The sequence below is a fragment of the Oryctolagus cuniculus genome, chromosome 21 (assembly GCF_051225735.1).
Source record: "Oryctolagus cuniculus isolate XC-2025 breed Fujian yellow rabbit chromosome 21, ASM5122573v1, whole genome shotgun sequence".
In the NCBI taxonomy this organism is placed as follows: domain Eukaryota; kingdom Metazoa; phylum Chordata; class Mammalia; order Lagomorpha; family Leporidae; genus Oryctolagus; species Oryctolagus cuniculus.
Genome location: NC_142887.1, coordinates 32,598,063 through 32,822,500, shown reverse-complemented (window position 1 = coordinate 32,822,500; position 224,438 = coordinate 32,598,063). Strand labels below are relative to the sequence as shown.

Sequence of the window (224,438 nt, the reverse complement as noted above, 5' to 3'; positions counted from 1 at the left end):
TGGCCCACAGGCTACGGAGAAGGCTTCGATGACGTCATCATCCAGGGGGCTCTGGAGGAGCTGAAGTTCGTGGCTTTTTACACCAAGTGAGAGAGCAGCGGTGGGGCCTCATCCAGGAGTCGGCTAAGGGAGCAAAGGGAGGCACCCTGGGCAGGAGGTGGGGTGGGGCGGCCTCCGTGCAGGACCGCTCTGCCAAGTGGGTTTTGATTGCGGCGCCCCCTTCTGCACGGAGGGAGGTCGCCCCGGCAGACAGTGGAGAGCACAGGGCAGGAGCCCGCCCTGAGCCCACGCAGGAGACAGAAGGCTCAAGCTCTGCTAAGCTGGAGCCCACAGCCCGCCTGGGCCCCGCAGTGAAAACCTTCGAAGCAGGCAGGGTGGGCTGGAGCCGGGACCCTCCCCCTGCTCCTCTCCCTGGGGGTCCCAGCTGAACAGGAGTGCACCAGGTCTTGCGGAAGAGGCCTGGCGCTCAGCCACCCTCCCCCCTACAGAGGCGACGAGGTGATTGCCGTGGCCAGCATGAACTACGATCCCATCGTGTCCAAGGTGGCTGAGGTGCTGGCCTCTGGCCGCGCCATCCGGAAGCGGGAGGTGGAGTGAGTGTGGGCGCGGGAGGCTCTGGTGCCCTGAAAGACTGGCTGGAGCTGCCCACCGGGCAGCCAGGCACCCGGGCAAGCCCTTCCCCTCACTCTTGGTCCCCGTCTGAGGATCCCCGGGGCGGGGGCAAGCCTGGAGGGCCAGTGGGAGCTAGAGGCTACGGGACAGTCTGCAAACAGTGGCGGTCCAGCAGGGGAGCGTGATGGTGACTGACATGCTCTCTCCCTGGCCGTTTCTGTCCTTTTTGCCTTCGCAAAGACTGTTCACGCTGCACAGCAAGTACGTGCGCCAACCTCTGCCCTTCCTGTTCACACCTCTTGTCCTTCCGGGTCACGCCTCCGACTCTTTCCCGTCTCAGCCCAGAGCCTGCACCTTTGTCTGCCCAGATGCTCATCCCCTCTGGGCCCCAGGGCTGCCACAGAGCAGGCCCGAGTGGGGAGCCTGCGCTGCTCTCCGCCCGCCCTGAGCCCCATCTCTCTCCTCATTCCCGCAGGACTGGCGACATGTCCTGGCTCACCGGGAAAGGATCCTGAGCTTCACACGCTGGATCTGGGCGGCCATGCTGGGGCCCCAGGGGCAGAGGCCGAGCCCCAGGGGCAGGTGCCAATCAACCTCCAGTTTCCCAGGACTTCCCAGGGCAGAACCCGAGTCCTCTCACAGTGCTTGCCTTCAGCAGCCTGGCACCACCCCCTTAGAGAGGCATCGACTGCCTGCAGAAGATGCGCACGCGCCCAGAGCCTCGGCCGGCACTGACAGCCTGCACCGGGGGCGCGCCAGGCGCTGCTGCTTTAACCGCGGTTGGGTCAGGTCGTGTTAGATAGTACCTGAACATTAAAACGCACACATTCCCAGATCTGTGTGACTCCCGGTGTAATCGCTATCAGGCACGAGCACAGAACGCTAGGTGTCACGACAGGGAAGCTTGGCCCCTGAGCACACCCCCGCCCGCCCCCATCTTCCCCACCAAGGCCAGACGGGGCTTTTCAGCAAGTGCCTTTGGCTTTAGCAGACAGGTAGAAGCGACAGCAGGTGCAAAGGCACACTTTGTGGGGCGGTCTGCAGGAGCTGGTCCCGACACAGACCCCACGCCGCTCACTGCCGCCAGTTTTCTGCAATCCCATCTCGCAGGTGACAGAAGTAGGAGTGAGAATCTGGAGGCTCCGCGACACCGGGAGCCGGGAGGCTGGAGGTTCACGGCTAGGGAGGCGACAGCCAGGAGGGGCTCGGCGGGTCGCCGACGGGAGCCGCTGCCGAGCCCGGAACCCATAGTCTGGGTTTCCGGAAGTGGCGGACGATCCCAGCCGCAACCCCGCGCAGACACAGGGCATGCCGGGAAACGAGATCCCGGTCTGATGGGTTTGCGGGTGGAGTGGGCCTAGCAAGCTCGGGGGAACTGGAGACGGGACACCTCAGTCCCTGGCGCCCATATTTCGTAAGAAATGCGTTCTAGAGGGTTACACGCTGGCCACAAGGCCAGAGACCAGGTTCCGCGCTCGCCCGTCGCGTCACGCAGAGCGCTAGGCCTGCCGGGAAGTGCGGGCCGACGAACCCCCGGAGCTGGCAGGAAGTGCCGCTCGCGTCGGCGCAAGGCCCGTCGGGAGATGTAGTCCCTCCGGGGCGGTGGCCGCAAGTCCTGCGGCCCCGGTGGCCAACCCGGCGGGACCCGGGATGGCTGGGCCGGGTGGCTCCGGGGGCCCGATCGGGGCCGGGGCCCTGGGCGGTGGCGCGCGGTCCAAGGTAGCCCCAAGCGTGGACTTTGACCACAGCTGCTCGGACAGTGTCGAGTACCTGACACTCAACTTTGGGCCGTTCGAGACGGTGCATCGCTGGCGGCGCCTCCCGCCCTGCGACGAGTTTGTGGGTGCCCGGTACGGCGGCGGGGTTCAAGGGGGTCCCAGGGCGGGGTCCAGGGGCGAGACCGAGACGTGGTGTTCCGGGGCTGCGATCTGGAAGTGGTGATGACGGAGATGGTGCCCGTGGGACGGTGTCCGGAGCTGGCGAGGGTGTCGGGGTGGGGTGGGACACCTGCGCAGAGTCCGAGAGCTGTTGATCTGGTGGGTCTCGGGTCGAGGGGGTCCCTAGGTGCCGTGTCGTGGGATGTCCAGAGAGGCCCACGTACAGAGTCCTTTGGGAGGGGTGGGTTTAGAAGTCTCTGGATCCTGGCAATTGTAACCTGCTATCTGGGTCATGTGGCAGTCCTCATGCGTAGTTCTGTTCTTTGGGTGCCCCACCCACCCACCCAGGACCCTGGCCTCACCAGCCATCCCCCTTTCTTTCTTTGCAGCCGGAGCAAACACACGGTGGTGGCTTATAAAGATGCCATCTATGTATTTGGTGGTGACAACGGGTGAGTGACTGTGACTATCCGGGTATTTGGACCAGGCAGGGAGAAGCATTGTGGGATAGGGCTTGGGCCCTTGCACGCGGGGAGCTGGAGTGAGGAGCAGAGCTGAGACTTGAACCCTGGTGCTCCGATGTACAATGCAGGCATCCCTAGCAGCATCTTTTTTATTTTTATTTTAAGAATTATTTTATTTATTTGAAAGTGTTACAGAGAGAAATAGAGCCAGAGAGAGAGAGAGAGGTCTTCCATTCCCCAAATGACTGCAAGGGCCAGAGCTGAGCTGATCCCAACACAGGAGCCAGGAGCTTCTTCAGGGTCTCCCACGTGGGTGCAGGGGCCCAAGGACTTGGGCCATCTTCCACTGCTTTCCCAGGCCATAGCAGAGAGCTGGTTTGGAAGAGGAGCAGCCAGAACTTGAACCAGCGCCTATATGGGATGCCAGCACTTCAGGCCAGGGTGTTAACCTGCTGCGCCATAGCGCCGGCCCCTAGCCCCCTACTCTGTGTCCACCCCACCGTTCCCCATTCTGTCCCCTCCTTGCACTGGGCCACGCTGGCTGCCCTACTGCATGTGCACTGCCCTGGCTCTTCCCTGCCTGTCCTATGATGCTCCTTGTGAGTGAGACCCTCCCTGGCCACCTGGGCATACAGGCAGCCATCCCCTCCCCTGCTCTTCTTCACTGTCTCCCTTGGTCCCTGTAGCACATAGACATTGGTGCTCGTTGCGTCTCTGTATCCCAGCCCAGACAGTGCAGGGTTTGTCCACTGAACAGATGAAAGAAGGGAGATCCCGCCCGCGGGTGTTAGCCGGAGAGAGCGGGAGTGCCGGGGCAGAGCAGGTGTTGGTGTTCTGCCCAGGGCAGTGGGTGGGAAATAGACCCCTCCATTCTGCCTAGTAGGCAGTTCGTGTGTGGCAACTGTGTAGCAAGAAGCCCAGCCCTTTCTGTAAGCTGCTACATACAAAGTGTCAAAAGACAAAAGGCGGTTGGCTTTTATTGGTAATTCAAAAATCAGTACAACCTCTATCATACAAACTCGGAGGAGCAGCCACCTTGGCTGGTAGAACAGGGGGTTTTATAAGGTTGGGGCTAGGGCACTAAGCAACAGACAAGAACCCTGCTGGGTGAGGCGTAGGTTGCTGCAGTTTACATTTTTGGTAACGGTTACAGTGAAGGGGACTTGGTTGTGATGCTGAATCAGGTGTGCCGGCTGCACCTGTTTGGGGATCTCTCCACTTCCTTTGATTTTCTGTTTACGAGGCGTTTAGCAGGAGTGACGCCATTTTGGTTTGGCCTAGCGCAGGAGCTCAGTCTGAAGCAGTGGCCTCCCAGGATTCTGTTTAACAATGGGGACACCAAGAAACAGGATGCAAACTTGTCTTTCCCTGGGTGTGGTTTTTTCCCCTGGGTATGCCAAAGAAGGGTGGCTTCCTGGGGTGTGAATCAGGAAGGGGTGGCCTCAAGTTCAGCTTTTTTTTTTTTTTAATTATTTATTTATTTATTTATTTTTTGACAGGCAGAGTGGACAGTGAGAGAGAGAGAGAGACAGAGAGAAAGGTCTTCCTTTGCCGTTGGTTCACTCTCCAATGGCCGCCGCAGCCGGCGCACCGCACTGATCCGATGGCAGGATCCAGGAGCCAGGTGCTTTTCCTGGTCTCCCATGGGGTGCAGGGCCCAAGCACCTGGGCCATCCTCCACTGCACTCCCTGGCCACAGCAGAGAGCTGGCCTGGAAGAGGGGCAACCGGGACAGAATCCGGCTCCCCAACCGGGACTAGAACCCGGTGTGCCGGCGCCGCAGGCGGAGGATTAGCCTAGTGAGCCGCGGCGCCGGCCTCAAGTTCAGCTTTTTTATCTCCCAGGCTGTTTCATCTTCTATAAAATGGAGATGGGGAGCACACACACACACTCCACCGTGCACACTGAGCAAGGCGGAGCCTGGTGTGAGAACACCCTGGTTGCGTTTTTTACCCCCTAAGGCCAGGAGATGGGGAACTCCATCTGGTCTCCACAGCGGGTGGCAGAAAGCCAAGCACCTGAGCCATCACCGGCTGCCTCCCAGGGCGCATTAGCGGGAAGCTGGATCTGAAGTGGAGATTAGGGCTTGAACCCAGGCACCTGGATACGGGCTGTGGGCGGCCCAGGCGGCGGCTTAACCCATTATGCCACAACGCGCGCTCCGGTTGCTACATACACAAGGAGATGAGAGAGGACAGGCACCTCCTGGTGGTGCTTTGTGGTTCTGGAGGTTGCTCTGAGTTCCAAGCCATGACTGGCCTGGGGGTTGTCTCGTGCCCTCCCACCTGCCTCTGGGTGGGCTCCTGGGGGGTCAGGATCATGCTCTTGCCTGTGTGGCAGCCCCAGTACCCACATCAGCAGGGGGAGGGTCTCCTCTGTGTACCGCTTTCGTCCCTCGGGCATTAGCTGGTTGCCTGGCTCTGGCCAGGTGCCCGACTGGGTCAGCGACTCAGCCAGAGGAGACAGCCCTGCCGGGGCTGCGTGCAGTGCCTGTCTGCAGCTCTGCAGCGTACCCCCTGCCAATGCCACCTGCCTCCCGCTGCATTTCAGGAAGACGATGCTCAACGACCTCCTGCGCTTCGACGTGAAGGACTGCTCCTGGTGCAGGTGCGCAGCCGGGACCCCGCCCTCTTCCCCGTGCACAGTGGTACTTATAGGAAAGGCAGTGTCACAGAGACGCAGAGGCAGGGAGAGAGGTCTTCCACCCGCTGGGTCACTCCCCAGATGGCCACAGTGGCTGGAGCTTCGCCGATCCGAAGCCAGGAGCCAGGAGCTTCCTCCAGGTCCCCCACACGGGTGCAGGGTCCCAAGGACTTGGGCCATCTTCTGCTGGTTTCCCAGGCGATAGCAGAGAGCTGGATGGGAAGTGGAGCAGCTGGGACTTGAACCGGTGCCCATATGGGATGCTGGCACTGCAGGAGGCAGCTTTACCCCCAGTGCCACAGCGTCAGCCCCCAGAGTCAGCTCTTCACAGAAAGCCAGAGAGAGGCAGCGAGGAGGAGGGACCCACTCTGAGGCTCCCTGCATGAGTCCCCCTCTGCAATGGGGTGGATTTGATGTGGGGGCACGTTGAAGGGGCGGGCACCAGCTTGATGGGACCCTCCAGAATTGACTCGGAGCTGCTACTTCCTGTCCCCTGCCTGTCTCATAGGGCCCAGAAGTCCCCACAGTGGCAGCACAGAAGCCCCAGCCTCCCCCGCTGTGTGGTCCTGGGCTGGGTGCCTGCCCTCTCTGAGCCCAGCACATTGGTGCCCATCGGCAGCAAAGCGGCCCCTCCGCAGGAGTTGCTCACGTTTGAACGGGGAGATGCGGATCCCGAGCACAGGACGTGCCGGGCTCCCCCGAGCTCTGCTGTGCACTCACGCAGGCTGCCCTCGTGCACCGCACTCCCTGCTATGTGCACGGCCCCCTCACACCCCCCGCACCTCGCTTGCGCCCCTTTGACCGAGCAGGAGGTCACGCGAGTTCCCTGGGACCCATAGCCGCTGCCGAAGCTCACGGGTCATTTCCACCACTCGATTTTCTAGCACAGCCAGTAGTTCCAGGTGAATTGCAGAGACCACCCTGCAAACCCGGTGTTTGTGCTCAGGGGTCAAACTCAGCAAAGCAGCCGGCCTAGCTCAGCAGTATAAGCAAGTTGTGCCCTCATTCAGTCAGCTGCGTGGACCCCGCACTGCGGAGACCACCAGTGCGGGAGCAGCGTGAGGACGGAGGCGTGTTCCCCCGTGTAGCTGGAAAAGCGGACTGCAGAATCCCCATTTTCTGGAGCCGAGAGAGTTTCGGTGCCTGTTCTGTTGTTTTTTCCTTATTGCTGCTTTCCTGAAAGTCTTGTAATGGGACAGGTTTCACCTTTAGAATACCCAGCTGGAGGAGGGATGTGCAGGGGGTGTGGTCCGGGTGGCCGGCCCCTTGCTGACACCCAATACCCCTGTGCCTGCCCCAGGGCCTTCACCACAGGGACCCCACCAGCACCCCGCTACCACCACTCGGCCGTCGTGTATGGGAGCAGCATGTTCGTGTTTGGTAAGGAGCCCTCACCCCCGCGCTGGGCCCATGGGTGCCCTGCCCCCGCCAGCGCTGGGCTCGGGCATCTGGGCACCCGCTGCACTTAGCCGGTGCCTGCCCCGGATGCCAGAGCCCTCAGAATTGCTGCACTGGCTGGGAGCCCCTTTCCCCTAACCATCCTGGGTTCCCGGGGCTAGGTTGGGAGCCTCTGGGACTGGCCTGGGCAGGGAGCACAGCCCTGTTCAGCTGTGTGTCCACAGAGCCCGGCAGGCAGCAGGTGCACTTAAAAATTACTTATCTGAAAAAGCAGAGAGAAGGGAAGGGGACAGAGAGAGAGCCCTTCCATCTGCTGGCCCACTCCCCAGATGGCCACAATGGCACGGGCAGGTCCCGGTCAAGGCCAGGAGCCTGGAACTCCATCCTGGTTTCCCACGTTGGTGTAGGGGCCCAAGCACTTGAGCCATCTTCCACTGCTTTCCCATATGTATTAGCAGGGAGCTGCATCAGAAGTGGAGCAGCTGGGACTCAAACTGGTGCCCATATGGGATGCTGGCATCGTAGGCGGCGGTGGCGGCTTTACCCACTACGCCACAGCGCCAGCCCCAGGAGGTGCCCTTTAAAGATGGCCAAATTGTGTTCCACTCACGGAGGGGTGGGGTGGGGTGGGGTAGGGGGGTGTTGAAGACTTAAATTCTGCCTCTGGGAGTGACTGTGGCTCACTCTTGCCACCAGGGGGCTACACTGGGGACATTTATTCCAATTCTAACCTGAAGAATAAAAACGACCTGTTTGAGTACAAGTTTGCGACTGGCCAGTGGACCGAGTGGAAAATCGAAGGGCGGTGAGAGACTTGTCGCTGGGTCTGGTGGGGTCCTGGGTGGCTGTGGGCCTGTGCACTGCCCCCTGTGGCGTTTGCAGGAGCTCCAAGGACCCCAGCGCTTGCTGCCCACTCCTGCCCCCAGCTGCTAGCCACTTGGGGGGGGCGTGGCTTTGTGGCGCCCCTGGTGGCCATGGGAGGGGGTGCTGGGCTGGGTGGGTGACTGATGACTGAATTCCTCTCCCAGCTGCCGCCTGGGTCCCAGCGCCCTGGGCTGAGGTCTTTAAGGCCTGCGTGGCAGGTGCCTGGGGCCCTGGCAGCCGCCTCTGCCCCTGCCTTACCTCGTGGCCGGGTCCTGCCCGGTGCAGCCTCACTCCTGGTTTTGCCCCTGGTGCTGCAGGTTGCCAGTTGCCAGGTCGGCCCACGGAGCCACGGTGTACAGCGACAAGCTCTGGATCTTTGCTGGCTATGACGGCAATGCCAGGTACGGCCTCCCTGCATCCTGGGGGGTGGGGCTGGGGAGGCGGAGCCTGGTGGGTGTCAAACTCCCAGCTGTTGGGGTCTTCTCACGAAGGGGTGTGAGGGGAAGGGAGGATGGGCAGACAGCGGGGGTGGGGGTGGGGGCCAAGGCCGCTGGGTGGCTTCCTGCAGCAGGCCCGTGGTCCCTTGAATCGCTGGATGGAGTGACCCGGAGCGGGCTGCGGGCTGAGTGAGGGGGTAGGGCAGGGGACAGCCAGTCCGCAGGGCTCCTGATCCTGTGTCCCACTGCAGGCTGAACGATATGTGGACCATTGGCCTCCAGGACCGGGAGCTCACCTGCTGGGAGGAGGTGAGGGCCGCTGGGGACTGGGGTGGGGGTGGGGCCGAGGCTGCCTGACTTCCTGCTTCGCCTGCTCGGCAGATCCCAGCGGCACCTGTGGCAGTAACTTTAGGCTGCACGGCTTCTTGGATGGGCAGGGGCAGAGGCATGGGCGACACATGGGATCGGGGGGCCTAGGCCAGCCTCGCTGGGGCGCAGAGGGCCCGGTGCCGTCCTGTGCCCTGCGCACGGCCGGTTTGTCCCAAGGTTCCGCTGGCCTGGAGAAAGGCCCGGTTCCCGCTGCTTCTCGCTCACCCTGAGGATCTGAGGACCGGGCTAGGTGGGTGAGATCGGGCCCTAAGCGTTTCTGCCAGGCTTCCCCCAGCAGAGGTTGTGTGAGCGGTGGGGGCGGAGCCTGAGCCGTCCTCCCTGCCCTCCCCGCCCTGCCCGCCAGGTGGCGCAGAGCGGCGAGATCCCGCCCTCCTGCTGCAACTTCCCGGTGGCGGTGTGCCGGGACAAGATGTTCGTGTTCTCGGGGCAGAGTGGCGCTAAGATAACCAACAACCTCTTCCAGTTCGAGTTCAAGGACAAGACGTGAGTGCAGCCACGGTGGGCCGTCCCCGCTGAGCTCCCAGACACTCGGGCGCATAGGGTGGGGGGCAGATAGACGGGGCAGGGATGTGCAGGCGCCCTTGCCGCCACCCCCACCCCCCCTTGTGTGTGTGTGTGTGTGTGTGTGTAGCAGATAGACGAGGGCAGGTATGTGCAGGTGCCCCCGCCCCCGCCCCCGTGTGTGTGTGTGAGAGAGAGAGAGAGAGAGAGAGAGAGAGAGATCATAGGTAGGGGCTAGGCTGCAGGATCATCTGACTGGGCAAGGTGACCTGGGAGTGCACCTGTCTACACCCCCCCACACACCCTGGCCCTGCTGCCTGCTCCATGGCTGGGGGGCCGGGGCAGGACGCTTTTCGTGGGCTGCGTGGACCTGGGCAAGGCTGATGGCCGAGCGCCATGGGGCCAGGGCTGCTGCGCTGTGGGCTGGGGGGCTTCCCAGCAGGGGCCTGCTGTAGGGAGGCTGCAGGGGGAGCTGAGTGCTGCTCCCCGCCCCAGCACTGGTTCCCCATCCTGTGCCCCAGGTGGACACGGATCCCCACTGAGCACCTGCTCCGGGGCTCCCCGCCACCCCCCCAGCGGCGCTATGGGCACACCATGGTGGCCTTTGACCGTCACCTCTATGTGTTTGGGGGGGCCGCCGACAACACACTGCCCAACGAGCTACATTGTTACGACGTGGACTTCCAGACCTGGGAAGTCGTGCAGCCGAGCTCTGACAGCGAGGTGAGCGCTGCCAGGTCACGGGCGCGGGGCGGGGCGGGGGGCTCCCAGGGGCATCCCAAACAGCCGCTGGACACCAAGGAAAGGCTTGCGTCCTGCCCCCACCCTGCCCAGCTCTGCACAGCCTCAGGGCCCTCCCAGGGCTCTGGACAGCCCCCAGGAGCACGGCCAGGACACCTGGGACCCCAGGACCGGACGCCTGCCCCTCGGGCCCCTGACTCTGTCTGTTCTGCCTCCTGCAGCCTGCAGGCTTTTCACATTGCATGCCCAGCCTCTCTCGGGAAGCCCCCCTCAGCCCAGGGCTGGTCCCCTCGCCGCCCTGAGCCTGTGTGTCCCCCTCCCATCCAGGTCAGTGGGGCCGAAGTGCCAGAGCGGGCGTCCGCATCCGAGGAGGCGCCCACTGTGACGTCTGAGGAGCGGGGCGCCTTTAAGAAGTCCCGGGATGTGTTTGGCCTGGACTTCGGCACCACCTCAGCCAAGCAGCCCTCCCAGCTGGCCTCCGAGGTAAGGGCCGGGCCCCTCAGTCAGGCCCTGTCACCCGCTGAGCCCCGCTCACAGGTGGGGGAACCAACGCTCCAAGAAGCAAGGAGGCCCCTGCCCAGGCTCAGCCTCCGGGGTCAGCACGGGCCCCTGACCCAGGTGCTGTGTTGGGGAGCCCTGTCCCCTCGTCGTGGCCACGCACGTGGTGCCTCGTGCCTTGCCCCCTGCTGACTCGCCCCCGCCCCCAGCTGCCCAGCGGAAGGCTCTTCCACGCGGCTGCCGTCATCTCAGACGCCATGTACATCTTCGGAGGCACCGTGGACAACAACATCCGCAGCGGGGAGATGTACCGGTTCCAGGTGGGGCTCACGGCAGAGCCGGCGTGGGGAGCCGGGTCCAGAGTGGCCACTGCCGGCCCCTTCCCAGGCTGGGAGGGGTAGGGGGTCCGGGTCAGGTTCCTGCAGGAGCTCGGGGCGTAGCGGTGCGGCCAGCATGCACACAGGTGTCTGGGCAGAGGTCTGGTGCGGGCCCGTGGCTGTGGCGGACTCGGGCGGCAGCTGCTGTCTGCCAGCCAGCCATGATGGCCAGCCCTGCTGTCTATGGTGACCCGGGGTGTGGGCCCATGGCTGCGGCAGACTTGGAGGGCCTGTGGGGTGGGCGGCGGCTGCTCTCTGCCAGCCAGCCATGATGGCCAGCCCTGCTGTCTCTGGTGACCTGGGGTAGGGGGGTCTCCTCCCGCAGTTCTCCTGTTACCCCAAGTGCACGCTGCACGAGGACTACGGGCGGCTGTGGGAGAGCCGCCAGTTCTGCGACGTGGAGTTTGTGCTGGGCGAGGTGGGTGCCTTTCCTGCCGTGCCCACGGGGTGTAGCCGGCCTCCCAGCAAGCGCCCAGGGCGGGGGTCGCGAGCCTTCAGCCGCGCATCGTTGTCCGTACAGAAGGAGGAGTGCGTGCAGGGCCACGTGGCCATTGTCACTGCTCGCAGCCGCTGGCTCCGCCGGAAGATTGTGCAGGCCCGGGAGCGGCTGGCCCAGGTGAGGTGCCCACCGCCCGTGGGGTGCCTCTGAAGGGATCCCCCCACTTTCTTTTTTTTTTTTTTTAATTGATTTATTTGAAAGGCAGAGGTGGAGCGAGAGAGGTCTTCCATCTGCGGGTTCACTCCCAGATGGCTGCAATGACTGGAGCTGGGCCTCCCCAAAGCCAGGAGCCAGGAGCTTCTTGCGGGCTCCCACGTGGGTGGCAGGAGTCTAAGCCCTTGGGCCGTCTTCCGCTGCTTTGCCCAGGGGCATTGCAGGGAGCGGGATCGGAAGTGGAGCAGCCGGGACCTGAACCGGCGCCCATGTGGGCTGTCAGCGGCTTAACCGCTGTGCCGGGTGCCAACCCCAGGGACCCTTTCCCTTTCCCCACAGAAGCTGGAGGAAGAGGCGGCCTCGGCTCCCAGGGAGGCCCCGGGTGCGGCTGGGGCTGGGGCCCGGCTGCCTCTGCTGCACGTGGCCATCCGGGAGGCCGAGGCCCGGCCGTTCGAGGTGCTCATGCAGTTTCTCTACACCGACAAGATCAAATACCCGCGGAAAGGTCCGCCCTGGGTAGGGGGCGGCGCGGGGTGGGAAGGGGGGCGGGCGCGGGCAGCAGCCGCAGCTCTGCATACAGGCGGGGCTCAGAGGCCGCGGTCTGCATCGTGATTAAGGCAGCTGGAGGGCACCTGAGGCCCCTCGCTGCCCTGCCGCGTTCCCGCCCGGCTGCCCCATCCACACTCACTCGTGAAGGGAGCCCCAGGTCCCTCCCCCTCCCCGCCGCTGGCCTTGCCTTCCTCGGGGTCTCAGGGGCTCTTGGGTGCAGGCCACGTGGAGGACGTGCTGCTCATCATGGACGTGTACAAGCTGGCGCTGGGCTTCCAGCTGTGCCGCCTGGAGCAGCTGTGCCGGCAGTACATCGAGGCCTCGGTGGACCTGCAGAACGTTCTGCTAGTGTGCGAGAGCGCCGCCAGGCTGCAGCTGAGCCAGCTCAAGGTGCGGCTCCTCCCCGGGGCGTGGCCGGGGCCACGCAGGGGCGGGGCGCGCTCGGGCCACACCCCACCCCACCCCAGCCCCAGGGCCCTGGGCTGATCTGCCTGTCTGCCCGTCCGCCCCAGGAGCACTGCCTGAACTTCGTGGTGAAGGAGTCGCACTTCAACCAGGTGATCATGATGAAGGAGTTCGAGCGCCTCTCGTCCCCGCTCATCGTGGAGATCGTGCGGCGCAAGCAGCAGCCGCCCCCTCGCGCGCCCTCGGATCAGCCCGGGGACATCGGTAAGGAAGAGGGGGAGGAGTGGGGAGCCAGAGGGGGCACCTGCCCGGTCTGTGGCAGGGACGGGGTGGGTGTGCTGTGGGGTTCCCGGGGGCAGAAAGATGGAGACCCGCCAGCCAGCCCGGGCCGAACCTCTTTCTGGCCTAGCCGGAGGCCTCTGGCTGGAGGCGGCGACGCCCGTGGGGTCCCGGGGCCGGAACCCAAGGCTGCCCCTTCGCTCTGGGTGTTCGGAGGCACCTGCTCAGGGTCCCTCCACACCCCCCCCCCCCAGGCACATCTCTGATCCAGGACATGAAGGCGTACCTGGAGGGGGCGGGCGCGGAGTTCTGTGACATCACGCTGCTGCTGGACGGGCACCCGCGCCCGGCGCACAAGGCCATCCTGGCCGCCCGCTCCAGGTGGGTCGGGGGCGCGGACGGGAGGGCAGCGGGCCCCTGCTGCGCGCGCTGGGCTGCCCAGCCTGAGCCTGCGCACTGCGCACCTGCAGCTACTTTGAGGCCATGTTCCGGTCTTTCATGCCCGAGGCGGGGCAGGTGAACATCTCCATCGGGGAGATGGTGCCCAGCCGGCAGGCCTTCGAGTCCATGCTGCGCTACATCTACTACGGCGAGGTGAACATGCCGCCCGAGGACTCGCTGCATCCTCACGACCCCCGTGCCCCCGGGGGCCGCTGGGGGGGGGAGGGGCGGGGCGGGGCAGCCTGGGCCTGCTGCCTGGCGTGGGAGGATTGCCCAGGGCTCTCCCAAGAGCTCCCTGGAGCAGCCAGGAGAGACGGTGGGTTCTCAGTCACGGCTCCATGCAGCAGGCGAGCAGACGAGGAGAGGTTCCTGAGCCTCACTCCTGTGCGGCCCTGAGCCTGCGGTGTGTGGAGGGGCCCGGGGACAGGCAGGTGCCACGACAAGAGGGCTGTCCCCTAAGATCCCATCATCAGTGACGGCACCTGAGCAGACGGCCCAGCCATGTGTTTCTCAAACTCTGCGCCCATCTGTTGGGTCTCGTGTGCACCCTTTGAGCCCTAGTGGTTCACAGCCTATTGAGAGAGCTGGGCGTGGGCCGGAGCCCTGGCCCCAGGCATGCATGGGGGGGCAGCCACACTGTCTGAGTGGGAGGATGTGGTCCCTTCTCCTATGGTGGGCGGCTCCTTAACCAGCCCCCAGCTACCTGTTCGCGGCCCCCTACTACTACGGCTTCTACAACAACCGGCTGCAGGCCTACTGCAAGCAGAACCTGGAAATGAACGTGACGGTGCAGAACGTGCTGCAGGTAGTGCCCCCCGGGCCCACTGAGGGTGGTCGGGGTGGGGGTCAGGAGACAGCACCTCAGGGTCCCTGCTGTGGCAGATCCTGGAGGCAGCCGACAAGACGCAGGCGCTGGACATGAAGCGACACTGCCTGCACATCATTGTGCACCAGTTCACCAAGGTCAGCCCACCCCAGCCCTCCCTCGCCCTGTCCTCGGAGGCCCCACCCCCACCCCTGCCGGCCTGCGAGCCCGTGTCTGTCTCCCGGCCACCTCCGCAGGTCTCCAAGCTGCCCACGCTGCGGTCGCTGAGCCAGCAGCTGCTCCTGGACATAATCGACTCGCTGGCCTCCCACATCTCCGACAAGCAGTGTGCGGAGCTGGGCGCTGACATCTGAGGGCTTGTAGCACCCTGCCCTGTGCGGACAATGACTGTCCCTGCCTGCGCCGGCCATGCAGTGTGCTTGTGACAGCTGCACCTGCTGGGCCAGGGAGCCCCGCCCCTCCAAGAACAGGTGTCCCAGGGAGATGGTATGGCAGACCCCTCCCTACCTGGCACCCTCCCCTGGGGGGGTTGCCACAGGAGGTGACAGATGACCAGACAATGTGGCTTTGGGAGGCTGGGCCTTGCCCCTGTGGCCTGGGTGTTGTGGATCCAGGCACTGGGGCCCATTGCCTGTTTTGGGGAGAGGACTGTGGCCCTAGAGTCGGCCTGGCCACCCTTGGAGCAGCTTGTGAGCAGAGACCAGTGAGGGGCAGGTGTGGTGTGACTCGAGCCGTGATGGGGCCAGGCCAGCGAGTGTGTCCGGCAGTGGGGGGCACCACTGTGCCTCTCCTGGCTGGCAGGACCCCGTGGGGAGATGCAGGGCTTTCCTCTTCTGCCTGTGCTCTGCATAGCGCCCAGGGGGTTGTGGGCAGGTGGACAGGAGGCCCTGGCAGGCAGGGAGGGAAGCAGCCATGAAGCCAGGAAGGAGCCTGCAGAGGCGCTGGGTGCTGGGGAGGAAGCAGCAGGCAGCTTGGAGTCCCCCTTAGCGGGCCACAGAGCCGGCTGCCCCACGGTTTCCACAGGCTGCGGGTCTCACCACACTCCTGGCAGGCTCATCACAACCCCCTTCCCCAGGGCTGGCTTTGCAAACCCCCACGACGATCCGGTGATCCGCAAGGCCCGCTCCTCACTGCCCCCCACCCCGCGACTGTGAATAAATGAAGTGACCGTCTGGAGCTGGAACACTGTGTCTGAGGCCAGAAAGCTTTCAGCTGGGTGGCAGGTGGGACGGGTGGGATGGGTGAGCCCTGCACTCTGACGCTCCCACCCACGGTCCCAGGGTGAACCCCTGGCAGGCCCAGTGTTTGAGCCCCAACCGAGCTAGGCAACAGCACCTCCTGGAATCCACTTTATTCCGGCGTCCGGCCGCGCCCCCAGCCCCCTCAGGCCATGCTGCTGCCCAGCTGCATGGCGAAGTCCTGCACATGCTCCTTCAGCGTCTGCCGGGCGTCGGCCTGAGCCCGCTTCTCCCGGGCCCGCTCCTGCTGCAGCTTGGTCAGCCGCAGCCGCAGCCGCTGCTCCCGCCGCTTGCAGGCTTGCAGCTGCCGCTGGGCCTTGTCCAGGGCGTCCAAGGCCGCCTCGGCCCGGCGCTTCCAGAGCAGGGCGCTGCCCACCTGGTAGCTGTGCTCGTTCTGGATGTAGGCGCCGGCAGGGGGCGGCAGGCGCAGCATGTAGGCGGACGGGGACACGGGCCGCGGCTCCAGCGGCGAGGGCTGCGCGCTACAGCCCGCCTCGTCCGCCTGGGCGCCCAGCGGGCCCAGCAGGTCTGAGAAGGGGCTGCTCAGGCCGGGCTCCAGCCTCCCAGCGGGCGAGGCTGGCAGCGTGGCGGGCGCCGAGGCCTCTTCCGCAGGGAAGCAGCTGACGTCGGCCGGCGGGGGTGGCGAGAACGGGGTGGTGGGCCCCCGGCCTTCGGCGCAGCTGCGGGGACAGAGAGACAGCCTGCCAGCCGGGCCGGGCTGGGGGTGCGCTCCGCGGGGCTGCCGGGCCTCCGCCCGCCGCACCTACCGCTTCCGGCATCGCCGCAGCCTGCCGATGTCCGGGGGGCCGGGCGGGTAACCGTGCCCTTTGCTCTTGGCGCTGCGGCGCAGCTTGGAAAAAGACTCAAAGATGGTGGGGACCGCGCCCTCCTTCAGCCTGTGGTACCCACTGTGGGGAGGAAGCGGCCTGGTGAGCGGGAGAGCGGGTGCTGCCCCTCAACCCCCCACCGCCCGGTCCCGGCGCTGAGGGTGGTGGAAGGCGACACCACGCTTCCCTGGCTTCCCTGCACGGCTCCCCGAAACTGAGGTGTCTGCAACACTCCATCAGCAGCCCCAAGGGATTCCTGCTGGGAGGGCCGGGCAGCGCTCACGGCGGTAGAGGGACTTTCCGGCCCTGGACCTGCCGGTCCTCACGCGGGCTGCTGGAGGGACCCTCTCGGGAACACACGGCCGCCCCGCCCTGCGCGGGCCTGGCCAGGGGGCCCACCTGATTCCCACCAGCTCAAAGCAGTTCTCTTCGAAGTGTTTGGAGCAGAAGTAGATGTACTCGGATGCCGGGTCCCACAGGCCCTGGCCGCTGGGGTCCAGCCGCTGGCAGTTGGCCAGCCACAGGCCTCGCCTCGGGTTGTCCTTCTTGGGGAGTCTGCGAAGCCGTCAACCAGTGCGTGCATGAGTGCCCGGCAGCTAGAGCAGGCCCCACAGCCGCACCCGCAGCGGCCGAGACCGGCGGGGTACGCGCCAGCCCGCCCGGGCATGGCGACGACTGAGGCCTCGAGACGCCGAGCTCAGGGAAGGGCCAGAAAGCAACGAGCCCAAGCCTGCTGGACCCCACCGCGTCCATCTCTCCTGCACTGGCCTCAATCCCTCCGGAACCCCCCACCCCACCGCCTTCGACTGGCACGCGCCACCCGCAAGTTCAAATCCCGCCAGGGCCCGAAAAAGGTGCGGCGCGCATGCGCAAGGCGCGGCCCCAACAGGCGCCTGCGCAAGGGAGCCCCCGCGCGCGCCACCACGCACGCGCGCTGACCTGTGGAAGGAGATGCCGCGGTTGCGCGTCTCGCGCGTGTCCCGTGTGCAGCAGCCGGCGGCGGAGCAGTGACGCGGCATCTGGGGGAGAGGTGGAAGCTAGGTCGCGGGCGGCCGTCGGGGCCCCGGCTGGCCTCGCGCTCTCAGCCGCCGCCCGCACAGGGTGCCCTGGCCCGTCGGGGCTCCCGCTCCCGGCCCGATCGCGCCCAAACCCAGTCACAGCCCGTGTTCTTGACTCCGGTCGGCGGCACTCACGGTCTCGCCATGGCTGCGCCGCCGAAGTCTCGCGAGGGGTGGCGCGCGGCGGAAGTCGAGACCGTAGACACTCGGGAGCGGGCGGCGCCGGAAGAGGGCGTAGCGGGCGCGCCGCGGGGCGTGGGCGGCCGTCGCGCCTGCGCCGTGCTAGTGCTGTGGGCTCCCGTTGAAATTCCCGTTACGGATGGAGCGGCTGCGGCACGGGCCCCGGCCTCCTCCCGGAAGGCCCCTGACTGAGTCGAGGGTCCCGCCCCCGGCCCGCAGAACCGTGCTGAGCTCCTGGCGGCGCCGGAGACGGGGACTTGAGGGGAGGCGGGCGGGGGCCTCTCGAGACGCGCGGGGCGGGGCTCCGTGGCTCCACCCACGGGGCGGGGCCTGGAGGCGCGGGCTCCGAGTCCGGAGGAAGCCGTCCCCTAGTTGCTAGTCCCGGGAGGGGCGCAGGGGCCGAACTGGCACACACGCTGGAGAAGCTCACGTAGAGTCGCACGGCTCTGCCCGAGACCCGCTTGGACGCACGCGTGTCAGAGTACAGCACACGACAGGCGATGGCTCAGTGCCCAAACTTTAATAGGTAAAATAGGTCCTGCAGTGACCCACTGGGAGGGGACCGCAGGTTCTCAGTACTCCTCCCCCTCCTCGGCCTCCGCCTCCACGGAGTCCACGCCCACCTCCTCGTAATCCTTCTCCAGGGCGGCCAGGTCCTCGCGGGCCTCGGAGAACTCCCCTTCCTCCATGCCTTCGCCCACGTACCAGTGCACGAAGGCCCGCTTGGCGTACATGAGGTCGAACTTGTGGTCCAGGCGGGCCCAGGCCTCGGCGATGGCCGTGGTGTTGCTCAGCATGCACACGGCCCGCTGCACCTTGGCCAGGTCGCCCCCGGGCACCACGGTGGGGGGCTGGTAGTTGATGCCCACCTGCCGGAGGAGGACACAGCAGTCAGAAAGGGCGGCTTACTTCTAAAGACAGGCACTGTGTGCCAGTTGAAAACGGCGCCCTGGGAACAGGCCCTTGGCATAGCAATTAAGACTCTGCTGGGGGGGGGGGGCATTGTGGCTTAGCGTAAGCCACTGCCCCCCGATGCCAGCATCCCATCATGGGCGCTAGTTCGAGTCCCGGATGCTCCACTTGTTTTTGTTTTTAAAGATTTATTTATTTATTTGAAAGTCAGAGTTACAGAAAGGGAGAGGGAGAGATCGTCCATCCGCTTGTTCACTCCCCAGATGGCTGCAATGGCTGGAGCTGTGCTGACCCGAAGCCAGGAGCTTCTTCCGGTTCTCCCACGTGGGTGCAGGGGCCCAAGGGCTTGGGGCATCGTCCACTGCTTTCCCAGACCACAGCGGAGAGCTGGATCAGAAGTGGAGCAGCTGGGACTTGAACTGGTCCCCATATGAGACGCTGGCACTACAGGCAGCTGCTTTAGCTGCTACGCCACAGCGCCAGCCCATGCTCCACTTCTAATCCAGATTCCTGCTAATGTGCCTGGGAAAGCAGCAGATGGCCCAAGTCCTGGGGCCCCTGCACCCATGTGGGAGACCTGGAGGAAGCTCCTGGCTCTGGAAGAGCCCACCTCTGGCAGTTGTGGCCATTTGGGGAGTGAACCAGCAGATGGAAGACCTCTCTCTCTCTGCCTCTGCCTCTCTGCAACTCTGCCTTTCAAATACATAAAACATATCTTGAAAGAAAAAAATAGGTCATCTGTGTCAAGCTGTCATGAAGGGGGCTGAGAGCGTCTAACAAGTGGTGTGTGATCAGAGGAAGCACAGCCCTCCACGTGGGAAAAGGCAGACACACTGCTCTGGGTTTCTCATGTCATTTTCCATCGGAATGATTCTGGAACTCGAAGCTCCCCCAATACACTGGAACTCATCAGAGCTTACAAATGTGGAATCCACAGCTTTGTCTATGGGGAAAATCACTGGGGACAAGGTTAAAAACCAAAGGGCATGAAGATGCAAACCAGGTGTGTCAGGGCACGCAGCCTGCTAATCACAGTACACCTCAGAGACTAGCTTTCTATTAGACATTTACTGAATTAATTTCTAAACTGGTTGTCATTGCAGTCTCCCCATGGGGTGTGGGCGTGGGGACAGCATTCTCCCAGAGGTCTGCTGCCCACTGACGGGGTGACACCTCCCGGCACCAGGCCTACCTTAAAGCCGGTGGGGCACCAGTCCACAAACTGGATGGTGCGCTTGGTCTTGATGGTGGCGATGGCCGCGTTGACGTCCTTCGGGACCACGTCGCCCCTGTACAGCATGCAGCAGGCCATGTACTTGCCGTGGCGAGGGTCGCACTTCACCATCTGATTGGCCGGCTCGAAGCAGGCGTTGGTGATCTCGGCCACGGACAGCTGCTCGTGGTAGGCCTTCTCCGCCGAGATGACCGGGGCGTAGGTGGCCAGCGGGAAGTGGATGCGGGGGTACGGCACCAGGTTGGTCTGGAACTCCGTCAAGTCCACATTCAGGGCCCCGTCAAATCGCAGGGAGGCCGTGATGGACGACACGATCTGCCCGATTAGGCGGTTGAGGTTGGTGTACGTGGGACGCTCGATGTCCAGGTTGCGCCGACAGATGTCATAGATGGCTTCATTGTCCACCATGAAGGCACAGTCGGAATGTTCCAGGGTCGTGTGGGTGGTCAGGATGGAGTTGTACGGCTCCACCACTGCCGTGGAAACCTGCGGCGCTGGGTAGATGGCAAACTCCAGCTTGGACTTCTTGCCATAGTCCACCGACAGCCGCTCCATGAGCAGAGACGCGAACCCGGAGCCGGTGCCGCCCCCAAAGCTGTGGAAGATGAGGAAGCCCTGCAGCCCCGTGCACAGGTCCGCCTGCAAGAAACCACACAGCGTGAGCGGGCCGGGCAGGCCGCGCCGCCCACCTGCCCCCAGCGGGCTCACTTCTCTCGGCCTCTGCAAGTTAACACAGACACAGCCATCCGCGGTGAACACGTGTTAGAACAGAAGCAAAGAAGCGCACGATAAGACCCACGCTGAGTCCCACACGCACCCTCCGCGGAGGCCTCTGCAGACTCGGTCAGGCTCCTGATCCTGGCCTGAGTTTTGGGGAGCGACCTCCCCTGCCAACCCAAGGCTGTGCGGGAGGAGGGCGCCCCCTACCAGTTTGCGGATGCGGTCCAGCACCAGGTCCACGATCTCCTTGCCGATGGTGTAGTGGCCCCTGGCATAATTGTTGGCCGCGTCTTCCTTCCCGGTGATCAGCTGCTCCGGGTGGAACAGCTGCCTGTACGTGCCCGTGCGCACCTCGTCTGCAGAGACACCAGGGAGGCGGGGCCTGCTGTACTCACCGAGACGGCGCGGCCGGCCCTGCTAGTTCCACACAGCACATGCTGTGCCCTGTAGCCCCCACGGCCCAAGTGTCTCAGAAAACGTCTGTGATGCAAAACCACCCATGCAATTCATGGATCTCAGCGGGTGAGTCAACTCACCGAGGGAATCCCAGAGTTCCCTGCTGCTGTGAAGGGACAGCAGCTCTCCCCCCTCACACGGGGACCGCTTTCTTTCAAGGAATAATTTAAAACTGGGCAGTGCCCAGGTCAGTGTGGCTTTGGCTGGGCAGTCCTGTCGGGGTTGCCCAGGTGCTCTGGGCCCCCCAGGCTGTGACACTGTCGTCCCCTGGCACACCCATCTCTCGGCAGCTCTCCTTCACATGACCTTGGGCTCTAAGCTGGGAGAACCACACGAATGCTCTACGCTGACCTTGTCATGTGGGAGATGCACCTCAAGACTCACGCACCAGCACACAGAGCACGGCGGCAGGGAGGGAACCAGCACACACGGGGTCTGCAGAAGCCACCGACCAAGGCCGAGGCAGCCCCCGGCACATCTCTCCGCGGCCCACCGTGTGCCGGCAGAGCAGCTGTGGGTCAGGGGCTGCCGAGTCGCACAGTCAGACTGTGCATCGTGAGCCTTTCGGTTCTCACTCAACAACAGCATGGGCTCCTGCAGCCGTTCTCTCTGCAAGGGAGCCCACGCCGGGCGTCCCACCTCCGGTGCCCGAGCACCTACCGACCACCGTGGGCTCCAGGTCCACAAACACGGCTCTGGGCACGTGCTTGCCCGCCCCCGTCTCACTGAAGAACGTGTTGAACGAGTCATCACCGCCACCGATGGTTTTGTCACTTGGCATCTGACCGTCGGGCTGAATGCCATGTTCAAGGCAGTACAACTCCCAGCAGGCGTTGCCGATCTGGACGCCCGCCTGCCCCACGTGGATAGAGATACACTCGCGCTGGGAACCAGAACATAAACGTGAAACTCGCTCATTGTCAGGCAAGCTGCGCTATAGGGCATGTGAAACCCTTTCATAGTGCATAACGCTTCAGTTTCTAGGGCTTTTTCAACTTTTATTTTCTACAATGGTTAGGTCACCCTTGTATCCTTGCTCACCCTAGCTATTAAGTGCCAGAGTTAGCCCTAGAACCTAAATGTCTGCCATCACACAAAAATCACATTATTTTAAAAGTCGGTGGCCATGTGACATCACCAATGAATCCCCGGGGCCAGCACTGTGGCACAGCAGGTAACGCCGCTGCCTGCAACATCTCCCGTCCCAGCTGCTCCACTTCCGATTCTGCTCCTTGCTAACAGCCTGGGAAGAGCAGTGGAAGATGACCCAAGTTTGGGCTCCTGTCTCCCTCAGGAGACCTGGATGAAGCTACTGCTCCTGGCTTCCGCCTGGCCCAGCCATGGCTGTTGCGGCCTTTTGGGGAGCAAACCAGTGGATGGGAGATCTCTATCTTCCCCCTACTCTCCCTGTAAGTCTGTGTTTCAACTAAGTAACTCTTTTTAAAAATTTATTTGAAATTAGACTAAAGAGACAGTGAACTCCCACGTCCTGGTTCACTCCACAACTGCCTAGGAGCAGAAACTCACTCCAGATCTCCCCTGTGGGCAGCAGGAGTCCAGTTACCTCTCAGGGTTTGCACGAGTCAGGACTCAGCAGTCAGAAGCCAGAACTGGGTTTAGAACCTGCTACTCTGTTGTGGGACACGAGCTTGTTAACCGGCATCTTAACTGCTAAACACTCAGCCCCCAATTGTACATTTCTTTAGTAAGCTCTCATCTCAGTAAACACCATTTCCAGGGCAGGCCTCTGGCACAGTACTACTAAAAGGGATGCTCGCACCCATTACCGAGTTCCTGGTTTGAGTCCCCGCGACACTGCTCCGATCCAGCTTCCCACCCTCTGCACCCTGGAAGGCTGCCAAGTGACAGCGCGAGTACCTGGGTCCCTGCCACCCGTGTGGCAGTTCCCGACTGAGTTCCAGGCTCTGGGGCTTGGCCTGCCCCATCCCTGGCTGTCTGTGCGATCTGGGGAGTGAACTAACAGAGGGAACGTTTCCGTCTCTCTTCTCTGCTATGGAGAGAACACTGCTGGGACTGTCTGAGTTGCAAGCTGACACACTAGGATTATTCAGACTTGGGTAGTTATTTAGGATCCTGTGTGTTGTTTTTAACTTTTTTTTTTTTTTTTGACAGAGTGGACAGTGAGAGAGAGAGACAGAGAGAAAGGTCTTCCTTTGCCGTTGGTTCACCCTCCAATGGCCGCTGCAGCAGGTGCGCTGTGCACCGCGCTGATCCGATGGCAGGAGCCAGGTGCTTCTCCAGGTCTCCCATGGGGTGCAGGGCCCAAGCACTTGGGCCATCCTCCACTGCACTCTCTGATCACAGCAGAGAGCTGGCCTGGAAGAGGGGCAACCGGGACAGAATCCGGTGCCCCGACCAGGACTAGAACCCGGTGTGCCGGTGCCGCAAGGCGGAGGATTAGCCTAGTGAGCCGCGGCGCCAGCCCTGTGTGTTGCTTTTAAACAAGTAACTTTTTACTTTAAAGAGTTATTTATTTATACAGAGAGGTAGAGGCGAAGAGAGAGGTCTTCCATCTGCTGGTTCACTCCCCAAATGGCCAGAACAGCTGGAACTGGGCCAATCCAAAGCCAGGAGCTTCTTCTGGGTCTCCCAGTGGGTGCAGGGGCCCAAGGACTTGGGCCATCTTCTGCTTTCCCAGGCCACAGCAGAGAGCTGGATCGGAACTGGAACAGCCAGGACCAGAACCAGCACCCATATGGGATGCCGGCACCGCAGGAGGAGGCTTCACCTGCTATGCTCAGCGCCGCCCCAGTGAATAAGCTTTTTAAAAGCTTCTCAAGGGTGGGCATTTGACACTGGTTAAGATGCCACTTGGCTTCCCACATCCAAATGTCTGGGTTTGAGTTTTGGCTCTGCTCCCAACTCCAGCTTCCTGGGAGGCGGCAGGGGACTGCTCAGGTACTCGGTCTCCTGACGCACACGTGGGAGACCGGCTGCCACCAGGGCTCCAACTTCAGGCTTCGGGCATGGCCCAGCAGCCTTGTCGCGGCCAGCTGGGGAGTGAACCAGCAAATGGAAGATCTTTGTCTTTCACACAAAATGGAGAATACAACTTTTCAGAACTCCTCAGTTGAATTTTTGTTTTAAAAGACCTGGAAAAGGGCAGAATCAGAGCGAGATCTTGCACCTGCTGCTTCACTCCCAAAATGGCTGCAATGGCCAGGGCTGGGCCAGGCCGAAGCCAGGGGCCTGGAACTACTGGGCAGGCCTTGGGCCACCTTCCACTGTCTCCCCAGCGCACGGGCAGGGAGCTGGATCGGCAGTGGAGCGGCCACGCCCGGAAGCGGCGCTCACGAGGCTGCCAGTCCCGAGGCGGGGCGGCCTAACCGCGGCCCACCACAGCGGCCGCTCAGTGGAAACTTCCAACAGGAGGAACAGCCCCGGCCGCAGGCACGAAGGCACTGCGGGCCCTCTAGGCGCAGGGATAAGCAGAGCCCACCGCTGCTCCCAGAGACTGACCACCTGACCCTGCCTGCCTCCATCAGCGCCCCGGCATCACTCGTGAAAACTAAGATCCCTCCCTCCCTCTCGCACCCGGCTGCGGCGGGCGCTCAGCCGCCGACTCCCAGGACAATCCGCCTTCATCCGGTCACCGCTGCCCTCAGACCCGAGAGCACCGGGGCCGCCCGGGGCCGCCCGCGCCCTGCCCCGGTCTTCTCTCCCACCCTCCTCTCTGGCCGCCTCTGTTGCGCCCGCCGGCCTGGGCCCGTCCCGGGACCCTACCATGCTGAACTTCGCCGCTGCCGCCGGACGCCGCTCCTGGGCTTCAACTGCCGCCGGAGCCACCACGGCGCACGCGCGCCCAACCGCCCCGAGCTGCCTCGTGCTGCCCCGGATTCGCTGGGGGGCAGTCATTGGTCCGGAGCCCCTCAAGGCGGGCCAAGGCTCCGGATCCTGCTTCCTATTGGCTGATGCGCGGCCAGCGGATCTGTGGCGCCTTCTGACTGGGTGTGGGTTTGGCGGGAAGGGCGCGGAGTGGCCGACGGCTGCACAGACCCGGGGCCTTCCGGGGGCATCCTCGGACGGTGAGGGCGGAAGCGCTGTGGTGGAGCTTGGGGCGTTGCCGGGCACCCAAGCCCCAGGTGTGCGATTGACTGGAGCAGGAGGAAGTGGGCTGTCCACCCGCTCCCCAGGCAGCCTAGGCTGTTCGCCTCCAGGCTCCTCGTTCGGTCTTTGCAGACATGGCCGCCTCCCAGAGGTCTACATCCCTGTGGACCCAGTCCTGGCACCCTGCTCTCTTTTCTCCCAGCAGGAAAGCCATTCCCGTTCAGCACTCAGGAGACCGGCAGGGTTTGATCGCTGCTTTTAGTGAGAAGGAATGAGTGTCCGGGCCACAGGAGCGGGAGGGTACCCCCTACTCCCAGAAGATGGGGTGGGGTGGGATCGAGTGCCCGCTTTGGTGGACTTCGGAAAAATTGTCAGATTTTTTTCGATTCTTACGGATCATCTTAAATTTATTTATTTTTCTTTTTAATTTGACAGAGTTAGTGAGAGCGAGAGAGAGAGAGGTCTTCTTTCCGTTGGTTCACTCCCCAAATGGCCGCCACGGCCAGCGCTGCGCCGATCCGAAGCCAGGTGCTTCCTCCTGGTCTCCCACGCGGGTGCAGGGACCCAAGGACCTGGGCCATCCTCCACTGCCCTCCCGGGCCACAGCAGAGAGCTGAACTGGAAGAGGAGTAACCAGGACTAGAACCTGGTGCCTATACGGGATGCCGGCACCGCAGGCGGAGGATTAACCTAGTGAGCCACGGCGCCGGCCCCAGGCAGAGACGTAACTACTTGAGCCATAACCTACTGCATCCCAGGATCACATTAGCAGGCAGCTGGATTGGAAGCAGAGTAGCCGGGACTCGAACCAGCACTCTGTTATGGGATGCAGGTATCCCAAGCAGTGGGTTAACCCACTGAGCCACCATGCCTGTTCTACTTTTCCTTTTATAAAATTTATTTATTTAAAAGATTTTCATTTTGTTTGAAGGCAGAGAGACATCTTAAATCCACTGATTCATTCCCCACATGCCCACAACAGATGGGGCTGGACCAGGCCTAAGTCAGCCTGGAACTGCATCCGGGTCTCTCAGGGCCCCAGTTCCTGAGTCATCGCTTGCTGCCTCCACAGGTGCACATCAGGAACAGCTGGATGGGAAGCAAGAGCAGCTGGGGCTCACAACAGGCACTCCTAGGCCGGCGCTGACCCAGCGTAGCAGGCAAAGCTGCAGCCTGCAGTACCAGCATCCAATATGGGCACCGATTCGAGTCCTGGCTGTTCCACTTCTGATCCAGCTCGCTGCTGTGGCCCGGGAGTGCAGTAGAGGATGGCCCAAGTCCTGGGGCCTCTGCACCCACATGGGAGACCCGGAAGAAGTCTCTCCTTCTCTCTGTGTGTAACTCTGACTTTCAAATGAATAAGTCTTTAAAACAAAAACAAAAACAAAAACAAAAACAGGCACTCCTATACGGGACATGGATATTATAACTGCTTTGTCAAACACCCAACTCCAGTCTTTCCCTTTGAAATGCGGCTTTATTGGAATACAATTTACATACTGTACTATTTGTTCATTTAAAGTATACAGTTCCATTGCTTTTACTATATGCACCACAGAACTGTAGAGCCATCACCATAGTCAATTTTGGAACTTTTTTTAATTTATTTTTTAAGGAACACAAATTTCATAAGGACAACATTAGGACTATAGTTATTCTTCCCACCATACCCCCCCTCCCACCTACACTCCACCCCTTCTCCTCCCCCTTCTCTCCTTCCCAGTCCCATTCTCCTTAAGATTCATTTTCGATTAACTTTGTACACAGAAGACCAACTCTATATTAAGTAAAGATTTGAATAATTTGCACACACATGCACACACACAAAAAACTGTTTGAGAACAAGTTTTACAGTGAACAGTGCACAGTGACTCCTGGTGTTTAACAATTAACACTCTTACGTATGACGTCTGGCTCCTGACATGAGCTGCCTAGGCTATGGAAGCCTTTTGAATCCACAATAGAACTTTCTTTTTTTTTTTTTTTTTTTTTTTTTTTTTTTTTTTTTTTTGACAGAGAGAGAAAGAGAGAGAGAGAGAGAGAGAGAGAAAGGTCTTCCTTTCTTTTGGTTTACCTCCCAAATGGCTGCTACAGCTGGGCATTGCGGCTGGCCCGCTGCGCCAATCCGAAGCCAGGAGCCAGGTGCTTCTTCCTGGTCTCCCACATGGGTGCAGGGCCTAAGCACTTGGGCCATCCTCCACTGCCTTCCCGGGCCACAGCAGAAGGCTGGACTGTAAGAGGAGCAACCAGGACTAGAACCTGGCGCCCATATGGGATGCTGGTGCCGCAGGCAGAGGATTAACCAAATAGAAGTTTAAAAAATGTATTTACTTGATTCATTTGAAAGGCATAGTGAGAGAGACAAAGAAGTCTTCCATCTGCTGGTTCACTCCCCAAATGTCCACAGCCATCATGAGCCTGGAACTCCTCCTGCGTCTCCCACATGGCTGGCAGGGGCCCAAGTACTAGGGCCATCTCCTGCTGCCTTCCCAGGTGCATTAGCAAGGGGCTGGATGGGGAGCAGCACTCCGACATGGGATGCCATACGTAAGTGGTGGCTTAACCCACTGTGCCGCAACACCAGCCCCTGGGCTTTCAGTGAATCATGACTGATTGCCTCCCTAAAGGGTTGTGCCAGTCTGTGGGGAGCAACTCGGACTAGACTAAGTTACTCGAATTAAGACTTATTCTATGCATCTGCTCTCCCACAATATGGCGCTGGGAGAGGAGTAAACAGCTTCTACGCAGCTGCCTCCAGTTCAACCAATAAGCAGCAGGACCTACTCCTGATTGGAGGAGAGCAGCGTACTTGGCGTGTGGGTAGCAGAGTTGGGATTGGTGGAAGAGGACTATAAAGGAGGAGAGAGACAACATGCACCAGGAACATCCGGGTAACATCTGAGCAGCCCCCGAGAGAGCCGGCTGGCGGTGTGCCGCTCCCCCGCGGAAGTGGGGAAGGTGGCAGGGGGAACCGCCCTTCCACGGAGGTGGAAGGGATGGCAGCCAACCCAGGAAGAACCAGCAGCAAACCCGGGAAGGGCCGAGCAGACAAAAGAACAGCGCAGGGTCCTGTGTCGTTCCTCCACGAAGAGGGGGAGCGACATAATGGTGCCGTGACTCGGATAGGAAGCCTAGGAGGCATAATGGTGCCGTGACTCAGATAGGAAACCTAGGCAGGGTTTAGTGTCGTTCCTCCGCGAAGAGGGGGAGCGACACCAGTCCACATTTGTTTAAGTAGCATTTGGAAATGCTAGCTGCACACTTCCTTGGAGATTTCCAGTCTCCCCAGCTGGTCAGGACACAGACCCCAGGAGGACAGAGGCTTCCTTGGGCGTCCGCTGTTCTGTGTCCAGCACAACGTGCAGCACGTGGGAGGGGTTTGTGCTGTGTGAATGAGAGCGAACAAAATCCCAGACGATCACCAGGAGGCACGGGGCAGAGAGGAGGGTACGGTGTCCCAGGGACTGCGAACGCCTGGGAGCTTAGCTCCCGGTGGACGGGGTTGGGTGGGTGGGGGTCTCTTTGTTGACACAAGTGTGGGTAGGGTGTGGGCGGTGGAGGAACCCTGCACGTGGAGCAGGAGGCGGCTGATTGGAGGAAATGAGGCCACGCTGCACAGTCACTTAGGGGACGGACGCTGATAGGGAGGGTCTGAAGCCGGGCGGCGATTCCTTCTTAGGCTCCGCTCGGCGAGCACCAGTCTTGATGCAAAGGCCTGGAAGGGTGACCCGCAGCGAGCCAGCGAGGTCGTCAAACTCTCTGTTCACCTGGACATCCTGAGGAGAAACCGTGACAAGGCAGTGGGTGTATTGCTTTCAGAGAACTTGACTTGTTCTTACACACACGCGCACACACACACACACACACACACACGTCTCCAAGAGGCTCTCTCTGGGTCATTTCTCTCCTTTGGGTGACAGTCACATATTCCCCAAGCCACGGGGACGGGAAAGGGGGGCTCTCCTGAGCTCTGTTCCTTCCCCCGGGGGTGGTTATGGTGAGCGTGTGCTGTCTGTGAAACCACACTGCAGGTGTGTGCGCTTTTCAGCATACTTGTGCTTCTCAATTAAAAAAAAAAAAGGGCTGACTGTGGCACAGCAGGTTAAGCTGCTGCCTACAACACCAGCATCTCAGAAGATCTCCAGGTCCAGTGCCGGCTGCTCCACGTCTTATCCTGCTCCCTTGCTAATGAGCCTGGGGAAAGTAGCAGAGGATGGCCCAAGTACTTGGGCACCTGTCACTCATGTCCGAGACCCGGATGGAGTTCCTGGCTTTTGGCTTCAGCCTGGTCCAGCCCTGGCTACTGTGGCCATTTGGGGAGTGAACCAGCAAATGGAAGATCTTTATCTCTCTGTGTGTAATTCTGCATTTCAAATAAATAAAATAAAAAAATTTTAAGTAAAGCGGTCGAGGAGAAGGCAGTAAGCACTGTCTTCTCTGTGAGTGCCTTCCAGGGTCTGTGCCCTCAGCTAGTGACTCACAGTGACTCTTGGGGGTGGTGTCAGTTCCACATCACATAAAAACAAGGGTGGGGGCCGGCTCTGCGGCTCACTAGGCTAATCCTCCACCTGCGGCACCGGCACCCCGGGTTCTAGTCCTGCTCGGGGCGCCGGATTCTGTTCCGGTTGCCCCTCTTCCAGGCCAGCTCTCTGCTGTGGCCTGGGAAGGCAGTGGAGGATGGCCCAAGTGCTTGGGCCCTGCACCCACGTGGGAGACCAGGAGGAAGCACCTGGCTCCTGGCTTCAGATCGGCGCAGTGCGCCGGCCGTGGCAGCCACTTGGGGGGTCAACCAATGGAAAAGGAAAACCTTTGTCTCTCTCTCTCTCTCACTGTCTAACTCTGCCTGTCAAAACAACAAGAACAACATCAACAACAAGAACAACAAAACAAGGGTGGGGAGGGGCCATTTTGCTTAGCAGGGAAGGCACCCATGTCCCACGCTGGAGCTCCTGGGTCCATTCCCAGCTCTGTCTCCTGCCTCTAGTTTCCTGCTAATGCAGTCCCTGGGAGGCAGTGGAGATTGCGCTACAGCTCGGTCCCTTCCACCCACAGGAAAGGCCTGGATGAGTTCTGCCTCTCAGTTGTGGCATTTTCGGAGTGAGTCACCAAATGGGAGCTCTGTCTCTGCCTCTAAATTAATTTTTTTTTGGTGCTGGCACTGTGGCTGAGCAGGTAAAGATTCCATCTGCAGTCCTGGCATTCCATATGAGTGCTGGTTCGAGTCCCGGCTGCTCTATCTCCGACCCAGCTCCCTGCTAATGCACCTGGGGAAGCAGAAGATGGCCCAAGTACCGGGGCCCCTGCACCCACATGGGAGACCTGGAAGAAGCTCCTGTCACCTGGCTTCAGATTTAGCCCAGCTAGGGGAGTGAACCAGTGGATGGAAGATCTCTCTCTCACTCACTTGCTCTCTGTATCTCTGCCTTTCTTTTTTCTTTCTTTTCTTTTCTTTTCTTTTCTTTTTTTTTTTTTTGACAGGCAGAGTGGACAGTGAGAGAGAGACAGAGAGAAAGGTCTTCCTTTTGCCGTTGGTTCACCCTCCAATGGCCGCCGCGGCCAGCCCACCACGCTGATCCGAAGGCAGAAGCCAGGTGCTTCTCCTGGTCTCCCAGAGGGGCAACCGGGACAGAATTCGGCACCCTGACTGGGACTAGAACCTGGTTTGCCGGTGCTGCAAGGCGGAGGATTAGCCTAGTGAGCCATGGCACCGGCAAAGCCTTTCAAATACATAAATCTTTTTTAAAAAATTTAAATGCAAAATTGAATTGTAAAGGGGACCCAATCTCCCTCACAGTCACAAAGGAGCGTTTTCACCATCACAGTCTACTTGCAAGCAGTCCAGGCCAGGAGCAAAGACAAGAACAGCTTGCACGGTGCTGGCCCTGCAGACCAACGAAGGGTGGCATCGTGTCCCCAGAATCCCACCTTTTCTCACTCAGCCAATGAAGAACTCAGGCAGGGGCCCAAGACAAAAACCACAGCAGGGTCAGCCCAGAGCGGGAGCAGGGCTGGGGTTGGCACGCCCTCACCGCCTGCCTGTGCCACGCTGTGTCGTGGGCAGAGCGCTTCATTTCTCTCACCCCCACTTTCTTCCTCTGAAACAGACCTCCCCGGGCTGTAGGGAGCATCAGAGACCAGGTTTACGACAAAGCTCTTACAGAGACGTCCAGCAGTTCAAGGGCAGATGCAGGGTTGTCCCGGACAGCCTTGAGAAGACCGAAGCAGCCTTCCGTGCGCACAGGGTTCCTGGTCACCTAGGAAACCCACACAAAACAAAGGCAAGCGGGGTTGGGGCAGGCTGGAGTGGGGCGGGGAAGGCTGGCCCCAGGTGTCTCCGTGGGGCCCAGTGCCCTGGATGAGGCTGCCGGGCTGGGGAGGAGAGGCGGGAAGCGGACACCGACCGAGCACCCACCCAGTGTCTAGCTCTATGTTGGGCACCGAAAATACAGACACAAGAAGACGCTGTGGCCCTTACAGAGCTCACTCACGGCCGGGGAGAGGAGAACAGGGCGCACCACAACAATGCAGTGTGATGCGTGCCCTTCTACCCGGGAGAACACACCTGAGGTTACAGGGTTACAGGTGAGGTGGGTGTTTCAGCAACAGCAGCCAGAGCAAAAGTGCAAGTGAAAAACAGCACCGTGTGTGTGTGTGTGTGTGTGTGTGTGTAGATTTCTGAGCAACTTGGCATGAGAACCGTGAACTTGGGAGAGGTTGTTAGCAGGACCCAGATTCCCACAAGCCCTGCTGTGATTCATCCAGTGGGGACCTGCTGAAGGATTTAGTGCGGGGAGTGACTGGGAGGTGGGAAAGTGAAAAGAGGCTGGAGCCCGCAGCCTGAGCACTCACTCTGTAGGAGGGGACAGGCTAGGAGGGAAGATGGGGTGGGGTGGGGGGATGGGTCCAGCCCTGGGCCTCAGCTTCCATCCTGAGGAACGGCAGCCCTGAGAGCAGTGATGGGTTCAGGCTGGCCTCTCAGAGCTGACTTGACGGTGGCACTTTAGAGGGGGACTGTCCAGTAGGTGGCTGGGAACGCAGATCCGGGCTTGAGGGTGAAGTCTGGATTCCTGCTGTGGGGGAGGTGGGAGAGCTATGGCGAAGCCCGAGGGTGGGCAGCGGAGGGCAAGGCAGAGCCGGATGCCCCTGCAGCGGGCGTGACTGTCCCCCAGCACGTGCTGCTGGCACAGTGGTCCTCCCACACCCATGCCACCCTCACCTGGCTCCTTCCCTTCTCTGTCTCAGAACCCCTGCTGGGCACACAGGACCTCAGGGAGGCTCTGAGCAGTGCCCAGCAGTCAAGACTGGCCCTGGCTTCCATGGGGGTGTGCAGGAAAAGCAGCGAAGAAGACGGGGCAGCACGGGGAGCCCCAGCCACCCTCCGCATCTCAGCGGGCTGGGGAGCAAGCGCAGAGAGGAGGATGGGGAGCCACTGTTCAGGGCGGAGAGAGGAAGACAATGAAGAACAGTCACTGGCCCGATGGCAGGTGGGGGTGTGGAGGGCAGGGGGAGGAAGCGGCCCCAGGAGGAAGCCAGAGACCACCCCCACTACAACTTGGACCCTGGAGCCTGTGTACCCCGCCCTTTTGCTACCCTTGGGATGGGGGGACGTGGCAGGGGAGGGATCGGGGTGTTGGGGCCTCCCCACTCAGATTCCCACTCACGACAAGAATCCTTAGGGTCTGGTTGACCCGGAGGCCCAGGCCCAGGCTCTGGGCTCCAGCTGCAGAGATGCGGTTGTTGCTGTAACAGAAGACAGTGGCGCTGAGCCCCCTGGCCCAGGGTCCCCGCTGGAGCTGCAGCCGAATCCAGCAGGTTCACGTCTACATTCTAGGCCTCTGTCCACCCCCAGGGCTTCGGCGGCCAATGTGGAAAAGATGGCCAAGATGTTGCCTCCCAGGGTGCAGGGGCTCTCAGGCAGCAAACGCACGCAGAGGCCTGCCCGCCACCCTCCTGCCCCAGGTCTCCACCAGCTGCTGCTTCTGGCCCACTGAGCTCATTAGGCCCGCCCACATGCTCTGGCCCAGCTGGGCCCGTCCCTGTCACCATGACAGCATCTGTTCTGGAAAAACACACGGCTTCCTGTCCATGTCCTTTCCTCCTGCTGGACCCAAACTGCAGATCTCAGCGCTGCTGTGAGTCACTTTGTCTTCGGAGCCACTCCCACTTCTTTTTAAAGATTGTATGTATTTCCATTTTACTTGAAAGGCAGACACACACACACACACACACAGCTTTCATCTACTAGTTCCCTCCTCAATTACCTGCAATCACCAGGGCTGGGCCAGGCCAAAGCCAGGAACCCAGATTCTCCATCTGGGTCTTCTGTGTGGCTGGCAGGGACCCAGAAGTCCTTGGCCATCACCTGCTGCCTCCCAGGCACACTGGCAGGAAGCTGGATCAGAAGCAAAGGAGCTGGCACTCTAACGTGGGATGAGGGCGGCCCAAACAGGGACTCCATCCGTCCAACTCCCACTTCTGTACCTTGAATCTCAGCATCTCTTGTGGAGGCCAACAGCCTTGGCTCATCCCATGGGCAAGAAGAGGGGGCAAGATCAAGGGGACCTCCTTGCCCACAGGGGAGGGGCATGGCCTGCCTGGACTCTGTCTCTTTCCTTCTCTCACGCCCCATTCCTCATCCCTGTCCGTGGTTACCTGCCAATGCTGAGACCCCATTTGACTGGGAAGGGTGCCTCACACAGCGTAGGCACCTAGCCATCACATGTTTTCTGTTTTGTTTTTTATTTATGTATTTTATTTGAAAGGCAGAGTTACAGAGAGAGAGAGTGAGAGAGACAGAGACAGAGATGTTTCATCCACTGGTTCACTCCCCAAAAGACCGCGACAGCCGGGGCTGGGCCAGGCTGAAGCCAGGAGCCAGGAGGTTTTTTTTGGGTCTCCCACATGATTGGCAGGGGCCAAAGCAAGTTGGGCCATCCTCTGCTGCTTTTCCCAGGCCATGAGAAGGGAGCTGGATGGGAAGTGGAGCAGCCGGGACTCAAACTAGCGCCCATATGGGGTGCCAGCGCTGGAGGCGGCCACTTTACCTGTTATGTCATGAGGCCGCCCCCTCGCATGTTGAGGCAAGCACATGCACCAGCCACGTGGCGGGCCCTGCCAGGCCTGCACTGAGACCTGTGACGATGCGTCTCGCTCACAGCTTCGTGACCCCCCACCTCTACTTTAGTCACAAGTCTCAATGTGTAAATCATGAGGTTGAGTAAAAAAGACAGAGCTGGGTACTTAGGAATTGTGGCTCAAGCCCCATCCTGGGTAGACTGTGGTTGATCTGGAAATTAAAGAGATTTGGTGTGGGGGGCTGGCTCTGTGGCACAGCGAGTTAAGCTGCCACCTGTGATGCTGGCATCCCATATTGGATACCAGAGCACCAGTTGGAGTCCCAGCTGCTCCACTTCCAATCCAGTTCTCTGCCAATGCACCTGAGAAAGCAACAGAAGATGGCCCAAGTACCTGGGCCCTTGCCACCCATATGGGAGACCCATGTGGGAGACCAGGTTTCTTCCTTTGGCCTGGTCCAGCCCTGGCCATTGTGACCATTTGGGGAATGAACTAGCAGATGCAAGATCTCTCTGTCTCTTCTGCTGTCTCTCTCACTCTGCCTTTCAAATAAATAAAAATAAATCTTGGTGTTGCGGCACAACAGGTTAAACCACTGCCCATGAGACCAGCATCCCTTATGAGTGCTGGCTCCAGCCCCAGCTGCTCCACTTCTGACCCAGCTTACCTGCTAATGTGCCTAGGAAAGCAGTGGAGGAAGGTCCAAGTGCCTGAGCCTCAGCCACCCATGTGGGAGACCTGCATGGAGTTCCTGGTTCCTGCCTTGAGCTCGGCCCAGTCCTGGCTATTGTGGGCATTTGGGGAGTGAGCCAGCAAACGGAAGATCTGTCTCCTCGTTTCTCTTTGTTACTCTGCCTTTTTTTTTGACAGGCAGAGTTAGTGAGAGAGAGAAAGACAGAGTGAAAGGTCTTCGTTTAGTTGGTCCACCCCCCAAATGGCCACTATGGCTGGCACGCTGCGCCAATCCGAAGCCAGGAGCCAGGTACTTCCTCCTGGTCTCCCATGTGGGTACAGGGCCCAAGCACCTGGGCCATCCTCCACTGCCTTCCCGGGCCACAGCAGAGAACTGGACTGGAAGCGGAGCAACCAGGACAGAATCTGGTGCCCCAACCGGGACTAGAACCCAGGGTACCAGCGCCGCAGGTGGAGGATTAGCCTAGTGAGTTGCGACACCGGCCTGTTACTCTGCCTTTCAAATAAATAATAAAAAAATTTTAAATGGCCCTGGGGTCCCTGGGGCAGCACCTGGTGCTCCTCACCTCATGTTGAGTTCCTCCAGCACGTTGTTGGTCTTGAGGGCCTCACCCACTGCAGAGGCTCCAGGGTCCCCAAAGCCATTGTGTGAGACATCCAGAACTTTAAGGAAGATGTTTGCCTGGAACAACAAAGAGCAGGCCACAGGGCCAGATCCCACCACGGAAAATGCCAGGCTGGCCACGACCCTTGAGCTCAGGAGGCCCGAGGTACACAGTGTGGAAGGACACTGCCCCCCCTGCCCCCATTAGCGTGGCTCGGACAGTGGTGAGCAGATCTGAATGGCCCCAACAGGGGATGGCGATGTGTAGATGCGACGGACCACCCAGAGACCAAGCAGCTCCAGGTCCCGGAGACACAGTGATCAGACTCCACACCCACTTGGGGTACGGAGGGCAGGGCCCTGGGACACAGAGCAGTCCCAAGGGCCCAGCAGAGGCCCCAGGGCAGGGATGTGCACTCTGGGAAAACAGCCTCACCTGCCGCCTTGTGGGACAGGGCAGCAGCTGTCATTCTCCAAAGATGACCCCACAAAGTTGGTGGCACTGGGGACACTGGAGGCACCTTGTGCCACCCTGGCAGGCTGGAGCCACCCATGGCCACAGCCCGTGAGCAGCAACATCCAGGGAGTAGGTGGGATGTCTTGCGAGGCGTTCAAGGGAACACGGGGGACGTCTTGTTGGGGTCGCATCTGCATCGGCCCCAACAGTGAGCCTGCGTCACCAGAGTGCACAGATGTGTCGCAAAGTCTGGGAGAGGGGCATGACACACAGTTGGGGACCCTTGGGTGAATGACCTATTACAGTCCTTAGATGGGAGCAGAGCAAATTAAAGTTCCCTAAAGAAAAACCCTTTGAGCTCTGTTGGAAGAACCAAGGTTCCTTTCTGAAGAGTGGCAAAGACAAGCAGCTGGTCCCTGGGACACTTGCCCCAGAGGGCATGCCTGAGGGACCACCTACACGTGGGCCTCGTACCTCTAGTGCCCTGGCAAATGCTACGGCTCCCGGGCCTCGGAGGTGATTCCAGCTTAGGTTAAGCTCAGTGAGTCCTGTGTTTTCTGCCAGAGCTGGTGCAAGGGTCTCCCCTTTAGAAACAACAAGGGAGACCTTCTTAGTCACTCTGTCCATTCCTTCAGAAAACCATACTGCCGGGGGGTCTTTAGCCTAGCGTTGGAGACACCCACAGCCTGGGTTCAATTCCTGGCTCTGGCTCCAGTTCCAGAGTCCGGCTTTCTACTAAGGCAGACCCTGAGAGGCAGCGGCTGATGGTTCAAGTGCTTGGGTCCCTGCCACCCCTGTGGGAGACCAGGATTGAGATCCTGGCTTCAGCCTGGCCAGACCCCAGCTGTTGCAGGCCACTGCAGAATGGGTCAGTAGCTGGGAGTTCTCTGTCTCTACCTCTCAAATACATTTTTTCTTTTTTTTTTCTTTCTTTCTTTCTTTCTTTCTTTCTTTCTTTCTTTCTTTTTCTTTTTCTTTTTTCTTTTTTCTTTTTTCTTTTTTTGACAGGCAGAGTGGACAGTGAGAGAGAGACAGAGAGAAAGGTCTTCCTTTTCCATTGGTTCACCCCGCAATGGCTGCTGCAGCTGCTGCACCGCGCTGATCCAAAGGCAGAGCCAGGTGCTTCTCCTGGTCTCCCATGGGGTGCAGGGCCCAAGCACTTGGGTCATCCTCCACTGCACTCCCAGGCCACAGCAGAGAGCTGGCCTGGAAGAGGAGCAACCGGGACAGAACCGGTGCCCCAACTGGGTCTAGAACCCGGGGTGCCGGCGCCACAGGCAGAGGATTAGCCTAGTGAGCCATGGCGCTGGCCTCAAATACATTTTTTTTAAAGAGACCTTGGGGCTGGCACTGTGCCGTAGTGGGTAGAGCCGCTGCCTGCAGTGCCAGCATCCCATATGGACGCCCGTTTGAGTCCCAGCTGCTCCACTTCCAATCCAGCTCCTTGCTATGGCCTGGGAAAACAGTGGAAGATGCCCCAAGTCCTTGGGCCCCCGCATCCAGTGGGAGACCTGGAAGAAGCTCCTGGATCCTGGCTTCGGATCAGCCCCGCTCTGATCGTTGCAGCCATCTGGAGAACGAACCAGTGGGTAGAACACCGTGGCCCCCACCTCTGCCTCTCTGTAACTCTGTCTTTCAAATAAATCTTTAAGTGGGAGGGGGGGCGCTGTGGCTCACTTGGTAAATCCTCCGCCTGCGGCGCCAGCATCCTATATGGGCACCAGTTCTAGTTCCAGCTGCTCCTCTTCCAGTCCAGCTCTCTGCTGTGGCCCGGGAAGGCAGTGGAGGATGGCCCAGGTGCTTGGACCCTGCACCCGTATGGGAGACCGGGGGGGAGGCCCCTGGCTCCTGGCTTCGGATTGGCGAGGTTCCAGCCATTGTGGCCATTTGGGGGGTGAACCAATGTCAAATAAAGAGAGAGAGAGAGAGAGAGAGAGAGAGAGAGAGAGAGCGCTTGGGCTGGGAGACCTTGGAGTGCTGGAGCCGTAGTCTGGGTGAAAGGTGACAAAGCTGGCACATGTGTGGTGTGGATAAGGTAGAGATGATAGAGAAAGCAAGGGGATGGTGCTGGGCAAAGAAACCCTGGGGGAGAGTTAGCCTGTAAACCAGGAAGCATCCCAGCCCCGGGTCTGCTCTCCCCTCTGTCATCACTCGGCCAGTCTGACCTGCTCCCCGTCCCTGTACACCAGCACTGCGCCAAGAGCCCTTCATCTGTGCAAGAGCCAAGCTCACGCCTTGCCCGCCCAGCCCCACGTCCACCGTGCTCCCACTCTTCCAGGATCCGACTCATCGCTGCCTGGCCGGTCTCTGCCCCCAGGCTGGGAGTCCCTCCTCCTGGATCTGACCCAGCACAGGTCTCATGAGATTTGCTTGAAAAGGAAAAAAGAAAAAAGAAAAGAATGCAAGGAAGAAAAAAACCGATGGCTCAACCAGAGCTGGGCCAGCTGCGTGGCAGCTGACGCTTTTAGCACCTTGGAGAGCTCCCTGCACTGCAGAGGGAGGGGAGGACTCCGCCCTGGCCCAGGGCGCCCAGGATGGGCCCCGCATCTGATACCTGTAGGCTCTCATACCAGGGAAGCTTCCTGCTTCCACAGAATTGGGAGGGGCGGCCAGCGGTGCCCCCTTTTGCGGGGAAGCCTCTCCTTGGCTGAATAGCTGAAGGGTGAGAAGGTTCTTTCTTCCACAGGCCGAAACCCTGCCAGTGCTTGGTCTCATGAGCCCTGAAGCCACCCTTTGGCAGCAGCAGCACTGTCACCATGGATCAAGCCTCTCACCCCCAGGGGAATTGGGCCCAGCCACAGAACCCCTCTCAGGAAAACAAGGGGGCCGCATGAGCCCATCCTTCCCCCAGCCCCACCCTGCCTCCCCCCACCCAGTGCATGCGTGTGAGTTTTTGCAGCAGTGGCAGGATCTCTGCCCACACACAGGCCTAGAGACCTCGAGAGACACCTCTATTTATTGTAGCCAAGTCTCTCAAGTCCGCCTCTCTTTCATTTCAAGACTCCCCGCTCTAATGTTCTCAGACTGGCTCTGGAAGTTTCTCACAGGCCAAGGCTTGTGCCGCCTACCTCGTTCAGAGCAGCCTGAGACAAAGCCGCTATTCTTGGATCTTCCACATGAGACAATTCTCCTGGGACATCCATTAAAATGCAGATCTACAGGCACTTCCTCAACAGTATGGTTCAGCTGGTCCAGGGCCCAGGATCCTGTATTCTTAATGCAGGGTCCCAGGTGGATTTTTTTTTTTGGATTATTTTATTTGAAAGGCAGAGTTAGACATACACACATACACAAACACACACACACAGAAATATCTTCTATCTTCTAGCTCACTCCCTAAATGGCTCCAACACCCAGGGCTGGGCCAGGCTGAAGCCGGGAGCCAGGAGCCAGGAGCCAGGAGCGTCTTCCCGGTCTCCCACATAGGTGCAGGGTCTCAAGCACTTGGGCCATCTTCCGCTGCTTTTCTCAGGTGCATGAGGGAGCTGGATTGGAAGTAGAGCAGCTGAGAATCAAACTGGCGCCCATGTGAGATGCTAGCATTGCAGGTGGCACTTAATCTGCTACTCCATAGCACTGCCCTCCCTTTTAAAGAGAATCATTTTATTTGAAAGGCAGAGTTACAGAGAGAGAGAGAGAGAGAGAGACAGAGACAGAGACAGAGAGAGCAAGCCACCTTCCATCTGTTGGTTGACTCCCCAGACAGCCGTGGCTGTGCCAGGCCAAAGCCTGAAGCCAGGAGCTTCATCTGGGTCTCCCATGTGGGTGCAGGGGCCCAAGGACTTGGGCCATCTTCCACTGCTTTCCCCAGGTGCATTAGCAGGGAGCTGGATCAGAAGTGGAGCATCTGAGACTCAAACCAGAGCCCATAAGGGATACTGGTGTTGCAGGCAGCAGCTTAATCCATTATGCACAACACTACCCTTTCCTCTCTCCTGCAGGTGATTCTTATGATTGATTGGAACATCTGGGGATGGGCACGTAGCAGTACATATTCCTGGCAAAGCAGACAGCCTGTGCAAAGGCCCTGGGGCATGAGAGCAATGAGATAAAGGAGCTCCATCCAGGTCTCTCACAGCACTTGGGGTAGAATTTCACGTCTTTTGCCCTGTAGCACCTCTCCCCTTGCATCCTCCCCCACAGCCTGGCCATGACCCCCTGGCTCACCAGCCTGGTCTCACTGGCGTCTGTCTGTCTGGGAAACAGGTCTGGATGTCCCCATTCTTCTGCTTGACTGATCTTGCTACGGCTGATTCCTTCCCAGCCTGTATCATTTCGTCTTAAGCGTCCCTCCTTAGAGAGGCCTCCCCAGACATCCCTTTAAAACCAGGGACTCCCTGGATTCTCCTCCAGGACCAAGGACGATGAGCTCTGATGCTCCACGGTGACCTTGGGCTGCCGGGTGTTTGTTACCTGCTTGCTCATTCAGTTGGTTATAGCTGAGGTCTAAGAACTTCAGGCCTGTGTGGGCCAGCAGGAGCTCAGCAAGATACCGGGCCGCCTGCTCCTCCAGCCCGTTTCCTGCCAGCCACAGCTTCTGCACACTCTGGTTCCCTGAGAGGCCGGCACAGAGAGCCTGGGCCCCTGCTGCTCCCAGCTGGTTCTCAGACAGGTCCACATCTGAGGGCCGACAGCATTCTCTGGTCAGTGGGACGCAGAGGCACAGGAGCCACCCTCCTCCACCTCCCTCCATTCCCCCAACCCTCCAGGCTGGAGGCAAAGGGAGACCCTGTGCGGTCGGACTGGTCTGGGGTTGCACGGTGGTCGTGTCCCCCATCAGCTGGGTCCCAGTGGACCCCTGATGCCTCCCTCCCTATGAGTCTATGAGCTGTTGTGTCAAGGGTTAAAAGCACCTGTCAGGTGGTGCTGTGGCAGAGGCGAGCCACCCCGCTGACAGCTGGCTCCCACAGCGACAGCAGCCACGCACAGAGGCCCCCACAGCCAGAGGCCAGCAGGCATCGGCCGGGTGGCCGAGCACAGGGCGCGCATGTGGATCAGCTGCTCGGCTGACCACTTCACAAACACAGTTTGGCTCCATGTTCACCACAACCCCGAGGGCTACGTGGTGTACTTGGAGCCATTTTGCAGGGTGGAAACCAAGGCTCTGAGAGTTCAAGTGGCTTGTGCATGTCACCCCACACAGCAGTGGCAGAGCCAGCATTTGGATTTGGCCCCACTGAACCCCTACCTTGTGTCCCCTCTCTCACCATGCCCACCCCATTCTCTCTGTCTCCAAAGACTCTCGCACCCCACACACAGGCACTGGGGGACCTCCAGATGCTGAGGTGCTGGCCAGCAGAGGAGGGGTTGGGTTGGGGTCCAGACTGGGTGCACTGCCGAGAGCCTAACTCCACCCCATGTGCCCCACCCTGTGATGAAGCCCCTCCCCCTGTCCCCAGCAGCACCAGCAGGGCCCAGATAAGAAGGCCTGGCTTAGGGGCTGTGTGTGGGACTGCATCTCTGAGCAATGGGAAGACTAAAGCCCGCCATCGGCCCTCAGCACAGCACCTACCACAGATGCTACTGGTTTTGCTCAAGGCACCTGCCAAGGCCTTTGCACCGGCCCCACGGAGTCCATTGTCCCGAAGATCCAGACGCTTGACGTAAGGGATGGAGGCCAATGTGGGAGCCAGGGCGCGGGCCCCCTGGGACGGAACACAGGGGTCTGAGGGGCCAGACACAGCTGCCCACTACCCAGCCTCATATACCCAGGGCTCGGTCCATTTGACGCCTTGCAACTGAGAACTGTCCCCTTCCCATGTGCCGTCTCCCAAGGGACCCCTGCTTCTCCTTCCATAAGGCACCCCAATCTCACATCCTGGAACCAGGCTCCCCAGCCCTCTCACTGATCCGTCACAGCCTCGGTCCCAGGTCCCTGGCACAGAGGAAGTGGGGAATGTGGGTTGGACTCAGGTGTGGGATGGGCTCATGGAGGGGCACTCCCGCTGCTCTTGTCTCCTGGGTCCTTCCTCTCCAAGCCTGGCCCCGGGTTTCTTCCAGGGGTACCTGGGGCCCCAGGCCACGGTGCCGCAGGTTCAGCTCTGGGGTGTTCCCTTGGCGCAGAAAGCAAGAAGCAGGCACAACGCCATGGGCCCGGCAAGACCTCAGGTAGAGGGTGTCTCTGGCGAGTTCTCCACTCCCAGGGGTGCCTGAAAGAAGACAAGAGGACCACGGTGGACTCCCTCACAGGTCAGCCACCTGCCTCCTCCCCTGCCCTCTGTGATTGAACAGCCTTTGTTTCCCGTGCTAGTGGGACTGATTGTTCCATATTACAGATGAGCACATGGGGGCTCAGAGACAGCAAATCCCTTCCCCAGAGTCGCCCAGGCAGTCAAGAGTCAGGATAGGATTAGGATTAGATCCCGCCTGCCTGTTGTGTCTTCCTCACCTCCTCCTGCCCCCCCAGTGCAGACCACCAGTGTTTTACGGACAGCTGTTGGGGTGGGGTGGTGGGCTGGACACTGTAAATTCTATCTATCAGCTTAGTTCTTCCTGCGGGTTCAGACAACCCAGCTCTAAATCCATCTCAGGGCGGGATCCCCCTTCGGAGCACTGTTCGTGCACTCTGCGTTTAGGCGTTGTTCTAGAAATGGTCCAGCCGGGGAGAGCGCGGGGCCGCGGGGGCCACCGGCTGTCCGGAAGGGGCCCCATGCCAAGATCCGCTCCTGACGGAACAGGGGTCTCCAGCGCGCCCCCCGCCCCACCACGGAAGAAGCTCTCAAATGAAACAAGTCTGCTCCCACCCCCCAAGTCTAGGGGGCACCTGCTGTCTCCAGATCGGAGTCCGAATCCGGGCCCTCCTCGGCCTCCCTGAGCCCTGCCACACGCCCAGCGCCCGACACCCGCTCTTTGTCCCGCTCTTCATCTTCTCCAGGTCTCTCACAAGGACCCCTAATCGCTGCGTCCATTCCGCAAGCTGCCAGAGGCTGGGAGAGCGCGTTGCGTCGCGTCGCGCCTAGAACTCTGCCCGGGGATGTGGGCGGGCCCTGTGGCAGCACTGACCAATAGAATATGGCGTACGGCGAACGGGTTCCCTCAGCAGCCAATAGCGATGCTCCTCCCGCCTCCCGGGCGCCGGTCGCCCCGGCAACCGGGTGTTGTAGGTTGCGGACCTACGACACCCGGTTGCGCTGCCTCCCCAGGGCGGCTAAGACCCGCGCGGCTGACCAGGCAGAAGGCTGGGTGCCTTGCGGGCGTTTGTTCTTCCCGCCTCCCTGTGAGGTTCAGCAGCGCCCCCCTTTATGGACTGGGAAACACGCCTGACTCCCCAACATTGCTTGTTGACCTTCAGAATCTGCACGCTCAGCGGTCACTTCTTCCTGGTGCCCTCCGGGGACACGAGAGGACAGCCCCCTTCTGGGCTCCTGCAGCCCCCATGCCCTCCTCTCACGGCACTTAGAACACCTGTCATTCCCTATCTCAGGCACGGAACTGCTCCTCTCTGCTCCCAGGGCCCCACAGAGGGACTCTGCAGACGATGGGAGACCCAGGGCAGCTGGGGCTTGGGACTGAGCCCAGAACTCTTGGTCGAGGCTGGTGTCCCTTTAACAGCGTCTGGCCTGGCCAGCCTGTTCAGCTGCCTGCAGCTGCCGTGCTGACTCATGTGTCCCGGCAGCCGGCAGAGGCTGAGAGCATGGGCTCCCGGGGGGCTGTGGCTTACTGGGGGCTTCTGGATTACAAGACGGAGAAGTATGTGATGACCAGGAACTGGCGGGTAGGCGCCCTGCAGAGGCTGCTGCAGCTGGGAGTTGTGGCCTATGTGATAGGGTAAGAGAGACTGGCTGCTGGCCAGGTTGGCACGAGGGATCAGGGCTGGTCCTGCGGGGTTGAGACTGGCTCTCTAGGGGCCTGGACTGGTTGGTGTAGGGGTGGCAGGCGGGCAAGAAAAGCGATCCATCCATCCAGAGGCCAGTGGGATACAAGAGCGAGCTGCCCGTGTGGGTCCTGCTGCCTCACCAGGGCCTTGTCCCCAGCCCTGTGCCATTGCTGTGGGTGCAGAGTAGAATTGGCTGCACTGCAGGGCAGGGGTAGTCCAGGGACACCAGCAGCTCTGGCTGGGGATCCTCTTTAAGGAGGGAACTGGGCATGTGGGGTGATGGAGAAGGCTAGAGAGCAGGCAGGGACTCGCAGTACTGGGTTGGCAGCCTGTAGAATATGTGTGTGTGTGGGGAAGGGGGCTGAGTGTGTAGGGCCCAGTCCTGCCACGCTGTTCCAGTGTGCCGGGGACACACAACCCTGCCTGTCACCTCCTCCCCAGGTGGGCCCTCCTCACCAAAAAAGGCTACCAGGAGCGGGACCTGGACCCGCAGATTTCCGTCATCACCAAACTCAAAGGGGTTTCTGTGACCCAGATCAAGGAGCTGGGTAACCGGCTGTGGGATGTGGCTGACTTCGTGAAGCCACCGCAGGTGGGTTGCCGCGGTGCTGCTGCCCTAAGAATCTGGGAATGCATAGGCAGGGGCCAAGGGGACCGGGATCGGGAGGCAGGCCCTGAAGCTGCTTTGACAAAGGCTGTGTCTAGAAAGGAGCAGAGAGTCCAGAACGCTGAGACTTGAGCTCCTGGTACAGTGGGAGGCCAGGGCCTGGAGCTCCTTGTAGCGCCCATCCGTGACCTGGGGTACCGCCGTCAGGTGTGCCCCTCCCAGCCTTCCATCTCCCACCAGCTCGTCCAGGGTGCCCAAATTGTCACCCCACTGCCACGACCAACACACCTGCCCCGGCCAAGGGCAGCTGCCTTCTGCGGTCCAACCATGACCCATGACAAATCACTTCCCCTCTCCTGGCCTGGCCTGTCTTTATCCAGTGAGGGCTGTGACACCCACCTGTGCCAAACCCAGACCCACAACCTAACCACAACACCTTCCTATTCCTCCCAGCAATTTTTTAAAGATTTATTTATACCTTTGAAAGTCAGAGTTACACATAGAAAGAAGAGATAGATAGAGAGGCAGAGAGATAGAGATAGGGATAGAGATAGAGATAGAGATAGAGATAGAGATAGAGATAGAAAGAGAGAGAGAGAGAGAGAGAGAGAGGTCTTCCATCTGCTGGTTCACTCCCCAACTGGCTGCAACAGCCAGAGCTGCGCCAAACTGAAGCCAGGAGCCAGGAGCTTCTTCCAGGTCTCCTACGCAGGTGCAAGGTTCCAAGGACTTGGACCATCTTCCACTGCTTTCCCAGGCCATAGCAGAGAGCTGGATCGGAAGTGGAGCAGCCAGGACTTGAACCGGTGCCCATATGGGATGCTGGCACTGCAGGCGACGGCTTTACCTGCCACGCCACAGCACCAGCTCCTCTCCCAGCACTTTTCACTGCCACCTCTCCAGTGCCTGGATGAGACTGTGGTCTCCTGGCGGCCCTTCACTTCTCCCCTCTGCCCCTAAGTGCACGTCGCACAGCAGCTGGATTCAAGTTTTACCCTGGATAGCATCACACAGCCTGATAATCGCATCTGCTTTCTAGCTGCTCATGGCAGGGTTGGGGAACGTCCAGTCCATGGGCCTCAGGTGGGACTTGGAATTCAGTACGTGGGCAGTGGGCTGATTTTTAAGTTGATCATTTTGTGCAGTCCGTGAATAATGTTGTTATAAATATCCAAGTCCCTCCCATGCCGGCTGCCACCCAGGCCCTCCGTGACCTCACTGCTGCCACGTCCTGCCTCCCTGTGCCCTCGTCACCGCCCCTTCCTAGGGGTACAGTCCCCAAGTACATGACACTGGGGCGCTGGCCCCCTCCCTGCGCATCTTTGGCCCCCCAGGCAGCGGTCTCCATGTGTTCTCTTAGTCCTTGCTGTCCCAGTGCTGCCTTGCGTGTGATGAAGGCCCAGTCCCCTCTCGCCTGGGAGGGTGCCTGGCCCAATACACCTCTGTGTCTCCAGTGCGTAGGAGCAGGAAGGGCTCTCGGCAAATTCTGGTTGGGTAGATGACGGTGATCATGAGAAATAATCTTTCTCTTTTTAAAAAAATATTTATTTATTTGAAAGACAGAGTTACAGAGAGGCAGAGGCAGAGAGAGAGAGGTCTTCCATCCACTGGTTCACTCCCTAGATGGCTGCAATGGCCAGAGCTGGGCCAATCCAAAGTCAGGAGCCAGGAGCTTCTTCCAGGTCCCCCCTGCAGGACCAGGAGCCCTAGCACTTGGGTCATCTTCTACTGCTTTCCCAGGCCATAGCAGAGAGCTGGATCAGAAGTGGAGCAGCCGGGACTCGAACTGGCGCCCACATGGGATGGAGCATGGCCCCGAGAAGGCATCTTGTCTCCCAGAGAGGGACCTAGGCATCTGCCACCACCTGCCTCATCAGAGGCACTCTCTCAGGGCATGGGGCCCAACCAGGCTACCAGCTTCTGTCTTCTCCAGTGGATGCAGCCACGCGGGGGCTAACCCTGAGACTCACCTCCTAGGGAGAAAATGTGTTCTTCTTGGTGACCAATTTCCAGGTGATACCGGACCAAGTTCAAGGCAGATGCCCAGAGGTAAGCTTGCCCAAGAGCTTTCCAGTGGGTCTCTACTTCTCCTTCCACGGGAAGGTGGACCAGAAACACAGAGTATCCAGGCAGGCACTCTGACATGGGATGCGGGTGTCTCAAGTGGTGTGATGCCCACCCCCTTTTATTTGCATCCTCCAGCTTTTCCATGTGCCCCCAAGCTCAGGGTACCCTTGGAGGCTAAAGGAGGGAGACAGCTGAGACATCGCCCTGGGCCCTTGGTGACTCTGCTCTCTCACCCACCTCAGCATCCCTCTGTCCCGCTGGCTAATTGCTGGACCGACGAGGACTGCCCTGAAGGGGAGACAGGGACATACAGCCATGGTAATGAAGACTCCATGTGTCTCCCTGTTCCATCTATACCACCCTCCTCCCCACTACCCAACACCCACCCTGGCTCCTGTAGAAATTTCAGAGCCTAGAATTCATCTTGTGTTTTCAAGGCATCAAAACGGGCCAGTGTGTGGTGTTCAATGGGACCCACAAGACCTGTGAGATCTGGGGCTGGTGCCCAGTGGAGGGTGACACCGTGCCTAAGTAAGTCTCCCACCATCCCTCCAGGCAGCCCTGGACCCCTAGGACAGGGCCCCCCCCCGGGGGGGGGGGATGGGATGGGTAGTGTCTTTCACCCCTCTCCTCCACCTGCAGGAGGCCCCTGCTGGTCCAGGCGGAGAACTTCACCCTGTTCATCAAAAACACCGTGACCTTCAGCAAGTTCGACTTCTCCAAGTGAGTGTGAGCAGGTCCCAGCTGGCCCCAGACCCTCTAAGGCTGGCCCCCCACCCCACCCCACCGCTGCCTTGTCTGATCCCCTCCTGGTCCCTCCCAGATCCAATGCCTTGGAGACCTGGGACACCAACTATTTCAAACACTGCCGCTACCATCCACACTCCAGCCCCTACTGCCCCGTGTTCCGCATCGGGGACCTTGTGGCTGAGGCCGGGGGAGACTTTGAGGACTTGGCGTTGCTGGTGGGTCTGTGATGGGGGCAGGGTGCTGGGAGGGCTCCAGGCGCTCCGGCTGCTGGAGCAGGGGTCGCTGTGTGCAGGGCGGCTCCGTGGGCATCAGCATTCACTGGGATTGCGACCTGGACGCCGGGGGTTCAGATTGCTGGCCCCACTACTCCTTCCAGCTGCAGCAGAGGAGCTACAACTTCAGGTGTGGCCCCTCCCCCACTGCCCTCAGTGCACATGTGTGTCTCCCTCCCCCTGTGTTCCTGTAGGGGCTAGGACAGCCTGCAGCCAGGGCCCAACTCTCTGGATGCTCCACTGTGTGGGCATGCTCTCAGCCCCAGGGCCCCCAGCACAGGTCCTCTCTGGTATCCCCCTGAGCCCTCCACCCCCTCCATCCCCACCCTGCGCCCAGTGTGGACCCTGGCACAGCCCCTCCTCCACCTGACTCTGGCATTTTCCCTCCAGGGCACAGGGGCCTTTCATTTCTGTCTAAAACATTCCTTCTGTTTTATCCAAAAATTTCCCAAAGCCTACAGCAAACTTTAAAGATTGATACCATGAACCTCCTCTGGACTAACTGGGATTTCTGTTGGTTTTGTTTTACCATGGATTGTGCCAATAACAGTCCTACATCTGTTTTCCAAGGATGCACTCGACAGATCTCAAAGTGCCTTTATTATCATGTCTTGGATACCACACACTGCATACATGCATACCGCATCGTACATGTGCACACGCATGTGCCCATACACACCAGTGTACACAAGGCCACCAGGTTTGGGGAAGATACCCTTTGACGTAGATCATCGTGCCCTGCCTGTTGTCGGCTAACCCAGCCCTTTGTAACCACATGGGGGTGGCTCCCCCAGTGCTGCACTTCCTCGGCCACATCCTGGGAGGGGGTTCATTTCCCTCCAGTTCCTGGGGAAGAGTGAGTTCCCCACCCCGGGGGAGCCCTGGGCCTGCCCCCACTCCAACCTGCCTTTCGTTTCCCATCCCCGGTGTGTGCTAAGGGCCCCTTCTGTTCCCTTGAGCCCTCAGCAGGCAGGGAGAGGCAGGCCCTGGTTTGCTTTCTTCCATGCCCTCAATCATGGCAGAGGGCCAGGACTCAGGCATGAGCTTGGGGTTCCTGGAACCAATGGATAAGTAACACCTGGGAGGACCAGCCTGGCCTGGACGTGCACAGAGTAGGTGACCAGGGCCCCCTCTCTCCTGCCCCCAGGACAGCCACTCACTGGTGGGAGGCTTCAGGTGTGGAGGCCCGGAGCCTGCTCAAGCTCTACGGAATCCGCTTTGACATCCTCGTCACTGGGCAGGTAGGGACTGGGCTGGGACGCGGTGTGTGTGGTGGCGGGGGACAGACAGACATGGCTGGAGGAGGCGTGGGCCATTGTCATAGGCCTCGAGCCTTAGCCCAGCCCTCTGTCAGGCAGGGAAGTTCGGGATCATCCCCACGGCCATCACAGTGGGCACGGGAGCTGCAGGGCTCGGCGTGGTGAGTGTGACCGCTGTCAGAGCTCCCTCTGGCTGCAGCCAGCATTGCTCCAGTCTGCTGAGCACACTGACTCCGGGTGAGAGCTGGGGAGATGGCAGGAGGGCTGGCTGAGGGACCAGGATGGGGGTTGTCCCTGCCTCTTGCCCAGGTCACCTTCCTCTGTGACATGCTGCTGCTGTATGTGGACAGAAAAGCCCATTTTTACTGGAAGAAAAAGTATGAGGAGGTGAGCGTGGGCCTGCAGCTCGGGCTGCATGGCTGGGTCTCCCCCAACCCCACCTCCGGGTTCTGCGCCAGCGGGACGGGGAGCAGGGAGGGGATGCTGGGTCCTTGACCCATTGTCTTTGACCATAGGCAAAAGCCCCAAAGATGACTGCCAAGCCCGCATGGATCAAACCTGCTTTCTCACTCGGAGCCCGGCCGCCCAGGTGCCCAAGGCAGGCCTCAGCGCCTGCCCCCAGGCCAGCCCATTCCTGAGCCTGTACTGTCCCCTGCTTGGGTGCTTGGGGGTTGGGGCCCTGCCTGGGGGACCTCAGGGACAAAGCCCCTATAGGAGTGTGGTGGGGGGAAAGGGAAGAATTCTCCTCCAACTCCTGGACTGACCGTCCCTCTGGGGCCTGGGGAAACACAGAAGCCACGTTTTTGTTTGGAGGAGAGCAGTGGAGATGGGGTCGGCCATGGAGACGGTGACAGGTAGAGGGCCACCCCTCCCCCAGCTGATGAGTGCCAGGCAGTGGGGCCAGAGTTGGCAATCCTTGGCTCCTTGGGGACCTCCTATATGCCTCTTTGGAGACCCCCAACTCCTTAGAACCTGCACACCACCGGAGTTCCGGCACCCTAGGGGTGGGAGACTGTTCGTCTGGGGTTCATTGCACTCTGGGTCACATCTAGGAACCTGTCAGGGCAGCTGCCCACTCTGCCTGTGGGAGGTCCTGACCCTGACCTTGGGCAGAGCAGAGTGGCTGGATGGAACGTCCCCAATACAGGACATAGAGCTCCTCCTCAGGCTGGCCAGGTTCTGGCACTGGAATCCCCCTGGTGTGGGGGGGGGGGCAAGTCCTACCAATCTCCCTGTGCCCCCCAACCCATGGTCCAAACTCTCACTTGATCCCAGCGTGGGGCAGGGATTTGGGGGGTACCCACCCCAGAGAGGTGAGGGGCTGCCTTCTCCTGCTGGGGAGGGCACCTGCGAGGGGTGGAGTCACCTGGGGCTTGCATCTGGACTTTTCTGGCACTTGCAGCCTCTGCAAAGCCCTTAGGCTCCCTGCCACCTTCAGTCCCCTGAGACTCATCTCTAGGGAAGCAGGCTCTGAGGGGCTGGGCATGGGGCGAAGCCTCCTGGTTCCTGGAGGCAGGTCACATGGCCCCATCATCCTCTGGGAAAGCGGACGTCACTGCTGGAGTAAAGTGTGCCAAAGCCAGCAGCTTCCTGTGTCATCCTTGCGGGCCGGGATAGGAAGGGGACACGCCAACTGTGGCTACAGGACAGCCCCCGGGGAGGGAGTGCAGGGCGGGTGTGAGGTCTTCTGGGGCTCTCCCTTTTCCCTTTGCACTTGGAGTCCCCCAGCCAGCAGCTGGGCTGGAAGGCAGCTGGAGCAGGCCCAGCTTCTCACGTACCTTGTGCACATACATGTCTACTGGACACGTGTGTCCCCTCCTGAGCCTTTATGCCAAAGCCCTGGCAGAGGGGTGTAGAGAAAGAGAGACAGAGACAGCAAGAGCATAGGCTCTGGGCACCCAGGCTTTGAAAGCTGCTGGTTCAGTCCCCACGCAGATGTGCAGCTAAGTGGATCAGGTGGGCACAGGCACCTGGGTGTGCCTTGATGTCCCTGGACAGCCCTAGGGCACACGCCCTGCTCTCTGGGAGCCCTGGGAGACCAAGGGAACCCCAGAACCCAGCTGCCCTTTCTGGGTAGCCTCTTTGAGGGGCCTAGGCCTTGTACCCTGAGTCAACCCTCTAAAGGGGCATGTCGGGAGAGCTATCATGGACACCTCGTGCCTGCTGTGCGTGGCCCCTCTTTGAGCCAGGCAGAGGGCCCTGGCTCCTGACTCAGGGTGGTCCCAGGGTGGGTGGCCTCCGCTTTGCCGAGCCGCAGCATCTTCGCTGTGGACTGAGCACAATCTCACGGTTCCGACACGCACAGGTGAGGAGGACTCAGTGCCACAAAGAATGTCAGGGCGGACTTGGCGGTGGGCCGCGTATCTGGCCGAGCAGTTCTTATTCTGCATCCCTGAGGCAGCTGGCCTCCTCTCCCACCACCCACTCCCTGCCTGCCCAGGTAGCGGGAGTTGATCAGAAAAAAAGGAAGGTGTCAGGTGATGAGACAGCTACACCAGGGGCTCAACCCCTGGGCTGAAGTCCTGAGGCTTCTGCCCCACCCCCCACCCCCGCCCCATCCGCAATCCCCGGCAGGCCTGCACACTCAAGCTGCCCTGGACAGAAGAAGCTCCCCCCACCAAGCCCTTCAAGCCTCCCGATGCAGTGGGGAAGGCAGGGAAGGCATGGGCAGTCCTCGCTGGCCTCCCGCACTGGCCAGCTACTCCGTGCAGCCAGGCTCGTGGGCTGGCGCCTGGCCGGGGGGCTGCACGGGCTGCACGGACTCCTCCAGGCTGCTGCTGGGGAACACCACGTAGCGAGTGGTGATCGGCCCCGGTAACTCCCGCTGGTTCTCCTTGCTGTGCCTGATGCCATAGCCGAAATACACGACGAGTCCTGCATGGGCCGGGGGAAGCGGGCAGTGGCATGAGCCTGAGGGGGCAGATCCCAGCCCTCCTGGCCCTCCCCCTGCCGTGCCCTGGAAGCCCACCAGGCTGGCTCCCACTCACCGATCAACAGCCAGATGGAGAAGCGTAGCCAGGTGAGGTAGCTCAGCTTCAGCATGAGGCAAATGTTCAGGAGGATGCTCAGGGCTGGCGTGAGGGGCACCAGGGGAATCTGGAGGGGCACACGCGTGGGGCTGAGCAGGGCTGCAGGCCCGGGCTCCCTTCTGTTTCACTTGGCCCCGCGCCAGGCAGAGGGAGAGTGGGGCGCGGGTGGGAGAGAGGGGGCATAGATGCCCTGCCCCTCCACGAGTCCTGGTGCATTCTGGGATGGCAGAGGAGGAGGAGGACGGGGTGGAGGGAGCGGTACCTGGAAAGTGTCCTGCCGGTGCTGCTGCTGGTGGACCCCCAGGACCAGGAGGCTGAGCAGAAACACGGTGCCGCTGAGGAGCAGCAGCAGGAAGTAGCCCCAGCGTGGCAGGCTCAGGGCCGAGTCCCCGAAGACCACCACGCAGTCCAGGATGATGGCTGAGGCCACCAGGAAGCCGAGCGCCCAGGTTACGGCGGCTCCAGGGCCGCATCCGCCCAGGAAGCCCAGGTAGGGCTTCAGGGCCGGTCGCAGGTGCCCAGGCTCAGCCACCGAAGCCTGAGCGGCCTCCACCAGCTGGATGTGGTCCGAGAAGGAGTCGTGCTGCTTGCCCAGGGGGCCAGGACTGGCCGGGCCGGGGGAGCTGGGCGGGGAAGTCTTTTGGAAACGCAGCACGATGATGCTAGCAGCCACGAAGGTGTAGGCCAGCAGGGTGCCGATGGACAGGAACTGGACCAGTGCCTCCAGGTCCAGCAGCAGTGCCAGGAGAGCCATGAGGACCCCGAACACCAGGATGCCAACCACGGGCACCTGTGTCCGGGAGTGCACGCGGGCGAACACCTGGAAGAACAGCCCGTCGGCCGCCATGGCGTAGACGATGCGTGGCAGGGAGAAGAGGTTGCTGAGCAAGACGGTGTTCATGGCTGTGGCAGAGAGTGGGGAGGGTCAGTGTGGGGGGTCTCTGCTGGGAGCAGGTGCATGGGGAGCCCCTTGGGAACATGGGTTGAGTGGTCGCTGTCTAGGTGCTCACAGCATGCGTGTGTATGTGTGGGGGGGTGTGCTGGATTGTCAGCCCTCAACCCGGAAATGGGCACCCAGTTTAGGCCGTCATGGGAGAGTCTGATGGCAGCTGAGTCCCTCTGCCCAGAACTGACATTCTGTGTATAATCTTGTCAGAGGAGCCCCGCCCCCGACTCCCAACATGCCTTGGTAGAGAGTGGCACTTCCCTGGGCCCATTATACAACTGGCAAAACTGAGGCCCAGATGGAAGTGTGTTCCCTGGAAGGCTCTGGGTCCCTTACCGCAGATGGAGCCAGCCGCCACGATGAAGCCAGCCCAGCTGTAGCCCCGCCGGTAGAAGGCGTCAGCGAGGGCTGAGTCGGGATCCAAGCTGTGCCAGGGCACCATGAGGGTGAGCACGGTGGAGACGAGGATGTAGGCACTGGCTGCCAGGCTGAGGGAGATGGCGATGGCGATCGGCACGGCCCGCCGCGGGTTCTGGGCCTCCTCGCTGGAGGCAGCAATGACGTCAAAGCCCACAAAGGCGTAGAAGCAGGTGGCGGTGCCGGCCATGATGCCGGAGAAGCCGAAGGGTGCGAAGCCGCCCTCCTCGGCGCTCCAGTTGCGGGGGCGGGCCAGGATGAAGCCCAGGATGACGATGAAGAGGATGACCATCAGGCTGATGGCCGAGAAGGTGTGGTTGAGCCAGGAGGACACCCGGGCACCGCAGGAGACAAAGGCAGAAGCCAAAAGGAGGATGCCGGCTGCCAGGAAGTCTGGGTAGTGGGCCAGGAAGGGCACCTGCCAGACGCCCACGTGGGTCTCGGTGAAGTTGCGGATGCTGTGGCTGAACATGGCATCCAGGTAGCCACTCCAGGCACGGGCCACCGCGGCGCCACCAATGAGGTATTCCAGGAGCACATTCCAGCCGATGAGGAAAGCCCACAGCTCACCCATGGACACGTAGGTGAACAGGTAGGCAGAGCCTGTTCGGGGTACGCGAGCTCCAAATTCTGCATAGCATAGGGCAGCCAGCAGCGAGGCCACGGCGGCCACGGCGAAGGACAAGAGCACGGCAGGGCCAGCCATGTCCTTGGCCACCGTACCTGTGAGCACATAGAGGCCCGAGCCTACCATGCCACCCACGCCCAGCAGGGTCAGGTCCAGTGTGGACAGGCAGCGGCTCAGCGAAGTCTCCATGGTGGACTCCTCCAGCGGCTTCAGCCGGTTCAGCTTCTGGCAGAGGCGTGCCAGGCTGGCGGCGCTGGGCAGCCCCCGGGCCATGGCAGCTGGCAGAGAGGAGCACCACACTCACCACACCACACTCACTGCTGGGCGACCTATCAGGGACAAAGGGGAGTGACAGGCTGCCCGCCCAGGTTCTGGCCAGCCCCCAGTCCTCTCTGTATCCCCGCTATGGGGATTCCCGCTGCTCCCCGCCTCCCCCCAGGGTACCTGCACCTGCCGGAAGGCTGAGATGGGGCCCTGCCAGGGCCTGCGGGGAGGGAGAGGTCCCGTCTGCCTCCAGGGTAGCCAAGGGGGCATGTGCAGACTGGCGCCAGCTCGGCAGCCCTGAGGGTGGGGAGGAGGCAGCCCCAAAGGAGCAAGAGGCTGCGGACAGCTCAGTGGTCTGAGATCCATGAGCCAGGTGAAATCGGAGGCTTCCCCGGGCTCCCGGCCAGGCCGTCAGGACCCGGAACAGGAGCCGCTCTGCAGACCGGGGCGTGGCCCAGGCGGCCACCTGGCCTCAGACAGCACGGTCACCCCCCTCCACTGCCAGGCTGAGGCATCAGCGCACCCAGCACACACAGATGCGAGAGGTGGAGGGGCGGGCAGCGGTTCCCCGGGCCCTGATTCCCGGAGCAGCGGCTCCGAGCAGCTCCCTGCGCCCAAACACCATCGGCGCCAGCTCCGCGCGCCCCTGTCCGCAGTTACCCAAGCCTATTCCCGCTACTGGGCCTGAGCCCGTCCGGGCAGGAGCCGCTGCAACCCACCTGCTGTCGTGGCCGCCGCCGCCGCTCTGCGTGCTGCGCCTGCCCCGCCCGCTGGCACCGCCTGCGCGCAGGGCCCGCCCCCACCTCCAGGGACTGGATCCAGCGCGCTTGGCTCCGCAGCCCCTAGACCCCGCCCGGTGCGGCACAGAGACCCACCCACCGCCACACACCCAGACAATCCACCCTACCCATAGATCACTCAGTTCTATGGAAACCCCAGCCTATAACACAGGAGGAAGCCCCAGATCATGTCACTGGGCAGGGTCCACGGCTGGGGGTAGCCAGCGCCCCTACCTGGGCCTGCAGGAGATACGTGCTTTACCTGTCAAGCCGACACGTGTTTGTCACTCACCCTGGTACCAAGCAGCCCTCCTCGCCCTCTCCCTCCCCAGCCATGGCGCTGTGGGCTCTGTGAACTTCAGGTGCAATGAAATGGGGGGGGGGGGTGGTTTTGGCTGAGTGGCCCTGGGCAATCCCTGGCCTCTCTCCTCTAATGGCATGGCAGGAAGCCAGGGTCACACATCTTGGCGAAAGAGTACACCCTTTGGAGAGTGTTCTGTGAATGAGTGACTCACACCCACTGTTCTGCGTCTCCAGGTACAACGTGTGTTCCTCAAAGCAGCCTCCTAATAGAATCTTCAGCCCGCTGGTGGGGCCACCCCTGGGGCCTCACAAGCCATCAACAGCTTCTTCGACCCTGGGAGCACCTGCCAGGCCTGGGAGCACCCGCAACTCAGGGGTACTGATTTCTCCATGTCAGGCCCCGTGCCTGGGGCTTGAGTCCCGGGGCCCCACCAGGTGCCCATCACAGACTCCCCACCACTCCTTCCTCCCTGGAGCCATTTCTTGGAAAATGAAAGAGTTAGTGTGACAGGATGTTAATAAACGATAATAACTCAAGGCGAGCAAAGACCCATGCAGGTACACATGCTACAAACCAGCACGCCATATACATTTTGAGGTTTGTGCGTGGTCGTGGAATCAGCTATATCGTAGGGGCACCTGCAAGCCTGCCTGGCTTGATGGCCTGGTGACAGGGTGGTGGACTCTCAGATGACCCCAGGGCCACTTGGTCAACACCCTGGATGACATCCAACATTTTGCTGGTACTGCTTTGAGGAGCTTCTCAGAAAGGCTCTCGCTTCCTGTGGACCTGGCATATCCCCTACCCTCCCCCTGTGTTGCCTGAACTTAACTTAGCAGATGTCCCTTGTCCTGAAATGCCTTCACAGAAGTCTAGAAAAATGCATTTCAGACCAAGAGGCTTGGGCAATTCTGCATGGAGACTTCCCCCAAGGTCTTACCTCTGATTGGCTTATCATGTGTTTGGAGCACTTTTTTTTTTTTTTTTTTTTTTTTTTTTTTTTTTTTTTGACAGGCAGAGTTAGACAGTGAGAGAGAGAGAGACAGAGAGAAAGGCCTTCCTTTTTCCATTGGTTCTCCCCCCAAGGGACCGCTACAGCCGGCGTGCTGTGCTGATCCGAAGCAAGGAGCCAGGAGCTTCCTCCTGGTCTCCCATGCGGGCGCAGGGCCCAAGCACTTGGGCCATCCTCCACTGCCTTCCCAGGCCACAGCAGAGAGCTGGACTGGAAGAGGAGCAACCGGGACAGAATCCGGCGCCCCAACCAGCACTAGAACCCAGGGTGCCAGCACCGCAGACGGAGGATTAGCCAAGTGAGCCATGGTGCCAGCCTGGAGCACTTTTTAAAAAAAATATTTTATTTATTTGAAAAACAGAGTTACAGAGAAAAGTAGAGACAGAGAGAGAGAGGTCTTCCATCCGCTGGTTCACTCCCCAGATGGCTGCAACTGCCGGAGCTGAGCCGACCCGAAGCCAAAAGCCAGAAGCTTCTTCTGGGTCTCCCACGTGGGTGCAGGGGCCCAAGAACTTGGGCCATCTTCCACTGCTATCCCAGGCCATAGCAGAGAGCTGGATCAGAAGAGGAGCAGCCAGGACTAGAACCAGTGCCCATATGGAATGCTGGCACTTCAGGCCAGGGCTTTAACCCGCTGTGCCACAGCGCCAGCCCCCACTTTTTTTTTTAAGATTTATTTATTTATTTGAAAGGCAGAGTTACAGAGAGAGAGAAAGGGACAGAGAGATCTTCCACTTAGCTGAATCACTCCCCAAGTGACTGCAACAGCTGGGGCTGGGCCAGGCCACAGCCTGGAGCAAGGAGCTTCAGCCTGGTCTCCCTCGTGGGTGGCAGGGACCACTTGGGCCATCTTCTGTTGCTTTATCAGGGGGCTTAGTCAGAAGTGGAACAGCCGGGACCTGGAATCAGTGCCACGTGGGATGCTGGTGTCACAGGTGGCAGCTTAACCCTCTGAGCCACAACACTGGGCCCACGGACCAGAGGACTGCAGGCACCAGCCCACAGCAAGCATTTGAGACCAAGCTTGGTTGATGCAGTGAATCGTATATTTCTAGGGACATGGCGGATCAAGTCCTGGGACCCCCTGAGCAGGGACCCCACTTACACCACGCAACAACCTCAGGCAAGTGCAAGAGGGAGAAGTAGCGGGGGGATGATTTCCAACTCACTCTAGGAAGCCAGGGTTACTCCGACACAAATCCGACCAAGAAACCTTACAAGAAAAGGAAGCTACAAGGCTAATATCCAGGGCCAGCGCTGTGGCATAGTGGATAAAGCTGCCACCTGCATTGCCAGCATCCCATAGGGGCGCCGGTTTGAATCCCGGCTGCTCCACTTCTGATCCAGCTCTCTGCTGTGGCCTAGGAAAGCAGTAGAAGATGGCCCAAGTTCTTGGACCCCTGCACCTATGTGGGAGACCCAGAAGAAGCTCCTGGCTCCTGGCTTCGGATCAGCGCAGCTCCGGCCGTTGCAGCCATCTGGGGAGTGAACCAGCAGATGGTTTACTTTCAAGTAAAATTTAAATATCTTTGAAAAAATTATTTATTTATTTGAAAGAGGGAGAGGGAGAGGGAGAGGGAGAGAGAGAGAGAGGGAGAGAGAGAGAGAGAACTTGGACTATCACCCATTGCCTTATCAGGTGCACTAGCAGGAAGCTGGATAGGAAGCAAAGTAGCCAGGACTGGAGCCAGCCCTCTAATATTGCCTGTGTCGTAAGCAGTGGCTTAAACCCACCGCACCACAATGCCGGCCACAGGCTGTTCACCCTCACCACCTGTATTAGCATTGTACTGGAGGTTCTAGCCGGGGGAAAACGAAACAAGAAAAGGAAATAAGAGGAATCTAAATTGAAAAGGAAGAAGTCAACCATCCCTACTCACAGACTACATGATCACTATAGAAAATCCTAAGGAATCTACGAAAAGAAAAAAGAAAACACCAAAACCTGGGATTGGCATTGTGGTGTACTGGGTTAAGGAGCAGACTGACACACCCTTATGCGGGTTAGGAGCGTCTGGGCTGGACGGCTGCCTTTGCCTCCGATCCAGCTTCCTGCTAACGCACACTCTGCCAAGCAGCAGGTGATGGCTCAGTGCTTGGTTTTCTGCCGCCCGCCCGTGTGGGAGACCTGCATGCAGTTCCTAGTTTGTGGCGCTGGCCTGGTCCAGCCCTGGATGTTGGCAGTCATCTGGGGAGTGAACTAGCAGATGGAAGATCCTTGCTTTGCCTTTCAGATAAATAAAAATTAACTTCTTAAAAAAAAAAAAAAACTATTAGAACTAACAAAAGCTCAACAAAGATGTGGGATACGAGATACGTGTTTCTATATCCCAGCAATGCACTATCCTAAAATGAAATTAACAGAACAATTCTATTCTACACATAGTGTCAAAAATAATAAAGTACTTAGAATAAATTCATTTATAAAAAGTCTTTGAGGGGCTAGTGTTGTGGCTGAGTGAGTTAAGCCACCGCCTATGATGTAGGCATCGCTTTTTTTAATTTTTTTAATTTTTTATTTTTTTTTACAGGCAGAGTGGACAGTGAGAGAGAGAGACAGAGAGAAAGGTCTTCCTTTGCCGTTGGTTCACCCTCCAATGGCCGCCGCGGCCGGCGCACCGCGCTGATCCGATGGCAGGAGCCAGGAGCCAGGTGCTTTTCCTGGTCTCCCACGGGGTGCAGGGCCCAAGCACCTGGGCCATCCTCCACTGCACTCCCTGGCCACAGCAGAGAGCTGGCCTGGAAGAGGGGCAACCGGGACAGAATCCGGAGGCCCAACCGGGACTAGAACCCGGTGTGCCGGCGCCGCAAGACGGAGGATTAGCCTAGTGAGCCGCGGCGCCGGCCCAATGTAGGCATGTCTTATGAGCACCAGTTCAAGTCCTGGCTGCTCCACTTCCCATCCAGCTCCCTGCTAATGTGCCTGGAAACACAGTGGAGGATGGCCCAAGTGCTTGGGCTCCTTCTACTTGCATGGGATACCTGGATGGAGTGCCAGGCTCCTGGCTTTGGCCTGGCCCAGCGCTGGCTGTTAAGGCCATTTGAAGAGTGGACAGTGAAGGGAGGTCTTTCTTTCTTTCTGTCTTTCTGTCTTTCTTTCTGTCTTTCTCTCTCTCTCTCTCTATCTCTATCATCTCTGCCTTTCAAATAAATAAGATAAATCTTTTTAAGGGCTGGCGCTGTGACACAGTGAGTTAAAGCTCCAGCCTGCAGTGCTGGCATCCCATGTGGGCACTGGTTCGAGTCCTGGCTGCTCCTTTTCCAATCCAGCTTCCTGCTGTGTGCTTGGGAAAGCAGCCTAAGATGGCCCTGAAGTCCTTGGGCCCTTTTATCCACCCAGGAGACCTGAAGGAAGCCCCTGGTTCCTGGCTCCTGGTTTCGGCTTGGCCCAGCTCCAGCTGTTGTAGCCATCTGGGGAGTGAACCAGTGGATGGAAGATCTCTCTCTCTCTCTCTCCCCGCCCCCTATGTGTGTGTGTGGCGGGGGGAGTGAACTAGCAGTTGGAAAATCTGTGTGTGTGTGTGTGTGTGTGTGTGTCTTCCTCTCTCCCTATTGCTCTGCCTTTCAAATAATCTTAAAAGGAGGAGGAGGAGGAGGACATGGAGCCGCCTGCAGCACCGGCATCCCATATGCACACTGGTTCGAGTCCCAGCTGCTCCCATTCCAATCCAGCTCTCTGCTAATAGCCTGGGAAAGCAGAAGAAGATGGCCCAGGTCCTTGGGCCCCTGCACCCATATGGGAGACCTGGAAGAAGCACCTGGCTCCTGGCTTCTCATCTGCTGACTTCTGGCTGTTGCAGCCATCTGGGGCATGAACCATCAGATGGAAGACCTCTCTCTCTCTCTCTTCCTCTCTCTGTGTAACTGCCTTTCAAATAAATAAATAAATCTTTTTAAAAAAAGGACAAAATTGGACAGTTCACAATTCGTGATTTCTAAACTGACTACAAAGTCACAGTAATGAAGACTGTAGTATTTACATACAGTGGTAGAGATCGATGGGATAGAACTGCATCCAAAAATAAACCCTTCTTTATGGCCTATTGTTTTTTAATAGTCTTTCTTCTTCAGAGCAGTGTGAGGTTCACAATACATTGAGCAGAAAGTACAGAGAGTTCCATTTACTGCCAGTCCCCACACAGACACAACCTCCCCGCCAACCTCCACTCCAGAGCCGTGCATTTGTTACAACCTAGGGGCCTACGCTGACACGTCCTTATCACCCAGAGTCCATGGCTGAAAGAAGGGCTCTCGCCTGCGTTGTGCAGCCCGTGGGTTCTGACACATGTGTAATGTATACACCGTGAGTAGCTGCACCTTCCTCAAAATCCTCTTGCTCTACCTTTTAATGCCTCCCTCCCCAATCCAGGAAAACAACCGTATTTCTACTTTTTTTTTTTTTTTGACAGGCAGAGTTAGTGAGAGAGAGAGAGACAGAAAGGTCTTCCTTCCATTGGTTCACCCCTCAAATGGCCGCCACGGCTGGCACTGCGCCGATTCGGAGCCGGGAGCTTCCTCCTGGTCTCCCATGCAGGTGCAGGGGCCCAAGCACCTGGGCCATCCTCCTCTGCCTTCCCGGGCCACAGCAGAGAGCTGGACTGGAAGAGGAGCAATTGGGATAGAATCCGGCGCCCCAACCAGGACTAGAACCCATGGTGTCAGCACAGCAGGCGGAGGATTAGTCTAGTGAGCCATGGCGCCGGCCCTACTTTTCTTTTTTTTTTTTAAGATTTATTTTCTTTATTTGAAAGGCAGAGTTAGAGAGAGAAAGGAAGACATGCACGCACACACACACACAAAACAAATCTCCCACCTGCTGGTTTGCTGGTTTACTCCCCAAATGGCCGTAGTGGCCTCAGCTCAGCTAAGTCGAAGCCAGGAGCCAGGAACTTCATCTGGGTCTCCTACATGGCTAGCAAGGGCCCAAGCACTTGGGCCATCCTCCACTGCTTTCCCAGGAGCGTTCGCAGGGAGCTGGATTGGAAGCAGAGCAGAGGGGTCTTAAACAGGCTCTCAGGTGGGGTGCCAGTGTCAGCAGGCAGTGGCTTAACTTGCTACGTCCCAACGCCGGCCTCCCATCTTTTTATTGTCTCCATTGAGTTACCTTTTCCAGAATGTTCTGGAAAAAAGATTGGCCTTGCTTAGCAATATGCATTCAGGGTTCCTCTATTTTTTCATGGCTTGTTACTCCACTGAGTAACTCCCTGTTGTCTGGATGGCCGAAGTTTCTCCACGCACCTACTGAACCACATCTTGGTATCTCTCCAGTTCTGACAATAATGAGTAAAGCTGTAATAAACATCCATGCCCAGGTTTTTTCTGTGGCCACATCTTCGACTCATTTGAGAAAACACCAAGGAGTGTGATTGCTGGGTTATGTGGTAAAAATATGTTTCGTTTTGTAGGAAACTGCCGGATTGGGGGCCAGTGTTGTTGTGTAGTGGGTTAAGCCACAGCCTTTGATGCCAGCATCCCATCTGGGCACTGGTTCAAGACCTAGCTGCTCCACTTCAGATCCACCTCTCTGTTAATGGCCTGGGAAAAGCAGCAGAGGATGGCCCAAGTGCTTGGGTCCCTGCACCCACATGGGTGACTCAGGAGAAGCCCCTGGCTCCTGGCTTTGGATCAGCGCAGCTCCAGCCATTGCAGCCATTTGGGGGGTGAACCAGTGGATGGAAACTCACTTACTCGCTCTCTCTCTCTCTTTCTCTGCCTCTCCTTCTCTCTCTATGTAACTCTGACTTTCAAATAAATAAATAAAAATTTTTTTTTGACAGGCAGAGTGGACAGTGAGGGAGAGAGACAGAGAGAAAGGTCTTCCTTTGCCGTTGGTTCACCCTCCAATGGCCACTGCGGTGGGTGCGCTGCAGCCGGCGCACCGCGCTGATCTGAAGCCAGGAGCCAGGTGCCTCTCCTGGTTTCCTATGGGGTGCAGGGCCAAAGGACTTGGGGCATCCTCCACTGCACTCCCAGGCCACAGCAGAGAGCTGGCCTGGAAGAGGAGCAACCGGGACAGAATCCGGCGCCCGACCGAGACTAGAACCCAGAGTGCCAGCACCGCAGGCAGATTATTAGCCTATTGAGCCGCGGCGCCAGCAAATAAATCTCTTTAAAAAATATTTGTTTTATTTGAAAAGCCAAGTTAGAGAGACAGACAGAGAAAGGTTTTCAATCCTCTGTTTCACTCTCCAAATTGCATAAACAGGGACATAAACAGGGAGCTGGATCAGAAATTACAGAGTTACAGAGAGAAGTAGAGACAGAGAGAGAAGTCTTCCATCTGCTGGTTCATTCCCCAGATGGCCGCAACAGCTAGAGCTGTGTCGATCCAAAGCCAGGAGCCAGGAACTTCTTCCAGGTCTCCCACTTGTGTGCAGGGGCCCAAGGACTTGGGCCATCTTCCACTGCTTTCCCAGGCCATAACAGAGAGCTGGATCGGAAGTGGAGCAGCCAGAACTCAAACTGGCGTCCATATGGGATGTTGGCATTGCAGGCGGCAGCTTTACCCGCTATGCCACAGCACCTGCCCCTACCTTAGTCTCTTGATTCATCTAAAATGACACAATCTGGCTGGGAGGTGAACAGCAGGCAGGACTGGCATCTCCAGCCCAGGCCACCAGTGGCCACACTGAGAGGCACCAGGAGCCTCTGCTCTGTTACGTTGCGTGTGTCTGCCTCTGAGCTGCTGGCAGGAGGGCGGAAAGATGAGGAGTGAGTTGATTGTTTTGGTCGCGCAAAGACTGCGTTACACAGAGTCCAGGATGATCCTTGTGGCAGGTAGGAGGCAGGAGTGCGGGAACCGGGTCGAGTGCAGCTCTGTTACACCTGCAGATGCCGGTTGTCCTCCCAGATGGGGTGGAAACTGGTTTGAGATCTCCCCCGCCTTCCCTTCCTACTTAGATGAGGATACTTAAAAAGCTCGTGGGGAATTGGAGGTAAAAGCTACGTTTATTTGTGTGCAAAATATTTTTGAAACCTGTGCATAGTTTTTTCATAATAGGCATTTCCACAATTTTCTTTTTAAAGATTTATTTATGTGCTTGAAAGGCAGAGGGGGAGAGAGAGAGAGAGAATCTTCCATCTTCGCTTCCCAAATGGCTGCAACAGCCAGGCTTGCACCAGGCCAAACCCAGGAGCCTGGAGCTTCAGGGTCTTCCACGTGGGTGCAGGGGCCCAAGCACTTGGGCCATCTTCTGCTCCTTTCCCAAGCACATTAACAAGGGAGCTGGATCAGAAGTGGAGGAGGTGGGACTCGAACTGGCACCCACATGGGATGCCAGCACCACAGGTAGAGGCTTCACATTGTATGCCATGGCGCCGGCCCAGTGAGAAAGATTATGTGGCTGCCTTGGAAAACAGCTGCGCAGTCTCTTCAGGTGCTAACTATGAAGTAGATGGGATGCAGCCCTTGTGTTCCAGGTGTATATATGTTAGGTAGGAAGATAAGAAATCAGCCTCTCTCTCTCTCTGTGTGTGTGTGTGTGTGTGTGTGTGTGTGTGAGAGAGAGAGAGAGAGAGAGAGAGAGAGAGAGAGAATCTTCCACCTGCTTGTTCACTCCCTAAATGGCCACAACAGCCTGCGCTGGGCCAGGCTGAAGCCAGGAGCCAGGAGCTTCTTCTGCAGCCTCTGCTGCTTTCCCAGGCACATTAGCAGGCAGCTGGATCAGAAGTGGAGCAGCCAGAGCCGGAAGCGTTGCCCCTAGGGGATGGCAGCGCTGCAGAGGGGGTCACCCGCTCAGCCTCAGCAACGGCCCCAGGTGTATCCTTTTCATGAAACTTGGCGGGCACCCTTACTGCTACTCTGTCTTACGTTTGAATTCTTTCTTGTATGAAGAAAAGCACCTCTATCCCACCCCAACCCCCATAACATACGTACACAAGAGAAGTGAAAGTGTGCGTCCATGTGGAAAACAGCCTGTGAATTTCCATAAAAGTATCATTCGGAAACCACTTGAACACCCGTCAGCTGGTGATGGATAAATAAACTGATTTAGCCATACACTGGAATAGTATTTGCCTATACAAATCAAGCGCTGATCCAACATAGATGACTCTTGCTCAGTGGAAGAAGTTAGCCACAAATGACCATATGGTAAATTATTTCATTTCAACCAAAGATCCAGAACAGGCAAATCAGTAGAGACAGAAAAGAGGTTAGTGGTTTCCAGTGGGTCGGGGAAAAAGGAATGCTAATAGGTACTGCAGTTAGGTCGTGGTGATGGTTGCGTAATTCTCTGAATATATTAGAACTTCTGATCTGTATCACCATGTGTGAATTATAAAGCTGCTCTAAAGACAGGGGGGCGGGCACTTGGGCCAGTGGTTAAGCTGCTGTGTTTGGATAATGGCGTCCCATTTCAGAGTGCCTGGGTATGGGTTCTGGCTCCATCCCTGGTTCCAGCTTCCTATTTTTTTTAAAGATGTATTTATTCATTAGAAAGGCAGAGTTACAGAGAAGCAGAGGCAAAGAGACAGAGAGGTTTTCTATCCGCTGCTGGTTCACTCCCTAGATGGCCCAGATGTCTGCAACGGCTGCAGCTGAGCTGATCCAAAGGCAGGAGCCTGGAGCTGCTTCTGGGTCTCCCACGCAGGTGCTGGGGCCCAAGGACTTGGGCCATCTTCCACTGCTTTCCCAGGCCATAGCAGAGAGCTGGATCGGAAGAGGAGCAGTCGGGACTAGAACTGGCACCCATATGGGATGCCGGCACTGCAGGCAGTGGCTTTACCCGCTATACCACACTGCCAGCCCCTGGTTTGATTGTTAAATCATTTTCTTCTTCTGAATTCTTTTCCTTATAATGTACCTTTAAATAATTAATTAGGCCGGCGCTGCGGCTCAACAGGCTAATCCTCCGCCTAGCGGCGCTGGCACACCAGGTTCTAGTCCCGGTCGGGGCGCCGGATTCTGTCCCGGTTGCCCCTCTTCCAGGCCAGCTCTCTGCTGTGGCCTGGGAGTGCAGTGGAGGATGGCCCAAGTGCTTGGGCCCTGCACCCCATGGGAGACCAGTAGAAGCACCTGGCTCCTGCCTTCGGATCAGCGCAGTGCGCCGGCCGCAGTGCGCCGGCCCGCGGCAGCCATTGGGGGGTGAACCAATGGCAAAGGACGACCTTTCTCTCTGTCTTTAAGATTTATTTATTTATTTGAAAGTCAGATTTACACAGAGAGAGAAGGAGAGGCAGAGGGAGAGAAAGGTCTTCCATCCACTGGCTCACTCCCCAGATGGCTGCAACGGCCGGAGCTGCGCCGATTCGAAGCCAGGAGCCAGGAGCTTCTTCTGGGTCTCCCAGACAAGTGCAGTGGCCCAAGCACTTGGGCCATCTTGCACTGCTTTCCCAGGCCATAGCAGAGAGCTGGATCGAAAGTGGAGCAGCTAGGACTTGAACCAGCACCCATATGGGATGCCGGTGCTGCAGGCCAGGGCATTAACCCGCTGCACCACAGCGCCAGCCCCTCCCCATTATTTTTAATGAACATTGATTGTATGTATGAGTGCAGTGTGACATTCGATATAGGTATACAGTGTGTAGTGATCAAATCAGGGAAGTGAACATTTCCCCTCTTGGTCTCTTTAATGAACACAGAGATGACTGGAGAGGAAAATTCTATGATTCAAAAGGAAAACTGTATGGAACACACCCTTATGGATCGTCAAGCAGTGCCCTGTGTCACTGGTATTAAGCTGCTTCCTCTTTGTGAACGGCTCTTGCTGTGTAGTACAGCTCATCAACAGTCTCTGTAGGGACTCAGTATCTCCACAGCCGTTGTGGTCACAGGTCACTATCCTGCCCTTCAGGTAATCCTGGAGGTCATCTTCATTACGGTAATCTGATGTCCTCAGTAGACTGCTGCACTGTCTCGCATTTCCAAGTAGCCACAGGCCACTTTGTCTGTGAAATCCGTTACCTGCTGCCTTCAGGTGCAGAGATCTGCATGTCTCACGGCTGCCTGAGACCACCCTTCAGCTCCCCAGAAAATGACACTCCGCGTGATGCTGGGCTTGCTCACCTCTTTCCTTAGATCTCTCTGTACCTTCCACCTTCTGAATTTTCCCAAAACAAAGTCATTAATAATGGAGCCAGCGCTGTGGCGCAGCAGGTTAAAGCCCTGGCCTGAAGTACCTGCATCCATATGGGCGCCGGTTCAAGGCCTGGCTGCTCCACTTCTGATCCAGCTCTCTGCTGTGGCCTGGGAAAGCAGTAGAAGTGCTGTGGCATAGTGGCTAAAGCCAGTGCCTGCAGCACCGGCATCCTATATGGGCACCAGTTCGAGTCCCAGCTGCTCCACTTCCAATCCAACTCCCTGCTAATGGCCTGGGATAGCAGTAGAAGAAGGCCCAAGTCCTTGGGCCCCTGCACGCACATGGAAGACCTAGAAGAAGCTCCAGGCTTCTGGCTTCAGATTGACTCAGCCCTGGCCATTGCAGCCATCTGGGGAGTGAATCAGCGGATGGAAAAATCTCTCTCTCCTTCTCTCTGCCTCTGCCTCTCTGTAACTCTGCCTTTCAAATAAATTAATAAATCTTAAAAAAAAAAAAGCACAAAGATCAGGGTGATCTTTTTGTACCTGCCATTTTTCAAGTGTTTTTAGCTTACTCAGTATGCTACAGGGGTACATAAGGGTACTCAAAAAGTTCATGGAGGGGTCAGCATCATGGCACTGCCAGTTAAGCCCCTGCCTGCAACCCTGGCATCCCGTAAGAGCACCGCCTCAAGTCCCAGCTGCTCCACTTCAGATCCAGCTCCCTACTAATGAGCCTGGGAAAGCCACAGAAGATGGCCAAGTACTTGGGCCCTACCAACTATGTGGGGGTCCCAGACAGAGTTCCAGGCTCCTGCCTTTGGCCTGGCCCAGCCCTGGCCATTGTAACCATTTGGGGAGTGAATCAACAGATAGAAGAGCTCCCTCTCTATCTGTAACTCTCCTTTGCTCTCTGTAACTCTGCCTTTCAAATAAATAAAGTAAATCTTAAAAAAAAAAAAGTTCATCAAGGGGTAAGCATTTAACCTAGCAGTTAAGATGCCTGTATCCCATTCTGGAGTGACTGGGCTCAATTTCTGGCTCCGACTGCCAATTCCAGTTTCCTGCCAGTGTAGACTCTAGTAGGCAGCACGGATGTCTCAAGCAATTGGGTTCCTGTTACCCATGTGGGAGACTTGGATTGGGTTCCTGGCTCCTGGCTTTGGCCCAGCCCAGCCTCAGCCATTGTGGGCATTTGGTGAGTGAACCTGCCCATTCTCTCTCTCTCTCTGTACCCATCAAATAAAATAAATTTGAAAGAATTCTTTCAAAGTTTGTAGAAAATGCTTATGATGAAAAAAACAGCATGGTTTCACCAATGTTCAGCACCAAAATAAATTTATCTTTTCATTACATCTTCCCCAAACTGGCTGAAGTCCCCTCGCATTTTAACTATTTCATTTCCCCACTTGATTTGATGCCTACGGAGAGAAGAAATGCATTAGCAGCTGAGTGGCAAAAGCAAACCAAGAGAAAAACGTGATTGACATAAGCAGGAGAGAAGAAACCTAAGTGTACCGTCCAGTACCTTATTGAACTAATCTCTTAGGGACACAGATAATTCAGTCCCATTAAGCCATGGTGTCTCCCCTCAGGAGGTGATGTTATAGCTGAACTCCGGACTGAGTGAAGCCTTGCTCTGGTATGAGCAAACAGGTATTTGATGAGAAGTATTTTTATTGAAACAAAAATAAAGCAAAGGTTAGTGACTGGAACAGATACACACCCAGTTTTTGAGTTCAGAGAGCAATCAGTTGAAGAGATTTCTGCACGTTGGATTTGAGCTATTTTTAGTTGGAGTGAGGGTAGGCAGTGACAACTCCGATGAATTTCCTTGGAGTCTGATGTCGCTTGGCGATGTCACTGGCTGTCAGATGGCCTACGTGAAGGTTGTCCATCCTCGTCTGTTGTAATTGCTCTGGTGTTTGTATCAAGCTGTCCAGATCTTAGCTTGTTAGGACTTCAGGAGAATGGTAATTTGAGTTATTAATGATTTATTTTTTAAAGATTTATTTATTTATTTCAAAGTCAGAGTTACACAGAGAGATAAGGAGAGGCAGAGAGAAAGAGGTCTTCCATCCACTGGTTCACCCCCCATTGGCTGCAACAGCCAGAGCTGCGCAGATCCAAAGCCAGGAGTCAGGAGCTTCTTCCAGGTCTCCCACACGGGCACAGGGGCCCAAGGACTTGGGCCATCTTCTACTGCTTTCCCAGGCCACAGCAGAGAGCTGGATCAGAAGTGGAGCAGCCAGGCCCTGAACCGGCGCCCATATGGATGCGGGTGCTTCAGGCACTGGCTTTAGCCACTATGCCACAGCACTAGCTCCTGTGCTATTTCTTATAAAGCAGAAGATGAAATTCTCAGATGAAAGATGTCACATCCTTATTCTCAAGGATGCGGAGACTTAGAAAACTCTGTGCAGATCTTATTAAAAATGACTTATGTTTGCAGCTTCCCCAGTGTTAGTTGCCTCTTCACAGCTTAGCAGTCTTGTTCAATTGAGTCAATGGTAATCTCTCCCTAGCTGTGGGGGATACATTCAAAGACCCCAGTGGATGCCTGACACAGTGGATAGTATCTAATCCTAATAAAAACCTATTATAAAGTTTAGTTTATAAATTAGGCACAGGCCGGCGCCACAGCTCACTAGGCTAATCCTCCGCCTAGCGGCACCGGCACACCGGGTTCTAGTCCCGGTCGGGGCGCCGGATTCTGTCCCGGTTGCCCCTCTTCCAGGCCAGCCCTCTGCTGTGGCCAGGGAGTGCAGTGGAGGATGGCCCAGGTGCTTGGGCCCTGCACCCCATGGGAGACCAGGAAAAGCACCTGGCTCCTGGCTCCTGCCATCGGATCAGCGCGGTGCGCCGGCCGCAGCGCACCGGCCGCGGCGGCCATTGGAGGGTGAACCAACGGCAAAAGGAAGACCTTTCTCTCTGTCTCTCTCTCTCACTGTCCACTCTGCCTGTCAAATAAAAAATAAATAAATAAATAAATAAATTAGGCACAATAAGAAATGAATAAGTAGCAATAAAATACAGCAATTATAATATACTGAAATAAAACTTATGTGAATGTAATCTCTCTCCAAACCTCTTTTTTAAAAAAGATTTGTTTGAAAGTCAGAGTGAGAGAGAGAGAGAGAGATTATCTTCCATCCTCTGGTTCACTCCCCAGATGGCCACAATGGCTGGGGCTGGGCCAGGCCAAAGCCAGGAGCCTGGAAATCCATCGGAGTCTCCCATGTGGGTGCAGGGGCCCAAGGACTTGGGTCATCCTTGGCTGCTTTCTCTGCATTAGCAGAGCGCTGGATTGGAAGTGAAGCAGCCAGGGCTCCCTTGAACTGGTGCTCATGTGGGATGCTGGCATCACAGGCAGTGGTTTAACCTGCTGAACCATGATGGCCCCCTCTCAAAATATCTTACTGTAAGTACTGTGCACTGGACACAAGGATGATTCATATTTTTGGGGGGCTTGTCTAGGATTTAGTCAGAATACTAAAAATGGTGCACAATTTAAAACTTACTGTTTCTGGGATTTTCTATTGAGTTTTTTCAGGCTGAATCCAAAATGTTGGTGCCTAGTGGTGGTACTAACTGTGAGGGGTTTGCTGAGTGCCAGGAATTACTCCAGGTGATGAGCTTGTCAATTGAAACAGAATGGCACATGAATTAAACACTGTGGATTGTGGGTTGGGCATTTGTCTCAGCAGTTAAGACGCCACTTGGCATACCTCCATCTCATAGCAGACTCCCTGGGTTCAAGTCCTGGTTACTTTATTTTCAATTTAGCTTCCTGCTAATGTGCACCCTGGGATGGGAAGCAGCCAGTGAAGGCTCAAGTACTTGGGTTCCAACTACCCAGGTGGGAGACCTGGATTGAGTTCCTGGCTCCTGGCTTCCACCTGGCTCAGCCCTCGTACTTGCAAGCATTCGGGCAGTGAACCAGTCAATGTTTCTCTCTGGGCCTTTCAAACAAAAACAAAATAAAATAAACACAAAAGAACACTGTGTTTCCAACAGCTTTGCCACCCAAACCTGTAAACGAATATATGAGTCCTGGATGGTAGCTCATACTGGCACTGACAGCTATAAAAGACAGTTACAGCCCAGACAGCAGTCGTAGTAAAAAGCCTCTGAGAAAAGGAAAGAATTTGGATGATTTGACATTATTAAAAACCAACTTAGAAAAAAAAAAAAAGCAGCAACTTAGAAAAGAGCAGACAGGGGAGAGGGCGCCACTGTGGTGTGGTGGGTAAAGCCGCTGCCTGCAGTGCTGGCATCTCACATGGGTGCCAGATCGAGTCCTAGCTGCTCCACTTCCGATCCAGCTCCCTGCTGTGGCCTGGGAAAGCAACAGAAGACGGCCCAAGTGCTTGGGCCCCTGCACCCACACAAGAGACCTGGAAGAAGCTCCTGGCTGCTGGCTTCAGATCAGCTCAGCTCTGGCTGTTGCGGCCATTTGGGGAGTGAATCAGCGGATGGAAGACCTCTCTCTCTCTCTCTGACTCTACCTCTCTAACTCTTTCAAATAAATAACATAAATCTTAAAAAAAAAAAAAGACAGGGACCCATTCAAGACCCAGCTGCTCCACCGCCAATCCAGGCCCCTACTAATGCACCTGGGAAAGCAGCAGAAGATGGCCCAAGCACTGGGGTCCCCGCCACCCACGTGGGAGACCCCAAACGCTCCTGGCTTCAGCCTGGCCCAGCCTTGGCAGTTGCAGTCCTTCGGGGGAGTAAACCAGGACAGAAAATCTCTTCCTCTAACTCTGCCTTTCACATAAATAAATACATCTTTTTTAGTAAGTAATTTTTATTTATTTGAGAATCAAGAGCTCTTGGTTCAGTCTTCAAATACCTGTAACAGCCAGGGCAGGACCAGGTGGGAGCCAGACGCTCAATCTGGTTCTCCCACAGGCACCTGAGCCATCCTGGGTGCCTCCCAGGGTGGGATTAGCAAGGAAGGACCGGAAGCGGAGGCGGACTCAATCCCAGGCACTCCACGGTGGGGTGGGGTGGGCGAGTGCCTATCCACTGCACCAAACGCCTGCCCCCTAAGGTGTTTTATGTCGATTTCCCCTCAGATCAGTGGCACGAAACAGGGTGGATGTTTCTTGCAGATTCTGTGTCCGTTCACCGAGGCGCGTGGGTGGTGCGGCTGACAGCGTCTCCCGCCTTCCACCTCGCCCTGAGTCACTCTGTGCCGTACACATTCCCCCGAAACAACCACTCCAATCTGCCTCGGTCGCCGTTCAACTTCCGCCCAGCAGAGAAAAACCAGACTCTTCGGTCCGGCCTCGGTCACATCGGCCCCCGCCGCTTCACGCCGAAGCAGCGTCTCCAACTTCCCGCCTAAAGTGGCAGCCAATCAGAAGGATGGCTTTGCCGGGCAGGGAAGATGGCCAATCACGATGGAGAGCCGGGCCTGCGACCCCCGCCCCCAGCAGTCAAAGAGCCAATGGCCGCTGAGCGAGCGGCGAGCCAGTCCGGACGCGGCACGCAGTACTTGAGCTCTGCAGTTGGGCCACACGCCCGCACGCCACACGCGTTGGAGCGAGCAGAGGTGAGGAGGCGGTGTGCGGCGAGCAGCGACCATCATGGTGCGTGGACGCCAGCGGGGCTGCTGGGACTTGGGAGCTCCGCAGGAGGCCGTGGACAGCGGCGAGGCGGTGGGGGGCACGGGGCCGTGGTGCTGCTGCGTGGGTTCTTCCCTGCAGGCCTTGTGTGTTTTGAGCGTGGGGGTCCAGTCCGCCCTGCGACCACGCAGCAGGCGGGGGCCCACTCTCTGCCCTTGGGCAGCGCCCCCGGCACGAGTGAGACGCCTTTTCCAGCCGCAACACATGTTGCCCTTAAAAAACAAATCTCTATGTGTAGTCTTTATGGTACTTGTGAGCTCCTTGCCACATGGGCGCTGTTTAAAACTTGATATAAAAACCAGGTGTTGGGGATCGCATCCTCCACTAGATAGGGTTTGTATGTGTTTAGACTTGCAATTGATTTTTAAAAGCAAACCCCAGCGCACGGGAATAGTTAGGTTTTGCACCCTTCCTGCACCAAAGGTAGCTCGCAGTATGCAGTGTGGCTTTTTACAATGCGCTAAAATAGCCCCGTGGGCGTCTCTTCCTTTCCGGCAGTGCTGTGTTCCAGGCACGGCTGTTTCACAGGTCTTTCACCCTGCCCACGATGGCTGGAGGATTTGGCTCTTTTCCAGTGTCTACACAGAAGGCTGCCTCAATGGGACCGGCATTTGGTGCCGTGGTTAAGATCCCGGCTGGGAAGCCAGCTGGTCAAGCCCCAGCTCGCAGGGCGGAAATCCCATATCTCAGGCCTGATTCCAGGCCGGGCTGCTCTGCTTCCCGTTCACCTGGGAAGGACTTTGCATGGTCCCAGTAGCCCCAGTTAACTAAAGCCAAAGACCAGTCATTTCAACCTTAACTAATTAATTTCCGTATTTTTAAGATTGATTTGAAAGGCAGAGTGAGAGAGAGAGAGATCTTCCATCCGCTGCTTCACTTCCCAGAACGGCTGCAACAGCCAAGGCTGGGCCAGGCTGGAGCCAGGAGCTTCATCCGGGTTTCCCATGTTTGTGCAGGGGACCAAGTACTTGAGCCATCTTCTGCTGCTTTCCCAAGGTCATTAGCAGGAAGCTGGATTGGAAGTGGAGCAGCTGGGACTCGAACCAGCGCCCATACGGGACGCTGGTCTCGCAGGCAGCTGCTTAACTAGCTACACCACAGCGCTTTCCCCTTCAGCCTCAATTTCTGCCCAAACTGCAATGTATAAAGTTTGGTAGCTTCCAGGTTTATTAAAAACATGTAATTCTGTTGTAACTCAGATTAACCCCTGTATTCTTCTGAAAAAAGTCGGTTTTGAGACTTCTCTTATTCTCATCCACACAGCACAGGCCCCTGCTGGCTTGTGGTGGTGGTGTTTTATCTGAACAACAGTGCTTTATTGATACAAAGGTTAGTTTAAATGGATACAAAATTGCCGTGTAAAGTATGTGTTTTCAAAATACTTTTCTGTAAGTAGAAATTCTCTTAGTAAAAGAGCAAAGGTGTATGTTTAGGTCTGGGGAGCACAAGGGACATGGTCACTGGTCCGAGCAGCCCCCCACCTGCGTCCCGTGGCCACCTGTCCCGCAAGCACTCACGTGACACAGGGACACACGCAGGGTTCGACACTCAGGTGGTGGTTTTTTAAGAGGAAAGTTATTCCAGGTGTGAAGAGAAAATCCTTCCACAGATGAAAGGAAGTTTAAAAATTAGAAGGGGCTGGCGCTGTGGCGTAGTAGGTTAAGTCTCCACCTGTGGTGCCGGTATCTCATGGGCGCTGGTTTGAGTCCCAGCTGCTCCACTTCCGATCAAGCTCCCTGCTAATGTGCCTGGGAAAGCAGTAGAAGATGGCCCAAGTGCTTGGGGCCCTGCACCCATTTGGGAGACTCAGAAGAAGCTTCTGGCTTCGGATCAGCCCAGCTCTGGCCATTTTGGCCATCCAAGGGGAGTGAGCCAGCGGATGGAAGATCTTTGTCTCTCCATCTCTGTAAGTCTTTTTTAAAAAAATTAGAACATTTTCCCATTTTTTGTTATTTTGAGCAAAAGCTTTGTCTTTACGAAGAAAATCCTGTGATTAAATAACTTTAGGAGAGAGACAGTTCAGTAATGGTTTGCTCAAGTTAAAATGCATCAATCAGGATTTCACAAGTGCAAGTACTTGGTCAAATCACTGTCCTCGAAGCATTTTTCTGGTCAGAGGAGGGGTGGAGGTGGTTTCTAAGAAAGTTATTCCAGATGTGAAGGTAAAATATCTAATCTTATCCCACAGATGAAAGGGAGTTTCAAAATGAGAAGGAAGCGGCTGGCGCTGTGGCATCGTAGATTAGGTCTCCACCTGTGGTGCTGGCATCCCATGTGGGCGCTGGTTTGAGTCCTGGCTGCTCCACTTCCCATCCAGATCCCTGCTAATGTGAGTTGCTGTGAATATAACCCGGAAGGACTCCTGCTGATCTCTGGGCAGTGTTGGACAGTCCTTGGTGTTCAAGTGATTTGTGTTCCGGAAACCTTAGCCATGGAAATTGGTAAACATCCTACTTCATGAACCCCAGAACCTCATTATAGAATTCATTAGCTCTGGAGAGTTTTGTCCTGAGAGCAACCTCTGCTGAAAGCTAAAGATACATACATACATATATATATAAATTTTTTTTGGCTCAGTACCCTAAGTTGGTTAGAGTCAGAATTAGACTGCCAGAAGAGACTTAGGTGCTGATCGTCCATTGCTAAGGATAAGGACAAAAGGAGAATATGCTAGGTTTCCACACTGTTGTGCTTAAGAGCTAGGAGATTGTAGTGCTAGCTTAAGCAATTATTTTATGTTATTTTCAAAGATTTATTTTATGTATTTCAAAGGCAGAGTTACAGAGGGAGAGAGGTCTTCCATTTGCTGGTTCACTCCCCAGATGGTCACATTGACCAGGGCTGGGCCAGGCCAGAACCAGGAGCTTCTTCTCAGTCTTCCAGGTGGGCTCAGGGATCCAAGTACTTGGGCCACCTGCTGCTGCTTTCCAAGTCACATTATCAGGGAGCTGGATTGGAAGTGGAGCATCTGGGACTCTAACCAGTGCCCACGTGAGATGCTGGCGACATAGGTGGCGACTTTACCCTCTACACCACAGCGGAGGCCCCTAGCAGTTATGTAATTTTTGTTTCTTTGAGAGAGATGTGCACATGCGCACACACACTCAGCGTGCTCCCATCTTGCTGATTCACTCCCCAAATGCCTGTAATGGCGCATACTCAGCCAGTTTGAGTCAAGGCAGCTGTGCTTCCATTATATCTCCCTGATGATGCGCCTGGGAGAGCAGCAGATGACGGCCCAAGTACCTGAGCCCCTGCCACCCATGTGGGAATCCCGGGTTCCAGGACTTGGTTCCTCCTTGTGGGAGACCCTGATGGAATTCCTGGCTCCTGGCTTCAGGCTAGGCTAGCCCTGACTAGTGCAGCAATTTGCTGAGGGAACCAGCAGATGGAAAGTCTCTCTTGCACTCTGCCTCTCCTTCTTTCTGTGTCTCTGTCACTCTGCCTTTTAAATAAATATTTAAGCAAAAAAAAAAAGGCCGGTGCCATGGCTCACTTTGTTAATCCTCCACCTGCAGCGCTGGCATCCCATATGGGCACCGGGTTCTAGTCCCGGTTGTTCCTCTTCCAGTCCAGTTGTCTGCTGTGGCCTGGAAAGGCAGTGGAGGATGGCCCAAATGCTTGGGCCCTGCACCCACATGGGAGACCAGGAAGAAGCACCTGGCTCCTGGCTTCAGATCGGCGCAGTGTGCCGGCCATAGCAGCCAATAGTGGGGTGAACCAGTGGAAGGAAGACCTTTCTCTGTCTCTCACTGTCTATAACTCTACCTGTCAAATAAAAAAAAAATTAAAAGAAATCCAACTACGAGAGCCATCACTGCTTCTTCCCAGGGTCTGCATTAGAAGGAAGCTAGAATTGAGCTGGATTACTGAAGCCAGGTACTCCAGTATGCTAGGACATTCTAACTGGCATCTTTTTCTTTTGTTAAAATATATTTTTATTTAAAAGGCAGGGTTATAGAGGGGGAGAGACAGGTAGGTATCTTCCATCTGTTGGTTCACTCTCCAGATGGCAGCGATGGCCAGGCTGAAGCCAGGAGCTTCACCTGGATTTCCCATGTGGGTGCAGGGGCCCAAGCACTTGGGCCATCTGCTGCTGCTTCACCAGGCACGTTAGCAGGGAGCTGGATTGGAAGTGGAGCATCTGAGATATGAACCAACGCCTTTACCAGATGCCAGCATCTCGGGCAGCATCTTTACCACTACACCACAACACTGGCACCAACTTCTTTTTCTTTTTGAAAGGCACAGTGACAGATTTTTTTAATATTTATTTGAAAGTCAGAGTTACACAGAGGAGAGGCAGAGAGAGAGAGGTCTTCCATCCACTGGTTCACTCCCCAATTGGCCGCAACCACCAGAGCTGCACTGATCCAAAGCCAGGAGCTGCTTCTGGGTCTCCAGTGGGTGCAGGGGCCCAAGGACTTGGGCCATCTTCTGCTTTCCCAGGCCTCAGCAGAGAGCTGGATCGGAAGTGGAGCAACCGGGACTAGCACTAGCACCTATATGGGATGCCGGCACTGCAGGAGGGGCTTTACCTGCTATGCTCAGCGCCGGCCCCAGTGACAGATTTTTCATCTTCTGATTGACTCCCCAAAAGCCTGCAGAATCCAGGGCTGGGCCAGGCCAAATCCAGGAGCCAGGAACTCTATGTGGGTCTCCCACAAGGAAGAACTAAGTCCTTGAATGTTGCTGTTGATTTCTCAACAATGTTGCAGTGGATTCCTTTCTGAGAGGAACAGCGTGGTGGGGGCAAGAGGCGGGGAGTCACCACACAGACCCGGGGAGTCGGGTGAAAGCAGGCTCGCCTGGCAGACTCGTTTATTTCTGTTGAAACTACATCTTATATAGCCAAGACCAGCCAATCTGGTCAAGGGGCGGCCTATGCCCCATCCAGTCATAGCCTGTTGCCAGGCAGTTTCCAAAGCCATCCAATCACAGCCTGTTGCCAGGCAGTTTCCAAAGCCATTCCTGAGTAACTAATGCTCGCTTGCCAGTGGCCACCTTGGCATGGCCCTCTCATTCCACCACACTTGAACCCAAGTGCTTGGCAGGGACCCAAGTATTAGAACCAGCACCTGCTGTCTCCCGGACTGCACATAGGAGGCTGGATCAGAAGCAGAGGTGGGACTCCATCCGCACACTCGGATATGGGATGCAGGGGTCTGAAGCATCAGCTCAAACTGCTGTACCACAATGCCCGTCCCCTGACTGGTATCTTAGCCACTGCATCGAATGCCTGCCTCATGGGTTAGGAAATTAGAAACAATTCAAAGTAGCTCAGATTTCTGAACTCAAATGTGATCATTGTGTGATGGGAAAAGAATATGAGTGGGCCTCAAATTCATGGAAAATTTGCTTTATATTTAAATTCATTTCCCATGAACTTTTGAAGTCCCCACATGTGCGCTCATCTAAAATTACCTAGATCATGTTGCTGGCCTTGTGTACAGGTGCCGGTTCCAGTCCCAGCTGCTCCATTGCTGATTAGCTCCCTGCTAATGCACCTGGAAAGCAGCAGAGGATGACCCAAGTTCTTGGGCTCCTAATACCCATGTGGGAGACCTGGAAAAGTCTCCTGGCTCCTGGCTTTGGTCTGGTCCAGTCCTGGCCATTGCAGCCATTTGAGTGAACCAGCAGATGGAAGATCTCCCTCTCACTTTTTTTTTGACAGGCAGAGTTAGACAGAGAGACAGAGAGAAAGGTCTTCCTTCCATTGGTTCACCCTCAAATGGCCACTACAGCTGGCGCACTGTGCTGATCTGAAGCCAGGAGCCAGGTGCTTCCTCCCTGTCTCCCATGTGGGTGCAGGGCCCAAGCATTTGGGCCATCCTCCACTGCCTTCCCGGGCCACGGCAGAGAGCTGGACTGGAAGAGGAGCAGCCGGGACAGGATCCGGTGCCCCAACTAAGACTAGAACCCGGGGTGCCAGCACCGCAGGAGGAGGATTAGCCTAGTGTGCCGCAGTGCCAGCCAATCTCTCACTCTATCTCTCTGACTTTCAAGTCAGAGATAAAGTCAAATTAAAGTCAAGTCAAATTAAAAAACTTGTAAAATTTTTCTATATCTGGGAAAGTGCTGTGTCACAGTGGGTTAACTGCAGCTGAAGAGCCCATATTGGGGTGCCAGTTAAGTTCTGACTATTCTGCTTCCAATCCAGCCCCAGCTGATGTGTCTGGGAAGGTAGCAGATGATGGCCCAAGTCCTTGGGTCCCTGCCACCCAGGTGGGAGACCCAGATGGAGTTCTTGGCTCATCTTTAGCTTAGCTCAGCCTGAGCTGTTATAGGTATTTGGGGTATGACCCAGCAGATGGCAAATCTGTCTCTACCTCCTCTCCTTTTTAAAGCTTTATTTATTTTTAAAGATTTATTTTATTTATTTGAAAGAGTTACAGGGAGAGGTAGAGACAGAGAGGTCTTCCATCTGCTGGTTCACTCCCTAATGGCCGCAACCGCCGGAGCTGTGCAGATCCAAAGCCAGGAGCTTCTTCTGGGTCTCCCACATGGGTGCAGGGGCCCAAGGACTTGGGCCATCTTCTACTGCTTTCCCAGACAACAGCAGAGAGCTGGATTGGAAGAGGAGCAGCTGGGACTAGAATCTTCGCCCATATGGGATGCCAACACTTCAGGCCAGAGCTTTAACCTGCTGCGCCATGGCACCAGCCCTGATTTATTTATTTGAAAGAGTTACACAGAGAGGTCTTCCATCCAGTAGTTCACTCCCCAGATGACCACAACAGCCAGAGCTGTGCCGAACCGAAGCCAGGAGCCAGGCGCTTCTTCCAGGTTTCCCATGCAGATGCAGGAGCCCAAGGACTTGGGCCATGTTCTACTGCTTTCCCAGGCCAAAGCAGAGCTGAATTGGAAGTGGAACAGCTGGGACTCAAACTGGCGCCCATATGGGATGCTGGCACCACAGGCGGTGGCTTTACCTGCCACACTACAGCACCTGCTCCTCCCTCTATTTCTCTCTTGCTGTGCCTTTGATTTTTTTATTTTTAAAATTTATTTTGACAGGCAGAGTTAGACAGTGAGAGAGAGAAAGGTCTTCCTTCAGTTGGTTCACCCCCCCCAAATGGCCACCACGGCCGGCGCTGCACCGATCCGAAGCCAGGAGCCAGGTGCTTCCTCCAGGTCTCCCATGCGGGTACAGGGCCCAAGCACTTGGGCCATCCTCCACTGCCTTCCCAGGCCACTCTTGCTGTTCTTTTGAAATCTTTTAAAAATTATCTTGATCAGCTGGCGCCGTGGCTCATTTGGCTAATCCTCTGCCTGGGGCATCAGGTACAAGTCCGGGTTACTCCTCTTCCAGTCCAGCTCTGTGCTGTGGCCCAGGAAGGCAGTGGAGGATGGCCCAAGTGCTTGGGGTCCTTGCACCCGCATGGGAGACCTGGAGGAAGCACCTGGCTCCTGGCTTTGGATCAGTGCAGCGCCGGCTGTAGCGGCCATTAGGGGAATGAACCAACAGAAGGAAGACCTTTCTGTCTCTCTCTCACTGTCTATATCTCTGTGTCTCTCACTGTCTAACTCTGCCTGGTAAAAAATTTAAAAAATTATCTTGATCATGATGTGGCCATTTTGCCTGCCTATTTCACTTTTCTGTTCCTGTCTTTTTGAACTTTGGTAGCATGTTCAAGGAGTTTCCACTTCGTGTGTTGTCAGATTTGTTGGCATAAAGTTCCTAATATTCCTTTATCCTTTTAATATCGTATCAGCGGTGATATCCTTGTTCTCTTTCCTGGTTGTGGACATCAGTTGCTTAGCTTTTTCTGGCTAACAGTTTATCACTTTAATTGTTCTGCTCAAAAAATCCAACTTCTAGTTATCACTGATTTTCTGTATACATTATTTTCTATTTAGTTTATTGCTTGATTTGGTATTTGATTTTCCAAGGTGCTTAGGTAGCTGATTTCAACATTTTTAAAAGGATGTTTGTGTCTGCATTCCTGAGGAGTACTGAGCTGTGGTTTCTTTTGTCTTTGCTTTTGGCATGAGGGCAATGCTGGCCTGACGAAATGAGTTGGAAAGTGTTTTTTCCCTTTCTGTTTTCAGGAAGAATTTTATAGACAATCATTAATCCTTAGACCTTTTAAACTTCTCTTTGAAGTTTAACTTTTGGCTTCTAGGTTTCTTAAGCGCCACACGTTTTGGATGTGCTTTTGTTTCCATTCCATTCGAGACTTCAGGGACAGGAGTGGTGGTGCAGTGGGTTAGGCTGCCACCTGGGATGCGTGCACCCCGTATTGGAGTGCCTGGTGAGTCCTGGCTCCTGCGTCTGGGAGGCAGCAGGTGGTGACCCAAGTTCTTGGACCCCTGCCATCCCTGTGGGAGACCCAGGTAGAGTTCTGTGCCTCTGGCTTCAGCCTGACCCAGGCCCAGCTGTTGGTGGGCATTTGGGGAGTGAACCAGGGGAGGGAAGATTGCCCTCTCTGTGTCACTCTGCCTTTCAAACAGAGGAAAAGCGATCAGTAAACATTTAGAAAAGACCTTTTAGTATGCCATGTTACCAGTTTCTAAATATTTGAATTTTGTAGATATCTGCTGTTACAGATTTGAGTTAATTCTAGTATTCAGAAAGCATATCTTTGAAATTTTCTGATACTTCCGGTCAGTGGACAGTGTGGTCTATTTTAGTAAATGGCCCCTGTACACATGAGAAGAGTGTATTGTGCTGCTGTTGGGCAGAGTGTTCTAGAAACGTCAGGTCCGTGTTGACAGTGTCTACATCACCTAGATCCTTTCTGATCCTGCTTGTCCTGTCAGTAACTGAGAGGCGAATGTTCAGATCTTTAACTGATGGTGGATTCTCTGTCTCCCTGCAGTTCTGCCAGTGTTTGCTTTGCATGTTTTCAAGTCCTGCATCTTAAAGCTACAGATAAAATGCATAAGTACTTAGAACTATTAGGCTTGCTGTTGGATGAACCCCTTTAGCATTATAAAATGACCCTCTTTTCCGTGGCAAACTTCTTTAACTCTCCTTGGGTTGGGCATTTAGCAAAGGGGTTCAAGAGGCCAGTTGAAACATCCGTGTCCCATACTGGAGTTCCTGGCTTTGAGGGGTGAGGCGCCTGACTGCAGCTTCCTGACGATGCCAACCGTGGGAGGCAGCAGTGAAGGCTCAAGCCACTGGACTCCCGGCCACCCACATGGGAGACCTGGGCTGTATTCTCAGCTCCCGGCTTCAGCCTGGCTCAGACCCAGCCTTTGTGGGTGTTGGGGAGTGAACCAGGAAATGGGAGTTCTATCTCAAATAAGTATGTCTATACGCATGATTAAAAAAAAAATATTTTGCTACTATAAACCACTCTAGGTTTCCTTTGATTTAGTGTTAACATGGCATCTCTGTCCTATCTCTGGGTTTCTTGAAGTGTTTTGTGTCGTCTTGCTTTTTTTTATCTATCTGAACCTGTATCTTAACTAGGCATTTAATTTTAATTTATAAAGGTATTTAATGTGCTGGTTGGTATGATTGGGTTTAGGCCTACCAGATGTGGCCGTCCTGTGGTTATGCTGCTGCCAGCATCGCTGTCAGAGTGCTGGATTGAGTCCTCAGCTGCCCGTTTCCAGGCCAGCTTCCTGCTAAGCACCTGGGAAAGCAGCAGAAGATGGAGTAAGTACTTGAGCCCTTGCCATCCATGTGTGAGACCAGGATGGAGCTCTTGTCTCTTGGCTTTGGTCAGGCTCTGACCTGGTTGTTGTGGCCATTTGGGGAGTGAACAAGCAGATCAAAGATAGCTGTTTCTCTCTCATATCTCTGCTCTCTGTCACTCTGCCTTTCAAATATATGAATAAATAATCTACCAAATTGCTGTTTTCTATTTACCCCTTTTGATCTACTTTTCCTGTATTTCTTTTGATAGATTTTCAATTTATTTGAAAGAGATAGTGAGAGGATGGAAGATCACCCTCTTACTACTTAAATGCTCACAACAACCAGGACTAGGTCAGGCCAAAGACAGGAGCCCAGAGCGCAATCTGAGTATCCCACGTGGGTGGCAGGGATCCAGGTTCCTGAGCCATCACCTGCTGCCTCCCAGGGTGTGCATCAACAGGAAGCTAGATCAGAAGTGGGGAACCAGGACGGGAACCGGGCACTCCAGTATGAGATGCTGTGGTCCCAGGTGGCAGCTTGACTGCTGTGCCAAATGCCTGCCCCTGAATAAATTATTTTCATGATTCCATTTTTCTTTATTTCCTTCATTTTTTTTAGTGGTTGCTTTGGGGATTATGCCATATTTTCAATTTATCACAGTCTGCTTTCAAGTTACATTATACTATATTTAAAAATATGTACTTATGCGGCCGACGCCGCAGCTCACTAGGCTAATCCTCCGCCTGTGGCGCCGGCACCCCGGGTTCTAGTCCCGGTCAGGGTGCCGGATTCTGTCCCAGTTGCCCCTCTTCCAGGCCAGCTCTCTGCTGTGGCCAGGGAGTGCAGTGGAGGATGGCCCAAGTGCTTGGGCCCTGCACCCCATGGGAGACCAGGAAAAGCACCTGGCTCCTGGCTCCTGCCATCGGATCAGCGCGGTGCGTCGGCCGCAGCACACCGGCAGCGGCGGCCATTGGAGGGTGAACCAGTGGCAAAAGGAAGACCTTTCTCTCTTTCTCATTGTCCACTCTGCCTGTCAAAAAAAATTACTTATGGGGCCAGCACTGTGATGTAGTGAGTAAAGCTGCTGCCAGCAGTGCTGGCATCCCATATGGACACCGGTTCATCATGGCTGCTCCACTTCCAATCCACTCTCTGCTATGGCCTGGGAAAGCAGTGGAAAATGGCCCAAGTCCTTGGGCCCCTGCACCCACATGGGAGACCCCAAGAGGTTCCTGGCTTCGGATTGGTGCAGCTCTGGCCGTTGAGGCCATCTGGTAGTGAACCAGTGGATGGAAGATTCTCTCTCTCTGCCTCTGCCACTCTGTAACTGTCTTTCAAATCTTTAAAAACACAAACAAAAAACATCCTCTTTGTGACCCACAAAACCATCGCCACAGTCAGAATAACGAGCATATAAGCACCCCAGAAAGTTTCCTGGGGCCGCTTTGCCAGCCCTCCCACCCTCACCACTCAGTCCCTAATCTGCTTTTCTGTATTTTATATAAATAAAATCAGAGTTCTTTGGTTTGGATTTTTAAGATTTATTTACTTGAAAGAGTTACAGAGAGGAGAGGCAGAGAGAGAGAGAAGAAAGATCTTCTATCTGCTGTCCCACTCCCCAGATGGCCGCAATGGCCGGAGCTGCGCCGATCCGGAGCCAGGAGCTTCTTCCAGGTTTCCCACATGGGTGCAGGGGCCCAAGCACTTAGGCCATCCTCTACTGCTTCCTCAGGCCACAGCAGAGAGCTGGATCGGAAGTGGAGCAGCCGGGACTCAAATCAGCACCCATATGGGATGCTGGCACTTTAGGCCAGGGCTTTAACCCACTGCGCCACAGCACCAGCCCCTGGTTTGGATTCTTTCATTCACTGTAATATTTTGAGATTCACCTGTGTATTCGCATGTATCAACGTGGTTCCTTTTTATTGCTATTTCTGCCATTTTTCAAAAATTGCAGTGAAATCTACTTGCCATAAAATTTACTTTCAAGAAATTCACATAGCCTTAACCACATGCATGTGTTACATAACCATCACCACTATTTTCAAAACTTTTTCCTCATCTTCAAATCCTTTCTTTATAATTTGCTGTTAATCCCACCCATTATACTTTTAACTTCAGACAATGTAATTTTTAAAGATTTGTTTATTTGAAAGGCAGAGTTAGAGAGGCAGAGGCAATGAGACCAAGAAAGGTCTTCCATCCATTGGTTCGCTCTCCAGATGGCTGCAATGGCCGGAGCTGGGTCGATCCAAAGCCAGGAGCCAGGAGCTTCTTCTGGGTCTCCCTCAAGTGCAGGGGCCCAAGGATTTAGGTCATCTACCACTGCTTTCCCAGGCTATAGCAGAGAGATGGATTGGAAGTGGAGTAGCCTGGACTCAAAACAACACCCATATGGGATTCCAACACTGCAGGTGGCGGCTTTACCTGCTGCACCACAGTGCTGGCCTATGTATTTTTTTTTTTTAAAGATTTGTTATTTATTTGAAATACTGAGTTACTCAGAGAGGTGGATACATGGAGATAGAGAGGTCTTACATCTGTTGGTTCACTCCCCAGATGGCCAAAAAGGCTGGAGCTGATCTGAAGCCAGGAGCCAGGAACTTCTTCTGGGTCTCCCACACGGGTGCAGGGGCCCAAGCTTTTCCCAGGTGCATTAGCAGGGAGCTGGATCGGAGTAGAGCAGCCAGGACCTGAACCAGTGCCCATATGGGATGCCTACATGCAGGCTGGGTCTCTAACCCACTGCACCACAGCGCTGGCCCTAATGTACTTTTTAATCATTAAAGTGTATTTAGTTATTACTTTGATTTGCTTTTTAATATCAAACATACTTATTTTTACCATGCTCATTGTTTTTCTCTACCATGCTGAACAAATGGGTATATGAAATACTTAAATATCTTTTCTAATTCTATCATTTGTGTCTTTCTGAGACTGTATTGTTTTTTCCTAGGCATTATAGTCACATTTTCTGGCTTTATTAAATAAATGCCTACCTGGTATTAGGTTTGATTCGATACCGACATCATGAATTTTACATGATTGGTGCTAGATTGTTCTGGTGTCCTTTTAAATATTTTAAGTGCTTTTTTTTCTGGGATACAATTCATGTGCCAGGATCCTTTTGAGGCTTGCTCCTGTGAGGTCAGAGCAGCAGCAGCTCAGGTCTCATTTGGCCCCACCGCCCAGGGTTCCATTCAGTGCTTTGGGAGTCCGGAGGACTCCCTCCTTCCAGGACTGATGGCAGCCTCGGCTGTTCCCCGCCAGTGTGAGTTCTGGGCAGACTCGGTAATGGGTGCGAGCATCCCTTTTAGTAGCACTGTGCCAGAGGCCTGCCCTGGAAATGGTGTTTACTGAGATGAGAGCTTACTAAAGAAATGTACAATTGGGGGGTGAGTGTTTAGCAGTAAAGATGCCGGTTAACAAGCCCGTGTCCCACATCAGAGTATGCAGGTTCTAAACCCAGTTCTGGCTTCTGACTGCTGAGTCCTGACTCGTGCAAACCCTGAGAGGTAACTGGACTCCTGCTGCCCACAGAGGAGATCTGGATTGAGTTTCTGCTCCTAGGCAGTTGTGGAGTGAACCAGGACATGGGAGTTCACTGTCTCTTTAGTCTCTTTTAAAAACTTATTTGAAATTAGAGTTACTTAGTTGAAACACAGACTTACAGGGAGAGAAGGGGAAAGATAGAGATCTTCCATCCGCTGGTTTGCTCCCCAAAAGGCCGCAACAGCCATGGCTGGGCCAGGCGGAAGCCATGAACCAGGAGCTTCATCCAGGTCTCCTACATGGGTAGCAGGGGCCTAAGGACTTGGGCCATCTTCACTGCTTTCCCAGGCGCGTTAGCAGGGAGCTAATCAACAGTGGAGCAGCTGGGACTCGAACCAGTGCCCAGATGGGATGCTGGAATTTCAGGCGGTAGCTTATGCATTATGCCACAGCCCTGGCCCCTTCAGTAAATCTTTTAAAGATTTATTTATTTATTTGAAAGACAGAGAGGCAGAGAGAGAGGTCTTCCATCTGCTGGTTCACTCCCCAGATGGCCACAGTGGCTGGAGCTGTGCCAATCCAGAGCCAGGAGCCTCCTCGAGGTGTCCCACACAAGTGCAGGGGCCAAAGCACTTGGGCCATCTTTCACCGCCCTCCCAGGACACAGCAGAGAGCTGGATTGGAAGTGGAGCAGCCGGGACTCAAACTGGCGCCCACCCTGGGAAGGCAGCAGAGGATGGCCCGAGTATTCCAGCTACCCATGTGGGATACCTGGAATAAAGTTCCTGGCTCCTGGCTTTGGCTTAGCTCAGTCTTAGATGTGGCAGCCATTTGGGGTGTGAACCAAATCCTTCTCTCTAACTGCCTTTCAAATAAATACATACATCTTTCTGTCTGCCTTTTCAAATAAATACTTTTTTAAAAATAAAGAAGCCAACACTGGCACCATCTAGTCCCGGCTGCTCCACTTCTGATCCACCTCCCTGGTAATGGCCTGGGAAAGCAGTAGAAGATGGCCCAAGTGCTTGGGCCCCTGCACCCGCGTGGGAGACCTGGATGAAGCTCCTGGCTTTAGTCTGACCCACCCCTGGGCATTGCAGGCATTTTGGGGAGTAAGCCAGCAGATCGAAGCTCATTTTCTTTTTCTCCCTCTCTCGACTCTGTTAGAGATTTATTTATTTATTTATTTGAAAGGCAAAGTAAAATCTAAAATTGACCCAGGTGAGGGTCTCAATGGTAATTTATAGTGACTGTCTTGAAAGCAAAGAATAATTTTCCCGAATGCTCTGATTAGAGATGGAAATGGATGTTCTCCATCCCCATTTTATAAATGAAGAAATTGGATTTATAGATGTCACAGATCTTACTTTGATGTTACTGGGGCAAGCTGAGTAGAATGCCAAATAAGGCACCTTGTGAAATACACGGTACCCGGATTTAAGTGTAAGGCAAAATGATCTGTCTTTTCCTCTCTCCTAACTCTGCCTTATAGATAAATGAGTAAGTTATTTAAAAAGTAATATGGATTCAAAATGGTGTCGTTAAGTAGACTAAGGGTTTTTCCCTGAATGGTGGTGGATTCCTCCCTTGGAGGAGTGAGTTCCCTTGTATTGGAGAGCTTTCTGTGGGCTGGCATGGCACAGTGGGTTCAGTTTCCACTAATAACCCCAGCACCCCATACTGGAGCCACCAGTTCAAGTTCTGGCTGCTCAGCTCTCTGCCAAACGGCCTGGGAAACCAGTGGAAGATGGTCCAAGTACTTGGGCCGCTGCCACCCCTGTGGGAGACCAGCATGCAGTTCCTGGCTCCTGGCTTTGGCCTGGCCCTGCCCTGGCTGTTGCAGCCATTTGGGGAGTGAACAAGTGAATGGAAGATCTTTGTTCTCTGTGTCTTTCAAGTAGATAGAATTTGTTTTAAAAAAACAATGTTTTTCTACTTTAAAAAAATGCTTTCTTCTGAGTATTGATAATCATTATGTTGATATTTGAATGCCTCTGCAGACTGATATTTGCTGCAAATACAGTAGGAAATAGGACTTCAAGTTCTTAGGATTGTAGATTAGAATTGAATGGGTGAGCACCTCAAATTTGATGTGATCTGAGTATTTGTGGTTTACAATATCCACAAGTCGGGGTGGATATTTGATCCAGCAATTAAGATGTTACTTGGGACACCCACATTCCATATTAGTGTCTGGGTTTGAGTCCTGCCTGAGCTCCCAATTCCAGCTTCGTGCTAATGCACTCCCTGGAGGCAGCAGATGTCCCAAGCACTTCCGTCAGTGCCTTGCACAAGGGAGATGTGAATTGAGTTCCGGGCTCCTGGCTTTGCCTGCCTCCCAGCCCTGGCTGTTGCAGGCATTTGGAGAGTGAACAAGTGGATGGAAGATCTACCTCTGTTCTCTGTTTCTGTCCCTCCTCTGCCTTTCAAATATTTTTTAAAATGGGGCGGGCACTGTGGTGTGGCGGGTAACCAGCCACCCTCTTCAGTGCCAACATCCTGTATGGGCGTTAGTTTGAGACCTGGCTGCTCTGGTTCTGATCCAGCTCTCTGCTGTGGCCTAGGAAAGCAGCAGAAGATGGCCCAAATCCGTGGGCCCCTGTACCTGTGTAGGAGACCCAGAAGAAGCTCCTGGCTTCGGATCAGCCTAGCTCTGGCCGTTGCAGCCATCTTGGGTGAACCAGCAGATGGAAGACCTCTCTTCATCTCTGCCTCTCCTCTCTCTGTATAACTTTCTCTTTCAAATAAATAAAAGCATTTTAAAAATAAAATTGAATAAATCACTAGTGTATGTCCAGTCAGGCTCCTGGCAGGAAACAGGTGGTCCATTCAAAATGGGTGCCTTGAGAAGCTAAGCAGCATAGATATGGATAGGGTCAAACCATGAGGGCAGGCGTTTATTCTTGGGCTGAAGATACCAGTTAGGGCATTCATGTCCCACGCTGGAGTGCCTGGCTGGAGTCCAACCTGGTCTGTGCTTCTGATTCAGCTTCCTGCTACTACACCTGGGAAGCTGTAGGTGATGCCCAGATGCTGGGGTTTCTAGCCAGCGTGAAGAGATCCAAGTGGAGGTCCTGGATCCTGGATTCCCCCTGGTCCAGCCCTGGCTGTTGGAGGCTTTTGGGGGATGAACCAGTGGAGGGGAGATGTTTCTCATCTCTGCCTTTCAAATAAATAAAAATAAGTAAGAGTCATAACATAAGAAAGCATCAGAGGACAGTTCTGGGTCCCAGCATGCCTCGTGCCTGGAGCCGTTGCGCTCCTGGGCTTGAAGAGGTTGGAGGAGGAAGTAGTTACTAGCAGTTGAAGGCAGCTGTGTGAAGAGTGCCAAATGCTGAGGACTGGGCTTTGATGAAGGTTCTCAGTGAGTCCCAGCCTGTATGTAGGGAGGGAGCCAGGGACCAGGCCCCTGACCACACTGTCTGGTCGGCTGCTGCTGCCTATATGAGGCCAGAGGCCAGGGACGCCCTCTGATGCTGACCACATATGTCAGCCTCCCAAAGCACACAATGGGATTGAAACGACAGACTGGATGTGGAAGGGCGGGCGAGTGGCAGACACATAGTGACCACGTGGGACCTTGCCCATTCTCTCTCTCCCAATTCATATGATCTTATCTTTTGATCAGGCACAGTGTATTCAGAGAATTACTGTGGCTGGCCATAACAATGAGCTCATCTATTTTTGAAAGATTATTTGAGAGAAAGAGGGAGGGAGATTTTCCATCTGCTGGTTTATTCCCCATATGGCTGCAACAGCCAAGGCTGAAGCCAGGAGCAGTAGCTTCATCCAGGTCTCCTCTGAGGGAGACAGGAGCCCAAACTTGGGTCATCTTCCACTGCTCTTCCCAGGCTGTTAGCAAGGAGCAGAATCGGAAATGGAGCAGCTGGGACGGGAGATGTTGCAGGCAGCGGCGTTACCTGCTGTGCCACAGTGCTGGCCCCGGGGATTCATTGGTGATGTCACATGGCCACTGACTTTTAAAATAATGTGATTTTTGTGTGATGGCAGACATTTAGGTTCTAGGGCTAACTCTGGCACTTAATAGCTAGGGTGAGCAAGGATACAAGGGTGACCTAACCATTGTAGAAAATAAAAGTTGAAAAAGCCCTAGAAACTGAAGCGTTATGCACTATGAAAGGGTTTCACCTGCCCTATAGCGCAGCTTGCCTGACAATGAGCGAGTTTCACGTTTATGTTCTGGTTCCCAGCGCGAGTGTATCTCTATCCACGTGGGGCAGGCGGGCGTCCAGATCGGCAACGCCTGCTGGGAGTTGTACTGCCTTGAACATGGCATTCAGCCCGACGGACAGATGCCAAGTGACAAAACCATCGGTGGCGGTGATGACTCGTTCAACACGTTCTTCAGTGAGACGGGGGCGGGCAAGCACGTGCCCAGAGCCGTGTTTGTGGACCTGGAGCCCACGGTGGTCGGTAGGTGCTCGGGCACCGGAGGTGGGACGCCCGGCGTGGGCTCCCCTGCAGAGAGAACGGCTGCGGGAGCCCATGCTGTTGTTGAGTGAGAACCGAAAGGCTCACGATGCACAGTCTGACTGTGCGACTCGGCAGCCCCTGACCCACAGCTGCTCTGCCGGCACACGGTGGGCCGCGGAGAGATGTGCCGGGGGCTGCCTCGGCCTTGGTCGGTGGCTTCTGCAGACCCCGTGTGTGCTGGTTCCCTCCCTGCCGCCGTGCTCTGTGTGCTGGTGCGTGAGTCCTGAGGTGCATCTCCCACGTGACAAGGTCAGCATAGAGCATTCGTGTGGTTCTCCCAGCTTAGAGCCCAAGGTCGTGTGAAGGAGAGCTGCCGAGAGATGGGTGTGCCAGGGGACGACAGTGTCACAGCCTGGGGGGCCCAGAGCACCTGGGCAACCCCGACAGGACTGCCCAGCCAAAGCCACACTGACCTGGGCACTGCCCAGTTTTAAATTATTCCTTGAAAGAAAGCGGTCCCCGTGTGAGGGGGGAGAGCTGCTGTCCCTTCACAGCAGCAGGGAACTCTGGGATTCCTTCGGTGAGTTGACTCACCCGCTGAGATCCATGAATTGTGTGGGTGGTTTTGCATCACAGACGTTTTCTGAGACACTTGGGCCGTGGGGGCTACAGGGCACAGCGTGTGCTGTGTGGAACTAGCAGGGCCGGCCGCGCCGTCTCGGTGAGTACAGCAGGCCCCGCCTCCCTGGTGTCTCTGCAGACGAAGTGCGCACGGGCACGTACAGGCAGCTGTTCCACCCGGAGCAGCTGATCACCGGGAAGGAAGACGCGGCCAACAATTACGCCAGGGGCCACTACACCATCGGCAAGGAGATCGTGGACCTGGTGCTGGACCGCATCCGCAAACTGGTAGGGGGCGCCCTCGTCCCGCACAGCCTTGGGTTGGCAGGGGAGGTCGCTCCCCAAAACTCAGGCCAGGATCAGGAGCCCAGGAGTCTGCAGAGGCCTCCGCGGAGGGTGCGCGTGGGACTCAGCGTGGGTCTTATCGTGCGCTTCTTTGCTTCTGCTCTAACACGTGTTCACCGCGGCCGGCTGAGTCTGTGTTAAGTTGCAGAGGCCGAGAGAAGTGAGCCCGCTGGGGGCAGGTGGGCGGCGCGGCCTGCCCGGCCAGCTCACGCTGTGTGATTTCTCGCAGGCGGACCTGTGCACGGGGCTGCAGGGCTTCCTCATCTTCCACAGCTTTGGGGGCGGCACCGGCTCCGGGTTCGCGTCTCTGCTCATGGAGCGGCTGTCGGTGGACTATGGCAAGAAGTCCAAGCTGGAGTTTGCCATCTACCCAGCGCCGCAGGTTTCCACGGCCGTGGTGGAGCCGTACAACTCCATCCTGACCACCCACACGACCCTGGAACATTCCGACTGTGCCTTCATGGTGGACAACGAAGCCATCTATGACATCTGTCGGCGCAACCTGGACATCGAGCGTCCCACGTACACCAACCTCAACCGCCTAATCGGGCAGATCGTGTCGTCCATCACGGCCTCCCTGCGATTCGACGGGGCCCTGAACGTGGACTTGACGGAGTTCCAGACCAACCTGGTGCCGTACCCCCGCATCCACTTCCCGCTGGCCACCTACGCCCCGGTCATCTCGGCGGAGAAGGCCTACCACGAGCAGCTGTCCGTGGCCGAGATCACCAACGCCTGCTTCGAGCCGGCCAATCAGATGGTGAAGTGCGACCCTCGCCACGGCAAGTACATGGCCTGCTGCATGCTGTACAGGGGCGACGTGGTCCCGAAGGACGTCAACGCGGCCATCGCCACCATCAAGACCAAGCGCACCATCCAGTTTGTGGACTGGTGCCCCACCGGCTTTAAGGTAGGCCTGGTGCCGGGAGGTATCACCCCGTCAGCAGGCAGCAGACCTCTGGGAGAATGCTGTCCCCACACCCACACCCACACCCATGGGAGACCACCCCATGGGTGTCAGCCAGGCTCAGGTCATGCGTTAGTGAACCAGAATGATCATGTATTCTGTGACATCTGTCAGTCTTACTTTCTGATCATCACAACTGTATGTGGTCAGTGTGTGTGTGTATGTAACAGAATAGGCTGTTTTCTGAGGAATTTTGTCCTTTTCTGGGTGGTAGCATTACTGTGGGAAAGGCAGGTTAAACTTAGAAGGGTTTTTAGGAGCATTTTGGTGTTGGGTGTTGTGTGTGTGTTTTAATTCTGAGGTTTTCTACAGCCTGCTGCCGCTTAATTGTCCTAGAAAGAATTTCCAAGTCCCCTCCTGTGGAGTGTTTGGTTTAACAAAAAAACCATTAAGAGCCATTAGCAATACAAATGGCCACACTGGGGCCAGTGCCAGTGGCTCACTTGGTTAATCCTCCACCTGCGGTGCCGGCATCCCATTGGGCTCCGGGTTCTAATGCCTGTTGCTCCACTTCCAGTCCAGCTTTCTTCTGTAGCCTGGGAGGGCAGTGGAGGATGGCGCAAGTGCTTGGGCCCTGTGCTCGCATGGGAGACCAAGAGAAACACCTGGCTTCTGGCTTTGGATCAGCGCAGCGCCGGCCATAGCAGCCATTTGGGGAGTGAACCAACGGAAGGAAGACCTTTCTGTCTCACTGTCTATATCTCTACCTGTCAGATAAAGGTATGGCCAATTTTTTATTTATTTCTCTTTGTAAGCTTAGAAATTCTAGGCTGGGTTTTCCTGAAGCGTACAACGTGTGGCCTGTCCCCTGTGATGGTGGGTGGCAGAAGCCTCGCGCCTCCCAGCTTTTCCCCTTGTGGGTCACCAAGTCCTGTGCATCCTGCCTGTCCTGGGCCGGCCTGGCCTTGGCCTTGCTCTGGTTCCACCACAGCAGTGGGTTCCCCTCTGGGGTTTCTTCCTCCCGGGGTCAGCTCCCTTAGCTCAGGGGCTCGCGTGGTTGGTGAGCCGGCTTCCTGACTGGCAGCGGTTTTGTGGGAGCACAGCCGCGCGGGCACACGTAGGTGTTGTCTGCGGCAGCTCTTGCAGGACAACAGCAGGGCTGAGAAGTGGTGACTGGGGCCGTGTGGCCTGGGAAGCCGTGCATTTGTACCTTCTTGCCCTTGAGCAGGAGGCCTGCTGACTTGTACCCTGCAGCCAGAGCAGCTGCCGGTCCCCACTGGATGCCTCCCCTTTGGTTTGAACCTTGGTCTTTCCCCAACCCCAACTTCAGCACTGACAGCACCCCCTGCCACCAGAGTAGCACCCTTCATGTGACCTGTGACTGTTGACCTGTCGCCTTGGCACATGCCAGTGAAGGCGTGTTTGGGGCATCGGCAGGGTGTGATCTTCCCTGGAGAGCGCCTGGTTGCAGACAGACGGCCCCTGCCTACGGGTCCTCAGCCTCGCTGTGATGCAGAAGTAGAAGCTGCACTTTGGATTCTGATCTCCGGGGCTGGCAGGGCCGTCTGGTGTTGCCAGTGGCTTCCAGAGGCAGGGGTTGCAGGAATCACACGAGCTCGCCAGCACTTTGTTATAAAACGTGTTTTGTGTTAGCTGGTTTTGCCCGACTGTCGCCTGGGTTGGTTCTGAGCGCGTGCAAGGCGGGCAGGGCTCGGCTGTGCGGTTCAGTGGTCAGAGCGCTGACTGCACTGGTGACTGGGGACGGCTGTACTGCGACAGCTCCCGAGCATGGAGGCGCCCTCGCTGTGCTGCATCTGAGGGGATGCTTCAGCTGCAGACCCCATCCCCACCTGTGGAGAGGAAGATCCTCCAAGTACACGGGCAGGGGCACCGTCTCCCACACCCGGCCTCGCAGGACGCTGGGCTCCCTGGTCATCAGCGGGTGCCTCCCGTCCTCCTGTGAGGGCAGGCAGCCGCCATTCCGGCTTTGGTAGACACTGCACTGATGCTTCCTCCTCCTCCTCCGGCAGGTGGGCATCAACTACCAGCCCCCCACCGTGGTGCCCGGGGGGGGGGGGGGGGGCGACCTGGCCAAGGTGCAGCGGGCCGTGTGCATGCTGAGCAACACCACGGCCATCGCCGAGGCCTGGGCCCGCCTGGACCACAAGTTCGACCTCATGTACGCCAAGCGGGCCTTCGTGCACTGGTACGTGGGCGAAGGCATGGAGGAAGGGGAGTTCTCCGAGGCCCGCGAGGACCTGGCCGCCCTGGAGAAGGATTACGAGGAGGTGGGCGTGGACTCCGTGGAGGCGGAGGCCGAGGAGGGGGAGGAGTACTGAGGTCTTCAGCCATCTCAGCTTGGCTGCTCCCTGGTTTACAATTAAAGTTTCTGGCCAGCGCCGCGGCTAATCCGGCGCCGGCACACCGGGTTCTAGTCCCGGTCGGGGTGCCAGATTCTGTCCCAGTTGCCCCTCTTCCAGGCCAGCTCTCTGCTGTGGCCCGGGAGTGCAGTGGAGGATGGCCCAAGTGCTTGGGCCCTGCACCCCATGGGAGACCAGGATAAGCTCCTGGCTCCTGCCTTCGGATCAGCGCGGTGCGCTGGCCGTAGCGCGGTGGCCATTGGAGGGTGAACCAAGCTTTCTCACTGTCTACTGTCTATCTCTCAATGTCCACTGCCTGTCAAAAAAAAAAAAAAAATTAAAGTTTCTGTATAAACCGCAAACCTGGCTGTCCTCCGTCTCTGCCTGCAAGGGTGCCTGGGGCGAGTCTACATCCAGGCTTTCAGATCACAGAGGTAGTTTTTCTCCATTGATTTCGCCATGGGGGCCGCCTCTGTGGGTGAGATGGGTTGACTGAAGTACAAGAACTGGAGGGTTCTCGGTGAGGTCCGGCTAGGGATGTAGGAGTTCTCTGAACTGTGGGTCAGACGTCTTTGGGGGAAGGGTGTTACTGAATTCTCTGGCATTCAGGACCCTCTGAAAGGCCACAGTGCACACCGTGACCTTCCTGCTGCATGGGACTAGGAGGCACACTCCTTCCTGCTCTCTGCCCCGGCAGCAGGAATGGGTCTGGGAGGAGCGCCACACCTTTCACCTCAAGTGAAGTGTGTTGACGTTTGTTCATAAAAGGCCTGGCAGTGTGGCACAGTGGGTTAAGCTGCCACTCACAACCCTGGTATCCCACACTGGAGTGCTGGTTTGAGTCCCAGCTCCCTGCTTATGTCCCTTGTAAGGCAGGGGATGATGGCCCAAGTATTTGGGGCCCTGCCACACCTATGGCAGTCAGGATGGAGTTCCAGGCTCCTGGCTTTGGCCTGGCCCAGCCCCGGCTGTTTGGGGAATGAGACTCCTGCGTTTGCGGAATGAACCAGAGGATGGAAGACTTCTCTTCCTCTCCATACTACTTGGCCTTTCAAATACATTTTTGAAAAAAGAAAAGGGAGGGGGTTGCCGAGCATTGTGGTACAGCAGGTTAAGCCACCCCTTGCAATGCTGGCATCCTGTTATCAGAGCACTGGCTGAAGCCTTGGCTGCTCCACTTCTGATCCAGCTCCTTCCTAATGAGCCTGGGAAAGCAGCGGAAGATGGTCCAAGTGTTTGGGCCCCTGCACCTACGTGGGAGCCTGGAAGAATCTCGCTTTGGCCTGGCCCAGCCTTGGCTATTGCAGCCATTTGGGGAATAAACCAGCAGGTGGAAGATCTGTCTAACTCTGCTTTAAAATAAATAACTCTGCTTTAAAATAAATAACTCTGCTTTAAAATAAATAACTCTGCTTTAAAATAAATAACTCTGCTTTAAAATAAATAACTCTGCTTTAAAATAAATAAGTAAATCTTAAAAAAAAAAAAGAGAGATCTTGCTCTGTCTCTCCCTTTCAAATAAGATACAAAGCACATGAGAAGGACCTGTTATTTTTATCCCCGGGGAAGCTAAGAAGGCATCCTGCCAGTTCAGTGGTTGCCACCAGACACAAGACTTCTTGGACAGTTTATTACCCAGCACGCAGCATGAGCATCAACAGATTTGCTCAGTTCCCCTGCCCCAGGCCCCAGAGGTGAGGACGGCCTTGGATATCTGTGGGGGTGACAGGTGTTACAGCAGAGGAAACCTGTATGGGGGTGGGAGGGGTGTCTCAGGCTCAGCACCCAGCCTTCAGCTCATGCTTTCACATGTGGGTGGTGACAGCCTCCACCTCAGAGGGTGCTTCCTGGGACAGAGTTGGAGATGAGACAGAACAGAGCCTAGCCTGTGGCAGTGCGGGGTTACCTAATGAGTAGAAGCAAATGGAGAAAAACGGGGACTCAGGTGGGTGTTGTACAGTGGGTTAAGCTGCCGCCTGCAACACTGGCATCCCATACGAGTGCCGGTTCAAGCCCCCGCTGCTCCACCTCCCATTCAGCTCCCTGCTCATGTGTCTGAGAAGGCAGCAGGGGATGGCCCAAGTCCTTGGGCTCCTGCCACCCATGTGGGAGACCTGGACTGGAGTTCCCGGCTGCAGCCTGGCCCAGACCCAGCTGTTGCAGGCATCTGGGGAGTGAACCAGGGGACTGAAGATCCATCTCTCCCTCTGCCTTTCAGGTAAATAAATAAGACTTTTTTCTTTTTAAAGGAAGGCCTGGCAGTACATGCATTTTTCTCTTAGGCCCAAGAGGTGTGAAGTCAGTGGTCCAAGTCACTCCGTGAGTTTAGCTGTAGCTTAACTAGGACCAGCACACAGAACTCACTCTAAGATTCAAACCCCTGATAGCACACTTCTGAGCTATTTTTAACCCAAGGAAAACAGCACTTAACCTCAGCTGGGAGGGTGGTGGAGCCACACAGGCTGGCGTGACGACCCCTGCTCCTGTCCTAGGAGCTGCTCCGAGTGGGGCTCTTTCCGGTCCCGGCCCCCTTGGGCAGCCTGGTGGCACTGGGCTGGCGGGGCAGCCTCTGGCTGGACCCCTCTCGGCCGCTGCGTTCCGCCAGTTTGTTTCTCCCTGGAGAGACACAAGAGTTAAGTGTCAGGAGCAGGCACGCCCCCGAAGCCGCAGCCCACCATGCACTCCCTGGGTGGTGTTGCTGGCAGGGCTGTTTTGGCCCAGGGTCCCAAGGCTCAGCCCTGCTCAGCTAGCACATCCCGGGGGGGCCCTTGGCCGCGTGTAGGGGTCCCGTAGGCAGGAGTGGTTGGAAAGGACACACACCACAGGTCCGTCCGGGGGAAGGTGAGCCTGGCGGGTCTAAGCGGTATCCTTCCCCCCACCCCCCAGGACCCTGCACCATGCAGCCGCTGCACCCTCCCCAGAGCCCCTCTGCACTGACCCGGCAGAGCCACCTCCAGCAGCCCGACAGGCAGGAAGCACAGCCAGGGGAGGTTCCTGACTGATCTTGGAAGCTGTTTCTCGCGCACTGCCGCACGTTCTGCACACCCAGTGGTCTTGCCCTTGGCACTGCCTACCGATTTCACAACTGAGTTCCTGCTCAGGCTCAAGTACACTGACCCTGTCCTCCTGACCACTAGGCTGTCACCCTTGGATGCAGCCACTGGTGCAAGAGCTCCTCGGTTCTAGCAGGTGTACTCTTCACTTGTATATTTTTGTGCTGATAGCCGGAAGGATCTGCAGCCGCACTTGGGCCAGGACCTTATTGTTTATTTTACTGACTTATTTATTGGGGACAGAGAGAGCTCCCATCTGCTGGCTCACTTCCCAGATGCCTGCGCCGTCTGGGCTACGCGAAAGCCGTGAGCTAGGAACACAAGCCAGGCCTTCCATGTGGGTGGCAGGGACAAACCTTAATCCATCGGCGCTGCCTCCCAGGGTCTGCATTAGCAGGAAGCTGGAGCCGGGTCTGGAACCCAGGCTCTTCATTATGGGATGCAGGTCTTAGTTCCCGGGCCCAACGCCCACCCCCAGAGCCTCACTTTAAAGAACTGGCTTCTCCGAGGCTCAGGGTGCCGACATCGTCAGCAAGACCGCAGAGCCTATGAGGACCACGCGTGTCCGGGGGCAGCCTTGTCCCAGTCCTTCCCACGTGGAGTGCCTCAGCCGGGCTCTCTGCTCCAGCCTGGCAGGGTCTGTCCCCTCCCCCGTTTCCCTTGTCCTGCCTGCTCTGACCAGCCAGCTGCATGCTTTCCCCTGCAGCCTTGAACCCAAGCCAGGGCCTGACTGTTGCGGACACTGAAAAACTTGTTTAGGCTGTTGCCTGAAACCCTGGGGAAAAAACAAAAGATGCTAAGCGCGTCCAAGCCGTGAACTCGTACCTGCAGCCCGCGGTGCCCTCAGGAAGCATGCTGTGCCCCTCTGCAAGCTCCCCTAGTGACCTGTGTGGGCTGCTCACCCTGGCATTCAGCACTTCCTTCTTTGGAATCAACTGGCCTCACCTCGGGACAGTTTGGGACAGTCCCTTTCGGGAACTCCCCTGCCGCCACTTTTGGGGTGACTCCAGCCGTGGGTTCGGACCTTCGATCCCCGCTCTTCCCTGGCCTCTTCATCAAGTTTAGTCAAATGGCCTGCAACGGGGAATTGTGAGTTCTTGGAGGAAAGAGATGCCACGGGGCGCCCTTGGGGTCCTTGAGCTCACTTGGCACATCCAACTCACTCAGCGTGGTCTCCGAACCCGGCTCTGACACGTCCTCCCATTCCAGCAGGGTCAGGACAGCCCTCCCTACAAGAACTGGAAAATTCTCCCTCGGAGAGCGAGGGGGTCTTTGCTGCCGGGGGGCGGGTACAGGGCAGGCAGAGTTACAGTGGTGCCGGCCTCTTGCCCTCCTACGGGTTTCCCCGCCTTGCTCCCCTGGGCTCCACACACTTGGCCTCAACCGTGACGCAGTAACAGGTTACCCAGAGCCGAAGGGGGAAGCGGACAGGAGCAGGTGAGCAAACTGTCACATATCCTCTGCCGCTACTCTGGTCCCCGCTGATGGCTCAGTGGACAAGGTCCCTTCTGTGGGTGGCTGGGCCCTGCTACCCTGCAGCCCCTCCCACAACATGCCAGGCTAAGGCAGAATGGGAGCTGCTGCAGCAGCTGGCCTGGCCCTGGGTGCTCGGGTGCCCACGCACCTGTGGTGCAGGGCTTTGTCACAGCCAGCTCTCCCCCAGCTAGGCACAGGTGTCTGGGCATACGCATGACTGCAGCCGGCTTCTGCGGCCTGCCACGGTTTTCTGCGTGGACCAGGAATGTGGTTTGAAGCCGGTGGGTCTGGGGTCTGCAGCGAGGTGGTGGGGAGGCCTGAGCAGCGCTTTGCAGTGGAAGAAGAGCTTCAGTCAGCCCAGCTCCCTGTGGTGGGGTTATTCAGGTCAGATGGGTAGAGGCTCGGGGCCACAGATGCTTCTAGGCCTGGCCCCTGGAGGGCCCTCTCGAGGTGCCAGGGACAAAGGCCACTGAGTGATAAGAATGGCCTGGCTTCTTATCTTTGAAAACCAGTGCTCCTGCTGTCCCCGCCACCAGCCGGCATCCACTCGGCATTCTGGGACATCCTAAAGGAGCACAAAGCATCCCTGCAGCCAGGGAGTGGGCCTTTCTCCTGCGGTGAGAGCGCCACCTTGTGGTGCTACAGGCTGGTGAGCATTTGTGTTAGGAAGGACAAGGAAAACCCTACAGGCCCAGCTCCAGGAGCCAGTCGGGCCCAGTCAAGGTGTGAGATCACACTGGACGGTGGTGGCTACACAGCAGGCCACCCCCAACATCTTCGTGAGCACACAAAATGCCCTGGTGGGGGACAATTCAGCTCCCCAGGAAAAGGCCCCAGCTTTTAAGGCTGACGGGCAGGGGACCAGGAAGATCCCAGTACTGCCGCCCCCTGTGCGGCCGGCTGCACATAGCAGGGACCTAATCAGTGCTTCCAGAACACACACAGAGCCGGCAACAGGCAGACATGCAACAGGGATGTGCACAGGTGTGCTCCAAACTCAGTGACACTTCTGGGGGAAGTGTTCTTCCCTGTGGATGGGCCCAGTGGCCTGTCCCCCACCCCGCGTGCATACCCCTTATTCGGGGCTGCTGCAAAAACATGTCACCGTTGAAATGCTGGGGCAGAGCCGCCCTACAGGGTACAACTTGAGCCACACAGGTAATTTCGAGTTTTTCTAGTAGCCAATTAAAAGGCAAAAGGAACCGGGCAATTACTTCAAATACTGTGCTTTAATTAACCCAAAATAGCCAACATACAGTTGGCCGTCTAGATTCATGGATTCTGTGTCTGTGGATTCAAGTAAGTGTGTTTTGGAAACATCCAGAAAAACAGCTGTGTCCTGAACATGCACACATCTCTTTGTTGCCATTATCCCCTCACCCAGAGTAAAGCAACCCTTACATAACATTTTCATTGTATCAGGCATCGTGAGCAATTAAAAGTCTACCAGCGGCGCTGGTGTGGTGCAGAGGGTTAAGGTGTGGCACCTTCTATGAGCACAGGTTCAAGTCCTGGTTGCTCCACTTCTGATCCAGCATTCCTGATAACGTGCCTGGGAAAGCAACGGAAGATGGCCCAAGTGTTTGGGCCCCTGCCACCCTCGTGGGAGACCCAGCTGTTGTGGCCATTTGGGGAGTGAACCAATAGATGAAAGATCTCTTTCTAACTCTACCTTTGAAATCAATCAATCTTTACGAAATAAAAGTGGGGCTGGTGTTGTGGCACAGGTTAAGCCACCACCTGCAACACTGGCATCCCATGTGAGCAGTGGTTCAAATTCTGCTGCTCCACTTCCGATCCAGCTCCCTGTTAATGCACCTGAGAAAGCAGTGGAAGGTGGCCCAAGTCCATCTTTCATGGGAGACCTGGATGGGGTTCCAGGCTCCTGGCTTCTGCCTGGCCCAACCCCAGCCACTGCAGCCATCTGGGGAAGAACCAGCAAATGGAAGGTCTCTTTCTGTGTGTATTTCTCCCTCTCTCTGTGACTCTTTCAAATAAATATTTTAGTAAATAAATAAAGCCTACCAAAAAGTAGGGCCAGCACTTGGCCTAGTGATGAAGACATTGGTTAGAATGCCCCATCCCATACCAGTGCCCGGGTTTGACAGGCCTTTGGCTCCCGACTCCGGCTTCCTGCTAATGCAGACCAAGAGGCAGCAGCGATAGCTCAAGGAGCTGGGTTCCTGCCATCCACGTGGGAGACCTGGTGCCCGGGCCAGGATGGCAGCTGCCTCTCTAGTTACAGTAATGTCTGTGGGGCGATGCATTTGCCAAGGCTGGGCCGTTTCATGTAAGGGACTTGAGCATGTAGAGATTTTAGCATCTGAGGGGCTGTTCTGGACCCACTCCCCTTTAAGCAACTGTGTTTTCATCTCAGCATGGCAGCAGGATGTAAATGATTCACGAGGCACTCCCTTCACTCCCCAGCATCTCTCGGGGATCCAGTGTGTGCCTGCCCACATGCCGTGTCTGCACCACGCCAGCCACGTGCAGCCTGTGGCCCAGCTCCTGTGAGATTCCACACGTCCTCCACTCACTCAACTTTCACCTTATGCGTCCTGAACAGACACCTTTGCAAAGACATGTGATTTCTCTAAACAGGAAACCCCCAACGGGACTTTAATTGCCCTTCCATGACTGCACAGTCTCACTGTCCCTCTGTGCTTCTGTGGTCTAACTGCCCCACCCCATTCTCTGGATGGCTGGGGGCCAGGGATCCAGGAGGCTCCATCATGCCTGCTGTAGTTTATCAAGTCCCAGAGCAGGCTGCCAGTCTGAGGCCTGGGGCAGCTCCACGCCCTGAGTCCCGTGGGAATCCTATGGGCGGTTAACCCCAGTGATCCCAGACCCCCAACGGTCATGCTGGGCCATCACATCCCTTCCAGTTGGGTCACTCTGACTGCTCCCTGGGTTTTCTCCACCCCAGATTCTGCTGCACAGCCTGAGTGGCCGGATGTGGTGACACACAGGCCTCCGAGACCTCCCTGCCTGCCTGGTGGCCCCAGCACTGGCACAGTTCCAACCTCCTTGCCTCCTGGGGCTCCCCTCTGCCCCCACTGGGCATCTCCCTGGAGCCTCCAGATCCTGTGTCCTGGACTTCTAAGCACTTCCGGGACTGAGCACTAGTCAGTGCCACCATGGATGCCAGCGCGGCCACCTCAACCCTCCGTGGTGCTCTCGGTGCCGGCACCCAGGGTTGCCAAGCTAGCAGCATCATTTCAAGGATGAGGACTCCCAGCTCCAGGAACACCCCGCAACACCTCCTCCCAGCCTACAGCCAGCTCAGCCCGCGGCCCAAACCCTGGGGGGGACCAGGAGGTGGACACTGTGGGGAGGTCATGGTGTGTGCAACCAGAGCAGCCCTGGGCTCCCACACACCGCTCGCTCCAGTGCCCACCATCATTAACACCTGGCGATGACGAAGCAGACAGGAGGGGACTCAAGTTTCTGACCGTGTCTTCCACGACATTCACAAGATGCTGCCCAGGAGGCTCGATGGAGGCAAACTTACCATCCAGGCAGCGGACAGCTTCTGAGAATCACCCTGCCTCACCCCACCCCTGGCCTGCCCTCCTCCCCCCCTCCCCACCCAGAAGAGGGGAGAGCACTGGACAGCGGGCCAACCTCACTCCAGAGGCAGCCTCTGGGGGTGCAGGGGTGCTGGTCTCACCCCCGATGCCAGGCAGGCTGCACGTTCTGCAAGGCCTACAGGACCGTGCCTCCAACAACAACCCGAGCCGGAAACCGTGCCCAGCCTCCAAGCCAGGCCGGCCCGTGTGGTCCTGTGGGCTCGGGGCTCACGGCTGCTCTGGCACTCTGCACAGACACTGGAGGGCACCAACCCACCCCGAGAGAAGCCAATGAACGCGACCTGCGAAAGGAGAGAACAGGCAGCAAGAGAACCGGAGGGGAGCAGGGGGCCCCGGAGAGAGAGGCGAGGGCGTGGCAGCTGGGCCGAGGAGCAGAGCCGGAGAGGCCGCAGGCCGCGGGGCCGAGGAAAAGGAGGGCCTTGCCGGGGGGCTACTGTTCCTGGCAGAGGGGAAGGAGGCCTCTGGAGGTCAGAGAGAGACACAAAGAGAGCAGACAGAGCATGGGTCAGCGAGGAGGGCCGCGGGCAGGCGCCCGGGGCCTCTCGCTCAGCGCAAGGTGCACAGGTGCCCCAAGCCCTGGCCACTCCCCCCACAGGGGCCCCGGCCTGCCCTCTGCCCCTCCTCGGGACACCTGGGAGGGTGTCTGGGTGCTGCCAGGCAGTGGGAGCTGGCCCTGGACCCCGTTCCCTCTGCTGGGGAGGTTCCAAGGATGACCCGAGCAGCAGCAGCAGCAGCAGCAACGCACAGGAGGAACAGCTGGAGCCAGTCACAGTCGACGTCACCAGCACCTGCTCATCCCCCGGTCAGGGCGGTGACAGTGAGGGAGCCCTTCAAACCTGGGACGCCGGGGGTCTTGTGCTCCCCTCCCCCGCACTCTGCCTGGGGGAGCCGGAGGGCTGGGCCGGGGTGGGGTCCAGGTGAGGGGGTGCCAAGAAGGCTTGTGCCTGCCCGGCCCCCTAAGCACTTCCGCATCAGCACCGATGGCGAAGGGACAGGGACCAGAAACCAGGTCTATTCCTGAGTCTGAGGCGTGACAGCAGGAGTGAGGATGTGCCTGGGGCAGTTGGGCCCTAGCCTGGGGACACCCACACTACGACCACCTGATCTGCAGGTGCGCGTGCAAGGGTTATCCATGACGCCAGGGCACAGGGGCCTGGCCACTCGGGGCCAAACCCACCCTCCTCCCTGCCAACCCGGCAACCGCTGTCCCCCCAGGGGTTCTGACCTCGGGTTTCGGGAACGCCTGATGCGGGCAGAGACAGGGCCGCGGGGTCCGGGGGCTCGCTCGCCAGCCTCTGCCCGGCACACATGGACTTCAGCATCTGGAAGACGGCGAGCGGGGCCACGTTCAGGTTCAGCAGGTCTACCAGGATCCTGGCGAGGACAGATGCGGGGCGCCGTGAGCCCTCGCCCCTGCGCAGCCACCAGGGCCCCTCAAGAGCCAGGGGTGAGGGTGGGGGTCTCTCCTGGACCAGCAAGCCCGAGCCGGGAGGGGGCCTGGAGCGCAGGCGAGTCTGGGGGTGGGGGCGGGGGGTCAGCCGAGCGCGAAGCCCCCGGACCCGCGCCGCTCACTTGAACACGTCGGGATCGATGGCGGCGCCGGCCGCTTGCGCCAGCTCGTACAGCTCCATCTCCTCGGCGCTCAGCACCTTCTTCCGCCGCAGCGCGAGCTTCTGCAGGGTCGCCGCCTCCAGCCCGGTGCACGCCCCAGAGCCGGGACCCGCGCCCGCCGGCGCCGCAGCAGCAGACGCCATCTGTACCGCAGGGAACAAGGTGAGCGCTGGGATCCCGCGCGTTCCCACCCGGGTCCGCTCCCAGGCGCCGCCACAGCGCCCTCTACCGCCTGCCGTGCCCCGCCGCGGCCCCGGCACATCCGGGCCACAAGCAGGCCCCTAGGCGGGAGGGCAGAAACCCAGGGCGACCTCCACGTCGTGGTTGGAGCCCCCGGACATTTGTGGAGCTCCTGCTACCTGCCAGGCAGCGTTTTAGGAGTGGGGGGGGGCTGCTGTGGAGGGACGCAGAAGTCCACTCCCCGAGGAGCAGGTCATGCTTGCCTGGCATACAGTGGGCGCTCAATAAATGCCCATAGGCTAAAGGGCGTTCAGTGTAGCGCGTACTTGTCTGTTCCGCGCCGGGGGTCGAGCACCCCGGGATCGATCGAGTTAACGGTTTCTGCTTCCGCTCATGCGCACTTTTTGCCGCGGATAAAATGCGCGTTGACGACTAGGGGGCGCGGATGGCGGCACTGCGCACGCGCACTCGGCGGTCGCCCGTCTCCTCGGGGCGGGCCTTCTCTTTGCGCACGCGCCTTTACAGGAAGTAGGCGGGGGAAACTTTTCCCGCTCGGCTAAAGAGCCGTGACGGCGCGCGCAGCTTGATGACGACATTTCAGCGCCGGGTGGCTGAATGGCGGCTCCAACTCGCTAGGCGAGCGTCGCTCGGGCTCCCACAGGTGAGTGAAGGGTAAGAGCTGCGCACGAGACGGCCTCGCGCCCGAGCGGGTTCCTGTCGCTGCGGCCTAGGCCGTCTCGGTCCCTCCGCGAGCCCAGGGACTCGGGCGGGCCCCGGCGTTTCTGCCCAGGCCGGGCCGGCGGGGCGGCCCCGTGGCCGCGGCCCCAGCCGCGGCCTCATGCCACCGTTCTGGGGCGTGTTTTTCTGCCACCTTCCCCCGCGGCTAGCCCTTCCAGGGCCGGTAGGTGCTCGGTGAACGTTCGTTGAACGAGTTGAGGGAGGAACGAGCGGCATCGGAGGGTGCAGGTTCCCGGCCCAGCTCCTGCCCGGCGTGACTCGGTTTACCCGAGGCTCCAGTTTTCTCACGTGGAACAGGGAGGCCCCCACTCGCTTCACAGGACAGTTCTGAGCCACCCACGGGGACACGCTGCCGCTGCTTGAAGAGCAGCGACTTGGCTGGTTTGCTTGGCACGATTGCCTTCCAAGCCCGAGGGTCGTCCTCACACGAAACCCCCCGAACAGGGGCCGAAGCGGCTTCTGGGGAAAAAGTGGGTGTCGAAATAGCGGCGTGCAGCGAACGCGCGGCGCGTGGCGCGCTGAGGGAGAGGTGTGGCCGGGGAGAGTGGCCATGGCAGGGCAGAGGCCGGGGGTCCGGGAGGCACAGGCTGCTTCTTGGGTGCGTGTCTCTGGGCCCCATTCTTGCAGCCACTGCCTGTGATGAGGGCCCTCTGGGCGAAGAGGTCTTTTCCTTCCGGGGCTCCAAAGTCCTATCAGGCTTTGATCACTTTGGAGCAGCCTAGCGTGTTCTCTTGACTTAAGCAGATCAGGGCTAAGGCATTTTAAGTTTTCCTTTCCACGGATATGGGTGGCTAGTTAAGAACTGAAAACCCTTAGGACGTGTCTGTTTGCTAGCTAGCAAAGATCTGTGTCTCCTCTCTGTTCTAGGCATAGGCTTTTTTTTGGGGGGGGGGGGTTCTAAGAAGTCAAGGAAGCGGCCACTTCAAAGCAGAAAAGACTTTTATTGAAGGCAACTTTGTAGGGGATAAGGAAAGAGTCACTAAGACAACAGGGCGGGGGCTGGTGTCTGAGAAGAGACTCGGGTTCCCTGGCAATGGGAGGCGGCCATGGGGCCGCGCAGAGACCCACATCCTCTACCGTGGTGGTGGTGATGGGGTCCGAACGGGCAGAAGACCCCTTTGACAGGTGTTTATCAAGGTCGACAATTTAGTGTAGGTGCTTAACCAGCTCAGGATGTCCCAGGCAGGGGTGTGGCTGTAAGAGCCAGAGCCGGCAGGTTCTTAGGCCATGAAATTTCATCCTGACGTCCTCAGGGTCGTTCTTTTTCTTGGGAAAGATTTATTTATTTTATTTGGAAGGCAAAGTTAGAGATAGGTCCTCCTCCGGCTGGTTCACTCCCCAAATGGCTACAGCATCTGGAGCCAGGAGCGTCTTCCAGGTCCCGCCCCGTGGGTGCAGGGGCCCAAGCACTTGGGCCATCCTCTTCTGTTTTCCCAGGTGCCTTAGCAGGGATCTGGACTTGAACCGGCACCCATATGGGATGCCCACAGGCCAGCTTCAACTGCTGCCTCACAGCTCTGGTTCCCCTCAGGGTTGCCAGGGGTAAGGTTAACTATTTGTGTGCTGACGGCCTGGCAGGTTCTGACACTGTCAGCCCCATAGCTGCCCGCAAAGCTTTCTTTCTCCTTACACGTGGACTGTCAGTTGCCACTTGCCTTACCTCCTGTGATCGGCAGAGCGGTGCCGTGAAGACTCGTTAGCGTGTCGTCAGTGGGGCTTGGCAGGCTTCTCTGCCCTGTCCAAGTCTGCACGTGCCTCGTTTCTGACCTGGGTGGGCAGAGACAGGAATCTCGGGAGTTGTTCCTGATTTCTCACGGCCTGATAGATTGACCGGCCTGAGAGTTGAGAGGTTTATGAGGAGGCTTGTTTATTGGAATCTTGGGTCTGCCGTTTGCTAGCTGGGTTGAGGCCCCATTGCCTTTCTGCCATCATTTCCTCCTCTGCTCGTCTCCAAGGGTTGCTGTGAGCATGCGTTGTCTCATTTAGCAAGCTTAGCAGCGTAAAGCAGTTACCCAGAGTCGCGTAGTGAGGAACCCAGGTGCAGTCGGCAGGCTTTTCTGCTTTGGCCTGAAATCAGATGCTGGAGGCTTTGCGTGGGTCTGCAGGCTCTAGGGCAGAGTCTGCTTCCACGCGCCTTCAGCTTGCTGGCGGGATCCAGTCCCTGGGATTCGTGGAGCTGGGGACTTCATTGAAAATGCAAAGATCCCTTCAAAGCGGTCCTGAGTGAGTGCATAACCAGGAGACAAGACTCTTGAGGGCCATGGGAGGGTGGTGCGGGCCATCTTTTTAGAATTCTGCCTCCCACTGAGGATTAGATGAAGAAATAGGTGGCAAGCCCTCAGAACAGTCCTGGCAGGCGCTGTACCAGCAGTGCCAAGGATTCGCCTCCACAGGGCAACTCTGAAGCTGGCCCCGTGGACTGTATGCGACTGACGTTTCCGTAGCCAGTTCCCGGCTGTTCCTAACCACGTGATAGTTGAGATCTCGTCTTTGTTTCCCCGCAGTGGTTTTCTGGGGTGACCATTTCTGACCCTCCACGGGAGGCTGCTATGGCGTTCCCTCACCTACAGCAACCCAGCTTCTTACTTGTGAGTATCAGCTGCCGCCCGCGAGAGTGTTCCGAAGCTGAGAGATTTGAAAGCTCTCTGCACTCGTTTGAAGAACTCTCCTGCTGGTTGTTTTGCAGGGTCATGGGATAGAAGTAACACTGGCCTAGGAATTAGAATCCCTAAGCTTGATTGACTTTGCCTCCGTATGAGTTTAGACCTTGGGTTGGTTCAGTCTCGGAACGCTGGCTCCCTTACCTACAAGGAGAGTTGATTCAGTGCCTCTTCCTTCACTTCCGAGGCCATGGGGAGGAGCGAGTGAGGATCTGTCAGGGTGTTCGTGGCCTGTGAATCCCTGTGCATTTCCAGTGTCCTCGTGTCTTATCTAGTCAGTGGAAGGTGGAGGAGCCCTGCTGGGGGCACCATGGGAAACATGGTGCTGAGGAGTTAGGGGTGAGGCGGGTGTTGGTGACGATGTTTTCTGATTTCAGTGTCCAGAGATATTTTTATAAACATGGACCGGAGGGCCGTTCTTCCACAGTGACCCGTCTCAAGCTAATGGCTCGAAGAGCCCAGGGCTGTGTCCCTGAGTCAGGCCCTGTGCAATCTTCCCTTGAAGGAGAAGGCATCAGCCAGCCCTGGGGAGAGAGAGAGAGACAGACAGACAGAGAGAGAGGTCTTCCATCCACTGGTTCACTCCCCAGATGGCTGCAATGGCCGCTGATCCAAAGTCAGGAGCCAGGAGCGTCTTCCAGGTCTCCCACACGGGTGGCACTTCAACCATCAACCACTACCTTCCCAGGCACATTAGCAGGGCGCTGAACGGGAAGACGAGGCAGGACCCAATCCCAGGCACTCAGATATGGGTTGCAGGAGTCACAAGGGGCCATAAGCTGCTGTGCCACAACATCCTCTCTGGACTTCTGTTTTGATTTCAGCTAGAATATAAGCAGAAGTTGGCAGAGCAAGTATGATTTTTTAAAAAAAATATTTTTGCTGTGTTCTGTCTTCTAGGCTAGCTTGAAAGCTGACTCTATAAACAAGCCCTTTGCACAGCGATGCCAAGACCTGGTTAAAGTCATTGAGGATTTTCCAGCCAAGGTATGGCTCTGCCAGCGTCTCTCTCTCGGGCCTGTCTTGTACGTTCCTACACATCTCTAGTGGGTGGAGGCCAAGGATGCTGGCAATGTCTTGCAATACACAGTCCCCTGCAAAAAAAAAAAAAAAAAAAAGCTCAAAATGTCAGCAGTGCCAAAAGGAATTCTGACTGAAATCCCCAAAATAGTATTTTGGTCACACCTGGATTTGTCAAGCCCAGCAAGCTGCCCTGGACAGGGGTCAGTCTCAAAGGACAGTAGGTCATAGTTTCAGGAGGCTTGATTCTCTGTCCACCTTCTTTTGTTTGTGTTTTTGGTTTTTTAATATTTACTTTATGTGGAAGGCAGAGCAACAGAGACAGAGAACAACACAGATCAATAACCAAATCTGAGCCAGGCTGAAGTGAGGAGCCAGGAACTCCATCTGGGTCTCCAGTGTGTGTGACGGGGGCCCCAGCACTTGGGCCATCCTCTGCTGCTTTCGCAGGCGCATTAGCAGGAAGCTATATTGGAAGCAGAGCAGCCAAGACTTGAATCAGCGTTCTAATTCTTGATGTGGTGGTATTCTTGATGTGGTATTGTAAGCGGAGGCTTAACCTACTGTACTTCAAGGCTTGCTCTGCCACCCTTTTTAAAAAATTCCTTCTTCAGATCAAAAGTTGCTGGTTTTTAAAAAATTTCATTTATTTATTTGTAAGGCAGAGTTACAGACATTGGAGACAGATTTTTGATTCTCTGATTCACTCCTTGAATTTTTACAAATGGCCAGGGCTTGGCCAGACCAAAACCAGGAGCCCAGAACTCCCTGTGGGTCTTCAGCATGGACGCAGGGAGCCAAGCACTTGGGCCATCTTCGACTGCTTTTCCATGTGCATTAGCAGGAAGCTGAATTAGAAATGGAGTAGATAGGACACAGACCAGCGCTCATATGGGACGCCTAACCTGCTGTGCCACAACGCTGGCCCTCTCTCCCTAGCCCCTCCCCCCTCCTTAAATATTTATTTATTTGCAAGGTAGTGACAGAGGACGAGATAGAGAGATCTTTCATCATCTACAAATGACCATAACAGCCAGGTTTGAATCAGGCCAAAGCCAGGAGCCAGAAACTGCATCCGGGTCTCCCACGTGGGTGGCAGGGGCCCAAACATTTCAGCTGTCCCCTGCTGCCCTCCCAAGCATGTTGTCAGGAAGCTGCGTCAGAAGCAGAGTAGGCGGTACATGAACTGGTACTCCAGTGTGGGAAACTGGCATTGCAAGAGATGACTTAACCTACTGCACCACAACACTGGCCCAGTATGTTAAAGGCTGTTTTCTTTAACTGGCCCAACTATAGAGGCGCTACTTCGTGTGCTGTGTAGCCCCACAGCAGGGGACCTGCAGATGCAGGACTTGTAGGTCCCTTACAAGGGAGTGACCTCTTCCGAGTGAGGTGGGCAGCGCATGGGGCAGAACCGGAGCTGGGGTGGGAATGGGCAGTGGTCTTGGGCCTGCCTGCAGCCCAGTACCTGCCGCTGCAGGAGCTGCACACCATCTTCCCGTGGCTGGTAGAGAGCATCTTTGGCAGCCTGGATGGCATCCTCGTTGGCTGGAACCTGCGCTGCCTGCAGGGCCGTGTGAACCCTGTGGAGTACAGCATTGCCATGGAATTCCTCGACCCCGGGTAGGTGGTTTGTTCCCGAGAGGGGCTGGGTGCTTCCTCGTGGTGATCCAGTGTTGAAATCACTCTGTTTCTTAAAAGTTAAGACACCATCAGAGCAAGAGCGTTTGCAATGCATTTCTTTGTCCTGTCTTTGTGGGATTTCATCTTCAGTGGTCCAATGATGAAATTGGTTTATAAACTTCAAGCTGAAGACTACAAGTTTGACTTTCCCGTCTCCTACCTGCCTGTAAGTAAGCCCTGGTGGGGAGAGTGGCACTTGGGGCAGTGACAGGGAGCAGGGGAAGGCCTTGGTGTTCTCTCGGGGCCCTGGAGGCATCATAGATTAGAACTTCGGCAGCTACTTTTGTTTAAAGATCATTCCAGACTCTGCCGGTGGAGAAGGTGCTGTGCCTTCGAGTTGGCTGCTGGCCGAGTGGCAGACGGGGCCCTGTGGCATGTTGCTTTGCTCTTCTAAGTCTCCTGTCCCTCAGAGCAAATTGAGGTGTGACTTAGTGGGTATGAGAAGCAAAGGAACCGGAACTCAAAAACACAAAGCTATGACCCTGGCTGCTTGGTTTTTTGTTTTGTTTTGAATTTATCTTTATTTATTTGAAAGGCAGAGCAACAGAGAGAATGAGAGACAGAGAGAGAGAGAAATAGATGTTGCAAGGGATCTTCCATTCACTGGTTCACTGCCCAGATGCCTGCGAGAGTAGGGATTGGGCCAGGCTGAAGCCAGGAGCGTGGAACTCCATCCAGGTCTCCCTTGTGGGCAGCAGGGACCCGAGTACTCGAGCCATCATCTGCTGCCTCCCAGAGTGAGCATTAGTGGAAGTTGGATTGGGAAGAGGAGCTGAATCGCAAACCCAGGCACTGCGATATGCAATGTGGGTGTCCAAAAGCAGTGTCGTCACCACTTCGCCAACCGCACAGAGCCCCTGTTTGTATATTTTTAATGAGGCTGATAGAAATTCTGGCAGGTTCTATGTGCTGGTCCCTTCCAAAGGGCAGCACCACACGCAGGGCCCCATGCTTGTAACCGCCCAAGAGCCCATCTTCCTCCCCTGCAGGGCCCTGTGAAGGCATCCATCCAGGAGCGTGTCCTCCCCGACAGCCCTCTGTACCACAACAAGGTCCAGTTTCCAGCCACCGGCGGCCTTGGTCTGAACCTGGCCCTCAGTATCCTTTTGGTGACCCTGAGGCGGGGGAGGTTGTGGATGGCCCAGCGTGTCCCTGGGACAGTGGCCGGACTCCCTGTGCGTTTGCCTCCTGATGGTGCCCTCAGATCCGTTCGAGTACTACATATTCTTCTTTGCCTTGAGCCTCATCACTCAAAAGGTGCGGAAGGGATGCCTCGGTGTGGAGCCCTGGGAAGGAGGCGGGGTCAGTGGCCTGGGGCTTCCCTGTGCTGCTGGTGCTCGGCGGCGGCCAGGGAGGTACCCGGAGCCCACACTAACTGTGAGCTTGGATTTTTAGCCACTCCCCGTGTCCCTGCACATCCGGACTTCAGACTGTGCCTATTTCATCCTGGTGGACAGATACCTGTCCTGGTTCCTGCCCACCGAAGGCAGTGTGCCTCCCCCGCTGTCCTCCAGTCCAGGGGGCGCCAGCCCCTCACCAGCTCCCAGGTAAGGTCTCCCTGGCCATGAAGGTCTGGCCCTTGGCCGTCGTGGAAGCTGTCAAGTGTCTGGCTTCATTGATGAAGCCTTGCTGGGGTGTGGGAATGGGCTCCAGTAACCCTCCCCACAGGCGGTGTCTCTGTTGCCCTGAGGCAGTGAGCAAGGTGGAGGGCCTGAGGGCTGTCTTGTGGACAGAAAGGAGCCATAGGAATCTGTGGGCTGAGGGAGGGGCTTGGAGTAAGGAACCCTCTGTGCCGGGCCGCGCAGACCAGGTCAGGTGCTGGACTGTGCCAGTGAGGGTGTGAACTGGGGGCCTCTCGTGCCTGGCTGCACTGAGGCCTCGGTGGGCCCTTAGTGCAGAACCCCATGGCTGTTTTCTCCCAGGAGCCCCTGCTGCCTGGCCGCAGCTGCCTGTGCACCTCTGACCCCTCCCCCCACTGTACTGGCTGGCACCTGCTTGCAGATCCTGGCATGTGTGCACCAGGCCCCAAAACTCACCTTTGTGGACAGATGCTCCCAGGGAGGGGGGAGGGCAGAGGCTCCCTGGGCTTCAGCCATGGCTGGTGGCCCTGACGCTTGGTGGTGCTGTGGCCAGTGAGGAGGACCTATAGGTGCAGTGGATTCATGCGCTCAGGCAGAGTTCAGTTGCCTGGTTTGTTTGGTTCTTTTTTTTTTTTTTTTTTTTTTTTTTTTTACTTTTCATTTTGCAGCAGTTTTAGGTTTAGGGAAAAGTTGTCATGCATAACGTAAAGAACTTTTGTAGCCCCTCCACCTAGATTTCTGCATTGTTGGCACTTTGCCTCCTCTCTTGCCTCCTATCTTCTTTCTCATCTGAACTGCATGTCACCCGCCCCCCAGCCCTGCCCCGACCATTTGAGTCAGTGATGAACGTGGCGCCCCATGACCTCTTTGTTTTGGAGAGTGATTTCCTAGAGGTGAGCCCTTGCCCACTGCCAGGACTCCTGGTACTGTGGCCAGGTGTCCCTCAGGCCTCGACTTGGGTTTCCCTGTGTTCACCCACTCAAGCCTGGTGCCGGCTGAGGCCCAGCACTAGCTTGCTTTCTGCATGCGCTGCTCTCTCTGGTGCCCTGCAGTCTGGAGTGGTCCCCCAATGTTTGGGGCCTGGGGTCCCCGGGAAGCGTGCAGGCAGGCGCACATGTCCGTGCACGTGGCTTCTTCCTTCCTAGGACTCTCTGCTGTCCGTCTGCTCACGATGAGGCCTAGCCTGGGCCTGGAGGGCGGGAGCACCACAGTGGTCACTTGGGCTCCTTCCCAGGCGTCTCAGCAGGAACCTCCTCCTCTGGACTTAGGGGATTTGTCACTGGTTTTTCCACCGTCGAGTTAAATCAGTACTTTGTGCCTAAATTAATTAGCACTGAGAATTTATTTATTTATTTATTTTTGACAGGCAGAGTGGACAGTGAGAGAGAGAGACAGAGAGAAAGGTCTTCCTTTGCCGTTGGTTCACCCTCCAATGGCTGCCGCAGCCGGCGCACTGTGGCCAGCCCACCACGCTGATCCAAAGGCAGGAGCCAGGTACTTATCCTGGTCTCCCATGGGGTGCAGGGCCCAAGTACTTGGGCCATCCTCCACTGCACTCCCGGGCCACAGCAGAGAGCTGGCCTGGAAGAGGGGCAACTGGGACAGAATCCGGCGCCCTGACCGGGACTAGAACCTGGTGTGCCGGCGCCGCTAGGCGGAGGATTAGCCTGTTGAGCCACGGCGCCAGCAGCACTGAGAATTTAATAGGAAGAAAAGTCCAGAGTGTAATTGTGTGTCAGCATCTACTGCTGATTCTTAGCAGAGCAGCTGCTAAATGCTGATTTTCTAGGTTTCTTAGTGGGTGCTCTTGGCTCTTTCAAGTGTATCAGTGTGGACCTGGGAGTCCTGCAGCTCAAACATGCGTACTCAATTACTGCTATTGTTGATTTTTTTTAAAAAGATTTCTGTATGTATTTTGAGAGAGTTACAGAGAGAAAGGGGCAGAGACAGAGAGAGCTATCTGCTCTCCAGATGGCTGCAATGGCCAGGCCAAAGCCAGGAACGAGGAACTTCCTCTGGGTCTCCCACATGGGTGGCAGGGACCCAAGCACTTGGACCTTCCTCCACTGTTTTCCCAGGCACATGAGCAGGCAGCTGGGTCAGAAGTGGAGCAGCCGGAACTTGAACCGGTTCCCCTATGGGATGCAGGCGTCAGGCGACAGCGTTACCTGTTATGCCACAACGCTGGCCCTGGTTGTTGATTTTGATGTCCAGATTGCCCGTGGGCTTGGCCAGTGTAGCCGCCAGCTCAGGGCTGTTTCTGTGTCTCCCTCAGGACGCCAGCCATGCCTTTCGCCTCCTACGGCCTCCACCACACCAGCCTCCTGAAACGACACATTTCTCACCAGACGTCTGTGAACGCAGACCCTGCCTCCCACGAAATCTGGAGGTCAGAAACTCTGCTGCAGGTGAGCGCCAAGGAGGCTGCTGTCCAGGCCTTCCTCCACGTGGGGGTGGAGCCTAAAGACGGCCCGTCGGCCTCCAGGGTAGCTCTGAACCGTTGGTATTTTCCTGTTGGGATGTATAGGAGACAGATGAGAAGACTTTGCCCACATGTCTAAGCTGTGTGTCATTGTCTGCTTCTCAACCCCGACTCTCTTGTCTGTGGAGCGTGTTTTGTTCTTCTCCCAGTGATGTCATCGGTCTTCTAGTTTCCAGTGGATCCATATAAATGCTGTCCCCTGCAGCCTGCCCCTCTAGTCCTCTCCAGTGCCATGACAGGTGTTTCCCTGTGGTCACCATCCTGTGGATCCTAAGCTCTGCCCAAGGCAGGGGACCCGTGAAGCCTCCACCTTAGCTGGCTTGGAGCTCCTGGCCCTTCCAGGTCAGGGCATCTAAATAGGAGGTGGCAGAGTCCTGTATGCCCTCAGCGACCCCAGCCTCTCACACGGGCGTGGGCTGGCTCCCTCCCTGAGCCATACTGTCCCGAGCACTGGCCACCTCCCAGGTTCTGATGCTGATGGAGAAGCCACCGCCTCGCTGTTGACAGCCTGGGAGGTGGATAGGTGGGGTTTCTCTCTCTTAACTCGCACAACCTGTGTGCGAGACGCTGTGCTTTTTGCCAAGTTGGAGAGGTCTGTTTCCCGGACCAGAACACTCAAACTTTTTTTTTTTTTTTTTTTTTTAAGATTTATTTTATTTATTTGAAAGAGTTACAGAGAGAGATAGAGATGGAGAGATCTTCCATCTGCTGGTTCACTCCCCAGTTGGCCGCAGTGGCTGGAGCTGTGCCGATCCGGAGCCAGGAGATTCTTCCAGGTCTCCCGTGCGGGTACAGGGGCCCAAGGACTTGGGCCATCTTCCACTGCTCTCCCAGGCCATAGCAGAGAGCTGGATTGGAAGAGGAGCAGCTGGGACTAGAACCGGTGCCCATAAGGGATGCCGGCACTTCAGACCAGGGCTTTAACTTATTGCATCACAGCGCCGGCCCCAAAGATTTTTTTTTTTTTTTTTTTAATTTGACAGGTAGAGATATAGATAGAGAGAGACAGAGAAAGGTCTTCCTTCCGTTGGTTCACCCCCAAAGTGGTTGCTACAGCCGGCACCGCGCCAATCTGAAGGCAGGAGCCAGGTGCTTCTCCTGGTCTCCATGCAGGTGCAGGGCCCAAGCACTTGGGCCATCCTCCACTGCCTTCCCAGGCCACAGCAGAGAGCTGGACTGGAAGAGGAGCAACCAGGACTAGAACACAGTGACGGGCCAAAATTTTTTTTTTTAATAACATTTTTAACCATGGTAATGTGCACATAAAATAAATACCTAGGTGTGGAGATGCTGGGCCCCGTGGTAACTCGAGGTTTAATCTTTTTGATGTGCCCCCACCCTCTTCTCAGTGGCCACCCTTTGTATATTCTCACTAACAGGGTTTTGCCACGTGCTCAGAAACACTTGTGCTTTTCTGCTTTTTTGGATAATAGTTACCCCAGTGGGTGAAAAGTGGTATCTTCACTATTTCCCCCTTTTTTTGAGAGAGAGCACAAGCGTGCCCAAGTGCCCGCAGCAGCCGAGTCTGGGCCAGAAGCTGGGACTCAATCCGGATCTCCCACAGGGGCGACAAGAGTAGCAACTTGAGCCGTCCCCCTGCCTCCAGGGTCTGCGTTAGCAGGAAGCTGGAATTGGGAGCGGAGCCAGGCCCCCAGACCCAGGCCCTCTAGTGTGAGGCGTGGGTGTTCCGACCAGAATCAGAACCACCAGACCAAACGCTAACAAGCCCCATTGTTTTGACTTGTGTTTGTCTTCTGATTAGAAGTGTCAAGCATTGTTCATCTGTCTAGTGGCCTTTTCCCCCTCTAGAGAAATGTCATTTTTGTACATTCCTGAATCAGGTTGGTTGTTTTTGTTGTTGAATTCTAGGATTTCTGTCTATATTCTGGACATTAATTGCTTATGTTTTCTGCAAATATTTTCACCTGTTGGAGTGCCTTTATACTCTGCGGATAATCAATCGATCAATCTCTCTCTCCAAACATTTATTTATTTGAATGGCAGAGTCACAGAAAGAGAGGGAGAGACAGAGAGATCTTTCATCCACTGGTTCACTCCCCAGATAGCTACAATGGTCAGGGCTGAGCCAGGCTGAATCTAGGAGCCTGGAACTCCCGTCCAGGTCTCCCAGATGAGTGCAGAGGCCCTGCCCTTGAGCTATCTGCTGCTGCTTTCCCAGGTGCGTTAGCAGGGAGGTGAATGAAAGCGAAGCAGCTGGGGCGCCCCTGTGAGTGCTCTTACAGGATGTCAGTGTGGCAAGCGGTGACTTTAGCCTCCATACAAAAACACCGGCCCCTCTTTTTTTTTTTTTTTTTTTTTTCCAAGCTATATTTATGTGAAAGGCAGAAAGAGAAAGAGATATCTTCCGTCCTCTGGTTCACTCCCCAGATGCCCACAACAGCCAGGCTGGGCCAGGCTGAAGCCTGGAGCCTGGAACTCCACCCTGGTCTCCCACGCGGTTGGCCCTCTTCTGCTGCCTCCCCAGACACAGCGGAAAGCAGGACTGGGAGTAGTAGCTGGGACTTGGACCATGGTGGTGCTCTGATGTGGGAGCTGGCATAGCAAGCAGCATAAACCACTGCACCACAACGCCAGCCCCCGATTGTGTCTCGTAATGTGTAGCAGTTTTGGTTTTTACGAAGTCCTGAGGTCTTTTTTTTTTTTTTTCCTTTTGGTGTGTTATCCAAGAAATCATTACCAAATCCAATATAATGAAGCTTGTCTTTCTCTCTCTCTCTCGCTCTCTTTTTTTTTTTTTTAATTTGACAGGCAGAGTTGGACAGTGAGAGAGAGAGACAGAGACAGAGAGAAAGGTCTTCCTTCTGTTGGTTCACCCCCAAAATGGCCGCTATGGCTGGCGCACTGTGCCAATCTGAAGCTAGGAGCCAGGCGCTTCCTCCTGGTCTCCCATGCGGGTGCAGGTGCCCAAGCACTTGGGCCATCCTCCACTGCCCTCCTGGGCCACAGCAGAGAGCTGGCCTGGAAGAGGAGCAACCGGGACTAGAACCCGGCTCCAGCCCCCCCTTTTTTCTTTCTTAAAGATTTATTTTATTAATTTGAAAGAGTCACAGAGAGAGAGAGAGGTCCTCCTCCACTCCCCAGATGACTGCAATGGCCAGAGCTGAGCTGATCTGAAGCCAGGAGCTTCTTCAGGTCTTCTGTGTGGGTACAGGGGCTCAAGCACTTGGGCCATCTTCTACTGCTTTCCCAGGCCTTAGCAGAGAGCTGGATTGGAAGTGGAGCAGCCGGGACTCGAACTGGTGCCCATATGGGATGCCAGTACTGTTTAGTCTGCTGTGCCACAATACCAGCCCCTCATTTTAATATTTATAAAGACTTATGGCCGGTGCCATGGCTCACTAGGCTAATCCTCTGCCTTGCAGCACCAGCACACCGGGTTCTAGTCCCGGTTGGGGCACCGGATTCTGTCCCAATTGCCCATCTTCCAGGCCAGCTCTCTGCTGTGGCCAGGGAGTGCAGTGGAGGATGGCCCAAGTACTTGGGCCCTGCACCCCATGGGAGACCAGGATAAGTACCTGGCTCCTGCCTTCGGATCAGCGCGGTGCGCCAGCCGCAGCACGCTGGCCTCGGCAGCCACTGGGGGGTGAACCAACGGCAAAAGGAAGACCTTTCTCTCTGTCTCTCTCTCACTGTCCACTCTGCCTGTCAGAAAAAAAAAAAAAAACCTTATGTGAAATGTGGAGAGAGAGAGAGAGATCTTTTATCCTCTGGTCCATTCCCCAAATGGCCTCAATGGCCAGGGCTGGGCCAGGCCCAAGGCAGGAGCTTCTTCAGGGTCTCCCATGTGGGTGCAGGGGCCCCAGCCCTTGGGCCATCCTCTGCTGCTTTCCCAGGCACATTAGCAGAGAGCTGGATTGGAAGTGGAGCAGCTGGGACTCAAACCAGCACCCACGCAGGACGCCGGCACTGCAGGCTACGCCACAACCTGCTGTGCCACAATGCTGGCTCCCGTGAAGTTTTTCTTTCTCCCATATTCTTTTTTTAGAAAAAAGATTTATTTTATTTGAAAGGCAGAATTACAGAGAGGCAGAGAGAAGGAGAGAGGTCCTCCATCAGATGGTTCACTCCCTAGATGGCCGCAATGGCCGGGGGTGGGCCAGTCTGAAGCCAGGAGCTTCTTCTGGGTGTCCCACATGAGTGCAGGGGCCCAAGGACTTGGGCCATCTTCTGCTTTCCCAGGCCACAGCAGAGAGCTGGATTGGAAGTGGAGCAACCAACCGGGACTCAAACCAGTGCCCATATGGGATGCCAGCACTGCAGGCGGCGGCTTTACCTGCTGCGCCACATTGCCACCGCCCCCCCTCCCCCCGATTTACTTGTAAGAGTTGCATGGTTTTAGTCTTGTAGTTGGGTCCTTGATCCATTTGGAGCTGATTTGTGTGTGTGGTCTTAGGGAAGGATTCAGCTTCATTCTTTGCCACGCGGACGTGCTGTGTTCCCAGCGCTGTGTGTGGGGCGCCCCCTGTGGAAGGCCATGGCACTGTTGTTTAGGATGATTGAGCAGCTATGCTTCTGTCGCAGGTCTTTGTGGAGATGTGGCTTCATCACTACTCCTTGGAGATGTACCAGAAGCTGCAGTCCCCGCACGCCAAGGTAGGGCTCTGGTCTGCCCCGGCCCTGCTCAGCTCAGCCGCTGCGCTTTCCCTGCGCCGGTGCTGGGAAGCAGGAGCCCTCCGTCCCCCACTCAGATGGCAGACAGGGTGGGTGTGCCCTGGGGTGCTCTGAGGAGCTTGCACCCTGGGTCCTGGGGTCTTCCCTGCCTGGCTTCCAGAGCCCCTCCCTGCGGCGGGAACGGCTGAGTTGGTGGTGCTCCTGCTGGGGGCTGCGGGAGTTGCTGATGCCTCTGGGCGTCCTGGCTTGGTGTGTGCCCCCACCGTCAGCAGTGCCCTCATGCTTCTGGGAGGGTGGTGACCTGGAGCCTCTCGCTTGCCCGCGCTGCCCGCCCTCCTCCCCGACGCCTCCACCGGAGCTGGTGGTGGTGGGAGGGGCTGGTGCCTTCCTGCATGCGCCTGGCCTGCCGCCGCCACCTCCTCCTCCTCCTCCTCCTCTGTTTCCTCAGTCTTTCCCCCTCCCTCCTCCTCGGACGGTACGCCGGTGTGAGGGGCATGTGGAGATGGCGCCGTCCCCAAGGCCAGCATCCCACAGGGCTCACCAGGATAGAAAGGTTCTTCAGTGAGTTCCTGAGGGCCAGGCGGGCACCCAGATGTGTGGTTAGAGCCCCACGCCGAGTGACAGCGCGAACTGCTGCACCGCGCCCTGCCAGGGCAGCGCGGGCCCCGGGCGCCGCTGCCGGAGCTCTGCATCCGTGTGCTCAGTACACCGGGATTTTGCTCCTGCCAGGCACAGCTCGTGGGGCTGTCTCGTGAGAGAAGGGGCTGCAGGTGAAGGAGTGAACCTGAGAAGGGCGCCTGTGGCCTTCCTCCGAAGCAGGGCCAGGCAGGGTGCTGCTCCCTGCAGCGCCTTCCCAGAGCCCCATTGCTGGCCGAGCAGAGGCCTGGGTGCCCGCAGAGCCCCACCGCTGGCCTCAGGTGGGGAGGAGGAGGAGGGGAAAGCGGAGGACTCTGACCTGGGCGTCCTGGGTCACAGAAGGCTCGCGGTGCCGTGGTGCCGCTGGAGCAGAGTTGCACGTTCCTGAATGGTGCACGCGGCCAGGGGCTGGGCCTCACCGTCCGCTTGTCCGCTCACTCTGCCTCGTTAGCCCACTTTGAAGGGCTAACCAGAAGTCCACCTGTGACGTCTCTGTTCTCTGGGCTCCGGGAGGGGCTGGGGACTCTGCCTGCCGGAGCAGAAAGCACTTTTCACTCATCTTCACTTTCGCTTTCCTCTTGGCCAGACTTCGGGGAGGGTGAGACCTGCTCAGAATGACCATGGGTGGGTACTGGGTGTCCTTGGGGGCTTTGCCCTTTGCCTCCTGTATTCCGATTACTTAAAAAAAAAAAAAAAATTGAACCCTGAGAAAGTGGTGAGAGCTGAGGAAGGACCACTGTGGAGGCCCCCGCCGCCCAGGGCCCTGCTGGTGACCAGGCCGTGCTGCCCTGCCTCACAGAAATGCTTGCCAGTTCCCCCCAGCGCTGGTCTCTGGATGCAAGCATTGCAGCTCTGTGGTGGCCGGGCTGGGCCCATGGCACATGCTCACTCCCCAGAGGACTGTGGGCAGTGAAGGTGGCCCTGGCCCTTGTTGCCTCCGGCAGGTTACAGACCTGGTGGGTGACTGTTGCTCCTGATCCCTCCCTAAGTACAGCAGGGGAGCCCCGGGTCTGGCACAGAGGAAGGCTGTGCCCCTTCCCACCCCTGCTCTGTGCATCTGCTCGCCTCTGGCAAGCGTGCTCTGACCGCTCCTGTGCGAAGCGCTGTGGCTGGCCAGGAGGCGTGGCGCTCGCAGGGCAGCATGTGCTCCAGGCTGGCTCTGGCTGTGCTAAGCTGACTGGTGCTTCTGCAAGGAGGTAGGGCTGTGGGTCCTGGGCTCAGGGTTCCTGCCGCCTCTGGGAGCATGTGGCTGCTGTGGCAGCTTGTCCAGGGCTCCTGCCCCTGAGAGCTCTGGGACTCTGGAGGGTGGGGCCCAGGTAGTCAGGAGTGCTGTCTTTCCAGTTAGGGCCCGTGGGCACAGCACTGGTAATGACTGTTAGGGAATTTCCAGAATGGGAGGGCTGGAGGGCAGGGGGTGGGGCCTTGGTGAGCAGAGCCTGTGTTTGTCCCTCGATACCTGCTGGGGACTGGTTCCAGGACCCCTGTGGACAGCCAGGTCCGTGGGTGCTCGGGTCCGTTACGGGAAGCAGTGCAGTATTTGCATCTGTCCTACACTCATCCTCCCGCATACTTTGAAGCATCCCTAGATGCCTGGGAGCCGCCCGTGGATGCTGTGTACTCCGTGCCCTGTAGGGCATGGTGACAGGGAAGCCCGGGAAGCTTAGGTTCCGCAGAGGCGGTTTTCCCCAAGCAGTTTTGATCCATAGTCGGTTGTCTCTGGAGCCCAAGGACACGAGGGCCTACTGTATTTGTTTCTTGTCCGGGCTCAGTTCTCCTGGAACCGGCTCCTCAACAGTTCTCTTCTCTCAGCCTTAGGGCCTTGGCGCCCGCAGCTTGTTCAGCAGGCCCCTCCGGGAAGAGCAGTGAGTTGAGGCAGCCCCCAGGCTGCAGAGATGTTCAGGGCCCAGCAGCATCGAGGGGCTACCGGGTGGTCTTTAGGGTCTGTCCTGCCCTCTGCTGTGAGGCTGAGGAGGGCCCCGGAGTCTGCGTGGTCCCGAGGGGTGGTGCTTTGCTGGCCAAGGCTGCTGGGGCTCTGATTGTTTGGATTGTCACTGATTGTGCTTTTGTTTTGTTTTGTTTTGTTTCTCTTTACTCTGGGCTCTTTCTGTTTCTTTCTCTCCCCTTGCCCCACCTTGTCTCTCCCCACCCCTCTCCCGTCCCCACCCTGACCCTGGCCGCTGGCCTCTGCTCTGGGCTTCTGTGTGCCGTGTCAGCTGGAGGTTCTGCACTACCGACTCAGTGTCTCCAGCGCCCTCCACAGCCCCGCCCAGCCCAGCCTCCAGGCCCTCCACGCCTACCAAGTACTGGCCGCTCTCGTGTCCTTCCCGTACCTGCCCCAAGTGCACGTCAGGGCCGGGCAGAGCAGGGGTTCAGGGATTGCTTCCAAACAAGTGAAGCCCGTGCAGTGGTGGGGAGGTGGGCCTAGGCCTGATCCCTGCTTTTCAGACGAGCCTGGTTTGTGGGTGAGGCAGGGCCGTGGGGTCACAGGCAGCCTGAGCAGGCCCCCTGCCGCTGGAGGCATCACAGATTCTCAGTTGTTGGAGGGCCTTGCACTCGGCCCTGGATGGAGGGAGCGGAGAGAGTCGGGCCTTGCCAGTGGCCTGACTCGCCCCTGCTGTGCAGGGTGGGGTGCTCCAGGAGGCCCGGGGACTTAGGTGTGGTGCAGAGGCTGCAGCTGACCCTGAGCCTGGGGAGAGACCTCGGGGGGCAGGGCAGATTCAGAGCTCGGCCCCGGAGCCCACGCGTGTCACAGGCCCGCTGGGACCTGGCTACTCGCAGAGCCCTCCCGGGGTGGGTGTGAGCTGGCAGTGGTGTCATGGAGAGTGTGGCCTGCCGGGGCGGAAAGGACACGTGTGTAGCCAGCCTTGGGGGCTGTGGAATGGAGGTCAGGCTTGTCGGGTGTCTCGTGAAGAACAGAGAAGGGATCTGTGCTCGCACCCGGTGTCCGTTCAGTCCACTCCGGGAAGCCACATGCAGATGAGCTCAAGAGGAGAAAATACGGCTGGGCACTGAGTTTCGGGGCAGCGTGGTGGCGCCCAGATGAGCAGCTGTGGCGGGGAGGAAGACGAGGGCCCCTGGGAAGGCGCCCCAGGGCAGGAGAGGCGAGGGAAGAGCCCCCGCAGGAGTGCGTGTGAGCAGAGCTCTGAGAGGCCGGGCCCCCATGGGAAGCGCAGGCTCTGGGGACGCGGCCTTGAGGAGGAGGCAGGTGTGTCTGCGGCCTGAGACCACCTATTGGAATTTGGTCCAGGAGGAGTGGGAGATGAGAAGGGCTTAGCAGCCCTGGGGCTGGTGGCCGGCGAAGGGTCCCTGTGATGACCGGGCTGGCTCTGCAGGACCTGTGGGTCAGGTGCGTTCCCAGTTCCTGGGGCAGGGCCCTCTCCTGCCCTGAGCTAAAAGGACGGTGTCACCACTCGGAATCCCAGCCAGGGTCGGGCCCTGACGCCGCCACCCTGCTAGTGTTGTGTTGAGTGCTGGTGTTGGATGTCTTAGCCCATTCCTGTCCTGGTAACACCGTACCACACATGGGTAAGTTGTAAAGAAAGATGTTCTAATGTGGCTCCTCATTCCTGCTGGCAGTGTCGCAGCGACACGCATGGCAGGCGACCGTGAAAGTGGCGTTAACAGGCCGCACCGTCTGGGTGACCTTTGTCCAGTCCCCTGTCAGTTGCATGGGTCACCTCGATGTCCAGCTATGGCACTGGCTCTCATGCCTCCTTCCCGTACAAGCAATGCAGACTCGCTGCACAGAGACTTAGAAATACAGAAGGACCCCTCCCCCGTAGCCCCACCCTCAGACTTAGCCACTGGCCCACGGCGGGTGTCACCTGGTCCTATGGAAGCGTTTTTGTGACCCGGAGGCTGGGTGGCCCCTGCCTTGGTGGCGACCTGCGTGTGGGCTGCCCCGTGCCAGCCTCTGCGTCGCCAGTGTCAGGGCCCTGCATGTGGGAAAGGAGCAGTCTGTCCCAGGTCCTGCCGTGAGACACTGCCCCGTCCACTCCCATCTGCACTTGGACACCCCATTGGTGCCAAAAAGGCTGTGTTCTCCCCTGTGGGCCTCAGAGATGCCCCCCATGCACTGCAGATCAAAAGTTGGCTCACAAACCCCATGTGCTCTTGTCTTGGGGGTTTTCAGCTGCTGTCAGGTCCATAGGCTACAGGAAGGGACACCCCAGGCTCCCGGGCTGAGCTGTGTCCAAGAGGGGCAGCAAGTGGGAGGGGTCAGGGTGTGGCTGGAGGAGTTTGGCGGCAGAAACGGTGAGCCCCAAGGAGCTTTGTGCAAGGCAGGCAAGATACCTGGATCCCCAGCAGGGCTGGGATGCCGGCCTGCCCCTTCTCCACCCTTGTCCTCTGGCTGGCAGGGCCCAAGGGCACACAGCCGTGCACTGCGAAAGCAGGACTCAGGAAGCTAGGAAGCATTTGCAGTCGTGGGGTCAGGGCAGGCCGCGTGAGCTGTGCACTTCACGTGTGAGCTGGGCTCGGCTCAGTCCAGATAGGAGGGTGCTGGGGGAGGGCCAGGCAGGCACCGGGGCCCTGACCCCCTCCTCTCCTGCCTTAGGAGTCGTTTGCGCCCACCGAGGAGCACGTGCTGGTGGTGCGTCTGCTGCTGAAGCATCTGCACGCCTTCGCCGGCAGCCTGAGGCCCGAGCAGGCATCGCCCGCGGGCCACTCACATGCCCCCAGCCCCCTGGAAGAGTTCAAGAGGTGGGTGCAGGCTTGGCCGGGCCCTGGTGTGGGGCCGAGGTGAGGCCTCCACTCGCACGCCCCCAGCCCCCTGGAAGAGTTCGAGAGGTGGGTGCAGGCTTGGCCGGGCCCTGGTGTGGGGCCGAGGTGAGGCCTCCACTCGCACGCCCCCAGCCCCCTGGAAGAGTTCGAGAGGTGGGTGCAGCCTTGGCCGGGCCCTGGTGTGGGGCCGAGGTGAGGCCTCCAGAGGCCTGGGCAGGTGGAGCACCCCTGAGCCTCCTGGCCTGTCTTCTCCCACCAGGCCCGGCTTCCTCCCCGGAGACAGGTGGGGCTGCCCAGCAGCTTCTCCCTCTCGACTGCTGCTATGGTCGGAGGAGCCTGGCTGGCCAGAGACCCCATCCTGCGGCTCCTTCTCCCTGCCTCCCCTTGCCATCTGGAGGCCAGGAGCAGAAGAGCAAGTGGCCTGGCCTCCAGCATGCTGTGTGTCCTTGGGATGTTCCCTTCATCTCTCTGGGCCTTGCTTGCTTCCCCTGAGGAATGGGCTGAAGGGGGCTTACCCACATGGCAGGGCGCCTGGCAGGAGCTAGGCCCCGCGGCCAGTGTCCCTCCTGCCCCCGCAGGGCGCCTGGCAGGAGCTGGGCCCTGTGGCCATTGTCCCTCCTGCCCCCGCAGGGCTGCCGTCCCGAGGTTCGTCCAGCAGAAGCTCTACCTCTTCCTGCAGCACTGCTTTGGCCACTGGCCCCTCGACGCATCCTTCAGAGCCGTGAGTGCCCGTGCTCTCGCACCTTTGCTCTTGCCTACTGCACCCTTGTGAGGGGGTGCTGTGGGGCGGGCCAGGGAGGGGAGTGGGTGCTGCGGAGCCCTGGGAGAGGGGCCTCGGACCACGGCATGCTGCCTGTGCACGAGAGTCCCGCCATGCCAGGGCCTCACCTCACCTGGCTGGGATCCAGACAAGGTCAATAAGCCTCCGGGCCCCTGAAGTGCTCGCGTGGGGGTTAAAGGTCACAGGGCTGAGCCTTCTGGTGTGGAGGTGAGAAATGTCCCTCTCGTTGGTGTGTGCACGGAGGTCAAGGAGAGGGCCAGACCGCCCTGGCCATCCTGGGAGAGCCTGGCCCCACGGCTAAGGCTGCTGCCCAGGAGCCCCCTCCTTGCAGCCACCTGTCCCCCAGTCCTCAGGGCACACGTGTCCCTCACCAGGTCCTGGAAATGTGGTTGAGCTACCTGCAGCCGTGGAGGTATGCACCTGAGAAGCAGGCCCAAAGCAGTGACTCTCAGCCCCGCACTGTTTCAGAGAAATGGTGAGCCCGGCACCGGCACCGGCACCCTTGCCTCCCCACGGCTCTGGCGGCTCCCTCAGCCCGTGCTGAGGTGAGCAGGCACCGAGCCAGGGGCGCCTGGGCTCTTCCCCCAGGCCCCACAGAGCAGGGACTCAGGCTGGCCTACGCTTGACCAAAATGTCGGGTCCTGGAATGGATTCCCTAAGAAAGTGGTGGTGACCCCTGCCCCACCCCCTGTCCTGCGGCTGACCTGCTGGCTCCAGTGAGTGTACAGGTCACCTGAGCCCCTGCTCCGCCCATGCTCCCGCCTCGCCCTATCCCCCTCCAGGCCGCCGCCAGCTGTCCGTCTGCTGTTCTCACACCCAGCATGGCCTTGGTCCTCTCAGAAAAGGGTCGTGTCCTTGCTGAGGGTCCAGTGTCCTGAGGGCCGAGGTGTTTCCTGCCTCGGTTCCATTCTCCCCCCTGAGCCACCATCCCTGACACCTTCGAGAAGCCTCGGCCCGGGTGCATGGCCCAGTGCAGGGTTCTGGCCAGGCTGGGCCTTGACCTGCCTCCCCTCCCCCGCTCCCCAGGGCGCCCTTTGTCCAGGAGAACCTGCTGATGTACACCAAGCTGTTCGTGGGCTTCCTGAACCGTGCCCTGCGCACAGACCTGGTCAGCCCCAAGAATGCGCTCATGGTGTTCAGAGTGGCCAAAGTGTTCGCCCAGCCCAACCTGGCTGACATGATCCAGAAAGGTGAGTCCTCGGCCGGGGCCCTCCGGCAGGCCTTGCTTGCCCTGCTGGGGAGAGCCCGAGCTGCCTTTGAGGCTTGCAGGCTGGCCTAGGCTGCAGTGGAATTCAGTGCACTGTAGCCTCTGAGCCTGGGTGAACCCCTGTCCCTGTGGCCAGAGCTCCCTGGGCCGGGGGGGGGGTGCAGTGCCTCGAGCTCTAGAGCCTCTAGAACCTGCCTCCTGCAGCTGGTGGTGGCCGGGGAGGTGGGCCTGCTCCCTGCGGTGCTCCTGTCTCTGTGGGGTGTAGGCTTCTGCCGCCCACTGCTAGTGTTTGTCTTCCCGTTGGCACTGCTGGGGTCCTCTGGCTCCTGCTCAGCTGGCAGCCCCTAGCTGAGGTAAGATGGTGCTGGCCAGGTCTCAGCATGGTCACAGTCCCGTGGAAACTTCTGGAAGCCTGGCAGCAGCACCAGGCCCCCTGCGTCCCGAGAAGGCGTGGCCAGACTCCTCTCCTGCTCTCCAGGCGAGCAGCTGTTCCTGGAGCCGGAGCTCGTCATCCCCCAGCGCCAGCACCGACTCTTCACAGCCCCCACTTTCACGGGCAGCTTCCTGTCGCCATGGCCACCCGCGGTCACGGACGCCTCCTTCAAGGTGAAGAGCCACGTCTACGGCCTGGAGGGCCAGGACTGCGAGTACACCCCGATGTTCGGGCCCGAGGTCCGCGCTCTGGTGAGTGGGCTCGGCAGAGCCGGGGCAGGGGCACGCGCTTCAGGGGAGAGGGGGAGAGGATGGGGCAGCGGACCCTGCTTCGTCCCCCCGCACGTGGGGCGCTGTGGGCAACACCCGCGGCCTCGCTGTCCTCCGGGCGGCCGCCAGTGCTTGACCCACGTGTGCCTCCCTCACAGGTCTTGCGCCTCGCTCAGCTCATCACTCAGGCCAAGCAGACCGCCAAGTCCATCTCCGACCAGTGCACGGAGAGCCCGGCCGGCCGCTCCTTCCTCTCATGGCTGGGCTTCTGGCCCGCAGACGCCAACGGCTGCTACCCAGCCAATGACCTGGACGAGCTGGGGCAGGACAGCGTGCGCAAGACGGACGAGTACCTGGAGAAGGCCCTGGAGTACCTGCGCCAGATATTCCGAGTACGGGCTCTGCCCCGGCCCTGCGGCCAGCGTGCTCCTCTCCCGGAGGGGCTCACCCCTGCCCAGCGGGGCTCCCCTGGGCTCGTCTGGTGGGAGACAGGCCCACACCTAGGATGCCATATCTGGGCCCCTCTCACTGTTGGGAGCCGTGGGTGGTAGGGACCAGCCTCTCCCCTCCCCCCGACGCTGAGGGCGCGGCCTTGCTCTCTGACAGCTCAGCGAAGCCCAGCTCGCCCAGCTCACGCTGGCCCTGGGGGCCGCCCAGGACGAGAACGGGAAGAAGCAGCTCCCGGACTGCATTGTGGGGGAGAACGGGCTCATCCTCACACCCCTAGGCCGCTACCAGGTAGGAGGCCGTGTCCCCGGGGTGCCCAGCTGGGCCCACCGACCGCAAAGGTGTCCTCACGGCACGGTCTTGTAGATCATCAACGGGCTGCGGAGGTTTGAAATCGAGTACCAGGGGGACTCGGAGCTGCAGCCCATCCGGAGCTACGAGATCGCAGGCCTGGTCCGCGCCCTCTTCCGGCTGTCGTCCGCCATCAACCACAGAGTGAGTGGGGGCTTCCAGACTGCCCTCCCGGGGATGCCTCCTCTCCTGCAGACCTTGGAGGTGCCGCCGGAGCGGTGCCCGCGGCCAGGGCTCCCTCAGCTTCCCTGTGCTTCAGTTTGCAGGCCGGATGGCAGCACTGTGCTCCCGGGACGACTTCCTCGGCGGCTTCTGTCGCTACCACCTCACGGAGCCCGCGCTGGCCGACAGGCGCCTGCTGAGCCCCGCGCGGCCCCGGCCAGCCGCCAGCCAGGTCCGGGGCCCGAGGCTGAGCCTGCGCTTCCTGGGCAGCTGGCGGACGCTGCTCACACTCCTGCTGGCCTTCTTTGTGGCCTCGCTGTTCTCTATCGGGCCCGTGCCCTGCACCCTCATCCTCATCCTGGGCTACCTCTTCTACGCCGTGGCCATGACGCTGCTGACCGAGCGGGGGAAGCTGCACCAGCTCTGACAGGCCGTGGCCTCTGCGCCCGGTGCAGAGTGGTAGGTTCGCTGGATGGCCCCTCCCAGCCAGAGCGTGGGCATCCTTGGGCGTCTCAGGCGTTTTCTGCGAGAGTGCCGTTCCTGGGAGACAGGAGAAAGGCGTGTCCCAGGCTTGGCAGGGAAGTGGGCATCGGGGCCCGAGAGTCATGCCCAGCCAGCGCCCAGCCACAGGCCCCTAGCTCTCGATGCCTTTTTTTCCGGTGGCCGTGTTGGGGTTTTGCCGTGGAGAGCGCGAGGCCCACTGTGCCCTCCGCCTGCCTCAGGCCTGTCTCCCCCGACGGGCTGGCTGAGATGGCTCCTCCCCCATGAGAAGACCTGACGAGAGCTCCCCAGAGGCCCTTGAGGGAGTGAGGCTCCGGCTGTGAAGGTCACGTGGCGAAGCAGGAATCCGCAGGGCCTCGAACTCCGCTTCGAAGGAGGCAGAGGTGCTCTCGGAGTGCGGTGCTCAGCACAGGGCCTCGCCTCTCCCCGGGCCGGCGGGCACTCGCTTGGCTCGCAGACGGACGCAGCTGGGATGGTGGAGTCCGGTGCCGCTGGCAACCAAAGATAGCCAAAGAGTCACCTTTTGATGACACCGAAATGATCCCGACGTACGCGGGTGCATGTCACTGTCGGAAGTCCCCATGCGTCTCCCCTTCACGGGTCCTGCGCCCAGTGAGAACAGCTCGCTGGGGTTTAAGCCAGACCACCAGTGCTGGTGTGGAGGGGTTCTTTTTAACGTTTCCAGATTGTCAGTGTTGGGTTTTATGCTGTGGTGTAAACTTGGCGTAACAGCATTCGGGACCAGTGGCCAAAAATCAGACCAAACTTGTAGCTGCCCATGGATCTGAATAAACCCATCACTGCTTCTGAGTCTCCCCTTGCCTGGGCTTGGGCTGCAGCAGGTTCACCCACACGGGGCCCCTGGACACCCCTTGCACTGGGTGGGTGCCCAGCTCAGGGAGCCAGGTCCACGCAAGCCCTCGGCCCTGTGATGTGGCCTTCTGCTCCTCGACAGTGGACAGATGAGACCTGGCTTTACCTTGAGAGTGTTTCTGGGAGCAGCCAGGGTCAGCAGCCCCAGGAACATCTGCCCAGGCAGGTGTCCCCCGCCCCCCCAGCCCCAGCAAACTCCAGAACTTCATTGACAAAACATTCGCAGTTGGATTTCCAGCGTAAGATTCGTCCTCATCTGCTTGTTAACCCTGTGGTTGCTGCCTTTCCCCTGCTCCTAGCTTCTCAATTGCCCTGAACTTGGCTTTTTTTTTTTTTTTTTTTTTTTTTTTAATCTTATTTATTTGTGAGGTAGAGTTAGAGAGAGAAAGGTCTTCCTTACGCTGGTTCACTCCCCAGATGGCCACAGTGGTCAGAGATGAGCTGATCCAAAGCCAGGAGTTTCTTCTGGGTCTCCCATGTGGGTGCAGGGGCCCAAGGACCTGGGCCATCTTCTGCTATTCCAGGCAATAGCAGAGAGCTGGATCAGAAGTGGAGCAGCTAGGGCTAGAACCAGCACCCATATAGGATGCCGGCACCATAGGCAGATTAACCTGCTGCACCATGGTGCCGGCCCCTGAACGTGGCACTCTAGTCAGTGTCGTCAAGAACATCTTGTGGCTCCTCCGCTGCCATCAGCAGAGTCCATTCCTTTTCCTCCACGCCAGGCCCTCGAGCCCTCGCGTGTCCCCACTCAGCTGGTCCCTCATTGTGCTCATTAATGTCTCAGTGAAGCTTATTTAAAAATAATTAGGGGCCAGCGTTGTGACCCAGCAGGTTAAACCACGGCCTGCAGCGCCAGCATCTCTTAGGAGTGCTGGTTCGAATCCCCACTGCTCCACTTCAATCCGGCTCCCTGCTCGTGTGCCCGGGAAAAGCAGTAGAAGACGGCCCCAGTGCCTGGGCCCTGCACCCACGTGGGAGACTTGGAAGAAGCTCCAGTGGTCGTGGCTGTTTGAGGAGTGAACCAGTGAATGGAAAATCTGTCTCCCTCTATTTCAAAATAAAGTAAGTCTTTGAAAAATAGATGATTAAACCAAGAAAAAACAAAACGAGGGGCACGTATTGTGGCACACAGGGTTAAGCTGCAGCGTGGGGCGCTCACCTTCCATGTGGGAGTGCCTGGTTCCTGTCCTGACTCCGCTTCGGATTTGCTTCCTTCTCACGCCCCTGGGAGGCGGTGGCAGCAGCTGAAGCACTGACCGACATCCCTGCCGTTCACCGGCGGCTGGGCTGCGGTTTCTGGCTCCTGCTTGTGGCCTGGCTGTGGGCAGCCAGCTGGGGAGTGAACCAGCAGACGGAAGAGCTCCGTCTCTCCCTGTCACTCTGCCTTTCAAATAAAGGAAGACAAGCTAAGGCTGAGGTTGGCTAGGATATACTTACATGGGACGAGTTTACTTGTCTGAACTTCAAACCTTGGGGGGCGGCCTGCATTTGTGTTATGGAGCCTACGCCCCGCTGAGATGGCCTCTCTGGGAGGGTTGCCTGCTGGACGTGGTGGAATGCATCGTCCACGGCCCAAGCGCAGTCAGGGATGTGTGCAGACCCTGGGTGGAAGAACCAGGGTCTGAGACCCTCAGTGTTGTCTCACAGACGACACTGCCACGCCCAGGTGGGAGGCAGCTCCAGGCAGAGGACACTGACCTGGGAGAGTCACCAGTGAATCCCCCTCGGGCCACGCCCCACCTGCTCACAGATCCGCCGGTCGGCTCTAGGGCTTCACTCGGCACTTACAGTTCTCATTGGAGGGGCAGAGATGGTTGAGAGCGCCCATGCACTGGGTCACTCCAGTTGCCCATAATGGCCTGGACAGGGCCGAGGGACTTGAGTCTGGGTTTCCTGTGTGCATAGCAGGGACCCAGTTACTTGAGCCATCACCTCCACCTGCCAGGGTCTGCGTCTGTAGGCAGTGGAGCTTGGAATTGAACCTGAAGAGGAAAAAACCCTCATTCTAACTGCGTTGGGTAGACTCGTATTGAAGTCGGGTCAGTGTTCCATGTGAGTGCTAGTTCAAGTCCTGGCTGCGCCATTTGTAACCCAGCTCCCTATTAATGCACCTGCAAAGGCCCAGCGCTTGCAGGCTTGCACCCACGTGCAAGACCCGGATGGAGTTCTGGCTCATGGCTTAGTGATGGCCCAGTCCGAGCCATTGCAGCCAGTTGGGAAGTGAACCAGCGGAGGGAAGATCTGTCTCTTTCAAGTAAGTCTTCCAAAAACAGAAAAAAAAGCCGGCACCGCGGCTCACTAGGCTAATCCTCCGCCTAGTGGCGCTGGCACACCGGGTTCTAGTCCCGGTTGGGGCGCTGGATTCTGTCCCAGTTGCCCCTCTTCCAGGCCAGCTCTCTGCTGTGGCCAGGGAGTGCAGTGGAGGATGGCCCAAGTGCTTGGGCCCTGCACCCCATGGGAGACCAGGGGAAGCACCTGGCTCCTGGCTTTGGATCAGCACGGTGCGCCGGCCGCGGCACACTGGCCATAGCGGCCATTGGAGGGTGAATGGAAAAGGAAGACCTGTCTCTCACTGTCCACTCTGCCTGTCAAAAGAAAAAAAAAGTGTGTTGTGTCTGTATGATTCAGTGGGGTGGGTGTTGGCGCAGTGGCTGTAAGTGCCGCCTGGGATGCCTGCGTCTGGAGGCACACTGTTGTACAGTGGAGTCTGGAGTCTGCTCCATCTCTGACCCAGCTCCCTGCTCGTGCTCACCCTGGGAGGCAGACCTCTGCCACGCGTGTGGGAGACTTGGATGGACTTCCTGGCGCCTGAGCCCCACCTCGCCCAGCCCTTGCTATTGTAGGCATCCGTCTCTCCTCTCTCTCCCCTCTTTGTAAAATCACAATTTTAATAAAATTCTGTCATTCACTGGGGGCAGGCTGAGACTGCTTGTTTCCACTTGTGCTTGAACTCCTGGGAAGGCAGCAGGTGATGGCCCAATACTTGGGTCCACGTCACTCATGTCAGGGACCAGGATGGAGTTCCTGGCTCCCGGCTTTGGCCTGGGACCGCCCTGGCTGCTGTGTTCATTCGGGGAGTGAACGAGCTGATGGAAGATCTCACTCAACTCTATCAAATAAATACTTTCTTAAAAAATCAGAGCATATACAGTAATGTGCAGCATATATCACCGGGTGATAACCACAGATCACTGTTGATCGCCCTGCTGGTGGCGGGAGGAGACAGGTGGGTGCCCTGAAGGCCACGCGCAGCCTCCTGCACCAGGGCTGCCCCTCCCCCCATCTCAGCAGCACAGCAGAACCTATTTATGAAGTCAATCTCGAGGACCGCCTGAAGGCGACGGAGACACCTCGGACACCCACAGTTACAACACCACAGCAACTCCGGGAGCCTCTGTGCCCAGGCCCCCTCCATGCAGCACAAAACACTCAAGCCACTTGCCAAAGGCACGGAAGGCAGCAAGACTGGCCATGTAGGCAGAGAGGCGGGGACTCAGAACCCAAGGATGGAAATGGAGATGGTCTTTTTGTGGGCGTGTGCACTTGGCTCAGCCGTAAGCTGCAGCTGGAGACCCCAGGGACCCATTACCAAGAGCGCCTGGCTCCACTTTCCGGTTCCAGCTGCCTGCTAACATGCACCCTGGACGGCCACAGGGAATGGCTCAAGTACCTGGGCCCTGCCATCCACGTGGGAGACCCGGATGGAGTTCTGGGCGCCTGGCTTCAGCCTGGCCCGGCACCAGGTGTTGCAGGCATTTGGGGAGTGAACCAGCAGATGGAAGAACTCTCCCCTTCAAACAAAATGAAAATTAAATTACAAAGATAGAGAGTGGGTTACTGTACAAAATGCTACAGGTAACCCTGATACGATGGCTGTATATCTAGACATAAAGGCACAGTAAAATAGATGTGTAACAGATTTTTGAAAAGTGACTCACCTGCGTAGAGCTTGAGGGTGCTGTGGTGTCAGGGTGACGAGGGAGAGGCAGGACGACATGGCCACCACACACCCAACAACACGCAACTTGAGTTCACTCAAGTTCTTGTCCTTTGCAAATCAACTTTTGCTTCCTGTAATGTTTTTACTTTATATAAACTCGTAATTTTTAGAAACCTTTTGACTTAGCTTAAAACACACATTGTACAACAGTATGAAAGCATTATTTTAAAAATATCTGCATCTAACTAGATTTTTCTGCTATTTTTACATTTTTGTGCTTTTAAACGTTTTGGTTCAAAGTAAGACACACACACACACACACTGAGCAGTCTAGACCTGCACCAGGCCAAGGTCAGGAGCATCATGGCCTCTGCCCCCATTGGAAGGTCTGCTCTGACGCCCATCCAGACCCCTCCTAGGGACCTGCTGGAAGCTGCCCCACAGTGTTTTGGTTTTTTGACAGAATTTTTTTTTTTTTTGACAGGCAGAGTGGACAGTGAGAGAGAGAGAGAGAGAGAGAGAAAGGTCTTTGCCGTTGGTTCACCCCCCAACGGCTGCTGCAGCCGGCGCACTGTGGCCGGCACACCACGCTGATCCGAAGCCAGGAGCCAGGTGCTTTTCCTGGTCTCCCATGGGGTGCAGGGCCCAAGCACTTGGGCCATCCTCCACTGCACTCTCGGGCCACAGCAGAGAGCTGGCCTGGAAGAGGGGCAGCCGTAACTAGAACTGGTGCCCATATGGGATGCAGGCGCCACAGGTGGAGGATTAACCAAGTGCGTCACGGCACTGAGCTAGCTGTTTAATGGAATAGTCCACCCTACAAGGATGATTAAGGGCTCTGGCCTGGCCCAGTGCTGGCTGCTGTGGGTGTTTGGGGAGTGAGCCAGCAGCCGGAAGCTTGCTCTTTTTCAAGAACGTTTTCTAAATAACCAACTCATGGAAAATGTGTGTTATAAAAACAACACACATGGATTTCAAACTGGTTTTGCATGCCAAGCCAGATGACACAGCAAACGGGAGTCAGAGGATGAGCGAGCGAGCACGCACTGCCAGTGGAGACGCGGGCCGTGCGTGACCATGGCTGCTGTTAGGGGAGGGGCAGTCTCTCAGGGCAGCAGGGCCCAAGAACTCTTTCTTCAGTACTTTGGTTCTGGTTCTCTTTGTCAGGGTGGACACAGGCAACTCCATTTGACCCCGACACCTTTCATGTGTTTTAGATTCCATTTTCCATGAATTGTTCAAGTATTTACACATAGATCTATCCCAATTGCTCATAAAATTTCCAGAGTTTCATTTTTTTTTCTTTTTTAGATTATTAGTTACTACAGTAATGCGGTGTTTCTGTAGGTTTCTTTCTTTATTTCAAGGATTTTATTTAATTATTTGAATGGCAGAGTTAGAGAGAGAGAGGTTTTCCATCTGCTGGTTCACTCCCCAAGTGGCCACAACAGCCGGAGCTGTGCCCATCTGAAGCCAGGAGCCAGGAGCTTCTTCCAGGTCTCCTATGTCGGTGCAGGGGCCCAAGCACTTGGGCCACCTTCTACTGCTTTCCCAGGCCACAGCAGAGAGCTGGATCAGAAGTGGAGCAGCCAGAACTCAAGGCAACGCGCATATGGGATGCTGGCATCATAGGCGGCAGCTTAACCCGCTGCACCACAGCGCCAGCCCCAGCAATCCTTTTATTTATTTATTTGTTTGACAGGCAGAGTGGACAGAGAGAGAGAGAGAGACAGAGAGAATGTTTCCTTTTCCATTGGTTCACCCCCCAATGGCCGCTGTGGCCGGCGCACCGCGCTGATCCGAAGCCAGGAGCCAGGTACTTCTCCTGGTCTCCCATGGGGTGCAGGGCCCAAGCACCTGGGCCATCCTCCACTGCACTCCCGGGCCACAGCAGAGAGCTGGCCTGGAAGAGGAGCAACTGGGACAGAACCCGGCACCCTGACCAGGACTAGAATCCGGTGTGCTGGCGCCGCAGGTGGAGGATTAGCCTAGTGAGCGCGGCAGGCCCCAGCAATCCTTTTTTAAAAGACATTATAAAGCAGTTTCCTGTTCACTCCATCACTGTCCGCACACGTGCTCCTGCGGCCTGCATCTTGCCTCTCAGCCAGCCTTGTGTGCACCTGCCTGTCTGTGGCTGACTTCCTGGCCGCTGGGTCCCATGTACTTGCAGAGGCCTCGGCATCATTTAGGGCAGGCGGGTTCGGATTTTGTCCCCAGTCCTAGGGCCACTCGCTTCCTGGAACAGTCTGCACTCATAAGGTGTGGCCCTTGAGGGGTTTAAACGGGAAACCGAGGCGTTGATTCAGCTCTTCCGCTGTCTCCTGGGGAGGGCAGCACGTGTGTGCATGCGCGGGTCAGGGCCTGCGAGGATCTGAGAGGAAGTTCTAGCTTCCCGTTTGCACTGGGAGCCCCACGGGCAAGGGCAGCTGTTTGGAGCACACCCCCGCCTCACCCTGTGCCGTGCCCACCCGCAGCACAGGGGCAGCTCCGCACACGAATGCTGAGTTATTGCAAGTGCAGACTCCCATCTCCCAAAATAAACGGCACTAGTGGGGCAGTTGCTCTGCCAGAACCCACGCCCTGGCTCTCACATCTGGCGAGGGGCACGAGCCCAGCGTGAGCCCGCCATTCCCTTGCTGGACTGCCCTGGCTTAGGCCAGGTGGGGAGACCCCAGGCGCGAAGCAGGTGTTCCCCTAAGCAGGTGGGAAAGGACGTCTTCCCAAAAGCCAAGAGGGGGAGAGGGAGGGCACGGGACAAGTGATGAGCAACACCGATCACCAGTGCCCCCCAAACAGACTTTTCATGACTTCCTGGAACACTGTAAAAACATGCTTAGGGCTTGCAACTATAAAGGAAGATGAATTATTTTACAAAGTGAACTACTACAGCACAACAAGCAGGGGGCAGGTGTCTGGTAAACGCCCCCGCACCGCTGGCTGGGACTGCAGACCCCGTACCAGCGCCTGGTTTTCAGTTCTGGCTCCGCTCGTCTGCACTCTCGGAGGCACTGAGGGATGGTTCCAGTAGCTGGGCCACTGCCACCCACGTGGGAGATCTGGCCTTCAGCTCACATATGGGCGCTGGTTCTAGTCCCCGCTGCCCCATGTCCAGGCCAGCTCTCTGCTGTGGCCCGGGAAGGCAGTGGAGGATGGCCCAAGTGCTTGGGCCCTGCACCCGCGTGGGAGACCAGGAGGAAGCACCTGGCTCCTGGCTTTGCATCAGCCCAGCTCCAGCCACTGGGGCCATTTGGGGACTGAACCAGCGGATAGGAAGGCCCCTCTCATTCTCTCTCTCTGCCTCTGCCTGTCTGTAACTCTGCCTTTCAAATAAATCTTAAAAACCCAAAGAACTGTAAAGGCACAGGACTTTCTGACATTTAAATCAGAGAATGACCCTCCTCTTCAGTTTATTGTTGTCCCTTGGGCTGCACAGAGCTCAGGACTTGAGACAATCACTTTTGCCTGCCGGGAAGCTGGAGGCGGTCAGGTCCCGGAAGCCAGGCGCCCCGCCAAGGCAGGTGGGGTCTTCCACGCCCGCCCAGCATCCCCGCCTCGGGAGAATCAGCAGCCTTTGAGTCGGGGCACCGCCCCCATCCCCCGCAGAGAATGCGGGCAAGCCCCGCCCCAGCCTCCCGACACGCCCCTGGGACGTGCCCGTTTCCATGGCGACGCGGAGCCAGGCCAGGCCGGCTCTGAGTCACTGAGCTGGTGTGCAGCGACATGAGCGGGGTGGGGATAGCGGCGGGGGCGCGGCCCCCGAGCTGGGCCAGCCCGGGCTCCCGGGGCACGTCGCGCCCGCGCCCGCGCCCACCTGCGGGGCTGCCCGCGGCGGGGCAGCAGGGCGCGCAGGCCGGGCTGAGCGAGGCGCAGAAGCGGGTCCTGGACCTGGAGAAGAGCCTGCAGTTCCTGCAGCAGCAGCACTCGGAGACGCTGGTCAAGCTCCACGAGGAGATCGAGCACCTGAAGCGGGAGAACAAGGGTGGGCCTGGGCGCGGCCCCGGGGGCGTGGGGGACACGCTGCCCACCCGCGAGGGGCGGGGGCGGCCGCAGCACAGACTCAGGCAGGGTCAGGCCCACCGGTGTTCAAAGCTTTATAGAGAGGCAAAACCCAACAAGTGCGAGGGTCCGGCGTGCTGTCTTCCTCCAGTGAAGCCCCCCCACGGAAGGCGCAGCCCCCTCCCCAGGACAGCCAGGCCTGCTGCCTCAGTTTCTCCCTCCACCTTTGGCGCGCGCCAAGTATTCTTCTGCCAGGCATCTGTTATGTCGGCTCCGCCTCCCCAGCCCTGGATGCCCAGGCCACGTGATCATTGCTGACCAGACCTGCTCATCCACAGCGGGGCTGGGGGCTGGGTCACCCTAACTCACCTCTGTACCCCTGGAGCCCAAGGGCAGCCGGCACACAGGGTGCCCTACAGGCATCGTCGATGGAGTCAGGGCTGGAGTGCCTGAGGCGGGACCCCCGTTACAGGGCTCAGCCAGCCCCAGTCGTGGGCCAGTACCCCTGGGAGGGAGAGGGCAGTGCAGCCCAAACTGCTGCTCTTGAGTGGACTTGACTTTCCAAGTGACCAGGAGAGCCTGTGTTTGTTTTCAGACCTCCAATACAAGCTCATAATGAATCAGAAGCCACCGAAAAAAAGTAAGATTGGGGCCCTTGCGTGTCTGAGAGGTTACCGCCGTCTGGAGCAGTCCCTTGGCCCAGTGAACCCAGTGGGCTTGGGCTCTAGGGGACCTGGCCAGGTGCCACCGCCTATCAGCCAGGGCCTCTTGGAGGCCCAGGGGCAGTGGCAGGCGGCTTGGGGCTGCTCCAGGAGACTGCTCAATCCCTCCCTCTTCTGAGCCGAGCTCCTGAAAGGGGAGCAGCAGGGGCCTGGCCAGGCCGGGAGGCAGGCATGGTGGGGGGACTCTGTGCCACACTGGGCTGACCCCTGTTCTCTCGCAGGTAGCATCTCCACTTTGAGCTTTCAGTCCAACAAGTCCCTCTCCAATTCGACGGTGTCGGGTGAGTTGGCCAGCAGCCTCCACATGCCAGGTGCCCTGCTGGGGGCCAGAAACCTGAACGCCCACAGTGGCCCTGTGACGGCAGGAACAGCTGAAAGGGAGCCACGGTGGTAGCCCCACGAGCTAACGCCACCAGGAGGCTGATGTGGGCTGGGACAGGACCACAGGCTGGCCTGAGGGAGGCCACAAACGCAGGGTAGGGCCCTGCAGCCAGCACAGGGCAGCAAGGTCTCATGGCAGGTACAACCTAGGGCAGGGACGTGAGCAGGTGGGCCAAGTGTCAGCGGGGGTCTGTGAACTCCCACTGGGCCACCCTGGGTGGTCTTCTGTGTACCGGGGTTGGGGGGGTGGCCTTTGTCCCCAAAGCAGGCAGGATGGGAGTGGGACAGCCCTGCTGACGGTCCGGGCCCGGGGTGTCTTTAGCAGAACGAGGGGCAGGAGGGGAGCAGAGGGCTCCCCCTTCCTCTGTGCAGGGCCTGGGCAGGCAAGCAGTGGCCTTGTCTTTGAATGACGCATGCAGACTGGATCCCAACATCTCTGCTTCAACCCGCCTACAACAGGAGCAGCAGACTCCGCCCACAGGCTACGCCAGGGACCTGCCACTCCCCCCAGCAGTCCTGTGAGGCAGGCTCTGTGCCCGGCTCCCCTCCAGGGGATCAGGGCCTGCTGGGCACATGCAGCACGTCGCGAGCCTGCGGTGACTGGCCCTCCTGGGTCTCCCCTACAGTTGCTTCCCAAGGCAAAGCCAGACTCCAGCCTGGCTCCTTCAAGAAGCAAGACTCGAAAGCTGACCCCTTCCAGAAGATGGACCTGGACGAGGAGCCCGTGGACACTCCTGTGTTTCACAACAGCAAGCTGGACAGAGTCCCTGGGGCGCAGGGGCAGGCCAGGTAGGCGGCCGGCACCCAGAGGCCAGGGCTGCACCCAACACTACTCTGGAACCAGGAAGCCGCTTTGTGCTCCCTTCCCCGTGGGCCTGTCTGCAACGTGAGCAGGCCTCATGGACACCTGACAGCCAGGCTCCACCTGGCGGGCACCGCCTTCCTCCCCTCCTCTCCTACGGGGGGCGGCCCCTTGCAGGGTCCCTGTGCTGAGCTGAGCCCTAGGAGGGACCACCAGCAGCCCCGAAACTGCTTTCGCAGAGAAATGAAAAAGGCAAATGGTTTCCACATGAACTCACATTTTACCAAGACAGCCGTGCACAGGGTCCTGGCTGCGGCCTCTGGAAGGCACGGGGCCGGCAGCCCAGAGCAGGGCCCGGCTCTGGCGACGCAGGCTTCTGGGATGTCCCTGGGACACTGCAGAGCAGTCTGGGCAGTGCAACCTGCAGAGCCGAGATCGCCCCACGACCAGCCCTCAGGTGTAGGGTCAGGCCCAAGGACAGCCTGGCAGCTTGCTGGCCACCCCCAGGAATCTGGTCTCGGGCCCTCAGTGACCTTGGGGAGGCGGAAAGGGGAGATGGGACAGGCTCAGGTCATGGCTGGGCCCGGACTTCCCATCTGCTGTCCACAGCACCCTGGTCAGTGGGAGAAGGAAGCTGGGTAGAGGCCTCATCCCTAGGAGCCCTGAGCTGGCACGGGCACTGCCCTGGGTGGGGGCGGAGGCTGGGCGGTTAGCGATCCGGGCAGGAAACCTCGGGGCTGCCGCAATACCTGTTTCAGAGACGAAGAGGTGGAGACCTGGACCCCGGGGGCCGCCCTGCGCGGGGGCAGCCAGCACAAAGGCAGGCAGGCTGTGGGGGCGGGCCCCCTGGCGAGCCTGCCCCCGCACCTGCGGAAGCCCACCACGGTGCAGCAGTGTGAGGTGGTCATTCGGCAGCTGTGGAACGCCAACCTCCTGCAGGCCCAAGAGGTGAGGCCTGGGGGGGAGGGGTGGGGGGCAGCGCCCCGCGGGTCCCACCACGCCCGTCCCTCCCCTCCCTGCTTTTCAGCTGCAGCACCTCAAGTCCCTCCTGGAAGGGAACCAGGGGGCCAAGGCTGCGGCGGAGGAGGTCGATCCTAGCTCCCCGAAGTGAGTGCCTGCTGCGCCTGCGCGTCCCAGCCCCGCCCCGCCCCGCGCAGAGGGGGCCGGCTCTGCCGGCTCACTGTGGACTCTTCCGTCCCCAGGGAGCAGGAGGCCACGCAGTTCCCCCAGCTGTCAACCTCCAAGGGCGTCTCTAAGAAGTGGTGAGTCTCCACGCGGGGAGCGCAGAGCGGCCTCCTGGGGGCGGCGGCTGCAGCGCCCGGCTGACCGCCCCTCCCCGCAGCCTGATCCTCAGTCCCGTGCCCGCGGCGCAGTGCTCCATCCTGCCCGCGCTGAAGCAGACCCTGAAGAGCAACTTCGCCGAGCGGCAGAAGAGGCTGCAGGTGGTGCAGAGCCGGCGCCTGCACCGCTCGGTGCTCTGAGCCAGGCCCCGCCCGCAGCCCTAAGCCCAGCCCCCACGCCATAGCATTTTAAAACAGAATTCTAATACTTCAAAGCCAAGCTCAGTGCCAGGATAAGACTCGTGACAGATAAAGCACTTAATCTTGGAACTGGGGAGCTGTCTGTTTTCTCGCTGTCCCCCCGCAGCCCTGCAGTCACACACAAGCACGCTGGTGAAGTAAGTGTGATCCTACCTGCCGAAGACAAAATAAAGCTCGCTTCTCGGAGCACACGTGTCCCTCCTCACCGCCTGCAGGGTGTCCCGCCGCCAGCTCCCCACTCGTGCCAGCGCTGCTGGCTCCCGGAAGAGGAACGGCCCCGGGGGCCAGGCAGCCTCCCTGCTCCCTGGCAGGGCCGCTCAGGCCGACTCCACGCTCCCCGGCCAGCTGCTGTCCTCGTCGGCTTCAGTGCCCCAGGCTGCTGACGAGCGGTGCGCGGAGCCGCCTTCCTCCTTAGAGCCACGGCCAGTGGAGAACGCTTTTCCCCGGAAAAGCCACGGCCCCACGCCCGCGGTGCTCAGCCTGGCGCCCACCCTGCCCAGGCAGCACTGTCCCCCCACCTCGCTGTCCCATTTCCCCCGTTAGCCCTGGCGGGAATTCAGCTGGTAACCCGGAGAAAAGCCAGCACAAGGAACAGGAAGCTGTGGCACACGAGGGGAGGTCAGGGGCATCCAGGGCCACACTGGACACTTGCAAGGTTGACAGTGTCCCTGGCGGGACAGCGGGCCCCACTGGAGGAGGGGACACAGTGATGAACTCCTGACGAACACAGGAATAATAAATTTATTGTAAGAACCACATGACGGGGTAGTGCACATATAAAAAGGGGAGCTCTCGCCACGAGGGGCCGCCGGCTCCCGAGTGGCCCAGAGGAAGTGCCCAGTTGGTCACTCTTCATCCTTCACGGCGGGCGCCTTCCCCGCGGAGTGCCCCACGTGCCCCAACACTGTGTGGAGGGCTGTGTGCGCAGGGGCTCTCCCAGGCCACCCACGCCCCCAGCACACGTGTACAGGACGCCTCAGCAGGGCCCTGAGCTCTCCCCCATGCTGCTGAGAGCGGACGCGGAGCCTGGGGGCCGTGGGAAGTGTCTGACTCCTGGAGCAAGTCCTGTGGACGATGTTCTGAGAAGACGGCTCCCAGCTCCCGGCCACCCGTGCCGGGACTGTACAGCTGGGGTAAATGCGTGGCAGGTCCCCAAGGCGGAAGATAGAAGCAGGAAAGCTAACCTAACCCGGGCCCCGCAGGGAGCCGCTGCCCACCTCGTCCGACAGGAGGCCTGTCCACGGCCCCAGCTAGGTGGCCGACAGGCAGGCCTGGTGGACGCTCTGGGCCCAGGTGTTGAGCAGGGCTGTGACCGAGTGCTTGTCGGGGAGCTGCAGCAGCCTCGAGGTCATGCACCGGTGCACCGACTGCAGGAAGGGGTTGGCATCTGCAACAGAGCAGGGGCAGTCTAGCCCCGATGACCACCTCCGGGAAGGGGCCATCCTGGCTAGCCATCCGATCGCCTAATCCGACCTCATCCCCTCACACCCTGTGGCTTTGGAGAAGAGCTGCAGTGAGTCGGAACCGGAAACCCCAGCTTTCCCTCTGTGGTGCTCCTGGGGAGGTAGTCCTGCCTCTGCCAGGCCCTAGCTCAGCCTCAGAGGGGCTGACCTCCACCAGCGGAGCTGTCTCTGGAGCCACGTCACCCAGATGGTCTCCATGAAACCCAACTCCTGGTGGTGCCTGCATCAGCCTCACACAGCCACATGGTGGCGCCCAGGAGCAGCGGGTCACACCTGTGGCCTGCTGTACAGAGCCGTGGGGAGGCCAGAGGCCCTTCCCTCTGCAGGGGACTGCTGATTACCCAGGGACAGCAGGTGGGCAGGGCACACAGCTCCCCTGGGCTCACCCACCGTACTGCCACTGCCGGTCGACCCACAGCGGGCTCTGGGCGGGGTAGTCGGCAGGCACGCTGAGCTCCAGCGGTGGCACGCTCGGCAGGTCCTTGTCATCTGCAACACAGGAGGCTGCACTTGGGACCTGGCCAAGCCCTGCCTGCTACACGGCCTGCTCTGGACAGGGCTCTTCACACCCTGGAAAGGCCAGAGAGTGCCCTGCGTAGGATGCCCAGGGGTCCCGCCCCCAGAGCCTGGGGCTGGAGACGGCTGAGCACTGTGAGAGGGAGGGCTAGGGCTGTGTGAGTGCAGGGCAGGCTCTGGGGAGGGTGCGCGTGTCCGGCAGGCCCAGGTACTTGGTGTCTTTTGGCACAGGCTCGCCTGGTGCCAGCCCGCGCCCTCCCTGGACACTCACCCAGCTTGCATATCAGGTGGACGGTGCCGTTGTTGCTGCAGTGAGAAGGGTCCAAGTTCACCAAGAACTTGGGGTCTAATCTGGCCACCTCCCCTTGGAGCACGTTGGGGATGCTCTGCCGCTCATCCTCCTCAAATCTGCGCTTCCGGGCACACACCACCGGGGCCCTGGAGGAGGCCCACGGCCCAGAGTGACCACACTGGCCACGTGCGTGCCCCTGGCCTGCCGGCCCCCGTGAACCCAGTGCAGGCTGTACGTACGTGATGGGTGGGCCGTGGATGGCCGTCATGGCCGGCACGAACGTGCGGTACAGGGAATGATTGAAGACGGGGGAGCGGATGTTGGCCAGGACGGCGTCCAGGAGCGGTTGGCACAGGTACTGCTGCTTGGTTGGTGGCACTGGAGGTGGTGGGGGCGTGGGCTGGGGACAGGACGGGTGGGGTTAGCAGCCCGGGGCTCACAGTCCTGCCCACACTGACAGGACTTCCAGACCTCACTCAGGCCCAGATTCCTGAGGCTCTGCCCACAGCCTCCACCCTTGTGCACCCAATGGGGGCCAACCCTGGACACAATCCCTGTCCCTGCCTCGTTCCCACCCATGTCCCATCCCCAGATAGGCCTCGTGCTGGGCCTGCGGGCTCCAAGCCCACGGAGGCTGAGTGGAGAGAGAGTTCATTCAGCCTCCTCACATCCCCCAACAGACCTGGCCTCAAAGAAGCCTCCGGGACGGGGTCCCCAGGTGAGGTCCAGTCCCGGGCTGAGTGGTGCGGCCCCACCTGCCCCGACCAGGGAGACTCCTCCCAGCTGTGTTCCAAGGCCCTTCCACTCACCACCGCCATATCATTCTTGAGCTTCTCCAGGGCGATCTCACACTTCTGCAGGGTCTTGAGGGGACAGCTGCAGGGACAGGGCACAGGGGCTGTTGTTCCCTGGCCTTGGCCATCGGGAACCTCTGCAGGAACCCCCGTCAGCTGACCAGCTGTTTCAAGATGTAGTTTAAGGCAAGGGAGTCTCTGGCCCCAGGAGCTGCCCATTCCAGGTGAGCAGAACAAGGCAGTGCAGTGGGTCTGGGGCAAGGACAGACACAGGGCCCCTGTCCAGGCAGGGAAAGCCTCAGTCTCATCTCTGAGTCACTGAAGGAGCCCCTGGCCCTATAACCCCAACAGGCCCTGGAAGGCTGTCTAGTTCCAGCAGGCCTGTTCAGCAGGGACAGGGAGAACCTTCTGGAAGGGGAGCAGAGCATGAGCTGGGGCAAGGAGACGCGAGGGCACGAACACCACGCCCAGCCTGGTGCACAGCTCTTCATGGCTGTGCTGTGCTCACAGCAGCTGCAGGCCGGTGAGCAGGGGAGGGGCTAAGCACCGGGGGGCCCCGCCTTCCATGTGCTTTTCCCGGGCACTCGGGCACTCCCTCGTTTCATTCCATGATCGGCACATGTGGGTTGCAGCTGGGGAGACTGAGACAGCCGCCTGTCCAAGGTCACTGGCTCAAGGTAAGACTCAGGCCCAGTGTGGCCGGCTCACAGCGAGAGCTCCACAGGCTGAGACTTGGACAGCGGCCTGTGAGGCCCAACTGTGATGGCTGCCGGGTGGAGGCAGGCCGCTGCCGCCGCAGCAGCCCGGAGGGGGTGCCAGCAAGGTGGAGTCAGGCCAGAGGCCAGCACGGCACTGTCCTCCCCAGAGCCCTGGGGCGAAGCTCACCGCTTAGAGGGGTCGGTCAGAATGTCCAGAAGGCTCTTCATCTTACTCAGGTCCTTTTTCCTGTCTGGACATGAGAGGGGAGCCTCAGACACAGCCCCAGGAGTCCAGGGGCCCCGGCCCCAGCCCCAGCACCGGGCCCACCTTCGTTCTTGTCGATCTTGTTGATCATGCGGCGCAGGGGCTCGATGTACTTAGACAGCTGCTTCAGCTTGTCCAGGTACTGCTGCTCCTCGGCCTGGCTGGAGCCAGCGGGGCTCATGACGGAGCTAGGGTTCACTGCAGGACACAGAACGCGAGGTCTCGGCCCCCGTCCACAGGGCGCTCAGGCTCGGAGGGTTGCCGTGGAGGCCTTGCCAAGGTCAAGGGAGGTTCCAGCCCTCGAGGTTCAGGGCTGCACCCAGGGCCCACGACGGTGCCCCAGGCCTCAGCTCCACCCGCCCCAGCCCCAGGCCTGACTTACCAGGGGTGTTCAAAGGTCCAGGCGAGGGGACGCTGAAGTTCTGCGGGGTCCGTGCTGTCACGGGGCTCTGGGAGGGCTGCGGGGAGGGGCTGGGCAGGAAGCTGCTGGGGGACGGTGCTGGGCCAGAGCTGCAAGGGCAGGAGCGCAGGCTGGAGTCGCCCCGGGCACCAGGCAGGGAGGTGACCCGTCTCCCACCCTGCCCAGCCTACCTGACGTTGGAGCTGGGCTGCGAGCTGGGCTGGCCAGGCTGCGGGGACGGCTGGGGGGGAGGGGGCATGGACTGCGGAGTCTGCACCTGCTGGCCGGGCGACGGCGAGGACAGCATGGTGAGGCTGCTCTGGCTGACCTGGAAGAGGAGGGCTCAGCGGGCTCACTGCCACCCCCCCACCCCCCCCGCTCTCAGCCTCCTGACACACCTGTCTCCTTCCAGACGCTGGGCACACACACACAGGCACAGGCCCCACCCTGGCTCCTGAGGTACAGGAGGACACGGAGGCCTGGGAAGGTGACAGCTTGGCTGGCATCAGCCGGCCTGCCCTTCCTGCCCACGGTGCTCTTGCACGAGGGTCGGCAAGGACCCCGCTCTGCTGACCAGTGGCACTGTCCTCCCGCAGGACTCCAGGAGCCCTTAGCCCTCCAGGCCTAAGCTGAGGACATGCGTGGCCGCCCAGAGCCCCCGTCCTGACACACGCTGGAGGCTCTCTGCCCCTGGCCCTCCACCAATGTCTTGACTGGACTGGCAGAGCCCACTGGGAGAGCTGAGCAACGCAACACCAGGGCTCAGAGCTTGGTGCTGTCACACAGGTGCACGGACCTCGACGCCTCAGAGGCCCTGGCGCTGTGTGCAGAGCAGGGCTACTCTGTGCCCCCAGGCCACACTGGGGACAACCACACCACAGCAGCACCAGAGACTCCTGGGAACTCCAAGGGCTGAGAGTGCACAGTCCAGGCATCGGGACAGAGCTGTGTGAAGTGCCCGCCCCTTCCAGGGGCAGCATGGACGAGTTTCAGATGGGGTGACAGATGCCTCCCACGAAGGAGCCTTGGAGAGAGAAGGCCACCTTGCCCAGGGCTGCTGACGGCCGTGTAATCTGGTCCAGGACCTCCATGAAGTTCCTGCTTGATCCAGAGCGACCCAAGGGTCCTCAGTATTCAGCCCCCTGCACGCTGAGTGTCCGAGACCCTCGCCCAGCACTGCACAGACTCGGGATACTTCCCAGGGCACCTGATGCTGACGGCCACCTAGGGCCCCAGCACCACGCCTCCTCCCACACACGCCTCCCCACGGCGCAGGAAATGCAGGGTGAGGACCACTCTGGGGGCTGCTGCTTTCTCAGCTTCTGGAGTCGGGGAACAGGCCCGGATCCCACCAGGGAAGCAGGACACCTGCCCTACCCCCACTGGCCAGGCAGGGGTAGACATGGGCCCTGTCCATGGCAGCCTGTGCTGCCCTTTCTTTCAGGACCACCCAGACCAGGCTCAGGGAGTGAAATGCTTCTCTCCTGCTCTTCCCTCCTCGCTCCGCCATTCCCGCTGAGTCTGGCAGGAGGTGTTGCACAGGGTGCTGGGACGGCAGGTGCACCACCCACATCATGGTGCTTCCAACAGAGCTGGTCAGGGGCCCCAAACCAAAGCTGTGATTCAGTGCACCACTGACGATAAAAGGGACTGCTCCTGCTACTTGGTGACCAAGACGTGCCTGCTGGGGGGCAGGGGTACGAGACCCCAGGCCTGGGTGGCTGCGCCTCCTCACTCCAGTAAGAGCAGTGAAATGGTCCAGGGTGATCCACACTGAGTCAGCGAGATCGGACACAGGGGTGGAGCTACCAAGTGCCACCAGGGTGCACTGTGAGTCCCAGGGGCGGGGCGGGGGTGGAAAGCGCGCTCTAGGAAATCCCAAGACCAAGAAGCTCCACGCAGAACCACAGAGCCAAGGAGCCAGGGCACAGGCCAGGGCGTGGGCCTGGTTCTCCTACGGTGGGTCTCTCCTGGCCCCAGCCCTCACGTCCCCGTCTGTCCCGCCGCACACAGCTCCTTTCTCTGTGACTTCCCTGGTGGCTCCTGGGCAACCTGCCCCCGCCATCCTGGATGCTCACAGGAGCCTGGCCCCAGGCATCACGCTTCTCTCCCACTAGCCTGGCCTAGAAGCTTCCTCCTGAACTTGCCCCAGTGGCCGGGTGGCCTGGGCCACCAGGCTGGGCATGCAGGTGAGCCGCTGCAGCCCGGAGCCCACAGCACTGAGCTTGGCAGCTGCGCCCGTGAGCTCCCACAGGCTCCCTCTCAGCTCCTCAGCTGCCCCACACGAGGTGAGGCAGGGGGAGTCTTTTGGCAGGAAGGAAACAAACCAAGGGCACCAAGGGCATTTTCAAGAGCAGGAAACCAGGGACGGCAAAGGCTTTGAGGTGTCAGCACTGGGCAGTGTCAAGTCCCAAAGCACCTCAGATAGCCCAGCTGGGCAGGGGGAGAGCTCCCCCACCTGGCCTGGGGGCTCCAGTTAGGGAGCGAGTGCCCTGAAGGGGACGGAGGATGCAGGGGTGTAGCTCTGTGCTGTCTCACGTCACCTCTGCCGGTGGTCTGTCACAGATGCTAGAACAGGCGCAGTGTGAGGACGGCGCACCTCCCAGGCAGGCGCTTCTGAGCACGTGCCACGGCACGCCGTGTACTCCACCCGCCACCCACGTGTCACAGGTGCACACCCAGGAGCTCGGAGGGAGGGGACTGGTGCGTGGTGGGGAGCCCAGGCACATTCAACGTCCACACCTCAGCAGCGACGGCACGACCTGCTTCCCTGGGACAGGGACCTCACCCGACAGCCCTGATGGCCTGTGCAGGATGTCTTCCCCAGTTCTCCGAGAGGATGAGGGGGCCACACGGGGCTGGGGGGACACAAGGAGGAGGGGAGAGGAAGAGGCAGGAGGGCAGAGAGGGCAGGCAGAGCCACCCCATGGGGCAGCAGAAAAAGGCTAGTCCTGGAGTTCCACCCTACAGGCAAAGCTCAGGAAGGGGTGGCGGCACCATGTGCTCTGGCCTGCCGGCACGGCCGCCCTCAACACAGTCCCCGCAGTTACTCTGCAGAGCAGGGGAACGTGGGTCACCTTGTGGCGTCGCCTGCTCTCACCTGTCAGGGGAGCACTGCGACAGGGAGCCCACGCCTCCCCCTTGGACCTCTGCGCTGCGCACTGCCCGGCACAGAACCCTGCTTGGCTGCGGTTGTCTGAGACCAAGAGGCACCCACAAACGTGAGACACAGGACAGAGACTGAGCTGCTTCCCCTTCCACAGCCTGATCCACCTGTCTCTTTGGACCCAGTTAGTGGTCGCAGGGCAAACCAGACAGGCAGTGTAGATGCTGAAAAGCATCCTAGCGCGCGCGGGCTGTGGGGTAACTGGCACAGCACAGCAGCCACAGGACGCACACGTGGGCACGCTGAGAGGTGAGCAGGCACTGGCCGCAGAGCGCCTGTGGGACACAGGCACCAGGCATGTTCACTGCCAGACAAGCAGTGGGGCAGCTCCTGGAAAGACTTGAAAACGATGAGGGTGCTTCAAAAAGTTCATGGAAAATGAAATTAAAGATGTTTACTTTGGTGCAAAAAAATCTGAAACCCATGCTCTCTTGTCATATGCATTTCTCATGAGCTTCCTGAAGACCCCATGAACTTTTGGAAGTGCCCTCATTTTTGGAAGTGCTTTCATTTCTAAAAAGGGACTGGACCACACAGATATGGACACAGGAGCAGCTGCACCGGTTCTGGAAGCAACCTGTGTGGCCAGTGCAATGTCCAGAGCACGCGGGGGCCCCTGGACACGAGTCTGAGCTCCTCTGCTCCAAGGTCAGCCCACCAGGTGTGCGAGAGGCTGCAGGAGGGAGGTGGGCTCTGCCCAGTGCTTCAGGACCTGGCTCTGACGGGAGGCCAGGGTCAGCCAAGGCTGCAACGCCTTGCTCCGGCAGTGGGCACAGCCCCGTCCAAGGCTCTCCTCAGGCAGCTTCCCCCTCTTGTCTAAACAGTTTCAGGGTCGTCTTCCTCTCAGATGGCAAGCAAAAATGATCCTGCTTTAAAAACAAAACCAAAAAAAACCAGAACCTTGCAGAGTTCCATCCATCCTTCCTTCCCAGAAATCCTTGGGTCTAATTTTTTTTTTTTTTGGCCAGGACAAGGGGTATTTGCTAAAGGCTGCTGTATTTGCCCTCAAAATAGTACCACCCCAAGGGCCGAGGGCACGATCCCACCCCTGCAGCGCTCACAGACAGGTGAGTCCATGCTGGCATCTTCCAGACAAGGCTCTGGCACTGACCCCACAAAATGCAACCAGGATCAACGGCCTCCTGGAGCACTGGTTTCAGCTACTGCCTTCATCTTGGCTTCCTCTGTCTTTTCCTCCACTTTTCCTCCCCTCCACCTAACCCTGTGGGCAGAAAGACCTGTTTGGTGTATTTTATCCAAGTCCCTGGTCCTCAACCCAGTGGCCCCTGAGGCCCTCTCCATCTGTGAGAGGGGCTAAACGCTACACAGAGAACCAGTGAAGCTCCACACAGAGAAGGCATCACACACTCAGTGTTGGGCACTTTTCTGTTTTTACAGAAGCCACTTCTCCACACCTAACCACCTCACCTGGCCCAGGGAACCCACCGGGCAGCCAAAGGCTGTGGAAAAGGAGAGCAGCAGCTCCAGGGCCGAGCCGAGAACTCGAAGGAACCTGGGCGAGGAGACCCTCCCTAGCAACACAGGGGCCCTCCTGAGCTCTGTCTGCCCTGCCGCCACGCCCACCTGCCCTGCACCCACTGCTGCTCAGGAGGGGCTCCTTCCACCAGCAGAGTCCAGCCACTTCCCTCTCCCATATCCTACCACCTGCCACAAGGGAGGTCAACGCCAATGTCACCAGGTTCTGGTCAGTGGCAAGCTGTGCAAATACACATCTGGGGCGTGCCTGGGGGTCAGAGTTCAGGGAGGGCAACAACTGACTGTGTTCCTGGAGGTGCCAGCTCGCAGGTGGAGTGGTGGCTCCACCCCGGTGCCCTCGGGGAGGCACAGGGCCCACGCCTGCCAGGACTGCAGATGCGCCTCCCCTCCAACAGAAACTGAACCATGAGTCTTCTGGCATGTCTGAGGTTTCCACAGCAGACCCAGAAACGTGCACAGCCTGGGGTGAGAACTTGAGCACCGGTTGCCCTCAGTCTCAGAACAGTGCCCAGCACACGGCCTCCATGTGATCACTATTTGTTAAAGCAAGACTTCCGGAATGCTGCCAAACCTCACAGGATAACGGTAGCCCTGCAGAATGTAACGCACACAGAAGTCGACGCCTGCCTGGGAAGTCGTGTGTGCACGTGCGTGCAGTACGCTCCACACCCCACACAGCAAACCCTAGCCCAGTGCAAACAGCACAACCTGAGGCCATGGCTGCGGCCTGTGCTGTCCAGCACGGACACCATGAGCTTCCCTATGCAGCAGCCCAGCACCACATCTGTAACAGGTGCAACCAAGGGACTGGGCAGTTTTCTCCGTTTTCAGCAATTTAAATGGAGACAGCCACACGGTACCAGACAACCCGGCTCTAGGAAGCCCGCTGTTTGTTTGGCTTTTGTCCTATTTTACCAGGAACAGGACAGCGGCATGACAGTGTTCACCTGATCGCACCCCATTTACTCACATCCCCTCAGGGGGCACACGCTGGGCCTGGCCTCATCCCAGAGGGACGACTTGGTCGGGCACTCTGAAAGCCACCGTGAAGCAGTCACCGGAGATGACAGGTGCGCTTTACAAAGGCTCTCAGGGGACCCCAAGCTCCCAGCCGAGCCCTGTCCGCAGTCCCATAAATACCTGTGCTGTGGGCTGTCTGCCCAAAGGAATGGAGCTCGCCGGGACGGCAGACACTGCGGAGGTGAGTGGGAACCGGGCTCTTACATGCATCCCGCCTTGGGCCAAGGCTTCGGTGATCATCTTTGAGGACAGAGGGACAACAGACAAGGTGATTGTGACAAGAGACGCAGCGTGCGGGCAGGTGGAGAGGGTGTGTGCGCCAGGGCGAGGCCCCCAGCATCAGGACAGTTCTGGCCAACGTGCGCAGGCCCACGGCATCAGGGGTCTAGGAGAGTCACCGTCGGTGCTGCTTCCAGACCCTTCTATCCTAACTGGCCACTCCTGGGTGCGCTGTCCTGAATTCCGCCTTGAGCTGTGGGCCCATCAGAATCCCAGAGCCCACAGAATCAGACTTCAAGGGCAGGCGATGGCACTTCTAGGGGACAAACCTCCGAAGACGACTCATCAACAAAGCTTGCCACGAGAAAGGCTGACCATCACTGAAACAGAAGGTGAGGGCCACAGGCCCATTCCGGAATTTTCCTTACAGAGGCAGACTGCAAACCACCCCCATCCTCCTGGCCTCTCTGGGGCTGCTGTCCGGGTACCTACCAGGGTTTCCTTTTACACTAAACGCAGAGGGGAAGAAGCCTGGGCCTCTGCCCGCAGGAGGCCTGCAGGGGCAAGCAGCACTTTGGCATGGGCCAGGACCACTGCTGTGCTGTGGGCCTGGCCACCCTTGCTCTGGGCTGAAGTGGGGGATGGATTCCAAGCCAGGTCCCTGGAGAGCAGGGCCTGTGTCCATTTAGCACTGCCACAGACCACGACAGAATGACAGTGCTGGGAACAAAGGGACTGGTCCAAGGAAAAACAAAATCCCGAGTCCAGGAGGCGTACGCCTGGCCCCAGATCAAGGCAGTGCTGCTGCACCATGTCCATGCAGTGACGGCAGCCAGGGACAAGGCTCCAAAGCCAGAGCGCCCTGCTAGCTGGGGCTGTCGTAGCAGTAGCAGAGGCCAATCAGAACACACAGCAGCCAGGCCAAGAGGGACCTTCCTGGGGACGTGGCAAGCAAGCGGTTCTGGCGGCACTGGCTGTGTCACACACGGTCCTGAAGAGCCCAGCGCCCGCCACGGCATGCTTCAGGGCGGAAGCTTCTCTGGGGAACCAGTCCACACTGGGAGTGGGCAGAAAGCAGAGGGGGCGTGGCGGGCGGTGAGGGGAGCTGTCCGTGGGCCTCTGCTGCACTCAGGACACTCGATGGTGTGCCTTCCGGCTGGGAGGCGGGCTGTGAGGGGAGCACATTTCTTCCCAGAAGGCAGTAACGAGGAAGGAAAAGCTGAAGCCTGATTGCCCACTGACTTCTTCAAACACAACTCCTGGAAGCAAAGCTCATTCTCTCTTAACCGCAAACTCGGAGGACAGCGCACCAGTACTACGCACACAGGCAGACGAGCGCCAGGCACGCCCGCCAGGAGCCGGCAAGGGACAGCATTCTAGCACTTCCCAGCCAACTGCTGCAGAGGAGCCACGGCCGGCGCACACACAGGGGTCCTGCGGGCCGGCCACTGACAACAATCACACGTCAGCTCTGCCACACACACATCCACGGTTGCCGTCTGTCTCTGAGGACAACTCAGTGACCTGTAAATTAGGGTGAAGCATCTGTATACTGTAAGAACAGTAGGTTCGAAGACAAAAGCACAGGGAATGTCGAAATGGGAGACATACTCTAACCAGGTTGTAAGGGGACAAAGAGAAGTCTGTTGGTCCAAAATCCCACGGTGGGGACGCGTCCACAGCCCAGGGCCAGCCCACATCCTGAAACAATCCCACCCCTGCCAGTGCCTCTGTTCTGTTCTAGGAGGGCTGCCTGCTGCAGCACCCCCAGCCCTAGCATAGTTCTCACAGAATGGCTGGCCCACTCCACAGCGGGCGGTGCTCCCGCGGTCCCTGGGCTCTGAGGTCAAGTGAGGAGCCCCACTCTGTGCCCCTGGTGTCCTGCTCACAGGACTGCCGACTTTCAAGGCGGCCCTGGGACTCACTTCTGAGCAGCTTTGGGAAATAACCAAGAACTCAGCCACACAGCAGATACGTAACTGGTGACAGCAAAAAAAAAAAAAAAAAAAAAAAAAAAACACCTGGAAATAAAATCCAAGACCAAGAAGGTCACTAAGGACAGCTGGAGACACTCCCAGAGGAATGTTCCTTTCTGGGCAAAAAGGGCTTTCTGATGACACACACCTCACTGCTCCAGTAACAGGGAAGACACCACATGTGAGACCTTGTGGATGGTAAGCCCTCGGTGACATGAGGGAACCCTAAAGCCAGCAAACTTCCTACCCCACTGGGATGCTCCTCTCACCGACATTTCCTTGCATTTCTTCTTTGTTTGTTTTTAAAGGTTCATTTACTCATGGGGGTGGAGGTGGGGCAGAGGGGAGAGAGGGAGAGAATAAGAATTAATCTGAGAGCTTCCATTTGCTAGTTCACTCCTCCAAAATGGCCACAATGACCTGGACTGGTCCAGGCCAAAGCCAGAAGTCCTGAGCTTCATCCAGGTCTCCCACAAGGGTGGCGAGGGACCAAGGGCCATCCTCTGCTGCTCTCCCAAACACATCAGCAGGGAGTCGGATCAGACCAGCACTCACATATGGGATGTAGGCATCACCAGCGACAGCTTAGCTCACTGCATCACAATGCCAAATTCCCCATCTTCACACTTTTTATGTTTTTTATTTATTTCCATCTACACAAAAGGTAGGGGGAGGGAGGGAGGGAGGGAGGGAGGGAGAGGGAGAGGGAAGGGGGGAGAATCTTCCATCTGTTGGTTCATTCTCCAAATGACCTCAATAGCCAGGGGTGCGCCAGACTAAAGTCAGGAGCAGGGAACTCCATCCAAGTCTCCATGTGGGTAGCAGGGGCCCACACACTTCGGCCCTCATCCACTGGCTCCTAGATGCATTACCAGGAAGCAGGATTGGAAGCAGAGTAGCCGGGACTTGAACCAGCACTGTGATATGGGATGCAGGCGTCCCAAGTGGTGGCTTAAGGGCCACACCACAACGCCTGCCCTATCTGTGCACTTTTATTTTCCACAGCCACCATACGTCTCTCAGGGTTTCTACAGCACAGTACTAAAACCTCGCCTCGTCCACCAAGCCAACTGGGTTTCAAAGGCAGGCCTGAAATCCAAAGCTATCCCTTTAAGGAGCTTCTTGCCCTTAAGCCACCTAGCCACACCCAGAAACCACTGTCTCTAGGACAATGCAGTGGGGCTGCCCAGCCTCCTGGGAACCAGCAGCATAGCAAGACCACGATGCAGAGAAAAGCGGCAGAGTGAGAGGCCAGGAGCCCGAGGGTCACCACCACACTGAAAGGCACACCATGGAGGTGCATCCTTCTCTGGCCTTTGAGAACGTAGGAGGCGAACTCTGCTGCCTGCCCTGAGCAGTCCCACCACCTGGCCACACACGTCCCATGGCACTGCAGGCAGGTGACAGTGGTCCTTGAAAAACTGGAGGCGCCCCCTCCCTGCCAAACAGCAAATCCATCGGGAAACAAAGTGGTGGCCAGTCACTCCTCATCATTCCATGGTCCTCACCCAAAGGTCCTGCCTTAGCATCACTGGCCACCAGCTCTCCATGCCTTAGCTCCAGGGTGGCAGGAAGGTAAACCAGCAACGGTGATGGGTACCCAGCACCAGGCCCCCACGCCGGCTGGAATGGGGCTTCCACCAGGAGCCAGTGGTGATCACCTTGCAGGCAGAGCAGCACCTGAGCAGGGTTCAACAGTGGGGACTGAATGGGCAGCAGGGATAAGGAGCCAGTGGAACTACAGGGCGCACACCACCTAGAGCTGGAAGCCCAGGACATCAGCAGAACAGGGGGCCCATGGCAGCTGAATATGCGGGCTGGCCCATGGCTGTTCGCTCTCCAACTTTGAGGAGCGGGATCAGAGGGGAGTTCTAGTTCTCTTCCCCGCTGCACCTGACCTCAGGAGCACAAATCTCCTTGATCTGCTGCCCTGGATGTGGGAGGGAGGGTCGTGAAGAGCAAGGGCAGAGGGTCACTGCATGCCGCCACCAAGCCGGATCTGCACACAGGCCATGTGCTTTCTCTGCATGGAGACCAAGAGGAGGGAGGTCCCAGACACTGGGGGTGGCAGATAGACTAACCTTGTCCCACGGGCGGTCAGCCCTGGCAGCCACAAACGTGGAGTCCGTGGGGGTGTTTTGCACAAGGCCACCTCTGAGGAAGCAGATGACATGGGAACCCTGGGCCCAGCTTGTCCAGGGAGGCTGCTAGGTCAGCTCAGCTGCACCGAACCCCTCAGTTGGCCTCGGTCACCATGCTGCCCCTCAGCCAGCAGAGGACTGATACGTGTGGTAGGGACTGAGGGGGACTCTTACTGAGCCCTTTGCCCACTGTGCAATGATGCCGCACACTAACAGAGCACACCGTGTCCGGAAGGGCCTGACACACAGCACCATTCACCCGGACATGTTGCTTGCAGGTGAGCCAGCAGGTGCAGGAGCACAGCTGATGCCCTTGTGACAGCAGCAAAGCACAGCGGAAGTGCCAGATGTGGCCTGGGATGCAGCAACAGGCGGACCACACAAACTAGCACATCTGGCTCCTTCTAAAGCTAACCCTTCTGAGTCAGGATCAGGAGTGTTTCCCTGACGGCCACCACCCTGCACCAGGGTGAGGCGGGACTGTCAGAGGCGTCCTGGGGACCCCGGAACCCTACCCTTAGCCACTAGAAAGGGCCAGCCAGACCTCCTGTGCCCCAAAGCCATCCAGCAGGCAGAGAAAGGGCATGAGCTGACGTGGTGATGAGGGAGGGACGCATACTTCTCCCTGTGCCACACCGAAGTCCCAAAGCGCAGGACAAGCACCAGGACACTCCTACTCCTGCTGCCGAGCACGTGGGCAGCCACTCCCAGCCTCTTCTTAGTTTCTAGAGACCCCTGCCCCAGCCAGCTCTGAAGTTAGATACCCACACCGAAGCTGAGGTGAGGAGGAAACTGAGGCACAACCTCAGAGTATCAGAGAACAGGCAAGCCGAAGGACACCAGAGGACAGGGGGACGACTTGCCCTGCACAGCTTGGGGGGTCCCAGACTTGATGAAGCAGGTTACCCCGAGGATCCTGAGGGTCAGAGTAAATGAAGAGGAAGCCCACGCTTGACCAACTCAGCCCAATGCTACCAGGGCCCTTGCTGCAGAGCTCCCTGTGCGGGCGACAAGCACCCACTAGCTACTACAGATGCCCTTGGCTCCCAAGGCCCTCACCTGGACTCCAGGAGCCACCATCTGGGCAGCCTGAGCTGTCTGCACCGCTGTCTGCTGCGGCACCTGGGGCTGAACCTGTGGCACCTGGGGCTGCACCTGCGGCTGCTGCACCACCATCGGGGCTCGGACCTTAAGAGAGGAAGAGAGAATGCAATTTGGAGCTACCTGGGGCAGTGAACAGAGCACACATGACTTCTAAAATGGAGCTTTTCTTGAGACAAGGATGAATCTGCTTGACTTTGCAGGCCATGTCACCTCACTGGCTGCATGATTCCTAAGTCCACCAGAAACGTCCCAAACCTACCCTGCTCTGGGTGAGCAGGGTACAGCCGCACCTCATCCAAAGCTGGCAAGAAGCAACATGGCCCTCCCCCATGAGACCCCCCACATACATGTCACCACCAGCACCCACAAGAGACAGCTTCCAAAGCCAAGCACACAGCCCAGGCCACTTGTCCTCTGGGTCACGCTCACAGAGAGCCCTGCTCAGAGCTTCGACTCACTGACAGTAACCAGGGCCAGCTGGCCAGCCAGCAGCAGGCACAGCTAGAGGGGTGAGCCGGGCAGGAAAGCAGGCCACTGTGGGACCACTGTGTGGAGAAACCTCGAGGGACAAGGTAGGCTCGGGCCAAGCCCACACAGGTGCCGCCTCTAAGCCATTAGATCTAATCTCAACAGAACACATCCCACCAAGAAGCACATAAGGACCCAGGGCCCGGGGGCTGGCTCCCAGGACAGGGAAGTGACTGTACTTAACCACTCACAAACCTCCCCAGCCTTCTTCCGTGGGGTCTTCTACTTGTACTTGGTTCTGGTGTGGTCCCTGTCCCTACTCCACTCAACAAATCACAAATAAAAAGGCCACAAAAAGATGCCCACGTGGTGCCTTGACCCAGCTGCCTCCCTCCTGGTGGCCACACTCTGTCCTCTGTATAAATGCCACTGACTTTGTACAGAGACACAGTGAGACTGGAGACAACAGGATTGTATATACGATTACCTCCCTCAAAGCATGGCAATCCAAGGTCTCCGAGATCGTTGCTCAGAACGTGCCTCTGGGCACCAGCACAGCACTGTGGACGGGCCCTGCACAGTGGTGCCCTGCCATGCAAGCAATCACCCGGTTCGGGAGCTCTTAGACACTGCCTGGACCAGCCCACGCAGAGTGCAAGAGCAGCTCCTGCAATGCATGGTCCCTCACGGAGCCGTGCCGCAGGCCTGGATGTGGGGTAGCGTCGGGGGCTGCTGAGGCCTTCTGCTCAAAGGAATGGACGTGGTAACTACAGCTGAAGCACCTCGGACACTGCTGCCGACAGACCCAGTTGCTGCACAGGACACAAGAGAAGCTGCGTGTGCCTCCCCACGGGGCGGGATACTCACAAATTTCAGCTGCTGCTGGGCGTACAGCATCTGTCCAGGGAGGGCTTGAGCCTGGGACACCAAAGGCTGGGGCTGGGACTGTGGTGGGAGCTGTGACGGTTGGTTCTGAGCAACTGGCGGCTGCTGGGCCTGTGGCGGTGGCTGGTGGTGCTGTGGGTGATGCATTTGCTGCAGCTGCTGGGGTAGGGTCTGGGAGGGGGGAGGCTGAGGCTGCTGCATGGGCGGCTGCTGCATGGGCGGCTGGGCCTGCAAAGCCTGCTGTTGCTGCTGCTGCTGCTGCTGCTGCAGCTGCAGCTGTGCCATCCGCTGCAACTGCTGCTGCTGCTGCTGTATCTGGAGACACAAGGAGCACTCGGTTACCTTCTGCCGGCCTCTGGGGTGCCAGCTCTGCCCCAGAAGCCCAGTGGGACACCACCACAGCCTCCAAGGAGGCCTGCCTGGCTGACCTTTCACGTGGGGAGGAGAGCACCTGCCACAGAAGGGCTCTGCGCCCTCGAGGACACATCCCCGGGATGGTTCAGGGGAAGTACGTAGAAGGCACAGTACGACGCAGCCCAGGGAAGCCGCCAGCTCGGGCAACTGGACATCTGAAGCCTCCCCAGCGAGGCTGGGATTACCAGGGGTCACCAGTCTGTGCCTCAAAGGGATGGTCCGTGTCAGCGATGTCCTCCTTCAGGAAGAGAGGACGAGTGGGGCTGAAGACTCAGCAACCTCTGGGAAGGGACCCTCCACGAGCTGCGGAGACGGAGACGGAGCAGCAGGGTCCACGTACCCCCAGGGGCTCACTGCCTGCTTGTGGGAACTCTCGCATGAACTGCTCACAGCCCTTCAGCACACGGCGCGTCCACAGCCAGGTACCCGGACCTGACTGGGTGCCGTCACGGGGCCTTGTTCTCCTGCCTGGGCCCAGGACGGGGGAGGGGCCCCAGGTACCTGCTGCTGGTTCTGATGATGTAACTTGATCAGGTGCTGCTGCTGCTGCTGCTGCTGCTGCACCGCGGCCTGGAACTGCTGCTGCATGGCGTTCTGCTGCGCCTGGAACTGCTGCTGCTGCTGCTGCTGCTGCTGCTGCAGCGCTGCCTGCTGCGCCTGGAACTGCTGCTGTTGCTGCTGCTGCTGCTGCTGCAGCGCCGCCTGCTGGAGCTGCAGCTGGGCTGCGGGGAGACCAGGCTCAGGCCCCGCAAGGGCAGCGGCAACAAGCAGAGCCCCCCCCCCCCCCACTGCGTTGAGGTGGGGCAACAGCTGGAACCTCAGGGCTCCGCTTACCAGGGACGCAGACGGGAGAGGAAGTAGCACTGTGTTAACGCGGAACTCACTAGCATGAATTATGCTATAATAACCAGAGACAGGAAAAACAGGTCTTTTGGACAGATAAGAAGGCCTAACTCTGGCGACCACCCACCTGCTATCTGCATGGATTTGCCTATTCTGGACGCTTCATAGAAATGGCCAAGATGGTAGCTCTTTTGTGACAGGCTTCTTCGACCTAGCGCAATCTTTCCAAAGTGCACCCATGTCCTGACACCCATGTGTCAGCCCTATCTGCATTACTTTTATTGCCAAGTAATGGTGCAACATAGGAATCCCCCAATACTGCTTTACTTATTCATCAGCTGACAGAAACTGGGGTCAGCTCCACTCTTTGACTACCATGAATAACACTGGTGAGAACAGGCGCTAGGGAGTCAGTGCCTGCATCTGAGTCTCGGCCCTGCTTCCGGTTTGAGCCTCTTGCCAATGTACACCCTGGAAGACACAAAGTGGCCCAAGTAACTGGGTCCACATGGAAGATCCAGACTGAGCTCTGGGTTCTTGGTTTCAGCCTGGCCCAACCTTGCTGTTACATGCATTTAGGGAGTGCTCCAGCAGATGGAAGATAATCTGTTTCTGTCTCTCTCTTTACCTTTCAAATAAAATGAAAATACCCCAAAATTAAAAAAAAACAGGAATTCAGGTTTTTTATGGTGGTGAAAATATTGTAGAACCGATTGTACTGATAGCCCATGACTCTGTGAATATACTAAAAATCACCGCATAATACACATCACACACCTGAACTGCATGATAACGAGAATTATCTCTTAATAAAGCAGGTTTTTTTTTTTTTTATTTAATTTTTTTAAGTGGGCCAGGCATTTGGCCTAGCAGTTAAGATGCCTATGTCTCACACTGGAGTGCCTGGGTTTGATTCCCAGCTCTGTTTTCCTGCACATGCAGATTCTGGGAGTCAGCAGTGAGGACTCAACTTACTTTATCTGCCACCCAGGCAGGAGACCTGGGAAGAGCTCCCAGCTCCCCGTTCCAACCCTCAGCTGCTGTAGACACCTGAGGACTGCACCAGTAGGTAGGAGCTGTCTGTCTCTCATGTAAGTACAATACAAACCAACCAACAACACAAAAGCCACAGCTCCTCCGTGGGCCACGTCTCCCCCAAAGGTAAGTTTGCAGAACCACAACACATCACAACCACGACCTGTGCTGTGTTCCGAGTTCTTTAAAAAAAGGAGTTATTTGAAAGGCAAAGTTACAGAGACGAGGGAGACATAGATCGTCTATCCACAGGTTCACTCCTCAAATGGCCGTAACAGCCAGGACTGGGCTACACCAAAGCCAGGAGCCTGGAACTCCATTTAGGTCGTGGCTGGCAGGGGCCCAAGCACTTGGGCCACCTTGTGCTGCTTACCCAGGCCAAAGCAGGGAGTTGGATCGGGAGTGGAGCAGCCAGGACTCTTATGGGCAACCACATGGCATACTGGTATCCCAGGCAGTGGCTTAATCGGCTACACCACAACGCTGGCTCTTGTGGTCTGAGTTCTACACAATCAATCACCTGGGACGTTTGGTCTCCATCCCAGTCCCTGCAACAGGATCCTCCCTTCCTCCGGAACAGCAACCCCTGTCCTCCATTTCTAACATCCTGTCATATCAAAATTGATGTACCATTTCAAAAGTGTTATAAATAAGCCGGTGCTGCGGCTCACTAGGCTAATCCTCCGCCTCGCGGCGCCGGCACACCAGGTTCTAGTCCCGGTCGGGGCTCCGGATTCTGTCCCGGTCGCCCCTCTTCCAGGCCAGCTCTCTGCTGTGGCCAGGGAGTGCAGTGGAGGATGGCCCAAGTGCTTGGGCCCTGCACCCCATGGGAGACCAGGAGAAGCACCTGGCTCCTGCCTTCAGATCAGCGCGGTGCGCCAGCCGCGGCGGCCATTGGAGGGTGAACCAATGGCAAAGGAAGACCTTTCTCTCTGTCTCTTTCTCTCACTGTCCACTCTGCCTGTCCAAAAAAAAAAAAAAAAAAAGTTATAAATAAGTGGAACCAAGAGATTTTCAAGAAATGGAAAATTGTTATAAAAAACTATAAAAATGGATTTCAGCATTTTTTGTACCAAAATATTTTTCTTAAAAAAATTTTACTTATTTGGGAGACAGAGAGAAACAGAGAGATGTTCCATCTGCTGGTTCACTTCCCAAACGGCCACATAGGACTGAGCCAGGCCACAGCTGGGAGCAAGCATCCCACCCAGGTCTCCCAGAACTTGAGCGTCACCTGCTGCCTGCCAGGGTGTGGGAGCAGAGCCGGCACCTAAACCTAGGCACTTCTATAGAGTGGATACAGGTGTCCCAACCAGCAGCTTGAACCACTAAGGCCAAATACTTACTCCTAAGCTTGTCTTTTTTAAAATTCATTTCTTATTTTTTAAAGATTTTATTTATTTATTTATTTATTTATTTGAGAGGTGAGTTACATATAGTGAGAGGGAGAGACAGAAAGGTTTTCCTTCCACTGGCTCACTCCCTAGATGGCCCCAACGGCCGGAGCTGTGCCGATCCAAAGCCAGGAGCTAGGAGCTTCTTCCGGGTCTTCCATGTGGGTGAAGGGGCCAAAGCACTTGGGCCATCCTCTGTTGCTCTCCCAGGCCGCAGCAGAGAGCTGGATGGGAAGAAGAGCAGCCGGAACACGAACCAGCGCTCATATGGGATTCCGGCACCACAGGCGGAGGATTAACCTACTGCGCATGGTGCTGGCCCCCTAAGCTTATCTTTTAATTCCATTTCCCACAGCTTTTTGACAGCCCTAATAGTCTTAGAGTGTGAACCCTCTAGGACTGGCTATTTCTCCTCAGCACCGCCTATTCTGTTGTCAGACACTGCATGATGAAAACATCTGGGTGGAGGCGGGCGCTGGGCTGCAGTGGGTTAAACCACAACTTGAGATGCTGGCATCCCATATCAAAGTGCCAGTTCCAAGTGTCGGCTTGAGTCCCAGATGTTCTGTTTCCAATCCGCCTCTATGTTAATGCTCCCTGGAAAGCAGAGAAAGATGCCCAAATCCTTGGGCCCCTGCCCCCATGTGGGAGACCCAGATGGAGTTCCAGGTTCCCGGCTTCAGCCTGGCCCAACCCTGGCTATTGAAGTTATCTGGGCAGTGAACCAGCAGATGGAAGATTCTCTCTCTTTCCATCATTCTGTCAAATAAATCCTTTTTTTTTTTTTTTTTTTTTTTAAGAAAAAGACAAACATCTAGGGTAGGGGCCAGCACTGTGGCACAGTGGGTTAACACCCTGGCCTGAAGCGCTGGCATCTCATATGGGCGCTGGTTAGAGACCTGGCTACTCCACTTCCCATCCAGCTCTCTGCTGCGGCCTGGGAAAGCAGTGGAGGATGGCCCAAGTCCTTGGGCCCCTGTGCCCACAAGGGAGACCTGGAGGAGGCTCCTGGCTCTTGGCTTCAGATCAGCACAGCTCCACCATTGCAGCCAACTGGGGAGTGAACCATCGGATAGAAGACTTCTCTCTCTCTGCCTCTCCTCTCTGTGTAACTCTTTCAAATAAATAAAATAAATCTTAAAACACACACACACACACACACACACACACACACACACACACATCTAGGGTGGCTGCTATGAACTCTGGTGTATAGGTTTTTATGGGAAGTTTTCCCTTCTCTGAGATAAATGCCCAAGAGGGTGGCTGCTGAGTCACACGTTCTCGCCTGTAAGATGTGGATGACGGAAGTTTGCCGCGGTCATTAATGCAGCCATTCTGGCAGATGGAGGACATTCTCAACTGCTCTTTCTTGTGACAGACTTCACCGGTGCTCAGAGAGCAGGTGCACGACAACGCTGTCTCTGACACCACTGAGGCTAGCCGCAGGGTTCACTTTGTGAGCACGCGTGTGCTTAGGTAAGCTGTTCATTACGTTGCTCAAGTAGTCCCTACATGGATCTTTTCAGTCTTAACTCTCAATAACCAAGAGAAGTAATCGAGGTAACTGCCCACACATCTTTGTTCATTCTCTATTCTTAAACCCTTCTGCATCTTCTGTTGTGGGCGGGATTCTCGGAAGGACAACACAGCTGTTTTGTCTCATTTCCATTCAACCTCACATTTCCTGTTCTTTAGCAGGAAAAGTTTAGTCTATTCACATTTATAATTACGTACACTTTTCAACTTCTGTTCATCTTGCCTTTGCTAACTTTCTTTTCCTCCTTTTTGTGAGACTGACTTTGCTTTTTAGATTTTTGTTGGGTGATGGCTCTTTTCTTTTTCTTATTCCAGTTTTTCCAACTGGTTTGAAATTTATAAATTATTTCTATTGTTATAGAATCTGAAACTTTTTCAATTTTCTCATGTACATTTTACTTAAAGCATAAAGCTTTTATAAATATTTTAACCTCCTACCCCAAAGCACTAATATTTTAAAAGTCTTATTATTGGGGCCGGCGCTGTGGCACACCAGGTTAAAGCCCCGGTCTGCAGTGCCGGCATCCCCTAGGGGCACCAGTTTGAGTCCTGGCTGCTCTACTTCTAATCCAGCTCTCTGCTGTGGCCTGGGAAAACAATGGAAGATGGCCCAAGTCCTTGAGCCCGTGCACCCATGTGGGAGGCCTGGAAGAAGCTCCTGGCTCCTGCCTTCTAATTGGCGTCACTCCGGCTACTGTGGCCAACTGGGAATTGATCCAGTGGATGGAAAAACTCACTCTCTCTCCCTCCACCTCTTTCTCTCACTGTGTAACTCTTTCAAGCAAATAAATAAATCTTAAAAAAAAATCTTTTATTTTTATTTTTATTTTTTGACAGGCAGAGTGGACAGAGAGAAAGGTCTTCCTTTGCCGTTGGTTCACCCTCCAATGGCTGCTGCAGCCAGCGTGCTGCGGCCGGCACACCACGCTGATCTGAAGGCAGGAGTCAGGTACTTCTCCTGGTCTCCCATGGGGTGCAGGGCCCAAGCACTTGGGCCATCCTCCACTGCACTCTCGGGCCACAGCAGAGAGCTGGCCTGGAAGAGGGGCAACCAGGACAGAATCCGGCACCCCGACCGGGACTAGAACCCAGTGTGCCGGAGCCGCAAGTGGAGGATTAGCCTATTGAGCAATGGCGCCGGCCTAAAAAAATCTTTTTATTCACTTACTTTTATTTATTTGAAAAGCAGAGGGACGGAAAGAAGACACAGAGAATTATCTGAGTCATTACCTGCTGCCTCCCAAGGGGCATAATAGAAGCTGGAATCAGGAGCCAGAGCCGGGGACTGAACCCAGGCACTCCTTTATAGGAGGTGGGTGTCCAAAGTGACAGGTTAACCCACTGAGCCACAATGCCTGCCCCAATAATTTTTTTTTAAAGTATGTCTTACATGTATTCTAAGATCTGGTATTCATACTATTCTCTTGGAATCTACTGATTCCTGGTTTTTCTTCTTTTTTAAAGATTTATTACTTATTTGAAAGTCAGAGAGAGAGAGAGACATACACACACAGACGAAGATCCTCCATTGGTTGGTTCTTTCCCAAAGCAGTTGCAACAGCCAAGACTGAGTGAGGCTGAAGCTAGGAGCCAGGAACTCCATCTGGGTCTCCCAAGTGGGTGGACCCAAGCACTTGGGCCATCCTCCTGTGCTTTTCATAGGTCATTAGCAGGGAACTAATTGGATGTGGAGCAGCCCTGGGACACAAAGTGGCGCCTATGCGGGATGCTGGCATTGCAGGCAGTGGCTTTGCCCACCGCACCACAGCGCCGGCTCCCTGGCTTACCTTCTAAGCCTTTGCATTAGACACTATTAAGAGACGGCACAGAGGGGCTGGCAGGTCATTACTTTACAGAGGTAATTTCTGTGTAGACCAGGGGTTCTCATTCTGGCCACTACTGACATTCGGATGAGGATGACGCTGTGTGCCTGGGACAGCCGCTGTGTGCCTGGGACAGCCGCTGTGTGTACAAGGGGGCTAGCAGCATCCTCACCTCTACCTGCTGCATGCCAGCTGCACCCTCACAGCTGGTACCCAGAAGGTCTCAGACACTGCCGATGTCCCCCGGTATAAAGTCATCATGACGGAGAATCCCTGGTTTGGATTTACACACATTCCCTCCCTCTTCTGATCACGCTTTCTTCTCCCATTTATACCTTGTATTGCAAAAGGATGTCCTGACAGCGGAGGATGGCCCAAGTGCTTGGATCCCTGCACCTGCACGGGAGACCAGGAGGAAGCACCCAGCTCCTGGCTTCGGATCAGCACAGCGCCAGTCGTGGCGGCCATTAGGGGACTGAATCAATGGAAGGAAGACCTTTCTGTCTCTCTCTCACTGTCTAACTCTGCCTGTTGGGGGAAAAAAAAAGAGCAGCTGGCATTTTGGCACAGCAGATTAACTTGCTGCCTGGGACACTGGCATCCCTTGTGGGACTGCTGCTTTGCATCCACACTACTCTAATTCTGACCCAGCTCCCTGCAAATGTGACTGGGAAGGCAGCAGATGATGACCCAACTATTCGGGCCCTTCACTCACGTGGGAGACCAGATGGCGTTCATGGTCCAGATCAGGCTGTGGAAGCCATTTGGGAGCGAATCAGCAGATGGGCGAACTTGCTCTCCCTTCTCTCTACTCTTCTCTCCCTCTCTGCTGGCTCCACTTTTCAAATTAAAACCAAAAACCAAAAACCAAAAAAAAAAAAAAAAAAAACCACAAAACAACAGGATGGCCTGAGAGGAGAGACGTAAAGGGATCAAAGACAAGAGCGTGTCCTCCAGAGAAGCTGCCGATCTGAAAACTCTAAACACTGCCTGCTTCCCCAGGCCTCTGTGCCAGTGCCCGAACACCCTGCTGTCCTGACAGTCACAGCAGCAGCTCACCGCACGGATGCCTCTGAGGTCCTGAGCCTGGGGCCGCCCGGCCTTTTTCAGATGGCTCGACCTTATCTTCCACGTTTCTTGGCCCTGCTCCTGTATTTTCCATGTCCTCTTCTCTGAGCTACATTCCAGGAATCTTTTTTTTTTTTTAAAAGATATCTTTTATTTATTTGAAAGGCTGAGTTACAGAGAGAGGGAGGGAAAAAGAGAGACACAGAAACTTCCATCTACTGGTTCACTCCCCAAACTGCTGCAACGGCTGGAGCTGGGCACCTGTGAAGCCAGGAGCCAGGATCTGCTGGGTCTCCCACGTGGATGCGGGGACCCAGGGACTTGGGCCATCTTGTGCTGCTTATCCAGGCGCATCAGCAGGGAGCTGGATCGGAAGTGGAGCAGCCAGGATTCAAACTGGCGCCCCTATGGAATTCCAGCAGTGCAGGGGAGGCTTAACACCACAATGCTGGCCCCGGGAATTCTTTAAATACGGCTTCCGGCTTCCGGCTTCCGCCTGACAAATCCGTTGTTCTGCTCTATGGAATCTGCTGCTGACTCATCAGCACTGCCCCTCAGTAACTGTGCTCCTGCTGACTCCTTCACAGATCTGCTTGGTCACTCTTGGTGACGCGTTTTCATCTGCAATTCTTTTGTTTCTTTACACACAGCTTGTGTCTGAACCAGTCCTGTGTGTGGTCCCTGAGTGAGTCTGCACCTGCCTGTTGTCTCTGCTCTCTCTCATGCCGCCTCTCCTTCCTCTCATGTCTGCTGAATCACTGCCTGACCTTAACCGTGTAGTTCTCACAGGCCTGGGGACATCCTCCTCCCATCTCTACCTTCTTATGGGGGAACCAAGAGGTACCCCAAGCTTCAGCACAGATCCTGGCTGGTTAGAGGAACCCTAGGCTTGCCTTCCACTTGCTGACAGCAGGCCCAGCCTCAGCAGGGCACAGAGCTACCCCCACTTCCCACAGGCCACAGTCCAAAGCGTACCCCAACAGGACCTCGCTATTCAGGAGGGATAAGGCCCTTAGCACCAAGACGCCACAGGTCGAAGTAGGAGTGATTAAATTTTAAAGTCAGTTTTGCATGGATGTGGTATAAAACTTTTCAAGGAACAAAAACAGAGTGAAATGTAAGCCTTGCCCCAAGCCTGTACTGTAGGCCCCCGTCGTATTCAGTCAGAAGTTTCAGCACTCATACACTTCTAATTATTTCTTAAAGCCATATGCTTATGAAAACAAGAAATTCAACTATAGTGCAAAAAAAGGAGCCAAAGTCAGCACTTCTGTCTTCTTCCATACGCCCACACTGTGGGTGCATCAGGTAAGACAAGAGAAGAGGGGGGCTTGGGACCAGAAGCAAGCAGAGCCCGTTTCAGCGAAAGGAGATCCGAGCGGGCTACGAGATGGGTGCTGAGAAGCCAGTAAGAGGAGGAGGAGGACATGAGGAGGGGTGCTGGGAGCAAGGGTGCCACAGCCTTGGAGAAGCAGCTCCACACACACAGGGGCTGGGGTCAGGCGCTGGCTTCCAGCACAGCTTCTTGGCCTGGGATGTGACTTCTCAGCTGCAACCATCTCCCTGGCAAAGCGGAGGTGGTGACGCTACCCTCTTCCTGGGGTTACTGTTGGGGATGCATGACAAAATACACCCAAATACCAAAACCTGCCATGGCTGTTTTACTTGTAACAGCCAAAGACTGGAAACAATGCAAATGTCCTGGGGGTGGGTGGACAACCAAACCGCAGAACACCCAATTGTGGATGCCTCCTGGACATCAACCTGGGTCTGAAGGGGAGCACGCCCAGCAAAGGAGCCCACGTCAGAAACTCAAATCTGGGCCGGCGCCGCGGCTCACTAGGCTCATCCTCCGCCTTGCGGCGCCGGCACACTGGATTCTAGTCCCGGTCGGGGCGCCGGATTCTGTCCCAGTTGCTCCTCTTCCAGGCCAGCTCTCTGCTGTGGCCAGGGAGTGCAGTGGAGGATGGCCCAAGTGCTTGGTACCTGCACCCCATGGGAGACCAGGAGACGCACCTGGCTTCTGCCTTCGGATCAGCGCGGTGCACAGCGCACCGGCTGCGGCGGCCATTGGAGGGTGAACCAACGGCAAAAGGAAGACTTTTCTCTCTGTCTCTCTCTCTCACTGTCCACTCTGTCTGTCCAAAAAAAAAAAAAAAAAGAAACTCACATCTGGTGCGATTCCCTGGGTGACACCACCAAGTCCCACGGCTACGGAGATGGAAAGTACAGCAGTGCAAGCCAGGCCCAGCTCGTAGGGACCACACTTTTGTTCGTTTGTTTGTCTTTTGACAGGCAGAGTGGACAGTGAGAGAGAGAGAGAGACAGAGAGAAAGGTCTTCCTTTTGCCATTGGTTCACCCTCCAATGGCCACCGCAGCCAGCGCGCCGCTGCTGGTGCACCGTGCTGATCCGAAGCCAGGAGCCAGGTGCTTCTCCTGGTCTCCCATGGGGTGCAGGGCCCAAGGACTTGGGCCATCCTCCACTGTACTCCCTGGCCACAGCAGAGAGCTGGCCTGGAAGAGGAGCAACTGGGACAGAATCCGGCGCCCTGACCGGGACTAGAACCCAGGGTGCCAGCGCCACAGGCGGAAGATTAGCCTGTTGAGTCGCGGTGCCGGCCGGGACCATACGACTTTCCACACGCAACACAAGATGGGCTGCTGGAGGTGCTGCAATGACTCTATGCATGCAGGGATCCCTGATGCCACACACAATGCAGCCTCACAGAACTGCACGGGTGGGTCTGGTGTGGTAGTGTAGCAGGCAAAAAGAGCCACCACCTGCGGTGGTGCGCCAGTTCAAGATCTGGCTGCTCCACTTCCGATCCAGCTCCCCGCTAGCGTGCCTGGGAAGCCAGCGGAGGATGGCCCAAGTGCTTGGGCCCCTGCATGGGAGACCTGCAAGAAGATTCTGACTCCTGGCTTCAGCCTAGCCCAGCCCTAGTCGTTGCTGCCATTTGGGGGAATGAACCAGTGGGTGGAAGATTTCTGTTTCTCCTTCTCTCTCTAACTCTGCCTTAAAAAAAAAAAAAAAAAAAAAAAGAAAGAAAGAAAGGGAGGGAGGGAGTGATGGAGGGAGGGAGGGAGGAAGAGGGGCTGGTGCTGTGGCATAGTGGGTAAAGCCGCTGCCTGCGGTGCTGGCATCCCATATGGGCACCAGTTTGAGTCCCAGCTGCCCTTCTTCCAATCTAGCTCTCTGCTATGGCCTGGGAAAGCAGTGGAAGATGGCCCAGGTCCTTGGGTTCCTGCACCCATGTGGGAGACCTGGGAGAAGCTCTTGGCTCCTGGCTTCAGATCGGCATAGCTCCAGCTGTTTTGGCCATCTGGGGAGTGAACCAGCGGATGGAAGACCTCTCTCTGTCTCTACCTCTCTAACTCTTTCAAATAAATAAAATAAGTCTTGAAGAAAGAAGGAAGGAAGGAAGCAAAGAAAGAAAGATCTATGTATCCCTGTAATGTAGAGGGCCAATACTGTGTGAAAAAAATGCAGATGAAGTCTGAATCAAAGCTCCACCTGAGGTGGGAGGTGGGAGGTGGGGGCCCTGCCGACGCTGACTTCTTGTTTGCGACAATGCACTGAGACAGTACCACTGGGCGCAGCCGAGCACAGGGCATGGGGTAGCTCTGTGCCATTCTACGACTTCCTGTGACCCAGAAGCTACTTGAAAAGTGAACAGTTACACAAAGGAGGAAGTGCTGACACCCTCTGCAGCGGGCCTGGCATATTCAAGCACTGAGTCCGTGTCCATGGGGATCAAAGGAGCATCAAGAAGGGCTCTGGACAGAGGGAGGCTGCTCTGGGCTTCCCTGTGAGAGCACCTGGGACACCTGAGGAGGGCAGCTGCAGAGGATGAGGGGCTACATCCCACAGAAAAGAGCCAAGAGGACAAAGCACCTCCGTCAAGGGAGGGACATCCTGAGGCCCAGGGCTGACCAAGCAGCAACACCACAAAAGGCGGCTCCCAAGACCTGGGGCAGCCCACGGGGCTGCGGGTGCTGACACAGCACTGCTTTGTGGCTGAGCACCCCTGGAAACATCCCGTTTCCATTTCAGCAACAGAGTGCGAGCCCCTGGGTGGAGCCCAGGCTGTCCCCAACCTCCTGAGTCCTCCTGTCTCCCAGGGCCAGAAGGAGGCTGTGGGTATCATCGGTTAGTCCCTCTGGCTGCTGGAAGCAGGCGCGGAGCCCTTGCTCTGCACACAAGACAAAAGGACAGAACTCTCAGGAGCGTCCCCGTGCTCTCCTCCATACCCCTGTAAGCAGAGCAATGAAACGCACTGCTGTGTGTGAAGCAGCCGCGAATGCTCCGGAAGCATCGTACTCACTCTGTGGGGCTGCTGTAGACACCACAGCCATGCCATGAGGGGCCATCCCTGAGGTCCCAGGGGGTGGCTGCCCTGAGAGGGGCATCGGTTGTCCCATGGTGCCAAGGCCGCCCATGCCGCCCAGGGACTGTCCTGGGCCCCGAGGAGGCATGCCAATTCCAGCTGCTCCCGCGGCAGGTCCGCCAGTCAGGCTCTGGAGCGCATTCATAGGATCTGTGGGAACACAGGGAGTGGTGTCCCAGGAGAGCACCCACGGAACAGGGCACACTCCCAGGTGTGAGGTTCACAGACCACAGACCTCCTCCCACTTACAGGCTCGACCCTCCCAAGTCCCAAACAGTGCGATACCACAGTCCTGGAGCTTCCATAATGCCAGCGGCCAGAACACTGAGTATGTCAGTCACTGTTTCTAGACCGGGAGCCTGCAAGGGCAGGGCAGACACCCAAAGCCCCTACCCTGGCCTGTGCAGGGGCCCTGGTTTTAAGGGACCAGCAGCCCCTCTGATGCCTGCAGCTCAACTGAAGATGGGCTGAAATGTCCAGTGCAAGGTGGAGGCTCTGCTCCTCCTGGCTGTGCAGGGCCCCTGCTGGTGAGCACATCACTAGGACTTCCAGAGACAACAAAGTGTGACAGCCCTTCTAGAAGCAAGGCAGACTGCAGGGACACACCGAGGCCTGTGGCTGCTGCCCAGTCTCTGCAGCATACTAATCACGCATTGGCCCCGTGGCCAGGATCAGCACCCCAGGACACGCAGAGGGGCCGGGACGGCCATGTTTGCCAAAGCCCCTGGTCTGCAGATTCAGCTCAGGGACCAGTGCTATGCCAGCTGCCATCATCATGACAGTGTGGACTCTCACTGCAAATGGCTACCTGCAGACAGGCATAGCCAGCAGGGTCACCGTGCCCCAAACTGAGCGGTTACCAGTCAGTACTCCACACTCCAATGCCTTGGACCCCAGACATTCTTCTGGCCACGTATTCGGAACCCACCCAGACATGGACGGCAGGACTATCGCTGTTTTGGCCGAGGTGGAGCCATTCAACAGGGGCAACGGGTATGGCGGAGACAAGTGTGGACAATGCCATTTACAGCTCTGCCGCCTACGGGAGGACCGTGCTGAGCAGCCTGTGACAGGTCTCAGTTCCTTCCTGGCAGGCTGGCATCTGGCTGGCAGCCCAGACCTGCTAACCCCTTCACTGGTGGCTCAGTGAACAGAGGCCAGGGCTGAACTGAAACTGACAAGGACTCCTTGATATGAGAAAACCTTGAAATTATAAACTTACAAAGATCTGTAATTTCACAAAGTGGATTCTCAGCTGTCCTCTAAGAATGCTACTACAGACATTATACTGAATAGAGAGATCAGAATCTTTAGACAATGTCTTAATAGCTTTGTGAGTTTTATAATCATTTTGCTGGGCAAAACTAGCATTTGCATGAAAGGGAACAGGGCAGTGGCTGACTTCACAGGGGTGGGGTGGGCCATGGCGGGCCAGCCTCTGCCCGCGGCCATCTTCACGTCCCCACTCTTCTCTCGAAAGTCAACCTCAGCACACAGAGTCGACCCACTCTTGGTTGTGCTGCTCCACACAAGGCCGGGAAAGATTTTATTAAAAGGGAAAATTCTTACCACTGACAGAAGCTTGAGATTTCTTGTTATCTACAGAAAAGCAGAAACAGAAAAACCAAAGTAAACACAGTCTTATACAAACACACATCTCCATGGTGAAGTCAGTTTTGCAGGCCTCTGACCAGAGGTCGTTTGCTGAAACTGAATTGACCCTGCCTAGAGAGGAGGCCAGACAGACCTCAGCGCTCCCAACATTAACCCCAAGGAGCTCCTAGCGCTCCTGACAACCGGGGGCCAGAGGGGTGTTGGGGGTGGGGTGGGGAGTGTCCACCCCCGGCAGCACTGACGCTTGGGGCCTCAAGGAACTGCCCCCAAGGCTGAGGCACAGTGGGGTCAGGGGACTCTGCCTTCTCTGCCTTTCCTTCCTTCCTTCCAGGTCCAAGGTCACAACCCAAGCCTGGAAGCACAAACAAGGGAACAACACACCGTGGCTGGAACGGTGCTGGGAACGCGGCGATGCGTCCATTTCAGCCTGCTCTGGGAGGCAGTGTAGCTGGAGCCCCCCAGGACCGCACAAGCCTTGACAAGCAGAGTGCAGGGAGCTGTCCCCAGGACGCCAGGCTGGGCAACCAGGCTGCTCCTTCGTCTTGTGGCTCCATCTCCTCTCCTTCACTTCCTAGGGCCTCCTCAACACCACAAAGACAGGGAGATCCTGTGTGCCTTGCTGGCCATGCTGGGCAAAGGTGGATGGGCAGAGCCGGCGCTGTGGTAAAGCCTCCGCCTGCAGTGCCGGCATCCCATATGAGCGCCGGTTCGAGTCTCGGCTGCTCCACTTCTGATCCGACTCTATGTTATGGCCTGGGAAAGCAGTACAAGATGGCCCAAGTCCTTGGGCCCCTGCACCTACATGGGAGACCCAGTAAAAGCTCCTGGCTCCTGGCTTCAGATTCGCTCAGCTCTGGCCACAGTGGTCATTTGGGGAGTGAACCAGAGGATGGAAGACCTCTCTCTCTCTCTCTCTCTCTCTCTGCCTTTGTCTCTCTCTAACTCTGCCTTTCAACAAAATAAATAAAATCTTAAAAACAAAAAAGTGTGAGCGTGGGAAGACCTGGAACCTGCTGGGGCTCTCAAGGTCTCCCTTTGCCCTCCCTGACTGATGTGGAAGCTGCAGCTCCCTCTGCGACCCACGTTCTGTCAGCATGCGCTCTGCAACCAGGCCTGTGAGGGCAGGAGCCACTGGCTCCGGTTTTCTTCCCAAGGAACACTCCTCGAAAGTGTCTACGTGCCTCCTCAGAACACACAAAAGTGCCTAGAACCCTGGCCCCAGGATGCGTGAACAACTCACTTCCAAAGGACAGGGCCTTTGCCTGGCCTTGCTACAGAACCACGGCAGGCCTCTGAGTCAAAGGAGGCAGAGTGCAAGGCAAGAGACCCTCAGCCCAGCAGGGAGCTGCGGCAGGGGCTTAGCAAGCCAACTTCAGGCCTCCGGGGCAAATAAACCATCTTTTAGGTAAGGAAGCTTCCGTGGCAGGGTATGCTGCATTTTTAAGAACTACCCAGAGGTCAAAGCAGCAGTGCCGTAAGAAGGGGATGGAGCAGATAAGCAAAAGCCCAAGTCCAGTTTAGATTATGTCGGAACCAGAGGCTGAGGCTCTGGGAGAACTGGGAAGACCGGGAGCCCAGCATCAAAGGCAGCACCAGGCCGGTAAGTTCACACAGACACTGGGGTCCAACCCAATGCCCAAGGCCGGTAAGTTCACAGAGGCCCCCTCTCCGGCACTGGGGTCCACCCCAATGCCCCTGCTGAAGCAGAGCCAGAGCCGGCCTCTCACAGAGACCACAACCACCAGAAACGTGAAATCTTACTTACGAATGTCTCGGAAGTGGATGATGAGCCTGGCCACGAGAGAAAGGTATTCATCCTAGAAGTGAAAACAGGTAGTAGTTTAATCCCAGGTAGAGGTAGACTGCTGGGTGACTCCCGTCCTGCCCTCCACGCCCCGCGGCCACTGGGCTGAGGTTCTTCCCAGAAGGCTCTGGACTCTGAGGCTCACTTGGACGGTCACTGACCCACACTGGCTCAGAGGAGCACTCTCAGGCTGGGCTCTTCCCGCCAGGAAGAGGCGAATGGAAACAAAGAAACAAGAAGGGGACAGAGACCCTTCCGGCTTCAGCAGGAGTCATGTGCCTGGAGGAAGCAGGTGCAGCTGGCACCTGGGCACTGTCTGTCCTCAGCCGGCTGCTGCCTTCTCCCTGCTGACACTCTCTCTACATGCAAATCTCCATGGGGCGTCCCTGGCTGTGCTTCCTGGGCATCTGTGTTTGTTTGAGTTAACTGCAGCAAGTGGGGCAGCAAAGCCCTATACAACGGTGGCCGGGAAGGCCACTCCCTGCCCAGGGTCCTCTGTCCAGGCTGCCCAAGATCGACTGTCCTCTGTCCACCCAAGGACGTTCACTGCTGGGTGTCCTGGTGAAATCACTGCTGAGTCTGTCCTCTGGCCAGAGAAGGGACGCCCAAGTGACAATCTGGTTTCACAGCGGCACTGCTCCCCTAACGGCAAGGCAGCCCGGGGAGGGCAAAGCTCTGGCTCTCTGCCCCGTTCCCACAGCCGCCCTCTGACGCCACGGTGGTACTGAGAGGCCACTAGACAGCAGACGGAGAAGGCGGCAGGGAAAGGGAAAGACAGAGGAAGTGGCGCCTGATACATATGAGGACACAACGACACTTCCTGTATCTTTATTATCCCTTGGTCTGTCTCCAAACTCCACCCTGCCATTTCTTTCTTTCTTCCTTCCTCCCTTCCTCCCTCCCTCTCTCCCTTCCCCTCCCTTCCCTCCCTTTCCCTCCTTCCTTTTTTTTTTTTTTTTTTAAGATTTATTTATTTATTTGAAAGGCAGAGTTACAGAGAGGCAGAGACAGAGGCAGAGGGAGATAGAAAGGTCTTCCATCTTCTGGTTCCCTCCCCAGATTGCCACAACAGCCAGAGCTGCACAGATCTAAAGCAAGGAGCCAGGAGCCTCTTCCGGGTCTCCCACGTGGGTGCAGGGCCCCAAGGACTTGGGCCATCTTGTACTGCTTTCCCAGGCCACAGCAGAGAGCTGGATCAGAAGTGAGCAGCCAGGACTCGAACTACAGGTGGCAGCTTTACCCACTATGTCACAGTGCCGGGCCCCATCCTGCCATCTCTGTTCAGCCAGGATAATTAGAGCAGGATAACAGGAAGAGAAGAGAGGCCCAAGGGAGTGAAGAAGCCGGGAGGAGCCACCTGCCAAGGGGCAGGGACAGAGGGAGAGACAGAGAGGCACTGCTGGACAAAGGCACACCGGGGAGGGCATGTCAACATCCCAACTTCAAACTGCCACAATCGATCCCTGGTCAGAAAGACAGCATGGGGCAGGCATGTAGCGCAGCAGTTAAGACCCTGCCTGGCACATCCACCTCCGGTATTGAAGTGCTTAGGTTCAAATCCCAGCTGCTTCTGATCCAGCTTCCTGCTAATGCAGACCCTGGGAGGCTCTGGTAACGGCTCAAGTAGCTAGGTCCCTGCCACTGACATGGGAGACCTGGACTGAGTTTCAGGCTGCTGACTTTGGCCTGGTTCTGGCCCCAGCTACTGAAGAAATCTGGGGAAGAGAACCAGTCGATGGAAGCTCCTTCTCTGTCTCTGCACTTCAAATAAATAAAAAATTCAAAACTTAAAAAAAAAAGGATTTTTTTAAAAATTTATTTGAGACATAGAGCCACAGACAGAGGGAGAGACAGAGGTCTTCTGGTTCTCTCCCCAAATGAGCCACTAGGAAGCCAGGAGCCAGGAGGTTCTTCCACATTTCCAACGCAGGTGCAGGGGCCCAAGCACTTGGACCGTCTTCCACTGCTTTACCAGGCCATAAGCCATAAGCAAAAAGCTAGACTGGAAGAGGAGCAGCCAGGACTTAAGCTGGCACCCATATAGGATGGAGGCTTAGCCTGATACACCATAGTGCTGGCCCTGACAAACTTTTAAAAGAAAAAACTCAACATGCCTGGCCTTGAAGGATGGCAGTGTGGTGAATGGGGAAGGGAGGTGTGGGACCAAAGGAGGTTAGAGATGAGAAACGAGGTGGCCAAGTACAAGGCAGGGTGGGTATGTGGGTGGGGGGCCTGGGAACCAGTCAGGCCCATGGCTAATGTTTCCTTAGGCCATCATGTAAGTCTGCGATACCTTAAAACGAACTGGTGAATTTTCTCCACTGCCATAAAAGGCAAAACAAGAGGAAACTGGGTTCAAAAGTGACAGCGTGCGTCTACTTAGACACAGTCATGCTGACAGAGGCTCAGGAACATGTTCCCAGAACCCTGTGCACAGGAGCAGGACTGAGGGAGACCCACCAGCGGCCCAGCGCCTGCAGCCAGCAGTGCAGACGTCATCACACTGCAGTGCCTGATGCCACTCCTGGCCCAGGGCAGGGCCTGGAAAGCAGTGTGAGGAAACCTGACAAGGAGAGAGGGATCGGACATCAGATGTAAGAAAGGAACAGAAGGCTGGTGCCGCGGCTCACTAGGCTAATCCTCTGCCTTGTGGCGCCGGCACACCGGGTTCTAGTCCCGGTCGGGGCGCCGGATTCTATCCAGTTTGCCCCTCTTCCAGGCCAGCTCTCTGCTGTGGCCTGGGAGTGCAGTGGAGGATGGGGGCCCTGCACCCCATGGGAGACCAGGAGAAGTACCTGGCTCCTGCCATCAGATCAGCGCGGTGCGCCGGCTGCAGCACGCTGGCGGCATCGGCCATTGGAGGGTGAACCAACGGCAAAAGGAAGACCTTTCTCTCTGTCTCTCTCTCTCACTGTCCACTCTGCCTGTCAAAAAATAAAAATAAAAAAAATAAATAAATAAAAAAGAAAGGAACAGAACACAGCTGGCCCTGCTAGCCAAGGGGCTCTCCTGTGGGATGAACACATTTCCTATATTCGTCCCAAGTCACTTTGTCCAGGAACAGGTCTGCAGGTCAGACATCACAGCTCCTTACACAGGACAAAATCCTGGTCTCCATGCTGTGTCTCTGACCTCCAGGGCGGGGCTGCCTGTCACTGTCCTGCTCGTCACCTTCTATCTGTGGACACTGGTGACCTAAAGGGGCCTCCCAGGTGTGAGAATGCCCAGCCCCTGTCCAGACAGAGGCGCTCCCTCCTACCCCAGAGTACACCAACGGTCCCAGGACTGATGCACAAGAAAGGCCGAGGAGCAGCAAGCTCCCTCAGGTCACTTGGCATTCCCCCTCCTCCCATCAGAGCTTTAAGAGACCAGGCTTGGGGCCGGCGCTGTGTTGTAGCAGGTAAAGCCTCAGCCTGCAGTGCTGGCATCCCACATAGGTGCCAATTAGAGTCCCGGCTGCTCCACTTCCGATCCAGCTCTCTACTGTGGCCTGGGAAAGCAGGAGAAGACGGCCAAAGCCCTTGGGACCCTGCACCCACGTAGGAGACCTGGAAGGAGCTCCTGGCTCCTGGCTTCGGATCAGCGCAGCTCCGGCCATTGCGGCCAGTTGGGGAGTGAACCAGTGGATGGAAGACCTCTCTCTTTCTGCCTTTCCTTCTCTCTTTATGTAACCCTGACTTTCAAATAAATAAATAAATCTTTAAAAAAAATCCATAAATTCTTAAAAAGAAGAAGTCTAGGTTGCAGCTGAGGCGGGTTCACAGATAAGATAACAGAAATGTGTAAGAAAGCTTCTTGGAGTTTGAACACTTGCTTGATGTATGTTAGATACACCAGGGCCCACTGACACGCCGTGGGGGTGAGCTCCTGGAAGCAAAGTAGCAGGAGGGAAATGTGAACACTCCTTATAAAACAACCCCCAACCACACACTGCACCACACCCCGCTTTTTGTACAACACCTGGAGAATCTGAATACACACGAAAATCTGCCAAAAGAAACACTGGAAGGGGTGGACAACTGACCTAGTGAGTGAGACACTGCTAAGAGGCCCATGTCCTAGATCCCGGTGCCCAGCTTTGAGTTCCAGCTCTGCTCCTGCCAGTGCAGACCCTGGGAGGCAGAAGCAGTGGGATTGCATTACTGGCTCCTGGCCTAGCTCCAAATGTTATGGGTACTGGTGAGGGAACCAATGGGTGGGAGCCCTGTCTCTCTGCCTCTCAAGTTAATACAGAACCAAACAATAAAATAAAAACTGAAAAATGTTGTAAAGTTCAATTTGAACTGGAAAGGGAAAATTATGTTTTTGGTGTGTGTGTGTTTCAAAACCATGTTCTTCATTCTGTGTACTAAAAGACCCACGCTGCCTGCTCGGAACGCTCTCCCTCGGAGGACGAGCTGATTCAGGCCCTAAGTGCCAGCAAGCTACAAAACAATCACAGCACTGTACAAGGGCCCAAGCGTGACAGGAAGGGGCTTGGGAACCCTCCAAACAACAAAATGAACGAAGGCAACAGACAGAAGCACACCACAGGCACAGCTCTGAGCTGGAAATGTTCTGCAAAGCAGAAGAACCCATCCAGAAAGATCACTAAGACAGCATTCCTGGTGGTTCTGAGCAAGAAGGGTTGCAGGCAAGCTGGCTGTTTTTTTTTTTTTTTTTAAAGATTTATTTTGAAAGGCATAGTTACAGAGAAAGAGAAGGAGAGACAGACAGAGGGATCTTCTATCAGTTGGTTCATTCCCCAAATGGCTACCAACAGCCAGGACTGGGCTAAGCTGAAGTCAGGAGCCAGGAGCTTCTTCCAGGTCTTACGTGGGTGCAGGGGCCCACGCACTTGGGCCATACTCTGCTGCGCTCCCAGGTACATTAGCAGGGAGCTGGATCAGAAGTGGAGCAGCTGGGGCTAAACCAGCACCCATATGAGATGCTGGCACTGCAGGCTGTGGCTTGAACATGCTGAGCCACAGCCCCAGCCCTGCAAGCTGACTGATCAGACCGACTCCCTGTAATACGTGTCAGAGAAAAGCCAGGATGAAGGACCAGTACCATCTAAGCAGATGCGGCCCTGGATGCTAGAGCGGAGCCTTACAAGGAGGGGCAGGCTGTCATTCCCCAAAGCCCTGGCAACCGTCTCCTCGGACACCTCTCGAACATCGAGCATGGCCCCCTCTGCTCTGCCCACCCAGCACCAGTACACAAGGAGGGGCAGGCAAGAGCTTGGGAGGGTCTGTGGACTGCAGAGCTGTTCCCTCAACAGGCTGAGCGTGGCTGGAGCGGGGAAAAGGCCCGCTTTGGGCCCTGAGTCAGACAAGCCACCTATTACGCACCAAGTGTTGAGACTCGAGGGAGGCCTTCCCACTGACCAACCCCGACGCCGCCGTAAGCCTGAGGTCGTGCCAGGCAGGGCCCAGGCAGTGTCCGCCGTGTGGAGATGCACTCCACGGCGCACAGGCACATGGCACTCTGAGGGCTGCAGGAGGGACACAGGCAAGGGAGCACCACCAACTGCAGCAACCGCTGGCGCTGGTTTAGAGCTCCTCGCACTGTCTCCGTGCTCCACGTCCCGCTGACACTGTCCTAATTAGATTTTGAAATATGTGAGGTGCTTCAGAAAGTCTGTGGAAAACACGTATTATGGAAAAACTGTGCAAAGACTTCATATTTCTGCACCAAAATGGAACCTCTTTCTAATTTTTTTCTTTTTAAATTTGCATAAAAGAGACAGAGCAAGGGAGAAAGATCTACCCACTGGTTTACTCCCCAAATAGCCACAAGAGCCAGGGCTGAGCCAGGCCAAAGCCAAGGGCCTGGAATTCCATGCAGTCCCCCACATGGGCAGCAGGGACCCAACGTCTCTGCTTCCCAAGGTATACATTAGCAGGAAGCTGGATCACATGTTCCGTGCACACTCGGAAGCACCCTTGTATCAGATCCCAGAGTGGGTCCTCCCAAGCCAGTACACCCTTGGCTCCTGGGACTTTGGTCCCCTGGATGTCTCTCCAGAAACTATGTGGGGCTCTTCTGACACAAGGCAGCCCCAGCAGTGTCCCCTGCTCCTCTGCACCCCAGGAAAACAGACTACCTGAGCTGGCCATCATGGGCAGACACGGATGGTTCTCCATGACCTTCAGGGATTCCACTTTAAACAAACAGGTTCACTGAGACACAATTCACAAACCATGAAATCCACCCAATGTCCAGCAGTTCCAGTATCTTTACAGTCGTGTGGCATTACCACAACCAATGTGGGAACATTTCCTCACTTCAAGGCAAATGCCATTCCCACACGGCACCCGGGGCCCCAGGCAGCCACTGGCAAACATTCCATCTGTATGCACTCAACAACAGGCCTTATGGATATCAGGCCCTGTTCTCTGGAACCTGCAGGCGTCACTTTTCTTTGGGAAAGCTCTTACAGTGGAGGTGCCGGCTTGGACTATCCAGCTGGTTCCTAAATGTGGTCACACATATCCTTGTGTAAGGGCGAGGAGAAGGCAGGGAGAGATTTTACCGTATGATCTGGCCTGCAAGCCTGCAGTGATCGAGTCACAAGACAAGAAACACCAGCAGCTGCCAGAGCCGGAAGCTGGAAGCAACGGAGTCTCCCCCGGAGCCTCCAGAGTGAATACAGCCCTGCTGACAGTGAGACTGAGCTCAGACATCTGGCATCATGAACTGTGGCAGACTGAATTTCTTTCTTTTTAAAGATTTATTTATTTGAGAAGTAGAGTTACAGACAAAGAGAGGGAAAGAAAGAAAGGTCTTCCATCCATTGGTTCACTTCTCAAATGGCTGCAATAGCCAGAGCCGGGACAATTTGAAGCCAGGAGCTTCTTCTGGGTCTCCCACGTGGGTGCAGGGGCCCAAGGACTTGGGCCATCTTCCACTGCTTTCCCAGGTCATAATAGAGAGCTGGACTGGAAGAGGAGCAGCCAGGACACAAACCAGTACCCATATGGGACACTGGTGCCACAGTATAGGCAGAGACTTAGCTTACTATGCCACGGCACTACCCTCCTCCGTTTTTGATGTTTTTTTTTTTTTTTTTTTTTTTTTTTTTTTGACAGGCAGAGTGGACAGTGAGAGAGAGAGACAGAGAGAAAGGTCTTCCTTTGCCGTTGGTTCACCCTCCAATGGCCGCCGCGGCTGGTGCGCTGCGGCCAGCACATCGCGCTGATCCGATGGCAGGAGCCAGGAGCCAGGTGCTTTTCCTGGTCTCCCATGGGGTGCAGGGCCCAAGCACCTGGGCCATCCTCCACTGCACTCCCTGGCCATAGCAGAGAGCTGGCCTGGAAGAGGGGCAACCGGGACAGAATCCGGCGCCCCAACCGGGACTAGAACCCGGTGTGCCGGCGCCGCAAGGTGGAGGATTAGCCTAGTGAGCCACGGCGCCGGCCCGTTTTTGATGTTTATCTGTTTATTTTCATGTACTTGAATGGCAGAGTGGGGCAGGGCTGGGGGACAGATTGATTTTCCATCTGCTGGCTCATTTCCAAAAATGCCTACAACATCCAGGGATGGTCCAGGCTGAAGCCAAGGAATCCAGAACTCCATTAGGGTCTCCCACGTGGGTAGCAAGGGACCCAAAGTACTGACACCATCATCTGTTGCCTCCCTGAGATGCACATTAGGAAGAAACTGGACAAGGGGCAGAGCCAGGACTCACATCAGCACTCTGATAGCGGATGTAGGCATCCCGAGCAGTAGTTTAACCTGTCACGCCACAATGCCTGCCTCTGGAATTCTAGTAAGTCACTGAGTTTGCAGTAGTCTGTTGCAGCAGCCCCAGAAAACTAATACAGATCTGGAGTGGGGTGCCTAAAAATGTGGCAGCTGCTTTGGAGTTGGATAATGAGAAGCTAGAACTGAGAAGCAAGAGGGAAAATACCTGGATTGCCTAACCAGGCTGTTACCAGAAACACGGATGTTAAAGATTCTGCTCAAAGAGAGTGAGGAACCAGCAGAGGTTTCATGGCTTATCTTCAGGAATACACACACCAACAAGACAGACTGCTGGCAATCACATGAATTTTTTAGTTTTTTTTTTTTTTTTTGACAGGCAGAGTGGACAGTGAGAGAGAGAGAGACAGAGAGAAAGGTCTTCCTTTGCCGTTCATTCACCCTCCAATGGCCGCCGCGGCTGGTGCGCTGCGGCCGGCGCACCGCACTGATCTGATGGCAGGAGCCAGGTACTTCTCCTGGTCTCCCATGGGGTGCAGGGCCCAAGTACTTGGGCCATCCTCCACTGCACTCCTGGGCCACAGCAGAGAGCTGGCCTGGACAGAATCCGGCGCCCCGACCGGGACTAGAACCTGGTGTGCCGGTGCTGCAAGGCGGAGGATTAGCCTAGTGAGCCGCGGCGCCGGCCCAGTCACATGAATATTAAAAGCAACTTGGCCTAGCAGTTAAGATACCTGCATCACGCATCTGAGCGTCTGCTTTCAATCCTAGCTCTAGTCCAGACTCCAGCTTCCTGCTAGTGGGCACCCCAGAAGGTAGCAGGTGAAGCTTCATGTAGATGGGCCCCTGCCACCCACCTGGGAAATCTGGATTGAATTCCTGGCTCCAGGCTTCAGCACAGTCCAGCCCCGACCATGCTCAGTGGATTGAAGCTGTGTGTGTGCACGCGTGTCTCTAAAATATGTAAAAATAATTAATCTTATGCTAACAAAAAGAGGTTAATTCTGGGAAGGGCTCAGAGGAAATGAGGAACGTTATCAGACACTGGAGCAAAGCAAATACTTGTTACACAGCAGCACCAGCTTGAGTGGCGTGTCCTACAGCTGCGGGGAAGGCCTGACTGCAGACAGTGAGTCTGCATATCTGGTGGAGCAACTTCCAAGAAAAGTGCTGAAGATTCAGCCCGTTTTCTTTTCTTTTTGCTTACAGTAAAATGCAAGAGAAAAAGAGATAAATTGAGACCAGAACTGTTACGCAAAATGAATTTGAACTTGAGAATCTGGGAAATTCTTGAGCCATTAAGATTAGGAAAAAAAAAAAAAAAGGAAAGAAACAAAATGCTAAATTAGGAGAGTTACTGTTAGGAAAGTATGTGCTGGAGAGAAGGCCAAGGAGATGACTAGACAAATGGTGTTTGCTAGTACCAAAGAGATGATGTGTGGGATTCAGAAAGCCCCCAGCTGTCGCCCACAGTCAGGCACAGGATGAAGTGATCTAGGAGAGACTGGGAAACCCCACCCAGCGGCAGCAAGCCCATCACACACGCAGCAGTCCCAGAGGATTCTGAGTGCCACACACAGAGATGATGCCGCTTTGGACTGAAAGTTTGGAGAATGAATGGAATCAAAGGATACATTGGACTCCCCAAGGCTGATAAAACCACACAGCTGCAAACTTGTGTCACCTTTCAAGAAAGGGTGGGGGCCAGCGCTGTGGCCTAGCGGGTAAAGCCACTGCCTACAATGCTGGTGTGCCATGGGTTCCGGTTCAAGTCCCGGCTGCTTGGCTGTTCCACTTCCGATCGAGCCCTTTGCAGTGGCCTGGGAAAGCAGCAGAAGATGGCCAAAGCCCTTGGGCCCCTGCACCTGTGTGGGAGACCTGAAGAGGCTCCTGGCTTCAGATCAGCACAGCTCCGGCCTTTGCACCAACTGGGTAGTGTACCAGCAGGTGGAAGACCTCTGTCACTCTCTGCCTCTCCTTCTCTCTTGGTATAACTCCTTCAAATAAACAAATAAATAAATCCAAAAAAAAAAAAAAAAAAAAAAAAAAAAAAAAGAAGAAGAAGAAGAAGAAAAAGAAGAAGAAGAAGAAGAAGAAGAAGAAAGGATGGCCACAGGGCAGAGCTGTGCACAGGGGCCAGAGCCAGGGACACAGAGACAGAGCCCCACACTCGTGGTGATTGCCTGTGCAGCAGCAACAGGAAATCAAGGTGCTATCTCTACAGAGCTGCCTTCTCCAGACAGTGTACAAAGATGCAATCACAAGGCCCAGGTGCTTGGGCCCCTGCACCCATATGGGAGACCAGGAGGAGGCATCTGGTTTGTTCCTTCATGAACTGACATCTGGATGTTTCTATTTTTTGGCTATCCTGAATGATGCTACAAACATCTGTATGGATATGTGTCTGCATTTATTTAGGTGCAAACCTGCTGGGTCACATAGTAATTCTACACTTACATTTTTGAGGAATCACCATTCAGTTTTCCAGGATGGTTATAACATTTTATATTCTCTCCAGCAATGTATAAGGGCTCTACTTTCTCTTGACTTTGATCAACACTGAGTTACTATCATTTTTTATTTATTTTATTTATTTGAAAGGCAGAGTGACACAGACGGAAATACAGAGAAAGAAAGAAACCTTCCATTTGCTGATTCACTACTCTAATGCCCGTAACAGCCAGGGCTGGGCCAGGCCGAAGCCAGGAGCCAGGAACTCCATCAACGACTCCCACATGGGTGGCAGGGGCCCAAGTACTTGGGCCATCTTCTGATGTTTTCCCAGGTGCATTAGTAAGAAACTGGATAGGAAGAGGAACAGCCAGGACCCGAACCAGTGCTCTGATGTGAGATGCTGGTAGGGTTGCAACTTAACATGCTGTATCACCATGCCAGCTCCCATAAGTTTTTAATTTTGATAAAGTCAAATTTACCTACATTTTCTTTTGTTGATAATGCTTTTGGCATCAGTTCCAAGAAACAGTTGCCTAGTGGCTGGGTGTTTCTGGCACAGCAGGTGAAGCTCCACATGGGGCATTCACATCTAAGCCTAAGCCTAGATCAGCGCCTAAGATCAAGTCTCCCAGGCTTTCCAATCAGTTTCCTGCTCACCTGGATCTTGGAAGTCAACAGATTACGGCTCAAATACCTGAGTCCCTGCCACCCATGAGGGAGCCTCGGATGGAATCCTTGTCTTCTGGCTTCAGTTTAGTCCAGGTCTGGCTGTCAGGGGAACGTGGGGGCTGAACCAGTAGATGGAATATCAATATTCTTCTCTCATATACTTGCTTGCTCTTTCAAATAAATGAAATAAATAAGCTTTAAAGAACACATATGGGCTAGCATTGTGGCACAGCCAGTTAGGCCGCCACTGCATACAATACTGGCCTCCCATACCTAAGCCATTTTAAGTCTCAGCTGCATCACTTCTGATCCAGCTCCCTGTTAATGCGCCTGAGAAAGCAGTGGAAGATGATCCAAGTTTTGGGCTCCTACCACCTACGTGGGAGACCTGGATGGAGTTACAGGCTCCTGGCTTTGGCCTGGCCCAGCTCTGGCCGTCGTGGCAATTTGGGGAATAAACCAGCAAATGGGAGGTCTCTTTCTCTGTCTTTCCCTCTGTCAATCTGCCTTTCAAATAAATAAATCTTTAGAAAATAATAACAACACAGGAGGTGGTACTGTGGAGAGTGGGTTAAACCATCACCTGCAGAGCCAGCATTCCATACGGGCGTCAGTTCAAGTCCTGGCTGCTTTACTTCTTCTTCTTCTTCTTCTTTTTTTTTTTTTTTTTTTTTTTGACAGGCAGAGTTAAACAGAGAGAGAAAGGTCTTCCTTCCATTGGTTCACCCCCCAAATGGCTGCCATGGCCGGTGTGCTGTGCCAATCCGAAGCCAGGAGCCAGGTGCTTCCTCCTCGTCTCCCATGCGGGTGCAGGGCCCAAGCACTTGGGCCATCCTCCACTGCCTTCCCAGGCCACAGCAGAGAGCTGGCCTGGAAGAGGAGCAACCAGGACAGAACCGGTACCCCAACTGGGACTAGAACCCGGTGTGCTGGCGCCACAGGCGGACGATTAGCCTACTGAGCCACAGTGCCGGCCCTGGCTGCTTTACTTCTGATCCAGTTCCCTGCTAAGCACCTGGGAAGGCAGTGGAAGATGGCCCAGGTCCCTGGGCCTCTGTACCCATGTGCGAGATTAAGAAGCTCCTGGCTTTGGCCAGGCACAGCCCTGGCTATTGTGGCCATTTGGGGAGTGAACCAGAAGATGGAAGAACTCTGCCTCTCCTTCTCTTGCTCTGTAACTCTACCTTTTAGACAAATAAACAAGTCTTTATAAAACAAAAACACAGGGGCCTGTGCTGTGGCATGGTGAGTAAAGCCACCACCTGCAGTGCCGGCATCCCATATGGGCGCTGGTTGGAGTCCCGACTGCTCCATTTCTGATCCAGCTCTCTGCTAAGGCCTGGGAAAGCAGTGGAAGATGGCCCAAGTCCTTGGGCCCCTGCACCCACGTGGGAGACCCGGAAGAAGCTCCTGGCTCCTGGCTTCGGATCGGCCAGCTCAAGGATGGAAGACCTCTCTCTCTCTCTCTCTCTCTCTCTCTATCTCTCTCTGCCTCTCCCTCTCTACAACTCTGCCTTTCAAATAAATAAATAAATCTTTAAAAAAAAAACAACATAGGGCCGGCGCTGTGGCGTGCTGGGTAAAGCTGCCGCCTGCAATGCCGGTATCCCATATGGGCGCCGGTTCAAGTCCCAGCTGCTCCACTTCCGATCCAGCTCTCTTCTGTGGCCTGGGAAAGCAGCAGAAGATGGCCCAAGGACTTGGGCCCCTGCACCCACGTGGGAGACCCAGAGGAAGCTCCTGGCTCCTTCCTGGCTTTGGATCTGTGCAGCTCCAGCCATTGCGGCCATCTGGGGAGTGAACCAGTGGATGGAAGACCTCTCTCTATCTCTCTGCCTCTCCTCTCTCTGTGTAACTCTGACTTTCAAATAAACAAATAAATCTTTAAAAAAAAAAACACAACATAATAAATCTATTGAAAAATCAAACAATTAGAACTTAAAATGAACGTTGGAAATGTGCTTGCTTACCAAGGGCAGGGCAGGAGTCCCTAAAGCTAAGCGGAGAGAAGGAGTGCTGACTGCTGGCAGTAAGGCCCTAGACCCTTCTTCTGAAGCAGCACCCAGTCCAACCTGACATGTCAACAGCTGTCTAGCGCTAGTCTTCTCTTGGGTCCACACCTTGTAATGTAAAACTGTGTTCTTCTCGGCTTCCAGTGCCTGAACTCATGGGCAGGTGAACCATCCTTACTTACACAGGAACGGTAGAGGACACATTCTGAGTCAGCGATAAGCCTGACCACCACTGAATGAAGCCCCTTGGGAGCGAAAGGCAGGAAAGTATCTCCTTTTACGAGAGGCGGGCCGCGTCTCCTCCCCGGTCCCCAGGGGAGCACGGCAGGGCCTGTCTCCCCTTCCCTTTTATCCCAGCTGCTCAGCTGCTCCACTCGGGCCCTCCTCCCGGACAAGGGCCAAGGTGGCTTCCCAGGCTGATGCTCTTGCCTCCCTGGTCTCCTGACTCTCACCTTGGAAGCCCCCTAGTCCAGGGTCTTTCAGATCTACACCAGTCATCTAAGCTGCAGAAAGAAACATTTACTAATGTCGCATAATACTGTGAAGTGCAAAACGGGTGGTGTGTGTTTAACATAAGGTTAATCTTTGAAAGTCCAAGGGAGCAAACATCTAGAAACACAACCAGTTCTAGTAAGCCTCTGTCCGTACTGCCTGCACAGGGGTTGACACAGAGGTACCAGGCTCCCTGGCTGCCTTCCTAGCCAGTGGACGTCAAGTCTTCCTGAGCCTTCAGAAGGCCAGCTGGGGTCCTTGGAGTCACTGCGGTCACTATCACCAGCCAGCCTCAGGCATGGCTATTTTTGTAGTCCCACAGACGAGTAAGGTCTTCGGGAAATAAAGTGGGGGTTCAGGTGTCCTTTCCGCTTTGATAGATGGGAGTAGGTAAGAGGTGGCTGAGAGTGGAGGCTGACTCCACCCCAGCAGCAGACATCCCGGGCAAGACAATCGGCACCTGTGCGCCTCAGTATCCTTGTGTCACGCCACAGGGCTGAGTGGGGATCACATGGGTTCACATACAAGGCATGGAGCACAGGTCCTTGCAAGGGGACGTCATTTCATAGTGTGCAAATGGGTCTGGCATGGGACCTGGAGCCAGCCAATCAGGATTGGAAGGGCTTTAACCTGCAGTGCTAACAACCACGCTGGAGGCATGAGCACCTCCAGGCAATTCGGTGAATCCCTTCTGGCAGGAGGATTCAAGGCCCTTCTCGCCTTGGGGTATTCACTGGACAAACTGAAAGGCCCACAGGCGCCCTGGGGCTCCCTTTAGGGCAACACCTTTGCACTCACAAGCTTGCCCCTCTCCTCCATGACCCACATCCCAGCCCTCTGGGAGTCCAGGAACACGTGATCACACCTCCTCATCCTCCACGTTCTGGGGTCTTGGCCTTTAACCCTCACAAGGGACAAGGGGCAGGCATTTAGCGTAGAAGATGCTTATGTCCCAAATGTGTCCTACGTCAGAGTGCCTAGGTTGGAAATCTGGCTCTGGCTCTTTTTGTTTTTAAAAATTTATTTATTTGAGGCCGGTGCCGTGGCTCACTAGGCTAATCCTCCGCCTAGCGGTGCCGGCACACCGGGTTCTAGTCCCGGTCGGGGCGCCGGATTCTGTCCCGGTTGCCCCTCTTCCAGGCCAGCTCTCTGCTGTGGCCAAGGAGTGCAGTGGAGGATGGCCCAAGTGCTTGGGCCCTGCACCCCATGGGAGACCAGGAAAAGCACCTGGCTCCTGCCATCGGATCAGCGCGGTGCGCCGGCTGCAGCGCGCCGACCGCGGCGGCCATTGGAGGGTGAACCAACGGCAAAGGAAGACCTTTCTGTCTCTCTCTCTCTCTCACTGTCCACTCTGCCTGCCAAAAAAAAAAAAATTATTTATTTGAAAGACAGAATTATAGAGAGCTGGAGAGAGAGAGAGAGAGAGAGAGAGAGAGAGAGAGAACGGTCAGTCGGTCTCCCATCTGCTGGTTCACTCCCCAACTGGCCACAATGGCCAGAGCTGGGCCAATCTGAAGCCAGGAGCAAGGAGCTTCCTCCGGGTCTCCCACGCATGTGCAGGGGCCCAAGGACTTGGGCCATCTTCTACTGCTTTCCCAGGCCATAGCAGAGAGCTGGTTGGAAGTGGAGCAGCCAGGACTCGAACCGGCGCCCATATGGGCTTTAACCTGCTGCACCACAGGGACAGCCTCTCTAGCTCTCCTCACCCCCACCCAAGATTTATTTTATTTATTTTAAAGGCAGAATGACAGAAAGGGAGAAGGAGAGACAGATATTCCACTTGTTGGCTCACTCCACAAACAGCCACTATGGCAGCAGCTGGGCCAGGCTGAATGAAGCCAGGAATTGAAAAATCCAACTGGTCTCCCACATGGGTGCAGGGACCCAAGCACTTGGGCCATCTTCCACTGCTTTCCCAGGTGCATTAGCAAGCAGGAAGGTGGGTCAGAAGTGCAGCAGCCAGGACTCTAACAGGCACTCGGATACGGGATGCCGGAGTCACAGGCAGCAGTTCAACCTGCTGCATCACAACGTGAGCCCCTGGCTCTGGCTCTTGACTCTGGTCTCCTACTAATACAGATCCTGGGAGGCAGCAGGTTATAGCTCAAGCTATTGGGTCCCTGCCACGTGAGAGATATGGACAGAGCTCCTAGATTCAGCCTGGCCTAGTAGCAGCCGCTGCGGGGAGCTGGGGAGTGAGCTGCAGCAGATGGGAGTGCTCTCTCACATTAAGAAATCTCGATCCAAATATACAAAGAACTATTACGATCCAATAATAAAAAGACCAACAACCCAATCAGAAAAGGATCTGAAGAGAGATTTCTCCAAAGAAAATATACAATGATCAACAAGCACATAGAAAGATGCTTAACATCTTTTGATCAAGCAAATAACAAACTGTAACCACAATAAGATATACTTCATACATATGATGACTATAATAAAAAAGAACCATAGTAAGTGTTGGGGGAGGTGAGTGGGTGTTGTGGCGCAGCCGGAAGCCACTGTTGTCATGTGGTCCCATCTCAGGGTGCTGGTTTGAGTCCTGGATGCTCGGCTTCCACTCCAGCCGCTCTGCTAACGTGACTAGGTGTACATGGGTTCCTGCTACCACAAGGGAGTCCCAGATGGACTTCCTGGCTCCTGGCTTGGGCCTGGCCCTGGCTACTGCAGTCAACTGAGGCATAAATCAGGAAAGGGAAAATATCCCCCCGCCCCAATGTTCTGCCTTTCAAATGAAAATAAAAAAATAAAATTTTTAAAGTGTATATGTAAATTTCTTAGGGAAAAAAAATAACGGGAGGATGATGGGGTGAAACTGGAACCTCATAAGCTGCTGATAGGAATTTCAAATGGCACAGCTGCTTTGGGAAACAGTTTGGTAATTCCTCAAAAGGTAGAATATAGACTTACCCATCAACCCCCTAGGTATACATCCAAGAGAAATGAAAACATATGGGGGCCGGCGCCGCGGCTCACTAGGCTAATCCTCCGCCTAGCGGTGCCGGCACACCGGGTTCTAGTCCCGGTCGGGGCGCCGGATTCTGTCCCGGTTGCCCCTCTTCCAGGCCAGCCCTCTGCTGTGGCCAAGGAGTGCAGTGGAGGATGGCCCAAGTGCTTGGGCCCTGCACCCCATGGGAGACCAGGAAAAGCACCTGGCTCCTGGCTTCGGATCAGCGCGGTGCGTCGGCCGCAGCGCGCCGGCCGCGGCGGCCATTGGAGGGTGAACCAACAGCAAAGGAAGACCTTTCTCTCTGTCTCTCTCTCTCACTGTCCACTCTGCCTGTCAAAAAAATAAAAATAAATAAATAAATAAATAAATAAATAAAAAAAAGAAAAGAAAACATATGGGGGTCGATGCTGTGGTGTAGCGGGTAAGGCTGCCACATGCAGTGCCGGCATCCCATGTGGGTGCTGGTTCAAATCCCGGCTGCTCCATTTCCGATCCAGCTCTCTGCTATGGCCTGGGAGAGCAGTAGAGATGGCTCAAGTCCTTGGGCCCCTGTACCCACATGGGAGACCCAGAGAAAGCTCCTGGTTTTGGATCGGTGCAGCTCTGGTGGTTGCGGCCATCTGGGGAGTGAACCAGTGGATGGAAGACCTCTCTCTCCCTTTGCCTCTCTCTCTCTTTCTCTCTCTCTGCCTCTCCTTATCTCTGTAACTCTGACTTTCAAGTAAATAAATAAATCTTAAACAAACAAAAAAAATATATGACCACACAAAAACTAGTACGTAGGGGGATGTGCATCGTGATCCAGTAGTTGAAGCTGTTGCTTGGGATACCTGCATCCTGTGTCAGCTTCTGATCCAGCTCCCTTTTTATTTATTTATTTGACAGGCATAGTGGACAGTGAGAGAAAGACAGACAGAGAGAAAGGTCTTCCTTTTCTGTTGGCTCATCCCCCCAATTGCCGCTGAGGCCGGCACACCGCGCTGATCCGAAAGCAGGAACCAGGTGCTTCTCCTGGTCTCCCATGGGGTGCAGGGCCCAAGCACTTGGGCCATCCTCCACTGCACTCCCGGGCCACAGCAGAGAGCTGGCCTGGAAGAGGGGCAACCGGGACTAGAACCCGGTGTGCTGGCGCCACAGGCGGTGGATTAGCCTAAAGAGCCGCAGCGCCGGCCCCAGCTCCCTTCTAACATGCCTGGGAAGCAATGGAGTATGGCCCAACTGCCTGAGTTCCTGCCACCCACGCAGCATAATTCCTTAATAGTCAAAAAGTGGGAACAACCTAAATGTCCATCAACTACTGAGTGAATACATAAAATGTGATCTACCTACCCACAGATGGATTATCAGTTGGCAATAAAAAAGAATGAGGCATACGCTACAACATGGCTCATGGATAAACCTGAAAAATATGCTACATGAAAGAAGCCAGTTTCAAGAAAACAGTTACCACATGTCTGTATTTATAGGAAAAGCTCAAAATAGACAAATCCATAGCAACACAAAGTATATTCTTGGCTGTGAAGGGTTAAAGGAAAATGGGGCATGACTTCTAACAGGCACAGAGTCTCTCATGGAAAATGTTCTAAAATTAATCTGTGTTAATGATCGCACAACTCTGTGAACATCCTAAAGACCAATGCAAGGGGGCCAGTGTATGACGCAGTAGGTTAAGCCTCCACCTGCTATGCCAGCATGCCACATGGGCAGTGGTTCGTGTCCCAACTGCTCCTCTTCTGATCTAGCTCTCTGCTAATGGCCTAGGAAAGCAGTAGAAAATGGCCTAAATGCTTGAGACCCTGTACCCACATGGGAGACCCGGAGGAAGCTCCTGGCTCTGGATCAGCCCAGCTCCAGCCATTGCGGTCATTTGGGGAGTGAACCAGCAGATGGAAGACCTCTCTCTGTATCTCTCTCTCTCTGTCTATAACTCTGCCTCTCAAGTAAATTAATCTTAAAAAATAAATAAATAAATAAATAAATAAATAAATAAATAAAAGACCACTGCAGGAGAGGATGAGACATTGCTTGGGAGGCCTACATCCCATATTAGAGTGCCTGGGCTTGAGTCTCGGCTCCACTTCCTATCACAGCTTCTTGGACATGCACATCCTGCAAGGCAGCAAGTGATGGCTCAGGCAGGTGGGCCCCGTCACTGATATGCGAGACCCAGAATGAATTCCCAGCTCCTGGTCCTGGCTCCGGCTCAGCCCAGCCCTAGCTGTTGCAGACATTTGAGAAATGAACCAACAGATGGAAGATCTTACCCTGTGTAACATTCTCTTTGCTTTTCAAAGAAATAAAAATAAAACAGTTTTTAAAAGGCCACACTTCCTGGCTCCTGACTAGGATGCTCTGGACGTTGCCAACAAAATTGGGATCATCTGAACGGAGTCCAGCTGGCTAATTCTAAATACATGTTTTTTCACCATAAAAAAAAAAAAAAATAAAAAAAAAATAAAAGGCCACACTTCAAACAAGTGAATTATATAGTATATAACTTACACCTCTATAATAGTCTTAAAGGAAAAGAAAATATTTATTACATTCTAAAGAGCATCAAACAAAGTCAATGGGGAGGTTGGCCTTATGGCACAGCACGTTAGACCATCACTTGTCACTTCAGTGTCCCATATCCAAGTGCCAGTTCAAGCCCCAGCTGATTTATGTCCAATCCAGCTCCCTGCTAACACACGTGGGAAGGCAGCGGAGGATGGCCCAAGTATTTGGGCCCCTGCCAAACACGTAGAAGACTGAATGGAATTTTAAGCTTCAGTCTGGACCAGCCCTGGCCATTGTGGCCATTTGGGGAGTGAGTCAGCAGATGAAAGGTATTTCTCTCTCTTGCTCCCTCTCCCTGTCACTCTGTCTGTCAAATAAATAAATATTAAAAAAAAAAAATCAATGGAAAATGAAATTCAAAGATGCTTCTTTTGGTGACAAAAATTGGAAATCCATTCATTGCTTTAAAAAAAAAATCCTCTATTTATATGAAAGGCAAAGCAAGAGCAAGAGCGAGAGAGACAGAGAGACATCTGCTAGTTTACTCCCCAAATGCCTGCAACGGCCTAGGCTGGACCAGGCCAAAGCCAGGAGCCCGGAACTCCATTAGGGTCTCCCACATGGTGACATGGGGCCAAAGTGGTAGCTTAACCCGCTGCGCCACAATGCCTGCCTCACACACTGCTTGTTCGTGATGCATTTTCTATTAACCTCTTGAAGACGCGTGGTGTGCCCACAGCACAGAGCCCATGCCCACCTCACCACAGTACACGTGCTCTTGCTTGCATACATGTGCTCCAAATACACATGCTTCCTCACTTCTACAAAATTTCCTTCACTTTCTACCATTCTATCTCACTTCCACTGAAACACCTCCACCCCAGGGAGAGTGCAGAGGAAGGTGAGCGAGCCCTGCCCTGCTCAGTGGGGATCTTTCTCCCCACTCCACCCGTGATGTCCCGGGTCTCAACCTCTGGAAGCATCACCTTCCTCACCTAACAAAATGGACAGGAACCCTTCTGGGCCCGCACATCAGGGCCCTGGTAGGGCTTGCAGGAGGACTCCCCGGAGAGGGCTGAGGCTAAGCACAGACCTAGTTCTTATGTACAGTGCTCCTCTTTCCACAGAGCAGCTGAGGCCTGAGGCCTGAGCGAGCTCCCTGACCACAAGTGGAAGGGGCCAAAAGCTGGGCCTGCATCCTAGGTACCCACCCGGTCCCTTCCCTGTACCACCAGCACACGCGATGCACAGGCTGCTAATGTCACCCGCTACACTAAGAAGTCATTTCGGACGAGACTGAGCAGACCTGGTTACCTAACCTGTGGTGCCCCCCCTCCTCCCCGCAATGACCCAGAGTGCTGCAGGCAAAGCCAGCTGTGCTGGTTTTCAATCAGCGGGCAGCCACCCCCACCACTCTCTCTGCACCCACAGAGGCACCCCAGGATGTGCCTCTGCCAGGGACTGCACCCAGCAGGCCTTACCCGAGTCTTGGCCTTCAGGAACACGTGGCTCTCCATATCCTTGCTAGATTTGCTGTGGGCCACACCGGCTTTCCTCATGGCATCCTCACTGCAACACAAAAAGAGAAGAGATGTATATACCCACGAGCAGGTCCACCGTGTGGGGCCCCAGCCAGCAGCTGTCTCTGGTGGACAAGGCACTGTCCCAGCACGGCAGTCAGGCTGAGGTCCAGGAGGGGCAGGAAAGGAGGCACCCTCAGCAGGGCAGACAGGCAGCTGAGTAAGGGAGTAAGAGCCAGGCTTGAGAAGGTGGCTGCCATGAAGTCTACTGGGACTGCTTAATACCAGCACAAGAATTGAGCTGGCGCCGTGGCTCAATAGGCTAATCCTCCACCTTGCAGCGCCGGCACACCGGGTTCTAGTCCCGGTTGGGGCGCCGGATTCTGTCCCGGTTGCCCCTCTTCCAGGCCAGCTCTCTGCTATGGCCAGGGAGTGCAGTGGAGGATGGCCCAGGTGCTTGGGCCCTGCACCCCATGGGAGACCAGGAAAAAGCACCTGGATCCTGGCTCCTGCCATCGGATCAGCGCGGTGCGCCGGCTGCAGCGGCGGCCATTGGAGGGTGATCCAACGGCAAAGGAAGACCTTTCTCTCTCTGTCTCTCTCTCTCACTGTCCACTCTGCCTGTCAAAAAAAAAAAAAAAAAAAAAATACCAGCACAAAATCAAGTGTGCTGGACTGCTGTGACCAGCCCTGCCCACTAGGTGGCCTGTGTCTCCATTCAGCTCTGCCACTGAGAGCACAGGGAGACTCTGGTTCCAGATTCCTCCTTTGTAAAATGAATGTCTATGGATCCCTGCAAGGCAAGGGTCCCCATGTGCAGGTTCTCTTAAGGGGCCAGAGACTGGCCCCAATTCCAACAGCTTCTAGCTGAAGACAGGAGAAGGCAGGCCACACAAATGTGAAAAATATTATAAACACGCATTTACCCATGTACCTAACAATGACGGTTTTCATCACACTGAAGTCCCACAGGGACAGAGAGGTGTGCATATCAGTGAAGCTGAGCTCCCCTTGAAGGGCAGCACCATGCTGCCCACCACGCTCACAAGACAAGAACAGGTGCACATCTGTCAGAAAGCAAAGGAGGGGCTGGCACTGTGGCACAGTGGGTCAAGCACTGCCACGCTGGCATCCCGTGTTGGAACACTTAGCCCACGTCCCGGCTGCTCTGCTTTTGTACCAGTTTCCTGCTAATACGCCTGGGAGGGGCTGGCACTGTGGCGGAGCAGGTAAAGCTGCAGTCTGCAGTGCCAGCATCCCATATGGGTGCCGGTTCTAGTCCCAGCTGCTCCGCTTCTGATCCAGCTCTCTGCTATGGTCTGGGAAAGCAGCAGAAGATGGCCCAAGCGCTTGGGCCCCAGCACCTGTGTGGGTGAACCAGAAGAAGCTCCTGGCTCCCGGCTTCAGATCAGTGCAGCTCTGGCCATTAGGGCCATCTGGGGAGTGAACCAGTGGATAAAAACAGCTCTCTCTCTCTCTCTGGCTCTACCTCTCTCTTTAACCCTGCCTTTCAGCAATAGGTTCCCACCAGCCAGGCAGCCAAGGGATAGAGCAAACACACGACAGGGAGGTCAGCAGGGCCACAGGGATGCAGGAGGAATTGAGTAGGAGGGTAACACAGAGCCAGCCAGTGCACAGGACAAGATTAGACTCGTGGGGAATTGAGGCACAGGCAGGCGCTGGCTGGGAGCCTAGTAAGGACCCAGTGTGTATGTGCTGAGGCTGCTAATGTCACCCGCTACACAAAGAAGTCACTGGGCATTTCTGACGAGACTGAGCAGACCTGGTTACCTAACCTGTGGTGCCCCCCACCAATGCCCGTTACTCTTCCCACCTTCTGGCAGCTGTGTCAAAGGAGGCAAACCAGCCACACAGAGACTCAGCAGGGGATGAAGGCCAGAGATCAGCACCTGCTGGCCAAGCCGCACAGCCTGGGGGCTGCCTGGCTGCGGAGCAGCAAGGCTGTGGTTGCAGGTGCAGCCAGGGGCAAGATGCAAACCCAGAGAAGAGGAGAAGAGGCAGGAGCCTGACGGAGGACCCAGTGGCATAGATGGGCTTGGAACTCAACAGCAGCAATCACTGAGGGCTAAAGTCGGCTCCTCAGAACAGAGCTGGTGAGCGGCTGCACATCTGTCCAGACAGCGTCAGCAGACTGGCAGGCCCCACACAGACACAGTGCATCTGGCTGGCACACGCACGCAGATTCCACCCAGAAACACAGCGGACAGCTGGAGCTGAGAGGTACTGGGAGCCCAAGCTAGGCGAGCCGACAGCAAAGTGGCACCAGACGCCAGTGCATTTGCTGGAGGACAAGTCCTGTGCCATCCCGCCAGGGTCACACCAGAGATGATGTGGACAGTGTGGGCACCCACTGTTAGTGACTCAGAGTCTGAGGAGCATCAGCCGGGCTGGAGACCAGAAACAGACGCACTCTGAGGCGTGCGAACACGCGCCTCTGCAGCAGGAGACTGAACTGGGAGGAACGGCCAGTCTCGTGTGAGCAGCAAATGCTGTAAGATTTGGAGCCAAGGAGGAAGGTGCTCCTTCAGCCGGGTGCCAGGGCTCTGCAGGGCAGCACTGGACCACTGCCACAGCCTCTGCATGGAGAGCCCGCTTAGCCGCTGAAGCCTGAGCAGTGACACCCTGAGGACTGTCCCAGTTCTGTGAGCCACATCTTACAAGATGTTTCTGCTCCCGACTGTAATTCTGAAGATCAAGCTCTGTAAGAGAAACGGAGGCGCAGCCAGGCGGATCTGCCCTCTGTTCCCAGCAGAGGCTGGCCCGTCTTCCCTGGCGTCTAGTCAGGGCCCTGTTCTCTGGGAACCAACTGCTCAGCCCTACATTTCACTCATGCTTAGGTTGGGTCCCCCCTTTCCTCACTCTGGGACCTCAAGTGCCGGCTGCATGAAGCTGTGCCAGGACCTGGCTCCACCTTGGAAACCTTGAAACAGCCCAGCTCACTCTCCAAAGTCCCTTCTGTTCTCCCTCAGCTGGGTTTGCCGTCCCACAATGCCTCCGCAGCAGCTGGACGGGAATGGCCATTCCCGTCTCTGTCTCCTGAAAACAACCCTGGCAGCGACTGCTACTAAATGAAGGTAAACTATCACACGAGGAGACAGCCTCAAACACAGGCCGGAGGGTGCGCCTTCACGGACACAACTGACGGAGCAACACGTCACGGTTAAGAAGCCCAATGCAACAAAGCCTTTCTTTCCCCTCCTCTTTCCTTATTTGAGAGGCAGAGTTACCCCAAATGACTGCAATGCCCAGAGCTGGGCCGATTAGTAGTAGCTTTTTCCTAGTCTCCCATGTGGGTACAGGGGCTCAAGCATTTGGACCATCTTCTACTGCTGTCCCAAGCCATCAGCTGGGAGCTGGAGCAGCTGGGACTCAAACCAGTTTCCATTCAGGATGCTGGCACTGCAGGCAGAGGCTTAACTTACTATGCCACAGTGCTAGCCTTGTTGTCTGGGTTTCTAAGCCATTATTTAACACTGGAGGGTAAATCCAATATTTGGGTATAAGTAAAATTGCTCATCTTCCTGTTTTTATATTAGACATTACTTATTGACTGCTTGGAGATGATGTGAGTTTATAAAGGGTGGTGTTTGCCTGGCCTGCTGATTCAGAGGCCTGCATCGCATACTGCAGTATCTGGGTTGGTTCCCGGCTACAACTCCTGACTCCAGGTTCCTGCTGATTCAGACCCTGGGAGGCAGCCGTGATGTTGCTTAAGTCACTAGGGTCCTGTCGCCCACCCCTGAGACCTGGATTGAGTACCAGCTGTGAGCTTTGGCCCTGTGCAGCCATGTAGCCAGAACTTGAAGCAGTGCCCACATGAGATGCCAGCATCACAACCAGCAGCTTAACCTGCTGCGCCACAACACCAGGACCCCCTCACTTCCTGTTCAAATCCTTGCCCCACACTCCTGCCTTGCTGCAACTGTGACAAACCCTTCTAAGGGATCTCTCTCCAGTTCCCATTCCTGCCTCCACCACCTCTACCAGCCCTCTAAGTCACGGGACTGCCAGTGAGCCTGGGAAGCAGCTGGGCTAGGTCCCTGCATGCTTCAAAGACATCATGCCTCACTCTTCACCAGCCATGCAGGGAGCCTGTCCAGGAGTCACTGGGGAGCTCCCTCCTGCACCCATGCTCTCTCTGCCCAGGGCACTGGGGGGAGGGGACAGTGACCCTGCTGCCTTGCATATTCCCTGACCACCCCACTGGCCCTGCTAGGGCTCCCCCCCCATGCCTACCTGGTACCCATGCTGTCTGCCTCACAGACGCCCTGCAGGAATCACTGGTTTCTGTCTGTGGGCCCCACTGTACTATGAACACAAAGCAGAAACGACAGCATCCACTCTGCATGTAACAGGCAGTCAAGTCGTCGATATGTGGGACGAGACGACTGGCCATTTCAACACAAGCGGTGGGCTGTCATGCATTTGGATGGGCTATGATGAGCAGCACTGAGAATCAGCATGGTGGGCACCGGAGAAACAGCCTTGAACAGGCAGGTACAGGGAGGGGAGACCGGGCAAAGACATGCACGGAGGTAGGCAGACGGCAGGCAGCTGGGTCTGGCAAGAGGCACCCAGAGAAGGAAGGGCGTGGGCTCCGAGTCCACGTTGGCCATGCTCCAGCTCATTGACCCAGGGAGAAGCTCCAGCATGGCCCCTCATAAAGGAGCACTCTGAAGGGCTGCGGAGCTCCTGTCCAGCATGAGCCTGTGGCTCCTCACCTACTCCCCACCCCTGACTTGGGGGACTCCGTTTATTAGCAGGAATCGAGCCCCAGTCCTTGTCATCTCAATCAGTGTAGGGTAAAGCAGGGACGGTCCACGTGCACCTGTGCCAACACAGGTGAGACCTCTGGCAGTCAGTTCTTCAAAGGTCCAGGGCATGCGGGAAGCACCAAGCATGTGTTAAAGGAATCGGTGAGAGAACCTGCCTGACTGTGAAGTACAACGGCATCCCAAAATACCTCACTGCACACCGACGTCAGTGGCGCCCCTTCCCGGGAGATGAGGGAGCGCAGCTGCCCTCCCACTGCAACAATGAGTCACCTGCAGCGTACCCCCACGCCAGCCCCACAGCCAGGCAGGAAGGGTGTACCATGGGTACAATGGTAATAAGGAGAAACCGGCCTGCTCCCGCTCCCTGACCCTCCCTTCCACTCCACCCCCTGTTCCCAGGCCTGCTTCCCACCTAAGGGCCCTCTCACTCTCCATGACTCCTGTCCACACCCCACCCCACACCCTCCTTTCCCACTCCTGGAGGGATGCATGAATTCCAGGAAAGCCGACCCCTCCGCAGGTGTCTCAAGCAGAAAAATTCTTTCCTCCCTGGGTCACAGACCCAAGGAGACAGGAGGCTGCCTCCATCTGTGTGTGTGACAGACATGTCCAAGGGAACCTTGTTTCTTCTAATTTAAGAACCACAACACCCACTCGAGTGCAGAGATTTCTGCAGCCCCACCTCCGCCCACCCAGAAACCTCCCAATACGTCACCAGCTGAGTTTGCAGAGACAGCATCTGTTCTGATCACCCACCTGGGACAGGAGCCTACGGACTGCACGTGGACTCTACCCAGTGTCTATACACTCTAAGGTCCCGGAAGACAACAGGAGAGTCACACAGGAGGACGAAAGTAATCCTGAGCATACTACCAGAAGTGGACAGCAACAAAGAGAAAAGATTTCATGGCATAGTTGCTTAAGCTGCTGCTTGTGACACCGGCATGCCGGATCAGAGTGCTGGTTCAAGTCCTGGCTACTCCACTTCTGATCCAGCTTCCTGCTGATGTGCTGGGAAGCAGAGGATGATGGCACCAAGTACTGGGCTCCTGGCTTCAGCCCAACCCAGCTCTGGCTGCTGTGGGATCTAGGGAATGGGCCAGTGGACAGAAAATCCATCTTTCTCTCCCTCCCTACTTCTCTGTCACTCTGCCTCTCAAAGAAATAAGTCTTAAAAAAAAAAAAAAAAAAGTGTATTTCCAGGGCCAGTGCTGTGACGTCGCGGGTCAAGCCGCTGCCTGCCGTTCTGCCATCCCATATGGGTGCTGGTTCCAGTTGGAAGACCATGCTTTGAGGAAGGACTCAGAATCTGCAGCCAGGTGCGCCTCCAGGGCTGCAACCAGCTGACAAGTGACTGACCACAGCTTAAGGGCATCCCCCTCTTAGAGTGAGAGCCAACCAAAGACCCCCAGGCATCCTGGCATGCAGGAAGAAGGAAACACAGAAACTGAGGCCGGCACTGGTTCGAGTCCCGGCTGCTCCTCTTCTCATCCAGCTCTCTGCTGTGGCCTGGGAAGGCAGTAGAAGATGGCCCAAGTCCTTGGGTCCCTGCACCCGCGTGGGAGACCAGGAAGAAGCACCTGACTCCTGGCTCCAGATCGGCATAGCTCCGACCATTGCAGCCATTTGGGAAGTGAACCAACGGAAGGAATACCTCTCTCTGTGTCTCTCACTGTCTGTAACTCTACCTCTCAAATAAATTAAAAAAATCTTAAAAAAAAAATGCAGAAACCATATCATCCAGAAACTGCATCCATTTAACAGAAACAGGTGCTATAAAAAGGGGAAAGCTAGATTACAAAGAAAACAAAAAGGAATTTTTAGAAAGAAAGCATATCAGCAGCAAAAACTCAGAGATAAAATTGAGGAAACACCCCAGAAAGCAGAGTTAACAGACAAAGGGCTGGATAACAGGAGTGAAATAAAGAAAACGCATGGCCAACATCCACACTCTCCCAAGAGAATGAGCCAGGAAGTGGCTCTAAAGAACCTTCCCCACAGGGAGGACCTGAGTTTGAGAAGGAGGCAAGGCACCCAGGCTTTGGCCAGCATAGTTCTGTGGAATGTGCTTCTAAATCTTCCAGGAAATAAGTCCCACCAAGAGTCTAGATGCACCCAATGTGCCATGGTCTCCAGGAAACTAATTCCTCTGAGGCCTTCTGCCTGAAGCTGGAAGAATAAAGGAGCAAACCACAAGACACAGGATACGGGAAATTGGGAACCCCATGCAGACCAGCAACCATCTGCAGAATGCAATTTGAGAGGTCAGCTGGGGACTGTCCTCCCCGCATCCAGTAAAGAGCTGGAGCTGACGGCCAGCTAGCTCTGAGGTGGTCACTCAGCTCACTGAGCCTGGAAATAAGCTAGGGACTGACTATACTGAAAGGCGACTAGAAAATATGGTTAGAGCTAGCAACTGGGGGGCTGGCATTGTGGTACATTACGTTAAGCGGCCACCGGCAACGTCAGCACCCCATAAGGGTGCTGACTTGAGCCCTGGCTGTTCTACTTCTGATTCAGCTCCTTGCTAACGCACCTGGGAAAGCAGTAGAAAATGGTCCAAATGTCTGGGGCTCCTACCACCCGACAGGTGGGGGATCTAGATGAAGGTCTTAGATCCTAGCCAGTGGATAGCAGACAGAAGATCAATCAATCTCTCTCTCTCTCTCTCTCTCTTCCTCCCTTTTTCCTTCCCTCCCTCCTTCTAATTCTGCCTTTAAAATAAATAAGTAAATCTTAAAAAAAAAAAAAAATTAGCAACTGGTACCCAGAAAGCTGGGCAGTTTTTTTTTTTTTTTTTTTTTTTTTTTTGACAGGCAGAGTGGACAGTGAGAGAGACAGAGAGAAAGGTCTTCCTTATTGCCATTGGTTCACCCTCCAATGGCCGCCACGGCCGGCACGCTGCGGCCGGCGCACCGCGCTGATCCGAAGGTAGGAGCCAGGTACTTTTCCTGGTCTCCCATGCGGGTGCAGGGCCCAAGCACTTGGGCCATCTTCCACTGCACTCCCGGGCCATAGCAGAGAGCTGGCCTGGAAGAGGGGCAACCGGGACAGAATCCAGCGCCCCAACTGTGACAAGAACCCGGTGTGCCGGCGCCGCAAGGCGGAGGATTAGCCTAGTGAGCCGCGGCGCCGGCCAACTGGGCAGTGTTTAAAAGGCATTTTTTTTGAGGAAAGATAAAAGTTATACTATGCCACCACATCCAGCTATCAATATCATTTGTGTTGGTTTAAAATATAAACACCCAGGGGATGGTGCTGTGGTGCAGTGTGTTAAGCTGCTGCCTGCAATGCCTGAATCTCCACTTTCAGCCCAGCTGCTCCACTTCCGATCCAGCTCCTTGCTAATGCACCTAGGTAAGCAGCAGCAGAGGGTCCAAGTGCTTGGGCCCCTATATTCAGAGTGAGACTTGGATGAGTCCTAGGCTCCTGGCTTGAGCCTGGCCCAGCCCAAGCCATTGCGGCCATTTGGGGAGTGAACCAGTGGATGGAAGATCGAGCAATTGATCTCTCTCTCTTACTTTGCATTTCAAATAAATTAAGAAATTTAAATAACTAAAATGTAAACATTTACTGGGAGGATGAGGGAGAAGCAGAGACCCTGGCTGGGGAGCAGCTGGAGAGCAAGGTGGTAAGTCACCCGCTCACCCAGCGGAGTCGGAGGCAGCACATGAGCACTACTGAGATCTGGGGAAACAGCCAAGGCCCAAAGGCACCTGCTGCCTCGGGGAGGCCTGGGCGAACAGGGTATCACTGCAGATTCTTGTCTTATTATTACTTGATCTTTGCAACTGATGTTCATATATTACCTCAATGATATGAAAGTAACTTAAATGACAAAATGCACATAAAGACTGTGTCTTAGAGAAATACCCGGGTGAACAGCAGCTATTACTGAGAAAGGCCTGGGGCCGGGACTTAGACTAGTGGTTCAGAAGCCCATATCCCTTGGCCGGCGCTGTGGCTCACTAGGCTAATCCTCCGCCTTACGGCGCCAGCACACTGGGTTCTAGTCCCGTTCGGGGCGCCGGATTCTGTCCCGGTTGCCCCTCTTCCAGGCCAGCTCTCTGCTGTGGCCAGGGAGTGCAGTGGAGGATGGCCCTAGTCCTTGGGCCCTGCACCCCATGGGAGAACAGGATAAGTACCTGGCTCCTACCTTCGGATCAGCACGGTGCGCCGGCCGCAGCACGCCGGCCGTGGCGGCCATTGGAGGGTGAACCAACGGCAAAAGGAAGACTTTTCTCTCTGTCTCTCTCTCTGTCCACTCTGCCTGTCCAAAAAAAAAAAAAAAAAAAAAGCCCATATCCCACACTGAAGTGCCTGGGTTTGACTCCTGGCTCCTAACTCCAGGGTCTGCATTAGCCTGGAGGCACAGAGATGGCTTAAGTGACTGATTTCCTGTCAACCATGTGGGAGACCTGGACTGCAATACTGGTTCCTGTCTGCAGCCCACCTTGGTCATGGAAGGTTTTTGGGGAGTGCATTAGCAGGTGGGAGCTCTCTCTGCCTCTCAATTGTTTTGTTTTAATGTAAAGAAAGGTCTCGTCCACCTTTCTAAACCTTCCTGTCTTAGCTAACACTGGACAGGAATCATCAATTTTGACTCCTACGCGTGTCCCAGAAAGCCTACCATGTATTCCTTCCACAGTGCTGCCAGTGGCCCCACGATCACAGAGTACAGACTCACTACGGGTCTCAAGGTGAGTGAGGCCAGCGAGTACTGGCAAAGCAGCTGCCCTCCTGCAGGCTCCAGCACCCCCAGACGAGGGAGGGGCCTCCCAATGCTCCCAGCTGGACGAGCCCCTTGCCTGTTGTCTGCCAGCATGGGCCCGGTTTTACATCCAGTCTTCTGAGTCTCCAGAGAGCTACCAACCAGCACCCCACTGTACCCAGTCTTCTCCTGACCCTACAGCTGGCTCACTGCCCCAGTGGCCAGGTGGTTTCATCTCTGAGGCAGGAAATAATGAGACACCAACTGCTTTAGTCACAAATAGTAACCACAGCAAACACCTGGCCTCTGGACCTCACAGGTAGCGGGGTGTAAGTCTGCCAAACTTCATCCCAAACAGACTGCAACTTCTTCCATTGCTTTGTTAGCAAACTTCTGCACTCTGGTTGTTTGACTATTTAAAGAAACATACAATGTTTTTGAACAAGACAAAAATATGCACTTCAGAATTTAACCATCCACCTACATGTAGGAATGGATATTTTGGTTCTGTACAAATGTTCTAATCCTATCAGTACCAAAGACTTGACACACTTTCTCAGCTGTCTGATAAAGCTCTCCTACTTCTCTCAAGATCTTTCAACTCACAGGGAACAAGATCAAAGAAATGACCTGGGAACCGGCGTCATAGTGCAGCAGGTTAAGCTGTGTCTTCGATGCCAGCATCCCACACGAGCACCAGTTCAAGTCCTGGATGCTCCACTTCCAATCCAGCTCCCTGCTGATGCACCTGGGAAAGCAGCAGAAGATGGCCCAAGTGCTTGGGCCCCCACTACCAGCAGGAGACGTAGATGAAATTTCAGGCTCCTGGGACCAGCACTGTGGCATACGGTTGGGCCGTCGCCTACAATGCTGGCATCCCATATGGGCACCAGTTCAAGTCTTGCCTGCTCTACTTCTGATCCAGCTCCCTGCTAATGAGACCAAGTTCTTGGACCTCTATACCCACGTGGGAGACCTGGATGAAGCTCCTGGCTCCAGCCTGGTCCAGCCCCAGCCGTTGCAGCCATTTGAGGAGTGAATCAGCAGGTGGAAGATTTATCTATCTCTCCCCCTCTCCTTTTTTCTCCCTCTCACTTTGACTTTAAAATAAAATAGAATAAATCTTTAAAAATAATTAATTAATTCCAGGCTCCTGACTTCAGTCCCAGCCCTGGCTGCCTGGCTGTTGCAGCCATTTGGGAAGTGAACCAGCAGATGAGCTCAATCTCTCTCTCTCTCTCTCTCTTTCTTATTTTTTTTTTTAAGAGTTTGCACGATTTTATTCTTTCATAACACAAATATCTATAAAACATGACAATAAAATGTCATGACATTAAAATTTCAGTATTTACTATTTAGTTCTTTTTTTTTTATCTTTTATTTAATGAATATAAATTTCCAAAGTACGACTCATGTGTTACAATGGCTTCCCCCCCCATACCGTCCCTCCCACCCACAACCCTCCCCTTTCCCACTCCCTCTCCCCTTCCATTCACATCAAGATTCATTTTCGATTATCTTAATATACAGAAGATCAGCTTAGTATACCTTAAGTAAGTATTTCAACAGTTTGCTCCCACACAGAAACATAAAGTGAAAAATAATAGATGATTTTTTTTAAATGATGATGAAATCAGATCGGACCTATTGTCATGTTTAATCCCAGTGAGAGTCAAGTTGGGAATTGATAATTTCTTTCTTTCTTTCTTTTTTTTTTTTTTTTTTACAGAAGATCAGTTTAGTGTACATTAAGTAAAGATTTCAGTCGTTTGCACCCCCATAGAAACACAAAGTGAAATATACTGTTTGAGTACTCGTTATAGCATTAAGCCTCAGTGTACAGCACGTTAAGGACAGAGATCCTACATGAGGAGTAAGTGCACAGTGACTCCTGTTGTTGACTTAACCAATTGACACTCCTGTCTATGGCATCAGTAATCTCCCTATGCACCAGTTATGAGTTTCCAAGGCTATGGAAGCCCCTTGAGTTCTCCGACTCTTATCTTGTTTAGACACGGTCATAGTCAAAGTGGAGGTTCTCTCCTCCCTTCAGAGAAAGGCACCTCCCTCTTTGAAGACCTGTTCTTTCCACTGGGATCTCACTCACAGAGATCTTTTTGCCAGAGTGTCTTGGCTTTCCATGCCTGAAATACTCTCATGGGCTTTTCAGCCAGATCCGAGTGCCTTTAGGGCTGATTCTGAGGCCAGAGTGCTATTTAGGACATCCGCCATTCTATGAGTCTGCTGAGTATCTCACTTCCCATGTTGGATCACTCTCCCCTTTATTTATTCTATCGGTTGGTGTTAGCAGATACTAGACTTGTTTATGTGCTCCCTTTGACTCTTAGTCCTTTCATTATGATCAATTGTGAACTGAAATTGATCACTTGGAGTAGTGAGATGGCATTGGCACATGCCACCTTGATGGGATTGAATTGGAATCCCCTGGTATGTTTCCAACTCTACCAATTGGGGCAAGTCAGCCCGAGCATGCCCCAAATTATACATCTCTTCCCTCTCTTATTCCCACTCTTATGTTTAACAGGGATCACATTTCAGTTAATTTTCAACACTTAAGAATAACTGTGTGATAATTACAGAATTAAACCAGTCATATTAAGTAGAACAGACAAAAAAAAATACTATGAGGGATAATGTATTAAGTTGTCCATTAGCAGTCAGGGCTATGCTGATCAAGTCACCATTTCTCATAGTGTCCATTTCACTTCAGGAGGTTTCCTTTTTGGTGTTCAGTCAGTTGTCACCGATCAGGGTCTCTCCCTCTTTCTTAAAGATTTATTTTATTTGAAAGTCAGAGTTACAGACAGAGGTAGAGAGACACTAAGGGAGAGATCTTCCATCTGCTGGTTCACTCCCTAAATGCTGCAAAGGCCAGAGCTAGGCCAGACCAAGCCAGGAACCAGGAACCAGGAGCTTCTTCTGGGTCTCCCACATGGGTGCAGGGGCCCAACCATTTGGGCAATGCTCCACTGCTTTTCCAGGCACATTAGCAGGAAGCTGGATCAGGGAAGTGGGAAAATGGGATGCCCACATGGGATGCCGGCACTGCAGGTGGCAGTTTAACCTGCTACACCATAGCGCCAGCCTTTATAACTCTGCCTTTCAAAAAAAAAAAAAACACTACTTTTTTTTTTTTTGGAGGCAGAGTGGACAGTGAGAGAAAGACACAGAAAGGTCTTCCTTTTCCGTTGGTTTACCCCTCAATGGCCCCTGCGGCCGGCGCGCTGTGCCGATCCGAAGCCAGGAGCCAGGTGCTTTTCCTGGTCTCCCATGGGGTGCAGGGCCCAAGCACTTGGGCCATCCTCCACTGCACTCCCTGGCCACAGCAGAGAGCTGGCCTGGAAGAGGAGCAACCAGGACAGAATCCAGCGCCCCAACTGGGACTAGAACCCGGGGTGCCGGCGCCGCAGGCGGAGGATTAGCCTAGTGAGCCGCAGTGCCAGCCAAAAAAAAAACATCTTTAAAGAAAAAAAAAAAAAAAAAAAGACCTGAAGGACAGGCTGCTGCCCTTAAGATGGCTCGTTGCTATCTGAGCTGGTTCAGGAGACACAGGAGCTTGTGACATTTACTCCAAAGCTTCGACCTCAAAGAATCAGCAGTTCTAGCCTGAGGGCGTCCCACTCACCACCAGCCTAGCACGTGGCAAGGACGTGTTCTGCCACACGGATTGTTAGGAAAATGCTTATCTCACACAGGGTGTGGCATATAAGGGGAGGCCCCGCTACTGAAATCGTATGGTGTGTGGATGTGATTTAAAATAGTTCAGGAGGGGCGGATGGAACAACACTAGCCATATGTCACTAACTCCTAAGTACTCAGCACACTGTCTATTATCTCTGCTTCTGGGCTTCTGGGAACACTTGAAAAATCCATAATAGAACTAAAAAAAAAAAAAAATCAGTGAAATGCTTGTCTTCAAGTCCATGGGATGGCTGTGCATGGCCCACACCTTGTGAGAACGTGGGCAGCAGGCACACAGGTCCCAGCTGGAGCCCACCCAGGGAGAGAACCCAACTTAAACCAGGAGAAACCTACAACCCAAAACTGCACTCCCAGTTACAGCCTAGTTCTACCTACAAAATGCCTGTGCATATTTTCATATTTAAAACACATACATATAAAGTTATAGGCACACTCAGCATGAGAGGAAACATATCAATATGTCAGAAACGGCCCTATCTGGGCAGAGAGATTATGGAAAAACCCTTCCTGTTTTTCAGTACTCTACAATGTTATCTGGAAGGGAATGAAGCACTACACCCACAAGTCCTGACACAGGCCAAGAGCGCAGGGAGAACAGGGCTGAGGCTGTCGTGCCCGGCTGTGCAGTGCCCGCGCTCTCAGCCAGTCCTTCCCTGAGTCTGCTCTGCCCACCATAGACCTCCCCTATGGGCACCGGCTTTGCCTCCTCTGCCACCGCCCTGGGCAGACAGGCTTCACCCTGGCCTCTAGAGTGGCCGGCCCACTTGCTACTGCAGCACAAAGGATGCTCTTCCAGGTCTGCTCCCTGCACCTCCCACTGGCTGTCAGGACTTTATGTTTAGAAGGGTGAGCAGCCCTCCCTACTCCCCACATCCTCACCTTGCACTGATCGCTCAGAAACCAGTATGCAGTCAGGGGTCCTCTCCCAGAGTGGGACACAGCTGTATCCCTTCTTCTCACAAGCTTGCGCGCACACATGCACACACACACACACACACACACAAACCACCACATCCCATAGCTTCTTTGCTTACAGGTTCTCTCCCTCCTAAATCATTCTTTTCATTCCTATCATCATGGCACCCAATGGGTCTCAAGGTCAAGTACGCCTTCAAAATCAACAGGGAGCTTGTCATAATGGCAGGTGCTGGGAAGAATGTCAAGCAGGTGGAACTCCACACTGGTGATGGGAATGAAAACTGAACCACTTGGGGAAAATGTTCGGCAAAACACGCTAAAGGCCACACCCTCTGATCCAGCCCTGCATACCACGCACAGAGTTAACACGTACACCCACCAGACTTGATCAAAACCACTCCTAGAGCTGCCTTTATGCAGCCAACAACTGGAACTAACCCAATGTCCATTAAGTATCTAATGCAAAAGTGACCTCGTGGGGCTCGCGCTGTGGCATAGTGTGTTAAGCCACCGTCTGCAGCACCAGCATCCCTATGGGCACCGGTTCCAGTCCCAGCTGCTCCACTTCCGATCCATCTCCCTGCTAATGTGCCTGGGAAAGCAGACTAGGTTCCTGCACTCCCGGCTTCAGCCCTAGTCATTGTGGCCATTTGGGGAGCAAACCAGCAGATGGAAGATCTCTCTCTCTGTCTCTCCCTCTCTTGCTTTAACTCTTTCAAATAAATAAATAAATCTTAAAAAAAAAAAAAAATGACCTGGTGCATGCATGCATCATGAACAGAATAGCATATATCCTAAATAAGAACAGCTGCTGTCCCGGAGGATAAACTACACAGCGATGGCACTGAAGGAGAGGAGCCAGAACAAGATCTACACACACTGTGATTCCACTGATAGTCAGCCGGGAGGCGGGGAGTGGGGACAGATCGGCCACGGCTAAAGGGCAGAGAGGAACCTGCTGGGGGCTGTGGGATACTGATGTATGAACAGACAGCTGAAGAAGGGTGTTGTGGTGTTCACTGTGACAGCTATGTGGTACCTCGATATATACACTCCATGAGGCAAGACAGAGCTGCTGGGCCCTGGGCCCTAGGACCCTGCCCTCTTTTCCAGTGGAAGGACCTCCTGCCTGAATCCATACCACAGAGCATGTGGCAAGGACTCCTCCCCCAGCTCAGATCAAAGCAGACTAGACAGCATCTGAGGGGCCTGTGGTCACCAGGCAGGTTTCTGAGGACAACCCTGAAGTCCTTCTAATTCACAACAGGGATTCCACCCCACAGAGCAGCCAGATCACCTTCTCCAAGGGTGCCTCTGGTGAGGACTGAAAGGAAGCAGAAAAGGCAAAGTGAAGAAGTGAAGGGAGGCGGGGCCATGCCCCAACCTCTGCCACCCCAGGCGCCAAGAGAGGAAGGAGTAACAGGTACACTAGCTGGGAGGAGCAGGAGCAGGCAGGCGGGAGCTGTTCTGGGCCCCAGCCCTCCATCCCTCAGCCACCCTTGCCATCCCTCCCACAGGAGAGGGGCTCCGCCCAAAAGCAGTCCTGCAGCCTGGTCACACCCACTCCTGCTGCCCACCCTCTCCCTCCTCTCAGGCTAATTTGAAGCCAAGGCTAACAAGGAGCTGGGACCAGGAAGAGGCGGCCCCGGGAAGTAAGACCGCACCCAGCTGCCTCTATCCAGCATGAGAAGACTGGGTGACACAACCAGGGCACCCTATGGAGGGGTTGGCTCAGGGAGTAAAACATTTTTTTCCTTTCTTTCTTTAAGAGACAGAGTTCCCATCTGCTAGTTTATTCACCAAAATATGCCAAAATGGCAGGGGCTAGGCCGGGCCAGAGCCAGGAGAGAACTCAATCCAAGTATCCTATGTGGGTGGCATGGACCTAACAAAAAATTTTTATTTATTTTCACCCACTTGAATGGCAGAGCAAGAGAGCGCGAGAGAGGGAGAGGGAGAGAGAGGGAGGCAGAGAGAGGGAGGGAGAGAGAGGGAGAGAGAAGGAAGGGAGGGATTGAGAGGGAGAGGAAGGGAGAGAGGGAGAGAGAGGGAGGGAGAGAGAGGGAGGGAGGGAGAGGGAGGGAGAGAGAGAGAGAGGGAGGGAGAGAGAGGGAGGGAGGGAGAGGGAGAGAGAGGGAGGGAGAGGGAGGGAGAGGGAGAGAGAGGGAGGGAGGGAGGGAGAGGGAGAGAGAGGGAGGGAGGGAGAAAAAGAGGGGGAGGGAGAGAGAGGGAGAGAGAGGGAGAGAGGGAGAGAGAGGGAGGGAGGGAGGGAGAGGGAGAGAGAGGGAGGGAGGGAGAAAAAGAGGGGGAGGGAGAGAGAGGGAGAGAGAGGGAGAGAGGGAGAGAGGGAGAGAGAGGGAGGGAGAGAGAGGGAGGGAGGGAGAGGGAGGGAGAGGGAGAGAGAGGGAGGGAGGGAGAGAGAGGGAGGGAGGGAGGGAGAGAGGGAGGGAGAGGGAGGGAGAGGGAGAGAGAGGGAGGGAGGGAGGGAGAGGGAGAGAGAGGGAGGGAGGGAGGGAGGGAGGAAGAGAGAGAGAGGAAGAGAGGGGGGAGGGAGGGGGAGAGAGAGGGAGGGAGGAAGAGAGAGAGAGGGAGAGAGGGGGGAGGGAGGGGGAGAGAGAGGGAGGGAGGAAGAGAGAGAGAGGGGGGAGGGAGAAAAAGAGGGGGAGGGAGAGAGAGAAAGAGAGAGGGAGGGAGAGGGACAGAGAGGGACAGAGAGGGAGGGAGAGGGAGGGAGGGGGGAGGGAGAGAGGGAGAGGGAGGAAGAGAGGAGAGAGAGGGAGGAAGAGAGGAGAGAGAGGGAGGGAGGGAGAGGGAGAGAGAAAAAGAGGGGGAAGGAGAGGGAGGAAGGGAGGGAGGGAGAGAAAGATGGAGATGGAGAGAGGGAGAGGGAGAGAGGGAGGGGGAAGGAGACAGGGAAAGGGAGGGAGGGAGAGAGGGAGGGGGAGGGAGGGAGGGAGAGAGGGGGGGAGGGAGGGAGGGAGGGAGGGAGATGGAGGGAGGGAGGGAGGGAGCACACATGAGAGCAAGAACAAGAGTGTGAGCGCTATCTTTCACACACTGGTTCACTCCGCAAATGCTCACAATGGCCAGGGGTGGGCCAGGCTGAAGTATGGAGCCCAGAACCCCATTCTGGTCTCTCACATGGGTGACAGGAGCCCAAGCACTTGAGCAGTCATCTGTTGCCTCCTAGGACGCTGGATCAGAAGCAGAGTAGTTGGAACTCAAACCAGCACTCTGATAGGGATGTGGACATTCGAAGTGGTTTGATGTGGTCATTTAACCCACGTTGCTACAAAACTGCCCCACAACCCCCTTGAGCCATCATCTGCTGCTTCTCAGGGTGTGCCTTATCAAGAAGCTGGAATTGGAAGTAGAGCCAGGAAGTGAACCCAGGCATTCTGCTCTGGTCCCAACTGGCATTTTAACTTCTGGGCCAAATGCCTGCCCCCAACCTGGGACTTTCACTTGCAAACCTCTGTCCATCTGAAACATTCTCAGAACTTGGGTCTTAGGGGCTGGTACTGTGGAGCAGCAGGTTAAGTCACCACCTGCAAATGCTGACATCCCATGTAGGAGTGCCAGTTCCAGTCGCAGCTGCATCACTTCCAATCCAGCTCCCTGCTAATGCGCTTAGGAAAGCAGTGGAAGATGGCCCTAGTATTTGGGCCCTTGTCAACCACATGGGAGACCTGGATGGAGTTCTGGGATCCTAGCTTCAGCCTGGCCTAGGCCCAGCCATCGTGGCCATTTGGGGAGTGAAGCGACCAATGAAAGGCTCTCTCTCTCTCCATCATCCTGCCTTTCAAATAAATTAATTTTAAAAAATATTTAGGGTGCCAGTGCTGTGATGTAGCAGGTAAAACTGCTGCCTGCAATGCCAGCATCCCATATGGGCACCAGTTCAAGTCCCAGCTGCTCCACTTCCAATCCAGCTCTCTGTTATGTCCTGAAGACCTACCTCTCTCTCTGCCTCTTTGTAACTCTGCCTTTCAAATAAATAAATAAATCATATATATATATGTGTGTGTGTGTGTGTGTGTGTATATATATATATATGTTTAGGGAGGGGCCAGCACTATGGCATAGTAGGTTAAGCATCTGCCTGCAGTGCTGGCATCCCATATGGGCAGAGTTCAAGTCCTGGCTGCTCCACTTCTGATCCAGCTCCTTGCTAATGGCTTGGAGGGCAGCAAAATGGCCCAAGTGCTTGGGCCCCTGTGCCCACATGGGAGACCTGAAAGAAGCTTCTAGATCCTGGCTTCAGATCATCTCAGCTCCAGCCGTTGCAGCCATTTGGGGAGTAAACCAGCAGATGGAAGATCTCTCTCTCTGTCTATAACTCCACCTCTTAAATAAATAACTCTTTAAAAAAAAAAAAAAAAAAAAAAACACACACAATTTAGGGCTTAAAGAGAAAGCCAAGTGCTTTCTCCAGGAATTCACTACCCCAAGTCAGTTATGCATTCTACCTCCACATACTGAACTGAATCATGAGACCCTAACAGCCCCACACCTAGGTTAGAAAGAGATGCACTATTCGAGCTAAAATGAGCATCTCCCCCGGAGGTGCTGGCTTAAAGGTGATGATGGCTTGGCCTCTATTTTATTCCCTTCTACTCTTTTTTTTTTTTTTTTGGACAGGCAGAGTGGACAGTGAGAGAGAGACAGAGAGAAAGGTCTTTCTTTGCCGTTGGTTCACCCTCCAATGGCCGCCGCGGCCGGCGCACCGCGCTGATCCGATGGCAGGAGCCAGGTACTTCTCCTGGTCTCCCATGGGGTGCAGGGCCCAAGTACTTGGGCCATCCTCCACTGCACTCCCTGGCCACAGCAGAGAGCTGGCCTGGAAGAGGGGCAACCGGGACAGAGTCCGGCGCCTTGACCGGGACTAGAACCCAGTGTGCCGGCGCCACAGGCGGAGGATTAGCCTAGTGAGCCGCGGCGCCGGCCTCCCTTCTACTCTTAAGAATTAGGTACTCATTTGCTTATCCATTAAACAGAGTCAACTAATACCCTGTACTCTCTTCTTAAAAAAAAAAAAAAAAAGAAAGAAAGAAAGAAAGATAGATTCATTTATTTGAAAGGCAGAAAGAAAGAAAGATAGATAGATTCATTTATTTGAAAGGCAGTTACAGGGCCAGCGCTGTGGTATAGTGGGAAAAGTCGCCACCTGCAGTGCCGGCATCCTATATGGTGCTGGTTCAAGTCCTGGCTGCTCCACTTCTGATCCAGTTCTCTGCTGTGGCCTGGGAAAGCAGCAGAAGATGGCCCAAGTCCTTGGGCCCCTGCACCCGCGTGGGAGACCCTGGAAAAAGCACCTGGCTCCTGGCTTCGGATTGGCTCGGCTCCAGCTGTTGCGGCCAATTGGGGAGTGAACCAGCGGATGGAAGACCTCTCTCTCTCTCTCTCTGCCTTTCCTTCACTTTATCTCTAACGTTCAAATAAATAAATCTTAAAAAAAAAAAAAAAAAAAAAAAAAAAAAAAAAAAAAAGAAGGCAGTTACAGAGAGACAGACAGAGAAATCTTCCAACCACTGGTTCACCCCCGAAATAAAGCCACAACAGACAAGGCTGGGCCAGGCCAAAGCCAGGAACTCCATTCAGGTCTCGTGTGTGGGTGCAGGGGCCCAAGGACTTGGCCATCTCCCACTGCCTTCCCAGGCACAACAGCATGGAGCTGAATCAAAAGTGGAGCAGCTGGGAACCAAACCGGTACTCTGATAAAGGGCACCAGCATCACAAGCATCAGTTTAACCCACTGCACCCCAACACCAGCCCCTCTCTTCATCTTTAAATAATCCTCAATCAAAAAAAAGAGAGCAAGAGAAAGCAGATCAGAATTTAAGCAGCACTGATGGGGCAAACCCAGGTAAACTGTAGAAGCCAGCACTGCTTTCCCACGACCTGACAATTATTACGCAACTCATCCAGGCCAGGACACTGGCTAGGAGCTATCAGACCAGGTCCCACACTCCAGGACTTCCCAACGCCAGCAAGGCAAAAGTAACAACCACAGGGTGGGCGTCTGGTCCAGTGGTTAAGTGGCCACTGGGCTGTCCACATCCCACGGAGGACTGCCCGGGTTCAAGTTTCAGCTCTGCTTCGGATTACAGCTTCCTGCTAATGTGCACCCTGGGGGCAGTGATGATGGCTGAAGTGACTGGGTTCCTGCCAGTCATGCGGGAAACATCGATGGAGTTCCAGGTTCCTGACTTTGGCTGGACAAAGCCTCAGCTACTGGAGGCATTTGGAAAGAAAAATACCAGATGGAAGATCTGTCTACCTATCTGTCTCTCTCTTTCAAACAAATTCAATCTTTTTAAAAAAAGATTTTATTTATTTGAGAGACAGAGTTACAGAGAGAGGCACAGACAGAAAGGTCTTCCATCCACTGGTTCACTTCCCAAATGGCCACAATGGCCAGAGCTGGGCTGATCCGAAGCCAGGAGCTTCCTCCCAGTCTCCCACGCGGGTGCAGGCGCCCATGTACTTGGGCCATCCTCCACTGCTTTCCCAGGCCTTAAGCAGAGAGCTGGATTGGAAGAGGAACAGCTGGGACAGGAACTGGCGCCCACATGGGATGCCAGTGAAACAGATGGAGGCCTAGTCCACCACACCACAGAGCTGGCCCCACAAATAAATTAAAATTTTTTAAAACCCCTGTAAAAATAGCAAAAAATAGCTCCCTTCTTAGGTTGACATCAGGAGGCACTCAACGAGGACTCCAGAAACTCAGAGGAAATAGGAGGCAGCAAGGACCAGCAGGAGGGGATGAGGCCAAGTTCAGAGCTCCACCGAGGAAGAACGCCCAAACGACAGCGAGAGGGTACAGTGTGTGTGGCACGGGGCTCTTGTGCCAACTGGAGACAGTTCCAGGCTGAAGAGGCAAGGGCCACCTGCTCCTCTGCGGGGACGGAAACGTGGAACTGTCCTTGGCAGGGTGACCCGGCACTGCAGTGGCCGGGTGAGGGAGGGCACCACCTGCACACACGGCCCCAGGTGCTGCAGGAGCCTGCCACAGCCACTTCACAGACAAGGTCCCCCTTGCCAGGAGACTTCCGACAACAAAGGGAACGTACGTCTACTCCTGCCAAAAGCACACACTCATGTATGCGCTGAAAATTACAAAGAAAATGAAAATCGCAGCTAAGCAGCCGAAGACATCGATTTAAAAACTCAGCCTATTTATCACATGGCCTGCTGGCTACTGATGCATCTCGGATCCACCCACATCACTGTCAACAGCAACACAGAAACCACGACCTGCAGCTACAACTCCCACAAGCTCCCATCATCTCCTGAGATGATGTGGCAACGAGCATCCTCGTCACCACCAGGTTTCAACACCCGCCTGATCACGTCCCTGTTGGAAATAACCCAGAGAATGGACATTTTAAGGTCACTGGCATAAATCAGACAGTCCTCTCTCATCACTCACATCACCCCCCCATGCACACCAGAATCTGTGGATGCTCAATCCCTTATACAGAAGGGTACAGTGTTTGCACATAACCTATGCTCAGCCTCCTGTACACTTTAAGTCATCTCTAAATTATTTAATACTTAATCCAATGTGCATGCTAGGAAAATAGTTGTTATACTGTATTAATTAGGGAAAATGATAAGAAAAGTCTGTATGTGTTTAACACAGATGCAATTAAAAAAAATTGAGAAGCAGAAAGACAGGCAGAGAGAAATATCTCCCACCCCCTGGCTCACTCCCTCAAATGCCTACAGCAGCCAGGAATGGGTCAGACCAAAGCCAGGAGCCACGAACTCAATCCAGGTCTCCTGCGTGGGTGGCAGGGACCCAACTACTTGAGACCTACTGCTTCCCAGGAAGCCGGAGCCAGGAGCCAGTGCTGGAATTCGGACCCAGGCACTCCCAAACAAAAGTTGGGTGTCCCAACAGACGTCTTAAGTGCAGGCCACACTCCCACCTCCAGAAGCTACTCCCCCAGCTATTTCTGATTCTCGACTGGTTGAACCCAGGAGTGTGGACCCTGCAGGTACAAAGAGCCGACTGCATTTGCGCTGCAAAACGGCACCCAGAAAAACACATCCATGCGCCCCCAGCTGAGCCCTGCACTTCTGCGAGGAGTTACTGCTGTCTCCACAGGGTGACCACCCTGTCAGGCCAGCCCCATCACCGCAGCAACGGAGCAGGTCTCAGAAGTGCCAGGAATCCCATGTGCTACAGCACCCCTGCTTAGGCTCCTGGCTCGTAAATTCCTGCCTGGAACAATCAAGTGCCAACGTGACTCTTCACCCAGCATGTGCAGGGAGCACGTGGGCAGCACAGGGGCGGCGGGAGGCACGGCACAGCTCAGCCAGCAGACAGACTGGTTGCAGAGCAGGCAGGAGGAGGGGCTGGGCTCGTACTGAGGATGCACAGGAAGTTTGGACATGGGGGTGGGGGTGGGGGTGGGGGAGGGCAGGCAGGCGCGTGCAGACCCTGGAGAAAGGATGAGGCTCAGCTGAATCCACAGGCAGAGGGCATCCACTAAGACACTTGTGCATCAAAGTAACTGGGAGATTGGGGGGGCCAGTGCTGTGGTATGGCAGGTAAAGCTGCCGCCTGCAGTGCAGATATCCCATATGGGCGCTAGTTTGAGTCCTGGCTGCTCCACTTCTGATCCAGCTCTCTGCTATGGCCTGGGAAAGCAGTGGAGGACGGCCCAAGTACTTGGGCCCCTGCACTCCCGTGGGAGACCCAGAGGAAGCTCCTGGCTTCAGATCAGCCCGGCTCCGGCCATTGTGGCCATCTGGGGAGTGAACCAGCGGATGGAAGACCCCCTTGCCCTGTGCCTCTGCCTCTCTATAACACCGCCTTTCAAATAAATAAGTCTTTAAGGCCAGCGCCGCGGCTCACTAGGCTAATCCTCCGCCTAGCGGCGCCGGCACACCGGGTTCTAGTCCCGGTCGGGGCGCCGGATTCTGTCCCGGTTGCCCCTCTTCCAGGCCAGCCCTCTGCTGTGGCCAGGGAGTGCAGTGGAGGATGGCCCAGGTGCTTGGGCCCTGCACCCCATGGGAGACCAGGAAAAGCACCTGGCTCCTGGCTCCTGCCATCGGATCAGCGCGGTGCGCCGGCCGCAGCGCGCCGGCCGCGGCGGCCATTGGAGGGTGAACCAACGGCAAAGGAAGACCTTTCTCTCTGTCTCTCTCTCTCACTGTCCACTCTGCCTGTCAAAAAAAAAAAAAAAAAAAAAAAAGTCTTTAAATAATAATAATTATAATTGAGGGGAGAATGTGAGCCCCTGAAACAAGTCAGTAACTTCTGGAGCTAAATGGGGGTGGGAGGCACCATGAATTTTTAAAAGTTGATTTGAATTCCTTGTAATTTTTGTTGAGTTACTTAACCAAAATCACTGCCCAAAGGAACGCTACAAAGGGAGCAGGTACCTCCTGGCCTCCCACGACAGGGGCAGGGAGGTAATCCTGTGGCCACTGTCCTTCCCACCGTAGCCACAGCCACAGGGTCACTACAGGCAGTGGCAGCTGAAAGGCCTCTGGGTGGGAATGGCTGTAAAGGGCTGCAGCTGTGGCACGTGGGTGGGGTCATAAACAAAAAGGGAGCTGCACCTGTGGCAAAGGCCAAAGACTGAGGCGCACTGGCTGCCCTTCTTCCACTGTTTGGAGCCCAGTGACTCACGGGGAGGTGCTCAGGTATAAACAGGAGGCCCACCAGGCTCCTGTACTGGGACCCTCCCGTGCACTGGCTTGGGTTAAGTTCCAGCTGCCTCTCCCCACCCCACCCCCCTCCTCCTCTCTTAGTAAGATTGAAGGTAGTTTGCTTCTCTTGCTGTGCTATGATGGCTCACCAAGCCGATCATTGTAACATGCAGAACGACCAGCAGCGGGGCATCGCTTCAGTTTCCTTGTTTACAAATGGAGTAATCCACAGACAGACGGGCGTGGGAGAGTGATGAGTCGACGCCCATTGCACTCCCAGCGGCAGGTGCTGCTGCGCAGAGGGCCCTGGACTCTGGGGCAGACGACTGGCACTCATGTCCCTTCAGCCACGTCACTACCTGCTGGAGACTCAACGACCCCACCCTGGTGCCCACCAGGAGCAGCTCTGAGTCACCAGGCCTATGGAGAAACGGATTGGCCTCAGGAAGAGATGTTCTAGCAATGGGTTATACACAGACATCAGGAAGCCGGGACACCGACCAGGCTACGAAGAAGGCGACAGGGCCCAGCAGCCTTCCCACTGGAAAGGGAGGGTCAGGAGAGCATCAGAGGGGCACAGGGCTCTGGGGAGATGGGAGTGGGGAAACTACAGGAGGATTCAACCAAGACTCCCCGGTTTCCCCACCTAGGCAGGATCTGGACTTGGAAGTTTTCAGGACTTTCTTTTTTAATTTAAAAACTTCACATTTTTATTCCCACTTGTTTGAAAGACAGAGGTAGGCCTGCAAGTTTAAGGAGACAGAGACACCCTGTAAGTTCCTGCTGAGTTGTCTGTTTTGTTTCTGGTTAAACAGCACCTGCCTTTCTGTTGGTAGTCTGGACCAAGTTCCCCATATCGCCTATGTCCTGAGGCTGGGGCTCGCCTGTCTCCCTGGGGGTTTCACCAGAAGTGGCCAAACTTGTCTGCCTGATCATGTCCCGTGCACTGTCCCAGAGTCCCTGCTGGCACTTTTCCAGGGCCCCAACACAGGGCTGCCCTTCCTCACCTGCGTCTCCTCCACTCTGCGTTCCGCTCATCACTGTGGGTACAATCTGCTATGCTAAGGGCTGAGAGGCATAGAAGCCTCAAGACTATAATGGCAGAACAGTTACAAAGAACCGGGAGGAAATGACTGCCGGGCCCTTCGGTTCACTCGCCGCTTACGTATGTTCTGGAATCCTCTATGCAAGGCACAGCACTGTCAGCACAGCCCCAAGCTTGCTCTCCAGGAGCCTGCAGACCAGAGCCGTTCCTAACCTGAACTCAGCAAGCCGCCAAGGCAGGCCCCAGCCCCAAAGGGCTGCCTTAGGAGGCCCTAGGGGCATCTTCTCCTGTGGCCTCTGCAGGGAGTGTGGGTGTCAATCAAAAGCTTTAAGGGGGACCGGTGCTGCGGAGTAGCCAGTTAAGCCACTGCCTGCAGCACCAGCATTCCATACGGGCGCCGGTTCGATTCCCGGCTGCTCCAGTTCTATTTCAGCTCCCTGCTAATGCACCTGGGAAAGCAGCAGAAGGTGGCCCCTGCACGTACATGGAAGACCTGGAAGAAGCTCCAGCTGTTGCAGTCATTTGGGGAATGAACCAGCAGATGGAAGCTCTCTCTCTCTCTGCCTCTCCCTAACTCTGCCTTTCAAATAAAATAATTAAATCTTTTAAAAATATAAAGTAAAATAAAGGCTTGTACTGAGGTCCCTTCACTTCCCCTCCCATCATCCCTGTGAGACAGACGGAGGGCCTACACGTTTCCTAGATGAAGGAAATGACTCAGAAAGGTCAAGCACCCTGCCCAAGGTCAGTCAGCTAACAAGTGGGGGGGGGGGGTGTCCAGAGTTTCACAAACACACTGGCTCAGGTGAAGGAATGCCCCCGCAGCCCCGCAGAAAGGGGACATCTCACCCAGCCTGTTCTGAGAACTAGAAAGGCAGGCGAAGACAAAACCCACTTAGGCAGGGGGCGGTGGGGAAGAACAGTGGGGAAGGAGCCTCTGAACACGGGACAGAGGCAGACGCTTACAGGGAAGGAACGCCTGAAAACAGTGGGACAAAGTCTACCTCATTTTCCTCTTTTTAGAATTTTTTTAAAGATTTATTTATTTATTTGAAAGGCAGAGTTACAGAAAGAGGGGAGAGCCAGACAGAGAGAGAGGTCTTCCATCCGCTAGTTCACTCCCCAAAGGGCCACAATGGCCGGAGCTGAGCCTGTCCAAAGTCCAGAGCCAAGAGCTTCTTCTTGGTCTCCCACACAGACGCAGGGCCCAAGCACTTGGTCCACCCTCTGCTGCTTTCCCAGGCACATTAGTAGAGAGCTGGATCAGAAGTGGAGCAGCTGGGATTCGACTCCCCTATGGGAGGCCAGTGCTGCAGGCAGCGGTTTAACCTGCTGTGCCGCAACGCAGGCCCTTACCCCATTTTTCACTACCTTAAATATTTGATAATAAATTCTTTGAAAGGACCTTGGAATGTTCAAGAAGCTGAGAGACCAGAGGCTGCAACAGGGTGGGAGACACGAGATGATGAGACAGAGCAGGCTGAGGGGCTGAGGGTGGGCCATCTGGAGTTGTATTCTCCCACTAAGGGGAGCCACCGACGGGTCTGCAGTCGGGCAGTGACGCTGGCCCCTTGGGCTGCCCACCGCCTCACGTCCACCTGTGCTGTGGGGGCGGCAGACACAGAGGGTTAAGAAGGGGCTGGGCCAGAAACGGTGCCGTGAGCTCTCCTGAGCAGCCCAGCCCGGAGTCGCTCTCTCTCACTGCAAGCTGGGAGAGCAGACTGGCCCCCGCTTTCAGCCAGCGCTGGAAGCTCTCAGGGTGTGCAGGAGGACCTGGCCACAGGGGAAGCAAGAGGAGGAACGCAGGCAGCCTCTCGCGACAAAGACCGACCCCTGGCGAACGGCCAGGAAGGACAGAGGATCCCTCAGTCATCCAAACACGGGGAACTGAATTCGGCCAACAACCCGGAAGAAACGTCCTCTGCCAGCATCTGCACTTCAGCCTCCTGAGACCCTAAGCAAGGACCCAGCCTAGCCCACCTGAGCTCTGGCCTGTTGCTCTGAGAGGTAATTCACGGTCTTTGTTTCTTTAGCAATAGAAGAGGAATGCACAGGCGGGTGGCCTGGCAGAGAAGAACAGTCCTCCTGGAAGCAAAGGCCGCTGAATTATTTAGTACCAGTCAGGTCAGTCTCAGCACCCCAGAGCTCCTCAATGGCCCTCCTGGCCCACCCCACCCCCCACTTCCTTTTGAATGACAACTCACTCTTCCGGTTCTTCAGTCCCCAGTCCCAGGCTCTCCCCGGGAGGGATCCTTGCACCTTGCCCTAAGGACTCTGAAGCCGGGCTATCCCTTAGGATTTCACCTACAGATAGCGCAAGTGCATCGACAAAGCACCGCTCCCCTAGCAACTCCCAGGGGCTGTTCTGCGCCCCCACGCTGGGCTCTGGGCTCCCCGCTTTGGGCCCAGCCTCCTTCCTTCCACACTGCTTCACCCCCACCCCTGCGCCCAATTAGTCATCAAGGATTGCCCACACGCTCGCGTCTCGGGAATCTGTCTTCCTCTTTTCATTGCTACCACGGTCCAACGCAGGCCCTCATCCCCCACCTGACCAGGTCGACCCACAACCCTTTTACGGGGTCATGTGACAGGCAGTGGACGACAAAGGACGGGTCCCTCCCACCCCTACACCGGTTCCGAACTCCCCAAGGGCCTGGCTTGCCTTTCTTCTCTGTGCTTGATCCATCTCCAGGGACTCAAGGGAGCTTCCCAACACTGGCATTTCAAGACCTCAAAACAGGCCGGGTGCCAAATACAAGCTCAACTCCTTAGCAGTACAGCCCCACCACTAACATGCCAGCACCTGCTCACCCTCGTTCCATTATCACCGCACTTCCTCACTCCCCAAACCCCTGAACCCTCTCGGCCAACAAGACCCTCCCCGCAGTAAGCGCTCCCGCCCCCGCTTTGAACGGTGCTCCTCACGCTGCTACCTGCCTTCCCAGGGCCCCATTTATTCCCCACCGACTCCGCAAGGCTGCTCCTGGCCTGCTCAAGCTAAGACCCTGCAACACCACAGGACGACACTAGGTCTGTGCCTCTCCCGCGTGCCAGTGGCATTCCGCAGGCAAATCTGAGGCTACCACCAACGCCGGCCAGGTAGGCTCAGTTCAAACCGCTACTTGGACTAAGCAGTCGGTGGTGGGAGGCCGGAGCTCTCGCTGGGAGGGGGCACTAACCCTAGCTCTTCACTGCCTCCCGCAGAATCCGCGATGTCTTCCAGACAGCCCTCCGTGCACTCTGTCGGGGGGCGACCCCTGTTAGACCCTCTGTCCCCAAAGCCCAAACACCTGCCCGCCTGGTCTCACCCTTCCATCCACCGCCTCCTTCAATCTCCGTCTCTCACCCCGATGGCGCTTTTCCGGGAAGAGAAATCACGAAGCTCCTAACTCTGCTACACCCACTACGGGGCTGCTGCCTCTTTCCCTTTCTGTCTTCAGTGCGATTCAAAGCGGGGAGAAGTCTGCACCCAAGGCACACAAATGACGAACGAGAAAGCCCAGGACGATGACTCATAAGCAGGGCTCGTTGGTTTGCAGAGTTCGGCCCCAGGAAAGCTAACAAGCAGTCCTTGTCGACCCAGAACGAAGGGGGGCAGCCGGGGGAGGGCCGCGCCCTGGGACCCTCGCGGCGCCTGGGCGCCTCCGGGTTCCCGGCGCCCGGGGTCTCTCGTGGGTCCGGCCCCGGCCTCTCCCGCCGGGCGAGGGAGGAAGGTCTGGCCATCTCGCTCCCCCCGCCCCCAAACCCCCAGCCCCAACCCCGACCCCGACCTCAGCCCCAGCTCATACTCACATTTGACTGACCAGCTTCTGCCGGAAGGCGGCGCTCCGCCAGTCGGTCTCTTGGCCCGAAACGTCCATGCCGACGGCCACTCTCTCCACCCGCGTCCCGCTCAGCCCCGCCGCTACCGCCGCCGCCGATGCTGCCTCAACCGCAGCGCCAGGCCCAAACCCGGAAGCCGTCCGCAGCTCCCCGGCCACGCCGGAAGTGGAGGCGGAATTGTGGGAAATGGAGTCGCGAGCGCGGACCTATGGGAAATGGAGTTCTCCGGCCGCGCGCCACGTCTGGATCCGGCCGCCGCCTGGAAGCCAGGTGTTCGGAGAGTTACGCGCCCCTCTCCCAGCGCCGCTGGCCCCTAAAGTACCCCAGGCAGGCAAGGGCGGTGGCTGCATGGAGCTCCGGCGGCTCTCGGCATTTCCTGCGACCCAGCTGTGCGCTGGCCTCATAGTCTCCGAGATCGGGATCCTTGGGAGGGGGGTACCCGGCCACGCTGCCTGTTATCCACAGCAATGCTGGGAGCGTTAATTTCTCACTATGTTTGAGCACCTACTGTGTGCCAGCTACTGAGCCAGTGCAGCATGTCCTGACCCTGTCCGCCAGCCCCGCATCCGAAAGTGACCAGATCAGACTCTCATCACCGCTTCTTTCTCTCTTAGACTTTTGGGATTTCAGATTCCACCCTTGGCAGTATTTTGTGGGAGTCTGGGGTGTGTTTTCTTGCCACCCTTCCCTCACGACCCCTTCATTCGTTTGGAACACAGGCCAGATGGTCGCAAGATGTCAGACAAACCTCGGTGGACACAGGCCATCTGGAGTCGGGCTGGAGGATTGCAGGGGCCTGGGGATACTTGTAGCAGGGTGGAAGTTCCATGGCATTGGGGTTTTATCTGTGCCCCTGGGAAAGAAAGGAGGGCAGGTGATAAAAATCCTGAGACCACGTGGTCCATGAGTACCAGGAGGACATCAGAGTGGACCAGAAGCTAGATTGGAAGTGGACAAGTGTGGACATCAGAGGACATAAAATACAGCCAAGGGTGACGTTGTGGTGCATGGGGGTTAAGCAGTAGCCTGTGACGCCAGCATCCCATGTCAGAGCACTGGTTCAAGTCCCAGCCGTTCCACTTCCAATCCAGCTTCCTGCTAATGTGCCTGGGACAGCAGTGGAAGATGACCCAGGTTGCTTGGGTCCCTGAACCTACGAGGGAGACCGGGATGTAGTTCCTGTTCCTGGCTCCTGGCCTTCAGCCTGGCCCAGCCCCGGTCATTGCATTCATTTGGGGAGTAAGCCAGCAGATGAAAGATCTCTTTCTCTGTCACTCTGCCTTTCAAATAAATTCAAAACAAAACAAAACAATCTTAAAGTTCAGGGCTGGAATTGTGGCTGATTTCTATGATGTGGGCATCCCATGTTAGGAAAATGGCGCTCTTTTATCTGTGGCGCGATCTGCACCCTGACACCATCCTAGGCTCTAGCCTCGGCACCATTGCTGGAAGCTCCGCCCCCATCCTAATGGGATTCGCTGCTCCTGCTTCCCTCCAGCAAAGTTTTAAAAGGGCCTGTTCCTGAACGCCTGGCTCTCTCGGCTCCTCTCTCCCCTCCTCTCTCTTGTTCACTCTCTTCTCTCTGCTCTCAGTTCCTCTCCTCTCGCTCTCATCTTCTTCTCTCCTCTCTCCTCTCCTCTCTCTTTCTTCCTCTCCGCCTCCTGACCTCCGTCTCTGTCTCTCTCCCTTACACTCTCCTTCTTTCTCTTCCTTCCTTGCCCCTTCCTTCCAGCCTGCTGGGTTTTCCCAAATAAACTCTTTCCCTTACTCCGGGGTTTGGTGTGTTTTGTGACTATCTTACATCCCATATAAGCAACAGGTCAAGTGCTGGCTGCTCCACTTCTTATCCAGCTCCCTGCTAATTTGCCTAGGAAAGCAGTGGAAGAAGGTCCAAGTACTTGGGCCCCTGCCACTCATGTGGGAGACCTGGTAGGAGAAGAAGGATGAGAGCGAGAGGAGAGAGGAACTGAGAGCAGAGAGAAGAGAGTGAACAAGAGAGAGGAGGGGAGAGAGGAGCCGAGAGAGCCAGGCGTTCAGGAACAGGCCCTTTTAAAACTTTGCTGGAGGGAAGCAGGAGCAGCGAATCCTATTAGGATGGGGGTGGAGCTTCCAGCAATGGTGCCGAGGCTAGAGCCTAGGATGGTGTCAGGGTGTAGATCGCGCCACAGATAAAAGAGCGCCATTTTCCTGGCCCAGCCCTGGCTGTTTCAGTCATTTGGGGAATGAACCACTGGATGGAAGATATCTCTGTCTCTCCCTCTCTTACTCTGCTGTCAAATAAATAAAAGAAAAATAAAAACTGAATGTTGGCGGGAGAGGGACAGGCACTAGGTGCTGTGGTAAAGACACCGCCTGAAGCCACATCCTATATTGGCAATCTGGCTCTGCTTGTGATCCTTGAACCCAGGCCTATGGCAGGCATTTGAAGGGTGAACCAGCAGATGAGAGCTCTTAATCCCTCTCCGCTTTTCAAATAGAATTAAAAAATTAATGCTGGGAAAATGAGAGCAAAAATATGTGAAGATGTGAACAGCTCTCCCATCGACAGCAGATTTACCGAGCACTGCTTCTCACCCATCTCTTTGCCTCCTGCCAGGGACAGGTAGGTTCAAGTCCCGGCTGCTCCACTTTCAATCCAGCTCTCTGCTATGCCCTGGGAAAGTAGTAGAAGATGGACCCTGCACCTACGAGGGAGACCCGGAAGAAGTTCCTGGCTCCTGGCTTCAGATTGGCACAGCTCCAGCCATTGTGGCCAATTAGGGAATGAACCAGCGAATGGAAGACCTCTCTTTCTCTCTCTCTCTCTCTCTCTCTGCCTCTCCTTCTCTCTGTGTACTTTCAAATAAATAAATAAATCTTTTTAAAAAATGCTGTAGATACCTACTGTTTGGATTCTCTGTTGTAAACCTGATGTTATAGCATAAGTCAGCTTTTCCCAAGCACTAACATTCAATAATTGGAATGTTCATTATAGATTGACATCAAGGGCAAATCTCTATACTACGGTTTGAATGCATCCCTTCCAAGTGTTGCCAGTGTCTTGGTATTTAGAGGTGGGCCCTGGGGCCAGAGCTGTGGTATGGTGGGTAAAACTGTTGCCTGCAGTGCCGGCATCCCATATGGACGCTGGTTCAAGCCCTGGCTG

General features: G+C 56.4%; 12 protein-coding genes and 2 long non-coding RNA genes across 68 annotated transcripts in view; 7 read left to right on the top strand and 7 right to left on the bottom strand.

Moving 5' to 3' along the window:
- AIFM3 (AIF family member 3) overlaps positions 1-1,444 on the top strand; it is a 14,034-nt gene extending 12,590 nt beyond the window's left edge. Inside the window, exons 19-22 of one of the 4 annotated variants that reach the window (XM_070065924.2) lie at positions 11-86; positions 489-593; positions 853-873; positions 1,088-1,444. In XM_070065924.2, coding sequence (XP_069922025.1) covers positions 11-86; positions 489-593; positions 853-873; positions 1,088-1,127 — 242 coding nt within the window. In that variant the 3' untranslated portion in view covers positions 1,128-1,444. The remainder of the gene's footprint in view (positions 1-10; positions 87-488; positions 594-852; positions 874-1,087) is intronic. The other 3 variants (XM_089323193.1, XM_070065925.2, XM_089323194.1) reach the window with 3 other exon arrangements.
- Positions 1,445-1,939: 495 nt separating this feature from the next.
- On the top strand, positions 1,940-15,137 carry LZTR1 (leucine zipper like post translational regulator 1). Of its 2 annotated transcripts, none has more exons than XM_008251873.5 (21): positions 1,940-2,026; positions 2,879-2,941; positions 5,504-5,560; positions 6,897-6,976; positions 7,691-7,799; positions 8,176-8,259; positions 8,547-8,604; positions 9,029-9,168; positions 9,708-9,909; positions 10,255-10,410; positions 10,635-10,745; positions 11,128-11,220; positions 11,323-11,418; positions 11,794-11,959; positions 12,224-12,393; positions 12,516-12,672; positions 12,942-13,068; positions 13,158-13,307; positions 13,828-13,933; positions 14,011-14,091; positions 14,191-15,137. In XM_008251873.5, exons 3-21 carry the CDS (start codon positions 5,511-5,513, stop codon positions 14,305-14,307), a joined length of 2,253 nt encoding a protein of 750 aa, XP_008250095.1. In that variant the 5' UTR covers positions 1,940-2,026; positions 2,879-2,941; positions 5,504-5,510; the 3' UTR covers positions 14,308-15,137. The 2 variants fall into 2 exon arrangements, with proteins under 2 accessions (XP_008250095.1, XP_002723493.1); XM_002723447.6 differs by lacking the exon at positions 1,940-2,026 and adding an exon at positions 2,172-2,462.
- A 153-nt stretch (positions 15,138-15,290) lies between these two features.
- THAP7 (THAP domain containing 7) lies at positions 15,291-17,550 on the bottom strand. 2 transcript variants are annotated; one of them, XM_002723448.6, is made up of 5 exons: positions 17,213-17,550; positions 16,959-17,038; positions 16,419-16,574; positions 15,960-16,100; positions 15,291-15,872 (listed from the first exon to the last, which is right to left on the bottom strand). In XM_002723448.6, exons 2-5 carry the CDS (start codon positions 17,036-17,038, stop codon positions 15,338-15,340), a joined length of 912 nt encoding a protein of 303 aa, XP_002723494.1. In that variant the 5' UTR covers positions 17,213-17,550; the 3' UTR covers positions 15,291-15,337. The 2 variants fall into 2 exon arrangements, with proteins under 2 accessions (XP_002723494.1, XP_051696993.1); XM_051841033.3 differs by lacking the exon at positions 16,419-16,574 and having other exon boundaries at positions 17,213-17,349.
- Positions 17,551-17,762: 212 nt separating this feature from the next.
- Positions 17,763-24,480, bottom strand: LOC100349209 (tubulin alpha-3 chain). 2 transcript variants are annotated; one of them, XM_002723451.6, is made up of 5 exons: positions 24,324-24,480; positions 21,240-21,462; positions 20,331-20,479; positions 19,362-20,042; positions 17,763-18,126 (listed from the first exon to the last, which is right to left on the bottom strand). In XM_002723451.6, the coding sequence occupies exons 1-5, from the start codon at positions 24,453-24,455 to the stop codon at positions 17,830-17,832; spliced, it is 1,482 nt and encodes a 493-aa protein (XP_002723497.3). In that variant the 5' UTR covers positions 24,456-24,480; the 3' UTR covers positions 17,763-17,829. The 2 variants fall into 2 exon arrangements, with proteins under 2 accessions (XP_002723497.3, XP_089179321.1); XM_089323195.1 differs by lacking the exons at positions 20,331-20,479; positions 24,324-24,480 and having other exon boundaries at positions 21,240-21,374.
- A 2,134-nt stretch (positions 24,481-26,614) lies between these two features.
- Positions 26,615-42,439, bottom strand: LRRC74B (leucine rich repeat containing 74B). Of its 2 annotated transcripts, XM_008251876.5 has the most exons (9): positions 42,240-42,439; positions 41,483-41,625; positions 40,989-41,121; positions 39,890-40,096; positions 35,951-36,060; positions 34,982-35,097; positions 32,309-32,387; positions 30,806-30,901; positions 26,615-28,423 (listed from the first exon to the last, which is right to left on the bottom strand). In XM_008251876.5, exons 1-9 carry the CDS (start codon positions 42,382-42,384, stop codon positions 28,271-28,273), a joined length of 1,182 nt encoding a protein of 393 aa, XP_008250098.1. In that variant the 5' UTR covers positions 42,385-42,439; the 3' UTR covers positions 26,615-28,270. The 2 variants fall into 2 exon arrangements, with proteins under 2 accessions (XP_008250098.1, XP_089179318.1); XM_089323192.1 differs by lacking the exons at positions 26,615-28,423; positions 30,806-30,901; positions 32,309-32,387; positions 34,982-35,097; positions 35,951-36,060 and adding an exon at positions 38,713-38,961.
- Positions 42,440-42,857: 418 nt separating this feature from the next.
- On the top strand, positions 42,858-49,832 carry P2RX6 (purinergic receptor P2X 6). Of its 11 annotated transcripts, none has more exons than XM_070065928.2 (12): positions 42,873-43,243; positions 43,734-43,884; positions 45,877-45,948; positions 46,209-46,284; positions 46,404-46,497; positions 46,609-46,689; positions 46,790-46,931; positions 47,093-47,118; positions 48,136-48,229; positions 48,343-48,408; positions 48,557-48,634; positions 48,763-49,832. In XM_070065928.2, the coding sequence occupies exons 1-12, from the start codon at positions 42,954-42,956 to the stop codon at positions 48,883-48,885; spliced, it is 1,293 nt and encodes a 430-aa protein (XP_069922029.1). In that variant the 5' UTR covers positions 42,873-42,953; the 3' UTR covers positions 48,886-49,832. The 11 variants fall into 11 exon arrangements, 9 of the variants coding, with proteins under 9 accessions (XP_069922030.1, XP_069922028.1, XP_069922027.1 ...); XM_002723453.6 differs by having other exon boundaries at positions 42,883-43,243; positions 47,009-47,118; XM_070065927.2 differs by having other exon boundaries at positions 42,864-43,243; positions 48,136-48,408.
- A 979-nt stretch (positions 49,833-50,811) lies between these two features.
- On the bottom strand, positions 50,812-54,328 carry SLC7A4 (solute carrier family 7 member 4). 2 transcript variants are annotated; one of them, XM_070065921.2, is made up of 5 exons: positions 54,251-54,328; positions 52,559-53,596; positions 51,539-52,179; positions 51,235-51,343; positions 50,812-51,121 (listed from the first exon to the last, which is right to left on the bottom strand). In XM_070065921.2, exons 2-5 carry the CDS (start codon positions 53,538-53,540, stop codon positions 50,946-50,948), a joined length of 1,908 nt encoding a protein of 635 aa, XP_069922022.1. In that variant the 5' UTR covers positions 53,541-53,596; positions 54,251-54,328; the 3' UTR covers positions 50,812-50,945. The 2 variants fall into 2 exon arrangements, with proteins under 2 accessions (XP_069922022.1, XP_051696990.1); XM_051841030.3 differs by lacking the exon at positions 54,251-54,328 and adding an exon at positions 53,712-53,835.
- A 15,037-nt stretch (positions 54,329-69,365) lies between these two features.
- On the top strand, positions 69,366-95,551 carry LOC100348709 (tubulin alpha-3 chain-like). 6 transcript variants are annotated; one of them, XM_089323472.1, is made up of 6 exons: positions 71,096-71,241; positions 73,466-73,606; positions 88,573-88,795; positions 89,556-89,704; positions 89,991-90,671; positions 92,699-95,551. In XM_089323472.1, the coding sequence occupies exons 3-6, from the start codon at positions 88,675-88,677 to the stop codon at positions 93,005-93,007; spliced, it is 1,260 nt and encodes a 419-aa protein (XP_089179598.1). In that variant the 5' UTR covers positions 71,096-71,241; positions 73,466-73,606; positions 88,573-88,674; the 3' UTR covers positions 93,008-95,551. The 6 variants fall into 6 exon arrangements, with proteins under 6 accessions (XP_089179600.1, XP_089179596.1, XP_089179597.1 ...); XM_089323473.1 differs by having other exon boundaries at positions 71,099-71,204; XM_089323474.1 differs by lacking the exons at positions 73,466-73,606; positions 92,699-95,551 and adding an exon at positions 91,246-91,446 and having other exon boundaries at positions 69,366-71,204.
- Positions 94,643-103,403, bottom strand: MZT2B (mitotic spindle organizing protein 2B). Of its 17 annotated transcripts, XR_011385183.2 has the most exons (7): positions 103,265-103,403; positions 102,720-102,901; positions 102,373-102,521; positions 101,429-101,608; positions 97,027-97,155; positions 95,460-95,644; positions 94,643-94,934 (listed from the first exon to the last, which is right to left on the bottom strand). XR_011385183.2 is itself a non-coding variant. In XM_070065930.2 (6 exons), exons 2-6 carry the CDS (start codon positions 102,899-102,901, stop codon positions 95,517-95,519), a joined length of 768 nt encoding a protein of 255 aa, XP_069922031.1. In that variant the 5' UTR covers positions 103,265-103,403; the 3' UTR covers positions 94,643-95,516. The 17 variants fall into 17 exon arrangements, 9 of the variants coding, with proteins under 9 accessions (XP_069922031.1, XP_051696994.1, XP_069922033.1 ...); XR_011385185.2 differs by lacking the exon at positions 97,027-97,155; XR_011385187.2 differs by lacking the exon at positions 101,429-101,608.
- A 56-nt stretch (positions 103,404-103,459) lies between these two features.
- SMPD4 (sphingomyelin phosphodiesterase 4) lies at positions 103,460-131,031 on the top strand. 7 transcript variants are annotated; one of them, XR_016227378.1, is made up of 20 exons: positions 103,460-103,599; positions 106,181-106,264; positions 107,237-107,323; positions 108,837-108,979; positions 109,130-109,205; positions 110,029-110,137; positions 110,244-110,296; positions 110,435-110,586; positions 112,895-113,027; positions 117,644-117,715; positions 120,583-120,669; positions 122,925-123,070; positions 123,722-123,812; positions 124,247-124,347; positions 124,899-125,062; positions 125,452-125,763; positions 125,940-126,173; positions 126,388-126,519; positions 126,595-126,723; positions 126,839-131,031. XR_016227378.1 is itself a non-coding variant. In XM_051841023.3 (20 exons), the coding sequence occupies exons 1-20, from the start codon at positions 103,525-103,527 to the stop codon at positions 127,166-127,168; spliced, it is 2,604 nt and encodes an 867-aa protein (XP_051696983.2). In that variant the 5' UTR covers positions 103,460-103,524; the 3' UTR covers positions 127,169-131,031. The 7 variants fall into 7 exon arrangements, 6 of the variants coding, with proteins under 6 accessions (XP_051696983.2, XP_069922015.2, XP_089179591.1 ...); XM_051841023.3 differs by having other exon boundaries at positions 125,558-125,763; XM_070065914.2 differs by lacking the exon at positions 120,583-120,669 and having other exon boundaries at positions 125,558-125,763.
- Positions 131,032-135,291: 4,260 nt separating this feature from the next.
- On the top strand, positions 135,292-139,699 carry LOC100350460 (coiled-coil domain-containing protein 74B). Its single transcript, XM_008251888.5, has 8 exons — positions 135,292-136,037; positions 136,650-136,694; positions 136,998-137,057; positions 137,784-137,946; positions 138,718-138,907; positions 138,987-139,066; positions 139,162-139,221; positions 139,302-139,699. Exons 1-8 carry the CDS (start codon positions 135,779-135,781, stop codon positions 139,438-139,440), a joined length of 996 nt encoding a protein of 331 aa, XP_008250110.2. The 5' UTR covers positions 135,292-135,778; the 3' UTR covers positions 139,441-139,699.
- Positions 135,882-138,846, bottom strand: LOC149119907 (uncharacterized). The gene is made up of 3 exons (XR_016227399.1): positions 138,709-138,846; positions 138,237-138,380; positions 135,882-136,018 (listed from the first exon to the last, which is right to left on the bottom strand). It is a non-coding gene; the product is annotated as an uncharacterized LOC149119907 (long non-coding RNA).
- Positions 139,700-140,223: 524 nt separating the features above from the next.
- On the bottom strand, positions 140,224-221,613 carry MED15 (mediator complex subunit 15). Of its 7 annotated transcripts, none has more exons than XM_051841025.3 (18): positions 221,264-221,596; positions 192,571-192,658; positions 172,289-172,340; positions 170,479-170,508; positions 168,847-169,059; positions 157,320-157,540; positions 156,387-156,719; positions 155,007-155,135; positions 149,732-149,851; positions 144,120-144,256; positions 143,911-144,038; positions 143,592-143,726; positions 143,451-143,514; positions 142,581-142,647; positions 142,011-142,171; positions 141,751-141,917; positions 141,354-141,452; positions 140,224-140,887 (listed from the first exon to the last, which is right to left on the bottom strand). In XM_051841025.3, the coding sequence occupies exons 1-18, from the start codon at positions 221,329-221,331 to the stop codon at positions 140,751-140,753; spliced, it is 2,349 nt and encodes a 782-aa protein (XP_051696985.2). In that variant the 5' UTR covers positions 221,332-221,596; the 3' UTR covers positions 140,224-140,750. The 7 variants fall into 7 exon arrangements, with proteins under 7 accessions (XP_051696985.2, XP_089179595.1, XP_051696987.2 ...); XM_089323469.1 differs by lacking the exon at positions 221,264-221,596 and adding an exon at positions 201,562-201,580; XM_051841027.3 differs by lacking the exon at positions 149,732-149,851 and having other exon boundaries at positions 221,264-221,585.
- On the top strand, positions 219,060-224,161 carry LOC138847402 (uncharacterized). 4 transcript variants are annotated; one of them, XR_016227395.1, is made up of 3 exons: positions 219,060-219,595; positions 220,417-220,570; positions 220,676-220,893. It is a non-coding gene; the product is annotated as an uncharacterized LOC138847402 (long non-coding RNA). The 4 variants fall into 4 exon arrangements; XR_016227394.1 differs by lacking the exon at positions 220,676-220,893 and adding an exon at positions 220,912-221,209 and having other exon boundaries at positions 219,072-219,478; XR_016227393.1 differs by lacking the exon at positions 220,676-220,893 and adding an exon at positions 223,890-224,161 and having other exon boundaries at positions 219,073-219,478.
- Positions 224,162-224,438: the final 277 nt, after the last annotated feature.

Excerpts from the sequence above, each read along its gene's own strand:
- LZTR1 (XM_002723447.6), top strand. The coding sequence starts at position 2,263 with ATGGCTGGGCCGGGTGGCTCCGGGGGCCCGATCGGGGCCGGGGCCCTG. Across the intron at positions 13,308-13,827 it reads ATGCCGCCCGAGGACTCGCT|CTACCTGTTCGCGGCCCCCT; the intron begins GCATCCTCACGA and ends ACCAGCCCCCAG. Across the intron at positions 14,092-14,190 it reads TTGTGCACCAGTTCACCAAG|GTCTCCAAGCTGCCCACGCT; the intron begins GTCAGCCCACCC and ends CCACCTCCGCAG.
- THAP7 (XM_002723448.6), bottom strand. The coding sequence starts at position 17,038 with ATGCCGCGTCACTGCTCCGCCGCCGGCTGCTGCACACGGGACACGCGC. Across the intron at positions 16,101-16,418 it reads TTTGAGCTGGTGGGAATCAG|TGGGTACCACAGGCTGAAGG; the intron begins GTGGGCCCCCTG and ends TCCTCCCCACAG. Across the intron at positions 15,873-15,959 it reads CTGCGGCGATGCCGGAAGCG|CTGCGCCGAAGGCCGGGGGC; the intron begins GTAGGTGCGGCG and ends CTGTCCCCGCAG.
- LOC100349209 (XM_002723451.6), bottom strand. The coding sequence starts at position 24,455 with ATGACTGCCCCCCAGCGAATCCGGGGCAGCACGAGGCAGCTCGGGGCG. Across the intron at positions 21,463-24,323 it reads CAGCGGCGAAGTTCAGCATG|CGCGAGTGTATCTCTATCCA; the intron begins GTAGGGTCCCGG and ends TCTGGTTCCCAG. Across the intron at positions 18,127-19,361 it reads GGTGCCCCACCGGCTTTAAG|GTGGGCATCAACTACCAGCC; the intron begins GTAGGCCTGGTG and ends CTCCTCCGGCAG.
- LRRC74B (XM_008251876.5), bottom strand. The coding sequence starts at position 42,384 with ATGGACGCAGCGATTAGGGGTCCTTGTGAGAGACCTGGAGAAGATGAA. Across the intron at positions 41,122-41,482 it reads ACCGTGGCCTGGGGCCCCAG|GGGGCCCGCGCCCTGGCTCC; the intron begins GTACCCCTGGAA and ends GTTCCGTCCCAG. Across the intron at positions 30,902-32,308 it reads AGACCCTAAGGATTCTTGTC|GTGACCAGGAACCCTGTGCG; the intron begins GTGAGTGGGAAT and ends TGGGTTTCCTAG.
- P2RX6 (XM_070065926.2), top strand. The coding sequence starts at position 42,954 with ATGGGAGACCCAGGGCAGCTGGGGCTTGGGACTGAGCCCAGAACTCTT. Across the intron at positions 45,949-46,208 it reads TTCAAGGCAGATGCCCAGAG|CATCCCTCTGTCCCGCTGGC; the intron begins GTAAGCTTGCCC and ends CACCCACCTCAG. Across the intron at positions 46,285-46,403 it reads GACAGGGACATACAGCCATG|GCATCAAAACGGGCCAGTGT; the intron begins GTAATGAAGACT and ends TGTGTTTTCAAG.
- SLC7A4 (XM_070065921.2), bottom strand. The coding sequence starts at position 53,540 with ATGGCCCGGGGGCTGCCCAGCGCCGCCAGCCTGGCACGCCTCTGCCAG. Across the intron at positions 52,180-52,558 it reads GGCGGCTGGCTCCATCTGCG|CCATGAACACCGTCTTGCTC; the intron begins GTAAGGGACCCA and ends TCTCTGCCACAG. Across the intron at positions 51,122-51,234 it reads CTCCATCTGGCTGTTGATCG|GACTCGTCGTGTATTTCGGC; the intron begins GTGAGTGGGAGC and ends CGGCCCATGCAG.
- LOC100348709 (XM_089323470.1), top strand. The coding sequence starts at position 71,100 with ATGGCCGCTGAGCGAGCGGCGAGCCAGTCCGGACGCGGCACGCAGTAC. Across the intron at positions 88,796-89,555 it reads CCTGGAGCCCACGGTGGTCG|ACGAAGTGCGCACGGGCACG; the intron begins GTAGGTGCTCGG and ends GTGTCTCTGCAG. Across the intron at positions 89,705-89,990 it reads TGGACCGCATCCGCAAACTG|GCGGACCTGTGCACGGGGCT; the intron begins GTAGGGGGCGCC and ends GATTTCTCGCAG.
- MZT2B (XM_070065930.2), bottom strand. The coding sequence starts at position 102,901 with ATGGCGTCTGCTGCTGCGGCGCCGGCGGGCGCGGGTCCCGGCTCTGGG. Across the intron at positions 97,156-101,428 it reads CCTGTTCTCTCCTTTCGCAG|GCCATTTGACTAAACTTGAT; the intron begins GTCGCGTTCATT and ends TCCCCGTTGCAG. Across the intron at positions 95,645-97,026 it reads CTGTCCCAAACTGTCCCGAG|GGAGAAACAAACTGGCGGAA; the intron begins GTGAGGCCAGTT and ends GTGTCTCTCCAG.
- SMPD4 (XM_051841023.3), top strand. The coding sequence starts at position 103,525 with ATGACGACATTTCAGCGCCGGGTGGCTGAATGGCGGCTCCAACTCGCT. Across the intron at positions 117,716-120,582 it reads TGCAGTCCCCGCACGCCAAG|CTGGAGGTTCTGCACTACCG; the intron begins GTAGGGCTCTGG and ends GTGCCGTGTCAG. Across the intron at positions 124,348-124,898 it reads CGCACTGTTTCAGAGAAATG|GGCGCCCTTTGTCCAGGAGA; the intron begins GTGAGCCCGGCA and ends CCCGCTCCCCAG.
- LOC100350460 (XM_008251888.5), top strand. The coding sequence starts at position 135,779 with ATGAGCGGGGTGGGGATAGCGGCGGGGGCGCGGCCCCCGAGCTGGGCC. Across the intron at positions 137,058-137,783 it reads CTCCAATTCGACGGTGTCGG|TTGCTTCCCAAGGCAAAGCC; the intron begins GTGAGTTGGCCA and ends TCTCCCCTACAG. Across the intron at positions 138,908-138,986 it reads ACCTCCTGCAGGCCCAAGAG|CTGCAGCACCTCAAGTCCCT; the intron begins GTGAGGCCTGGG and ends CCTGCTTTTCAG.
- MED15 (XM_051841025.3), bottom strand. The coding sequence starts at position 221,331 with ATGGACGTTTCGGGCCAAGAGACCGACTGGCGGAGCGCCGCCTTCCGG. Across the intron at positions 192,659-221,263 it reads CAGAAGCTGGTCAGTCAAAT|TGAGGATGCCATGAGGAAAG; the intron begins GTGAGTATGAGC and ends TTTGTGTTGCAG. Across the intron at positions 141,453-141,750 it reads CCACCTGATATGCAAGCTGG|ATGACAAGGACCTGCCGAGC; the intron begins GTGAGTGTCCAG and ends CCTGTGTTGCAG.